This window comes from Cheilinus undulatus, linkage group 21 (genome assembly GCF_018320785.1).
Source record: "Cheilinus undulatus linkage group 21, ASM1832078v1, whole genome shotgun sequence".
Classification (NCBI taxonomy): domain Eukaryota; kingdom Metazoa; phylum Chordata; class Actinopteri; order Labriformes; family Labridae; genus Cheilinus; species Cheilinus undulatus.
In genome coordinates, this window is record NC_054885.1 from 38,553,020 (window position 1) to 38,791,342 (window position 238,323).

At 39.4% G+C, this 238,323-nt stretch overlaps 10 protein-coding genes across 10 annotated transcripts; 6 read left to right on the plus strand and 4 right to left on the minus strand.

Moving 5' to 3' along the window:
• The first annotated feature begins 17,176 nt into the window (after window positions 1–17,176).
• On the plus strand, window positions 17,177–45,967 carry slc6a16a (solute carrier family 6 member 16a). The gene is made up of 12 exons (XM_041778373.1): window positions 17,177–17,408; window positions 30,800–31,016; window positions 33,098–33,255; window positions 36,744–36,870; window positions 36,946–37,121; window positions 37,217–37,327; window positions 37,502–37,743; window positions 38,163–38,355; window positions 41,243–41,444; window positions 43,158–43,317; window positions 43,426–43,588; window positions 44,907–45,967. Exons 1-12 carry the CDS (start codon window positions 17,406–17,408, stop codon window positions 45,243–45,245), a joined length of 2,091 nt encoding a protein of 696 aa, XP_041634307.1. The 5' UTR covers window positions 17,177–17,405; the 3' UTR covers window positions 45,246–45,967.
• A 4,856-nt stretch (window positions 45,968–50,823) lies between these two features.
• Window positions 50,824–92,185, plus strand: slc17a7a (solute carrier family 17 member 7a). Its single transcript, XM_041817328.1, has 13 exons — window positions 50,824–50,919; window positions 78,357–78,609; window positions 79,153–79,271; window positions 81,218–81,332; window positions 81,414–81,501; window positions 81,617–81,703; window positions 84,369–84,511; window positions 85,162–85,311; window positions 85,563–85,695; window positions 87,600–87,710; window positions 89,222–89,349; window positions 89,434–89,503; window positions 90,498–92,185. The coding sequence occupies exons 1-13, from the start codon at window positions 50,858–50,860 to the stop codon at window positions 90,782–90,784; spliced, it is 1,746 nt and encodes a 581-aa protein (XP_041673262.1). The 5' UTR covers window positions 50,824–50,857; the 3' UTR covers window positions 90,785–92,185.
• Window positions 92,186–97,764: 5,579 nt separating this feature from the next.
• zgc:55558 lies at window positions 97,765–106,541 on the plus strand. Its single transcript, XM_041817329.1, has 5 exons — window positions 97,765–98,047; window positions 98,298–98,410; window positions 101,433–101,611; window positions 103,914–104,073; window positions 104,693–106,541. Exons 2-5 carry the CDS (start codon window positions 98,300–98,302, stop codon window positions 104,804–104,806), a joined length of 564 nt encoding a protein of 187 aa, XP_041673263.1. The 5' UTR covers window positions 97,765–98,047; window positions 98,298–98,299; the 3' UTR covers window positions 104,807–106,541.
• Window positions 106,542–108,279: 1,738 nt separating this feature from the next.
• Window positions 108,280–124,517, minus strand: pold1 (polymerase (DNA directed), delta 1, catalytic subunit). The gene is made up of 27 exons (XM_041816723.1): window positions 124,361–124,517; window positions 121,402–121,590; window positions 120,275–120,388; window positions 119,496–119,636; window positions 119,242–119,367; window positions 118,900–119,068; window positions 118,340–118,454; window positions 118,074–118,203; window positions 117,831–117,997; window positions 117,625–117,729; window positions 116,623–116,763; window positions 116,415–116,525; window positions 116,115–116,306; window positions 115,915–116,003; window positions 115,712–115,828; window positions 115,031–115,144; window positions 114,530–114,677; window positions 112,078–112,173; window positions 111,828–111,965; window positions 111,361–111,536; window positions 111,123–111,275; window positions 110,943–111,045; window positions 110,729–110,861; window positions 109,060–109,173; window positions 108,904–108,956; window positions 108,648–108,745; window positions 108,280–108,558 (listed from the first exon to the last, which is right to left on the minus strand). Exons 2-27 carry the CDS (start codon window positions 121,586–121,588, stop codon window positions 108,471–108,473), a joined length of 3,318 nt encoding a protein of 1,105 aa, XP_041672657.1. The 5' UTR covers window positions 121,589–121,590; window positions 124,361–124,517; the 3' UTR covers window positions 108,280–108,470.
• Window positions 124,518–129,175: 4,658 nt separating this feature from the next.
• Window positions 129,176–151,452, plus strand: gys1 (glycogen synthase 1 (muscle)). The gene is made up of 16 exons (XM_041777676.1): window positions 129,176–129,295; window positions 134,404–134,522; window positions 136,886–137,067; window positions 141,464–141,655; window positions 141,881–142,066; window positions 145,019–145,163; window positions 145,360–145,477; window positions 145,688–145,808; window positions 147,226–147,332; window positions 147,459–147,518; window positions 147,603–147,795; window positions 148,162–148,288; window positions 148,368–148,463; window positions 148,554–148,717; window positions 148,879–148,959; window positions 149,055–151,452. The coding sequence occupies exons 2-16, from the start codon at window positions 134,405–134,407 to the stop codon at window positions 149,304–149,306; spliced, it is 2,142 nt and encodes a 713-aa protein (XP_041633610.1). The 5' UTR covers window positions 129,176–129,295; window position 134,404; the 3' UTR covers window positions 149,307–151,452.
• Window positions 151,453–151,474: 22 nt separating this feature from the next.
• On the minus strand, window positions 151,475–156,851 carry aspdh (aspartate dehydrogenase domain containing). The gene is made up of 8 exons (XM_041777677.1): window positions 156,813–156,851; window positions 156,634–156,693; window positions 156,398–156,542; window positions 156,167–156,251; window positions 153,222–153,371; window positions 152,178–152,401; window positions 151,948–152,087; window positions 151,475–151,664 (listed from the first exon to the last, which is right to left on the minus strand). Exons 2-8 carry the CDS (start codon window positions 156,686–156,688, stop codon window positions 151,627–151,629), a joined length of 837 nt encoding a protein of 278 aa, XP_041633611.1. The 5' UTR covers window positions 156,689–156,693; window positions 156,813–156,851; the 3' UTR covers window positions 151,475–151,626.
• A 1,753-nt stretch (window positions 156,852–158,604) lies between these two features.
• On the plus strand, window positions 158,605–162,676 carry tmem86b (transmembrane protein 86B). The gene is made up of 3 exons (XM_041778648.1): window positions 158,605–158,809; window positions 158,956–159,199; window positions 161,512–162,676. Exons 1-3 carry the CDS (start codon window positions 158,759–158,761, stop codon window positions 161,961–161,963), a joined length of 747 nt encoding a protein of 248 aa, XP_041634582.1. The 5' UTR covers window positions 158,605–158,758; the 3' UTR covers window positions 161,964–162,676.
• Window positions 162,677–163,261: 585 nt separating this feature from the next.
• On the minus strand, window positions 163,262–168,287 carry hspbp1 (HSPA (heat shock 70kDa) binding protein, cytoplasmic cochaperone 1). Its single transcript, XM_041778647.1, has 8 exons — window positions 168,120–168,287; window positions 167,686–167,816; window positions 166,777–166,990; window positions 166,461–166,685; window positions 166,134–166,289; window positions 165,691–165,787; window positions 165,481–165,592; window positions 163,262–163,588 (listed from the first exon to the last, which is right to left on the minus strand). Exons 2-8 carry the CDS (start codon window positions 167,803–167,805, stop codon window positions 163,508–163,510), a joined length of 1,005 nt encoding a protein of 334 aa, XP_041634581.1. The 5' UTR covers window positions 167,806–167,816; window positions 168,120–168,287; the 3' UTR covers window positions 163,262–163,507.
• Window positions 168,288–169,376: 1,089 nt separating this feature from the next.
• Window positions 169,377–175,971, plus strand: tufm (Tu translation elongation factor, mitochondrial). The gene is made up of 10 exons (XM_041816862.1): window positions 169,377–169,466; window positions 170,100–170,146; window positions 170,235–170,373; window positions 170,502–170,668; window positions 170,828–171,097; window positions 172,287–172,419; window positions 172,576–172,680; window positions 173,019–173,170; window positions 173,442–173,561; window positions 175,499–175,971. The coding sequence occupies exons 1-10, from the start codon at window positions 169,430–169,432 to the stop codon at window positions 175,667–175,669; spliced, it is 1,341 nt and encodes a 446-aa protein (XP_041672796.1). The 5' UTR covers window positions 169,377–169,429; the 3' UTR covers window positions 175,670–175,971.
• A 13,573-nt stretch (window positions 175,972–189,544) lies between these two features.
• On the minus strand, window positions 189,545–198,165 carry kcnj12b (potassium inwardly rectifying channel subfamily J member 12b). Its single transcript, XM_041778376.1, has 2 exons — window positions 197,646–198,165; window positions 189,545–192,091 (listed from the first exon to the last, which is right to left on the minus strand). Exon 2 carries the CDS (start codon window positions 191,950–191,952, stop codon window positions 190,675–190,677), a length of 1,278 nt encoding a protein of 425 aa, XP_041634310.1. The 5' UTR covers window positions 191,953–192,091; window positions 197,646–198,165; the 3' UTR covers window positions 189,545–190,674.
• Between the last annotated feature and the right edge of the window lie 40,158 nt (window positions 198,166–238,323).

The window sequence follows — 238,323 nt, forward strand, 5'->3', positions numbered from 1 at the left end:
GAAGAACACTTTGAAAGAGTGGGCGGTTGAGTGGGGACATTGGGCGCATAATTCCCGTAATCTCAGTCTGCATTGAGACAGCCTTCCCTGTACTCTGAAAGTGAAACTCTCTTTTTTCATCACTTATTTTGTGGCTATTGCAAGGGTATTTTTCAACAATTTGGAGTGGAAGAGAATTGTGAAATTGCAATAGCCATTGATTAAAAAACCCAAAAGAGAATGAGGGAGACTGAATGGGATTGTTGAAACACCTTTAATGTGTTGTCAGTGACAGTGTAGCCTTGTTTGGTGAAAAGTGTCAAGCTGATTGTTTGTGGCCATGGTGGGGTTAAAATGTAAATGTTAAAATAGGCAGAGAGATGTGGCGCACAGGGCGAATGTTATAAGATAGAATTAATTATTTGTGATGCTTTCAATACACCCGTTCCGAGTTTGTAAAACGTCATTTATACGATAGATGTCTGTGAAATGTAAGGAAACCAGCGGACTATCGTTTTTGCATTAATTTGACTGAATCATTGATGCTTTATTAAATCTAACTGTTGATTAAACAGGTTTATTTGTCAGCGCAGTAGTAGATGTTGTATTTTTTCGTACACATACGTGTTTTGCTTTGTATGTAAACTACGCTTACATCATTATTTAATCCATTAGCTCAGCGGTAAGGTGGGCGTCTGACACTCAGAAGACCAGAGTTCGAAACCTCACAGCGTCAGAATTATTGATGCGGGATGTGAGGAATCGCTTTAAGATAGAAATTATTATTTGTGACGCTTTCAATCAAATATTATAGGGTGAAGTTTTTTATTGTTTTTTTTATTCTTCTACTCCCAGCAGTAAAGCTGAGGGAGTAGAAGATGAGCTGTAAGGGAAGGGATTTTTGAATTTTGATTTCTATATTTTTCTCTGTCTTTGTCAGTTTTGTCACCTGCTGACAGTGAGACCTCCTGATTGTCCAAGACTAATTGTCTGAGGTATGCATATCTTTGTTTTTAATTTGATGTGAAGCTCTGGAGTTGTTGAGACTATATTTAAGACATGTGTCCACAGCATGTATATTTGTCTGTGTGTAAACTTAAGAATATGATGATTTTTCAGGTGAGGTTCCCCCAGCAGCTCTTTGGATGCTGGGCATAGAGGGTCAGGTGGTTGTGCCTCCACATCCCAACTTGCAGCTTTCTCCTCAAACTTCTACATCTTCAGCCTGGGGTATCAGGAGCAAGCTTTGATCACACTGGAGTTGAACAAGGCAACTTTCTGACAGAGGTAGAATTTGTTTTTTGTTTTTTTTGTTTTTTTTTCAGAGTTTACTTTCACAGGTAATGAATAACAACATTTTTGAAATAATTTATCTTTATTTCTGTTCATGTGATTTCAGGCGTTTAGTGTAAATCAGCCCCACCTGTGTCAGGCACCAAGACGTCAGACCTCATCAGCCAAAGAAGCAGGAAGGTCCATGAGAGGGGGAAACATCTCAGTCAAACCTCACCTATCCTCTCTTATGACTTTGAATGGACTCTAAGGACTGTGCGTGAGTTGTATCCAAATTTGTGGACTCTTGTGTACGTGGTTGGTTGTTGTGCTTTTACATGTTTTACCTATATCTTTAGCTGTAGGTCCTTTATTTCTGAACATGTTTCTATTCATATTTGTGGTCTGTGTCACTCATAACTACTAAATGCTGTGTAAAAGAAGATTTATTTAGCTAGCAGCCACTCACAGGCTTTAATTATTATCCTGTATCCAATACCTGGAAAAGACAGCTCCTAATTTACTGGAGGTGAGAATTTTCCTCACGGTAGTTAAAGAAAAAAAAAAACAAGAACAAATAGTTGGACACAGGCTGGCCAGACTTAACTTGTTACATATATGAGCAGCATTAGTGCCAATCCAGATTTTTATTTCACTCGTGGTGTTTGTCAGTTTAGCTATAATTCTCCTGACAGTGAATTACTTGAGTTCATAACATTAATAGAGTAACATTGTATTGCATTGTTCTATGAAGATATCAGACTGAGCCTTATAGCCAGTGTAATGTCACTTTTATGAATGTTTGGCTTTGTTTTAACTCAGACTACTATGATTAATTTTTAATGTGCAGGTTAATATTATCTTTAATATGGAAACATGTTTGTTATGAATGGATCCTATTTTTAAACCTGTTGCAGCTCATGTTTGAAAAATTTTGGCATGTAATGAAAACTATTAAGTTTTAATAAATGTCTTGTGTTTATTGCAGCTTTGACTCTGTTTTTATTTTGCAGTGTTGATGCAATTAGGATTTTAAGTTCAATGTCTTTGTACTATTATCGTTGTTTACAGGTAAACCTTGCACAGCTAATGTTAAAGGCAAGGCAAGGCAAGTTTATTTGTATAGCACATTTCAGCAACAAGGCAATTCAAAGAGCTTCACACAGTTCATTAAAATACATTGACAAAGGGAAAAAGAAACACAGTGAAAACATTTTAAATGAAGCATGTAAAAGGTCAGTAAAAACAGCAAATAAGAAAACAGCAGATAAAATCTAAAAAAACAAAAACACATAAAAAGTTTTTTGAAACAACAACCAAAACAACAACAACAAAAAACAACAACAACAACAAAAAAAAAAAAAAACAGTAAAGATAAAAACAGATATTAAAGTAAAAGCTACAGTGCAGAGTTCGAGCAAAAATGGACCAGATGACCTGAGCAGTCTGGATGATTCATACTGGACTAGAAGGTCTCTGATATATTTTGGGCCTAAGCCATTCAGTGCTTTATAAGCTAACAGGAGGATCTTAAAGTCTATTCTCTGAGAGACAGGGAGCCAGTGTAGAGACCTCAGAACAGGAGTAATGTGGTCCACTCTCTTGGTCTTAGTGAGGACTCGAGCAGCAGCGTTCTGGATCAGCTGCAGCTGTCTGATAGACTTTTTAGGCAGACCAGTATAGATACTGATACAGTAGTCAACTTGACTGAAGATAAATGCATGGACCAGTTTTTCAAGGTCCTGCTGTGACATTAGTCCTTTAATCCTAGAAATATTCTTGAGGTGATAATACGCTGACTTTGTAATTGTTTTTATGTGGTTTTTGAAATTTAGGTCTGAATCCATGACAACACCCAGATTTCTGGCCTGGTCTGAGGTTTTTAACTGAAGTGACTGGAGCTGCATGCTGATTTTAAGGGATTCCTCCTTGGGTCTAAAAACAACTACCTCAGTTTTTTCTCTGTTTAACTGAAGAAAATTATGGCACATCCACTCAGTAATTTGTTCCATGCATTTACCCAGTGCTTGTAAGGGGCCATGGTCACCTCGGGACATTGAAATGTAGAGCTGTGTGTCATTTGCATAGTTATGGTAATTTATTTTGTTGTTTTCTATGATCTGAGCAAGTGGAAGCATGTAGATGTTAAACAGAAGAGGCCCCAGGATGGAGCCCTGGGGGACTCCGCATGTAATTTTGGTCTGCTCAGATTTAAAGTTACCTATTGACACAAAATAATCCCTGCCCTTTAAGTAGGATGCAAACCAATCAAGAACTGTGATAGACAGTCCCACCCAATTTTCCAGTCGGTCAAGTAATATATTGTGGTCGACTGTGTTGAAAGCAGCACTGAGGTCCAATAACACTAAGACTGAAGTTCTGCCATGATCTGTGTTTAAGCAAATGTCATTAAACACCTTGACCAGAGTGGTCTCAGTGCTGTGATGAGGTCTAAAACCTGACCGGAAGATGTTAAAGCAGTTGTTCACTGTTAGAAAATAATGTAGCTGTTGAAACACAGCCTTTTCAATAATTTTACTTAAAAAGGGAAGATTTGATATCGGCCTGTAGTTGTTCATTAAGGTCTTCTCTAGATTGTTCTTTTTTAAGAGCGGCTTAATAACAGCTGTTTTCAGGGTCTGTGGGAAGACTCCTGAGATTAGAGACATGTTTACGATCTGTAACAGATCCAATGTCATGACATGTGAGACCTTTTTGAAAAAATCTGTGGGTGAAACATCCAGACAGCAGTTCAGTTGGTGCAAAATGTCCTCCAGAATTTTGTCATTGATTGGATTAAACTGCGTCATGGTGTTTAAGTTGTTTTTAGATGCACATAGCACAGATCCTGAACCTGGTGTGGATAGACTCACTGCCAGTCTAATATTCTGAACTTTCTCTCTAAAGAAAGAAGCAAATTCATTGCAGGCCCTAGCAGAGTGAAGTTCAGGTGCTGTTGACACAGGGGGTGTTGTTAATCTCTCAACAGTAGAAAACAACACTCAAGCATTATTTTTGTTTCTGGTGATCATGTCAGAGAAAGACTGCCTTGCATTCCTCAGCTGTAGATTATAAGTGTGAAGTTTCTCTTTATAGATGTCAAAATGAATCTGGAGATTTGTTTTCCGCCACCTGCGTTCAGCTTTTTGACACTCTCTTTTTTTTTCATTTTACACCACCATGGCATTTCTCCATGGAGATCTTTTCTTGCTAGAGACAACCTTCAACTTAATGGAAGCAATGGAGTCAATAACATTTAACATTTTAGAATTAAAGTTGTCTGCCAGCTCACTGCCTGAACTACAGGGCAGGGTGGCTGTGGAGGAAAAAAGGTTGTTAAACTTTTCACTGGTGTTTTCAGTAATGCATCATTTCATGATAACTTCTCTCTGATTACTTGTATGCACAGAGATAGAGCTCTCAAAGAAAACACAGGGGTGATCAGACAGGGCCACATCGCTCACAACAACCTTGTGTATGTTCAGACCCTTGGAGATAAGCAGGTCCAGAGTGTGCCCTCTATTATGTGTGGGCTCTGACACATGCCGACTCAGCCCAAAGCTGTCAAGAGTACAGTACAGTTCTTTAGCCCCTCTGTCCTGGGGGTTGTCAACATGGATGTTAAAATCACCAACAATGATTATACAGTCATATTCAATACAGATTATGGACAGCAGTTTATTAAAAATCGTCAAAAAAGTCTGCACATTATTTAGGTGGCCTGTAAACATTTAGGAACATGTTAAAACAAAACTGAACTGTAAAATTTCCTACAGCAACATACTGTAGGGAGCATTTAACGGTTATTACCTGGCAATTCGAGTTACCAGGTAAATTCTGTAATTTAGATGAATACAAGAACATAGTGTAAATTGGATTACAGACAGATGTTGTTTCTGTAAAACAACTACAATAAACAGCTGTAATTCTAATACAATATTTAACTGTAGATAAATAGCTGTAAATTACTTTAATTTATTTTACAGTAACAAACAGCAATTTGACAGGACATTATTGACAACTTTTTTGCCAGGTATTTACTGTAAATTCTACAGTCAATTTGTTACAGTGTTTGCTAGTGACCTGTATGGCAGGAGTGCATCAGACAAGGCAATAACAGCAGATTGTGGAGTTCTCCAACATCTACAACCAGGTGATATGGTAATGGCAGATAAGGGCTTCACAATTCAGGACATTTTGCCAGAAGGAGTTTTGCTGAACATCGCGTCTTTCCTTGTCAATGGACAGTTCACACAGGAAGAAGTGAAGAAAAACAAACTCATCTCCAGTGCCAGGATACATGTGGAGCGTTCCATTCAGAGGCTGAAACTGTTTAGCATTCTGGACCATATCCCATATCAGTTCAGAAAACACATTAGCAAGATTTTGAAAGTATGTGTGTCTTACAAACCTACAAACACCCATCCTTTGTGAAATTTCATGATTTAAATGAATGGTTTGAAAAAGAAATGAACTTAAATTCATGTCCGAACCTTGAAGACTTTTATTAAAGCAATACTGAATTAAAGTGCTGCTCTTCTTTATACCCTGAAACATTGGTAGAAAAAATGTTGTTTAAAGTGCCAAAGCTTCATCATTAATAACAATAATAAAATCATCTAGGGGTGGATGATATGCAAATGTATCACAGTTCTGGGAGTAAGAGCAATCAATATACCAGCTAGAATAGTGTCGTTAGGTCAGAAAATGACATTATTTTACTGAAATGCTGCCTTTAAGACAACACATGCCACATATTGATATCCAAAATCTAAGTAATTGATATCAAAATCTAAGTAGTCTCATCATGATCTCAACATAGTACTACTGTATACTATAGGGCTGGGCGATATGATTCGAATCAATATATCGATTATTTCAAACTTGCACCTCGATTGAAATTAATATGAAATGAAAACAGTTGATCTACAGGCTCATAAAACATTGTGACACGTGAGCTTGTAGATCACCTGTTTTCAATCAAAAAATCCTAAAAGTTGTACAATTTATTGAATCAACTCTGTATTGTACTTCACTGCACAATGGTGGCGTACTAAAAAGTGAAAACATCCAGTGTACAAGCTCACCATTGTACAGTGAAGTATAATACAGGGTTGATTCTATAAACTATACAGCATCTTCTAGAATTTTTCTTAGGTGGTTCATTAATATATAATATAGGAAATACAAAAAATATATATATTTTTAATCAAATGTTCAATTATTTGAGATTAGGGACAGTTATTGGTCCCAAATTTCTGTTTAAGTTTATTTTCTATCCATTTCCCAGCCCTAGTAAACTAGTGAAACTAGTAAAAAATATCATGAAAAAGTTCAATGTCACTCGTCTCTGAAAGTGAAACCCATTTATTATATAGACTCATTACACAAAGAGTGAAATATTTCAAGCCTTGATTCCTTGAAATGTCAATTATTATGGCTTATAGATAAGAAAACCCAAAATTTAGTGTCTCAAAAATTGGAATATTACTGAAGATCAATAAAAAAAGGATATTTTAAACAGAAATGTCAGGCTTCTGAAAAGTATGCCCATTTCTATGCCTTCAAAACTCGGTTGGGCCTCCTTTTGCATGAATTACTGCATCAGTGTGGCATGGCATGGAGGCGATCAGCCTGTGGCACTGCTCAGGTGTAATGGAAGCCCAGTTGCTTTGATAGCGGCCTTCAGGTCATCTGCATTGTTGGGTCTGGTGTCTCTCATCTTCCTCTTAGAATCAAGCACAGTAACACCATGGTCATTGAACCAGCTTTTGGTACCTTTGGCAGTGTGGGCAGGTGTCAAGTGGTGCCATTTGTAAGTGTGTGTTGCTACTGATGTTGGATAATGGTGTTTGTGTGGGTGTGGGTGGGTGTGTGTGTGTGTGTGTATATATACACACACACAAACACAACTCAAGTTATACAAGTTGCATGAAGATAATTTAAGTTGCAACTTGTTTAACTTGAGTTGAAGAAACTGAATTGAAGTGATGTAATCAAATTAAGCTACATTTTTGAGTAGAGCCACAATTTTCAGCTTAGAAAAATCATAATTCATAATTTAGTTGCACTGTGATGGTATGACGCAGTTTAATTCCATGTTCACACATTCTGCAAAGTACTTTACATTGAATGGATGACAGAGGCAATATTTTAGATTTGACAGAATTCTGTAATAAATACAACTGAAAGTGCACCCAAAAAGAATATAATGTTGTAGGTGATGCATTTCCAAGAGCTCTTGTAACTACAATCAAAGGATACTTATGTTATGAATCAACAGTTCCCCATCTGCACCCTCTGTTTATTCAAGACAGACTTGTTTCAGATGAAAAATGTAGCAAAAACAAATCTCTAAGATCATTACTCTCAAAAGAGTGTGTCCCCTCACCCTTTAAAAGGAGCTTTTTGTTAGAAGGACACTCAGATATTGTTTCCACCTCTAGAAAAATTAGATGTAACTACAGGGGTGTGAAAAAGTATTTGCCCCCTTTCTGATTCCTGAGTTTTTTGCATATTTATCACACTTAAATGTTTCAGATCATCAAACCAATTTTTATATTTCACAAAGACAACCCAAGTAAATAGAAAATGCAGTGTTTGAATGATTTTCTAAGGTTTTAATGGGGGAAAAAATCCAAACCTATCTGGCCCTGTATGAAAAAGTAATTGCCCCCTGAACCTAATAACTTGTTGTTCCACCCTTGGCAGCAATATCTGAAATCAAGCGTTGGCGATAATGGGTGATGAGTGTTTCTCATCACTGTGGAGGAATGTTGTCCCACTCTTCTTCACAGAATTGCTTTAACTCAGCCATATTGGAGGGTTTTCCAGCATGAACTGCCGTTTAAATGTCACACCACAGCATCTCAGTTGGATTTAAGTCCGGACCCTGACTGGGCCACTCCAAAACCTTAATTTAGTTTTTCTTGAGCCATTCAGAGGTGGACTTGCAGGTGAATTTTGGGTCGTTGTCCTGCTGCATAACCCAAGAGCGCTTGAGCTTGAGGGCACATACTGATGGCCGGACGTTGGCCTTCAGGATTTTCTGGTAGACAGCAGAATTCATGGTTCCATCAATCACAGCAAGTGGTCCAGGTCCTGAAGCAGCAAAGCAGCCCCAGACCATCACACTGGCACCACCATGTTTGACTGCTGGCATGGTGTCCTTTTTATTAATGCTGTGTTATTTTTACACCCGATGTAACGGGACTCAAACCTTCCAAAAAGTTCAACTTTTGTCTCGTCAGTCCACGGAATATTTCTCCAAAAGTCTTGGGGATCATCAAGATGTTTCTTGGAAAATGTGAGACGAGCCTTTGTGCTCTTTTTGGTCAGCAGTGGTTTTGGCCTTGGAACTCTCTCATGATGCCATTTTTGCCCAGTGTCTTTCTTATGGTTGAGTCATGAACACTGACCTTAACTGAGGCCAGTGAGGCCTACAGGTCTTCGGATGTCGTTCTAGGTTTTTTTGTGACCTACTGGATGAGTCGTGGTCGCACTCTCAGAGTGATTTGGTTGGCCGACCACTCCTAAGAAGGTTCACCACTGTTCCTTGTTTTCTCCATTTGTGGATAATGGCTCTGACTGTGGTTCGCTGGAGTCCCAAAGCCTTTGAAATGGTTTTGTAACCTTTTCCAGACTGATAGATTCCAATCACTTTGTTTTTTCATTTGTTCTTGAATTTCTTTGGTTAGTGGCATGATGCGTTTCTTTCTGAGATCTTGTAGCCTACTTCATTTTGTCTGACAGTTTCTATTTAAGTGATTTTTTTGATTCAACAAATCTGGTGGTAATCAGGCCTGGGTGTGGCCAGTGAAATTGACCTCAGCTTTCCAAAAACTGTGGTTTATCACTGTTAACTCATGATTTAACAAGGGGGGCAATTACTTTTTCACATAGGGCCAGATAGGTTTGGATTTTTCCCCCCATTAAAACTTTAGAAAATCATTCAAACACTGCATTATCCATTTACTTGGGTTGTCTTTGTGAAATATAAAAATTGGTTTGATGATCCGAAACATTTAAGTGTGATAAATATGCAAAAAACTCAGGAATCAGAAAGGGGGCAAATACTTTTTCACACACTGTATTTGAAATATTCTATTCCACCTAAAGCCAAAGAAGTGCACTTTAAAACAATGAATGAGATGTATCCATGTAGAAATTTTATGCACCTTAAGTTTAATATCCATTCAAATGAATGTACATTCTGCAAAAATGCTATTGAAACTCAGGAACACCTTTTCTTTTCTTGTAATACTTCTGATTTATTTTGGAAAAAGTTTCAGAAATGGCTTTCTGATAATAACTTGCCTTTGTCAACATTAACATACAATAATGTAAGACTTGGTGTACTTTTGGAGGATTCTAAGTTGGAATTTCTGTTTAATAAGGCATTAATCCTTGCAGAACATTTTATTCATAAATGTAAGTTTATGAGTGTTAATCCACACTTCCTGGTCTTTTTGAAAGAGCTTTCTATATATTTTTTAAAACTCTTTATTTGTGTTTTTATGCAGGTAAACAGAAAAGAACCTACAAACAAAGAAAAGGACATTTAACAACAAACAACATTTTTTAGGGAGCATCTTCTTGTGGTTTTCATACTTCAGCAGTCTTTCTTTCACTGCTGGTACCCTGAACTATCCCCCTTTTTCTGAAACACAGTCCATTTACTCCAGCACTGATTGTGAATCTTTACAGTGCCTCTCAAAGAATGTGTCATTTTTTCCATACAGTAAATCTCTTCTACAATGTCAAACCATTGTGTTGAGCTAGGGGAGTCACTTCTACACCAGTTTCTTGTAATGGTCTTTTTACAGGAAAGTATTAAGACTTTGAAGAGATAAATGTCTTTGTTTTGTATTTTATCACTGGAAATCAGGCCAAGGTATAGAGTCTGTGGATCCTTAGGAATCCCTCAAGAGTTTGGATCACAGCATCCCAGAATATCCTCAGTTTTACACAGAACCAAAATATATGAGAGTGGCTGGCATCCACCTGTCCACACTGTCTCCAGCAATACTGGTGTGTATCTAATGGTTTGTTTTTAATCTGAGGTGTAACAAAGAATCTCATGAGATTTTTCCAAGCTTTCTATATTTTTTTAATACTTTAAAAGGTATCAAAGCTAAAAATGCACAGTGTTTTTATGAGCATTTGTTAGTCTTCTTCTTTGATCAGACCCAAGGAAATAGAAAGTATTTTTTTTTTTCTTCTGGAATTTGACTGTGTTTTGTCTTTCCCCCTTTAACTGGCTATCTATGGTTGTTTTGTTTTTCTTTCTTTTCTTCTGTTGTTGTTTGTTCATTATATTGTTCTGCTCAGTCTCAAAAGTGATTGTCCTTGGAACTTCATCTGCTTGTAAGATTTGTACTCACAAATAAAGTTTCAAAACCAAACTTGTTCTGACCTTTTCATGGCTCCCTGGCTCTTTGACCCTTAGCCAGAACAAGACTTCTTGTCACTGTGTGTGCAGAGCACCATCTCCTGGACAAACTGAGTATGGCACATTACCTCAACAGATAATGCTTCATATACATTACCTTTTTTTTTTTTCTTTTTAGAAAATACACATGAATTTACACAAAAAACAACTTGAACATTTTCAAAGACTTTTTAACCAATTTGCTAATTTAAATGAAGAGCAATTTCAAGACCTGTACACCTATGCCAATAGATAAATGGACTTAAAAGTAAAAATGAAGAAATAATTACAGAAATATGAAAATAAACAAATAAGCAAATAAATAAGTCATGAAATGTCAAAAAAGGCAAATAAATACATCTATATTTCGATATTTTTGCTTTTTTAAAAATGTATTTATTTATTCCTGTATTTATTTATTTATTTGTTTATTTCTATCGATAATTATTCCTGTATTTATTTCTACATTTATTTATTACATTTATTTTTGGTACCCCATAGTGTGTGGCCACTTTTCTGTGGCACTAAATAGGATTGTTGAAATGCCTTTAATCTGTTGGCATTTTGGCCGTGACATATTGTGGGATTAGCTCAAAGTGACAGCGTAGCCTTCTTTGGTGAAAAGTGTCAATGCTGATTGTTTTAGCCATGCTGGGGTTAAGATAAGACATTCCTTTATTAGTCCCACAAGGGGAAATTCCAATTTACAGCAGCCAAAAAGTGTCTTTTACAAAGCAGGCCATTGGCAACAGAAACACAGTGGAAATACAGGACAAATAAAAGCAGTTTTCAAGACCACTAATAAAAAGAAAAATACAAAATATGGAATATAAAAACATCAACTTACAAAATATAAACAGTATTTACAAACGGTTATGTACAGGTTGGATTAATTACAGACTGGGGGGGGGGGGGGGTGGAGATATTCATATGTTCACCTATATACACATAAATATACACAAATATATATACAATCATGTGTACAGATTATACCTATAAATATGAATAGAAATATTTAAAAAAAACTTTAATATTACTGAATTATTTCAAGATCTACTTTAGACATAGGACTGGCTCCTAGCATAAGCAGTAATAAATCAGCCTAGATACAGTGAAAGAAATGCATCATTATAAATAAAAAAGAAATCATAAAATAATAGTTTTTGACTTACTGAAATGGGTATCAAACCCATGCTGAAGTTTGGACTCGGTTGTTGCAAAGAAATTGCGAGTCACACCATCACCAGCAGCTGGATCTCCTGTGCAAATATTACTTTACACTAATATTTACCAGTCTACAAATATTACTTTACAGTAATGTTTACCAGTCTACAAATATTACTTTACACTAATATTTACCAGTCTTCAAATATTACTTTACACTAATATTTACCAGTCTTCAAATATTACTTTACACTAATATTTACCAGTCTTCAAATATTACTTTACACTAATATTTACCAGTCTACAAATATTACTTTACACTTATATTTACCAGTCTTCAAATATTACTTTACACTAATATTTACCAGTCTACAAATATTACTTTACACTTATATTTACCAGTCTTCAAATATTACTTTACACTAATATTTACCAGTCTTCAAATATTACTTTACACTAATATTTACCAGTCTACAAATATTACTTTACACTAATATTTACCAGTCTTCAAATATTACTTTACACTAATATTTACCAGTCTTCAAATATTACTTTACATTAATATTTACCAGTCTTCAAATATTACTTTACACTAATATTTACCAGTCTTCAAATATTACTTTACACTAATATTTACCAGTCTTCAAATATTACTTTACACTAATATTTACCAGTCTACAAATATTACTTTACAGTAATATTTACCAGTCTTCAAATATTACTTCACACTAATATTTACCAGTCTTCAAATATTACTTTACACTAATATTTACCAGTCTACAAATATTACTTTACACTAATATTTACCAGTCTTCAAATATTACTTTACACTAATATTTACCAGTCTTCAAATATTACTTTACACTAATATTTACCAGTCTTCAAATATTACTTTACACTAATATTTACCAGTCTTCAAATATTACTTTACACTTATATTTACCAGTCTTCAAATATTACTTTACACTAATATTTACCAGTCTTCAAATATTACTTTACACTAATATTTACCAGTCTTCAAATATTACTTTACACTAATATTTACCAGTCTTCAAATATTACTTTACGCTTATATTTACCAGTCTTCAAATATTACTTTACACTAATATTTACCAGTCTTCAAATATTACTTTACGCTAATATTTACCAGTCTTCAAATATTACTTTACGCTAATATTTACCAGTCTTCAAATATTACTTTACGCTAATATTTACCAGTCTTCAAATATTACTTTAATATTTACCAGTCTTCAAATATTACTTTACGCTAATATTTACCAGTCTTCAAATATTACTTTACGCTAATATTTACCAGTCTTCAAATATTACTTTACGCTAATATTTACCAGTCTTCAAATATTACTTTACACTAATATTTACCAGTCTTCAAATATTACTTTACGCTAATATTTACCAGTCTTCAAATATTACTTTACGCTAATATTTACCAGTCTTCAAATATTACTTTACACTAATATTTACAAGTCTACAAATATTACTTTACACTAATATTTACCAGTCTTCAAATATTACTTTACACTTATATTTACCAGTCTTCAAATATTACTTTACACTAATATTTACCAGTCTACAAATATTACTTTACACTAATATTTACCAGTCTACAAATATTACTTTACACTAATATTTACCAGTCTTCAAATATTACTTTACACTAATATTTACCAGTCTTCAAATATAACTTTACACTAATATTTACCAGTCTTCAAATATAACTTTACACTAATATTTACCAGTCTTCAAATATAACTTTACACTAATATTTACCAGTCTTCAAATATTACTTTACACTAATATTTACCAGTCTACAAATATTACTTTACACTAATATTTACCAGTCTTCAAACATTACTTTACGCTAATATTTACCAGTCTTCAAATATTACTTTACGCTAATATTTACCAGTCTTCAAATATTACTTTACGCTAATATTTACCAGTCTTCAAATATTACTTTACACTAATATTTACCAGTCTTCAAATATTACTTTACACTAATATTTACCAGTCTTCAAATATTACTTTACACTAATATTTACCAGTCTACAAATATTACTTTACACTAATATTTACCAGTCTTCAAATATTACTTTACGCTAATATTTACCAGTCTACAAATATTACTTTACACTAATATTTACCAGTCTTCAAATATTTCTTTACGCTAATATTTACCAGTCTTCAAATATTACTTTACGCTAATATTTACCAGTCTTCAAATATTACTTTACGCTAATATTTACCAGTCTACAAATATTACTTTACACTAATATTTACCAGTCTTCAAATATTTCTTTACACTAATATTTACCAGTCGTCAAATATTACTTTACACTAATATTTACCAGTCTTCAAATATTACTTTACGCTAATACTTTACACTAATTTGTTCTGTGCTTTTCCAAAACCGTCAGTGAACACCTTGAAGATGTGAGAAAAGTACTTTGCAGAATGTGTGAACATGGAATTAAACTGCGTCATACCATCACAGTGCAACCAAATTATTTATAATGCAGTACCCTGTTTGAAAAAAAAAAAAAACAGCAATGTTTTTTTTCTGAAATATATTCATAGGGGTTGGCGGTTTTATGTTTAGCCATCAGTTTTCAAGTTGTTGTTAGCCCACTGGTCTGGTTTTTGTCATGGTAAAAAAAGGCTGTCGAATTGTTTTAGTCATAGTTTCAGTTGACAAAATTAACACTGTTCTGTAGTGATTTTGGACATTTTAAAACCGCTATTCACAACAAACGTTTTCTTAGGAAAGTCATGTGAAATATAGAAAGATTTACTTTTGCTAACGGCAAAAGCCATAAATTATACACCCAACTTTTCTAGTCTTATGTTAGCCTTGTCCCAACTTTTTTTATTGTTTTACCATAATCAAATGCAGAAAGCGTACAGTATATATCCATACTTAGTTGAAATGTTTTATATGAAGTCAGAGTATGCCTAAATAGTAAAAGTAGGTAATCATATTTGGCTTACTTTACTTAAAAAAAATCACACTCTGCTTTTGAATTTCTTTTTAGGAAAAGTGAAACATTTGTGAACTGTGTGTTCATCAGTTTCAGTGTTTTAAAGGGTAACTGGGTGGACACTTGGGTCTGTGTAGATCTCAGTGGGGTCTTTTTTATTCTCAGGATTCTATCCATGATTGCAATGAACTTATATTGTCAGTAAAGTTTATTTTGTACCTATACCTCTCGTCCTTTCGTGAATTTTCTCACCTCTGTCACTGAACCAGACCAGGTTAACAGAGGTGGTTGCACTTAAAAATTGAAGTCTGATCCAAATCCATCACACAACAAAACAGGAAGACATGAAAGTGAAGTTTGTTTTCTGTTCATACGGTTTTAATTCAAATAGTCAAAGATGGATTTTTGTTTCTCTCCCTTTTAATATAAATGACAGAACTGTTCATGCAATGAGAAATATCACAACACACTTCACAGACAGTATCTCTTTTACTCAGCCTGCTGCAGTTTGAAAATCCAGATTTTGATTCACTCTTTAGTTTTAGGTTGGGTCATAAAATGCAAGGTAGGCTGGGGACAGTCTTTTTTCTAAGCTTTATTTCTAGGCTTTTCATGCCTTTATTTTAGAAGGGAACAGTAGGAGTCAGACAGGGATAGGAGAGTGGAGAAAGGAGCCACAGGCCGAAAATTGGAGGCAGCTATAGCAGCAGTTTTATTAGAACTGGACAACATTTCTTTATTAAAAGAAGAGCAAAGACACACACCCAGAGCTTGGTTTGGCTGAAAAAATGAACTTTTTTTGCATTTCCCCAAATCAGGCTCGGCAAACGTTTGCAAGGAATTACTGCAGGAATTTTGTTCGCTTATAGCAGGGGTGTCAAACTCAATCACAGCAGATTGAGTTTGGATTCTGGATAACCTTAGGGCCTAACAGGGTCAACATTTAACCAGAAACTGTCAACCTTGTTTCACTGGTAATAAAAAACTTAGCACTGATGATAAATGATTTTGACATTTAAAAAGTTAAAAAGATCACTTTAAATGCTCAAAATCTGAGAAAAGAAATTTATTCATTCAAAAAGGTCAACACATGAAATTGAAATTGAAAAATAATGTTTTTTTAAAGGCAAATATGTTAGAAAAAAGTCAAAATCATTAGTTAAAAATTTTAAATTTGAAATAAAATCTGAAATCATGAAATTTAAAGTCAAAATCTGATTCAAAATTTTAAATTGTGAGTCTTAAAGATCAAACTATGGGATCATGACGTCAAAGTTTGGAGTTTAAAATATGAGGGAAAATACAAATTAACTGGTTAAAAAGGTCAAAATATCACTTAAAAATTAGAATTATGAATTCTAAAGCTCAAAATATTACATGAGAAGTCAGAATTATTTGTTGAAATGCTACAAGTATGAAATAAAAAGTCAAAATCCTAAGTTTGAGTGCTAATTTTGAGATGTTAAATTGAAAATGTGAAATTAAAACACAAATTAATTTCTTTTCCCACATTCCTGACTTCATCTAAATATTTTTACTCCTCCCTTTTTCAGATTTTATGACTTAACAAGGATATCCTAAGGATAAGTTCACATTTTTATACTTGAGGAAATCTGCAGACCTCAGACTGATGGGCCAGTTAGAACAGAAATATGAGATCATCTTGTCGGCCAGATTTAACTGTTCCACAGGCCGGACTTGGCCCCCGGGCCTTGAGTTTGACCCCTGTGGCTTAGAGGGCAATCTTGAGAATTTTTCAATATTTTGTCCAGTTACAGGGCACCCATGTGAGCACTTGTCATGTTTATCTACCATACAGGCATCCAAACATGTGGGCACCAGAGGCGAGGACCCCTGCCACTCTCTGAGTCCACCAGTGAGGCAAATCAAGCTGGGTGGCAGACGAGGGCTGGGCGCTCTGATCCTCAGACCTCGTTTTGCCAATTATTTTGATTTTTTTACTCTGTAACAGATGCTTCTATATAGTTGCAAAGCTTTTCCTTGCTTCAAAAGTCTCATTAAAAATAAAAGCACAACTACACAAAAAGCTACTCACTAACAGAAACATGATGAAATGTAAGTAGTTCTTTCCATTCCTGGCAAAAGTCGAATCAGGACACAGAGAGCCAATGAATCTACAGATCTATAAGTGCTGTTTTAATGACTTTTCCTCCTGTTGAAGCTCTCAGTAGTGATGGCTTCCTGAAACCAACACAAAACCAACAGTGTGTAGTTTTACGTTATCCTGCTGATGATGTTTTCTTTTTTTTCCTGGAGGGGGCGGGCCGTCCAGCCCCCTCTGCCCTCTGATTGGCTCCAGCTGCACCAACTTCTCCTTCAGTCTTCTCGGGTTGGAGACGACACAGTTTGTTCCAACTCCAAAAACGTGTGCCCAAGTCCACACAACTCCTGGGAAGACAGTCCTCTCCCTTACAAGAAAAGCCTTTTAGTCGAATAATCGTTGAAAGAATAAAAGTCAAAGTTAAAAGGCAGGCTTGTTTGAGAGGGAGGAGCAGAGAGAGGAACCCCAGGACTGTTGGAAACTCTACTCCTTTGCTGTCAGCATGGTATGTCCACAACACTCCTTCTGCTCTGACGCTTCATTAACATGACTGCACGGTCTCAAATGTGACCTCCCTGCTTCTGTTTCATCATCTTTTTAGTCTTTTATTTCTTCTGAGATCTTTCAGGCTGGTTGGTTGTTTAATTTTCCATCAAAGCTGAACTTCTCAGCCCGTTATGTACGCAGACGTGAATGGGCTGTAGGGCTGTGGTTTGCCTTCAGATAATCTCTGTGCAGCTGATTCTCTGAACATGGGTTCACAGGAGAAACTCTGCAGCTCAATATGTTCACACAGATAGCTTTCACAGCTATCAGTGAAGGTCTGCAGGGAGGTCTCTGCAAGATGCATGGAAAGAAAACGTGAATGTTGGGTTTACTCAGCAGCTGCAGCATCAAGCAAAATACACACGGATAGTTTATGTAAAGCCTAGTCTCTTGATTTAAGGGCTCTGATGAAAATATCGACTTTTTAAGATATCTTTTTAGAACAAGATTTAGGATAAGATCGCATTCATAGTTAATCTTGATACTGACTAAAAGGATAGGAAAGCATTTTTGATTAGTTTTTTTAATGTCACACAATTGTATTTTATTTAAAGTCATTTCTCATGTTGACATTGTGCAGCTGTGTCACAGAGCCTGTGTGACATTTGGTATTTTTCCCATGTGGATTTAAATTTGTGTTTATTTGTTCACACAAAGATGAAGAAATGTGGACCAAAAGTCATATCATGATATATTCTGGAAAGACACGAGAATTATTCATAGCAATACCAGATTTATACATTTTGATTTAGTTCTAGTAAATTCAGCTCATGTTTAAACCTGTTTTATGACACAGCAGCAAAAAAAATCCATCTTGAATGGCTAAAAACATCCTGAAAATATGGCAAAATGTGACAGACAATTATTAAATTTATATAATTTTGATCCCTATAATTGTTAAAATAATGGCGGTTTGATCATTTTGAAGCAAATGGTTTTAAAGGATAGAGAGCATATTCACACTCTCAGTATACAGAAATATTGCCAACATTTTTTACAACTGGAACTGTGTGTGGGAGCAATTTCTGATCTTAAATAACCAAAATATTGCCCAAAGTGACTGTCTAAGACAGTCTTACTCAACCAAAGAGCCAAGTTGTTGTTAAATACCTTTGCAAAAGCCGCAATCTAAGTGGTGAAAAGTGGCAAAAATGTCTTGAAGAAGCAATAAAGATAAGTTAAGTTAAAGTTAAAAATGGTTAAAAAGCATCAAGAATCAGTGAAAGGAGCAAAAATGGGGAGCTAAAGTTTAAAAGGGTCAGAAAGTAGCAAAAATGGGTGAGAAGTGACAACAATGAGTTAAAGGTGGCAAAAATGCCCCAAGGTGGCAAAAAATAAGTGAAAAGTGAATAAAATGGGAAAAAAAGCAGTCCAGAGTGGCCAAAATTGGCAAAAAATAGGGAACAAGTGGTATTAAATGGCAAAAGGTAGTTTACATGGATGAAATGTGGCAACAAATAGTGAAAAAGGGCAAAAATGGGATAAAATTGGCAAAAAGAAGTTGTAAAATGGGCCAAAAATAGGGAAAAAAGTGGTATTTAATGGCAGGCTTAAATTGGTGAAAAGTGGCAAAAAATTAATAAAGGGCCAAAATATATCTATAAAAGTGGCAAAAAGAAGTGGCAAAAATGGGTGAAAAGGAGGGAAATGGGGAGCTAAAGTTGAAAAAGGGTCAGAAAATAGCAAAAATGGGTGAGAAGTGACACTAAGTGATCTACAGGTGGCAAAAAATGGTCCAAAAGTGGCAAAAAAATTAGTGAAAAGTAACTAAAATGGGCAAAAAGCAGTCCAGAGTGGCAAAAATGGGCAAAAAATAGGAAACAAGTGGAATTTAATGGCAAAAGGTAGCTTACATGGGCGAAAAGTGCAAAAATGGTATAGAAAATGTCAAAAAGAAGTTGCAAAAATGAGCAAGAAAAAGGAAAAAAGTGATATTTAATGGCAAAAGGTAGAAAATGAAAAAGGTCTAAAATGGGGTAAAAGTGGCAAAAAAGCAGTGGCAAAAATGGGCAAAATTTAGGAAATAGTGGTATTTACTAGCAAAAAATAGCTTAAATGGGTGAAAAGTGGCAAAAAATGTTGAAAAGGGCAAAAAAGTTTCAATTTTTTAAGGTTCTTGGGTAATAATATTTAAAATTAAGACATAAAAGAGCCACAGATAATCACAAAAGAGCCACATGAGCCAATTTCCTTAAGCAACGGTCTGGAATATAATTTCATCTAACCTGTAATATAATTTACTTCATTTTTTATCAAAATAGATTGTTTTTTATTGCAAGTAAAAGAAGCTTTCTAAATTATTTGAATTATTGAATATAAAATAGGCAACCTGACATCTCTTTAAAGGACTTGATTTTAAGAACAGACTTCATTTTAGAAAAATAATGTTTTGCAACATATTAATTTTTAAAGCCAATTGAAAAACAACAATTCAATAAATATAAAACAGCTTCAACACATACATTTCTCTGTCTCTTGCAAACATTGTTGGTTGGACAATGACTAACCCACTGATCAAATTAAGCCCTGATTTAATGTATGTCCTCAGATTATACAATAATAATAATGATGTATTATTATTGCTATTATTTATAATGGCAGCTAAAGATGCTGTAAAACATGTCAAAGAGGCTAAGAGTCATGGGTGCAGATGTCCTAGCGGATGGACTTGCTCCATGCATGTTGACAGCCCAGGTTCTGCCTGTTTCTGACTATCCACTACCTGTCTACTCTATCCACAGATATATGTGTTTAAAAAAGAGGCTGTGAGTATGGTTTTCTGTGATCTTAAATGTGCCTTGGAAACTAAAAAGTTATAAACCACTGGCCTAGGACTTCTATTTTTATTGCTGTTGTTTCCCACTGGTGTCAATAATGTATAATTTTACCTAAAAAATGTTGATGCTAATCTTTGAATTAGATAAAACAGTTCTCGATTAAAGACTTAAGATTATAGTGATGATGTAGTGGCCACTGTCAGTGTTTCTCACTGTAAACTGTCTTAACTGAACATTAGAGATTTTTCTTATTTTAATTATGATAGATAAAAATGATCTTATCTTAACTGAAGATATATCAACATATAACCTTGAATATTTCATTACCCAGCCCAGAAGGCTGCACTCTCACTTCTTAATCCCTCTTTAATACTGAATGGATCTCAAAGACATAACAGCCACTGTCCCCAAACTTTGCCCAGCTTTTCCCCTTAAATCTGCTGAAATCACTCAAACACACGTTCATCTGTCTTTGAAAACATGCAAAGACACAGAGCGGTATGTCTGTTTATTTTTAAAGGTGTCTGATGGGTAATAAAACACAGTGAAGGCAGAAAAATTAGAAAGTGTGCTGCTGATTGATGGCTGCTCTGTTACGTAATCCCCTGGTGTGTAGGTGTTGTGTGTACCTGAACATGGTGTTGGTTCGTCTCCCTACTGGAGATTTAATGTTTGCAGATCTGTTACCATAAACCCCTCAGAGCTCGTGAATTATAGCTCATAGTATTTGCACATTTTGCATTTTTCTTGCCGCTATTTTCTATATGATCCTTATGAAGTGTAATGTTAAATGTGTGGTGATTTATGGAAATGATTCATATTTAGTATGAAGTTGTTTAATTTCACACTCCGCTCGGAAAGAGGAGGTACAGAAATGTTTCAGGGTCCTGTTTCAGCAGGTTGTCAGAGAGCCACTCTCAGAAAAAAACAGTCCCCATCTCAGTTTTCAAACATGACGTTGTCGTGTAAAAGTACAACTGTGAAAGAGGGCTTTCTTCTCTCTGTCTGTGAGGATTGGTGTGGCTGTTTCAGGAACAGACGCATGTCAGGCTGTTTAAAACATCTTTCTACTTCTGTTTAAACACGTAAACGGTTACTTAAGTTATTCTTTTAATGCCTTTGAACTGGCTAGTGATTTCTGTGAATGAAAAACTATCTTTACTCTTTGATCAGTCAATGCAATCTTGCACACCAGCAGCATAATTTTGCAGAGCAAATGTGCGTTTCTTTTATTCGGACCATTTTCGGGTTTTCTAAAGTTTCACTTCACATCTGATCTGACCAATCCAAATGTTCATTGTTGCATTCAGTAAAGACAAACATAGCGGGGTAATGATGTCCTCAGTCAATAACTGCAGGTAAAATTCTACATGCTGTCTAAATTGCACCAAACTTTGGCAACGCTTTAATACTGTGTAATTTAGACAACATGCAGGAGACTGTCTGCAATTTTTGATGCTTTAAAGCTACAAAATTCCCAATAATCAGTGCTTTAGAAATGCGTGATGATGTTTGTGCCTTCAACTTTGCCTAAAAGGCACGGCCCACCCTCCAACTGCCTTCCAATCAGATGAAGTTTTGAGCTTAACCTCTCATCCAATCACCAGTCACCATCACATCGAGTGAGCTTGCTGCCTCTCCAGACAGCTATGCTAGCTTGCTTGCTAGCTTCTATATTAGGCATACGTTTGTAAATTGTTTGCTCCTCTCCCAGGAGACACATGTACTGCGCACTAGCTACCTGCTAGGCAGCACTTTGACACCTTTCAATTATCTCCAACCAAAGGACTGCCTGGCAGGTAGCTAGCATAGGAACTCAGCAAGTACACATTTTGTTTGCTTGTTTGTTCTAATCTATGACATTATTCAGATCTGACATAAGGTAGCTCATATTAAAGCTCGAGTATGTAACATTTGATGAGAACCGTGTAGAATCAACTCTACTCCCCCTCCCTTCCTGTTCTTCTCCGTGTTTGAGCTCCATAGCTCCGCCCCTCTTCTCATATACCTCCTCGTAGATGTGCATGTCCACTGAATCGAATACTGATGATGGCATAACTCTCATGGAGGGACTTTGCTCCACTTTTGCACTGAAATCAATGGCCGGATTACAGGCAGGAAAACAGCGGCCAATAGAAATGCTCCCTCTGACCTGAGCCATGATTGGCTGCGAGTGCTAGCCTCTTCATTGGCTGGAGCATCGTCCCTTGCTGGTTTTCATCAAGTGAGAGGGCAGCATGGGGAGACATTGCAGAAGTGTGTTATTCTGTTAGATGGCTTTAAAAACAAGACCCTGATGGGTTGTGTTGTTTTTGTGGGAATACAATACTAAAAATAAATCGCTTACTAGGCCTGGGCAATATGGCCTCAAAATTATATCACGGTATTTTTCTTGCCTTTGACGATACGGTATTATATCACAGTATTACAAAATTAAAAAGAGATAATGCTTTTTAATCCAAATTCAAGTGTTATTAACCCCCTTAAAACAAGCCTTTGATGGCATACTCAATTTATCTCTAAGTATAGGAACACAGAAAACATGTTTTATTTTTTTTTTTAAGTCTCTCTAGGTTTACTTCTGTCTAACTTCATTCCAAGTTTTGCATTTCATCTCTATCCTGATGAGGTGTGTTAAGCTGCTAATGACTTGGACACGTTTCTTAGTGACGGTGTTCACAGTGAAAGCGTTTCAGAAAAATAACAGCCGTTGACTTTTATTTTGAAGGGCTTGACGGAATTATTGTGTTTAGCATTGAGTTAGCTTAGCTTTGAGAATGCGGCTAGTTTACAGCAGCTTTTCTGACAGCTTTTAACATCGCAGCCTGGATCTTTGACTCACTGTGGACTTAGAAAAGAAAGTCATAAGTTAAAATAGACTTTTAAACAGTTGTTTATGCCGTTGTAAGAGGAAGAGCTGCAGCGCTGGGCTCTGCGACCAGCCAAAGCAGCACTTAGCTCGCGTAACAGCCCCAGGCAGGCTGACAGAGACAGCACACTGACTTAGTTGCGGTACAGCCGTCAGACTTTGACAGGAAAAAACACGTGTTTTTGCCTGCTAACTCACACTGAGGCAACAAGCGTTAACGCGATTGGTCGGTAGAGTCCAAATCTCAACCGTAGGCCAAATTTATATAATTTATACCGTCTACCACATATACCGTGCACCCCTATCGCTTACTACAGCATTTACAAACTTACGCCTAACATAGACACTAGCAAGTAAGCTAGCATAGTTGTCTGGGGAGGCAAGCTTGCTTGCTCTGGATATGATGATGACTGGTGATTAAAGGAGAGGTTAAGCTCATAGCTTCACCTGATTGGAAGGCGGTTGGAGGGTGGGGCGTTCCTTCCAGGGAGCCACTGCCTTCTAGTAACCTTGCAAAGCAGATGGATTCGCCAATTTCTGTGTTTCTCAGTTTGTGTTAGAAAGTTACGGGAACAATTGGCGGCAGTACTTTCCGGCGCGCTAGGGTCGCAAGCAGCGACAACAGGCCGGTGCAAGCGTGGATGCTGCTATAGCCCGTTTTATCAGAGCTTGACGACATTTCTCCATTAAAAGAAGAACAGAGAACAGCATTTAATTCTTTTCTTTTCAAAAATTAGATAAAAAAAGAAACTCATGTACTGATATGTCTACAGTTGTCATGGTTCGCATTATGCAGCACTCCATGGAGTTTACTCCTTGGTAGCGGCTGCGTCACGTGTTTTGTTGCTCTGATTGGCCCGTAAAGATGTGACACACAGAACATTCATCCAATCACCCTCCCAGTTTTTTTTCAAAGGTTCTGCCCTTTCCCTAACACTGTCTGTGGGAGGTTTTCCAGATGGATGTGCGAAACAAATCCATCTGGCATGTCAGGTTAGCCTTCTAGGTGATATTGAGGGCAGAAAACAGCATCAAGCTGAAGGCTTGGATTTTTGCTAGCATTAAAACAGTTATGTGTCATTTGATTTTTACTGTAGTCATGTAGAAGTTTAGATTTTAAGCATCATGATAACCCTCGTCTGGAGAGGCTGTGTTTTTGATTTAAAACAAAAAACCTGTAAAGTAATTATAATAAGTCTTTTTATGAGCTGACATGGACATAGAAATCTCAGAACATTTTAATGTCACTGGATACAGTCATCATGAAAAATCCTTTGTTACTTTCATCTTTCTACATATTATTGTCTTGTTAAACCATATTAAATCACTTCTGTACATGCTTATTTTTCAGTATAACACATCTTAAAACAGTCAAGCATTAATTTACGATGTTATAAATTACAGTACACATTCTGAATTATTTAAATTTCACAGCCTGTAGAGAAAACCCTCCCATGTCCCTCTGTTTTATTTAGATTTTATCTGATGAAATGAATGTGTACTCAAAATAAAAAAGCACGACAGCTTTTATTGCATAAATATAGAGATTAAATATGGCAGCTTTATCTAGAAGCATTTCTTTCATGCAACATAACTCTTCACAATTTACAGTTTAATTATTATTTCACATCAAACCAGTACAGTAAAGTCCAGTCCATAAAAGTGAGCACAGGGGGACCAGTGGAAAGTTTTGTGATGTAGCAATAACAGTCTGGGAGTTTTTGACTAGTGGGTACCTCTACAGCAGCAATGTTGTTGTAAAACCAGAAGTTATGAGTTTCAGTATGATTCTATAAAAACAGTCATTATCAGTAATTGTTTAAATACCAAACCAACAAAAACAGAATCCCTGAACACCCTGTTTGGGTAATTTCTTGTTTCCAGTGATCAGTATTTGGAAGCAAACTGCACACCTTCTACATTGCACAATTTCAGTGGCATAATTCTGCTATTATGACACTGTAAAGGTGATTGCATGCACTTTTATGGATTCAGTCCTCTCCTGCAAGCATTTCTGATGTCATAGGGGTAGTTTTTAAAGCTTTGGTACTTTTGATGTATTTTTTGAATGTTTATTTGGGGACTTTTATGCCTTTATTCAGATTGGACAGTAGACAAAGTCAAAAACCAGGCAGAGAAAATGTTGGGGATGACAGAAGGCAAAGGGGACACACAGACATCACCACTGTTACTCATTTTTGATAATGTTGATCTGTCAAATAAAAGGTAAGATTCTCTGCCTGAGGCCAGCCTGACCTGACCCCACATCCTAGAGCTGGATCAGACCATGATCCCCCACCTCCCCACCCACAGTCCTGAGAGAGGCTTAATGAATTCTTGTTCCTATTGTTTGTTATAGATTGCTGTTCATTTTTAAAGTGTTTATTGTTATGTAATGCATACTTTCATAGTTGTTCTTATTAAGCTCATTTAAACAGATTGTGTCATTCAAACAACTCAGAATAATTACAGTTTTAAAAGTGTGATTATAACAGCAAACTTGTGGAAATAAAGGTTCAAACACACAGTATGTGAGGTCTGCTTCCATAATGAGGAAGAAAAGCTGTTAAAGGTGGTCTTCCTGGTACACGCTGCAAGTTGCTCAAATTACAAACCCAGAACCTTCTCATAATGGGAGATTCATCTATAAAACCAGACCATTGCTTTGTAATAAAGACAGCTTATAGAATGCGGTTTCTAATAATTGCTCAATTAAAAACAGGAATTAAGCCACAGAGGTGCTTGCGTCTGGTCTTCACTCAATATGGAAATAGTGGGGCTGCGACTTTACAGGGTGGGGAGACTTGGGCAGTGGTTTTGCTGTGAGTGATGGTGCACCCTGGTCCACTTTGCATGTTCTTCCTACTTTTTTGATTGATCCATTTCTTGCAGATTGACACAGTTTGGCTGCAGCCAGTGCAGAATAGGCCTGGCGCATGACATGAGTGGGGGACGTGGCACCTCTGGAGCACACTGGAGACTGACTGGGGTGCATGCAGTAGAATTGCAAAGATTGACTTGAATTAGTGGTGGGTGATTTGCTTCAGAGAGCACTTAGTGCGTGAATTGCTGTGCGGACTGAGCATGTGGAAATTGGGGGTTATGGGGATTAGCCTGGGCAATTGAACTTGCAACCGAAGACATTGAATAATCATGATCAGTCACAAGTCAACAGCATAAAAATCATTAACAAAGTGCAACAACAGAATGACACTTGCAGAAACACTTGCAGACTTTTGTTCAGTTTTCTGTGACAGTTTTCTGAGTACTGGAGAGTTTATTTACCAACTGTACCCAGAGATAGATTCTGGCTGACCGCTGGGCAAAAATTTACAACCACCCGCTGTGTGTGTGTGTGTGTGGGTGCACTTTAGGAAGGGGGCTGAGGGGTAAGAAGTTAATTTAGGAATATCCAAGTTTAGAAAAAGACAAAAATACTGTAGCGCTTCTGTGTAGGAATGTAGTGAGGCACGGGACTCAACTAAAGTATGCAGCATGTTTCCACTTCTATGGTAGATGTGTTTCAAATAGCATATACAAATATAGATATGGGGTTTTCTCCTTAAACTTACTCAACATTGGACACCCAAAGCTTCTATTTTTGTTTATTTATTATTTATTTACAGCCATGGAATAAAAACTAGTATTTAGTATTAGATATCTGATAATATAAATGAGACAGCAGAAAAGTCTCATATTTTAGGAGCAGGAATTGTTAAATGTTTGGGTGTTTGTTCACATCAAATTGTCCGGTTGTTGATAATAGGTGATTTAAACACCAACCAATCAGCCTCTTCCCAACAAACAACCTGAATTTTTTTTTTTTAATTATTTTTATTTATTTTTATTTCTATTATTTTTAGTTTTATTGTTTTATCTAATTAATCAGATTTGTTTCTTTATACAGTGATTATTTGTGGAATGATTTGATATGCAAATTTATATTATGTGTAAATATTTAATGCATTTTTATTTTTACACTGCTTTGGCACTAGCTGATGCCAATAAAGCAAATTGAAATTGAACACAGAGTGAGTAAATTCTGTGAAAACTGAAATATTTTAGGTTATGTAAGTACTCAACTAAAAACTAATGAAATATAAGTTTAGACATTTTTAATAGATATAGACATTTCAGAGCAGAATGTTTGACGTATTGCACCTTTGATTTAATAAGTGGCTTGTTATTCAAAAAGGAAAGTTTTGTAACACAAACACCTTCCACATCACCTGAATGTTTTTTGTTCATGGTAAATCGGTCTTAAATAGTTGAAATAAACTCTAATAGCCTCTGCGCTGCCATCTTACCAACTTTACCCGCCACAGCACCGCCCACAGCGTGAACCAATGTGAACCTAACACCTCCCAAAGACTTCTCCCACCCACTCCCACCCACATGTCACCTTAGACTGATCCTCCTCCAGCCGAGGTCGGCCTGCCTGGTGGCTACTGCTCTCTCCACGCCCCCCTCCTCTCCACGCTGTGAGCATGCATATTTTTGTCTCTCTCTCTCACACGCGTCGGATCATGTGTGTATTTTTTTTTCCTTAATCACCTGACCAATCTGGACATGTGTCTTTCTCAGCCACGTCCTTCTCTGGGTCACATACGTCTATACTTTTCCATTCTCACCAGCTGATACCAACAGTGACACAACAAATCATCAGCGAGGTCACGTCTTAAGGCCAGTTTGGCTCCTGCTCAGAGATTTTGGAGCTCACCAACCTTTTTCGTCTGTGTGTAGTGTGTGTAGGGTCTGATTCTCACATGAGGTCAGAGGATCAGATGTTCATTGGAAAAGTTTGTTTTTTCTCATCGAGTGGGCCTTTTTTCCTACTTCACTTTTTCTAATTACATTTTTACAAGCATGGGTGATGAATTGATTTTTGTCTTCACACGCTCATGGAAACGAGATCATTGATATTTATTGATTACTGCTCGTTTTGTCCATAGATTTTATAGTAAATGGAGCATTTCCTCTATTCATTTACAGCACAGCGTGTGCTCTGCCCCTCCCACCTAAACAGCTCCCACTTAAATTCAAGTGAGGAGCAGAAGGAGACATGGCAGGCACTGTAGTTGGTTTTAAAAGCAAAAGAGCTAAAGTAGATGACAGAAAGGCAACCACTGGATTAAAAAAGGGTCATATTACCCACTTTGATTTGAGGAGTTGGACATGGAACAATGGAAAATGTCTCCACCTTCATACCTTGGAATTTGGTTTATTCCTGGCCTTATTAGCTACTTTCACACTGCCTCTCTTTTCCACGTCTGTTACGCCCTTCGTTCCGCAACGCCCTTGTGTATGAAAGTGACCATTCCGCAATGGGGGGTCAATCTCGCCCCACCTCTGATCTGGATCGAGAGGTAGTATCAGAGCCATAATAGACTTTTCCACAACGATTGTGAAAGGACATCACGGCAGTCCGCAACAGTGAGTGTGCGCTGCTGTCACCAAAAGTGGGAGATTTAAAAACCAGCGCAGTTTAATTGGGGGGCATTTCAGTGGAGAAAACAGGGGGATAAAGCAAAGAATAATGTGGATTAACTGGAGAGATTGCCTGCGAGGTTAGAGAGCTGATCACACTCTGTACAGGAGAGGAGAGAGCAGACACATCTCTGCTCACAGCAGTATCTGAAAAGTTCCATTATGTGTTCAAGTGCGCTCGGTACTCTGAAGTTTCTGACCTCCGACATAAATACGTGCACTGTGACACTGCTTAAAGTCAGACCTCCAACTCAGAGATATGGAGGATAAAAGTCTATTGGATCTAATTGATCAAAATTAATGTTCATGTTATTTTTCCCGTTTTTCATTTAGAAAATACAAAGTTTTGAACTGAGAAATCCAGAGTTTCGAGTTTCATTTAAAGCAGCAGCTCGAGCAGCGGCTGCCATCTGAATACGGGACGCTGGTGTGTGTGTGTGTAAGCTTGGGCGTGCACGGCTCTGTTACACTTTTGTGTGAATTGCTCATTGCGAAAGAGAGACGGGCATTCCTTTTCGCCTTTATTGTGGAATCTCTGAGTAAAAACGGCTATTGACAAACAGTCCCCCACCAACTGTCCGAAACACTCAAAATGTATTTTTTAAAAACAAATAAATAATTTTGTGTGTTGTACACTAAGTCTTATGTCCTCATATGCAGACATCATTTTTTGGTGAAAATTACTTTCTGTTCAAAGGTAGTGCTTAGGTTTTATACTTAGGTCCCACTTAAAGTAGGAGAAACTAAAAAAGCATTCCAAACAAAAGCTCAGGTCTCAGGAGGATGTATAAAAGTGAGTGTTCAGGAGCTGTTCACCTGTATTTGGGTGTTTGAAACAAAGATTACCCAATCATGCGTGTTTTGGTAATCCAGTTTTGTTTCCGTGGTACTTTTAAAGATATCAGCATCATTCAATTTTTATAATCTCAAATATGCTCAAATCCAAATTTAAAAGTCTGGTATTGTGGCACCAAGGGCTGCACAATGCTGGAATAAAAATGCAAACTGTACGACCTTTTTCCTGCTGTAGATGTTGCAGTTACCTGAACAAAAACAACAGTCACATCACATGTTGCTCCTGAAGCCAAACAGCGTTTATTTTTTCCACAGAAAAGCACCAGTAAATTAGTTTGAGTGCCATCGACTGCATCAAAACAGTGTGAAAGCAAAGTTTTTTGTATTTATGTCTCTAAAAATTCATTCTGGGTGGCTGTAAGTCAGTGGTACACTGATTGTCTCTCAACCTGAAGTTCGGGGGTTCGATACCCAGCTCTTGCGGTCACATGTCTCAACTGAATTCTACATATTCCATCTGTGCAGCGATCTCCAGAGGTCAAGGTGCACACCTCGGTAGGATCAAAGCTGCTGTACTTGTAGTATGTGGAATTTGGGGGTTAGTCTCCTTTGCCAAGACACTAAAGCTGCTCCCTCTGCTCACACCGCTGCGTCAGCAATGAGTGAATACATATGAATGGGATTAGCTATTATTGATAGACACTCTATAGTTACTCTTAGCCTTCAGTGAGTGAATGTAGAGTGAATGGGTAAGTGTGACCTGTTATTACTGCTAATAGAATGTTCTACCAGAGAGTGTGAAACACTAAAAACAAGATAAAGTATTAGGGCCAGCACTGATTCCATAAAATCACCAGGATCATAGTGTTCCTCTGATTCATTTGAGTTTTGTTCGAATATTACACAATGTTCTGATCTGTTCTCCCTTTTTCCTACATGGACTGTCCTCCATGTTTATTTAAACATGGGCCTGCTGCATGAGTAACAGCACATATGTCCTAAAGTTGTGTTTTCATAGCGCAGGTTAGAGGAGGAGGAGGAGGAGGAGGAGAACAGCATTTGGAAAATACATTTCCATCCCTCCTCTCGACTCTCAGTGGTCTTCATACTCTTTCAGAGACACTGGACACCTTCCATGTTGTTACAGAGCGCTGTGGTTGCTGAGTAATGATGGACTTGGCTCAGTGGGTTTCTGGAAGATGAAACAGACTTATTAAATGCTGTCAAACATCTCTGTCTGTTATCAAAATAAGATTTAACTTTAAACACCTTTGTTATTTGTTGTAAGGTTGTTATATATGTCAGTACTTCTTTACATGGGCTATTTTGTCAACTCATGTCTCTTCCTAAGATGTTCACCACACCGTTCATTTTGAGTGTATCTGATGAGTATTTATTTTTTTTCCCTTTCTTTCTTATAAGACGGAGAAACCGCCACTGGACAGCACTGAGGACAGAGCCTGGCTTGGCGAGGGCCAGTCTGAAACTCAGCTCGACGCTGTGAACGGGACTGATGGAGCTGACGATGACCGTCCAGCGTGGGACTCAAAGATCCAGTATGTGTTGGCCCAGGTGGGCTTCAGTGTGGGCTTAGGGAACGTGTGGAGGTTCCCTTACCTCTGCCATCAGAATGGAGGGGGTGAGTGAGTTTAAAAACAACACTCTGGTGCTAAATCCCTCTCTTGTTTGATTAGGGGTTGATTGACATGAGAATTTCTGAAGTTGACAGTTGTGATAAAAGTCGTATCACTGTTAAAGTTATGTATAAATGCACAGGAGAAGAGAAATGCTTCAACAATATATATTTCCAAATCATGATAAATACACTGCTCACATGCAGCTCACAACCTTTTTTTATCAAGTGCACACAACAACAGGTTAATATGGTTTATAAACAAGTATTTGACACACCTGATGCACTGCTGCTGCCGTCTTCTTGCTGTCCATGTTGTAAATGTCTCATAAGTTGAGCCACTAGTCGACTACTCATCACACAGCTGAGTAGTCCATGAGTTGACTAGTCTAAACCAGTGGTTCTCATCCTTGGGGTCGGGACACTGGGAGTCTTCAGTTGCCCTTAAAAATCCAAGAATGTTCTTTAAATTAAATTTTTTCCACTTTACACCAATTTTGTCAAAATTTTTACCCCTTTCATCATATTTTCCCACTAATTTTAACACATTTTTAACATTTAACACCTATTTTTGTCAGTTGTATTTTTTTCTGCCTTTTTTTGCCACTTCTAAACCATTTTTTGACACTTAAGCTTAATTTTGCCTCTGTTGACCCATTATTTCTACTATAAACCCCTTTTAACAAATTTTTACATGCAATTGTTCCCATTTTAACCCCATTTCACCATTTGATATGCCCATTTTTTCCAATTCAAAGCAATTGCAGCCACATTTTAACAGCTTTTTACCACTATTTACACCAGTTGTTGCCTTTTTTGCCATTTTTATCTCATTTTTGCTACTACTAAACATATTTCTGCTACTTTTAAAATCCAAATTCACCACCCTTATCACCATTTTTGCCATTATTAACCCATTGTAGCAATTTTAAAATCATTTAAATCCTTTTTTTAACAAAGGGGATTTACATTTGTAAGAAGGCAAGACTGCATGAATCATTAAAAAAAAGATTGTTTCTTTGATAAGAGTGGTTATTTTTTCAGGTTAAATATAAAATATGGATATCACAGCTTAACTTTACAATGGACTGTGGTTTGGCTGACCTCCATGGGCCCCCAGTTTGGCTGGGCACCAGAAAGCTCTCCATTTATTCCCCTTTATGGACGGCCTTGTCTGCTCATGACTATTCCTAATTGTGCATGGATTGTGCATGGCCATGTCCAACCACCTTCAGGTACAGTGGGGGTCCCCTGTCTCTGGCACCTTGGGGGGGTCACGGGCTGAAGAGGTTGAGAACCGCTGGCCTATAGCCCCCATCACTTAGCCGTACCCATGTGTTTTGCAAATTCATGTTTACAGTGTCTATGTTCTTGTTGGAATGGAAGGGGTAGGGTGAAGTTCTAGAGCTACATAACTCCTCAAACAGAGGTTTTCAAGAGGTGCAGTCTAAACCAAGTGTCATTTAAAATCTCCCACAATGCCTTGTGAATCATTTGAAAATGATGACAACATGCAATATCTTAATTTATGTTGTTTCAGTGCATCATGGTCCTACAAAACAAGCATTTTAAAAAGTTGCTCATCATAGAAATATCCTGTATTGTTACGTCTGTTTACATAAAGTCTGTCAGTGACTACTGATGGGATATCAGGAGCTTGAAGGGTAAGGCTAGGGATAAAAGTTAACAGGACTTGGCCATAAACTCAGCATTCTACTTGAGGAAATTCTGAATAAATTATTCAAGGTCATTCATGTGCAAAGTGCTACAGAAGCCCAAGAGGACATGCATCTAAACATGTTTTACTGATACCAACCCTTTCCCTTATTAACAAGCTATTTTCAGTCATTTCCCGAAACATCTGGAGAAATCAGCTGGTTATCATGTGTTGATATCTTGAAAGACCAGTATATGTAATTGGCCTATATTGTGATCTTTACAAAACAACCAGATTTATGTCTTATCAGAGGAAAATCAGAGTGAGATAAACGTATAGAAGTAAGTCCATTTACAGCATCTTTAAAGTGGAATAAAGTGTGTTTAACTATTTTAAAATGAGACTTTATGTGTTGTAATCTTCCTTCCAGGGGCCTTCATGCTGCTGTATGTTTTTCTTTTGCTGATTGTGGGAGTTCCTCTGTTTTTTATGGAGCTGGCTGCAGGCCAGAGTATTCGCCAGGGAAGCATCGGCGTTTGGAAGCACATTTCTCCAAAGCTGGCAGGGATCGGCTATTCCAGCTGCATGGTGAGGATTTACTGTTTAGTTGGAGTTGTTTCAGTTTTAAATTAAAGGGATACTTCAACATGCTGGCAAATTTGCCCATTGCTATAACTCCTATAGTCTTTGTAATAGGTTCGTTTCCTTTATGAAATAAAAATGTATAATTATGTAACATTACGACACATGAAGCAAATACTTGGAACTACTTTACGAGTAAACCACTGGGCGGAGTGATACAGTGCGCCTGTGGCAGTGCCGTAGTTACTTGGTAGTTCCGGCTTTGCATTTAGCTTTAAAACATCTCCATCTCGTAATGTTCCATTATTATTTCATAGCATGGTGAATGTGCAGGTCACAACTTGTCCATGAGAGCGTTTTGGAGTTGTTGGATTGTGTATTTGATGAGTTTGATGAGGGAAAGCAAAAAATACCATCTGTCTCCACAGCGCAGCTGGTATATTGGTCCCCCCAGATCTAGAAACAGCTTGCATCGACAACTAAAGGAAATCAATCTATTACTAAGACTATAGGAATTATGGAAATGGGTGAATTTGCCAAAATGTTGAAGTATCCCTTTAAGAGTTAAAATTTCTTCACTATCAACTACAGCTGCCAACAGTTCTGCCCTTTATTGCCTTTATTTTAAACATCAGTAGTATAAAAAAAACAATCAAAGCTAGAAATAAACCTGCATTTTTTAATGAACTAGGGCTGTCAAGATTATCTGCATTAATTACAATTAATCCACAGATGTGCATTAGTTCTTTTGTGTTTAATCTCACCCTTTGTTGTCCTTTTCAATACACCCTCTCTCTACAGCCACAGTAAATAAGTCCTTCACTGCTATTTAATGTCTCATTTCACTGTAAAAATTCACAGAGAGGGCAAATCAAAAGTCATCTGAACATTGTGATATGAAACATTTACCATTATACCGTGTATATCATCAATCTACCTATAAAACAAGTCTGTTTCCAAACAGGAAGTCAACTACCCGAAGCTGAACAGAGTGCAATCATCTCAATCCAAAATAGTGCAATTTAATAACAAAAGACGCTTATGCGCTTTTTACCAGAAACCTCCAATCATTCACACTTAGACCAAAAATTAGCTGGAGAAAGAAATCTCACTGTGCTGACTGCCTATGATGGGCACAGACACTTAGACTAAGAACATGCTTAAATACAGTCTGTTTTTATTTATTTGGCAAAAATAAACTTCTTTAAAGTCAGAAATGTGGTTTTCTAAATGGAAACAGTCAATATAAAACAAGAAAAGACCATCTTATTCAATTCTAATCGAAGCATCAAAGTTCTTAAGCTGTTGATACTTCTATTGGAAATAGTTTGTTGAAAGTTCAGCCAAGGCTAATTGAGACATTAACTTGGACCGGAGGAGAAATAAGGTTTGTAGGAAATAAACCAGTCTAAAAAAAGGAACTGGTGTCTAAAGGTACAAGTCTACGTCTGTTTGCTGTTTGTGCACAGAAAGTTCTTGTCCACTCGGGGTCTGCCTCGTCCCCCTCTGTTATGCAACAAGCTGCCAACTCTCCAGTGCAGGACCTCTCTCACATTACAGCATGGCAGCATGTCATCATCGGCCCTTCTTAACTAAACACAGAGTGGCCAGTCACACAAAGACAGCTGTTTATAGAAAGGGGGGGCGATGTGAGTGATTGCTTTTTAGTGGGACAGACGGGGAAACATATACACGGTTATGAATGGTCTCAGTCCAGTTTGAACATTAAACACACCAATGATTGTTCTATATTTGAAACCCAAACATGAAAAATACAGCAGATACCAACCAGCCTAACTGTGACACTAGGAGCAGGGATGTAGATTGGGGCTTCAGGCCCCCAGAAAGAAAATGACACAAGGCCCGCGGAGCTGGCCAGCAAAGCAGAAAATGTAGTGTTGTCCAGTGAAAATCTATGTATTTTAATGTATGCTTTAAGTATAATGAGCAATATTTTAGTTTGGTTTAATTAAATTTACTTGTATTATTAGGCATTTCCATTTCGAAAAGGCACTCCTGATTGGGATTGCTTTTTCATGTCATAGTAATTTTCTGTAAAATTTTTGCCATTTGATTTTCACTACCTGTAATTCATCTTTGCTGTTCAGTGCTCTTTTGGATGGCTTTGTCACCTCAGTAGTGAACAGTAAGCATGGGATAAAGTACAGGGCCTCTACACTCTGATTATAAATAAGCCAATCTCTTCTCGTTTTCTCATGCCTGTTAGTTGACGTTAAATATTGAAGGATAATTTGCAAATGGATTGCCTTCCTTTTCTTTGGCTGCCATTTTTGGTATGCCTGTATCTTTGTAGGCCAGTCTGCAAACAATTGTCCTCCTTTCGTTGGCTGTGTGAGCTTCTCTGATGATAATCAAGGGTTGACTGTCAAAAATTCATCTGCATTGCCCTCACTTTTTTCAATTTTGTCTTCAAACCTCTCCGCTTTCTTCCCCTCCATCATCCTCATCTTGCTCCCTGTCCCTATTTTTCCCCTCCATCATCCTCATCTTGCTCTCTGTCTGTGCTTTCTTCCCCTCCATCATCCTCATCTTGCTCCCTGTCCCTCCTTTCTTCTCCTCCATCATCCTCATCTTGCTCCCTGTCCCTATTTTTCCCCTCCATCATCCTCATCTTGCTCTCTGTCTGTGCTTTCTTCCCCTCCATCATCCTCATCTTGCTCCCTGTCCCTCCTTTCTTCCCCTCCATCATCCTCATCTTGCTCCCTGTCCCTCCTTTCTTCTCCTCGATCATCCTCATCTTGCTCCCTGTCCCTGCTTTCTTCCCCTCCATCATCCTCATCTTGCTCCCTGTCTCTGCTTTCTTCTCCTCCATCATCCTCATCTTGCTCTCTGTCCCTGCTTTTCTCTCCTCCATCATCCTCATCTTGCTCCTGTCTGTGCTTTTTTCTCCTCCATCATCCTCATCTTGCTCCCTGTCCGTGCTTTCCTCTCCTCCATCATCCTCATCTTGCTCCCTGTCTCTTCTTTCTTCTCCTCCATCATCCTCATCTTGCTCCCTGTCCCTGCTTTCTTCTCCTCCATCATCCTCATCTTGCTCCCTGTCCCTCCTTTCTTCTCCTCCATCATCCTCATCTTGCTCCCTGTCCCTGCTTTCTTCTCCTCCATCATCCTCATCTTGCTCCCTGTCCATGCTTTCCTCTCCTCCATCATCCTCATCTTGCTCTCTGTTCCTGCTTTCTTCTCCTCCATCATCCTCATCTTGATCTCTGTCCCTGCTTTCTTCTCCTCCATCATCCTCATCTTCCTCTCTGTCCCTGCTTTCTTCTCCTCCGTGGGTCATATGACTTGTAGTAATATGACTCACACCCCTAAGCAGACCTAACTCATACCCTTCTTAAAATCTTAATGGATAAGTTATAAATTAAAACAACAACTTTTGAAGTTTTCCCCTGTTTTCAACCAAATTCAGGGCGAAGGACTTGCTCTGTAAATGTTGATGATCTTTTGTTTAAAATACCCTTTTCTTCTCCCAGGTGTGTTTTTACGTGGCTCTCTACTACAACGTCATCATTGCATGGAGCTTATTCTACATGGGCAACTCTTTCCAGTATCCTCTGCCATGGGAGCAGTGTCCCATTGATGTTTCTACAAACGATACAGGTACTGACAATAATGATCAAATGAAGACTCTGTAAATATGGAAGATGCTCAGTGTTTTCTGTCTTTAATCAACAGTGAAAGAATGTGCTAGTTCCTCCCCAACATCCTACTTCTGGTTTCGCAAAGCACTAAATATCACAAACTCCATCGAGGAATCTGGGGAGTTTAACCCCATCATGACGGGCTGTTTACTGGCTGCTTGGACGATCGTGTCTTTAGCCATGATCAAGGGCATCAAATCTTCTGCAAGGGTAAGGTTGGGTGTTTTTCTCTGCGTAGATCATCACTTTACAGGGGAGTGATATCAGCTTTTATCTAACTCATCTTTGTTTTCTTTCAATCTTAGGTGATGTACTTTTCCTCTGTCTTCCCCTATGTGGTGCTCTTCATTTTCCTCATCAGAGGGTTGTTATTGGAGGGTGCAATGGATGGAATCACCTACATGTTTTATCCTAAAGTAAGAACAAGTTGCCTTTTGTGTTTATCAGATCTACTGTGTTAAATATTTCTCTTTATGTGATCCAGGCTGAATGAAAGAAAATTGCTGGGTCATGAAACCTAAACAGGACATTATATTCTGTTTACACTAACGAGGACCTAATGACTCTTAATTCTGTGTTTTTCCTTTCAGCTTGAGATCTGGGGGAACGTCCAGGTGTGGCGGCAGGCTGCTACACAGGTGTTCTTTGCCCTCGGGCTGGGCTATGGCTCCGTTATCGCATATTCCTCCTACAACCCGGTCCACAACAACTGCCACAGGGACGCTCTGATGGTGTCTGGCATCAACTTCATGACGTCTGTGCTCGCCTCGCTTGTGGTTTTCGTCGTGCTCGGTTTCCGTGCCAGGAACATCGCTCTGCGCTGTGTGGCTGAGTACGGATGTGTGCTCGTGTGTGCATGAATATTGGTGTTGGCATGGGAGTACGTTGGTCCAATACTTACTGCATACTTGCTCATGCAGGAGGGGAATAAATAGGTTTAAGAAGCACATAGGTTTGTTTAACTGTGGCACACTTAAAGGGCTTTATTCTCGAAGACCAAACCCTTAAAGTAAGCAAAAAACACAATTTTTTTGTCTCAAAAAAAACCCTAAAAACATGAAATCTTGCTTTTAGTGTGTTTAAAATTAGTCACATTATACTGTACATGCCAACGGTTTATGAAATACAAAAGCAGACCCAAAGCTGGGAATTGTTCAAGAAGTCATGAGAATTAAACTGCTCTTAAAAATGAACTGTCCTATCGAAGTGATCTGGTCTCAGCTCATAACGCCTTTCTTATATCTCCTTCAGAAATCTTGGTCTTCTAAACGTCATGGCGTCTCATGAGTGGAACCAGCCCTTAGTCAAACTGGGTTGGCCATGGATCAATACAACAGACCCTGGCTCCATTCCTCTGGCTGACTACAGACACTGGTACGAGCAGTACGGCTCCTTGATGGGGCCCAACATCACCGACTGTAGTCTGGAGGAGGAGATGAATAAGGTAGCCTTACAATACCAACTATAAGAAACCCTGTGAAGTGATTATCCCCACCAGTCCAAGGCTGTCAAGACGTTTGTGTGTGTTAAAACGATAGTCTCTGTTGTTCTAAGGATTGATAGTATCAGTAAGTACCAATACTTAAAAAAGAACTTAAAATGTATGTCATATTTTTAACCAAAAGCTGTTGTGAGAGACAGAGAGCACAAGCTCGCAAATAAGAACAGTTATCAAGTCTTTTGGAGTCTTTAAAAGATGCTAAAGCAGGGGTGTCCAAAATATGGCCGGGTGGCCAAATGTGGCCCCTGGCCTAAGACTGTAAACAAACATTTTGACAACAAGTTTTTATGCTGTGTTTTTCAGGACTAAATTGAGCCATAACACCATAACTAGTAAACATATAGGCAACCAAAATAATAAAGATATCTTGATTTACAAAGCGCTAATGGATTACAGCAGCAAATGGAAGCACCAATGATGTTCCAGGGGCAGAGCCAGTGGTAGCCAGAGCTGACCAGAACCCCCTGAATTCTGATTGGCCTACCCCAAATCCTTAAAAATCGTTTGCCTTGTCAGCCATCAACTAGCCTTTTAAGCATACCCAATCACTGAGCATATCTCAACCAACATTAGATCGGCTTTGCCTACTTTAATATCAAGGGGAGGTGTATGAAAGTCGCCCTACCACCCTTATATATTTCTGTATGTGGCCCCCAATGGAAAAAGTTTGGACACCCCTGTGCTAAAGTTACTTTTATGTCACTCACAGCGCCATGAAGAATTAAGTAGAAAAATACTTTGCATCTCTATTTTATAAAAACTGGGTAAGAGAGGAACATGTCCATCATAGTCCTGCACTGATCTTCAATCATGATCTTCAATCCAACTCTGGCCAGAAATGTGGAGTCACTACTGATATCAGTTTAAACAGTAAGATATAGTCCTAACACTCATGTTGTCGTCTAAATTACAGAAAGCTTTAATTTATTTTAAAGACCACATCTCTGTGAGAGAAAAGAACTCAGGCTCCCTTAAAGAAATCAGGGAGGATTCAACAACAACAATAGTAAAAAAGGGGGGGTGCCGAGGTTCCCAGGACTCCTGAGGAATCTGTGAGGAACTGTAAAATATCCAGCTGGCAAAAGGGAGAAAACATACGGGACACTCTATCCAGAAGTTTACTAAGAGAGACGGATTCAAGCTGTGGCAGAGGAGTGAAAGAAGAAACTAGAGAAACAAAGGAAGGGGTAGAAAAAGTTATGTTATCTAAGAGCGTTTATATAAGAAGAAAAGTGACCTACCCTAAAAGAAACAGGCGCAAGAGGAGGGAATTTTTGAATATCTGCCAGGATGTGGATGTTTCTTTCATCCACTATATGTGAAAATTGCAAAAACTGACAAACATTTAGAAGCTCAGCCTTTTATTTACTTAAGTCTGTAAGATGTCTGCCTTTATTTAGGACCAGCATCAATATGAAATGGGACTTAAATTACATCAAACAAAATTAAGTACAACAGAGATATAGAGACTAACAACCTTCAGTTTACATCAGAAAGTGTATTTAACTGTGTGCAAAGGGAAATTAAATTATAAATGACTAATTCAGTCTTAATTTTAGGGTTGCCATTAAACCAGATTATTGAACTTTGATACAACTGTCTTAAAAACCAAATAATATTGAACCCTGTTTTATAACACAAGTGGTTTTGAACTTTGACCTAAATCCTCCCAAATCTAGTCCATTTATCTGTAAGTCAGAGTGGATATTTGTGTGAAGATTGAAGAAAATCCTTCAAAGGTTTCTTAACATAAAACATTCAGAAGCTCTAGCTTCACCCAATTGTTCAAAATGAGGCTTCAAGCCATGCAGGCTTTAGTTCTCATCAACATAACATGTTTATCTTGATATATGAGATGAATTGGCTCATACTAAGTGTGGTAAGATCCACTATATTGACAAAAGTATTTGGCCACACCTGTTGATTATTTAATTCTGGTGTTTTAGTCAGACCCGTTGCCACAGGTGTATAAAATCATCACCTAGCCATGCAGTCTCCATTGGCAGTCAGATGGATGAGACCAGGTTTGGTGGATGCTGGGAGAACATTACCTGCCTGACTGCACAGTTGAATAAGATTACATAAGTATGATGGAAGCAGATTAAGTAAAGCCTTATAAATAAGGATATGCCAATGATTTAGCCTGCAAGTGGACAAAGAAGGCCAACCAACTCCATCATACAGAGTACAATGATAAGTTAAGGACTTAAGGTTGGTTATAAACCTCAGTGCCCCGTGGTACACAGTATCTAAAGATTTAAGGCAATGAGAAGATGCATGCATGCACAGAACATCACCGTAATCAGTCAAAGGCAAAAAAGTGACTGCAACAAGTCTTTTCTTTCATGCAAAAGAAAAACAAGACTTATTTCTGAGGTAAAAGCCCAGTCTCAGCTTTAACTTCTTTCTAAGTTGATCAATATGAAGCTGAAAAGACAGAGAATCATCAAGAAACCAAGTTATTTATGAGAAGACACAGAGTACATGTATTTAAATATATTGTCTTTTCAGTCCCTATTGATGTAATGGGCAGGGGACCAAATACTGTTCCATATACTGTATTTTTGACCAGAAATTGGACAGATGCTCTTGCTTGAATTTGAGTTTTTGTATAGTAAAACGCTGTTCCTGATGGTTTAAATGAGAGTGACCCCTGTTTGATAAAGTAGAACATACTGTGAGTGATAGGGCCTGTAGAGATGGTCACGTTTATGTTATACAGTCTTATCTGCTGCTCTTGACCTAAAGTGTTTTCAGTCTTCACTAAGCATTTATAAAATTAATTGCTCCCACTTCTCCTCTCTCTGTTTTCTGTCTTTTGTGAGCTCAGGGCGTTGAAGGTACAGGCCTGGCATTCATCGCCTTCACCGAGGTGATGGCTCTTTTCCCTGCCAGCCCCTTCTGGTCCACCCTGTTTTTCCTCATGTTGCTCAACCTGGGGCTCAGCACCATGTTTGGGACCATGCAGGGAATCCTCACACCGCTCATGGATAATTTTAGCCTCTTGGGCCGTCACCGGACTCTGCTCACTGGTAACAGACACTCTTTTATAGGGGTGTAAAGGTACGTGTATATGTACTATACCAATTCAGTACGGGCCTCTCGGTACGGTACAGACGTGTACCAAACGAATAAATGTGGACCGAAGCTCATACACAGACAGAAAACCAGAGCGCAACTCACTGTCACACGTTCCTGGCAACCACACAACCACAGCAAACGACAGCAACAGCCTGAATATTCCCAGATAAAAGCGTCCTGTTAAAAAACAATTTGTTTCCCAGTAAAATAAAACAGTGGACAAAGACAACAACAGTAGGGCTGACATTATTCAGCAGGTGTGTCACTGACAGCACGTCATCCAGCAAATGAATCAAAGCATTTGAAAAGGCTCCAATCAAACAAGAACGTCACTGTAATGAGGAGGAACAACAAAATGTCTCACCAGCCATTTATGAATTTCCTATTCTTTAATATTGTTTTTATTATAACACTGGTGCTCTGGCTCTGTGAATCAAATTAATTTTACATTCAACTATCAGCCTCTGAGGAGGGGGAGAGTGGACTCCATCATGTCTGCAGCTGTGTCATAGGTAAAGTTTATCCTCTGAGTTCACACAGCTCTCACCTCTTTATCTGCCAAGATGGGCTGTGAAAAGTTCTCCCAAACTTTGTAGTAGGTCCCATTGGTTAAAAATGTAATCCAGTGCTGAAGCCTGTGTTGAAATCGGCAGGAAAGCTGCTAATTTGCATATTTAACAAGCTAACTGGGGTTGTATGATGATGCGTTCAAGTTGGCTGGGAATTTTAGTGTTTAAAGAATAGGTGTAAATATGTCAATATATCAGTTAAAAAAAAATTAGTAATTCAAAAATATATTTGTTAATATTTTTAATCACTGAAGAACTTTTAGAAGGAGGTTGCAGCATTCTTATTAATTAAAATGTAATTTATTTAGCCTATTTATTTTAATACAATTTAATAAAATAAAAAAAAGTCATTTATTTGCATCAATTACCATACCAAAAATGTACTGAACCGTGACTTCAAAACCAAGGTACTCTGGGCGCAGGTGGCAGAATGGATAAGGCGCGCACCCCATGTACACGGGCGGCCCGGGTTTGAATCCGGCCTGAGGCCCTTTACTGCATGTCTCTCCCTGCTTCCGACTCTATCCACTGTCCTCTCCTCTATCAAATAAAGGCACAAAATGCCCAAAAATAAACCTTAAAAAAAACAAGGTACGTACTGAACCGAAATTTTTCTGTACCATTACACCCCTACTCTTTTATTTTTACTGACCTTGTTCAGGAAAGTGTGTTAATCTGAAGGCTTTCACAGAAAACTGAAAATATATTTCTCTCTCAAACAGCGCGTTTTTATGCAAGGTTGTCAAAATGTTTGATGCTTTGTGATATTGCAATTTAAAACACTGCAAACAGTTATTATGATAGATGAATACTAAAGCAAATTGTAGTAGTTTAGCACTAAATTCTTAAAAAGAATATTCAAGAGTTGTTAATTTGCAGTCCATAAATTTGAAGATATAGGAAACCCCCAGTAAATATTATGTATAATTTTGGACACAAGATTAATGCAATGCACTTGCAGTTTAAGTAAAACCAAAGGATTTATCACCATGATTCAATGTTTCCTTACAGGTTTTTTTCTAGTACTAAGTGTTTTATATCAGATATTGCCTTCTTTGTCCACAGAAAAGCTACATTCTTGATCTGTCTTTTCAGTCTCCAGCTGTGCTCTGGGCTTCTTACTTGGACTCATATTCACTCAACGCTCTGGAAACTACTTTGTGACGATGTTTGATGACTACTCCGCGACTCTGCCGTTGGTCATCGTGGTGATCTTCGAGACCATCAGCGTGGCCTGGGTTTATGGGACTGATCGGTATGGGAACACATTATCTATCAGCTTCTAGCAGTGAAATAATCTTAATCTTAGTCCCCCTGTCCCTTTGAAAAGATGTGTTTGATACTGGTGTCTTCCACACTGTAGATTCCTTGATGATATTGAAATCATGCTCAACTGGCGCCCTCCGGTGGTGTATAAATATCTGTGGAAGTACGTCTGCTTGCTGGCCATGGTTGGTCTCTTGGCAGCCAGTCTGCTACGGATGGTCTTTAAAAGTCCAACATATACAGCCTGGAACCAAAGCACAGTAAGATAATAAACCTCAGTAAGATAATAAACCTCAGTACTACTCACAATGATTCTGACTGAAGATTACCCAGTTATATTTTATTGTGCATCTAACAAATTCACCACATTCCTTTATGTTGAAGTATAAATTCAAGGTTACCCTCTTATTTACATCAAATAAGTCTTAGTGTATTAATTTTCATTGTCACAACTTTTTGTCAGTTTCCAAATTGCTGTTATATACAACAAATCCATTTTTGAAATGAGGATAAGACAAAAAGATTTATGCTGTCATAGGTCTGTTGGTCCTGCCTGTAACTCCACAAACTATACTGGTATATACTGCTGGTAACTGCTGATGTAGGCCAATATTTATAGCAAATACACACTGATATTTATACCCACTTTAAGCAAATATGTATAGCCCATATAGGCCAATGCTAACTACTAACATAGGCCAAATTTTACAGCCTATATAGGTCAATATATATATTACCAATATAGGTGAATATTTACAGCAGATGTAGGCCGATATTTACAGCTGATATAGGTCAGTATAGGCCAGTAATAAAGCCAATATAGGTTGGTATATGCAACCAAAAATAGGCCAAATTTACTGTCTTTATAGAACAATATTTACAACTGATTTAGGCCAATCGTGTAGCCAGTACAGGCCACGGTTAAATGCTGATTTAAGCTGATTTTTACAGCCAGTAGAAGCTAATATAGGCTTATAATTAAAGCCAACATAAGCCCATTTTTATTAGCAATATAGACTGCTACTTACAGCTGATATTGGCCGATATTTACAGCTGATATAGGCTGATACTAATAGCCAGGATAGGCTGAAAGTAACAGATATGTACAGCTAATATATGCCAATATTTTCAGCAGACATTATCATTATTTACAGCCAGTATGAGCCAGTTTAGATCAATATTTACAATTTATACAGGCTGATATTCACAGATGATATTTACAGCCAGTATAGGCCACTGTTAAATGCCTATTTAAGCTGATTTTTACAGCCAATAGAAGCTAATATAGGCTTATAATTAAAGCCAACATAAGCCCAATTTTATTAGCAATATAGACTGCTACTTACAGCTGATATTGGCTGATATTTACAGCCAGTATAGGCCAATATTTATTGCCAAATGAGGCTTGCCTGTCATCATGTTTATAGTGATGACAGGCAACTTTTCTGTAATATACAGCAGTAGAAGCTTTTCTTACCAAACAGGTGGGTGATTCGTGAATCGTTCGAGGTCATATAAGAATTAAGAAATATGATTTGACACTTAAAGCTAACCTCACTTGTCTCTTTTTCTCTTCAGGCCTCTGAGATGACCCTGGAATACCCAGGCTGGGCCCTGGCTATGATCGTCATGCTCATAGTCTTCGCCAGCTTGCCTGTTCCTATTGGCTATCTCCTCTCTTTGCTGAGAAGCCGTGGAGGTCGTAACAGTCTCCCTGAGGAGGGAGAGCCCCCGGAGGTGCACCGTGAGCTGTACACGAAGTGCAACTCTGTCGAGCAGCTGGACTCCAACTCCCAACACAGACCCGAGGAGGACGAGACTCGACCCAGGGCCGGCTTCCTACCGCTGGGCCACGAACTGTACCGACTCCTTCCACAGCAGGAGGATGAAGATGAGGAGCAGGATACAGGAGTCTGAGTGTGGATGTTTGACAGAACCTCAGAGAGTGTTAAAAAGAGACCCTGCAGGATGACAGGAGGTCAAAGAGATATTAACCCTCTACCTGACAACGAGTCTTTGCAGCCTTTCAGCAGGCTCTACCTTAGTGACAGTGTTCTAACTATTTATAAGTCATGTACATAATCAAACTCTTTTTTAGATCCTGTAATTTTAAACTAAAACTACAACTCGTCTTTTTAACTCTGTCCTTTATTTTCTGAACCATTCAGGAAACAGAAACACTCCCACAGTCACCAAAATAAAAGAAGCTGCTGTATTTTATAAACAAAGATTTAATGTGAAGATGTTAGCGTGGAGGTGGTGCAGCTCCCAGCATGTAAAGAAACAGAAGTTTGATTTAATGTCTTTCTGCTCGCTTTATTTTATGTGAAACCACAGTCGTTTTTAATTTCACAAAGGCAGCAGCAGACAAAAAAACTCTTCATGACGAGTATTTTTATCAAAACTGTGAGGTGTTTGCACATGTGCGTGTTTGTGTGTGTGAGCATTTGTATTGATATTTTTTTTGTTAAGTTTTGATGTGAAATGATAATGTCAGTAAAATAAGTTTATTTTGCATTGTATTTGTATATTCTTACCTCATAAGACCACAGAAATGTTTTTACTGGTGTTCAAAGTGCTGCAGGATATTACTGTAAAAAGTGAGGATTTAAATAAACCTCTAGATGGCAGCAAACCCACTCCATCTGTCTTTACTGTGACTCACATCATTACTTATTCTGACAACTGTGAGCGACTAAAACCAGTGAGCAGACCTTTTCCAACTAAAGATCCACTGTGAGCTGAACAGAGATAGAAAGGTCTTCTTGCATCAATCTACTGAGAAAACTATTTGATACTCACTTTTCAATTGATAAAATATCATTAATTCCACATTTAACCTTGTTAGATAAAGGCCTCAGTCTGAAGACGAGAAAAAAGAATAAAGTATGAATCAGATTTTAATCTGTAATGTTTTAAAAGGGTGATATTTATGAAATTATACAAATTCAACAACTTGTTTTATTTTGTTTTTTCTTGTGTTTTATATATATGCCTATAAATAAACTGGTCTTTTTATGCTTTTATTTAGAGAGAAAGACAGTGGCTAGAGTCAGAAACAAGGATTGGAGGGAGTGGGGGACATGAGCCACATGTTAGACTTGAACCCTGGCCGCCCGCAGACATGGGATGCAACCAAAACACAAGGCCATCTGCATCCCACAAACTTAATAATTTCTGCAAGGGATTAATAACCTTGCAAAGCAGATGGATATACCCGTTTCCTTGTTTTTCACTGGCAAATCCATCTTGTTATGCTCCCATCTGAAGCGTCTGGGCCCGGTTAGAAAGTGACAGGACCAATCAGTGTCGAGAGGCAGTACTTTCAGGCGCAACAGAGTCATGACGTACACAATCAGCAGCAAGAGACAGGTGCAATTACTAGTATAGTGGAAGAACTTTGCGCAGATGCTGCTAAAGCACCAGTTTTATCAGAACTTGACAACAATTCTTAATTAAAAGAAGAACAAAGAACAGCAGTGAGTTGTTTTCTTTTCAAAAACGACAAAAGTCAAGTACTGACATGTCTATAGTCGCCATGTTTCACGTTATTCCTCGGTAGCTGCTACTTCACGTATTTTGTTGCTCTGATTGGCCCGTAGAGATGTGACAGAACGTTCATCCAATCACACTCTGAGTTTTTCAAAGCCTCTGCCTTTTCTAAAACGTTTCCTATTGAAGCTTTCACACATCCATCTGGTGTGTCAGGTTAAGGGGTTAATGCATTTTAACTTTTCACAAAGCTATTAAAGACCCTGTAAAGTGAAATCCAAAATTTTTGGCTTAACACACTAGATATGTTGGAATATGGTTGCTGTAAACATGAAAACCCTCAGATCTACATATGACTGAATTCTGTTTTTAGAACATTAGAAGTTTTTCACCTCTTTCCTGGCTGGGTTTTAGTTTGGCGAGGCAAATATGTGGGCTGGTGATGTCACAAACCCACAGTAGGGAATGACCCCGCCCCTCTAACACTACAATCTAAAATCACAGAGCAGTTCATCTCAGTCCAGTTTGTTGTTAGCTGATGTCACTGTCTTTATTAAAAGTTAACATCCATTTAATTGCTGTTGTTTCTGTTCATTGTGTGGTAAATTTGCCAAATCTCTGAGCCACAGTGGTCTATGATCTTTAAAAGCATCGTAACAGAAATGTGAGCTAAAAAACTTTGTCTCTTCTCTGGCACAGAGCCAGGCAGCTCTGCTCTGATACAGGTCACCATAAGGTCAAGGGACAGGCTAATAGCATGAGCGCTTTTCTCCATTCACAATGTAGCATTTTTTAAACCTGACAGGATTGCATTTTGTCCTGAGTGGGCGTGGCTTCAGCTCATCCAACAGACACACCCACACCATCCTAGAGCAGCATTTACTGCCTCATCTTTCATGATTTTGAAGTTTAATTTTATAAGCATAGAGATGTTTTATCTGAGTGAAATTTGACCTTTGGGGTTCATAACACTGTGGCCTATCATACAACAAACCTAAGAACAGATCTATTTTCACTTTACAGGGTCTTTAAAGTTTACATTCCATAACTCATGCAGTCTAAACTAATTGTAAATTAGGTTTGGACGCCCTTGGGGCCATCAGGGGCCCACTACCGCATCGTTTATGTGAAATTGCAACCCAAATTTCCAAAACTATTACCAGCTGAAATTAATTTGATTAAAACTATAGCAGTTTGGTCCCTGGATAGAACAAAACATGTACCTGAGCAAAGAGACTGCACAGAACTTCTTTGAGGCCGTGCATGCAAACCTGTTATTTCCCTCCATTGTTCTGTTATACCATAGATATTATGTTACTAATGTAACACAATATATAAATATTTGGCATCTGAAAAATTTGCTTTGACAGTGCCCTCTCTGATGCCCTTATAGATAAACATGATAAAGTGTCCTCTGAGTGGACAAAATTTGATCAAGTGCCTTCTAGGTCGACAAAGTTTGTGCCCACAAGGGTGCGTTTAAATAGAAAATACATGATGAATTAATGCTGCCCTTCCAGTGAAGTCAATTAGATGTTAAAATGATGTTGTATGTTGGGGGTGTGAGGCTCTGCTCAGAGGTTGACAACATTAGATATGCACATTTCTAAATCATGATTTTCCACGTAATGGCCAGTTTGATCTTTTTTGCAAGAACAAGTGTATTTAGGTACCAATAAAATCCTTTTAAACTGATGTTTAATCTTTCTGTGGGTCCCAGGGGGCTTAGACTTTCTTAGATATATGTGGGTACAAAGGTTGTGAAACTGATATTTTTAAGTTTTATTTATTGGGCTTTTTACGCCTTTATTATAGAGGTAGGACAGTGAAGACTGAAGAGAGAAACAGGGATGAGAGAGGGGAATGACATACAGTAAAGGAACCACGGGTTAGCCAGGAACCTGGGCCACTCATGTAAAGGGAGGGTGACTGATCTGACCTGACCACTGGGCCATCTGTACCCTATGCACCTTCTTTAAGGAGGAAAATATTTCATGTTCACCATCATGATGCATAGAATGGCTTTGAATAGTGCTTTTATCCACTTAACATACAGTCATGGACAAAAGTATTGGCACCCCTGGAATGTTTCCAGAAAAAACACAATTTCTCCGAGAAATTGTTGCAATTACAAATGTTTTTGGTATACACATGTTTATTGCCTATATGTACATTGGAGCAACACAAAAAATCTGAAGAATAAAAGACAAAATTGACATAATTTTACACAAAACTCATAAAATGGGCCGGACAAATTTATTGACACCCTCAATCTAATATTTGGTTGCACATCCTTGGAAAAAAATAACTGAAACCAACTACTTCCTATAACCATCAACAAGCTTCTTACACCTCTCTACTGGAATTTTGGACCACTCTTCTTTTGCAAACTGCTCCAGGTCACTCAGATTTGAAGGCTGCCTTCTTGCAACAGCAGTTTTGAGATCTCTTCATAGGTGTTCAATGGGATTTAGATCCAGACTGATTGCTGGCCACTTCAGAACTCTCCAGCTCTTTGTCTCCAGCCATTTCTGGTGCTTTTTGAGGTATGTTTTAGGTCATTGTCCTGCTGGAACACCCATGACCTCTGATGCAGACCCAGCTTTCTGACACTAGGCCCTACATTGCGGTCCAAAATCTTTGATAGTCTCCAGATTTCACGATTTCTTGCACACAGTCAAGGCACCCAGTGCCAGAGGCAGCAAAACAACTCCAAAACATCTTTGAACCTCCACCATGTTTGACTGTAGGTACTGTGTTCTTTTCTTTGTAGGCCTCATTCTGTTTTCTGTAAACAGTAGAATGAAATGCTTTTCCATAAAGCTCTACCTTAGTGTCATCTGTCCACAAAATGTTCTCCCAGAAGGACTGAGGCTTACTCAGGTACATTTTTGAAAACTCCAGTCTGGCTTTATTATGTCTGTTTGTCAGCAGTGGGGTTCTCCTCGGTCTACTGCCATAACGCTTCATCTCATTCAGATGACCACGTATGGTCCCAGCTGACACTTTTGCACCCTGAGTCTGCAGGACAGCTTGAATTTGTGTGGAAGTTTACTACTTCTTTTGTCTTTTTTTCCTCTTCTGTCTACATCCAGGGAGATCAGCCACAGCCCCATGGGTTGTAAACTTCTTGATTATATTACACACAGTGGACAAAGGAATTTCAAGATCTCTGGAGATGGTCTTGTAACCTTGAGATTGTTAATATTTTTCCACTATTATGCTTCTTAAGTCCTCAGACAATTCTGGGCTCTTCTTTCTCTTCTCCATGCTTGGTGTGACACACACAGGCACACAACACAAAGGCTGAGTCAACTGTTAGACATTCTAACTGGCTTCAGGTGTGATTTCTAGATTGTCAGCACCTGTTACTGCCACAGGTGAGTTTAAATGAGCATCACATGCTGGAAATAAAATGATTTACCCACAGTTTTAAAAGGGTGCAGATAAATTTGTCCGGCCCATTTATTGAGTTGTGTATAAAATTATGTCAGTTTTGTCTTTTTTCTTCTGAATTTTTGTGTTGCTCCAATGCACATAAAGGCAATAAACACATGTATACCAAAAACATTTGTAATTGCAACAATTTCTGGGAGAAATGGTGTATTTTCTGGAAACATTCCAGGGGTGCCAGTACTTTTGTCCATGACTGTATAAGCATATCTCCGAATCTACGTTTGGAGCCAGTCCTGGACTTTTAACACCCCTGACTCAAAAAACAAATACATCAGTACAAAATTAGTCTGCATGTGATAGTAATTTTCCACAGATTTAGAAATAATTGATAAAGATATCATAACTTATACATGCAGCACAGGGTGAAAGTAATCTCTCTGAGTGACTGAGAGAGGCCTTCTCTTTCCAGAGGCCCATGTGAGAGTGGAGTGTGGCTGCTGTGGGATAGGTAGGGATGAGAGAGAGAGATGGAGAGAGGAAGGGGAGGGGGAGAGGGAGGCACAGGAGAATGCGCGCTCGGGCAGGACAGGACAGGAGGGCTCGGGACATCAGCACAGCGGCCGGGTCAAGAAGCTGTCAGGATGGAGATCCGACCAGACAGATTTAAGGCGTCTGCAGCCAAAACTCTTGGCAAAATTAACAGGTACACAACTATCTTTGATACCTCTGATTTCAAATGAGACTTTTAATCGCTTTTACGTGTCACTAGGGGGGAGTTTGAGTTGTTTGGTGCATCCTGCTGCAGGTTTGTGAATATTCACTCTCCAGTGTAGAAAAGTTTCCTTCTTATTGATTTTCACTGAAGGGAGGAAGAGGCGCCTGTTGTCTTTACGCTGCATGAATGGAGCGATAAAAGTGCAGCTTTACGCAGCGATGTTAAGGTCATTAAATTGTCTGAAGTCAGAGATTTTTTCTTAAAGTTTATTTATTTGTCTTTGTATTTAAGTAATACATAAAATAACACGGTGTTTGGCCAGAGTAAAGTGTGCAGAATATCTAATAATCTGGATGGAAACGAGCGATAAAAGTGGAGTGAAGTCGACATTTTGTAATTGTGGGCGACTTGGGGGTTTAGGTTTCATGCTTTGGTGAGAACATTTGTTCTAAACTGATCAAATTTGCTGTTGCAGTTGTCAGATTTGGCACAGCTCAAAGTAGATTGAGAGTATTGATGTTTGAGATGAGGAGAAAGTGTGGTTACATAATGGATCCGTGCGTTATTGGCACGGCCTGGCTCAGAGAGAGGGCTGAGCAGATGCAACCAAAGTCACAAGAATCCATCCACCCACCCATCCATCCATCCTCAGTCCATCTTTTACCTTGAGATAAATATAAAATATCTTTATCTTTAAATAATTTAAGTAAGTTGGTTTTTTAAACCAAACAATTTCATAATAAACGTTTTTTGTGGTTATAATAGCTTTTAGGGCTGCTTAATCATGGCAAAAACAATAATCGCGATTATTCTGAAGTAGTTTTAAACCCTGACTGATTAATTCTATGTCATGTTAAACCAAATGCCTTTATTAAAATGAAGCACTCTTAACAAGTTGAAAATAATCCATAAATGGTCGTTTTACAAAGGGGCAAAAATGTAAATGTGATAAAAAAAAAAATACTAATAATTTAATCTCAATTATCTTGTGCCAACAATCATAAAAGTTAAATCAGGATTCAATTTGAAACTCAATCGCCCTGCACTAATTTTATAATATATACATGTTTTTTTAATATCTGTTCAATTTGTCTTAAAAAAAAAACATAAAACAGGATCATTTTACTCAAAAATGGATTCATGTCTTTTGACTGAAGGGACTTTTTCTCTCTGTGGTCAGTAAACAGAGAAGGGTCAGATTTTTAAAATGTAATTCATTCAAGATTTTAATCATTAATTTCTCTATTTTATATTTTAAATCAAATTCTGCAGCCAGATCGGTGCTCAAACAGGAGACACAGAAAACAACACTGATTCAAAATGGTCAGTTGAGCAGTTTACGCCATACAGATTAACAGTTTGGATGACTTTGATATAGACTATCCTTTTAAGAGGCAAATTATTATTAAAGAGAGAGCCATATCCTTACCATGACACATCCTCCTGTTTCTCTGACTGAATATAAATGCTCATGTGTCGTGGTGCTTGAAAATATTTTCATCTGCCGAAGGGAAGCCAGGCAGGAACTATTTTTTTTAACCATTGTTAATAACCCAGCAAAGTCGATGGATCGACCAGTTTCCATGTCTGCCATCAGGCAGATCCAGCTAAGCTTTAAGCTGATTCGCTTGTTCCCAGTCAGAGAATGACCGGACCAATCAGCATCATCCGAGGAGAAAGAGGCGGTAGCTAGAGGTGTGGTTTAGTGGAAGCGACAGCAAGCTTGAAAACAGTGGCAGCCAGTGGGATGAACTGGTGCAGATGCAGCTAAAGCCATTATTTTGTCTCATATTACAAATTTAATACAAACTGTACTGAAGGTAGTGATCAGGAAAAAGGAAAATAAGGAAAGTAGGATTTTTCACCAAAATTTGAATATCTGCATGATGTGTAGAGTATAACATCTATCAAAGCTGGTATTTTGACACACATTTTAGTTTATCTTTCACCTTCTGGGAATTGCAGCAAGTCATGTTGTGTTTAATTCTCAATTTTGATTAATTGCACAGGTCTAGTTTTATCAGAGCTGGACAACATTTCTTTGCTAAAAGGACAGACCCTCACTGAAAGCTGGTCATGTCTTCTCCTGAAGATTTACTGACTGGCTCCACCAATAGTGAACCTTTAAATTTTACGGCTTTAAATGTTAAGTCATATTTTGACCTTTTCAATTCATGATTTTGAATTTTATCTCAAATTTGGACTTTTTTAACTCATAATTGTAAGTTTTTATGTCATATTTTGAGCTTATAGAGTCTCAATTTTAAATATTAAGTCATATTTTGACCTTTAAAACCTTAATTTCACTTTTAATCCTGTATTTTACCTATTAGACTCACAATTCAAAATTTTAATCTTACATTTGTAAATTCATGATTCCAAATTTAATCTAATATTTTGACTGTTATAAACCTTGATTTTGATTTTGATTTTTTTTTTTTTTACCTTTAAAAATCATGGTTTTATGGAATTAGATGTGTGGATCGACAGTAAATGTATACCTGACAGTCACAGATGATAGAAATCAAAGGTTCCTAGGGTAACCTTTGAAATTCCATAGAAAATGACTGGGGTCATTTTTGACCCCATGAATGGAAAAGTGTGGTACTGATACAAAAAATGCAGTTATTTAAAAAATGTAACAATTAGCTACAAATCTAAATGGCCTCATGTCAAAGACAACCTATTTGAGGAATACATAGAAGATCAAGCGATAAAAAAATCAAAATTACAAAGATATCACAAAAAAACAACTGCTGGGGTCATTTTTGACTCTTCTTATGCATCGAAGGGTTAAATATATCACACTGAGGTGTGAAACAGGCTGTCTGTTGCATCAGGTGGACGATGTTACTAAAGTAAAGGCAGACCAGCGGAGGAGAGGAGGGCAATCATGCTTGGGCATGGTGTAAAATAATCCTACCTAAGGTGAGAACTTACCAAATTGTTATTGCAAGTCTAGTAGACACATATGTAGACTCATGTAGACTCATGTGGTTTATGTCTTATTTTGCAAATGCAAATATGGATCAGTGAGATAAAAGAAATTGATGACAGTCGACTATAGGCCTTACAGACTTTAATGATGTCCCTCACTACAGAATCACCTCTGTAAACATTATGCCTTTTTAGAAGATGATTATATTTGAGGCGTATTTGGGAGCCATGAAAGTACCAGACAGTTACAACAGTAGTAACTTTCTCAACGCAGATGTCAGTGACTTTTGTCAAATGACATTATTCACTATGAGGGCGCTCACAAACAGAGAAACTGGCAAAGACCAGACATTTCTCCATGCCTGGTCTTCAAGCCTACAAAAGCTACATGCTCTCAAGAAATAAAATTCTCCTCTGTGTTTAAATATCATGAAAATGTCAAAGCATGCTCACCAGACTGACCTAAAAGGTCTTAACTAGCATACTTTTTGTTTTCAACTTCTTGTTTGGTTTTAGCTGCAAACAGGGTGGCATCAACGGTAACACCAGCATTTTCTTGCATTAGCCTATGCAGCACAAAATGCTTTTTAATGCATCATAAAATGATTTGCAGGTATTCAATTCTAACATTTCAAGCTCTCTTCACTTTCCGTATACAAAATGTGCACTACACAGATTACACTGGGGAGATTGTGAACATGAGTATTCATTTAGCACTGGTTTCTAGTCAGTAACATGTTCTATATTGCCCTCCAGTAGGGGCAGCACTGAGCTGAGGATTGTGTGACATCACATGCAAAAGGTCAAAAGGCAAAATCTGACCAATCAGATTTGACAGTGTAAATCATAAGCCAAGGACACTCCAACTTTTTCTCTAAAGCAATACAAGTTCCCTAAATTTTTGCTTTTATTTTTCTCCTGGTCAGTTTTCTGTCTTTACTTGAGATATTACTAAGGTCTCATAGACTTAAACAGTATTTAATTTGATAATTACTTTCAAGTTTTCTGGAATAACTGCAGTCAGTTTGTGATAAAAACAGCCCAATCTGTGTGTCTTTAACTCCTCCAGCCCTGAGCTGAGTCTGTATTCTTTCTGATCAAATCTGAATTTAGAGAAAGCATCTCCCGCTTTATTTTCTACTTTTAAATGTGTTAAATCATCAAATTTATGTAAATTAATTGCACTCTTGTGGAAAAGTTGCAGCAGAGGTTAGTGTGCGGGTGATATTTCAGTAAAAAAAAGCAGAGATTAAAGACACTGATAGAGCCTCATGCAATAACCATCGCTCTAAGCTTTGCTCTCTCAGGATTTGAGGTAGCAACCAAACGTATAAATCCCGTCCTGAAATAGCCTGTTTTTCAGTCCAGCTGTCGAGCCACGCAAATCCCTAAACTCTCCCCTCCCACTCTCTCCATCCCGGCCCATGTCACTTCCTCCAGCCGCTCCCTCCTCCTCCTCCTCCTCCTCCATCCCTTCATCCATCCATTGAGATACCAGTGCAGACAAGTTTCAGCCTATCAAGGTCTCCCAGATTAACAGACATGCAAATCTGAGGCTTTTTCTCTCTTACTGGTCGTGTGCCATGCATGTGCATGGCTGCGGCTCATGCTATGAGAGATGTGATGTTTAAGACTGGATCCAGATTGGTTTCAGGGGGCGTTTCCTCAGCTTAGCCATGAACTCGGATTTTATACGTCTGCTGTGTGAAGGGATGGAGTTAGAAAGGTGAAGATTTGTTCTGATATCTGAGAATACATCACATCCTGTGCTCTGTGCGACGAGATGGCGGTGTGCAATCTCGCCACCCCACAGACAAAATCCCTCCCGATGAAAGCAGCCAGAAGTTCATCTATTATTTAAACGTTTTCTCCATCAGAATGCATCTCCTGTTTCTATATTAAACTCCACTAGGTAAGCATAAACTCCGTCACTGTAAGGTCAAGTGCACTCTACGTCTCCTCTCTCACTTTTCCCACTTTAACATTTCCAAATGAATGTTTAAATATCATCCATCCACATCCTCCCCTGCTCAAACCATGAAATATTATCAGACTACAGCTGTTGTCTGATTAACATTTCCATCATACAGCTGCATGAGAAACCACTCATTACAACAATACGAGCTTTCACAGGCTGCAAAAGTCTGAATTTATCCCAAAAAATAAGAAAAGTTATTTAATGCAAACAAGCAATACTTTTCTCTCTCAGCATGCAAATATCTGACACGATCTCCAGAGCTGTAGCCTGGTAGAAAAGAGTTTTCTTTTATTAAAGTCAACCTTTTTGCAGGTTGCCCCTTCTTTTTTTAAATGCACGAAATAAAAATGATAATTACAACTTTATTTATATAGCACCTTAAAAACAGTTGTCAGCAAAGTGTTTTGACAGACAAAGCAAAGGGCAGAATCTCAGAAGGGTATTAAGCATCAATCAGGCCAACAGAGAGAAGTCTGCGAAATTCAAATAAAAAGCAACAGTTAAGTGCAAAAAATCAACATAAAAAATGCAAATGAAGGAATAAAAATGCTTTTCAAACAAGGCAAAATAACTGAATACAGGAAATAAAATTATACAGAAGAAAAATCAATAAGAGCAGACATCATGTGGTCATCACATCACAGGTGATTAAAACAAGATTAGAAGCCATAAAATTCACAAAACATCCTCATGTTCACCAGAAAATACACTATTTTACCAAAAATATTCACTCACCCATCCAAATAATTGAAATCAGGTGTTCCAATCACTTCCATGGCCACAGGTGTATGAAATCAAGCACCTGTGCATGCAGACTGTTTCTACAAACATTTGTGAAAGAATGGCTCGCTCTCAGGAGCTCAGTGAATTCCAGTGTGGTACTGTGATAGGATGCCACCTGTGCAACAAGTCCAGTGGTGAAATTTCCTGGCTCCTAAATATTCCACAGTCAACTGTCAGTGGTATTATAACAAAAGTGGCAGGCCACGTAAAATGATGGAGCAGGGTCAGCGGACCTGCTGAGGCTCATAGTGCGCAGAGGTGGCCAACTTCCTGCAGAGTCAATCGCTACAGAGCTCCAAACGTCATGTGGCCTTCAGATTAGCTCAAGAACAGTGAGTAGAGAGCTTGATGGAATGGGTTTCCATGGCCGAGCAGCTACATTCAAGCCATACTTGACCAAGTCCAATGCAAAGCGTGGGATGCAGTGGCGTAAAGCACACCACCACTGGACTCTAGAGCAGTGGAGACGAGTTCTCTGGAGTGACAAAATGCACTTCTCCATCTGGCATTCTGATGGACGAGTCTGGGTTTGGCGGTTGCCAGGAGAACGGTACTTGCCTGACTGCATTGTGCCAAGTGTAAAGTTTGGTGGAGGGGGGATTATGGTGTGGGCTTGTTTTTCAGGAGCTGGGCTTGGCCCCTTACTTCCAGTGAAAGGAACTCTGAATGCTTCCGCATAGCAAGAGATTCTGGACAATTCCATGCTCCAAACTTTGTGGGAACAGTTTGGGGATGGCCCCTTCCTGTTCCAACATGACTGTGCACCGGTGCACAAAGCAAGGTCCGTAAAGACATGGATGAGAGAGTTTGGTGTGGATGAACTTGAACTTGACTGGCCTGCACAGAGTCCTGACCTCAACCCCATAGAACACCTTTGGGATGAATTAGAGCCAGGCCTTCTCATCCAACATCAGTGTGTGACCTCACAAATGTGCTTCTGGAATAATGGTGAAAAATTCCCATAAACACACTCCTAAACTTTGTGGAAAGCCTTCCCAGAAGAGTTGAAGCTGTTATAGCTGCAAAGGGTGGACTGACGTCATGTTAAACCCTATGGATTAAGAATGGGATGTCACTTAAGTTCATATGCGAGTCAAGGCAGGTGAGTGAATACTTTTGGCAATATAGCGTATTTTGCACTCATGAGTTTCTTTCTGATAAGCACAAAAAGTTTTTTTTTCTTAAAGATTTATTTTTGGGCCTTTTCTTGATAGAGGAAGGACAGTGGATAGACTTGGAAACAGGGGAGAGGCATGCGTTAGACAGCCTCAGACTGGATTTGAACCCGGGCTGCCTGTATACATGGGCAGTGCCTTAAACCCCACTTGACCATCTGCGCTCCCGAGCACTAGAAGTTTAATGGGAGTAGAACCATCGTATGCAAATGAAAAACTATCTTATGCACACAAGGCATGTTTGAATGCACACCAGAATCTACATTTTAGTGCCACTGCCCATTTAGGGGCTCCGAAGATTCTGCATGTCTGCAGATTAGTTATGAATTATTGGCTGTGAGAGAGAGGGTTCTTTAAGACCCTTCAAACCCCCAGACCTACTCTCACACCATCTTTATCTACAGCTAATATAATTCAGAAAGTACATCATTAACAAAAACTGCAGAAAATGTTGATGAGGCCTTGTGCTTACTGAAAGAGGCTTTTAGTTCAGTCAACACTATATATTTTCTAAATCTCATACAGCGTAATACCTATGTAGAATTTCTGAAAAGAGCTTTAAATGAGTCAGATGTTTGTGTGCATCAGCAGAATTATACGGGGAGAGTTTCTGTTTCACTTCACAATAACGCACAAGGCCGACCTTAACAGGTAATCCATTTTTAATCTGCAGGACTCTGGCTGACGTGCTTTTTCAGCAACCCTAACAGTTTTCTAGAAAATGGAAATCTGCCTCCTTATTTAATCATTTAGAGTTTGGCATAATGTTAATCCAGCGCTTTTCAGGAATGAATACCCATTCTTTCTTATATTATATGATATTCTTTACAGGTAGAGTGCAGATTCGCTACTTGGCATCATTTCTGTGTCCATGTGTATGATCAGAGGGGTTCCTGATCAATGAGGGCTTTGGAGACATGTGAAATTTGGTGCTGCAGTTTCTGCAGTTCTGATAATCTGACTGATGCATAATGGTGCATCTTCATTCAGGGATATTATAGTATAAACATTATGATGACTGCAGTGATAGATTCTGGATGTGAAGGCTGTTCTGCTTTTCTTTATGTTTCTATGTCTGTTAGTTGTGAAGACAGTTGCAGGTTTGTATGGAAATGTTAAAACAGAGCAGTTTGCGAATCAGCGCTCCACTCAGCATGCTCAGTTATTGGCAGAAAATATGTTTGTGTCTAATTTGCACTGTGATACCCGAGTAAGAGAAGACCAAGAGCACTGTGAGGCTGCAGGGCGACACACCAGACCATTTTAAATCTGATTAAAAACATGGGAGATCACAGACATGATTTTTAAAACTATAATCCTACAAGCACACTCACTGCAAATAAATCACTGCGTTATTAAGCATTAATAAGAAAAAGAAAATGTATAAATAAGTTATGGGTTCATTTTTTATATTTGCTAGGATAATGTACTAGGGAATTTAAGATTTTGTATAAGACAGGGTCCTTGGCAGTTGCTACTGCCTGGGAAATCTACCTGACAAAGCGTTTGGGTAGGGAAGGATTTTATAAATTCTCAGAAAGTGATTGGATGGATGTTCTATCAGTTTCCTTTATGGGCCAGTCAGAACAACATGACGGGCAGCTCCAGTGGTAAGGTGAGCACGGCAGGCAGACGCTGTTGTTGTTTGTAACGGTGCAACCTGTTGGTGGATAAAACTCATGCTGGGGCCGAACATGGCGACTGTGGAGGAGGTATTGATAATGTACCTCTTGCATAAAAGACAAAAATGGAGGCAGCATTTCTAATCAACTCGCACAACTTTTCCACAAAGAGTTCCGTGCATCTTACTTAAGCCTCAGTTTATGGCCCGAACATGCCTGAAGTTCTGCACAATACCATATGTCCAAGCTAACTTGCAGCAGCCATCAGCTGCTGCAAGTTAGGAAGCTAGCGAGGCCTTCACATGAGTATTGTAAATTTTTTGTCCGTGATTGCAAATAATCTGTGTATTTCTCAAAAGGAGGTTGATATCTTAAGACCATCTGTCTTCTTAGTTATGGTTCTCAAGTGGTTGGGCATCAGGACCCACCACCAATACAGATCACAACCCAAATTTCAAAAAAATTCCAATCATTCGAATTTATTTAAAGAAAACGTCTGGAGCCCAAATGCAACAATACACTATTGATCAAACAGACAAAACAAACATGTTAACAAAGCACATCATTACAGAAGGACATGCATGCATTCATCTTATTTACTATATTTATTTACATTTTTCCAAGACAGAAAATTTGGTTATTCCTCAAGGAATTTCCTCAGTATCTTGGGAAAACCAGTATGCTATCTAATGTAAAGGAGGTCAATATGTAGAAATGTTAAGACAAATAAAGAAATGTGCTGGTCATCATAGGAAAACCTTAAAGAGGTTTGTATGAATTTATTAAATGTCCAATTAGGGCTTGTGTACATAGTTTGTCACATTTTTTCCTTTGCAGACATTGGTGACCCACTGGAAAGAGTTTTATGACCCATTATGGGCCCCGACCTACCAGTTGGGAACCATTGTGCGTACCATTATTTCGCTCTCACTCAATGCTAATAAATCCAATCTGCTATGAGGAAATAAATGGGAATGGGAATGCTATCAGCTTCCAGCACAACTAAACCCTGATGCTAATTGGTCAGGTCTGTTTTCGGACCTGGCACAATCATTTCTAAAAAGAGCTTTGCAAGATGGATCAGTCTGATGGCAGACAATGAACCTAGACAGTCCATCTGTTTTGCAAGGTTGCCTTGACACAGCAACATTTTTGAACCCCTGCACAACACCATTCCACAGCTGCCAGAGTAAAGTTTAATAGTGGACAGTCTGCAGACATGAGATCTCACAGAAGCTCAAGTGATCACACCTAACATCAGAAGAAGCACAAGCATGCAGGATGATCATCATCCTTAGCTTCTGTATTTGCAGGGATAAACAAAAAATGTCCACTCTGCTCAGAGCACGGTTGTGTTTGTGCAGCAAAGTTTGTGAGCTGCAGGTTGGTGACACTTCTTGGTCCGTGCTCACTCTCACCGGCTTTTGCAGGTTTTCTGTTGAAAGCAGCTGGATCTGGAATCAGACATGTTTGATATTTTTGATTCCAGCTCAGGGAGCCTCTAACTCAAGCAGAGGAAGTAAAATAATTGTATTGGCACCACGGACTTGAGGATTATTTGGATAAATAATCCGTCAAACCTGACACTAATACATTTTATTCCTATTTCTATATTTCTGCAGCTGTAATGTCTAAATTTCTCTCTGCAGACCTTTTAAGTATGTCTGATTCTGACTGGTGAGACAGGGAGTAACGTTAGGATGCATCCATCTAAAACTGTAAGCTAAATCACAAATGAATGGTTGCTTTTTTGTGCAGTGCAGACAGCATGCAGGAGTTTAGGAGAAAATCAACATGCACATCCCTTAGCGGGTGTTGGATCCAAAATCATTAAGAAGTATAAAAGGTTTACACACCATGAATCTCCCATTTAAGGATTTATTCATCATCAAGTTTGGAGCAAACATGCTCCTCCCCAGACTCACCTCAGTGTTCAAGAGTTTACCTGCAGGTTTACATCATTAAAAACAAGAAATGACCAAATATTTGTAGCCTAAGACTTCTATTTGCGTTCCTGGTTCCAAAATAGGTATCCAAACTGGAGAATTTTCACTTCTCAGAGTTTAAGATTCACTTATGAGAGGTGTAGATGTGGGTATTTAGAGGGTATGTCTATGAAGGTCACACGTGAGGATGTTTGAACATTGTGTGTCTATGTCTGTTTGTGTGAGCGTCCACAGGAGAGAGAGAGAGAGAAAAAAAAGTGGTGTGACAGGATGGGGAGGAGGGTGTCTCCCTGGGTGACACAGTCCCACTGAGACCCAATCTGTTCACTTCAGGGAGAGTGAACGGCTCGTGGAGGAGGAAGGGGGAGATGAGGGAGACACCACTCGTGGAATTACAAAAAAGCTGCAGAATCTCCATTTTAAAAATTAAAAACTCCTGAAGCTGCTGCAAATATTACTAGACAATCAAGCTACGAGAAGAAGGAGAGAAAGAGGGAGATTAGTCAAGGAGACTGGAGCGGATGAGCTGTGAGAAGAAAAAGGAAGCACACAGGTTTACTGTGAGCACAATGAAGGATCAATTCAGCACACATGAGGACAAATAATGAGCAGGGTGCCTGCTGTTATATAATATTTTTACTGTCAGCCTCCCTGGCTGTCTCCCTCTCTCGCTCTCCATCATCCTCTTATGAGAGGATTACATAGAACGCTCTGTGAATTGGTGAATTTAATATACAGGGTAACAAAGGTCCAGGTCAGCAACAGCACGTGCCAAACACACTCTGACTTAACGCAGTAAAGATATTAGAGTAAAAGCACTGTAAGGGAAGCCTTATGTGCCATTTCTCTAAATTTAACAGCAAAGGTGAGGAACTAAATAAAATGGAAACAAGCCTTAACCTTCATGGTTGAAAAAGAAGGTTTTGGCCCTGTCTTTATGGACACTCACCGTACAGGGGATGAACTTTTTCATAACTTCCTCTGTTTAGGTTTAATAAGGATACTGATTCATGCATAACTAGGGGTTTGCAGGTCCGTGCTTTAGATGTTTCTAAGAAGGCCTCTGCAAACAGTCATGGTAGTCAGGACCACTTTGACACATGATAATGATGTTGATGTTATAAATGTTCTTTTTGCACGTATCGCTGTTATTTGTGTTTGGCTGGGTGGCTGTTCTGGGATCCTCCTGCCCTTCCACAAACCTGCGTGGAAATCATCAAGCAGGAACAGCACCATTCCTGTCTTTCCTGTGCCTACAAGGAAAGCCTATGGCAGGGAGAGAAGTAGAGCAGAGCAGGCATTAATGACAACAAAAGTAGAATAAAGGAGGAGCTGGGGTGGAGGAGAGTAGCAAAAGCAGCTTGCAGAGGGAGCAGCAGAGTGTTGCCAGGCTAGAACAGTAGCTAAACAGGCTAGAGTAAATATGGCAGCCAATAGCATGCTTAGAGCAAATCAGCTGGGCATCAGCTGATGAGGGCTTGAGTGAGATCAGCTGATCTTGATTACATGTCAGCACTTGACTCTGTGGCCTGCCTGAACTAACGCTACATGCTTGATAAAGAAGCAGAAGATGCTCTGCACCCCTGCAAGCTCCTGTTTAAGGATTTATTGAATTTAAACTTTAAAGCCGACACACTTTTACTTAACTTGGCACAATAGATGGATGTGTTTCACACATCCATCTGGAAAATCACTCATAGACAGCGCTTGGGAAAGGGCAGAGCCTTTGAAAAAGAACTCAGAGTGTGATTGGATGAATGTTCTGTCTGTCACATCTTTACGGGCCAATCAGAACAACGACTAACCTTGCAAAGCAGATGGATACGCACGTTTCCTTGTTTTTCACTGGCGAATCCATCTTGCAAAGCTCCCGTCTGAACTGTTTCGGCCCAGTTAGAAAGTGACAGGACCAATCAGCGATGAGGAACAGTACTTTCAGGTGCAACAGAGTCGTGACATAAACAAGCAGCAGTAAAAGTCTGGTGCAGTTATGGTAGAAGAACTAAGCGTGGATGCTGCATTTGTAAATCTGAGGAGTAGCGTGATAGCTCAAAATGTGACTTCATGTCGCTCAATAAAGAAGACTTCCTGGTGAGCAGATCTTTTCTGTTTCTTTTACAGAAATAATTCTGTCAGAAAAAAAAATTCTGCAGACTGTCTAAATTGCAAAAAGGCACTGACTGTGGGTCAGCTCTGAAACTTGGCCAACTTATTTGTATAATTCAGACTGTTCAAAGGTTTCTTGCCATTTTTATTCCTTCAGACCAGCAATAGTTGATGCTAGAGCTGTGGCTCTCCAGGCTCAGTGGTGTGTCTGAGGCAGGTATCGGTGTGCCGTGGGAATCCGTACAATCCTACAATACAACATTACAGCAGCTCAAGATACTGTAACGTGTGTTACTGCAGCTATTTTGCACGAGTATGAATATGGTGTGCTTTAAGATTTTGGCTTGTTATAGGAGAAACTCGGGCAAACCACTTGGCTACAGGTTCTGTGTTTTAGGGTTGTCAGTCTGCACAAACATGAGGATCATCATGTCTGTAGATTTATCCATGGGATTCTTGTGAGCAGCCCCAGAGTTATTGGAGGGATTCTTTATCAAACTCTGTGCAAATGACCACGTTGACTCAAAGACTGATAAGATTTCCAGAGGTCAAAGGTCAAGGTCATTGGACCTCATGGTCAACCCTGGCCTAAAACATTTCTATGGATTACACAACCACAGAAAACCCACAGCCCTTTTTTTGATCCATAACTACTTAGATATCATAAATGCTGTTTGTAGATTACAAAGTTTGAAAGTTGCACCAGTCACACCAGTCATTGTCAAAATACCAGAATTTAGAACATCAATATGATACCTGCAAAAATCAAACCATATTGATACGCAGGCTAATTTACTGTTTCAGGAGTTGCAGACGAACTTCTGCAGACTGTCTGACTTGCACTAAATCATTGAGCCTGTTTTATGCAACTTCATGCCATTATTGTCTGCCTTTTTCCTCTTACGCAACTATCTAATTAACACTGATTTTTAAAAACGTCAAGGTATGAAGAATTTTTTGTCAGATTCCATCGCTTGACAAACCTGAGATTGGTCATGTGATTATTTAAGATCTGCAGATGTCTCTTCTGTGGGAAATGGACTTGCATTTTCCTATAGTTTTTAAATAAAGTGATCTTTAAATAAGGCCTTTGTCAGATTAGTGAGTTTGGTATGAGCATTATTCCTTGCTGATAAAAAGTGTGCACAGCTAAAAGAAGATAGACATTCAGGGTGAACCTGCTTGTTTAGCTGTATTGACCTTTGATATTGTAATTGCAGTGTGACGTTGCTGGTTGAACTTTTCTGCGTTTGCTCGGTGAGATGCTGAGCTATGATCTCAGTGTGAGGTGTGAGTATTACTGTGAGTCTCTGCTGGCTCTCTGACGGTTGTAATTACGATATTTCAGAGAGCCCGAGGTCACGGCACTCCTGCCTGCTCACGCTCTCTGGCTCATTAATCGTTGCCAGCTGAGACCAATCAGGTCCTCGCTACGCCGGCGAGAAAAGCCACATCAGCTGGGAGGGAGAGCTCAGAACGGTGAGCCCCACACGAAGGAAAATGTCCTGGGACACCGTTTGTTTACTAGAGATGTGTCTCATACCTGCACAGACTCAGAGACTAAACCTTTAAAAAACAGCAAAGTAATGAGGAAGCTGTGGGTCTGCATGGAGGCATGCTGAAACTCTGCTTTATAACTACATCAGAAATGTCAAAATCCAATAATTTAATACTTTGATACTGTGCCATAATCAATTTAAACAGCAACAAAAGTAAAAGTAAAACTGATTTTGGACAATTTCTTAAGAGAAAGAGTATGGATGAAATCCTGGCTGAGAAGAAGGTAAAGTTGAGTTTATGTGCAGCTGTCATGTTTGTGAGCTGTAAAAGTATTACACATCTGGTTGGTGACATCTTCTCATCTGTTTGTTTTTAGTGGCTATTGCAGAGGCAGTCCAAACAGAAATTGTTTGACATTTATTGAATTTCCCCAATATTATTTACATGATATAGGCATCTGCAAATGAGAGCTTAAAAATTATTATTGTATTAGAAAGTATTAAATTTTCTGCTGATATTTACAACCAATATATCAGTTGTGAATATCAGTTCCAGCAGCTCAAATATCAGCCAATATTAGCTGTGAACACCAGCCCATATCAGCTGTAGATATTGTCTAATATGTGCTGTAGATATTGGTCTATAATGACTGTAAATATTGGCCTATAACAGCTGTAAACACCAGCCAATATTAGCTGTATATATTGTCCTTTTTGCTGTAAGCATTGGTCTATATCGACTGTAAATATTGGCCTATTTAAGCTGTAAACACCAGCCAATATTAGCTTTGAATATCCACCTACATTAGCTGTAAATATTGTCCAATTTGCTGTAACTATCGGCCTATATCGACTGTAAATATTGGCCTATAACAGCGGTAAAAACTAGCCAATATTAGCTTTAAATATCAGCATATATTTGCTGTAACCATTAGTGAATATTAGCTTAAAATATTTTCCTATATGCTATAAATATCGGTCTATATTGATTGTAAATATTGGCCTTTATCAACTGTAAACACCAGACCAGTAAATATTTGTCTATATTACTAGAAATATTTGCTTTAGCTGCTGTAAAATTTCTTTTAACAGTTGTAAATATCAGCATATATCAGCTGTTAATATCAGCCTATATCAACTGTAAATATCAGCTTATGTTAGCTGTAAATATCAGCTTATATTAGCTGTAAATATTGTCCTTTTTGCTGTATCGGTCTATATCAACTGTAAATATTGGCCTATAACAGATTTAAACACTAGCCAATATTAGCTTTAAATATCAGCCTATATTAGCTGTAAACACCAGCCCATATCTGCTGTAGATATTGTCTAATATGTGCTGTAAATATCAGCATATATCAGCTGTAAATATCAGCCTATATCAGCTGTAAGTATCAGTCTATATTAGCTGTAAATATTGTCCTTTTTGCTGTAAATATTGGTCTATATCAGCTGTAAATATTGGCCTATTTAAGCTGTAAACACCAGCCAATATTAGCTTTGAATATCCACCTACATTAGCTTTAAATATTGTCCAATTTGCTGTAACTATCGGCCTATAACAGCTGTAAAAACTAGCCAATATTAGCTTTAAATATCAGCATATATTTGCTGTAACCACCAGTGAATATTATTTTAAAATATTTTCCTATATGCTATAAATATCGGTCTATATTGATTGTAAATATTGGCCTTTATCAACTGTAAACACCAGACTATATCAGCTGTAAATATTGGTCTATATTGACTAGAAATATTTGCTTTAGCTGCTGTAAAATTTCTTTTACTTTATTTCTTTTATCAGCTTATATAAGCTGTAAATATTGTTCTTTTTTGCTGTAAATATCGGTCCATATCAACTGTAAATATTGGCCTATAACATATGTAAACACTAGCCAATATTAGCTTTAAATATCAGCTTATATTAGCTGTAAACACCAGCCCATATCTGCTGTAGATATTGTCCAATATTTGCTGTAAATATCAGCATATATCAGCTGTAAATATCAGCATATATCAGCTGTAAATATCAGCCTATATCAGCTGTAAGTATCAGTCTATATTAGCTGTAAATATCAGCCTTTATCAGCTGTAATTATCAGCCTATATCAGCTGTAAATATCGGCTTATATCAGTTGTAAATATTGACCTAAATCAGCTGTATAAATTGTTCTGTATTGGCTTTAGATACAAGCCTATATTAGCTGTAAATATTCTCCTTATTTACTATAAATTGGAGCCCATATAAGCTGTAAATATTGGTGTATATTAGCTTAAATACAGGCCTATATAAGCTCTATTTATCACCTATATCAACTGTTAATATCAGCCAAAAATGGTTGTAAATCTGGCCTTTGTCAGCTGTATATATAAGCCTTCAGTGCATGTTTTTTTTTTTTTTTTTTTTTTTTTTTTTGGAAGAACCAACAGATCTAAAATTGATCATTCAGCTTTAAAGTTTAAAAAAGACTGAAGTTTCAGGTCTGGACTACATTTATATATCAGTATTTGGACAGAAATATTGAAAAGCATAGGATCAGGCCACAGCCTCTCCTATGGGGCTGAAATCTTAAGTCTACAGGTGCCATACTTTTGTAAAATGCCATGCAACACATCACAGATTGTGGACTTGAAGCCTTGAACTCAAATGTCCCGAATACGTTGATTGAACGATACGTTATTGAATATATTGTTCTTTTAAAAGCCTGAGTATTTTACAATATCTAAAACTATTTAAAGTAACAGAGATATTGCATCATCTTAATAAAAAGTATTGGAGAATTTAAACTCTTGCCAATCTCAGTGTAGTTCACTGTATCTGCCTGAAAACTGAAAGTAAACACAATTTTAAAGAGGCAGACCCTCAATCAGTACGTCTATTTTAAGACACGTGCATGTTCATGGGGGTCGGATTGCCCTTTAGCGTGAAGCGTCTGTAATTAACGGAGTTTTTTGCTGTGGGCTAGCCTCGTTAGCTGGTAGCGTATGTGAAGGTGTCAGGCTGCAATCTGTCGTGAGCTTTAATGAGGAGTTTCCTGCAGCCTGCACAAACTGCGAAGATGGATGCCGAGCTCCACTGAGGGGCCGAGTCAGCACGTTTTATTTCACATGGAGAGGACAGCAGTGAGTCCACGAGACAGACTGATTCATCAGAAAGAAATGTACACATCCTCCTTTGTGTCTAATCAGCTGTTTGATGGATTCCTGTCCTTGGTTTACAGACTCTCTGTGGTGAACATGTTTATGGACATGCGTTACCTGCATGTCTGAAGGACAGAGGAGTTTTCCCTGGGAGGTTCAAACCAGGATACAACTGACAATTATCTATTGATGATATTGGAAAGCTGATTCTGAATCAGCTGATGCTTAGCATCTTGCTGGCATCGTTTTGGGGAAGCTTAGGGAATCCCTCATAGCTCCCAGGCATCACGAACCTCCTCAGGGCCCAACAGAAAAGAGAGAAACAGAGAAAAAGAGGTGGGAGGGATGAAAGAATGAAAGGACAGGTTTGAATTCATGGCAGTACTAAAAGAGGCGTGGTCCTGCTCCAGAAACTTTATGATATCCCTCCACAACCACAATTTCTGTGAAAACCTACACTGCAGGAATGTAGATCTAAGGCTGGCTACCAGGGGTGTAATGGTATTTTATTTATCACAGTTCAGGGCATGAAGTATCATGACAAATATGCCTGGAAAAAGAAACAAGACAGTATTTACATGTCAGTATGGTTGCAGTAACACTCACAAGTGTTTGCAATCCACTATTTAAAAAACAATAAAGCAGAGGAAAAAGCAGGCACAACAAAACACACAATGAAGAAAATTTACCTCCAGCAGCAGTGAGAGATGAAACCCGTCTGCTTCTTCTCCCTTTCCTCAGTTTCTCTGTGCTGTTTCTAAAAATCCTCTGGACACGAAGGCAGAGAGGGTCATGGACTGATTCTGATGCTAATGAATTTTGAAGTCTATAGACTGAGTTGCAGAAGCAGAGAACACCAGCTTGTGTGTGTATTTTAGTGCTCTGCTCAGGCTTCATTTCAACGCACCTTCACTGTTTCATCAGTGAAGTTGTCATGCACACTTCATAAACTATAATATGCATTGCTGTGGGATGCACGCATGTTAATCTACTCTTTTTATTTTGTATTTTAAGATCAGAAGAAAATAGGATCTTTCTCTCTATTGTGTATCTTTTTTGTCTTGAGTTTAAAAAGAACTCTGCATGATCAGACCAGTTCACCTTTTTGAATAGATATTTCTCTCTTTTCTCTCTATTTATCTTTTACATTTCTACTGAACTCAAAAGCTCAGAAGTTATCTGCATTTTGAGTGAAGGAGGCCACCATATTTTCGTCCACACTGGTTCTGTGCTGCAGGTAAAGATTAACACAGTACGAAAACACTTCTGGTTTGCTCTTTTCAAAGTAAAAGTCCACTTTAGCAGTCCTTTAAAGAAAATCCCTTCATTTGTACATAATGCTTTTATTTTTAAAAGCTCCAAAGCCAACTTGCAGCAAACTTGTGCTGGGTAAGAAAGCTGTGGCAGTGCGTGTTGTAGCAGACATGTGCAGCAGATCCAAGTAGCGAAATATACTGCCAGTCCGAAATAGCCGGTTACTGCATAGGAACGGTGTGGAGTGCTACGGTCAAGTGACGTCACACTACCAGTGCGGACAAAAACATAGCGACATCCTGGTAAGTTTATAAGCTCAATTTTACTCGAAATTCAGAAATCTACGAACATGACACGCCAGATGGATTTGTTTCTCACATCCATCTGGGAAAGCTTCAATAGGAAACATTTGGCAGAGGCTTTGGAAAAAACTCAGACTGTGATTGGATGAACATTCTGTCTATCACATCTCTACGGGCCAATAAGAGCAACAAAACATGGGACGTAGCAGCTTTCGAGCTGCGCGTGTGCAGCTACCGAGGAATAACTCGGAACATGGCAACTATAGACATGTAACTCGACTTTTGCCATTTTTGAAAAGAAAACAACTCACTGCTGTTCTTTGTTCTTTTAACGAAGAATTGTTGTCAAGTTCTGATAAAACTTACGCTTTAGCAGCATCCATGCTTAGCTCTTCCACCATAATTGCACCGGCCTCTTGTTGCTGCTTGTTTACGCCACGACTCTGCCGTGCCTGAAAGTACTGTCCCTCGATGCTGATTGGTCCTGTCACTTTCTAACTGGGCCCAAACGCTTCAGATGGGAGCTTAACGAGATGGATTCGCCAGTGAAAAAACAAGGAAATGGGCATATCCATCTGCTTTGCAAGGTTAGAAATCCAGAGTTTTTTTGTTCACCATACATATGAGGGATAGAAATATCTATCAATTAGGTGAACTTGTCTGATCATGTTGGGGTCCTTTTAAACAGCACAGACTGTACCAACTATGACCGGTAACTTTGAAAATGTAGTCTTTGTCCTTAGAACAGGGGTGTCCAAACTTCTCAACTGAGGGCCACATATAGAAATTTATAAGAGTAGTGGGGCCACCACATCTGGGAATGTTAAAGTTAGAAACCAATTTAATGTAGATTAAGATATTCTTCGTGATTGAGTGTGCTCACATGGCTACTTAGTGGTTGACAATGCAAATGGCCAGTCAATCTAAGGATTCTTGGGAGGCGAATCAGATTTCAGGGGTCCCTGGTTGGCCCTGGCTATCACTGGCTGCATAACCGAAATGCTATTGGTGCTTCTGTATGTTGCAGTAATTGATTAGGACATTATAAATCAAGATAACATTACTGCTCTGGTTGCCAATATGTTAACCATTTACATTTTCATCTTAGTTCAGTCACAAATTTAAATGTAACAATAAATTCTTCTTGTCAAAATGTTTGTTTGTTTGGTGGTAGCACCTTGCACTGAAAACTAAGAAGTACAATACAGTCAAGGAAAACCTTCATGTTCTAATGTGGCCATATTTTATTTTATTTTTAAAATTTGCAGCAGGCCAATTAATGGGGCCAGAGGACACGGGCCAGATTTTGCCCCCAGGCCATAGTTTGGACACCCCTGCTTTAGACCATATTGCGTAGATTTAGTCACATTTTAGTCATTTTTTATCTCTGCATTCCTATTGGACAAAACTTAAAAAAATAATTCCTGTCAAATTTTACTCAATTAAAAGTCTTCAAATATAAGTTTCAATCTGATTTTCTCTCAGATAAAGCCACATAGGCCATAAAAACACGTAATTACCACTCCGATAACAGAGATGCGGATTCGCACAGGATTATTATTACCTGTCAACTTCTGTGTGAGCTGAAACATGTTCAGTATTTTGCCCTGGAATTTCACTCTGAAAATTACAGACATGGTTGATTCACACTATAAACACAGACATTACCAGGGGACTTTAGGTAAAAATAATCCCATGCGAGCATTTACTTTAAATATTTTTGCAATATTTATTCTCTTTGAAGCAATTCTTATTGGCCAAATTGTAAAATTAACATTAACCCTTAAAGCCTGTTGTATTATATTCGATACATACTTTTATGATACCTCTATCTAATCAATATCATCAATAAATTACTAAAAAAAATCCTCAATGCAATCTGATAAATTATACAAATGCCCTCAAGGAGATTATCAGTTATCAAAAACAACCAACGTATCAAATGAGATGCAAAAAAATGTATATGTTAAATTTTATGGAAATTTTGTGGAGGTTTTTTGGATTTCAGTAGAAAGTGAAATAAACATTTCGGTTCCAAAAAAATGAGAATTTTCTGTCTGTTTTCTGTCTATGTGCTTTCAGGCTTTAAAGGGTTAATGTAAAACACTTCTACAAATGCACTATCAATGTGTTAACTGATTTATAACACACTGATGAAAATACTGACATCCCTTATATGCACAGTGGAGAAATATGGATTTTAAACAACCAACAGTCCAACATTTTATTCTCCTCGATGAAAACTAAAATGACTTCTGGTCAGAGTTATTAAAGATCTATTTTTAGCTTGCCTTAGTCTCATCTTCCACATGGAAAGGGGGCTTCATGAACATTTTTAATTTAAACAACACTAACTAAAGCAAACTGTGAGCTCTCCTGGGAGTCAAAAGTAATAAATGAGGGAAAATGAGAATTATAAATCTGGGACTTAATGCTGCTTTTTTGCAGATGACTCAAACCTGCACTGAAAACCCGACCACAAAAACTGTGGTACAAACCAAACCATGACCTCTGTCACTGCTGCACCCTGAGTTTTTCCATTCAGAATTTTTGTTTTTGTAGTTGCTGCTGCTGAATATACTCTTGAATCCTGCTAAATCATTGTATGTTATATTCAGAGCACCTCATTAATCAAAGCAATATGAGCTGCACTTAGAGTAAAAAGCCCTCAGAGGTTGGCATGAACTCAGCAGTGAGCGTGTCATGACGAAGGCTGAACCACGCCCAGCACTGGTCTTTCCTTCCATATTCATTTCCGGAAGTAAATCATTTTTGTAATCCTAATCTGAATGTTGTGACAGATTAAGAGAGCGAGCGAGTGAGATAGAGAGATAGTGAGAGGAGAGAGAGAGGATGCAGCCTCTCTAATCTCCGACAAATTCTGAAATGTTGCTTAACAAAGTCTTAGTCTCCTGTTGTCCTTTGTGCTTTATTTTACATGAAGAAGGCAGCAGTGAACCCAGGTTTCATTTAAGCTTTATTCTACCATCATATCTTTTATCTATGTTGTTCATGGGCTGATTGCATGGATGTATGTAGAGATTAGGGAGTGTCTGCTGTGTGAGGATGGGGGAGGGTTAAAATCCACATCCATAATATAGAAATATAAGCACTGGAGGAGACAGAGAGAACATGCAGAGATGGAGGCTAACAGATAGATAGATACTGACAGAATATGGTGTAAAAGCCAAAGTAAATTATTTATCCCAGCCAAAAACACATCAATAATTTAGCGGTGTCAGAGTCTGACTTGTCTTGTGTTGGCGTGCGTGAATAAGTTATCTCTGAGTTTCACGTGCTCTGAGCCGCCCACGTCTCCGATGTTTGCTCTAACAACCAAACAGCGCTCATCACCTTTGAATTTAGATTTGAAATCAAATGTTCTGCAGCTTTTTAAGAATTCAGTCCTCATCACATGGAACAAATCCTGGTGGTGATTGTGCTCTTTCTCTCTGCATGATTCTTCAGCTCACTGACTAACTAGATCAGCCTGATAGGAGGTGAACGGCTGACACAAGAGTGCCTTTCACTGTAAAACCCACCCAGGTTAAAACGGATCTACAGCCGAGGAGTGGCACAGTGGAGGATTCAGAGGAGAGGAAAATGGAGCTGCAGGAAGAGTCAGTCATACATGGGCTGGTCATGTCAAAATAACAGGCCTTTTTAGCATAATGGTACAGTTTCTGCCATTTTTACACAAACCAATCCAAATGAAGTCCTGCATTCAGACGACATTTTAATATCAAATGCAATGCACTTCAATTCATGAAAAATGACTGGAAAACACTGTTATGTACATGCCAGGCCACTAGTTGGCAGTGTGACTTTGTAATGGCAACCATACATCCTCTTCCTTCAGAGTGGTGAGGTGTAAAACACACAAAACTGGCACAATAGAAATGCTTGTGTGGACAGACAATGAGGTGTGGCTTCAGTTGAAATGAGGACTGGGAGTGAGCAGCAGAACTCAGGAGGCCACCATTGTTGTTGTAGTCCTTCCCTCCTTTTCAGATGAACCATTAGCTGTTATGGAATTGCAGGCTAATTCTAGTGACCCTCATCACTTGACTCAACTAAACATGAAGAGCTGACTCTTTTGGCTCCCAAACAGCTCTTCATTTAGCACCATTACAGCCTCATTAGATCAACTAATTAGTAATGTTTGACATGATCATGCCCGTATGTTACTCCAGTTGTGCCTAATTTTGTCCAGCCATCCATTTTCTTTACCGCTTATCCCATTCGGGGATATCCCATCTATCATTGCGTGAGAGGTGGGGTACACTCTGGACTGGTTGCTCTGGTCATAGAGAGACAGACAACCAAGCACACTCACATTCACACCTACGGCCAGTTTTAGAGTCACCAATTAACCTTATGAGCATGTTTTTGTGGTGAGGGAAAGCCGGAGTACCTGGAAAGAACCCATGCATGCACGGGGAGAACATGCAAACTCCGCACAGAGAGGTCCTGCATAGGAAGCGAACCGGGGACCTTCTTGCTGTGAGGAAACAGCGCTAACCCCTGCGCCGCTGTGCTAGTTTTGTAATTAATGAGAACTTCGAATCCTAATCACTGTCTGGGCCGTATGACACCCCTGGTTTAGGTTGTTTGCAATCACTTGATCCAGAATGTCAGTTTTGGGTCAGAAAGTGGGGGAAAGCCATGAGGACTGAATGGGAATGGAGGAGAGTTAGTACTTTACAGCCCTAAATGGATCTGTATGCTGCAATTATCATCACAAAATTTTTATAAACATACAGTTAGACAGATGGATGGATGGATGGATGGATGGAAATTAAAATTAAAATTAAATTTACAAAAAAGGGAAATTTAACAGATTCACCTGGCGCGTGGAGATGATAAATATTATGCAGACCTGCAGACCTCCCAGTGCCTTGCGTTGTCTGGCCAAATAAAGGGAGACCAGAGTCTAGAGGAGTCTAGTCCTGAGCTAAGAGGGTAGCTGAGCCTCTGTACAAACATGCTTTTAATTAAAACATTGGTGTATTGTCATTAGAATAAACCTTTAGGGTGGATGACAGAGTATGTGTAGCTCACAAACAAGCCTGTTTTATTGAACAACTCTTTAATGTGAGCCACTGTAGCTCCTGTAATAATGCCAGTTTCCTTTCCTCCATTCTTTATCGTTGTTTATTTCCATTTAAAAAGCCAAACTGGTACCAAATGAAGAGCCAAACCAGTTCTACTGAGCTGAACCAAATGATCCGGATCTTAAAATAAGAGGCGAATTTCACATCCCAATAAGTGAGACTGGAGGTTGGTGAGACAGACATCAGCTGGGGAAACACGGGTAAGATCAGAGTTTAATGAGCTAAACCAGGACAGAACTGGACTGAACTAACCCAGACTGCTTTGTGGTACCGTAAATCCAGACTTTAGACTTTAGGCTGTTTTCATTCCTGCCTGCTGCTGTAACACCATGAGATTTTTTAATGAATATATTTTACTATCTCAGGACACAATAGTAGCTTAAGTTCAAGAACATTTTTATTTTTGATGTTTAATGCTTGGCATAGTCCTACACATCTCTAAACACAACCTTTTGGTAGAGTTTCTCTGTTTATAAATCACTACTTCCCCCACTGTGACTTCTTCACTGCTGATTGACGTTATCTGCACTGAGATTCTTCGGTCACCACATACTGGCAATTCTTTGGTGTATCAAAAATCTGCAGAAGTTCTGTAGGTATCTCTTACAGGATGATGTTCAGGCTGAATCACAGAAAAATACCTTAGATCCATTTCATAAGACAGGTGTGAATGAGCTCATCAGAAACTGCGGATAGGCCCCAACCTCCTGAAACCTGAGCTGTAGTTCTGGAGGCATTTTTAGTTTCTCCCATTTATTTGGGATAAGTAAGATTTAATAGTTTAAAACATCAGGAATTTTCCTTTCCAAAATTCATACAAAATCCCCAAAATTTCAAGGAAATTACCAAAGATTTCTGTGAAAATTCATAAACAAATTTATAAAGTATTCCATAAAAATTACCCAAAAGTTTCTCTGAAACATCCCCAAATGGTTTAGAGAAACTTTATCAGCCTTTTTAAGTGTAAAAAAGTCAAAAAGTTAAAAAACAAAAGTGAATTCCTAAAAATTCCCTAAATTCGAAAGCAAACACCCTAAAAATTCCATAGCAAATTCCCAAAATTTACAAAAACATTCTCCAAATTTTTATGACAAAGATGAAACATCCAAACATTCAAACAAATCCTTTAACATTTCCATGAGAGTTCTTCAGCATTCTTAGGAACCCTTAACCGTGCAAAGCAGATGGATTCACCCATTTCCTTGTTGCTCACTGGTGAATCCATCATGCAAAGCTTGTTTGTGATAAATAAAGATCAAATCAAATTTATGCGATATAGACAGTGTGAAGGAATGTATTTGCTGTGAAGGAATTTATTTGCTATGTTTGTGTTTAATGTTCCATAATTAGGTGCCTAGGGCTTCTTTTTTTTGTTTCTGTGGTATTGAATTGTCGCTGTATATTTAAACTTTTACCAGTATTGTATCACAGATTAGATTTCTGGTATCGTGACAAGCCTGGTGCTGTATTTCTGTGAGTGCTGTTAAAATCATGGAGGTTATAACTCACAGATGGCCGCTCTCCTGACATCTCTGTTTGACTCCTGTGGAAAAAAATAACACATGCCACGTAAAAACAAAATGGTCTGCAGTGAGAGAGCACCCGCCTGAAAAACGAAGAGGATTCTGTCCTTCATAAGACATCCTGATATTTAGTTAAAGAATTTAGCACTGTGCTGCCTTTGTTAAAAACTTATCAGACAAAACATGAAACATGCATGATAGATTCTCCAGGAAATAACACCTCAAATATTGACTAATGTCTCTGCATTAATATAGAACCTCAGTGAGATGTGAAGCTACATAAGCGTTAGCTTATCAGCATTTAAACCATCAAAATATATTCAAACCTTCCACAGCTTTCTGCTGTAAATTTAGCGTAATTGACTTCAAAATGACACACTGGAGCTTGTCCATTCAGCTCTATGATGCTGTGGTTGAATCAGGTACTTTTGGCCTGGGAGAGCGGACATATTGAGCAGACCGCTGTGGCAGCAGGTCTCAGGCGTCGTGAATAGCGTACACGGAGGAAATGTGCTCCTTAGATAGTGACAGCTGCTTGAACCTGCTGGGACACGCTGAGTCAGACACGACCCACCATGGTGCAAAGAGGTGTGTCTGTGTAGGTGAGAGAGAGAGATAAGGAGATCACTGCAGTAGGAATAAGATAGAGAACACAGGACTGAAACAGCTGAAAGACAAAGCTGCAGGCTGGGATCACTTCCAGTAACATGCATGTACAGAATGCATGAAAATCACGAAATTAGGCTGTACAAAGCATTTTAAGATAATGACCCGTTTCAGTCATCATGATCCAGTTATTCTGACAGGTTAAGCCTGGTTGATCCTAAGGGTAGTTCTCTTCTGATCAACAAAAATGTTAGAAAACTTTGTTCAGATTGTGCAAATAAATGTTCTTTGCATCAGTGTTATTTTTGTCAACTAAAACTATGACTAAAACTACTCGTCGACAGCCTTTTTTTCCATGACAAAAACTAGACTAAGACTAACAAAAATAGATCTGTGATGACTAAAACTGACAAAAACTAAGTTTAGTTTTTCTCAAGATGACTAAAACTAGACTAAAATGTAATGTAGTTTTTGTCAGACATTCAAAATCTGTAATATTTCTCCACTAAATATAATGCATCTGTATCTATTCTGCCTCTCAGCTGTAGAAAGCAGGGACTCCAGGTTTGGCAGAGTGCAGAGAACACACTACCATGATTTGGTACCAGATTTAGGCAAGAGAATAAATGCTCGAACTAAAAGTAAAGACTGAAATGTGAGGACCATTCATGGACTAAAACTACACTAAAATGTTCAGAGTTTTTGTCAACTAAAACTAAAAGGGTAGAAATGACTAAAATGTGACTAAAACTAAAAGACATTTCATTTAAAGACTAAAACTAAGACTAAAATTAAAAATAGCTGCCAAAATTAACACTGCTTTGCATCCTAGTGGTTTAGAAAAATCTGAAGCAGTTCCATATCAGGGCTACGAATCCTCGCTCCACAGAACCAGCAGGGGAGGATGTAAGTGGACGTGAATATGCAAAACTAGAATGTAACTCTCCCAATTTCACAGTTTTAGCAGATCGTCGATACATTCTATTTCTGCACGATCTAAGATCGTCTTAACCCAATTATAAACGTAAATGTAATGAAAATTGGTTTCTTTTTTATTTAGAATGCACAGCTGTCATAGAGAGAGCTCTGAGGTTTGGAGACCAAAAGGGTTTTTGCACCAGCCTGTAAGCAGGCTGTTTATTTCTGCTGTGAAGTTGAACATTTCAACATGGGGCACTATGGGGATTGACCCATTGCAGGAGACAACCTCTAGTGGACATTCAAGGAACTGCAGGAATTCCTCTCTAACCCTTATAGTTTGCTGCTTGATCCATGACCACAACCATAATCTTATGCTATTGTTTTATCTACCATCCGCTATGTTAAATCAAGGAACTGTTTCTTTCCTGCTTCTATCAACAGCTTCTCAAAGTCTTGGATGTTGTTATCAGCCAGTGGATCCATTATTCAGTCTCTTCCTGCATGCTCTCTCTCTGTAGGCTGATCGAAAAGCGACAGCCCAATGGAGAAACCATCGAGTTATCAGCAGAGGGCCGTCCTGAGCTTGTGGAGGAGAAGGAGCTGCCAGTCGTGGACTGTACCTGCTTCGGCCTGCCGAGGCGGTACATCATCGCCATCCTGTCTGGCCTCGGCTTCTGCATCTCTTTTGGCATCAGATGCAACCTGGGCGTGGCCATTGTGAGCATGGTCAACGACCACACGGTCTACAAAGGCAACAAGGAGGTGCTGGTGGTAAGTGTGCTCTGTCAGTCTGTCTTTAAAGATATTTGCATTGTTAAATGTGTTTTTCTTATTGGTCTGCTGAACCTAACAGCACTTTCTGTTTCTAAAGTATGAGATTATGAGAAAGGCAGCACTAAAAACTTCCAAAAAAGTTGGGGCAGTGTGTAAAACGTAAATAAAAACAGAATGCAATGTGGCAGATATAACCTGGTGGTTTGGTCCATGTATGCACTTGGCCTAGGTCCGGCCTGTGGCTCTTTCAGTGCATGTCATTCCCTACTCTCCCATCCCTTCTACCTGCTCCACCCATTGTCCTATCTCTATCCAATAACAGAATAACAGAATGCATTGATTTTAAATCTTTTAAACGAATATTTGAATGGCTAATGGCTGTTTTCTCCTCTGTTTTCTCCTCTTAGTTTGTCCATGTCTTATGTGTTCTTGTAAAGCATCCTTGGGTTTCTTGAAAGGCGCTATATAAATTCCAGATATTTTTATTATTATTACCGTCTTATAAAACTTAAAGTCCTGTTGATTTTGTCCTGTCTGCAGGCAGCACAGTTCACCTGGGACCCTGAGACGGTGGGGATGATCCACGGCTCCTTCTTCTGGGGTTACATCGTCACACAGATCCCTGGTGGATTTATATGTCAAAAATTTGCAGCCAACAGGTGAATTTATTATTAATTTAATCTTCTCTAAACTCAGGTTTTCTTGTTTCTGTTTGTCATCAGTGCCATATGGAAAAGGAAGTCTTGCGTAAAAAAGTTGCTAAATAATAACTACCAGCTTTACCAGAGAAATGAACATCTGTTCCTGGAGACATATTTTGTCCCCCAAGACCCGTATGAATAGCTTGCCGTCAAAAGTCAACAATATTTTTAATTGTTTTATTGATAAAATCCTAAGAAAATAGGCCAACACATGTGCATCATATCTGAAGACCTTTCTATAAACTTTTAAGGCAGAGTTTTAGCCATGATCTTAATTTATATATGCCGGTCTAATTTTGACAAAACTAGAAAGGGGGCCCTGGACCAAAGGTTGGGAACCAGTGGTCTATAGATGGGGCCGGTGTGGGAGAATAACATCTTGGAATCAGTTCACAATCTAAGAGCAGTATCAAAAGACAAAAAAATATTTTAAAAAGTTGCTTAAAGGAACAATGTGTAGTATTTTCCCCCTGAAATGTCTATACCCATTTCAAATGACAACTCCTTTGTTATAACTCTTATTTAGTGGGGATGCTGAGCATCCATACTATTGATATTTGCATCGGCCATTTTGTTTATTATTCTTCTTCCGCGCCTGCTATGACAGGCCAGATGGATGTGTTTCACTCATCCATCTGGGAAAACTTCAATAGGAAACATTTGGGAAAAGGCAGAGGCTTTAAAAAAAGAAACTTGGAGTGTGATTGGATGAACGTTCTGCCTGTCACATCTCTACGGGCCAATCAGAGCATCAAAACATGTGACATAGCCGCTATCGAGCTGCATGTGCACAGCTACGAGGAATAACATGGGCCCAAAGTTCAGATTGGAGCTTTGCAAGATGGATCCGCCAGTGAGAAACAAGGAAACAGGCATATCCATCTGCTTTGCAAGGTTACTGAAACGCCAAGTCATTATTCCTTCTCCCCAGTGAATCACATTTTTGGAGGCTTTGGCGTGGCCATCATAGATGGTGGAAAGATTACATATTTTAGAGGTCTCATGGTTGAAGATTGCAAAACTGCTCAACAGCACCACCTTGAAATTTAAAAGAAAAGGGTTCTAGAGAGGTTATTTTCACCCAGAGTTATGACATTCGGTGAGCTTTGTCAGCTTAAGGAGATCTATAGAAAAGCCTCTTGGACCTGCACCCTAACTCCAACAGGAAATCTGCCATTTTGAATAATTTCACTAAAGTCTGCAGTGATTTTTGAGCCGTTTCCAGTGGTCCATCAAGGATAAACTCATCCCAAGGGGTTCATCTAAATAGCTGAATTTGGGTCATGCTTTGTGTTCATAACTTAAAGGTTGTGGCTGGTGGGGGCCATGAAACAGGAAGTAGTTTATAGCTGCCCATGCTCCAATCTGACTCAAACCAACCCTGAACCATTAATGTTTTATGGAGTAATTTCACATAATGAGAGAGAAAAGAACATTTTAAAGAGGCCTCCCTGGTTTGTGCTGCTTGGATTTCTCATAGTGCAAAAAAGGAAGGGCAATTTTAACCTATTATCTTCCTCATTATGTGAAATTCATCCATGAAACCAAAATGTTGGTTCAGTGGTTAGTAAAAACACCTTTTGGAGAGCAGATTTTATTATTTTTATTTCTATTGAGCCCTTGGTGCAAAACATGAGCTCCAAGAAAAGCGTCTCTACTTGTCATCTTCTGTTATTGTTTTGATGCAGAGCCCCCTGGTGGCAGAATTTACATACTGCATTTAAACATGGTCTTCCTGGGCTGGTGCAGCAGAATTTACACTACTGTCTCCAGTTAAATATCTGATCATAAGCATGGATCGCTCTGCTTTTTCATTTCACCTGTTTCTTTCTGTCATTCTTGTTCTGCTGTTGCTGTAAAATCATTTCCAATCTGAGTCTCCTTCTGTGCTTTTTGTTTTAAAGAGTGTTTGGCTTTGCCATAGTGGCCACATCCACCCTCAACATGCTGATTCCATCTGCTGCTCGCTGCCATTACAGCTGCGTCATTCTGGTCAGGATATGCCAGGGCCTTGTTGAGGTACAGTACGAGTCTGTGTGCACATGAACCCGCAGAAATCTCCATGCAGGAGTCTTCTCCTCACTGTGTTGTGTCCTTCAGGGTGTATCGTACCCGGCCTGCCACGGGATCTGGGCCAAATGGGCTCCACCTCTGGAGAGAAGTCGATTAGCCACAACAGCCTTTTGTGGTAAAGTTTCACATCTCTTTCTCCAAACCCAGTATCTGCTGATTTCTTCTTTGAATTTTAAACATGCATGGGAGCAGTGGATGGTTGATTCATTATTTTCTTTATGCCTCTTCAGGATCCTATGCGGGGGCAGTGGTGGCCATGCCTCTAGCTGGAATTCTGGTGCAATACAGCGGGTGGCCTTCAGTATTTTATGTCTATGGTTAGTACCTTTGGCTCTTTGGCTCAGATAAGTGATGTCACTTTAGTGCATACATCCGTACTCTGCATTAAGAATCTGATCTAGATCAGTGATTCTCAACTGGTGTAGCTTCAGGAACCACCACAGCACTCCTCTCCAGGTAGAAATTGGTTTAGCATGTGATGGTTGTCAATAGTTAATCCCTCTGATCCAAGACGGTCATGGTGATAATCAAGAGAGAAAGATGATAGTAACAAGAGCAAAGTTGGCATAAAGTTAGACTAAAAAGTTGAAAGTTTTAGAAGTCAAATATGCACATTTGTTTTATTATTACAAGCTCACAGCTTGATGTGAACCAGGCGGAGATGACACAAGGAAGTGTTTGATTTTACAGCATATTTAATAATTCTTATGTAAGTATAGAAGCTGTGTTATAAGATCTAAGTGTCAAATATCGCTTCTGCTGCAGCTGCAGACCCTCAAGTTTGCTGCTGACTGTTAGTGTTTTCAGACACGGTTCTGGTTCTGGCTCCGGTTCCGTTCTGGAGTCTCAAAACCTTGATGCTCTCTGGCGAGCCAGCCCATGTTCACACCAGTTTCAGCAGAACCAAAGTGGAAGGACATGATGGACATGTATCACCACATCCAGCTCCACTTTTGCCAAGTCTTTCCTGCTGTCCCGTATTTCTTCTTCAGTTTCTTGAGTTAATGAATCATTTGGTCTGGTATTCAGGTGAACCCAGCCTTCACTATCTCTTCCACAAGTTCGGCATATAACTCGCCCCTCCTTGTTCTACTCCCCAGCTTTACCTGGAATTCCGTCGATTCTCAGATTACAATCAAACATTTTGTCTCCCCAGAAAACCACTTTTTCTCCATTTTCTGCTCATCTTCACAACCTAGAAAGTGACACGCCCACTGATGATGTCATGGTTCCCAAGAAAGAACCAATTATTTTTGGTTCCAGCTGAGAAGCAACTTGTCAGGCTCAGACGCCATTTTTCCTTGGTTTGAATGCACCAGCCGGGTTCAAAATTAGGTTCAGTGACCAGAACAGGCACGGAGCCCTGCCGGTCATAAAGGCCTATGAGTGAGGAAGAGCCAGCAGCGCTAAAAAGCACAGCTATGAGGGTGGACAGGTAGGATCAGTCGGTGTTAATGTTAAACAGAGTACTGTATAGATATGTTCTAAATGAATGATGCACTGAAAAGATACCCTCATGATTCAGGGAGATGTCAATGAAACTAACTTGATGATTTGAAAAAGATTTTTATGAAATGGAAGACTTTTAAAACAACAAAAGACTTGAACAACAGAAAACCTGTCCTTAAAAAGAACATGTAGCATAATAATAAAAAAGTACAAATCATAAGATGTCAGTTTAATCAATCTGAATGTTGACCTTATGATCAGAGTGCAGCGGAGAAGAGACAAAGTCTGTTTTCTGGCTCAAATCTCTGTTCTGATGCTTTAAATGATCCATAGACCACTGTGGCTGATAGATTTGGTAAATTTACCTCACAATGAACAAAAAAACAGCATTTAACTGAATGTTAACTTTCAATAAAGGCAGTGACATCAGCTAACAACAGACTGGACTGAGATGAACTGCTCTGTGATTTTATATTGTTGTGTTAGAGGGGCGGGGTCATTCCCCACTGTGGGCTTGGGACATGATGAGCCCACATATTGGCCACACCCACATGAAACCAAGCCAGGAAAGAGGAAAAAAACTAAATCCAGAATTCAGTCACATGTAGATCTCAGTGTTCTCACATGTTTACATCAACCATGTTCCAACATATCAGAGTGTTCAGACACAAACTTTGGATTTCACTTTACAGGGTCTTTAATGGAAAAGATTTCAGTTTGGGCCTTATATGGAATAAAAGACAGAAAAAACACATGTGATCTCCTTTTATCATGATAGCATGTTACAGTTTTGGTGCTTCTCCACTGATTTTGAGGAACAACTGTGTTATCAGGGAAAAAGCAGCTTTGGTACTTAAGGAAGAGAAGATAAATGAAACGCATCCCAATTATCATGGTAAAACAGAGTAAAATGGAGTTAACTATTTTCCTGCCAGGCACATAATTGCAACAGCTCTGTGACCCACTTTGGATTCCCACCCACCAGTTGAGAACCTAAGATCTAGATCCCTAAAAAGAGTTTAAATTCCCATCCTTCCAAGCCAGGCTGGAGTTATATAAATACACTTCATAAATAAAGCCATGCTCTTCTGTACTAGAGGAATAACAGCTGATCACATCAGCTTTAAATGCATGCCAGTGTGTGCTGCATCTAAATCCAGTCCAGATGAAGACCTCCTAGACCACCTCTGTATACAGTCTGAGCTCAGACATCACACTGTTCTCAGTGCTGCATCCACATAAAACATTAAGGTTTCCCTCAGAGTGGTTGTAAACCACTAGGCTGTTATATTTAGAGGTGTTCTGACAAAAATATTAAAGAATATTTTCAATATATTGAATGCAAATGTTTCCAGTCCATTAACTTGTAAGTGTATGTTGTTCATATAAAAAAGCCGGTTTCCTTAAAAATTCACTGCATTTTTAACCTCCACATCAGCACATTAGCGTCCCATTTCTCTTCCACATCCTTCTCTTGCACTTCATCATTTGCACAAATTCTCTGTTCCTGCTGTACCTCTCTTCCTCTCCCAGGCAGTTTTGGGATATTCTGGTACTTGTTTTGGATCCTGGTGTCTTATGAGAGCCCTGCAGCCCATCCCACAATCACACCAGAGGAGAGGAAGTACATTGAGGATGCTATTGGAGAGTCTGCGGCATTTCTTAACCCTCTCCAGGTAGGAATCTGTGGATTTTCATGTACAATGTGTCAAACACTAGGTGCATTTAAGAAGACATAAGGAGCCCAGTTATGAGCCTCGTTCTGGATGCATGCAGAGAAACCTTCATATTGTTGTATACATGATAAACACAAGCATCTCAGTTTCTCATGGCTGCATATACTTTACTTGCAGAGACACCTGTGATTTTTACTTTTTATAACACAAATGAAGTTGATCTGATTTGCTCCATCCTAGCTTGTTCACCACAGACTGGAGCAGGTCAGCCTCTCTGTTTTCTCCCATCTTAACTTCCCATTGAAAAGTAAGATCAAAGAGCCACTTGTTACTGCCCCCATGTTTGTTTTACTGATACGTCATTAGGCTGAGGCCGTTTAGGGTAAGACAGGCATCCCAGAGCATCCTTTTAATTTGGAGTTCTCCTGGTAGCAAAATCAGTTTTCTGAAATTGTAATATGATGTTTATAGGCCCAAACACAAAACAGGATACTGATAAAACCTCATCAACACAGGATACTAAAGTCACAGGATGCTCAGGTTCATGTAAAGGCACTCACTTCAGCTCTCACATGAGTACAGACTGACTGTGGTGTAATGGCTCCATTTTTCAGTAAACCTTGGTTAGATCTTCTTTCTTTTGATTGCAGAAATTTAAAACTCCATGGAGACACTTCTTCACCTCCATGCCGGTCTACGCCATCATTGTGGCCAACTTCTGCAGGAGCTGGACCTTCTACCTGCTCCTCATCAGCCAGCCAGCGTACTTCGAGGAAGTCTTTGGATTTGAGATCAGCAAGGTACAATCACATCTACCAGAGAGAAAGAACCTCGTTAGCCTAATTTAATTTACTGATATATTTATTATTCATTTACTTTTATATTTACTGTATGCTGTTTGACTTCTTTTTCCTGATCTGTCCTCTCTAATATCTTGCAGTAGTCTCTTTTAGTATTTTCATATTTATCCTGGAGTATTAAGTGCTATTGTTACTGTATACTTTATGATTTTTTGTCCACTCGCTGGCTCTCTGTCTCGTCTCCTGTTCAGGTGGGGATCGTGTCGGCTCTGCCTCACCTGGTGATGACGATCATCGTGCCTATCGGAGGTCAGCTGGCCGACTACCTGAGGACTCACAACCTGATGACCACCACCAACGTCAGGAAGCTCATGAACTGTGGAGGTGAGACTGCGACTCACAGAAAAGAAAGAATAGGATGGAAAGAGGGAGAAGAGCTGTAATTCAAAATAAAACAGAGAAATATCCAACCGTTAAAGCAGCTGATCAACAAATATTAACAATCAACCAAAATAAGGATGTAGATAATTTCAGCTCCTACATACTTTTTGTTAACACATTTTTAAAACGATATAATTGATACAAAGAGGTGAAGCTTTTAGGAAACATCAGATCTTCAGTTGTATTTATAACCGAGAGTTACTATGAGAGGACGCTCCTTTAAGGGGGACATATTTTACCCTTGGGGGAAAAGATCCTTTCTATGCATGGGTAACATTTTAGCACTGAAAGTTTGCCAGTGTATTTATACAGGAGTTTGCACTTTGGTCATTGTCTTTGCGGTCTCTAATTAACTGTTGATATTGTTTGACTTTTTTACTTGTGTTATAATACAGTTTAAAACTCTAGTATCATGACAACACTTATCCCAACACATGAACATCACTGACATTAAACTGTCACTATCTTATTAGAAGGCCTGAGCTGCAGATTAAAGCAGAGTTCCCTGCACTTTTAAGAAGAAAATTTAAGAGTTTTCAGGAACATTTATAACCCAAACCATATGGTCAAAAACAAAAATCATGTGGGATATCTGTGTGCACTAGACAGAGCTGAATTCTCTGCTTTAATTCCCTGTTAATGAAATATCATGAACATAGACATCCACATCCAAATGTGATTATTTTTTGCACGTTTAATGCCTTGATCAATACAATGCATAATAATATTAATCATAAAAACATGCAATGTGCATATGCATGAAAAAGAATGGTTAAAATCAAACACATTTTGCTGGAAAATGAAGATTGGTTTAAGACTTTTTAAAACCTTTTATAGCCTTAAATTTCAAAAGTTCAATTTAAGACTTTTCCAGGACCCAGGAAACCTAGAAAAAGACTTAAGCTAAACTTTCCATTAGATGACAGAGATCCAAGTGTGTGAAAATGTCTTCAAGGCATTACACGGTGCTTTAAAGGCCTAATGGAATCAAATATTTCAATTTTTGAAGCTTTATGTTGTTAATGTTAAACTGAGAGGGGCTGTAGAAAAAATGAATTGTATTTTATGAAATTATTGAATATTGTTTTTGAATTTAAAATTTAACGACATGACCAAGAATTATCTTTTATCATTTGCACCCCCAGCCTTTTTTAGGGTGCTTAAAGGGGACATATTTTACGCTTTTAAGAGTAAGTTTATATCGGTCTCAGAGGTCCCCAAAACATGGCGGTGAAAAAACACTCCAGTGTTGGATTTTTGAATGTCTGAAAAGCCCTCTGTTTCAGCCCTGCTCAGTACGAGCTGTTTCTGTGGCTTTAAATCTTACTGATTTGAACATTGTGGACAGGCCAAGGGTACATGTGTTTGTCAGAAAAGCCTGAAAAAGTGTATTTTGCACAATGTGTCCACTTTAGAGTGCAGCAGTTGTCTCTGGAAGCCCAAAGAGGCCATGCATCAGTGCATTATATTTTCCTGTGATAATGAGTTTATTTTCTCAAATCTTGAGCTCTCATTAAATTATCACAAAGCTGGTTTCCATGAAACTGAGTTAAATGTCTCAAGATCTCATGAAAATAGCTGAAATTAATTTATTATCTGTTTAAAAGCCAACACAGCAAGTTGAGTTCTCTAGAAATTGATCATATTTTGCAGTGCAAACAGTATCAGTTTGTACAGCTAGACTTAAAGATGTGAAGAGGTTTCTCTTCTCTCCCTGCCTGTGTCTTATGTTTTTTAAATCCGGTCTCTAGTGGATCATAACCTCCTCACAAGAGACACAACCTCCCGCTACGCCATCGATGCCTCACCCTCTCTGTGTTTTATTTATTTTTATTGATGTGTTTCAGGTTTTGGGATGGAGGCCACGCTCCTGCTGGTGGTGGGATACTCTCACTCTAAAGGGATGGCCATTTCCTTCCTAGTCCTCGCCGTGGGTTTCAGTGGGTTTGCTATCTCAGGTAGGAGATGATTGGTTAATCCAGTGGAACTCAACGTGTGCAATTTTTTTCCACTTTTTTTTTGGCCACTTTTCACCAATTTAAGCTGCCGCTTGCAATTAAATGCCACTAATTTCCTATTTTGCCACTCTTTGATGCTCTCTGCCCGTTTTTCCCACATTTTTTAAATTTTTGCCCATTTTAGTGACTTTTTACTCATTTTTCTCCACATTTTTGTCACTCTTGGACCATTTTTGCCACCTGTAACTTAATTTTTTGCCAATCTTTTTCACTTTCTGCCCTATTTGGCCACTTTTCTCCCAGTGTTTGCTGTTTTAAGCCTATTTTTGCCACTTCTTTTTGTCACTTTTCTCCCCTTTTTAACACTTTTATCCTGTTTTTTGCAATTTTTGGCTCTTTTTTCCACTTCTTGCCTGTTTAAGCTGCCTTTTGCCATTACATGCCAGTTTTTGCTCATTTATCCAACTTTTTTCCTGATTTTGCCCATTATAGTCCCTTTCACTCATTTTTTGTAATGTTTTGCCACTTTTAACTCATTATTTGGTCATTTCCCTCCCGTTTTTGACACTTTTATCCCAGTGTTTTTCGCTTTTTGCCCATTTTTCCCACCTTTTTTCAATTTTTGCCCATTTTAGTGACTTTTTACACATTTTTCTCCACATTTTGCCACTTTTGGACAATTTTTGCCACCTGTAACTTAATTTTTTGCCAATCTTTTTCACTTTCTGCCCTTTTTTGCTACTTTTCTCTCAGTGTTTGCTGTTTTAAGCCTATTTTTGCCACTTCCTTTTGTAACTTTTCTCCCCTTTTTAACACTTTTATCCTGCTTTTTGCAATTTTTGGCTCTTTTTTTCCACTTTTCGCCCATTTAAACTGCCTTTTGCAGTTACATGCCACTTTTTTTTGCACATTTATCCAACTTTTTTCCCGATTTCGCCCATTATAGTCACTTTTCACTCATTTTTTGCAATGTTTTTGCCACTTTTAACTCATTATTTGGTCACTTCCCACCCTTTTTTGACTCTTTTCTCCCAGTGTTTCCCGCCTTTTGACCATTTTTGCTGCCTTTAACTGGTTTTAATTGCCACTCTTCCCCACTTAGGTTTTGGCTCTTGCAAATGTATTTTTCAACAATTTGGCTCTTTGGTTGAGCAGGGTTGAGTAACACTGGGTTAATCAGATGAACAGTGTTGTTTTCTGCCTTCATGTAACGGTCTGAAGATCTGTCTGTTGAATACATGATGTCACATTTGCGAAGAGAAATGCACCCAGAAAGAACAGCTTTAAAAAACTGCATGTATTTAATAGATCAGGTGTGTAGAAGAGGACTTTAACCCATAACTTTGTATTCTGCCTTTAAAAACACCCTGATGAAGACTACAAGCTGAAAATGAAGTTTTTCTCCAAATTCCAACATCCTCCATTCTTATACACCGAGAGTCGATGAGTTTGTACCAGCTTTAGGATTTCATGTGAGCTCTGTCGGTCTCTGTTTTTGCTCTTCTCTTCAGGGTTTAACGTCAATCACTTGGATATCGCCCCTCGATACGCCAGCATCCTGATGGGAATCTCAAACGGAGTGGGAACTTTATCTGGAATGGTTTGTCCGCTCATCGTGGGAGCTATGACCAAACACAAGGTAAAAAATATTCACATGAATCATGATGAAGCCATAAAATGTTATGAATCAGTAAAAATTTTATAATCGTATTCATCATTTCAGACACGTGAGGAGTGGCAGGGCGTCTTCCTGATAGCGTCTCTGGTTCATTATGGAGGAGTGATTTTCTACGGTATGGACTGACTTTAAAAAATACTTTTTTCTGAGAGTTGCAGATGTATGGAAGTCCTAAGAACAACACTTGTTTTCTTATGAAAATTTGTTGGTTTTAGTCATTTTCTTAAGATCTCCAGACATAAACTTGCTAAAATGATCAATTCTTGGAAAATTGCAGAAGCATTTCAATATTTCATGAAAGCTGAAAATGTTGAATAAAAAGGTAACACCTCATGAAACATAAAAAATCACCACTGCAAAAACTTTTAATCCACCTAAAAGAACTTCAAAGGTTTTGTTTTTTTTTGTTTGCAATGAGTAAAAGTTGATGACAGTTCATAACATATTCTTGACCTTTTTTAAATGTATTTGCATTTCATGAAATGTTTTTGTGGTTGCTTAAATGTGTTTAATTTTTTTTAATGCTGTTGAAACATGACATGAAACATTTTTATTGTCTAGTGAAATATTTTAACGTTTTACCCTCTGGGCCACCATATTTGAACTCTTTTACATTTGATGAACTATTTGGAAGGTTTCTGATGTATCGTGAAATCTTTTTCTTATCTTTTGCAACCATAAGGTATTTTAACATTGGTCCATTAGGGCCACCATATGTGTTGCTATAACTACTTTGCAGAATGAGATGTTTTTTGTATTTGGCTAAAAGTTTATTGCAACCACAGTATTTAGACAGTTGACCTTCAGGGTCACCGTTTTTGAAATGTATTTGCATTACAGTTATTTGCACTTTAGGAATTCTTCGCAGTTAGTGAAATATTTTTGGAGTTTGTTGAGTTTTTTTTTTTTTTTCTAGCCATGACATATTTTAACATTCGACCTTTAGGGCCACTGTAAGCCAGTGTTGTTATCCGAAGAGTCGTTTAAATCAAGATCTCAACCAAATCTGACTTTTAATTACAAGAAAATGAAGAAAAATGAATGCACGGATACATGTCCACTCAGGGCTTCCGTAGAAAACCCTAAATTCTTACTTTTCTTCTGCCCAGGCCTCTTTGCATCAGGAGAGAAGCAGGCGTGGGCCGACATAGAGGACACCAGCGAAGAGAAGTGCGGCATCATCGGTGAGGATGAACTGGCTAATGAGACGGAGGAGATGTACCGTGGAGGCGGGCAGTACGGAGCCATGAGCCAACCAGTAGTTGGATCAAACGGCGGCGGAGGCGGGGCCGGCGCCGGGTGGGTGTCGGACTGGGATAAATCTGAGGAGTATGTTCAGCCTCCTGGACACAACTCATACATGTACGGAGGAGAAGAGGAGAGGGAGCTGACATAGAAGGTCGACGTGGTGCGAGTTTATAAAAACCAGAGAAGAAGAAGAAGATTGTTTGAGGAGAGAGAGCTTCTGCTGAACTGAACAGATCTGCTGAGTGCTTCTGTACTAATCTGACAGCTGCACCAATCAAACGTCTGGATGGGGTTCATTCCACTCTGTGTGTGATTGTGTGTGTGGTGTGTGTGTGTGTGTAGGTCTGTGCATGTGTGTGTAAGCGTACCTAATGAACACAAACAGTTTCATCACAAAACAGAATCAAACCCCAGACTTCCTTCCTGCTCTTGAGCCGTTTCCACATCATCACTGAGGAGACTGTGTGAGTGTTTTCCTGCTTTAACAGCAGAGTTCCAGCCTCTGGCGTTATGTAGTATTTAAACTTTTATGTTTTTAGCCACAGCAGCTTTCTAGATTAAAATTAGGAACTACAGAGATTGTATGATGTGATAGAATAAGGTAACACTTTACAATAAGGTACACTCAAATCGGCATGGTTAGAAGGTCACAACTGTGCCGTATACTGCTAGTTAATCAGGGGATGTCAGTTACTCTTTCTTTCTCCCTACTGAACCATTGTTTAGTTACCCATGCTCTAGTGATACCTGCAAACTCTTCATTTATGTCCCACATTTATCAAGTGATCCGCCCTGCGCAGGGTAGATGGTCTGCGATACAGACCACTATTTAGTGAAGTTTCCAGGCGATTCATTTCAAACTCAGTTAGCCACCAATCATGAGTGTTTAGTCGACTGGTCTGAAGTTAAGAAAGCATGAAACACTCAAAATTGACCTCTAATATTTAAAACAGTTTGATTTATAGAATGTGGCTAATGTTAGCCATGCTAGCACCACCAGACTTCAGTCTTCTTTGCATGTGACCGTCCACAGTCCTGTGCTGAATGTCGCCACTAAACCCTTCAGTTATATGTGAGTGATACAGCCTGCTGTGACTTTATCCCCATTTTTAGATCAAAATAGGGCTGAACCGCACTGTTCCTGTGAGATGCTACCAATGCTTTCACTTCTGCCTTGTTTACTTCGGGTTAAAGAGCTTTGTGGCAGCAGCCATTAACTGCAGGGGTGTCAAACTCAATCACAGAAGGGGCCAGATTCTGAATTAGGGCCTCACAGGGTCCATATTTGGCCAAACTGTCAACCTCATTTTTCGCCAGTAATAAATTATGGGGGGAAAAGTGAGTAATAATGATAAATTATTTTGAGATTTAAAAAGTCAAAATGGTAAGTTAAGGCTCAAAACCTGAGAAACACAAAATTAGATGTTAAAATTTTTGTTTTAAAGGCAAATATATAAAAAAGAGAGTCACAATCAGTGACAGTGAAGTTTTTTAAGGCAAAAATATGGCTTTAAATTGAAAATCATGCACCTGAAAGGTCAAAATATGATGTGAAGGTCAAAATAATGAATTGAAAAGGTCAAAATATTAGATAAAAAGTCAGAAAAATCAAATAAAAAGGTCAAAATTTAAGATAAAAAGTGAAAATAATAAATTGGAAAAGCCATAATATTAAATAGAGTCAAAATAATCAATTCAAAATGATCAATATAAGAAATTAAAGTCCAAATAATCGATTGAAGTCAGAATTGTGCAATGCAAACTAAAAATATGAAATGAAAACACAAATTGAATTTGTTTTTCCACCTTTTTTTAAGTAGTTATTTTTACTCTTCATTTTTGTCACATTTTTATGACTTAAGGATATTTCATATCATCAAGGTTAAGTTAACATTTTTATACTGGAGGAAATCTGCCGACCTCATATTTGAGGGCCACTTATAATAAGAATATGATAAGATCTTGTGGGCCGGGTGTAACTGTACCACGGGCTAGATTTGGCCCCTGGGCCTTGAGTTTGACACCCCTGAACTAGAGCTTTAGAGAACACTGGTGCCTGGCAGTGGGAATACAGTCTAGACTCAGCATTTGACTGGGACTGATGGCCTCAACTGGAAAAAGCATCAAGAATTTTTTAGGGACAGGATGTCCAGTCATCTAGCCAATTAATCCCTTGCATCCCCATTGCAACTGCACACTTCAAAAAAAACAATAAATCTGTAGTAAAAATGGCACAGGCATAAAAGCCGAGTCTCTTTTGTTTTTGAATCTCCCAAGAGGAAACACTGTAAACTGCATGATGATTTCCCTTTCATTCAGCAAAGTCCACTATGTGCAGTTTCTGTGGAGCTGTCGCTCTTTTAGTACCGTCTGTTTTCATGGTATAGAGTGTGCACATCTACAAACCACAGTATGGTAGCTGAGCTTGAGACAGACTCACAGCCCATGAGTCACTCTGCCTCCCACTGCCGATATGTTGTCCTTTTTGAGGTGTATGTCCGGTCTAAAATCATCATCAGTAACAGTAACACCAACAATACACTTCCTGTTTTCTTTAAAACTATGATTATGGCATATAAAGGAAGAAAAGCTGTTCAAAAGTGGTACCAAACACCATCGGGCTGGTTAAGTGAAGTGGTTCTCTGCAGTGACACAAAGAATGGGCTGAATTTTCAATCCCATTAGGTCTCATACAGCCTGTGCTGGCTGTAGCTTTACACACTTACAGTGAAGACTTTGCATGTCTCAGCACTTAATGCTGGTATATGCCCATGCATATAAGCCACAGAAGAAAAGACAGGTATTAAAAGAGCAGCTTATACACCAGATTTTATGGTCAGCCTTTTATATCTGCACATTGACTTCAAGTATTAGGGATTATTATGAGATTATGATGAAGAAAGTAGTGCCACTAGCTCCATTCGCATCATTAAATATCTCAGACACCAGGTCTGCTCTGCCTCTGATTGGTCTACTTATTCCTGGTCCAATCAACCAGCAAAGCTAATAAAGAGTACTGGCAGAGGAGGGTCATACCTCCCCTTTCATATGAAAAAAATGTGGAATACCACTGAAGCAGTGTTTACTAACCAACGCACTACAGGATCAGATGGGATTTAAAAGTATGTATACCCTATGAAGACTAAAAATCAGTGGGTTTACAGTATATTTGCTTATATCCTGAGTCATACCACTGTTCGTTACTCATATTCCCCAGCATAACTATCATGTAGTCACCCAGTTGTTACCCAGTCATCTTGCTTTTTTGTGTGCCTTGTTGTAAAGTGTTATCTAAATATACTACACAGATTAAACCCAGTCAGATCCTGCCACTAAAGCACTGGTTCTAAAGCGTGCATAGCTGAAGAAGGCATGCTTGTTTATGTCTCCATGGTTTGATTGATTTAACCCGAGTCGGCCGTGTTTTCTGTCCTCGTTGTTTGAGTCTGAATCATCCAATCACAGAGGAAAAAGGTGCTCGAGACTGTAAAGCTTTACAGGCTCCACTTCATGTGTGTTAGAGTGTGTAAAGGTGTGTTTGAGCACACAGCTGCATGTGGCGTCTCGCTGAATCTCACCTGGGTCTGACCTAACTGGGTCACGTCCAGCTTGGCTCATGGGTCACATGAGTAATCATCTGATATTTGTGACTTTGCATTCCCTTTAGAGAGTTGGTCCAGAATGCTCGCTCTGCCTCCATTTCTCCCTGTCTCTGTCTTGATGGCGTCCTCTCCCTCTGTCCGTGCTGTTTCCATGTCTTTAGGACCCCAAAGTGAGTCCTGTTTGAGTTGGTGGGTCAGAGCCTTGCACATGTCTCTGTGTGTTGTTGTGCTGGGTGCAGGTGCTGAAACACTGTGCGGTGAGCATGCTTTAGTGAGCAGGGCCGTCCCTCTCCTCACAAACACACCTCATTTGATGCAGCATAGTCAGCTGCAGCATGCACAGTGATCAGAGAGAGAGGAGGCTCCAATATCTGATATTTACACGACTGTGGAGGAGAAACATGGAAACCATGTGAGCTTTAAGGCCGTTGAAATGTTCTACACAGCTACAACATGCTGGCATCTAGTCATATCAGCCACGCCACTCATTATCCAGAACTTGTATCCTTCTTAAAGCCAATACAGCCACATTATTAAAAAGCTGGCCCCCATACAGTCAGGTCAGGCTTGGGAGCCTCGGTCCTGGACTGCTCCGGCCTCCTAATGGCCATCCTCCAGGCCTCCTCCAGGCCCATGCCCCATCTCTCCAGGTATACCCCCCAGCTGACCCCTCCATGGCGTACAGCGTGTGCCCATAAAGACATGAACTACTCTGACCAAACTCGCTCATGAACCAGGCTCTAGACATGTTTATTTCTGCAGTGGCTGATTTACAGCGACTTCTTGATCATTCAGGGTTTCATGCCTGGGCCCAGATCCAAGTACTTGACCTTAAAGTCTGGTTCTGTTTGGTCAAAACAAGCAAACCATACTCAAGCATGGGCCTGAGGTCACTTGAAGAGGTGGTTTTTGGCACGATTCATGGGGACTCAGGGCCAGTGCAGGGGAGATATGTACACAGAATGATGTCAGTGATATGAAAGCAGACCAGCAGGGGAGAGGGGAGGGGGAGCAATCGGGCCTAGGCTCGGTATGAAACGGTCATGCCTATGTGAATTATGAGAATACCCATACTATCAGAGTGGTGAAAGGTTTTGAGACAATCAGCCAATCACATCAGCTCCTCTCACAGGTATAAGAGCAGCACCTTTCTTCTCATCACTGATGGAGTCACAAGCCGCGTCTCCTCAGTGTCTAATGACATTTATACCAATGGGAGAGAACGTGTCACAATACAACCTGCACAACACAACACTAAGGATATAGCACAGACATTTACCTACACAGGCATGCACTTGCAAACGCCACCTCTGCATCCTGCTTGGACTCAGCGATCATGCCAACACGTCACATGGTTCAGTTCTAAACGTTCATGTGCAGACTGCTCTCTTTCAGATCAATAAACTATCAGAAAAATTTATTTAAAGAGTTGGTGTTTGAGCTCACTGTATGAGTAACTGCTGGAATGTTAGAATGAATTTTATTTATTTATTCTGGAGGTTTAATGGTGAAAATCTGGTGGTAAATCAATAAATTATTTTACAAGGTGATAAAGGAAGTTTATTTTGAGACTTGAATGATTATTCCTGTGAACGGTTTCATTTTTAAGTGTTGTATCGGTGTATTTTTAATCTTTGTCTCAGTTAATGGCTGTTCCGATGTTGTCCTCCTTCTCCCTGATGATGCAAAGTGTGGTGGGAATAAAAATAACAAAATGATGATATCTAAACAAACTGTAGAAAATATTCAATGTAAAGAACAAAGATGTATATGTGAGATATCCTTGTGTATAATAAAATTAAAGTCATTTATAATCATGTCACTATTTCAGCCCATTCATGTCTTAAGGATTTATCAGCTGCTGCATGATGACGCTTTTTTTACATCAGCACAATGTGACTTTTGTGTCTTTCTCTGTCTTTCTCTCGGGACAGATGGATGCAGGATTATCTCGATGATTTTAGGCAAAGATTAGACCGGAGAGCAGATGCACTCAGTGGGATAGTGGGGGAAAAAACACGGAGGAGGAAAGATGACGGAGCAGAGGGTGGGGCATGGGGAGGTTTCATTAAACTATAGAGGAGAAATTTAACCGTGATTCAACGATATTTCAAACGAAATTTAGCTTCCCTTCCCCAATAAATTTCGTTTGAGTGGTTTGGAAAAACGTTTTTTCCGTCTTTCATCGAGCTAGGCTTAAGTCTGTTGATATTTTCAAACATTATGCCTCAATTTTAACGTATAAAATATCTTTTTGGGTGTTTCACAAAGCTTCCGTTTCTTTGAATTGGTTTGTTGGACTTTATTATGAAAAGAACTTCCGGTGGGGGCGCTCTTTCGTTAATGCTAGCTTGACTAATATGCTATACTGCAGTTCCTATTTAAGGCCACAAGATGGCAGCAGACGAACAGGAGAGGCAAATCTGTCCATGAAAACAGAGACAAAAGTTAATTTAAATTTACAATAAATTTGAATTTAATTTTGAAAAAAATATTTTCGATTGGGAAAAATTTACTTTCGTACTTATAAAACTGAGCGGTGAATAGTAATTGATTTGGTAATAATTACCCTTAATGTTCTTCAGTTTTTTCTCCTCTGAAAGTTTCCTGTCTATGGGCTATGATAAGTCATGTGAATCATGCAAAGAGGCCAATTTCAGGGGAAAAACCTCTTTTAAAAAATAACAGCTAATTTCCTCATATTGAAAAATTACAATTTAATGATCACGTATTTTATTTTGTTATTAGTAGTAGTGGTGTTAATATTTCTAATCATAATAATAATAATAATTATTATTATTATTATTATTATTTTCAGCACTTTTCATTATAGAATACCACTTTATATTAATTATATCCCGCTATACTGTTGCTCTTGAATTATGAAGTTTCGACCGTTGTTACGTTTTAGTTTAAATTTTATTTAGGTTTTATTTCTGTGATAACTAGAGGACAGTAAGCAATAACTCATCCGTTAGAACAATTTCTTAGATCATTTCTTAAACTTATTAAAATTAAAGCTTATTTATATTTGCAACAACATTAGAGTCATTCTGTAAAACTTTGAAAATCTTACATCATTCATAATACTTCTTAGTTGACCACATTGCCATCTAAATGTCGATCAATTAGCACAACACGTACTCTTCCGCTTGTTCTTTCAAAATAAAACATCTAAACTACGCTGCCTTAAGTTATTTGAAGGGAACTTCGGCGGCAAAAACCTTTTTAATCATCATTTTTGAAGACAGAGCTTTAATAACGTTTCAACTGAAACAGATTACCTAGACTTTTTCGTGGAAATGATCACTGGTGGATTAAGGTGGAGTTGAGCTTCAATAGGAAGAGACATAAGTTTGCCTGACAGGACTCTCCCAAACAGGGCCGCTCCTTTGTCTGATTGGCCAAAGCCGGTAAAGTTAGGTGGGGTTTGGAGCTAGAACTCCGCTGTGATTGGGCTGCTGAGGCGTCTGTCTGTATGCTGCAGTTTGATTGGTTGTCTGTAGAGGGGATTAACGTGAAAACGCTCTATTTTCAATGAACCTCAATGGAGACCTGATAAGAATTCAGGCGAATTTAGACGTTTTAATTTATTGAAATATTAAGTTCGATTTTTTTGGAACATAGGTTTTAAGCCTGGTGGATTTATTTTATTACGTCGTTGTATCTTCATAAAGAAGTTCTTCATTTTTCTATAAGTTTGTCTACAAGTGTTTGAATGAGGAAATCGTCTGAAGCTAACGTTATGTAGCAAGCTAATCTCATCTATCAGCTATCGTTTCAGACTCTGTTAGAAATCCTACTCAAAGGTAAGTCTGTTTCTTAATGCTAACTGTAAAATACCACAATTTATAAGTTAAGATGAGTAGTTTTATAAATCCATACCTCAGATTTAAGGTTGAAGTCAGCCAGTAGTCTTAAATCTGGGTCAGTGTCTTCGCCATGCCAGTCTGATGAGGACAGAGGAGACTAGCAGGATCTGGTCTGGATCTGTTCCTATTTTTCTGGTGTTTATCTGAAAATAAACCACCGCTAACTGCTGCCTGGATCTTTGGACAGGTATGACCGAGTACAAGCTGGTGGTGGTCGGGGCTGGAGGCGTGGGGAAGAGCGCTCTGACCATCCAGCTCATCCAGAACCACTTTGTGGACGAATACGATCCAACCATCGAGGTGAGAATCCAACATGAAACTCAGGAGAGTCCTGAGTCCTGAATTAAGTTTTAAAGGTGCAGTGTGTAAAACTGGGACTATCAACATCTAACAGTCAATTCTGGAGTGTGATGATCATTTCTCTGGTGATAACTGTGGGAACCAGTGAAGTTTAAAAATCAATACATGCTTAACTGTTATTTGGTTCCTTCTATGGTGCCATAGAAACAGGCAAAATGCAAAAATCCAAGATGGCAGCGTCCTTGGAGAGGACCCTCCCTATGTATGAATAAAAGGCTTATTCTGAGTTAATTAAAAGCATAAATTTAAAAAATGTGTTATCAGATGTCAACACTAATTTAGATCAATCTACTTATAAATGTTATGTTTCATTTTAACCAAGCTTGTTTTGCTAAATGCTATTAGGCTAAATATTACACACTGTACCTTTAAGTAAATTTTATTAAATTTCAGAAACAACAACAGCAGCAGAAGACAACCAAACAACACAGAACAAATACAAAACGTACCTAATATAAAAACAGCATGACAAATAAAAAGCATACGTGCAAAACCTAACAGTGATATTATGACAAGACAGCACCGAGATCTAAACTCAGCCATGGAACATCACATAACGTTTAGATTTCAGAAGTAGTGTAACGCACTCACGCTACCGCTTTTTCATAATTTTCCTTAAAGGAAGAGTGGTAATAGGATTCAATAAATAAGCACAAAAAATTATAATTATAAATTGAAAATAGGAATGAGGAATAGTAATTTCAGTGTCAGTTCACTTCATCCTTTCTCTGTTAAATAATTAAACATATTTTAATGTTATTTTCCAAAATTGGATGTTTACAGTTGGGTTGTTAAATAATTACAATTTCAAATTGCAGTTAATCTCATAATCTCTCTAGTTACTCGCACCCTTTTTTTTTCAATATAACCTTTATATTACATTTGAAACTGTTTTTGTGTAATTTCAGATTTTTTTACTGTCTTAAACTAAGGGTTAATTACTTCCTGTTTTGATACAGGCCTGATTTACAGGTAGACTGAAAATTATAACATGAACTGTGCTATGGAAAAGGGAACTTGTCATGGCTCTTAAAGGAAATAAGGGGACAGTTCTAAAGTATGATTCTGATAACGAAAGCTGTAGATAACTTTTTTTTCTCAGATTTGTTTATTGATTTTATACCATACACAGAAATTCAAGGTGTTTAACAGCAATATGAATGCACTGTTAATTGAAAAAAAACAGGACAACAGCAAGAACATAGAACAGAGTACATCAAAACACAGAACAAGGCCAGCAGATCAATTTCAGGAAATATACTGTGATGAATATGAGAGTGTAGAAACTTAAATATACATGCATTCTGAAGTAAGTCATGAGCAAATAAGGTGTTAAATAAGAATATTTGCGATCACCACAGTAATATCCTATCCAAAAGAATTAGTGATATGTCTACGTGTTAACAGAAGAGTGCAGTCTTTTAACATAATTAAAGAAAGTGCTTCATGTTTTCTGAAATGTTTTGCTCAACTCTTTTGTGACACATCGTATCTTTTCCAACTTAATAAAGTGCAGAACATCTTTGAGCCATGTGCAGTGAGAGGGAGGAGTAGGTTATTTCCAGTGTAACAAAATTCAGCACCTGGCCAGAAGAGTAACAAATGCCGCCAGACCCGCTTTATGTTTAGGTAACTGTAGGTCAAAGGTTGGAACCCCGAAGCAAGCTGTTATAGCAGTTGGTCTGATTTGGACATCTATACTGTTAGAAATTGTATGAAAGATTTCCAACCAAAATTTTTGTAAGGCAGGGTAGGACCACAACGTGACTATACAGCTGTAGATGACTCTCGACCTGTCAACTGACCTCTGTTGTCTGTTAGTTTGGGAGAAAGGGGAGTAGGATGTTTGGGCTGACTTGCTCTTCCAACTCGACATGACCAATAATAAGCAGGAGAAAATGAATGAATGAATGGATAGAGATCAGCAAATAATGGCATGCATACGTTATGTTGATGTCTGTCGTAGTGCTGTGTACAGGTTAATTATTAAACACAAAGTAGTTTAATTGGTTATAGCTAATCTAGAGATGCACCAGTGCATCAGTTTGGCATCATATTATCAGATATATCGTAATTCTGTGTTTGGTCAGCTTTATGCTGCCATCCTGTGTGCTTCAATGCTGAATCAAAGAAGAGATTTTTACAGGGTAGAAGAAGTCTCCTGTTGGACAAAGAGATGAAAACGGGAAGCTTTTAGGTTGGATTGTCCACCTGTTAATCAATCAAGGACGGTGTCCATGTTTTTTGGATGTATTAAACAATAAAAAATCAAAAGCACAGATAATTCTGGCTCAAGTTTTGATCAGATTTACAAAGCTGCTGTGTGATTAATTTCCAAAACCAGTTTTTCCTGAGATTAATGATCAAAATAACTCTTTTTGACAGCGCTGGTGTAAATGCTTTATGCTTTTAGAGGACTTGTGTTTAGTATCTGTGGTCCAGATCTGCAGAGTAAATATTAACAGGCCTTCACACAAATACAGGGAAGTTAATCATCACAATACAGCGTGATACATAACAAACATGAGGATCTGCTCCAACAAATCCACTGCTAAAATCAGCCCAGAACCTTCTTAGTTAATGTGATCTGAGGAAAATCCCCCAGAAAGCAAACGGCTCTCCTTTAAAGCCTCATTAGTTTCTAATAAAGACTACAAACAAGTAAAAATCAGCTGTTCGCCTGCTTGATCCTTTCATGAGTCAGCTGTTAATCCTCCAGACGGTGTTAGATTGGTTAATCTGTGATGTATTTAGAGGTTTAAAGACTCAGAGAGGATGTTAAAAACATTTGAGTTCCTGAGGTTTATTACAGAGCATCCACTCATGGCTCATGTTTCTACACGATGCAGCAGAGTGGGAAAAATCTAAGAATGAATGTGATGAAATCCTCCATCACACTTCCTGGCAGACATGTTGTTTGTGCCTTTTATTTCCCGCTGATCGTGTCTCTGCTGTGTTTCAGGACTCGTACAGAAAACAGGTGGTGATCGATGGGGAGACGTGTCTGCTCGACATCCTGGACACTGCAGGTCAGGAGGAGTACAGCGCCATGAGGGACCAGTACATGAGGACGGGGGAGGGCTTTCTCTGTGTGTTCGCCATCAATAACACCAAGTCCTTCGAGGACGTTCACCTGTACAGGTACTCAAAGCTGCTCAGAATGATCAGCAGCCAATCATTGTCAGTAGCATTTAACAGAAAATACCCGATCAGTGGATTGGGATTAATGTCTCCAGTCGCAAATCTGATCTGCAGCTAAGAGAAGCCCTGGGTGTGCTGTAGTGTAACTATATAGGCACACTGAATTAACTGACAAGTGTTAACACATCAGCCTAGTGAATCAGGTGAACCACAGCATCTCTGACTGTCAGTTTACACATGAAAACCCATCTCATCTGCTGCTGCTCCAGGTTATTAGTTCAAATAAATCTGGATTAAAAAACATCAGGATAAAAGTGGGTAAGCTAACTAAACAAAGTGACATAACATTGTTATGTGTTTAAGGTTGGGGTTTCCACCAAGGAGTCCAGTTTGATTCAGAACAGTTCACTGGGCGTCTGCAGGGTCTTAACAAGAATAACTAGTTGATAAATCAATGAAGCAGCAGTTGAGGATTCAAAAGATGTATTAAAGGGGACATATTATGCAAAAATCAGTTTTTCAGGCTTTTCAAACAAAAATATGTTCCCCTGACCTGTCCACAGTCCCCTCAAGTACCAGAAAAATTCACTCCCTACCCCCCTTTTTCTCCACATTTCAGAAAATGTGTGCTGAAACAAGACGTTCTCAGATTTTCCCCTCATGATGTCATGTGGGGAGTTAGCCCCGCCCCCAGGTTCGGTTGGCCCTCCCCGCTTGGAAGAAAGTTCCACCCTCCTCTCATGATCTTCCTCTCAGTTGCCAGGAGAGCTAAATCCATTAAGGCACATTCAGTAAGACTACAAGGCCTTAAACTTGGAAGCTGTTTTCACATTTACATTTGTCAGAGAGGTTGTTGACTAGCTTTTACATTTAGTTTTAAGCACAAGTGAGATTTTAATGCAGCCTTCACTAGATCCGACATCAGTCTGAATGCATGTTCATGTTCTGGCCCGTTAAGTTATCTAGGCTCAGCCGTGTCCTTAGTGAGTAAGGCAACTACTTGATTCAGTGTATAGTATATATAGGAGTATAGTCCCATCTACTGTGTGGAGATGGGACTGAAGGACAACCACTGCATCACCGAAGGATCTCTGGAGCTCAGTCAGAGTGACCATCAGGTCTCCTCTCTTACTAAGGCCCTGCTCCTCAGATTGCTCTTGAAGAGTCCTGGTTGTGCCAAAATTCTTCCATCTGAGAATTCTGGAGGCCACTGTGCTCTTGGGAACCTTCAGTGAAGCAGTAATGTTTCTGTAGCCTTCCCTAGATCTGTGCCTGTCAACAATCCCGTCTCTGCAGCTCCTTTGACCTCATGGCTTGGTTTCTGCTCTGATATCATTGTCAGCTGTGAGGCCTTCTATAGAGAGGTGTGGCCTTTCTAAATCATGTCCATTCAGGTTAATTTAGCACAGGTGGATTTCAATCAAGGTGTAGAAACATCTCAGCAAAGACCAGAGAAATAGAGGAACCTGAGCTATGGGTAGTGTTTTTGGAAAGGGTCTGAATACTTATGTCAGTGTGATGTTACAGGAGTTTTTACATAAATTTGCAAAATATAATCAAAATTCTGTTTTTATTTTTCCATGATGGGGGACTTAGTTTAGGTGAATGTAAATAGAAATGTTGTTTTGGGGTTTAAACACACTGTATATAATTATAGTCTATATTCCTTCACAATGTTTAACCCAGCTCATGCTGTGCAGGGTCAACAGTCGTCAGGCTGCTTCCTGATCTGCAGGAACTAAACTTATCATGTGTTTATCTTTATACCTGGGTGTGGTTTTAGTTTTTGTGCAGCAGTAGCTGGGTTTTTAGGTTTAAGCTGATTGATATTTTTCATTGCCACATGTTTTGAAATGTTAAAATCTTTTATTTTAATGACCCACAGCACCAACAAGTATCAAAGCTCACAAAACTCTACAGGTATTTAAGGTGTGTAGAGTAGAAATGAATCCATCCAGGACTGTGACAGTTCTGTACTGAAGTTTGCCAGTCTTTAAATGGTGTGCAGGAGTTTGCCGGTAATTTTTGATTATTAAAAATAATAAATAATAACAAATACATTGGTGCTGGGACTTCTATTCTTCTTGCTGTGATATCAAAACAAAAATTTGATCCTAAAAACAGATCAGATCAGATTTTATCAGGACTTCTCCTGATAAAAAGTGTTATATCAATGCAACACATCAGATAAACCTCTGCTACAGTCAGTGCCACCATTATTCAGCATTGGTCTGTTATCAGCTGATCACTGACGGTTAGCCCAGCGTCCTCAGATGCTTTTGTTCGTCTTTTCCCTCCTCAGAGAGCAGATCAACAGGGTGAAGGACAGCGACAGCGTTCCCATGGTGCTGGTGGGGAATAAGAGTGACCTCAGTACCCGCACAGTGGAGACGCGGCAGGCGCAGGAGCTGGCACGAAGCTACGGGGTACCGTTTGTCGAGACGTCTGCCAAAACCAGACAGGTCCGTATAAAGACCATAAAACCTCTTTTAAGGAACATGTAGGGGTGAAAACAGAAGGTTTGAAAAGTTCACACAAACTGCATGTTGTGGACTGATTGAACAAAGTAAATCATTTCTCAGGTACTAACATACAGTGCTTAAAAAATTTATTAGACCACAACCCATATTTTCAATGCTAAAATATAATTATTATTGTTATCCATGAATTTTCAGATTTACTGATTTACCAAAAAAACTGAAAAAATAGTAAAGCACATTAATATTTCTTGATTAATATGTCAAATTATAGTTATTTACTTGCATTCCTGAACAGAAAAATGAGTTTTAGTGGTTGAATGTTATGCTTGATTCATTTCTGATTTCTCAGAGAAGCCCAGTGAGTCGGCTCAAATTTGGGTGAATTCAGTTTGAAATTCCTCAGTCCTGTTCAAAATGGTAAAACGTGGAGAGCTCACTGAAAATGAAAGAGTCTGCATTAAAGCACTTCATGATGCTGTATGGTCTCTGAGACAGGTGGTCTAATAAATTTGTTAAGCACTGTACCTGAACTAATCATGAAAATGCTTTAACTCGGATGTAAATGTGAAATATGCTGATGATTTTCTGTGTTATGTTGCAGGGTGTGGAGGAGGCTTTCTATTCGCTTGTGCGTGAGATTAGAAGATACAAGGAGACCAACCGCAGCAACAAGAAGAGCAAGAAGAACACTCAGAGACGTTGCATAATACTATAGCAAACCACACAGTCAGACACAGAGCAGCAGCATCTTTATCAGCACTTGTTTCACTCTCCTCCTCTGTCACAGTGGAGACATTTAGCTCTGATCTCCACAGGAGGCAGGCGAGGAAAAATCCAGTCTTACTGCTGTTACAGTCCCCATCATTTCTCATCGCAACAGTGTTTTTGGCTGGTTTGGCTCCACAGACTTGCAACCGGCCCCCTAAATTCCTTTAACGGTATACTCAGCATTAACCAGACGGCTAGGATGCCGTTTGAACCTCATTAAAGGAGCCTATTTTACTTTGAATGCATTTTCGATTTAAAACATCCCCACATACTGAGACTGCACAGTGAAGCGCCCTCGCTGTCTGTCTCCGGCATGTTCCTGAAGCGCTGCATCGCTGCGTTTGAGATGTGCACCAGGTCAGTTTAATCGCCAGCCACCCCCAAAACATGTCATTCCATGTAGAGCATTCCTGAATTGTATTGCTTATAAGATTTAAGGTCACAATCAAGGGCTGCATATGATCCCCAATGACCTTTGACCTCTGAAATGAAACTGCTTAATTTGGCATCATATTCTGTATAAATAGTATGTCAAGTTTGTGGTTTTGGGCACAGCCTTTGTTTGTTTCAGCTGAAATAGAAACTCGTTTCTACCGCTTGAGCCCCCATGGCAGCATGATTTTTTAATTCCCCCAGTACAAAAATGAGATTTCTACCTGCAAAGATGACACTTTCCTCCCATCAGTGTTTTTACTGCCAGTTCCACTCCTGTCGGCTGTTCTAGGGTTAAACGTTTACTCCGGTGCATCGCTGCTCTTTGCACTGTTGCACCGAGTGACCCTTTAATCCTCACCTCCACGTATGTTTTTAAAGTGTTGAAATCTGTGCTGAATCTTGTGTGTTTAGTACACATCTGACAAACACTGCAATACTGAAAAGATGTTTTTATACTCAGAGATCCTATGGCTCCCAGATTCAAACCTGTGTTTTCTAAGTTTAGAATCGTCTTCCCCCTGTGTGTGTAGGTTAGTGCGTCTCCTGGGGCCTAAAACACATCAGCAATATCTACATTTTACCCTCACATGAGCATAAACATGTTGCCGTAAAAGGATCACATCCGTAACAGAACCTCGTCATTGTGTTCCAGACTCTTAGGTGCACTTTATCCATTTCCTTGTTTACTGTAGACTTTATCTAGGGTTAGTTAGTACCATTATTGACTGGTTTAAAGCTCTGCTGTTTGTTCCACGCATTAAAAGTTCACTTTTAAACCAGTCCCAGTATTGTTAGGGTTTATACTCCACCATAGCGTGAGCAGAAGTTAATGGGGTAGGAAATATCTTAAAACAACAGCTGGATTACAAGGAGAGAGCGTCAGTTTTTATAGCAGTGTTTGATTTTTTTAGTGAACTACTGTCAGAATAAACATAAAAAGACTGTAAAGAATTTATTTTTGTAGCATTTCAAACATTCCTGTTAAAAACATCCGGATTATTATGAGCCTGCTGTTCACTAAAGTTTATCTTAAAGTTCAGCAACCTATCAGTGGTATTCTAACTGAACCAACCCAGAAATGATTCCTACTTTAAGACTCAGCTCTTTCTCTTGGTCTGGACCTGATTAATTGCATTAAAAAAAGAAATGTGCAAAATTGAACTTGATCCCAGCAAGTCTGTGACTGACAGCTTTGTAATCTTTGATGCATCCTGCTGTAACGAACAAGTAAATGTTTTCAGCTTTTACGCCTCGTCTGTTTTTTTAAACTTTACTGGTAAAAAGCTTCAGCAGAAGGACAAAGGATGTGCTGATCTTTAGAGAGGAAGAGCAGCCCCTCCAGTTCCCCCTCATTTTTGGCTTTAAAGTTTAAGAATAACTTTGCATTGAGGGTTCAGATCAGTGATGAGGAAGAGATTTGTTTATGAGGTTTGACAATAAAGTTCCTCTTTTTAAGGTTAACAGTACAGTCACTTTTATTTTAACAATAGGGTTTTTTTTAAAACCTGATCAGACAGGTTAAGTCACTTCCCTAGTTCTGATTCAGCCAGTTTAATCTCTGAATGTTACATAACTGCCAGACGTGCTCTAATACGTCTGATAGATGCTAAATGCCTCCAGGGGTGGATGTTAATTTCTCTGTAAATCCAGTAAAGTTAGACGATCTCTAGGAGGAACTCCTTTTCCATGTCTGCATGTAAATGCCACCGTTTCTTGGTCAGAGATATCTATGGAAAAGTAGAATATAAGGGGTTGTTCAGACAATAAATTGACGAGGCAGGTGATACCATTTCAGTCCGTGTATCCATACCATTCATGAAGAATAAATCTTCAGTGACGACCTGATATCCCTCCTCTTATTCTAACAACCCAGAAGTCACATCGGTCACTACATCAGTGTTAATTTCATCAACTGAAACTATGACTAAAAATGTTTGTCGACAGTCCACACATTTTAGTCTTTGATTTTAGTCCAATCATTTATTTTCTTGCCTAAATCTAGTACCAAGTCATGGTAGTGTGTTCTCTGCACTCTTCCAAACCTGGGGTCCCTGCTTTCTACAGCTGAGAGGCAGAACAGATACGGATGCATTGTTTTTAAAAGATTTACCCACAGAAGAGAAATATCACAGATTTTGAATGTCAGACATAAATTAAATTACATTTTAGTCTGGTTTTAGTCATCTTGACGAAAACTAAACTTAGTTTTTGTCCGTTTTAGTCATCACAGATCTATTTTTGTTAGTCTTAGTCTAGTTTTTGTCATGGAAAAAAGGCTGTCGACGAATAGTTTGAGTCCATGAAATTAACACTGATAAGCAAACCAATCAAATTTGGAAGAAGACATCCAAGACCACCTCCTTCTGCAACCTGAGCTAGATTCAGTACACACTGAGGTGCAGCAACTCAGAGCATTAAGGATGAAGGCTGGGTAATTAAGTTCTGCTCTGCACACCAGGCAAACATGCAAGAGCCAATTAGTAAGAATAGTAAAAGAATCCAACACCCTTTGGGTTTTTTTCTTAATCAAAATGAGAATAACGTAAAAATTATCATTCCCTTTAGTACAATTCATATCCAGTTTGCAATATGAGTCAAATGGTTTCTTTCCATTATTGCGTTGCTTATAATATTGAAAAAAGATAAAGAAATTTCAATTAGGCTTTTTCCCCTAATCATCCAGCTCCATTAAGGATTACCACTCAGTATCTTGGATTATTTCTAGAATGGAGGTTGATGGATTTCTTCTGATGAGTTTTAAGTGATCAGGAAATCTAAGCATTACTAGCTTTAATGACAGCGTCAGGCTCAAGTCTGATCCACAGTAGATCATTAGCTGCACTTTCATACAGATATCGTAGAGATCAGAAATTCATCAGATTACCGCTGATGGTCGATGGTGTTTAATGTTCTACATGGTTTTTGCCGTCCACAGACAGAGAACTTCCTGTGTTGACACTATAGAGTAAACAGAGATTACATAACTGATGATCAGACATGACGGCACAAAAGAAACATGTTGCTTTTTCTGTTTATTTTACAAAACCTACCAAAGTCATTTATTCATATTAGAAAACATAGAAATAGTGATATTTAGGTCTTTATACAGGCACCAAAAGGTGAAGAAAGAATACAGTGAGGTGATGGGGAGTGAGGCTCATAGGCTTGTTTTCTTCTCACCATCCAAAACGAGACACTAGCTTACTCTGGTCATCCAGATCCTTCTGAACCTTCTTCCTCATGTAGAAGATCGGACAGTCACGGCTGCAGACGAGTCAGGAGGAAGAGTTTTATCGGACACAGCTCTGTCATAGTGAACATGAAGATATAATAAATATATCCAGAGTCTTTACCTCGTACAGAGCACATCCTCATGGAGGGAACCCTGACATCGCTGACACTGAGTCCACAGGCGGGAGAAACGCTCCTCCAGCGCATTCAGGTGAAAGATCTGTGATTTAACTCAATGTTGGTCATTTGTTTTTATACCTCTACACTATCTACAGCCATAAATACATTTAGGATTAAAGCATTTCTTTGGACACAGCCACACTTTTAATTAAAATAGCACGGTTAGCAGATATAAAAACATTACAGATTGATTCTTACCTCCTTCTGGTAAAGCTCCGACTCCTTCTTCTTACAGAAATCGCACACAGCCACTGCAGTGGCAAACATGACAGAAGTCACACAGAGACCCAAATATAGCAGCTGTTCAGTACAGAATTAAGGCAAAAGTAACATTTAAAATCTGAGCCCACACACCGTCTGTCTTTAGTACAGCTTTACAGCCGATACAGGTGCTCCTCTTCTGAGCAAACGCCATGAGACCGCCGATCTTTGAGGTCAGCACAGTCTTACAGCGCGTGTGGTCGCCCTCTGTGAAATCACAGAAAAACAACAATGTTAAAATGGCATTTATGAAGTGAAAATGTGACTTGACATGACTGTGGTGTAATGTTGTCAGATTTTGATATTTTTCAGTTAGTGATGCATAATATTGGATATCCGATATATGCAGATAATTCCAGCTCCTTTTTGCAGATACTGATGTAAATATGCACCTTTTATTGCAAAGAACACCAAGTGTCTCCTGCAAAGAGAAGCTGAATAAAGCAGAGCTGAGAGAAGAGCAGGAGGAAGAGTCTGTTTTCTGCAGATGTATAATCGATACTACTGACATGTACAGCAAATAAATGGGCTGTAAATATCTGAAAGTTTTCATATCTGCAGATACCGATATCATGCAGATAATATGGTGCAACCCTATTTTTAATGAGGATGCACTTTGTAGGACAAAAAGTGACATTAGAAACTACACTATATTGCCAAAAGTATTGGCTCACCTGCCTTGGCTCGCATATGAACTTAGGTTACATCCTATTCTTAATTCATGAGTTTAAAATGATTTCAGTCCACCCTTTGCAGCTATAACAGCTTCACTTCTTCTGGGAAGGCTTTCCACAAGGTTTAGGAGTGTGTTAATGGGAATGTTTGACCATTCTTCCAGAAGTGCATTTGTGAGGTCAAACACTGATGTTGGATGAGAAGGCCTGGCTCTCAGTCTCCACTCTAATTCATCCCAAAGGTGTTCTATAGGGTTGAGATCAGGACTCTGTGCAGGCAGGTCAAGTTGATCTACACCAAACTCTCTCATCCATGTCTTAATGGACCTTGCTTTGTGCACAGGTGCACAGTCCTGTTGTAACAGGAAGGGGCCATCCCAAAACTGTTCCTACAAAGCTGGGAGCACAGAATTGTCCAAAATCTCTTGCTATGCTAGAGTTCCTTTCACTGGAACTAAGGGGCCAAGCCCAGCTCCTGAAAAACAACCCCACCCCATAATCCCCCCACCATAAACCCAGACTCGTCCATCAGATTGCCAGATGGAGAAGTGCGATTCGTCACTCCAGAGAACACGTCTGCACTGCTCTAGAGCCCAGTGGCGGCGTGCTTTACACCACTGCATCCAACACAGTATATTTTGCCAACATATTTGTAGTTTTAAGACAGTTTGCAGACTTTTGCCTGCATGTTTTGATTATCAAAAACAAGCTTACAACCAACACTTGGTGCCTAGGACTTCAATTTTTGTTGCGTTTAAATCCATATTTGTGTTTTTCGACTTTCACTCATTATTTAAATTTCACCACGGCGCTATTCCAGGCACAGCCAGCTACTGCTGAGGCGATCCCTGAGCATGCTCCCAGCTCTGGTAACAAACACCTGACCCAGCAGTGGCTAATAGGGAGTTTGACCGTTGACACGCTGCCGTAGGTGTGTGCTAGGGGCAGCAGTTGTGGCGCTATATGACATAAAGGGAAGTTGCAGCATTGCTGTGTTTTTGGGCTTAGGATTCAAGGATTGTGACAACCCTAATATATTCTGTGTGTTTCCTGTCTGTGTTTTCTGTGTTTTTTCTTTCTGGACTTACTGAGCAGGATGCTCTCTGCTTTGGTCTCTCCGAGGATGGGCTCAAATATCCTCAGCAGAGGCTTTGACAGCTGCTGCTCCAGGTAGTACTGAGTGTCGATGGGAATATTGTTCTCCAGCACGTAGATTGGGTCCTGAAAGGTCATACAGTCATTAGAAATTAGTCTGCATCATTAACAAAGGTGGTGGGTAAATATTATTAAACTTTCACAGACCTCTGACTTCATGTACGCTGCCACTCCTTTTGCAGCCTTGATGATGACGTAGGGAACTCGGTCTCCCAGATTGGGGGCGCTGCCAGCATCTCTCTTCCTCATTCTGTAGAATATCAGAGTTTAATGGTCAGTTAAAACAATTAAAACATACAAATTTTTGATTTAAGGTGACATATTCACCTCTCGGCCAGCTCCACGTGCGCCTGTTTGCCAGCGTACTCTTGCGCCGTGCGTGTCAGCTCCTTGGTGATGACCAGCTGACTGATGTCAATGCGGTTACACAGCAAGTCTGAGATCACTTCTTTGGCATGATCCACAGCACCCTGAGGATCCCTGCACCAACATCACATCAGCTGTTTTATAAAGTCAATAGAGAACATGTAATCCACAGATAAAACTTTTGTGTTTTTTTATGTACCGGTCTATGAGGATTTTCTGCAGACAGGTGTTAATCAGGTTGGCCACCAGGGGGCAGTTGTCTCTGCGGACAGTCTCTATGCCTTTACAGTCCATCTTGTCATGAGTGTCTGCACTGGAGGAGAAGTAGAGGCCAGCATAGCGCTTCTTGTTGATGAGCAGGTAAGGGTAGTACACCTGTGGAGGAGAAGAGAACAAGCTCTCATTAACTGAGAAGACTGTGCATCATAAACCTCCTGAATCTCACTACAGTAAGTGATTATTGCCAGATTCAGACCTTTAATATCCCCTACATTCAGGGTAAATGCTAACCCCTGAAAATTTTTCCCCATGATACTACATGAGAATGTGATTACCGTGATGTTTGCAGTTGTAAAACCAACTTTAAATATCTACATAGCTCAATCTCAGCCTACAGAGACGATAAAGTCACAGTAAGGAGTTCTTCAAGAAAACTAGGAGACGCACCTTCTCAAACTCCAGTTTGATAGGTGGTGTGAAGTGAGAAGACACCCACTCTGCTGCCTCCTTCCCGATGTCCATGGCCTCCCTCACGGTGCCGACTCCGAGCTTCACCATGACGGAGTCTGTGTCTCCATAGATGACCTTTAAAAAATTAAAGTAACAGTAAATATCTTTAAAACATTACAACAAAGTCAAAGAGAAATAACAGAAGTTTAGATGAGTATCCATGTGCTACATCTTCATGTTTCCTCACCTTGGCATCACTCTGATAACCGTTGGACATTGTATATTTGGACTCCACCAGCTGTTTAGTTTGCTCGATCATCTGCCTTCCAAATCCAGTGACGCTCTGAATGAGGAGAGAAAATCAAAGATGTAAATAATTTAAACACAGACTGTCCTGCTGGGTTGGAATAGGTTTTGTCTCTTTAGTCGCTTAACAGACGACAATAGCCAGCTCCTTTTTCCACAAGAGAACGCACTTTATCCAAAGAAAACAGCAGCCATGGTCGACCTATCACAATGAAGCAAGAAACAAAGCCTGCTCTGGCTCAATTCAACACTTAGACTCAGTCTTAGTGTTTAAGATTGTAGATTTACACCTGTTCTGAGGTTGAACATGTATCTTTGCTCTACATCTCTGTCGTTTTCTAACCCTGCGGAAAAGCAGGAAGCTAACCACATGTCAAGTTCAGTTTCACAGGTTTGTTGATCAAGAACAGCTGAAATGGTTAAACCCAACACGATAACAGTCATGCAGCCTCTGAGTTTATTCATGGAAAGGATTTGTCCAAAGCTCCTTTAAAAAGTCCAGGATTTTTAAGTTTGGTTTTCAGTCAATAAAGACCAATAAATGTAAACATGCAGAACCACCTCATGTGTTGCCACTGTTATATGGGACACTCACAGTTGGGACTGTTCTTAGATATTCTGCAGGTTTTATATAGTACGTTTCTTTCCTCACCACAAAATTGGCACCAGTTAATCAGACGGAGCTGTTAGAGCTTCATCTGACTGCGTCCAATGTGTCCAATGTGTGACAGCGATACAGGGGCATTTGTGGTTCCTTTACACTTTTTAAAATCAAAATCAAGAGTTTCTGTGGATTTATTATAACTGTCCTGAGTTTAAAAGGATTAGATTTCGATTTCCCTTTTCAACCACTCCCCTTATTTCTCATGTTGAAGTCTAATTGCAAGGAAATTACATTTCCCATCTTCTTTGCTCTATTATTTGCCTTTTTTAACATAACATGTGTAATGGGAAGTAGTGTCTTAAACTTGTAAGCTTGTATTTACCCAACCTAAACCTTTGCCTTATCTTGAGAGAAATGAAAACAATGTCTGAACAGGTCTTTACCTCTTGAGGAAGTTTAACAAAGGAGTGGTTTACAACATCTTATTTGCAACGGTACCATTTGTGTTTGGACATGTGATATCCTGAGGTTGTAAAGGATCCTCGACCTGGAGGTTAGGGCCCAGAAAGGGTTAATTGTGGAGACAAGAATTTGTTGTACGACCTATTTTATGAACTGTGTCGTAACCGTGCAGAGGAGTATATAAGAGGACTGGTTTGAGCATACAGGGCACATTCTGCCATGGCCATTCTGTGGTCATTGTTGGTGTGTCCTCCTGCAGGCATCAAAATAAATCCAGAAAATTTTCTCCTGCTGATGGTCATTGGTGTCTTAATTTTCCTGTCTTTTTAGAAATTCCCACCACAATTGCGAATCCAAGGTCTTGGAAATCCACAACATATTTCCTCTTACTACACAGTAGGGCTGAACGATTTGGGAAAATAATCTAATTGTGATTTTTTTTAACCTAATATAGTGATGCGATTACTTCTTAAGTTCCTCATCTCATGTATTTTTCAACAAAAACAAGCAATAATGTACTCTATACAATAACCAACACAATATGAGATTAAACTAAGGCTGGACAATTTAAAAAAAAATCTAACTGATGATTTCAACTCATTTTGCAAATTGGATAGGAACTGTTGTGTTAAAGGGAATGATAATTTTCATATAATTCTCATATTTAACAGGAAAAACATACAAAAATGAAGAAAACAGGATTTTTTAAAACACTATTCTAAAAATTTGCCACTAAAATGATTGCATGGCATGTTATGCATAATATCTCAGCTGCAAAATAACATTTAACTGGTATTTTGTCACAAATTTCAGGTTGAAGAAATGTTGCACCTGCTGCGATTTGAAAATTGCAGCAGGCCATATTGCAATTTAATCTCACTTGCGATCAATTGCCCAGCCCTACTAGACAGTTTTCCTTTGATAAAGTATGCAGACTTCTCTCATTCAAAGAACCATCAAGAACTCAAGAGCTTTAAAAGGTTAAAATAAGACTTAAGAATATTTCATGACCTTAAATGTCACAAATCCAACTTCACAGCCTCCACCAAACAAATACAATCTAAGCATGCTAAGTCAGTCATTATTACATAGAAAAGTCATCTTATTTACATCTTTAAATCCAAACTGTTGGTATAAAATAATCACAGATGTTTCTTCTAAGATAACAATGAAAATATGATTGACTGCTCAGCCCCAGTGTGAAGAAGACAGTATTACAAAGTCATTATGCCATTCTCAAATCTTCAATACATTTCTGATTTCCTTAACTGCTGCATTTGAAATGTCATTTCTCATTTTCTCATGTGGACCAGACTGACGTGCTCACCTGGGAGATCTCTAAGCAGGGCAGCTTGCCCACCTGGGCACCGGTGAAGCCGTAGACAGAGTTAGCGCTGATCTTTAGCGCCAGCTGTCGACCGTCAAGCACTTGCCTTTTGAACGGATCCGTTTCCTTCTTCAGCTCCGCTTTGGCCCTGCAGAAAGACAAAGAGATGGGATTAGAAAGAAGCCACGTCTGAGGATTTATGCATGCAGAGAGGCAGAATTCTCTCATTTATATCATTAATTAGAACTTCTAAATGGGTTGAGTTTTGAACCTCTAATTTTTACATCTATTTTGCAGCTGAACATAAACATCAATGAAAGACATGATGAAGTAGCTGTGAGTGAATTAATAAAAGGCTTTACAGTAGGTTACATTCATAGAAACAGAGCTGTCTCTAAGGCTTACTAAATGCTACAGCATTTTTAGATGAGACACCTAGGACACATATTTCCTTCTCAGTCCTTCCTGTTTGATTTTAGGATCTATTTGGAGATTTCAAACCTCTTTCTGGCAGACAGCAGGTTCTCCAGGATCTCAGGGAGGAGTCCTTTCCTCACAGAGCTCTTCACAAACATATCGCCTGTCGGAGTCTTGATGAATTCCTCCGATGAGAGGCTGAAGACACAAAAACATTACAGATGTTAGTTCACTCCCAGAAGACCAGCAAATCAGAAAAAAGAATTGAAATTTCAGCATGAGTAAAAATCAAACAACATCAGGACTTGTGAAAACACCAAAGGCAACAAAAAAAGAAGCCCTTTGCTGCTGATGTTTGGTCATTTTTTTGTTTTAATAACCAAAAAGTGCAGAAATAATTTTGGATATCTTGTTCGTACATTAAACAGTGTGCAGGAGTTTGCTTGAATTTTTTGATAGACCATTTCCTCTCCTTAGCATTCAGCTTGTGAACCAGAAGTAGATTTTACAAGCTACCATCCACAAAGAACACATCATGTGACTTATCAAAACATGTGGAATCAAAAAGTGTTAAAATGTTAACATTTTTACAATATAATTCAACAGAGAAAAGTGGTCTGTGTTTATGAAAGAATCAATCAAGTAGTTCAAAATAAAGTGGTGCATTATTGTGTATAAGGTCCATTTTAGGGTTAATGTTTTGTCTGTTGTGTTTTTTTTTTTTTTCATGAAATTGTAACATTAAGGTGAGAAAGAGCAGCCCACCCCAGTTTGTCCGCTGAGCCTTTCTGCAGCAGAGTGGTGTAGCACAGATTGTGAGCCATCATGATGGACGGATACAAGGAGGAGAAATCCAGGGTCGCGATGGGAAGGCTGTAGTACCTACAGATAAAAACAGGTGATGGAGAAATGTATGAAAAGCCTGCATGCACCAAATCATCAACAAGAAGACAAAGAGATGTTTTTACCCTTTTTCTGGCTCAATGACGGTCGCTCCGGTGTAATCTTCTCCTCCTTCTGTCTTTACCACAGGCATGACCAGGTCCTGCTTCATGGCCTGAAGATGCAGAAATACTTAGTTTTCATCTTTTAAAGGCTATATTCATCATGAACCCCTGATGAAGAGTGTATAGACGGGTTCATTGTTTAATGTGTTTTTCTATGTCACCTGTCGCAGCAGCTGAGAGACGACCTTGATCTGCTGTCCTCTTGACAGCAGGTAGGTGAGCGGCACACCTGTCACTCTGGCCATCTCCATGTAGTTAATCACACACATCAGCTTCTGCAGCAATCGCAGGGGGAGGTAGGCGTCTTTCAGGCAGTAGACAGCCAAACGGCGGCGGGTCTGTTCGTTACCGTTCTGGGGAAGAAAAATAAAGGATCTTTTAAACGCCTGCTAGGAAAAATCATCCATATATTATTATTTCTTCTCAATTATAGGTAAGACATATCGTTTTTTTGTCTTTACCTGTAGATCTGTAATTATGGAGTGCTGCACGTCCTCCTTCTGTTCTTGCAGGAAGTGGAAACTGACAGCATTCAGTGTGTATGAGCGTAGTTTATAGTCCCTGAGAAGAACCTGAGGGAGAAATGCCATCAGACTTTGCTGTCCAGGAAGTGTTCAAAATTTAACAGAATAACTTTATAGTGGTTTAAATATTCCTGGTGATTCCAACCTGCAGCAGATCAAACTGAACTCGTCCCTCCATGTTGATGGTCTTATTCTCTCTGCGGCCCATCTGCTTGCTCTGAAAGTTTGCATCCTTCAGGACTGACTTGATGCCTCGCACACGTCCGAGGTAGGGGAATAAATTCACCTGGAGACCCAAAAATACAATTTTGAATAAAACAGTAAAATAGGGAGTTCTTATGCCCAGATCAAACTAAACATTAAAAGCATTACTACAGCCCAATCCAGCAGTCGTACAGTTTAGGGATCCATCAGCCCTGAAAATGTGATGGGTTTATTCCGTGTAGTGTGTCACGGTGAACAACTACATCTAGGACGCCTCACAACCTGCTGACAGAAGGTCTAACAAGTTTGATTTTTCTCTCTAACTTTGACAGATTGTGTAGTCTGAGTAAAATATCTCTGATGGCTCCAACATTCTCCAGAAGTATTTTATCAGCATAAATATTGTTATGGACAGGGTTTGGGTTTTCTCACCCTTTCTTTCTTGCAGATATGAGCTACTGATGCAGCAGACATATTTTACTGTATGATGGGTGAGCCCTGGGAGAAAACTACAACTCCCAGTGCCACAGGTTTCTGAGGAGTGATGCTACTTCCTGTCCATGTGTTGCAAAGCCCTGCTGATTGGGGCACTGATCACACCTGGTCAGAGTGCCGGCAGCCACAGCAGTAGAGATGCCATGTTACCAGAGTTGTCAGTTACAGAGTAACAGTTCCAAATCAAGGTCCTACTGTTCTTGTTTTTAGGTGTAAAAGTTTTGCACAGCACAAAAGTGGATTCTGTAGCACAGATTCGCCTCGTCCTTGCTATTTTTCCATCAAAAATAACACTGACTGTGATAACCCTGACCAGACTTGTGGCTCATGAGCGCTGAAGACTGTCCTTGACAGGTCACTGAGAGAGGACGCTGTCTGTCGCTGTTTGTCTTTGTTTGTAGAAAATGATAATGGCACTTTAAATTACACAAAATTAGCCCATTCTAACCTTTAAAGCAGCCGCCCTGTTGAGCAAATAGGGAAAGTCAAAGTTCTGGATGTTGTAACCTGTGATGATATCGGGGTCCACCGTTCTCAAAAACTCTGCCCAGCTCTGTTCAAGGAAACAAACATATAACCAACGATCAACAAAACATGAGAGAGGGAATATATCAGAAATATGTATGTGTATTGTTACCTCACTAAAGTGTTTACCTGCAGCATCTGTTTTTCCTGAGTAAAACACAGAATCTGAGAGCCCACGATGCTGGCACAGGACTGCAGGGTGAACACGGTGCGGATGAAGGGCTCCGTCTCACCCTGACGCTGCACCATAGATGCAATCTGAATGACAGGGTCTTTATCTGCTTCTGGGAAGATCCCTGCAAGGAAAACATTTAAGAGTTAGGTTAGATTATACTCTGTCTTTTCCACAAGCCTGATCTTTCCTTTCCTTACCTTTCCTTCCTGCACACTCGATGTCAAAGCTGAGAACTCTGAGTGGAGCGATCCTCTGCCAGTCTCCTTCTGCAGGGTGGCTGATCAGATCTGTCCATCCCACATCCACCTCGTACTGACACAAGGACACCTGAAGGACAGAAGAGGGGGACACGACTCATGACAATTACTAAATACACTCGAAGGTATTTGGTGCTACCCAGAAGGAGATGCCTTCAGTTTAAGTTTTGAGTACCAATGAATACGTAGGTGTGAAACAGACCAACCTTTCCTGGGTACTGAGAGTCCGTGTCCCCCATGCTCTTCTCTTCACGCACTTGGTACTTTCCTTTGGGAAGTTCAATCCAGCAGCACCCCACCACATCACTGTCCACCATGAACCTAACAACACACAGATAAAGATAATACATTTCCCATGTTTACAAAGGAAACTTGTGATTTCCTGGAGAGTAATAGCTAATACATCTGCAAGGATTTGTTGAGTTTTCCTTCAGCTTCAGCCCAGTTCAGAACAAAGATTTCCAATGCACTAAGAGTGGAGAGATCTTCTAAGGGTGAACCATCAGCACTCAATGGTAAAACTGCAGGTCTGTATTTCTTTTGCAGCCTCTTACTACTTGGCAGCTAGAAGCCTCAGTAATGTTTATCAATAGTAGGTACTGGCCATGTCATGTTCTCTAAGACAGCTGTTCAGAAACACTGATTTTAGTCGACTCTTTGACTCTTTATGAACCAGAGTCAGAGTTTCAGGATTAAACCCGGAGCAAAAGAAATCCTGTCTGTTTGGTTGTCAGATTGTTTCTGACAAACTGAAACACAGACTCACCTTATCTCAAAGTCAATGTTGGCCTCGTAGGATTGGTAACTCTGTATGGGGAAATGTGAGAACTTGAAGCCCTGCTCCAGCAGCCGTTTTGCTGGAGCAATGAGACGAGGCATTGCCATGGTTATCCGCAAAAAATCCAGAATACGTTTCCCGTGGTATCCGTACATGTCTGTGGAAAAAATAAACAGATGTTTAACTCCACGCAACAGGGTCCAGAAGTCAAAACTAGCATGTTCACTGCTATTATTGGCATATAATGGCCTCTGTTATTAGGATCAGCCTTCATGGGCCACTATGATATCAGAGAAGTATAGGTCCACAAGGCGACAGATCTGCACTCACTCTCTTTGCGGGTGATGTCCACAGCCAACACAGTGATGGAGATGTTGTCCTTATTGGACCTCATATCCTTCAGGACAACATTATTCAGCTCTTTTTTAAATTCACCCAGGTCACTGGGTTTGAAGCCTTTTCATTGGTGGGGAAGAATGTAGATGTTAGAGTACGTAATTCAATTATTTTGGCCCTTAAAATGTGGAATCATTTTGAAAATTAACACATTTCTTTATAGGGTAACAATGATGAACTAAACTCACCACTTGGAGCAGGAACATAGAAGTAAGGGGCGAAACCGTGGACATGACAGCACACACTGTTGCCAGTGTCGGTCACCCCAAACATTCGAATGATCGGGACTTTTCCCTGAGATTGTCCGGGCATGCCAGCAACCGTCGCTCCTACACAACACAGAAAAAGACAACTTCAATACCACTTCTGCTCACATGCAGCAGTAACATTTACACTGGTGGATATGTTCTATTCTCTTATTTAGATAAAAAAAAGACAGTACAGCTGCTCATAGATGGCCAAAAATACAATTACAATTATTTCTAATGATACTTGGATCAGGATTATTGGACATGATTAATCACTGATTCTACAGCTAAATCTGTGAGTGAAATTAAAGTTACAGCTCCCCCTTAGAGGCAGCCACAGCTGTACATTGTTCCTGGTCTGACTCCTCAAAACCAGAGTAGTTCAAACGTGCATGAGTCTTTCTACAAACTAGCCAAAGAACATGCCGTGAGCTCCCTCTGCTTCTCACTTAAATTCAAGGGAGAGCTGTTGGGAGGGGCAGAGCACATAGTCTTATATAAAGGCAGGGAAGGTGCAACACAGCAGGCCATACAGTAATCTGGGTTATCTTGTTTTCATGATCATGGGAAACCAAAGTTTTGATAGAAATTCAAACTAAATGAATTGCTTGCTGGTAATAGAAAGTAGAAATCTTTAAGACCAATGTGATAGTTGAATGATAAAAGAAATTCAGGTCTAAACTTCTGGGACTTAAACATGAATGACATAAAAAGATTACCTAAATAATAGTCCAGATCAATCTGCTGAAAAACCAGCGTGTCGGACAAAGGGTGCAGAGTAGGGGCCTGAGGTCGCCGCCATCGGGGATTGAGGTCTGCTGAGAAGAGGTCACCTGACAAAACATGGAGTTAAGACCAAAATCAGACAAAAATGCTCGTTTATTGTGTCATTTGGTATAGCATGACAAGTGTAGCTACACAGAGGTTTCATGGCTGCTAAGATTTTTTTTTTGGTGGCTTGATGACCTTGCAGTTAAGTCATGTCCCATGTACTGGTGTCCCTGATGCAAGTCTGGCCAGTAGCCTCTTTTTCTAAATCTTGCATAGAGCCCCTTTAAGTCATGCCCCATGCACTGGTGTCCCTGATGCAAGTCTGGCCTGTAGCCTCTTTTGCATCCCATTCCCCCTCTCTCCAGATTTGTTATCTGGCCACTTAAATAAAGGCAAGAAAGCCCAAAAACTGGTATATAATAAGAGTCATTTCTTTTATCCAAGACTGCCAAGTTAACATTTCCATTGATTGTCAGTACACGGTCACATTTTTTTTACAATTCAAGCAATCCATGTGTAGAAGGACAAAGGAGGAGGCAGTAGAGGTAGGAGAAACCGGGCCCAGCTGACACAGCTTTATAGATGTTACCACTCTGACATATATGGAGTAAATATTTAGGAAGGAAGGGATGTAAGTTTATTTGAAAACTTGAAAATCAAGGTTAAATAAAAAAAGACTTCTTTCTATTTCTTGCTGACATCACGTTTAACAAAGTTTATAAATTAACACAGGTTCTGTGTGACACGACTTTAGAAAGTTTAGAGCATTATGTAGTTATTATCACCAAGTTCACGTTAGTTAATTGCAAAGCCCTGCATGTGAATTGTGTTATACATCAGGTATTATTTATTTAACTTGTCTGCTTCTGCATTTCAAAGACCCATCTAGAGACAGGCATTGCGCATTAGCTATCAAAGCTGTAGTATGTGGCTGGAAATAGTGTACTTGATTCATACTTGGCCCTATACAAACAGAAATGCAATCAAGAAAAATAAATGAACAAATAAAAAACTGACTCGATCATTTCTTTCTTCAGATTACCCATGATATGAATGAATTCTGTTGAGCACTCACCTACAGGGATAACATCATGACCTGCCTGCCCCTCCATGTCCTCTGCCTCCATGTCTGCTTCATCAAACATCAACAACTCCTCCTCAAACTGCGATGGACTGTCTTCCCATTCAGCGCCTGGCTTACCCCTCTTGGCCTGAGAGGCTCCACCCAGGAAAGGGCCACCGTTGCGTCTTTTATAATCCATTTCTGTAAGAAATGTTGGAAGGTAGTGAATAAATATATCCGTAATAAGGCAGAATTGTCAGAACAACAAACGCCCATTATAACACCTAGAGAAACATCTGGTGAGATAGCAAAGAACTGCAGAAGAGGTGAGTTTTTTTAAGCTTCAATACTTTTAGATACAATCAACCACGAACTGACAGTCTATTGATTTCAAACACCTGAGCTTGGTACTACCCACAAGGGAATATTTTGTAATTTTTTGCCTCTATTCATTTATTTTAATTGTTCATTGTCTGCAGTTTGGTCTGCTTAAATTTTAGGAGGAGTGAAAATGAACACTTCATCTTATTAAAACTTGTGACAGCATGTTAAGGTAGCAGACCAAAAATTAATATGGTGGTTTCAATCATTGTTAATTAAATTTTTTTTAATAAATCATCATATTCAGTTTCTATCTTTAAAATAGTTAGGTGTTTTATGCAAATGAAAGAGGTACTCTTAAGAAGGAGTCCATAACAGTCACAGAGATCTGCTGTAGTAACAAGCACTGGGTTCACTTTGCTATTTTCTAAGCCATTAAATATAACCACAGCTAAAATAACATGCATAAACAATCATTTTTGCCCTGGCGTCATCCCAGTGAAGATTTCTGTTCATCCAAAGCTCATCTGACATCATCCCTGTGGCAATGGGACATCCTTAGTCAGAACTGATGCTACCATATTAAGTATCTATATTTGTACTTGGTATCAGTGAGGAGAGGTGCACGATTTGGTAATAACGTTCTACTGCAATTATACTTGACAATACTGCGATTTCAAATTATGCTACAATCCATAAACGATATCAAAAGTCTACTTGCTTGGGGGGAGCAGGTGGCCTAGTGGTTGGAGGCGCTCCCCATGTACGCGGGCGGCCTGGGTTCGAGTCTGGCCTGAGGCCCTTTACCGCATGTCTCATCCCCAATCTTGACCCTGTTTCTGACTCTGTCCACTGTCCTCCTCTATCTAATAAAGGCACAAAAATGCTCAAAAATAAATCTTAAAAAAAAAAAAAAAGTCTACTTGCTTGGCTATCAAGTAAACTTCAGAGAATAATGATAGTTTTTACGTGTGCATTAAGTAGCATAAGAAAAATACAAAAACTCGTGTTTTTACAGAAATACCTCTAAAATAACTTAATATTTACACATTTAGCAATAACCTTCATCAGCAGTTCGCAAATGGTGTGCCATGGCACACTGGTGTGCATTGCGACAAGTCTAGGTGTGCCTTGAAAATTCATTTGACTTTACATATACTACAACTATGCAACAACTAAAGAGACTATAACCAATGTCCTCACTGCATGCAAGCGTTACACGTTGCATTGCACCATATAGCATTGCATGCTCACTGTCCATCTGATAAATATGCAAATTTACATTTATATGTAAAAATATGACATCTCATGCTTTTACTTAAAAAATCTGAGGTATGGTGCCTCTAACAGCTGTGAGCCACATAGTTTTGTCTCCATGTTAGCACAAGTCAGACCATAAAAATTCAGAAATGGGTATAGAGAATATCCATGCAACACACTTCTCTTTGTAAAACAAGCTAACAAGTTTCAGGAGTGAGAAAAGTGGAAGAAAATTAAGAATATCCTCTGGTGGGACACTCCTGGTGTCTTGTCATCCTTTGTGCAACCTCTTCCCTTCTTACTTTTCCATCTTAATAGGAGCAACAGAGAGAAAATAGGAACAGGGTGACTGGGGATAAACAGAGTGTAAGGATGCTACAAAAGGAAACTCTGTGATCAAACTGATGTAGCTGGCACTTGCTCACATTGCATGCAGTTGGGACTGGGACATTTTGCTACTTGCTACATATGCTAAAGAGGCTACTTTGCAAGGACATTAATATGGTGTGCCCTGAGACGTCAGCTTGCTTTTTGCTGTGCCTTGGGCAATACAAGTTTGAAAACCATTGACCTACAATAACACTTCATACAATCCATAAACTTTATGGCTCGTTGTTGGTACTGGGATGGAAATGGGGGCAGATTCTAAACTGTGTGTCATGTTTTTCTTAAGGCTGTAATTTTAAGACTTTTTTTAGTCTGTTATTTTAATAGTCCTAGGGTACAACTTTTACAAACACACATACAATCATGAGCCACGTGTGTACGAGAGGAAAGAATCTGACAAAAACTGCTCGCAAACTCCTGACACTGTCTACACTGCTATATGCGGTGTTTGCGGAATTCAGACTGTGTGAAAGAGTTACCCTGCAGTTTCTTTTAATAGAAGAAACATAAATAACCCAACATTTGGTGCATAAAACTTGTATTTTGTTACCCTATTATCAAAACAGTTATCAACACTATTTGATTTTTATTGTAATTAAATGAAAGTTTGAAGTTCTGGTATTGTGATAACTATAGCTGGAGAAATAACAAGCGAGTGACCGCATTCATAACAAACATAATAAAGTCATTTAGCTGTGAAACAGTCATGACTGTCGCTGTCGTAACCGATTACCTGTCTATTATATTAACTGTGTATTCAAGCTGTTAGCATCATTACTACTGTAGCTACTGTCTCCACACGGTGCAGTCGTGGCTAAATTGATAATCATCAAACTACCTTTCTGATTAAGACAAAGTCTATCTAAGTAATCCAGAGATTTCCGCCATATGCAGTTGTTTCTGATAAACTTGAGCTGCTGCTTTCTTTAGTAACAAACAGGACAAACAAGCTAGCGAGCGCGGCTGTAAACACAGAGCAGTCTCGCGCCTTTTCAGATCTTACCTAAACGGCGGACCGATCACCAAACAGACACCTGTAAAGATAACTATCAACGGCGGTCTGTTTCCAGGTAAGTTATCAATACCTTACGAAGGCTGTAACTTCTCCTAAACAGCCCCTGGTTGACAACAGCTCCCGCCACTCCGCTTTGATTTGTGAACTTTCACCGAGGAGCGCGCGGAAAGTTTCCGTTTTGTTACCAGACCCAAAATTAAAGGAATGGACAGTGACGTCAGAGGAAACGCGGAAACAGCAGCCAGTGAGCGTTGTAACTGGAGGAGGAAGTTGTGCGTAACCTGACGGCTCCTAGTAGATGAAAAACACCGTGCGTGACCGAAGAAATGACGTCAGCACGCATGCAGCAGTCAGCGAGGGAAAATTATCTTTGTAGTGTGGCGAAAATAAATCCTTTATCGACTTACCGTTGTTCGAGGCATGAAACTTTAGACACAAAACACACAAGAGAAGAAAATCTTTTTTACTGCTTAATGTAAATTTTTCCCCAACTTGAGATGTAATTCTTCCAAACTTAAATTTCCATGTATCATTTTCTGGCTTAAAAACATCTGAAACTAGGTGTTTATCGAGGCTATGGATGCCCTAAAAGGACATGCATCCATGCCTTTAATTAAAAAAAAAGTAATTGCTTTATTTCCATAAGTTCAGTCTCATCGTTACTGTCTTTAAAACAACTATTTCAATTCAATGAATATCTGTTATTGTCAACGATAGTGTATTTCAGATCATTCTGCTCTGAAATGATCATTATTTTTGCCATCTTGCAGAATTCAATTTAATGAAGTTTGATAATCAACAATATTTACAAATTATATATGTTGTATAATATTTATTTTGCTTTCTCATTGCTTTGGATCATGGTTTTAATGCTCTTGATCTTGTAAATGTCCTGTTCTTGGTTCTGTGAAGTCTGAAATGTATGTATGAATAGTGCAAGCATAATGTCTTAATTTTCTTATATCTTGAGAAATTAATCAATTGTTTTGTTATTATCTAGAAATAAGAACATAAGTACAGCTCTTGAGGAGAAAAAATGAAATTAATCACAGGGGGACCATATTTTTGGATTGATCAGGGCCATCCTATTTTAAAGCTCCCTGTCCCCAGTCTTAACAAATATCTTTAGATACACAGCCCCTGCCCCGGTTTTATCTATCTGACATACCAAACCATGAATCATGCATGCGTATTTGCAACACTGATTTGTTTACATGTCCAAATCAAGGCTGTTTCTGTTTTAACCAATAGGAAACCATCACTAATTCACCAGTGTAAGACCGTTAGAGATACCCTTATACTACTGGTGACCATCGAGTAAGGTAAAAACAACAGCCATAACCAACTTAATGGAGCAGATGTGTTCAGTTGGACTAGTGTAATCTCCTGTTTTGTCTTTACTTGTTTATTTACATTGTCAGATAAAGTTTTGATTGATCTCTGGAGGCATGATTTATATCTGCAGAGGCACTTACGGTGTTGAAAGGTGCACTGATGAAAAATCCAATTGTACCATGCGCTCAGTCATGTGACTTTGTGGTAACATTACTCTCCCTGTTTGGGGTTCTGTGAAAAGGCAGATAACGTCTGGCTGGCATTTTGTAACTATCTGTTCTGGAGATGAGTCCCTTGAAATGCTTAATAGTCACTTATGCTCTTTTAATTTGACAAACTTTATTTAATTTTATAACTTAAGCATGTTAAACTATGACCCAGATCCAGTGAACTCCACTCTAAATTCAGCTCAGACAGCAGAGCTTCATAAATGGAAACAGATGTATGCTAATGCCAGCAGATGTCAGCAACAACGAACATCCTATCTTTCCATATATAAGAGCACTCAGTGCCTCTTCTTGAGAGCAGGTAGAGTTTTCCATGAATCAGTACAGACAAACTGTGGTCAGACCAGACAACAGACCAATAGATTTGAACCTTTTCTAACACTTCAGCAGCACAGATCTTTTATAGAGTCAAAATTACATTATGTAGAAGTTTGATTTGATGCTCAGGTCTCTGTGTTTAACTGAAGGCCACAAAACACATGAAGAGGAGTTTGTTTCACCCACCTCTCCAAGTGTTTGTTGACAGAGGCTGGTGAAGCAGCAAAAATGTGAGATCCAAAATGATCATGTAAATTTACGCAGGACAGTAATATTACCAGATTTTGCGCAAATATGACTCTGATAGTGCCTGCTGTTTGCAGTATTCAGCTGTTACCATAATGTTCACATGCTATGCCTAAATGGCCACACTGGAGAGATTAATTTATTACATGATAGGTGGATAGGTGGATTTGTAAGCAACTTAAAGATTATCAAGGAAAAAGGGAACTTTCTGGTGCAAGATTTTTTTATTTATTTGTATACAAATATGCAGTATAGGGGCCTCTTCCATCTCTTAGCCTCTGCCACTGTATCAAATAGCACTGAGATGGGCTAACTGGCTTCTTTTTCACTGAAGGCAGGTGTGTGGACTGTGCTGTAAAGCTGTGGTAATGGGGTAGACACCATGTTGAACTTCCTCCTAAACGTGTACTGGTTCAAAAAAACTAATCTGAAAAAAAAACATACTGTAGTTCCTAATATACTAACTTTGAGATCCCCACTGGGACTCTATTCTCAGCTGCCTCAGATATAGACCCCGTCCATGTGGGCCCATGTGGTTACTACAGGAGAGGTCAAAGAGGACTGAGTAAGGGTTGGGTTTCTTAATGTCACTGGTCACGTTGTTTTCCCAAAACTATGCTCTGCGTGACTCTTTGAAGACATTATAAATAACTCTCCTGCTCTTCTCCCCCCTCTGAGGAAAAAAAAAGCTGTCGGGTTGCCCCTAGTGATGTGTCATTCATGAACGAGTCGATTCAAAGAGCCGATTCTTTTTTATTTTTTAGATTAGTTCTTTAGGGGCTTGTTTGACTTTACTGTACGGGACAGCTGAAGAGAGATGAGAAATGTCAGGAGAGAGATAGTGGGGGTAGATATGAAGATGGCCAGGACTGAGAATCAATTTATTGAGTGTTGGAGCCTCTTTGTATGAGTGCCTGCTCTAACTGAGCCAAACTGGAATCCAAAAGCTGACTTGTATGTGAATGATGGTAGTCAGATACTGTTTCAGAGATGGTTTTTATATTTGTTATCACTTAATAAATAGAATAAAGGGGTGATCTCTTCTCCTCATCCATGACAGTCACATTGTTAGCACCAGTGAGCATAGGCCCTGCTAAAGTGGTCAGTAAGTGGCTGCTCCAAGAATTAGCACACCACGTTTGACTGATCTGGATCGGGCCTGTGCTGTAACTTCAACCTGGTGTTCCACAAAACCAAGCTTGGGGTGATCCCTACCGTCTTCACACTGAAAGCCAAGTTCCAGCGAGCATCCCAAGAAGTGGGCGCCCACATGCTCAGCTCTGCTGCACAAATACATGTTCCTTACAAATCAGTGTTAATTTTGTTAACTAATTATTTTCGTTATTGTTTTCGTTAATAGCCTTTTTTCCCCTGGCGAAAACAGGACAGTAACTAATAAAAACAAGTGCACATGGGTAAAAACTCAAACAAAAATTAATTGAAACTTTTTGTCAACAAATAAAAACGACATGAAAATGTTGACAGAGACTTATCAGACTTAATTTTGTCATGTAGAAAGTAGGGGCAAGTTGGTCACATATCCAATCACAGCTACTTTGGCTGTGTGGAAAGGTGGGATGAGATACGAGATCCAATCACAACGGCTTTTGCTGCGTGGTGGTGGGGTAAGTTGGGGAGAGATCCAATCAGTCGACTAAATTTATTGTAAATTTTGGCAACTAAAATGTTGGGAAGTTTCATCAACTAAAACTAGACTAAAACTAAAACAATTTAGATGACTAAATTATTACTAAAACTAAAAGATATTTTTGGCAATTACTATAACTTACTATAACTAAAACTAAATTAAAAGTGCGGTCAAAATTAACACTGTTACAAATGTGGCACAATTTAAAAGGGAAATAAAAGACTTGCCAATGACGTATTACCAAAAAGAATTGTCACAGCAAAGAAATAATCTACAAAACACTATTTTACAACTTTTTTGTCTAAGTTTATGTTGTTAGAAACTCAAAGTTGAATTTAAGCATTTCTTAAAACACACCCAATGTACTTAAAGTTACTCCAAAACAACACACTTGGATTGCACATAACCAAATATGGATCATCTTACTCCATACTCATCTGCTTTTCTTTTAAGGTATTTTTTTGTTTCATAGCATTTTTGCATTTATTATTGGCATTTTCAGGGTAACTGAAACCCGTTGTTACTCTGATAAGAAACATGCTTTATAAATAAAATCTCTTCTTATGCTTATGAACCTTATTGTTATCTAATTAATTACATGCCAAACAGTCCTGGATTTGCCTGCTTAATAAAGCCAAAATGGCACCAAATGAGGAGCCATTCTGGAGCTGACTCTTAGTGAGCTGATCAAAATGATCCAGATCACTAAAAAGAGCCTAAATTCCCATCACTAGTTGCCCCTAGTTCCTCTCATTTGTTTGGATGAAATGTTAATCAACCAACCACTGCTGCGCCCTCAAACCTGCTATCAGCCAATAACGCATCAGCGCCGATGAAGACGCCCACTTCCTCTTACATTGTGCTCTGAGGCGGGGGTCCGGTGGTACAGAGGCGAATGGGGTCGAAGCTCATGAATAATGTGACAACAGAGACCCAACCATTGACCGATCTCTCCCAGCCTGCCAGCATGTGGGCGTTACTTCACAGCTACGTGACAGTGGACGCATCGAACCAATGAGACTCTACGGGGTTGAACTAAAGCCGCCGCCCCCTTTCCCCTCTGTCTCCACTGTTTCCTTCTTTTTGGATAGACTGTGACAGCTGCAAATGTGTACTTCATCTCGGTGAAGCAAGGACAAAAACCGAAGGGTGAGTACATCTGTCTTTTATTTCACAGAAATTGTTCAAACGGAGTATTTCCTCGCCGGGCGCGGGCGCGCATCAGGACGCGATGTCCTATGCGCGTTTCCGCAGCTGGCGTGAGTAGGTGCTTGAAGTCACGTTCGCCTCACAAATCATGGGTATCAACAGCCGATAGATCTCAGCGGCATGCACAAACAGCTGGGGCTCTGCAGTAATGGAGCTGTGCTCCCCTGAGCTCTTGCGTAAAGGTTTGAGGAAGTTGTGTTTTAAAAAGACCTGTAGGCCTGTAAAGCAACACACAGCTCACTATTCCTTAAAGGGGAATGATGCAGACAAAAGAATGATGGGGATTTTTGTGATTCCTTTGAGCTCAAATATTCATGGAGCGGTGTACCAGGCAGGCAGGGGCAGAGAGAGGAGATCCCAAACCAATGTTTAGTGCCAGAGCAGGACATTTCTCCTCAGTTTCTGTCAGTGATGGGGATTGACTCTTTCCTCCATCCTCATCAAGCATGTAGGTGTTTGAGAGGATATTCTTCTTTAAATCCCTCTCCACTCAGAAATGTATTTTTCTTTAGCTGTTTGACCTAAAAGACTGAACTTCTCTGACCCTATAGAGAGAGGAGGAAAGTTTCTCTGTTGAGCCTCTGCCAGGGGACTTCAGGTAAAGTTAATGTGAGGATGTAGCGCTGATGTCCTCAGATTACATGGAGTTTGGAATCCAGAACTTTTAAACCTTCAGATCTGGCATGTTTTACAATATGTGGTATTAGAACAGACTAAAGTATCAAAAAGTACTGATTCTTAACAAATCAGATCATCAGATATATTTAGAGAGAGTATTAGGTGCTCAAGAGAGATAAGTCCAACCAAAAAACTGCCATCAAATTATAACACACTGTCAAAATTGCTCAAATAGACTGATAGCATTGTAAAATGTCGCCCCTGGAGTTTGCTTTCATTTTCAAAAGAGTAAAGCTTGAAACTTGCCAAATTTGGTGCATACAACTTTTGATGAATGTTATCAAAACAGTCTTGACAACATTCGTGTTTTAGTGTCACGTAGAAGTTTAAATTCTGGCATTATACCAAATAGAACAGCCTAGTGGGAGGGGATGGGGGGCTTTTTTTTTCAAGTGGACTATTTTGCATTTTTTTAGTGCATCTTTTAGATCATCATGAGTTCAAATTTGAGGTCTGCTTTGGGAGGCACACCTTAAGTCTCTCAGAGTGAGCAGTATTAATGTTGGTGTGGACCGGAGCAAGTGGACTCTAGGGTTCCTGGTAGGGCGGAACGATTTGCGAGAATAATCTAATTGCGATTTTTTTCCCCCAGTATTGCAGTTACGATTTAATATGCAATTATGTTTAGGCTCCTCATCTTATGCATTGTTTAGCAAGCACAAGCAATGAATTATTCTAAATTAGCTATAACCGGCACAATATAAGATAAATTAATCCAGGTATGAAAGATTTTAAAAATATATGTCTAAATGGGGTTTGGCTCATATAGCAAAATTGATTTCAGTTGCTATACTGAAAGGAATGATAATTTTTTCACGTTATTCTCATTTCCATTAAGAAAATAATACACATGAAGAGCAGAAGTAGGATTTTGTAAATTATTCTAATAAAAAGACACTTGAATGTCTGCATAATGTGTACAGCAGAAAATCTCTGCTGCAAAAAATTGTATCAAAGTGGTATTTTGACTCATTTTAGGTTAAGAAAATATTGCACTGTCTGCGATTTGAGAATTGTAGTAGGTCATATTGCGATTTAATGTAATTTGCAATTAATTGCCCAGCCCTAGTTCCTGGATGGTCCCAGATGTGTTACAGTGTCAGCTCTGCTGGGGTTCTGCATCTGCTGGTGTTGTTACACAGTATGATTGGCTGTATGTAAGTATGCTGATGTAGCACAGTGTGAACTGTCTAGTGGTAGATAGATTATCACCCTGGCTGATTATTGATGCAGATATTTTACATTTAGCCAGTTATCTGTATCAGCATTTTATTTTACAGATAATTGGCCAAAATCTGTCGACTCAAAGGTGTGCTACTTTTGTTTTTGCTCTCTACAGTCTCAGGCCTGCAACACTTTCTTACTGGCTTGATGTCACACATCTACCAGCCAATCAACATTGAGGCTTGGATGGCGCTGACACATTAAGAAAATGTTGTTAGTCATAACGAATGCACATCATTTCCAAATATCAGCTATCATGCACTTCTAATCATCTGTATCCATATCGGCCCTGAAAAGCCAACATGGTCGATTCCATCAAGATTTGTCTGACTCTTCTCCTTCAAATCTGAAGTTCACTATAGTTTATTTTATTTCTTATTTCCAGGTCTTTCTTGTAAACATACTATCTCTTTAATATTTTGAGGGATTTGATTTAATTTGCAGTAAAACATCCATCGGACTCTGAGAATAACCCATTAGATTTTGGAGGTCAAAGGTGAAGGTTGTTGGGCATGTGCATCCCTTAGTTGTGAATGTGATATCTCTAGAACTCTTCGAGAGATTTTCTTCAAACTTTGCTCTAATGTCCTTTCTGTCTCAAAAATGAAGGGTTCAGATTTTAGAGGTCAAAGGTCAAGGTCATTAGACCTCATTATCAACCCTTGTTAATAGCATTTTTACCACTTCTTCTTGACCCATGTCTTGACCTTCACTGTCCAGAAACAAGAAACATCCCTGAGGCCTAAACTCTGAAGTTCTACTTTTAAATTTTGATGGAATTTTTGCAAAACTCAAACAATATTGATATCTGCCTAACTATAAATACATCATTTTTTTGTTTTCAGTCATAAAAAAGACTTAAAACTCTTGCACATCATCTAAATGATCAAAAATGTGAAACCAGTAATTTTGTGTAATTTAGACAGTGTGCAGGTGTGCCTGCATTTTTTGATGGATTCGATCCTCTCCATTGGACCTGACCTAGAAAATCAGCAAAGATGGGTCGGACCAGGAAAAAAATGGAAATCAGAATAGGTCCATTTAATTTGAATCAGTGCACTAGTTGCAACAATTAATCTCGACATTAACCTGTTTTTAGGTTCTAATAGTTAATTGCAAGGCTGTAGAGGTGAGCGTCTGCAGCTGATCAGGGACACATGGGTTTATATTGTTGAACCATGTATGGGGAGCCCCCCCAGTGGGTCCCTCAGGGGCCCTGCTATCACTGATGGCGGAGCCTGATCAAAGTTTTAAACGTTCTTCTTATCCGTCTTTGTTTTATCAGGCTTGGCTCAATTTCCCGTAAATCCTTTGTGCTGTCCCTAAAAACACGATCATGAGAAATTCCTGTCCACCTTATCACATCAGAAGATTTTATCCAAATCAACTTCCTGATAAGCAGTGTAGAAAAAATGCCAGCTTTGTAGTATAGATGAGAGTTACTCACTGTTTGAGCACCAGTTGTTTTCTTTAACATGTCCCAACATCACCTGCTTACAACATTTAATTGACAAGTGATTAAGTTTATACCTGATCTGATAGAGCCGCCACTTCCCGTTTGTTAGGGTGGTTGCACCATTTCTACAAGCAGGAACTGATCTCAGAGCTCGGTCAGAAGGAATGCACTCCTCCCTGAGGAACTTTTGAATCGTCTCTACTTCCAACCTGAAGACTCATCGTTAAACTGCTGCTGCAGGAGGATGCATTCACAGTTCTCTAGTGATCAGTCTGCTGGTTTTCTCTGTAAGGATTCAAGTGTCACAGAGCAAACCTGTCTTTGTAAACACATGGACATGTTTGACAGTGCATGTGTGTAAAGAAGATACCCTTTGACTCTAAGATTATGAGCAGAGCAAATACCACAAAAACACACTCAGTGAGCCTCTTCAGTGACCAGGATGTCAGCTGTTTAAGGCTCACAGTATAGCTCAGAAACATTAAACTGAAAGAGTTAAAGAATTGGGAAATGCTTTTTTCCATCACTGCTGTTTGACATAATCTTGTTGTGTAATGGGTTGTGTGGTTACCCAAGGTGTTGCTCATCACTGACACATCTAAAGCTGTGATAACGCCTTTCAATGAAATCCGATTTGCACGTAGTCTATGAATTTTTTTTTCTTTTTTTTAACATGTGAAACATAGAGGGTATGCATTTAAACTGGCAGTTAGTTTTATGAGTTTAAAGGGTTAAACTCATGTACAGTTTAAAGGGTTAACCTCATAAAACTAATTAACACTTGATATCTACGATCTGGTTTATTATTGATCTAAAAATCAACACAAAAAAGAGGGAAAAATATTCAAGTGTAGAAGTTTTATTTAGGGATGTCGATATTGAATATTTAAAGATATCTGATATGCCTACATATACAAATTCATTTGAGCAGATCCAGAGATAGAGATAATCTATCTCTAAATATCTGCAGAAATGTTCATGTCTGCTGATACCTATATCAGTCCAGTAATATTGAGCATCCCTAGTTTTAATGGTACATATGTATGGCGTCCATTTTTGGTCATGAACATGCTCAGTGTAGCTTTTTTTAGGGCATCTGAGGGTTCAATAAGCATGATTTTCCTTAATTTTTACCTGATTATTCTAAGGCTGGGAATCCCAGCATAGCTCCTAGTCTGATGTAATGTAAAGGGACTATGCGCTGGCAACATTAATAGACACAGAGTATTGATATCTACTGCCTTAGATTTGCCTTACGGCAGCCTTTCCCTCACATAGCAGAGGGTCTTTATCAGTCATTGTAGTCTTATAACTCCTGGAATAAAAGCACCCTGTAATCAGTTTATAATTTGTATATTCAGGCCCCAAACACTGAGCTTTGTTGTAATCATAGGCAGGATTTTTCCCTCTCCTTCCTATTTTAGGGACTTTAGACATGCATTGATTTGCATGAAAATTTGCACACATCTAAAACTCTGGAAAAAATGTGAGGTTGATATGGGTTTTCAGAAATAGACATGGTGACTGTGCTTTATAGCGCCACCCTTTGTGCTTAAATGGAACACTACCAAAAGCTTCCTTTACCCAGGTTTACCTAGGCAGGATTAAGTTAACATCTGTTTTTCCCAGTTTAGAAATATTTCATGGTTGATTTATTCACTTCTTAAATTTGTGTTGTGTGTTTACCCAGCATGCCGCTGGCTCGCAGCCTGTCCGTCACGTCCCTATCAGGACTGGAGGACTGGGACGAGGAGTTTGATTTGGAGGATGCTGTTCTCTTTGAGATAGCTTGGGAGGTCGCTAACAAAGGTGAGAGTATTTTTTATCTTTTCTGTATTATTGTCATTTATTGTTATGATATTTAATTCATATTGACGTGTATTTGCCCGTGAATCCAGTTAATACATCCTTTCACACCACGTGCTTGGAAAAACTTTGAACTGCAAGAGAATTTATCTGAAAAGGGCCAAAAAAATTTACTTAGTGTGGTTTCATATGTGCTCTTAACTTTCAAATTGAATTATAATCTATAAAATTAAATGTCTGAATCTATTTAAGCTCGTTCTATCAGATTTTTGAAGGTCCGTATGATACCAGTAAAAATAGAATATTACAGTTTGTTGTTACTGTGGGAAAAAAAGAAGGCCTCCACATCCAGTACCAGGTAATATCATGCAGTCGGTCACCAAATATTGTAAGTGGACTCATGCACACTGCCTAAATAATACAAAAAACATTACTGTTAATGTGACCGCCTTCCTGTAAACACTGAGTGAAGATGCATAAAAAATAGAAACTGCTTTGTTTGGTTTTTCTTTACGATTTCACCTTTTAAAGCAACACTATGTTGAATTTGTTTTGGTCTCTGAGTGCTGTTAGACCTCCCCTGTCAGACCAGATATATAACTGCTGCTTCACCTTGCTTTCATAAACTGGCCTCAAAAAGACTCATTACTAGTGGAAACCTCTAGAGGGCAAACTAGAATGCAGAGCTCCAGTGATTCATCACATGGCTTGATGTGCCACAACCCAAGGGGGCGGGGTAGTCAGAGTTAAGCTCTGCAAGTGTCGACACTTGTGTTGCTCGATGCAAAGGTCAAGCTCAACAGCATCTCTTTTGTCTGGGCCTTTTCACCCCTGGTAATACGCCTGAGGACGGCTGCAGAATGGTACCCTAGGCCATTCTTACTCGCCACATCCACCCAGTACTCTGCCCTAAGGTATGGACTTTGCTGTTTTTTTGACAGATTATTTTCCCATGCTTCTGGTAATGAGCAAGGACATCCAGAGCGCTACTAGGGTTGTGTCAACCCTTCTTTCTGCCCGATAGCACCCTCAGGTGGGCTTACTTGCCATTACGCACCTTACTCCAACCTCAATTTTTAGCCCAAACATGCCTAAAAGTTCTGCACAGTACTGTATTTATTTAAAGTTAGTGCTACACAATTATTCTTAACTAACTTCAACCGTGATTCCAGGCTATGTAATTACATAATTGTGTAAAAAATGCAGTATTTTTGTATGAAGTGTTACTCACAAAAATGCAAAAAATAGTGCCACTGTTGCACTTTGTAGAAGCGCCTTTATTTTCAAAACAAGAAAAACTTTGATTTTAGGGGAAAATGAATTTATTTTGAAAGCAGTACTGTAAAAACTTCAGGTTTTGTATTTTTCAAGCTACTTAACATTTGTGTGTTTTGAGCTGAGAAATAAATTCTTCTAGACTACCATTATTCTCTGCAGTTATCAAACTAGTAAACTCTTGTTCCCATTCATGGATTATATCATCATTGTATCTGCAAATCTCAATATTATCCAGTGTATTCACAACTGCACATATTTACCAAATCATACAGCAAACAGCCATGGATCCACTCAGCTGAGAGTCACCAGTTTACACGGTCACTGACTGAACCGTAACACCAATCTCATTTCATTATTTTTACAGGCTTAAACACTGACTTTTCTACAAATTTATCCCAGCTGGTCTGACAGACATGTTTGTCTCTGTGCAGTGACAGAGTTGGTTCATCAGTTTCTCTTTAGAAGTTTCAGCAATTTTGCCTGTTATCTGTCCTGTACACTGCCTCTACCAGTAATGTTTATACTGCAGCTCATGGTACAGTGTTCTTTTTGAGGATGAAGTGCACAGCCAACACGGATGCCTGGGTGCATGTGTAGTTAACAGTGAGTGTTTCTCAGGCTTTAGACAGCATGCATTTGTCTCACAGTACCATCCCTCTGAGTGTGTTAGCTCCACACCTCTGTCGCTTAGTTGATTTTTTAAAATTTAGGAGTCTTCTCAATAAAAACTGGAGCTCATTAAGGTGTGTTTACTTATTAGCACACCACCATTGTCATGGCATTGATGAATTTCACACTTTGAGGGAGAAAATCTGTCATAAAAGTTTGGACATCTTCTGGCCTTCATAATATGAGCTGTGATTGTTAGATCGACTTTAAAGCGACTGTTTAAAGGTGCAAAAGTGTTATATTACTGCTTTAAATTCTGTTGTGGTATTTTTGCACAGGCTGTTCTCTGCAGTGAGATCATAACTCTAACAACGACCTCTCATCCTAATGCCTCATACGTATATATCAGCTTTGATCACATTATATCTCTGTCTCCACTTTGTGTGTGTACGTGTGGCATGTTTGCTCCATGTGTGAAGTCGGAGGCATCTACACCGTCATCCAGACCAAAGCCCGTCTGACCTCCGAGGAATGGGGGGAGAACTATTTCCTGGTGGGTCCCTATGTGGAGAGCAATGTACGGACACAAGTGGAGCTGATTGAGCCCACAAACCCGGCGCTAAAGAGAACCATTGACAAGATGAACTCCAGTGGGTGTAAGGTACTACCACACACTCACAGTAAACACACATGCCTCTGAGTTAACATGGTGTGCCCCTCTCAAGGACAGCTGTTCTCTCTACATACACCGTAAAACTTCATTTCATAGGCTGGGCTTTTATTTCCCTCAGGCTGTGACACCATCTGACGTTTATATGGGACGGCATCGACACAAGACCTTTAGTTATCTACAAATAAGATTCATCAATCATTAATGTGATCTTCACAATATCAGATATTTAAAGGTTGACATGATTCCAGTAAAAATTACAGATGTTGCTCCAGGAGCTGGATTTATTCAATATAAGGGCCGTCAGAGAACCGCCTCACTTTTCCACAGGATGGAGCTGGTCAGAGAGCCATGTCATTACGTCACTGCAAACATCAGTGGCGTCCCCATTTTCCCAGCAACACTAGTGCTCATAGATCCTTCTGGATGTTTTTCTACTTCATCTGAGGCCTGGAGAGTCAGGCTGTTTGAGCCAGTCCTGGAACTGGTTTTGTGAAAAGGGGGTATTTAATGCTCAATACTGAGATGAATTCCGGAGACTAGAAAATTGCAGGCCAATTTCTGACAGTTTATCCAGCTTTTCTCCAGCTTTGCCCACTTTTCCAAACAGTGGACGTAGCACAAAGGAGCAAAAATGACCAATGATTATCACATTTTAACTAATGTTTAACAATGAATTGAATATAGCGGCTGAGGAGCATGGCTGGTTTTGGCTGATGACTTAGTGAGAGTGAGGAGAAGCTTGGCTCTGTCTTTTGTAGACTCTGCAGGTGATCAGAGGCTGATTAAATGCAGGGTAAGCAGTGCCACAAAGGAGTCAAGTTATGACGGTCATGGAGTGCCACTGAGGACCCGACATATGGCAGCCAGAGAGTGCCACTAAGAAAACAAAAATTAGTCCATGTCAGAAATTAAGTATTTTTCTAATGGTTTCTTGAATCTAGCATGTACAATCTCTAGCTGCTTTTCTTGACTACACATATGACTTTCAAAATAATGCTGGCTGTCAGAAAGTTAATCACGCTTGTGTCTGCTTCTTATTGGTGAGGTTCAAAATATTAGTAACACCTCTTAACTCAACAGCAACACTCACTCTAATCTCAGTGATAAACATAAAGAATAATTGAGGCAAAATGTCCTCTTCAACCAATGTTATGCTCAGCCAAGCTGCTGTATACTCTGGTTTACTCTGCTGTAAGGAAGTAAATATGGAGTGTGACATGACAGGAGTCGGAGCGCCCTCTACTGGATAAATAATATAACACAGACATCATGTCTAAGTAAAACCAAGTCATATTTCCTGCATTTATTTGTGAAAATACAAATGTTAACAGTGTGATGAACAATCATTTTTGATAGGCTATAATCGACAAATTAAATTGGCCATCTGATCAATCGTCCCTGCCCTATGATACAGAAGGAAAACACAGACACAGTTGAAGTTGACCAACTTTGATGCACAGAGCGAAAAGTTAGCTTAAAAGCTAGCACAGAGAGCATCTCAGAGATGAGCTCACAGAGGTAAAAGTAGAAATACTGAGAGTGATAAACAACCTGAGATTCAAGTTAACAGGTAGATTAGACGAGATGATAACCTGTTTTAAAGATCAGCAAAGATTTGACCAAGTGCGCTGAAAGAATTACCCAGATATATTTTTTAAACTGTGGAGGAAGATGGACAGACCAGGTTATGGGATATGGTTCAAAGTTTGGAGAGGAGAAACAAATAACGCCAAGTGTTAGTTCATGCAAGACACAGAAGTCATACACCCAACTGTGATCAGCTGATGGCCAGCTGATTCAGATGATCTCCTTCCAGCTCACAGCAAATCACAGCTCTTTCAACACAGTGGTGTATTTAAATATGACGTCCTTCTCACTAGTCGCTGCCTGCATTAATGCTGATGCTCCACAACACTACTGTTGCTAGCAAAGCTTACCTCCTCCATCCCAGCCTCCTCATTTATAGCATAAAGCTTATTCTAGCCTCTTTCAGATCCATTTTATGATAAATTAATTGCTTCTGAAAGAATTTTAATATATTTATTCCACACTGTCATAAATATATCTATCCACATGGGGGTGTCGAGCTATGCGTTCTCTGGAAATTCAAAGCATGCTGCTTTGAGCATCTTTAGAGCAGAGCCTTTTACACCAAATAAAACTGAAACTGGTTGAATGTATGATGAGAGAGTTCCTGAATGAAAACACTGAAAGAGAACCCAAAATACATGATCCAGACTGAACAACCAACGTTAGAAAAGGTATTTAAGTGATGTTCCAGGCAGAGCCAAAAAGCAAAGAAATAAAAGTTTGTTTACCTTTATTTAATAAATGTGCAGGCCTTAAATTGCGCTGAGCTTTTATTTGAAGTTTTACGGTAGTTGTAGTTATTACATGAGGTGAATCATCCACCAGCTCTCTCTCTCTCTCTCTCTCTCTCTCTCTCTCCCTGCTCTCTAAACCCCGTGACATTTCTTTCAAAGGTTAGAGGTTGTATCAATGTCTCTCTGTCTCTCACTCAAAAAAACACTCCAGAAATAGACGACTGTCAGTGTGAGTGTGAATTAGCTGCAGTGCTTTGTGCTGTGTCACTCTGGGAATCATGGGTCAAGGCTTTGAGTGGTGGTACTTTTTAAAAGGACAGTGCAGCCTAAGGTTTACTAAATGTTTTAGTACTTTTATGATGACACCATCTGTGCCATTTTACTGATCAATGATAATGGTTAAAGCACCAACAGAATTATTATAGAAAAACTAGACTAGAGCTTATGCATTGCTTCTAGTCATCTGACTTCTCAGAGCTCTTTTTACACCACAGGTCACACTTGTCCACACACTGATGGCAGAGGCTGCTGTTTAGACTGTACATCAGTATTAAACCCATTCATACTTATCCATACACATTTCACTAATGCAGCAGTGGGCGTATTTGGGTAAAGGGCCATAGTTGTTGTACAGGACAAAAAAGATTCAGAGAGAGCAGCGTTGGTTCGCTATCATCACATCCAAATATGTTTCCTTCTTTCATCAAAGCCCAGTTGTTTTCAAGCTCTGTCACTTTCTCTTGTGAGCTCATAGCAAATGCAATGCATTTAACTCAGGTATGATTTCATTCCCAGTTCTGACATCCAACGCAGCAGAAGTCCCCAAATGATGGCTTGGGATTTTATAGACAATCCATACATATTTATTATTTTTTCATGGCACCAGTTTTGAACCAGTACTCCCAAGAAATCTTCTGAGAGGTATTAAGGACCACTGGAGCAATGATGGGGTGTGTAAATCAACACAGACAGACATTCCACCAATTATAGTTGTAAGATAACTTCATAGTACAGGGGAAAAATCTGCCTCCACCAATTATAGTTGTAAGATAACTTCATAGGACAGGGGAAAAATCTGCCTGTCCAAATTGTCTAAATTGCTCACAAATGCTGTTTAATATTTTGGTACTGCTGAATTGCCAGTGCATTTAAGTGATATAGAAGTGTGTAGGAGTTAGTCAGCACTTTTGATTGTTCTAAAAGAAGAAATCACCCTTTTTTGCTGCACTGAACTTTTATGTTTTGGTGCTGTGGTATCAAAACAGCTGTTGGTATTGTTCCGTTATTAGTCTAAGTCTTTGATATTTTCATTGCCACATTTGATAACAATACAAACCCCCTTATTTCAATGATTTTAGTAATCGGAAAGTATCGGGAAGTATTTTTTTTTAAGACTTGTATATAGAAGGAAAAAACTTAAAAAATGCAAGCAAACCCATGCGTACTGTCTAAACTGCACAAATACCCTGGAAACAGTTCTAAAATAAAAGATCTCAAGTGTATTTTTGCAATTAAGTTTTTTAGTTTTTGGTTGCATGGTGTTGTAATAGGTATCTGCATGGTTGATCATCACTAGTGTCATATCAAAGTTAAAAATGTTAGTTTTATATCAGTCCTCTGCAGCCTTTCAGTGCAGCCATTGTGTTTTATCTTGAACTTGTGACCTTTAAACTCGCAGCAGACCAGCAGCACAACACGACTAGTCTGATAGTTAACTTGTTTTCCTGGAAGACAGATTCTTCTTGTTTCAGCAGGTCAAACTGCATCACTGTCTAGTTGTTTCTGAATCCTGACTTGACTCTCTGTGTCACATGTTAATATTCATCAAGGTTAATCTTGGATTGTATGGGAGGAATGTGTTACTGTTGGTGAGATTTCAGCCTTGAAAATGAAACATTTATGGACTAGAAACTAAAGCACAGCCTCATATACTGACTTCTAACAACACAATCAAAGTAAAAAGGCACATGAATGTATGGAATAAGATGATTCTGTCTGTAAAATCAGATTCAGGCATGAGTGTTCGAGGTATAATTTTCCCATTTTTTATTGTGGACTAGGTTTACTTTGGCCGATGGCTCATCGAGGGGAGTCCGTACGTCATTCTGATCGACGTTGGCTTCACTGCCTGGTCTCTGGACCAATGGAAGAGCGAGCTCTGGGAGCTCTGTGACATAGGGGTGCCGTGGTTCGACAGGGAGGCCAATGACGCCGTGCTGTTTGGTTTCCTGACGGCCTGGCTTCTGGGAGAGGTGAGAGACTCATGATAAGAAAACTGACAAACCATCTATGATAAAGTCTCATACAGAAAGATGAGCAGAATATTAAAACTATGTTCTGAAACAGAATTCTCTGTTTCTATGCAGAGAGGAGTAATAATCTGCAGGTCCTTGAATAACAGTCATGATAATCTGAACCATCTCAGTGTCACAGCCTTGAAAACTTGAGATAAATGTTGTGTGTATGTGATTTTTCAGTACGCAGCTCAGAGTGAGGAGCCTCCACACATCGTCGCTCATTTCCACGAGTGGCTGGCCGGTCTGGGCCTGGTTTTATGTCGACAGAGACAAATCCCTGTAGCGACCATCTTCACCACTCATGCCACACTGCTGGGACGATACCTGTGTGCTGGAAATGTGGACTTCTACAACAAGCTGGCAGACGTATGTGTTTATGCTCATGTGTGTTTCCTGTTACAGAGAAATGTTATAAAATAAACAGATAGATATAAAATATCTATTATTTTTGTGCAAACCTTTCAGTAACTGTAGGATCTACCAACCCACAATATGTGAAACAAGCCCAGTCCTTTGTTTGCGGTCAGCCTACAGTCTGACATCTGTTCAGAATCTGCTTTGCTTCACAATAAGAGTCTTTATAAAAAAACAAACTTCGTAGCAAGTATCTCCACTTTTGAAAAGCCATTGTTTTCCTTGCAAGTCTAGGAGCCCCTAGACTGAATCCGGCCCGTGGTACAGTTGTATCCACCCCCCAAGATCATATGATCCCTCTATTATAACTGACCCAAAAGTATGACGTCTGCAGATTTCCTCCAGTATAAATGTGTAAACTTAACCTTGATGGTTTAAAATATCCTTGTTAAATCATAAAAATCTAAAAAGTAAAGGGTAAAAGTAATTAGATAAAAAGTCAGGAAGGTGGCAAAATAAATTTGTGTCGTCGTTTCGTATTTTCAATTTTGCATCACACAATTCTGACTTAAACTTATGATTTTGACTTTTTTCATGTCTTAACCTTTTTGTATCATATTTTGACCTTCAAGATTCACAATTTAAATATCCAAGTCATATTTTTACCTTCTAAACTTGTGATTTTGACTTTCTATTTTGTGTATTTGCCTTTTAAAAACATTATTTTGCCTTTAAATTTAGTGTTTTGACCTTTTGAACTAATAAGTTTGACTTTTTATCTCAGACTTTGATCCCTTAAACTTTTCATTTTGACTTTTTTCATCTTAGAATGATTTATTATCAGTGTTATTTATATGTTTTTCATATTTTACTAATGGTGAAAATGAGGTTGACAGTTTATATTAAATGTTGACCTTTTTAGGCTCTTTGGTTAGGCCTGAATTCAAAATCCGCAATTGACTTTCACACTCCTGGCCTAAATAGTCTGGCCCTCAGGACTTCTCATCAGAGAAAATCTGGCCCAGACTCAGTTTGACATAAATTTGACACCCCTGCCCTAGAGTCATGACCCATGAGTAGGCTGTGGAAAAGTCTGCGATGTGCTTTTATGTTGAAAGAATTATCTCCCTCTTTTTGTTCTGTCTCAAGTCCAAACTGCCCAGTTTTTCATTAGAAACATTTCGTGATAGAAAAATTAAGAAATTTGGGTAGTACTTTGTCATAAAGGAGGGGCTGGTGGGTCATGATGCTAAACCAGTGAGGAACTGCTCAGTTATTGGCTGAAAAGACCAACATGTGTCTTTATGTAGTGCTCTAGCCTCAGAGGACCTGAGTTAAGTGGATAAACTTTTGGTTTAGTGAAAACATTTCATCCACAGTTGAGAAAACTTGTTAATGACTGCCGAACATTGACCTCTGATTGCTTCCTTAACCTCAAGCAGCAAACTCCTCCTGGAGGACAGGTCGTTACCAATATTTGATGCAAATCTACTGATGGAGGAGGGATAAGTGTTCTAAAATACCAGAATATTTCAGCAACATGCTTGCCTATGTAAAAACTGTTTTGTTCAGGTGGCCAGATTACTGGTATCAAGCTATCAAGAGCTTTTAATGCTGTATCAAAAACAGTGTTTTTGTGTGGGAGGGGGTCTTTTCTGCTTTCACATTTAACCTTTGCATATTTAAAGATATTTTTTTTGAATAATTACTTTAAAATAAGAAACTACCACAGTATTCATGACAGTTACAGTCGTGTTGTCTTACTGATGCAGTATGGTTAGCATGTTTAAATTGGGAAAACTTTTATATAAAACATATATGACTGGAATGCTGCGCAGCATCTGACAGCTGTTTTTCTCCCTGGGGCCCACTGATAAGTTTTCATGGAAGTGCTCAGCTGTGCTTGTGTTGGCACACCTCATAGTCAAGAGGGGCATTGAAGGAGCTCATTGAGACGCTCCAAGAGCAAGCATTGTGAGAAAGGCTGTTTGGAGCTATGCCACGTCTGTCTGGGCAGATCCAAGCTCATATGCTTCAATTCATGCTGATACGCTTTTCCCATTTAGGAAATAATGGACCAGTCAGAATCAGAGTTAGCCCCGCCTCCAGATTCGGTTGGCCCTCCTGGCTTGAAAGAAATTTCCTCCCTCTTCTCCAGATCTTTTTCTCTGCTGCCAGCTGAGAGGAGAATCAGGAGAGCCACATCCATTTCCTGAGAGGGGCGGAGTCAGACAGCTCAGTAACATTTAAAGCTACAGACACAGAAACAGTTCATTCTCAGCAGGGCTGAAACAGAGGGGGTTTTAGACATGCAAAAATCCAATTTTGGAGTGTTTTTTCAGCAACAAACTTCACAAGCATGTTTTGGGGACCTCTGAGACCAATATAAACTTGTCTTATACAGTAAAATATGTCCCCTTTAAACTGTTTTGGTCAGTGAAGAGACTAGCATGGATTCAGCTGGAGTGGCGGTTTTATCAGCGCAAAGAACCACACTGTAAGTTTTTGACGTTCAGGGAAAATATGTTTTTGATCTTCTCCTGACTGGCTTCAGTTTAATTTACCAACTGGCTCCACTGAGAGTGAACGATGATAACCACAGCTTGTTAAGACTGTATAATATAGTTTACTCCTTGGGACAGCACATGCCTACTATGTGATTGGCTGCTCTGATTGGTCCATAATAAATGTGACACACACAACAGTCGTCCAGTCACCCTCAAAGTTTATATTTCTATATGTTCTGCCCTTCCCAAGCACCATGTATGAGGTGTTATTTAGATGGTTGGAGTTTGAAACTGGTTTATACGAGGTAAAAACCTCCTCAGATGCTTGATCCATTTTATAATCTGTCATGTTGATCTTGATTCTCTTTAGAATCCTAAAAATAATGAGTCAGGGTTTTTATCAGTAAAATGTGATGAACAGTATCTCATAACTCTCTCCTGCTTGTGTTTGATTCAGTTCAACGTGGACAAAGAAGCAGGCGACAGACAGATTTACCATCGGTACTGTTTGGAACGGGCGGCGGCTCACTGCACCCATGTCTTCACCACCGTGTCACAGATCACAGCCATTGAGGCAGAGCACCTGCTCAAGAGGAAACCAGGTGTGTGGAGGTGAATTCGTGTGTGCAATGTAGAAACGTCCTCAACGGTTAAATCTGTATTTTATCTGTTCTAGCAGGGAAACAGGTAGGAGAATATTTTTATGATGCAGTAAGCACAAATTAGCATTTTAACTCCTTTTCTGAGCAGCTCTGCTCTAAATCAAACAGCTCTGGCTGATTTTTCTGCTTCTTCCAGACATCGTCACTCCAAACGGGCTCAACGTGAAGAAGTTCTCCGCTGTCCACGAGTTTCAGAACCTCCACGCTCAGAGCAAGAACCGGATACAGGAGTTTGTTAGAGGACACTTCTACGGGTCAGAGACATGGCAGCACACACCTCAGCTTTCATATCAGTGAAACTTTAGAAAAGTAAAATGAAAACTGCCGTTCATCCTAAGATTGGTCAGACACGGATGAGATTCTGCCAAATGTTGTTGTTCTAACAGAGCGGGTGATAAGTAAAGAATATAAAATGTTCCTTCAGTGATGCAGCTCTAACGACAGACTTCATGTTGGTCTTTCAGACACCTGGACTTTAACCTGGACAAATGTCTGTTCCTCTTCATCGCTGGACGGTATGAGTTCTCAAACAAAGGAGCCGACATCTTCCTGGAAGCTTTAGCCAGACTCAACTATCTACTCCGAGTAAGTCTGTGTTCGTCTGATTTATTTAACAATATATCTATTCAACATATGGGGGGGCAGCATTTATTCTTAGGGGACAGGACAGTGAAGAGTAGGAAATCAAGGAGAGAGAATGGAGAATGACATCAGTCAATCAATCAAACTTTATTTATATAGCACCTTTCAAACATATTTAATTGCAGTTTAAAGTGCTCTACAGAAATGTACAAAAGTGATTGACAAAAAGGTAAATAGTAAAACAGAGCCACTAACTCTCACGCAATTGGCGTGAGAGTCACGCAAATGACACTTTTCACATGCACTCATGCCACACCTCCCATTCCTCACACATTTCTACATTTCTAGAAATTCAGCCAAGCACCTGCCCTAGCTACCTCTGATTGGCAGAATTGCAGGAAGACAGCCTGTTCTTGTGAAATTAGATCCCCCATGGGGAGGAGTTGCGCATGTCAGCGAGCTTACGAGGGTGAAGTCAGAATTACCAACTCTCACGCAATCGGCGTGAGAGTCACGCAAATGATGAAGTCTCACTCCAAGGTTTTCTCATAAGTTGGCAGCCCTGAGTAAAAAGGTGTAGAGACTAATGCACACAAAAGTAGTTCACTAAAATAATTAAAAAGATGAATGATTCAAAAGAGACAGAGATAAAAGACAAAGCACAAAAGGGAAGAATTTAAAAGATAAGAAACATTAAAATTAGAATAAAAACAATAAAAATAATAATTTAAAAAAAGATTTAAAATTCCAAATAATTCACAGCCTTTAACACTGGACATAAAAACATAGATGATCATAGCTAGAGTTAAATAAAAGCCTAAAAACCCTAAATTAAGATTTAAAATGTTCTAAGATAAAATAAAATAGAACAATGATTGTGATAGCACATAAAGTCATAAAAAAATTAAAGTACTACATAGAAGCCAGACTGAATAAATGAGTTTTCAGCTTGTGTTTAAAAATCTCAATATTCTCAGCTCCTCTCAGATCCTCATGTGGTAAAGGAGGCACAGGTCACATTCAAACCTGCAGCCCGCTTAGAAGAGAAGCTTTTGTACATGTGTGGACCTAACAATGCAGCAATCTGTTCCCCATAAATTGATCATTTTTGGTACTACTGAATGCAAAAACAGTTATTTTATAATTAAAAGTGTGCAGTGTTGAATAAAAAGATTATTACATCCTTGAGGTAGAGAATTAGTCCTTAAAAATGCACTAAACTCCTGCAGTTATAGATGTTTTTGTGCAACTATGACTGTTTGCACGTGTTCAATGCAACTTTTGATCACATGAAAAAAAAGAATTAGCCAACACAGGGCACTAAGGACTTCTGTTTTTGTCCATGGTATCAGTATTGTTTGATTATTATATCAAAGTTTAAATTTTGGTGTTGTGTTCCTGAGTGATCTGCATGTTTCAGGTCAATCACAGCGATGTGACGGTCATTGCGTTCTTCATCATGCCCGCTCGGACCAACAACTTCAACGTGGAGACTCTGAAGGGACAGGCGGTCAGGAAACAGCTCTGGTGAAATCTCTGCTCTCAAATATTTAACATACTGACTCATGTTTGATCTCATCATCAGATTAGAACTTAAAAATGTTGTTTGACGTCTCACTATGTCCGCACTTCTGTTTTTGTTGTATGCGACAGGGATACTGCTCAGACCGTGAAGGAACGCTTTGGAAAGAAACTTTATGAGTCACTTCTAGTGTGAGTTCACTGTTTTCAGTCTGCAACATTACATTTATCAGACACCAAAAAACAGACTGTCTAAATAAGCCGTCTCTTCCTCAGCGGGCAGCTTCCAGATGTGTCAAAGATTATGGACAAAGAGGACTTCACCCTGATGAAGCGAGCCATCTTTGCGACCCAGAGACAGTGTCAGCCTCCCATCTGCACCCACAACATGCTGGAGGACAGCAGCGACCCCATCCTCAACTGCGTCCGCCGCATCGGCCTGTTCAACAGCTCGGCTGACCGCGTCAAGGTGGGTCCATCATCAACAGGGTACCAAAAATGATTATTCCACTACCTATAAAGATTTCTATATTCATTTCAGGCTATGTAGATACTCAAATATGACGTATATAACATAGGAGCAGTAATTTTTTTAACGAACAAAGATGTTTCAGGACAAAAATTCAACATATTTGAGATTTTAGAGTACCTAGCATCACCTGGAGTTTACCACTCTGCACTGAGAGTGTATAGAATAGATTTTTATGACATTATCTTTCAATTCAAATGAACATAACTTATGATTCAATTGAGTAAATATATTTGTGAGCTGGTGCTGTAATGAAATGCACTGATAAATCCACCTCCTTTATACTGAATGGTGTCTCTCCTTCAGATTATCTTCCATCCAGAGTTCCTCTCTTCCACCTCTCCTCTACTTCCCATGGATTATGAGGAGTTTGTTCGAGGCTGCCACCTCGGTGTCTTCCCTTCTTACTATGAGCCATGGGGCTACACACCAGGTACGCCTCTCTACAGGTGAATGTGTTTGTGATAGCATGAAGTGTAGTAATAAAACCTTGTTATTTCTGTGTCTCTCAGCTGAGTGTACGGTCATGGGTATCCCATCAATCTCGACCAACCTGTCAGGTTTCGGCTGTTTCATGGAGGAGCACATCGCAGATCCATCGGCATATGGTCGGCGTCATCTCTGCAGCACTTAAAGTTTAGCTTTCTAAGCTTTTCTAAATGATATATACTGACACATCATGCTGGCTCTTCTCACAGGTATTTACATCCTGGATCGGCGGTTCAGAGGGGTGGACGAGTCATGTAACCAGCTCACCTCCTTCCTGTTCCAGTTCTGTAAGCAGAGCCGACGTCAGCGGATCATCCAGAGGAACCGGACCGAACGTCTGAGTGATCTGCTGGACTGGAGATACCTCGGCAGGGTGAGAAACCAAGACTCAAACTAGAATGTTTTGGTACAAATGTACAAATAGGCCTGATGTTTTCAGACTCGCTTTACCCTAAATCAATGGTTCTCAACCTTGGGATCGGGACCCCCTTGCAAGGTTTTTGATGGTCTCATTCTTTGTTTTCTTCTCTTCAGTATTATGTGTCAGCCCGTCACATGGCCCTGGCTAAAGCTTTCCCTGACACCTACGTGTATGAACTCCATGAGCCCACCTCAGTGAGTAAACGTTATCAGTGAGTTCATAGAAATTAAACACAAACACTCAAACGACACCGATGAAGATGCTGATTCCTTTTGATTTTGCTCCTCAGACTTCTGGTTTCCGATACCCCCGGCCGGCCTCAGTACCCCCGTCTCCAGCTCTCTCCCGCCACTCGTCCCCCCATCACAGCGAGGCCGAGGACAACGATGAAGATGAACGCTACGATGAAGATCTGGAGGCAGAAAAGGACCGCAAGAACATCCGTCAGCCTTACGGTCTACCGTTCAAAAACAAGTCTACTGCTGCTGCTGCTGCTGCTCACTCCGCCAATGGGAACAGCGACGACAGCGAGAAGAACTGAAACGCACATGCACCCACACACATACCATAAATGCTAAACCTCAGTAGTGAATCCGACTCCTTGGCAATCGTTTAGATCACAAAGTCTCTACAATGAGTGCAGTCGTGTGAGTGAGAGTGATTATTACAGCTTGCTGTGAGAAACTGCATCACTGTCAGTGTCTTCCCAACCTGCGTGTACCTCAAGTTTTTAAAAAACATCACTCAGTTTGATATTTTTGGTATTTTTTCAGTTTCACCAGCAGTGCAAACAGTGGGTTTTACTTTGTGGAGTGGAAGCAGCAGCTAGGGCGAGAGAAACAGCAGAAAACAATCAGGGCGGCTAGATTTAGTAGCTAACTAACACTGGATTACAAAGCAGGTCTAAAGCAATGAAAGAGTGACAAATACATGTTTGAGGAGGGTTTATATACTTGAGTCAAGGTTGGACAGAGCAGGGAAAGCAGCATAGCCCTCCTTTTTACCAACATGCCAGCATTACACATTTAAAACAGGATAAATCTTGAAGAATAGTTTAAAAAGTTTCATCTTTAGACGGCGTTAGTCGCTGTTCATACCCACAAAGAGCACATGAGGGGTGTACCACAAATCGAGCTTAACATACGCCAGCTTTCTTTGAGGGAAGCTCAGACCAAAGATTCACAACATGACGGATTAAAACTTGTCCTTCTTTGCTGATCTGCCAGCAAACCTCAGCTTCTTTTGTCCTTAAATTATCAGCAGATGTTAACCAGCATTATCAACCCTACCACCTTCATACTACTCCCTAAAAAGAACCATGCTACAGTAAACTTTTTACCCTATTGGCTTAATTTCTAAGCATGCATCTGCAACTCTGTGAAAAAGCTCTGCAAGACACTCCTGGGCCCCGACCCACCATTGAACCAGAGACCACAGAGCCGAATGAAAGGAAAACTGCAGAAATGCAGTAGTATCCAGAACTTTTAGGCATGTTTAAAGGCTAGATGAGTCCTGTAATGGTGATAAAGCCTGCCTGAGGGCACAAAGATGTGTGCTGGATGTTCTCAGACATTGCCAGCAATATTAGAAAATAATCTGTTAGAAAAATAACAAAGACTGCAGCTTTAGGGCAGAGTAAGTTGTGGATATAGGGAGTAAGCACAGCCTAGTGTACTGTCAGGGTGGGTAGTCACAGAAGCCACAAGCCTCTGGTCCTGGAAGTCCCAGGGGCCTGAAAGCTGGGCCTACTACCAGGGGTGAAAAGGTCAGAACAAAGGAAATGCCGTTAAGCTTGACCTTGGCTGCCAAGTGACACTTAAGTGTCAACATGTGTCGAGCTTGACTCTGCCTCCTGCTTTCCTAGCCTAGGTTGTGGCACATCCGGCCCTGTGATGAATCCTGTGTAAAAAAAAAAAAAAAAAAAAATCTAAACAATAACAGACGATGATGTAGAGGGCAGTGGAGAATCACCAAAGGGACTTCCTGCTACTCCAAATCCCACATCTCTGATGAATATGAGCTCAGAACCAACTGTAGTAAACAAGACCAAGAGGAGCTTGGGTCCTGGTTATGTCCAGCCTAGAGGCACCAAGACAAAAGACTAAAAGGTGTAACCGCAACCATAACCTGGTATAGACTGGTTAGCTTGTGAATCCTGATTTTAGGCTCAGTAGACCCGGATCACCTTCAGATATTACTCTGTGGTACACCCCTTTGATTTCACTCTAAAACCTCTTTTTTAGTTCAGTCTTGTAGCACTTTCCTCTTTTTTGTCTCTGAAATGCCTTCTTTACCACAAAAAAGGAAATCAAAGTCAAATGCATGAACAGAACCAGAAAACATCAGTAACCATGAGCTTCTCTCCCCCATAAAATTTTGTGTTAAAGATATTTCTCTGCACCGACACAGCCTTCAGCATCACTCCTGATGGATAACCAAACACTCCTGTTTGTCTGAGTGCCTGTGTGGAGATGCTTATGTCTCGGTTTCCCTGCTTCTGAAAGTATTTATTTGGGAAAAGAGGAGGTGAGGTGTTTGAGGATGAAGAAGAGGAGGTAGAGAACGTCTCGATTATTTGTTCTTGAAGGAAAGTGGTCTGACCAGGCATTGACTTACACTCCCAGTAAAAGATTGTTTCAATCTTGCACCGAATGAACTTATAATAAAGTTTAGTGTTTTCAAAATGATTACTGACTCGTCTTTCTTGGTTTGAATGAGCTTTATTAGAACACAAATATCTTTGTTGAAGTTTCTCTGAGGCTTTTTGTTTGTAGTAACATGCTGATCCTGGGACATCATCCACCTTTTATCGGCTGTAAACACTGATTTATCTGCTCATCTTCCATTCATTCTCATCTGCTTCAGCACAGGTAAACTCGGCCTCCATGACCTTTGCACACTGAAAAACAAGAGACAGAAATGATCCATTGCAAAGGTGGCATCATCACAGTACCACGCTTGGAGTCTCTGAGCTCTTCAAAATGACCATTTAGGATCACAAATGTTTGAACACGTAGAATGCATGGCTAGGTGAAGATTTTTTACACCAGTAGGACTGATTGAAACACCTGAATTCAATAATTAAAAGGTTGGTCTTGTGACATTTCTAGATGTTTATATTTCTTCAAACACAGATTGCAGGCATCCTTTCTAGGATCTTTTGAGAGACACACAGGACTCACCCAGTAAACTGTTCCAGAAGGAGTTGTACGTTGCACTGCCAGTCACAGCTCCAAGTTTGGCTGGATTCCTCCTCACCGTGTTCACTGAGAAACCACCCGGGCCGGTCACCTCCACCTCCACCACATGGTAATCACTTAACCTGCAGGAGGCATGACGAGGAGAGAACAGAGATTTAAGGAGAAGTTAAAACATTCTTTTTCAGGTCAGTCAGAGGTTCAGGACGACTCACGCCGTGTCCGACACGATCTCTCCCTGAACGCCGGAGAAGCCGAGCGCTCCTGCTGCCACAGCGGCCGCTGCCATAGTGTTCACGTTGTTTGGAGCGAGGGGGCACAGCTCCGCCACTGAGCCTTTGAATAGAACACGGCGGCCTTCTCCCTCCGTCCACTCTGAGAGGACGTCTCCTGTCAGCCGGAAGCACGACGGATGTTTGGACATCCGGATGAAGAGAGCCTGAAAACAAGTGTGATATATTAGTGATACTTCGGGCCATCATTTCCACTTATCATCTACCTTAACTTCGTAAAAGCTGGTTATAATGTTATCATGAGTTTCCACTGGGACTGGTACTGGTGTAACATGAGCGCCCTCTGCTGGGGCCTCTGTAGACTTTAGCGGTGCAGCTCAAGGATCAATCTGCTCTATGCTGTTCCCGGTAAGTTGATTTGAAATAAGCTCAACAATTTTTATTTTCTTGGTAAAATCACTCATAATCCATGTCACATGTTTGTGAGAGTCTCCTAGATCAGTGTCAAACATGTCTGTGATGATACTGATTTGTTACGGAGTCATTTAGGCCCAGCAGCACTGAGATCTACAGTGATAGTGTCTGGTATCCTGCCTCCAGGAGAGCAGTGTCATCTCAGTAAGGAGTAAGCATCGACATATGCCATGAATTCTGTGGCTTATGTAGCGGCTGACAGTGTACCTGATGGCGTCCATCAGTGGCTTATGTAGCGTCCATCAGTGGCTTATGTAGCGGCTGACAGTGTACCTGATGGCGTCCATCTGCCACACTATTCCCGCCCACCTTCTACCTTTCTGTTGCATATGTATAATACTCACACATAATACAAACAAGCTCAAGGTCAGTGAGCCTCATTTTGCATGTGATATCTCAAGAACACTTTGCAGGATTTTCTTCAATCTTGCACAAATGTGCACTCTGCCTCAAGGATGAGGAGATTTTGAAGATCAAAGGTCACTTTGATTTTGACCTGGAGGCCAACTGGACTGGAACTAAAGCATGCACGGCTGCCCTTTCTCGGTTTACCTTCAGGCCTCCGCTGTCATTCAGCCGCTGGATGTCCTGGCCTCCCCATAATGCACCGCTGGGGACGTAGAGCGTGTTCCCATGCTGCTGAGCTGCCTGACGTAACTCCTGGTTCAGATCAGGATCAGAGAGAGCAGAGGGAGAGCCCACCTAAAGGACAAAGACACACAAATTTGGTAGTCCTTTGCAAAATGGTTTACAAATATTGATATTCAGTACATATGGGTGCATCTCAAAAAATTAGTATATCATGAAAAAAGTCCATTTTAGATCATAAAGTTACACTACAATACACTCTTGAGTCATCACACACGAAGAAGGAAGAGTTTTTTGTTTTACATTGATGATTTGGGTTTATAGCTCCTAACAGTCAAAATAACAGTCCAGTTTCTTTTCAGTGATTTCAGTCTTAAAAATAGCTCTAATCAGCTATTAAACTCCAAACACTTGCAGAGGTTTCCTGAGCCTTCATTCTCTCACTCTGGTCAACCACAATCATGGAGAAGGCTAACATTTGCACGTTTTCATGTTTCTCACTGGTGAATCCATCTTGTAAAGCTCCCGTCTGAATCGTTTGGGCTCGGTTAGAAAGTGACAGGACCAATCAGCGATGAGGGGCAGTACTTTCACGTGCGGGGGGGGGGGTGTGACCATAAGCAAGAGGACCAAAAATGAATCACTGATGGAGTGCTATGATGACTTTATTGAATTTATGAAGAGCTATCATGTTGAATCTTGAGATCTGTTTTGTGGAGCTGGAGAGTTTGTCTAGTGAAATGTAGTTGAGCAACAGGTTTTTCCAGTGTGTGATAGTTACAGTGTGTTTTTATTTCCAGGTCATGAGGATTGTTTTCTTGGCGATAGTCAGTGCCACAAAGAGTGATCTACCTTCTGTATACTTAGGTTGACTACTGACAGATCTCCTAGGAGGCACAGTGAGGGGGCAGAGGGATGAGGCAGCCAGAAATATTGGTGAGTGAGGTGGTGATTTCAGCCCAGAATTGTTGTACAGGTGTGCAGTTCCAGAGGGCGTGAAGGTAGGTGTCTGTGTGTTTTGGGAGCAGTGTGTGCAAGTGTCAGATTGTGCTAAACCTATTTTAAACATCCTGTGTCCTGTGAAGCGAACAATGTGAATGATCTTGTATTGTATTCACTGAATGTTGTTATTGTTACTCATGTGGAAAATGTTTTTGAGAATTTGGGTCCAGAGTTGTTTTCTTTACAAAAATGACAAAAGTCGAGTACTGAGATGCCTACTGTCGCCATGGTTCAAGTTATGCAGTTCTCTATGGCACTAGTTCTCCACTTTGGGGTCGGGACCCCCTTTGGGGTCGTGAGACACTTGGTTGGGGTTGCCAGGTGCCTTAAAAGAAAATGAGGAATATTTTTTAAATTACATTTTTCCCAACCAAATTTTGTTACTATTATTTTACACTTTTCAGCACAATTTGGAACCATTTTTGCCACTTTTCACTTTACACCAATTTTGCCACATTTTAACTAATTCTCATCACTTTTCCCCACGAATTATTGCCAATTTTACCACTTTCTACACCCAGCCAGCTTCACTCATTTCTGCAAATTTCTGCCCATCTTTCTGCCTCAGTTAGCCAATTTTTGCCAGTTCAAACCTATTTTTCCCACTTCTAAATCCCATTCATTAAATTTTCTACCCATTTATGCCATTTTGACCCATTTTTGCCATTTTTAATCCTCTTTTACCACTTCTTTTACACGTTTTAGCACTTTAACCTATTTTTGCCATTATTTGCTTATGTTTTTGTCACTTTTATCTAATTCTTGCCATTTCTAACACTTTTTTGCCACTTTTCAATCCTCTCTTACCACTTCTTTTACTGATTTTTGGCACTTTAACCCATTTTTGCCATTATTTGCTTATGTTTTTGTCACTTTTATCTAATTCTTGCCATTTCTAACCCATTTCTGCCACTTTTTAAATCCAGTTTCACCACCTTTTACACACCATTTTGTTGCCATTTTAACCAATTTTAATTCTCTTTTTAAGGAAAGGGATTTACATTTCTAGAATGGCTATATACTACGGCACAAATGAATAATAAAATAGATGTTTGTTGCTTCGATAAGAGTGGTTATTATTCAGTTGAGTAATTATTGAGTTGCGTTATTCATTTCTTTATGGAGTTTACTCCTCTGTAGCGGCTACGTTCCGTGTTTTGTTGCTCTGATTGGCCCGTAAAGATGTGACAGACAGAATGTGAACAGAACCAAGTTTTTATTCAAAGGCTCTTCCCTTTCCCAAGCACAGTCTTTGAGTGGTTTACCAGGTTAGGGGAAGACTGTTGACCTGACAAATGTCTAGAAGACGATCACCTACTCCCTCCACCAGGAGGGTAAGCCACAGAAGGTCACTGCTAAAAGTCCAGGCTGTTCTCAGAGGCTTTATCAGAGCAGGTTCATGAAAGCTGACTGAAGGAAAAGTGTGGTAAGAAAAGGAGCACAACCAACAGAGATGAGCTCAGCCTTCAGAGGATTGTCAAACAAAGAAGATTCAAGGTTTAAGGGGAGCTTCACGAGGGCTGGACTAAGACTGGAGTCGGTGGATCAAGAGCCGGCACAGACGGGTCCAGGACATGGACTACAAGTGTTCTTAGTGTGGAGCCAATCCTGAACCACAGGTGTCCTCAGTCTCACCTGGGCTAAGGAGTAAAAGAGCTGGACTGTTGTATGTTTTTGTGAGCTTTAAGCTGTAATAATCAAGATTAAAACGAAATAAATCTTCAAATATTTTACTTTTTGGGACTTTTTAAAGGTATTAAACTTTTTGAGATGCCCGTGTGTTTGCCATGCCACGGACAGATGAAACAGGCTCCCTGATGTGTCAGGATGTTCAAATATCTATCACTAATAAAACTGTAAGATTCATGTGAAAAAATATGCATAAAAACAGGGCGAAGGACTCTCACCAAGAAATGGCACTGAGACAGGAAGTGAGGCCCGAAGTCTTTGACTATCTGTGGATGGCAAACCTCGACAATCACGTCACAGCGCCTGAAAACACAGATATGATTCGGTAAAAAGGAGAAATTTAGCTTATTATTAAATTCTTATTCTCTGTTTGAGCAGGTTTATATTATGTCTGCTTGACTAGACTTTATTCAAAGTATGTGTAAAAGGATTTGTCAGTGTTTTTTCACCTGTCTGCAAAAGATGATAGGTCTTTGAGGACGAGCTCATCAGGAACCAAACCTCTGAGTTTGTCTGCATTTCTGTTCCAAACAAAAGCCAGAGTCAGACCAGGAGCTGCTCCATCTGTGAGGATCCTCTCCACTAGGAACTGTCCTAAAAACACGCCAGGAACATTCCAAAAGTTCAGTTTCATGCTATAGTGACATGGATGAAGATGAGAACAGATTAGAGATGAATTTCACACCTAGATGTCCATATCCCACAACTCCAACCCTCTGACAGGACGAGCTGGTTGCCATGTTCTCTGCAGAAAAAGTAAAGTACTAAAATTCAGACACAGACGCCCATGTTAGCTTTTGACCTGATTCCTATCTGATCGCTCAATCTCCTCCTATATCATCGCTTATTTATTGCTCTACTCACCTGATAATCCCACACTCCTCTGAGCTGTATCACAGTGACACACAGACTGAAGGGGATTGTGGGTAAGCAGAGGTCAAAGTTTGACTCAGAGACAGTTAATCATTGTTTGTCCTTCCATGTGTGGGACTGTCATGAACTCAGCTCCTCCTTTCAACTATTTCAGTTTCAAAACCTCCAGTGAAGTGGAGTTACACTTTTTTTATTGTCAACATTCCTGTAGCTATCATTAAAGTAAATCACTGCCTGTTTACGTTTCTTCTGCATGCGTGGTTTAACACATTTCAGTTCACCCTGCATGTAATTTATCACTCTCTGCTGTTGAACGTGTGTTTTTATGCAGCCAGGATATCCATGTGAAGATGACAAATCAGGAAAGCTTCATGAGATGAAAAGATTTTGGAGGTCAAAGGTCACTGAAACCTTACCTACTGTGAGGCTGCAGTGACCTTCTACTGTGCTGTTGCCCCTCATACCTTCTTATCTTGTATTTTATACTGCATCTCACTCTTTCATATTTTTGCATCTCCCACTTCATTTCTTCTATTTCCTGGTCTTGTTTTCTGCACCTTTCTGCTCTCTAGTTTTTCAACTTACAGTTCTCTTTCTGCATCTCCTCCTTTGTATTTCTTGATTTCCCTCTTCTCCTATTTTTGCATGCTCCTCTACCTATCTTCTCTCTTTCTGCATTTCTCTTTTCCCCTTTTTTGCATCCCCCCTTCTCTCTTTCTGCATTTCCCTCCTCACTCTTCTTTATCTCCCTCTTCTTCTTTTATTGCGTCACGCTTTTCTCTCTTTTTGCATCTCCTGCTTCTCTTTTCCTGCATCTCCCTCCTCTTCTTTTTTCAATCCCCTCTTCTCTCTTTCTGCATCTCCCTCTTTGCTGTGTCTGCAGGTCCCTCTTCTTCCTTTTACTGCATTTCCCACATCTCCATTCTGTTTCTGAATCTCTCTTCTCTCTTTTCGTGCATCTCCCTCTTCTTCTTTTTTGCATCACCCCTCTGTCTTTTCCTGCATCTCCTTCTTCTTCTTTTATTGCATCACCCCTCTGTCTTTTCCTGCATCTCCTTCTTCTTTTATTCATCACCCCATCTCTCTTTCTGTTATCCCCCTTTTCTCTCCCTCTCCATCTCCCTCTTTTCTCCCCCTCTTCTCTTTCCCTGTGTCTTTGTTTTCTGTATCCCCCTCTGTCCCTTTACAGCCTAACACAGCTTCAGCAGACAGTTGTCCAACACGAGTCTGGTTCTCCCCAAGGTTTCTGGTGGATTAATCTTCAGTCTTTATCTTTTATGTGAGCTAACATACAATCATTTTACCTGATATGTTATCATATTCTTTAATGACTCTTGGAGAAGATTTTTAATTTCCCACTGAGAGGAACAGCACCACACTGATAATCAAAGAAAGCACTCAGCAGCAAATATTTGGTTTTATCTGGTGAGCCAAAAATAGTTTATGGTTTTGAGTTGGCATAAAGAAGGCCAGTCAGGTTTAATGGGGCCCTGTCCCTGTTTTAACACATTAACGTTGTTTCTCACAGGCTGAACTGTCTGTGCTTTACAGCCTTACAGACAGAATGAGGTCTTTATTGCCCTCATCATCAGAAGTTCACATATAAAGTAAGTAAACAACCTCTATCCTATACCAGTTTACTACCAGATCAACTTTGCCCCTCATGTGATGATGTCACCGATATATTCCAGCCTAAGAGGTCAAAGGTTAGCTGTTTGTCCAAGAGGAAATCGATTATCAGAGCACAAGGATCAGTCTAAAGTTCACTTCTGTGAAACAGCAGCAGACAGAGAGGCACGTAGAGTCAGAGAGAAGAGGATCTGAACATCTGAGGACTACATGAGCTGGTCAGCTGGACTCTGAAGGAGCAGAATCTCAGACAGAAGAGAGACGAGACAGGTAGACCTATCTGAGACACCTGCTGGAGCTCTGAGACCATGGACATCCTAGAGACAGACGCCTACGACAGGCGGCAGAGGAGAAACATGGTACCTGAAAAACATTTGTTCTCATGTAGTCGGTGCTCAGAGGTTTTATAGAAGTTTCTCTCTGAGGAACAAACATTTAAAATCTTTAAGGTTCAGCTTATAGTGACGTGTCTCTCTGTTCTTCTGTGTCCCTCCATCTCTTCCAGTCCTGTACTCTCTTCTTCTCCCTCCTGCCTTTCTTCTTGTCTGCAGCTTTGTACATCTACACGTGGACCCCTGACGCCCCCTCGTCCATCACATCTGCAGGAACCAAAGCAGCCCCCGCGCTGCTGCTGGCCGCAGTCGTGCTGAGCTGGAACGGAGGTCAGAGCGTACTGGGTGTGGTGGGAGGACTGGTCTTCTCTGCTGTGGGGGACTGCTGCCTGGTGTGGCCCGAGCTCTTCCTGCACGGTAAGAGATGGGTTTGAGTCTCAGAGGGCCGAAATCAGTTTTAGGATGCAGATGAAGCTGCAGGGTGGATATTTCTGTCTGTTATGTAAATAAAGGTGGAAACAGAGGCCCATCTACGGTGGCCCTGAATGTCCACTGCACAGGCCTGTACTGAATGCAAAAATCATTTCACTGAAGAAATTCATAAGATACAAAAATATTTCACAAAACAATAATATTTAATAAAACAGCTCCATTTTTACCTTTTTTGTTGAATTTCATTGTGTTTTTTCTGACAGTGACTTTGGATGAATTTCATCTATTCTAAGAGAAAAACATTTCACAAAGACAAAAATATTCCATAAAGAGGCAAAGATATTTCCATTATCGCTAAATGTTTCATGGAACACACAAAAAATAAAATTTGAACAAAAATAAACATTAAGTGAAGCATAAAAATAGTTCATAAAAATATTACTGACAATTTGGCGCGCCAGTAGTCGAGTGGTTAAGGCACATGCCATATACACAGGCGACCCGGGTTCGAATCCGGCCTGTGGCACTATTTCCTGCATGTCTCTCCCCGCTCTCTCCCCTGTTTCCAACTCTATCCACTGTCCTATCAAATAAAGGCCAAAAATAGATCTTTAACAAAAATATTACTGACAATTTAAAAAAGACTTTCAGAAACTTGGGTGGTCAACAGATAAAATTCATAACTGCATTTTAATCTCAAAATTTCCATAGTAAGTGGTTCTCTTTGTTTTTGGTTAAATAAATGTTTTACTGTCCTAAACTGACGGGAATTCACTTCTTGTTTTATTTTGAAAGAAAATCTGGAACGTCTGGTGGAGAGAAGATTTTAACTTAACCTTAACTACAGAAAAATTAACTTATTATGGATAAAAAAGGAAATAAGTGAACAGTAGAAGGTAAATGTTTGATTATACAATGGGTGGATGGTTTCTGACTTTTAGTTAAAGGTAAATGAGACATAAAAGAGCAGTAGTGGATTTATTTAACATCTCTGTGGCTGCAGGGAGACGCTGACGTCGGTAACCAAAGTGTGCTGGCAGGAAAAATAAAGCACAAGATCAACTCAATTAAACCTTAAAACCCTTCACACAGACATGAATCACATGGTGATTAATGTATTAATGCAGACAGTCTTATAAGACACCCAAATCATTTTCTGAAACACAGAACTTTTCAAATACCCCCCAAAAATGTCACATAATGCAAAAGAAGTATTTTAATGAAACTCGGAAATATTTTATAAAACTCGAAACACAAAAAAATTAATGAAATAATGAGTGTGTTTAAACATATATAATGTAAAAAATATTGATCAAAATGTCACTTTACAAAATGCAGCAATTGTTACAATTGATCAACAAACAAACTTTTTTGTGAAACACAAACATGTTTTGCAAAACTACTAATTTTACTATGATTACTAATACTACTAAAATACTTCTAAAATAATAATAATAATAATACAATGAAAAAATTGTGAAACACACGAAGAAAACAATAAAACAAAATGTATAAAACACAAAATCCTTTTGTGAAATGCTTAACTATTAAATGAAACAAAAACATGTTTTTAAAAAAATCTAAAATATTTAAAGAAACCAAAAATGTATAATTCATTGTAAATTTTTTTGTGGAACAGAAAATTGTTTCATGACATGCAAAAGCATCTTTGAAAAATTGTTAAAAGATTCAAGATCCCAGAAAAATTCAGTTAAAATTATTTATAATTCATAAGACCTCACCTTTTAATAAATACAATAAAATTGTATGAAATACAAGAATGCAAAAAAAAAATCACAAAATGCAAATTAAAAAGAAAAAATGTACCAAGATTCATGACCTCTGTCCCCCAATGAAAAAAGAAACACAAATACATTTCAGAAAACATGCAAACCTTTTGAGAAAAAAAACTGTGAAATCCTGAATATCTTACAAAATGCGAAAACATTTCATTGAATGCCGGTAAAAAATGTAAACATTTTCTTAAACAAAAAATTGTCATTAAACACAAAACATTTTTTATAACATAAAGCATTTTGGTAAACACAAAACCAAAACCATTCCTTGAATCATTTTTGCATTATATTCAGTATTTCTACATGCTGTTAAGTTTCTTGTTTTAAATGAAAGGTTTTTGTTGCAGTTGACTTTCAGGGCCACCGTACCCAGCACTGATGATGTTGGTGGTTTGTCTATAAACTGGAGTAGAATTAGAAACACCAGTGCTGTGATTACATCAGTAGTTTTGTTTCTATTGATAAAAACAGTGTACTCATGATTTCTTGTGTTGGTTGAAGGAATGGGAGCCTTCGCCGTGGCTCATCTCCTCTACTCCCTCACCTTCCTCTCCAGCCGTTACTCACCAGAGTCCTCCTCCACGTGTAACCGCTTCCTCTACCTGGTCTTGCTCCTGATGGGAGGAGGTTTCTACATCTACCTGTACCCCTTCCTGCAGAAAGCCCCCCAGTCGGACCTCATCATCCCTGGAGTCGGGGTCTACATCCTCCTCATCAGTCTGATGGGGATGTTAGCCATCAGATCCCGCCAAACAGCCACCGTGTTGGGGAGTCTGAGCTTCATGATATCTGATCTGTCGCTGAGTCTGCAGGTTTTTAAGGTGATTCCACCAGTGGATTATGGTCACATCGTCGTCATGGTGACGTATTATTTGGCACAGCTGCTTATCGCTGTCGGGGATGTAAAGGCAGCGAGGAACAAGGACGAGTTTGCAAAATGGAAGAGGTCCTAAACTGGATCCCTGTGGCATCCCTAAAGTCTGAAATATCTCTCTCAGACCAACAACAAAACTACCCAAGATTCCTGTAGTGTGTTGATATGGACCAATCAAATAAAGGAACAGAGGATTAAGAGAGGATGTTTCTTTTCTGGTCAGTATTGATGACTACAGGATGAGTTTAAAGGCTGTTAACACGAATTATTTAGTTCCATTTCTATCTGATACGACTCAGTGATGAAATCAGTCTGAATTCTGGTTACCTCCAAACTTCACTAACACATTTTAGCAGTGGTTCTGGTCTAGCCTCAGGACTGACCGTCACCTCTGAAATGAGGGCCACATTTCTGAAAACATTCAGCCACTCCAGTTTATTTGATCTTTTTTTTTTTTTTCATTTTTAGGCACACATTCATGACCCAGTGAAAACAGCTCCAGGACCCTCTTTTGGGTCCAGACCCACTGATTTAAAATGATACAGTCTCAATATATCGTAATGATCGAGAATACTGAAGACTACCAAAGCTTGAAGAAAGAAAGACTGCATCTATCTCATGGGACGGTGTGTAGGAGAGAAATAAATTCACCTAAAAATGCAAACTTCTGCACAGTTTCAACAAATATGTTGGCAATGTCAAACATTTCCAACTTAATTGTGCTCTTTCTGCAGCTCGAATTGTGCAGGAGTTTGTTTGATTAAAAACAAAAACATTACCTTATATCAGGAGTCTTCAATCTTTATTAATAAAAATAGTTTGACTATCATATCCAGGTTTAAAAGTCTAGTACCATGATATTTTATTTACAAAAATCTACACCAAAAAAAAAAACCACAAGCAATGCAATAAATAAATATCTGTCTAGAATTTAGTTTGTATGGTGTGGTTTATTCCAGAGACTCTGATTTACATCCATGTGAATGTGCAGATTGTACATATGCATAGTGGCAATAGTTTCTAATTTACAGCCAGTCATTAAAGGTGTTTAAACACTATTCTGTTTTTTTAATAAATAAATATGGTGTCAAAAGTAACAATGATGTCAACACTTCTGAGTCCTGTTGTAGGGGATTATGAACTAAAATAAAGTAACACAGCTGAGCTCAGAGGCCTTACAGATCAAACTGTAATCATTTCAGTTCAATCAGCCGATACAAACACACTACAGCTCACACTGTGATTCTCCACCAGAGGAGAAACACAGCTGATCAGTTTGATGAGCTAGAGGCTTTAATTCTGATCTAACCATCCCAATTTTTTATTAAAATTAAAACTGATACGATCAATCAGGGCGTCCCTAGTTTAAAATGAAAATACATTAAATTTGTTTTAATGGAGGTTTGGTTTTACATTCAGCATCAGAACTGAAAACAACAGACATGAAAATATTTTATACATAAGACTTATTTACACAGTAAAATCTAGCTCCTGGATTACATGCGATATATAGACAGAATCTGTCAAACTAGACAGAAACCTTTCTAAACACCCATGATGTCTACCCTGGATGTTATGGTTTAATTCTCCACACACATTAAAACAGACGAGGCCAATACATCTTCAACGATCCATCCCATTTTCCTCTGACTGCTGCCCACGGAAGCACAGAACCCTCAAATGTTCACAGAAGTCCAGTTCTTCCTGTCAGAGACAAAAACGTGACTTTAAATAAGTGTTGAAGGAAGGAAGTCAGACTGTATCTGTGCAGCACATTAAATACACAAGGCAACACAATCACAGTAGCAGTCATCCTCATTTTCAAAGCTCTAGTCCATAATGTTATTTTCAGACACTCGATGGAAGGAAAGTCTAAACTAGTGGTTCCCAAACGGTGTGATGAGGGGCACTGGTGTGTCTTGGTGTGCTGTCATGATTTTACAACCATATATTATTACTACGAATGAAAAAAAAGATACTGAAATGAGTGTTTAAAAGGCTATTCAGCATGGATATGAATGAAAACCACTAGTCCAGACCATAATCTCTGTTATTACATTTAAGGAGGATAAATATGTAATAGTATCCTATCAGAGTTTATTGTGGTTTAGACCAGTGGTTCTCAACGTCAGGGTTGGGGCCCCCTTGGGGGACACGAGACAATTAGAAGGGGTCTTCAGATGCCTAAAAAACCCCAAACAATATATTCTAAATCAAACATTTCCCACTTTGCACCAATTGGGCCAACTTTTAACCAGTTTTCATCATTTTTTTCCACTAATTTTGCCCATTTTAACACATTTTGCCACCTCAAACCCATGTTGTCAATTTTAAACACTTTCCACTTCTTTTTTCTGCCTGTTTTTGCTACTTCTAAACCAGTTCTTATCACTTTCCACCCATTGTTGCCTCTGCTGGCCCATTATTGTCTCTATCAACCACTTTTTAAACACATTTTACACCAATTTTTGCCAGTTTAAACCAATATTACTTCCCATTTCACCAAATTTTCCACCCATATTTGCCATGTTACACCACTTTCAGCCACTTTATATTTCCCTTTTACCAAATTTTCATGTCCATTTATACCACTTCAACCCATTTCTGCCATTTTTTGCTTATTTTTTGCCACTTTTATCAAATTTTTGCCACTACAAATGTTTTTTTGCTACTTTAAAAATCTCATCTCAACCCCTTTTCCACCAATTTTTGCCATTTATAACCAATTTTAGCCATTTTTAACCCATTTTAATTCTGTTCTTTTGGAAAAGGGATTAAAATTTTTAAGGCTAATGACTACGTCACACAATAATAAAAAAAAAAACATTTGTTTACTTGTTAAGAGTTGTTATTATTCAATTAAATATATACCATGGTCATCACAGCTTAACTTTACAACGGACCATGATTTTGATGACCTCCATGGTCCCCCACTTTGGCTGGGTGCCAGAGAGCTCCCCCATTTATCCCCCTTTATGGACGGCCTTGTCTGCACATGACTATTCTTGACTGCACATGGCTGTTCAACCACCTTCAGGTACAATGGGGGTCCCCGGTCTCTGGCACCTTTATTTTGGGGGTTCCAGGCTGAAAGACTGAGAACCCCTGGTTTAGATGATTTTCTTGTTTGTATATAGAGGAGAGATGATGTGTTTTGTGGGCAGAGCCTTACTGGAAGCAGAACATTAGCTAGCTTTAGCATGCAGTCAGCGTCCAGTACTGAGATTTGTCACATGGTTTATGTGTATTAGGGACCGACATTATGCCGAGCAACTAGCAAAGGCATAAAACAGCTATACAAGAGCAGGGCTATCATAAACAGGTCAAACAACTATAAACTGATAGATGAGTGACCTTGTGCTGATGGATAAGTATTATCTATTTGTTAATCATTTCAAATTATTATGCAATGATTATATGCTGAAAAAATGTAAAGGACTGGAACTATACATCTGTTTTTACTTCAAAAGGGGCTGTATTTTGTTTCCCTTATACCAGGTATCTGGCTTGCACACTACTGTTAAATGTCTCCTAATTTAGATATTGTTGCAACCCCAGCTTTCCCATCGGCCTCAAAGACACATCGTAAGACTTACCTGACTCTCTTCTTTCCCTTGGAGCTCCTTCGACCGCTGCCTCAGTAACTCCTCCAGACCCAGAGCTGGATCCCTGCAGTCTTTCAGACCCTGCTGACAGTCTTCCACCAGACTGCACCCATCAGAGACACAGAAAGGGTAAGTTAGTGATGCAAATGATGAATGAATGCCACCTAGTGAAGAGCCGAGTGAGTAAAGAGTGTTTCTTACCAGCAGAGCGCGCCCAGAACGTGCTCATGGAAGGTGGAGTGTGGCGTCCGGAGAACAGATACCAGCTGCTGCACCATTCCCATGGAGACAACTGTGTCTGAAGAAAGAAACACATTTATATCAGACTCACAGGGCATGTTTATTCATAGAGCATCACTTAAGAAGGGCTTTACAAAGAGAAAACTTAAACCACTATGAGCATCACTACTAAGGTATTTGTGATGCAAAAAATGTGTGGTTTTCAGTGAAGATGGAAGATTAAAGCAAACCAACGCACAAAGGTGTGAAACAAAGGTGAAAGGAGTATGCATGATGGTTTTTATCTAAATTATGCCTCTTTTTTTGTGTAATTTCAGAGCTTATATAACTAAAACTAACTGGAGAGTTGTAGTTTCCTATAAAAATCCGTTAAACAAGTTGAAAAAAGCATATCGTGTTCCTACCTTTCTGTTCAGGATGTGACGTCAGCAGGTTGAGCAGAAGGAAAGCTGACTTTGTCCGGAGTTTCTCATTCTCTGACTGCATCCCTCTCATTTGCACTGAGAAGCCATCGTGGGACAAGAACGCCTGAAGTCCCACCTCTTGCTCACGAATCAGACCTGAATACCCAACGGTGAACAGTTATAGCTTTACAGACTCATCTAAACCCACTATACCTCCCTCTTTGAAAGCTCTTTTTGAGTCTAGATGCATAAATCACCAGCAGTGTGAGCTGATTTTAAATAAAAATGAAATATTCCAGAGTTATAGAGCTTTTTCTAAATACTTACAGGACACAGCATAAAGGGCTTTGACTCTGACAGTGGGGTTTGGGTCTGAGTCCGTCAGCTGCAGAAGTTTTGGCAGCGCCCCGATGCTAAGCAAATGGACTTGAACCTGCGGCATGTTCTGGGCGCAGGAAGCGATGAGCTCAGCAGCACGCCACCTCAGTCCACTCTGGGCATGACACAGATACTGGGAGATGCACATTTCCAGTCCACCAAGAACCATCAAGTCTGTAAAAAAGACAAAGAGAAGGAGCTAAAAAGACATGATCTTCATCAAAAACCTCTTCACTCATCAAGATAAATCCCATCTATCACAAACCTCTAGCATTGTCCAGGTTCTCACACAGCTCTGACAGCAACTCAAAGGCTGTCTCTCGCTTGTCTTCCTCATCATCTCTCTCCTCCTCTCCTTCCTGCTCCGTTTTGTTTGTTTCCTCTTGTCTTAAAACAGCCAAGCATTGCTTCATCTGCTCCACTTCATCCATCTGACCTTTGCAGACTTCTGCAAGAGCGTCTCTCAGCCACATTTTTCTCTGGAACAATGAAGGAGAACATTGACCTTTTGGTGTAAGGCTGATGTCTTCACTTGTCAAATACAAAATTGAAATGAATTTCTGTTTGTTTTTACTAGTACTGAATTAAAGTTTACATTTCTGAAAGAGCTTCACCTTTGTCCTTGATCACTAACAGTCAAAAGAGTTTAAAGGCCCTTATTAAAATTACCTTTAAGTAAAAAAAAAAAAAAAGTTGATGCTACTCTTTTTTTAAAAAACAATAATCAGTTCCAAATTCAAATATAGAAAAATTAATATTACAGACACCAAACCACGTGTTTTCTTAACAAAAGCTTAGAGACCTCTATCATGCTGGAAAGAAAAAACAAAAAAAAACTTCACTGTTTTTGTGTCAACTTTCTTTAGGAATCAGTATTTGTAAAGACAAGTGCCTAGTTTATTTTTTTTATGATTTTCTCTATATCTGGTCATGTTGTTCACCAAAGAGCTCTGTCTTTTTGTCAGTACTTTAAGCGTTAAGAAGATCTCCAGTCCCAGACTCATTTCTGCCATTTTTCCAAACTGCTGCAGTATTCAAACCCTCCACATTTGAGTATCCTTATTTGGACAGTTGAAAATACAATTACCGTAGTCACAAGCCTTGTCAAGTGTAAGAGGTTTCAGAGCTTTTCTGTGTTTCATTACTCAAATAAATGTATTCATAAGTTGTCTACCTCCTCTGACATGGGTTCTAAAGGAGCAGGTCCCTCTGCAGCTGATCCAGCCTCCACAGCCAGCTGAAGAACCCCCTGAAGGTTCTGAGGATACCTCCTGTTCTCTCTGTTTTCTGCCATGTTGGTCACAGCTAAAGGAAAAACAATGATCATTATCACACGGACAAATAACGAATATCGTAACAAGGAGGGCGCTGACATTTTTGATTGTTGTCCCAACACAGAAACAAACCCAGCTGATACTGGATTAACCTGATTAAACACTAAAGGCTCTGGTCCTAAATATTCTATATCACCGGAAACAAAAGGTTAAATATACAAATACACAAACTCATAAGACCATCATAACCAGGGTTTCACAGACAGTTACAGATTAGCATGAAGCTACAGCTAACATTAAATCCTGTTTACAAAATATAAATTCTCTGATTTACCTCTGTAAGACTCCTTGAAACAGCGTTGAGTTAATGTGTCCACTTCTTCTCAGTGTCCACACAAGTTTCCTTCCCTTTTAAAAACGGAAATACGAAGGTGCTAGAACATTCTAGCTAGCTGATCTCACGAGTGGAAAGGAGGCCGCCATGCTTTACCGTAAACCTCAGATAACACAGCCAAGTAAAATATGAGGTCTCATTGGTTTTAGAATTTACAACCTATTGTACAATCACAAAATTAGCGAAAATGTATAATATTATACAAAATCAAATATATTCAATCTGACAGCAATACGACCTTAGCATACAAAGTCCGACAGCGCCTCACAAGAAAAGTAGCGTAATTACGGTAAATCCCAGACGTCTGTACCGGCGTCTTTCAGAGAGTATCGGGGAAGATGAGAGAAGTACCACATGAGGATACGCCATACGCATAATACGCACAGTGATGTGACATTAAAATGTTTTAAAAACGTGAAAATTTCGTGTTTACTAAGTTGTAAATTACAAGGACCAACGTTTAGAATGTTTTAGATAATACCATAGAAAATAGACAATTTTGTGGGGAAAAACACAGCAGATTAAAATTCTGCATTAAGCCAAATTGAATTATACTTTTTACTTAGACTAATTAATTAGGAGGCACTTTTTATTTAAGCTCAGAATCATTACATTATTATTTTCATCTGGACTATAAAGAAACATTTCTGAAAACTGGGGCTATCCAACCACTGGTTTCAGGATTATTTCTCATAAATTCATGGCTTTAAACTACTGACATTGTATGGATCTATAAATCTGAAAAATTCTAAGTTTATAAGGTCAAAATTTAAGACTTTCAACTTAAAAAAAAAAGATTTTATGACCTTATATTCACAACTCAGAAACTGAGTATATCTTCAGAGATGTTTTATTTTTCTCCTAAAGTAGAAATAAAACATGTAAAACGTGTATGTATATATATACACTCCCATTTATTTATTCTTCATTCATTTAGAGTGGTCCTTATGCCCAGGTTCATTGGGGCCGCTCAAAAAAAGAAAAATAAACGTTTTAAATGTTAAATAAGAGTCTTGGGTCAGTTTTAAATGTTTTACTTTATATGTATTAGAATGTGGATATTGTAATTTCTTGTAGTAGTTTTTATTTTCCGTTTCTATTATTAAATAACGAATAAAAACCATAGACTGTTGAAAGAATAAATAAATAGATAAAAACCCTGTCTGTCCGCTGCTGGGAACGACGGCTTTGAAGCTTGCCGGTCACTCTCTTGACTGTTTCATCGTCTTTGAGTCGTCTCACCATCCAAGATGGCGGCGCTTGTGGGACTGCGTGCATGTATCTCAGGTAAAATTATTAAAATCATGTCCAGCGCCTTGTTTACCACATGATTCTGGATGTATACAGAGAGATCGGGTTATTTTGCAACAGCGGATATAGTTTATCTACGGTTAAACTTTACCTTCATGAAACAGAATTGATGCTGTCTGTTCGGTCGCAGAGCAAGGTCACGTTACCAAATGATTTTAGCTAACTAAAGAGCTAGCCGGGGAGTATTGAAGACAGATGAGTGATTAAGATTGGTTTATTGTATAGACTGGTGTTTTTATAATGGAGACTTCTGTTTATGTCACTTAGAGAGGCTTATTTTTTAGGAAAAAGGCCCTGTCAAGTTTTGCTTCTCATTCATAGGGCTTAGCTAGTTAAATGACAGCTGCGACAATAAGGTAATGTAAGGTAACGGATGTGACCTGTATTCTTTAAAGTCTGGTGCCAAACTCCTGCAATGGCCCATTTTTGTTGTTAAAGTAATAGGAGGCAAAAGCATCTTACAATCCTAGTAGTTAATATTTAAGTGGTCAGTCAATTCCAAGGCTTTTATTTTGAAAGTAATGTCAGAATTTACTGACTTTGGCAGGGTTATCCAGTTAAATTATTTGAAATTATCTTTAATATTTTTATCTGAAATCCTTTTCTCAGCCCTTCAGCTGTCCTCACCCAGCCTCCTACACAGCTCCTTCAAGTTGGTGAGTCTGAGCTCAAACTGCAGTCTAAGGACAGTTTAATGTGGAGTTGTTGAATGTTAAATTCTATGTTGTGTTTTTCTTCTTGTAGTGTGCTGTGCCTCTGAGTCGGCGAACCTTTGCTGCAGAGGCTAAGAAGACATACAGCAGAGAAAAACCCCACGTGAATATTGGAACAATCGGCCATGTAGATCATGGAAAGACGACCCTGACAGCAGCCATCACCAAAGGTAGAATCACCGTTTTAGTCCCTCTGTGAACCGACCTCCATCACTCTGAAATGAGGAATAGTGAAGGCATAATTTATCTTACACACAAGAGCAGACATGACAGTGGTGTGTTTGTTTTATGTCCTCAGTGCTTGCTGATGCCGGTGGAGCTAATTATAAGAAGTATGAGGACATTGACAATGCCCCAGAGGAGAAGGCTCGAGGAATCACCATCAACGCCTCTCATGTAGAATACACCACAGCCAACAGACATTACGCTCACACGGACTGCCCTGGTCACGCCGACTATGTCAAGGTAAGCTGCTTTATCTCTACAGAGCACCTGAGGACAGCCCGACCAGGAGGAGCTGCATATTAAACACTATCATTTTTAAGATACACCACATTTTCATGGTGCAAAGATGCGTTCATTTTTCTGATTTTTTATGCTTTGTTGTATCTTTTTTTTTCACAGAACATGATCACAGGAACAGCCCAGATGGACGGCTGCATCCTGGTGGTGGCGGCCACTGACGGCCAGATGCCTCAGACACGAGAGCACCTCCTGCTGGCCCGGCAGATTGGCGTTGAGCATGTGGTGGTCTTCATCAACAAGGCGGATGCTGTGGAGGATAAAGAGATGCTGGAGCTGGTGGAGATTGAGATCCGTGAGCTGCTCACAGAGTTTGGTTATGATGGCGAGAACACACCTGTGGTCATAGGCTCTGCCCTCTGCGCACTGGAGGTAAGAGGAAACATCAGCCCTCATTCGCCAATATCATTTGAAGATTTTACTTGAATATGTTCATAAGGGGTACAGTGGCCTAGCGGTTAGATCAGGCCCAATGTATGCAGGCGGCCTGGGTTCAAGTCCAGCCTGTGGCCCCTTCCTTGTATGTCTCTCCCCACCCTCTCATCCCTGTTTCTGACTCTATCTGCTGTCCTTGTCTTTGAATAAAGGCATAAAAAAAATACAAAAATATAAATTTAAAAATTTGTTCCTAAGACAGGTTTCAAGAAAAACTTACATCGGTTTCAATGTCTTAAACTGCTGAAATTTTATCTCCATTTTCATCAATTGATAAATACCATGTCCTCATAAGTTGGAAGCTAGTGTCTGTGTGTCTAAATTAGCATGGAGACACACCTCTTATATGCCCATATAAGAGCATGAGACTGCAGGGCTGTGTGCAAACACAGGAAGAACATAAGAGTGAGACAAGAAGTTACAAGACAGTAATGTCCAAGATTAGAATAAAAACAATGGCACACTGGACTCCATGTATCAGAAGGACTTTGGCGTTGTAAAGATGATGTAGTGATGCCCCAGATGAACCTAAAAGGGACGATTTAATTATATTTTTAGTGCCAATAGAGGATATTAAATACATGCTACAAACTCATCAATTGAATGAAACATTCTCAGATAGAGATGCATAATGATGCTGTAATAGAAAAAAGGATGTTTTCCTGATGAATTAAAGAAGTTACATCTTCTAAAAGCTTGCTCGGCTCACAGAAACATTTACCTGTATGAAGATTTATCATATATACCAACAGACCACAAAAGTTTTCATGATACTAGGTTTTTAAACTTTGATGTGATATTGAAAATCAAACGATACTGATACACGTTTCATACCACAGAAACAAAAAGTAGGAGTTGTATGCATCAGTTATTTTTTTTAATACATGAAGAAGTGGCAAGTAATTTCTATTTAACTGTTTGAATTCTTCAAACATTCTGGCAAAGTCTTATTAAAGCATTTCTGCAGTTTAGATCATGTTTATTTGGAGTTTTTGGATCCTTTCCTATGCACATATCTAAAAGTAAATATGTAGTGTATGAACACTTAAGTATTTTTTGATTCTATTAACCAATAAAATAAAGGTGACCTTATCACACTAAATATATCCTGACGTTTCTCCTTCAGAACAGAGAGCCTGATCTTGGCGTGAATGCGGTCATGAAGCTTCTGGAGATCGTAGACTCTTATGTTCCTCTTCCCAAAAGAGAGCTGGACAAACCTTTCCTTCTGCCCATTGAAGCTGCTCATTCAATCCCAGGTAAAAAAAAAAAACACAACATGATGAGGAGAGGTGTAGCTTATTTCCTTCTTACACTTCTCTGTGATGAGATATGACGACAGGTAGCTGTGAATGTTGATCTCATGCTTTCAGATCTTAGAAACAGTCCGATGATGGTATTTTTGTCATCTTTAGGCAGAGGGACGGTGGTGACGGGAACCTTGGAGAGAGGAGTCATCAAGAAAGGAGATGAGGCCGAGTTTGTCGGCCACAATCGCAACTTCAAGTCTGTGGTCACAGGTGAGTGAAGGAGGAAGCTACATGAAGCTTTTATCTAGGGATGTACTGATACACTCAGTTCAAATAGGATTCAGGTCATGATGTTAGGTTTATAATAATATTTCAACATTTTAAAGATGTTCTATGGAAGATGAAGTCGATTCATGGATGATTTAATTACAAATCTCTTACAATAAAAATGTAAAATTTCCCTTTTCCTTATATTTCTCTATAAATTGTACTTTATAGTTACTTGAGAAAAAAAATTATTTTAAAACCTGATATTAGTCAAACTGATATCATGGCAGTAGTATCATACATCCTTCATTTTAACTTTCCTTCCATTCTGTTGGCTATAGGTATCGAGATGTTCCATAAATCTCTGGATCGGGCTGAGGCTGGAGATAACTTGGGGTCTCTGATCCGAGGATTGAAGAGGGAGGATATAAGGAGAGGGATGGTGATGTGCAAACCAGGATCCATCCAGCCACACCAGAAGGTCAAAGCCCAGGTCTGGGAGTGCAGAGCTTAAGATCGTTCTTTTGGATTAACTTGTAACGTGTGATTACACTAAATTATTTTAAAAGCTATCATTTTCAGTGCAGAAGTATAAATCAGGCTTTAGTCAGACCAGCACTGTGATCACTCATTTTCTAACTGCATGCAAACATGCTGAGTGGGAGTGATTCCTAATTCAGACAAAACTTGTTTCAAGACTATTTTGAAGTAAAAGCTGAATCTTGTGACTGAATCGCTGATGTGTTTGTGCATCCTTATTTCAGGTGTACGTGCTGAGTAAAGAGGAGGGAGGCCGGCACAAACCGTTTATGACCAACTTCATGCCCGTCATGTTTTCGTTAACCTGGGACATGACCTGCAGAGTTACTCTTCCTAAGGATAAGGTGTGTACGTGGATGTATTAGTGAGAGTGTGCATGTCTACTAACAGATGTTTGGTCAAATCTGAAACAGAAGTAAAATGCGTTCAGTGACTGTCTTCAAGGCCCTGTAAAGTGAAAATAAATCTGTATTTAGGTTTGTTGTATGACGGGTCACTGTGTTATGAACCCCTAGTTCAAATTTCTGTCAAATGAAACATCTCCAAGTTTATAAAATCAAGCTTCAAAATCATGAAAAATGAGGCAGTAAAGTCTGCTCATGAGTGAGCGTGTCTGTTGAATGAGCTGAAGCCACACCTACTGAGGAGAAATACAGTCCTCTTAAATATAAAAAAAAATGCTACAATCTGAACTGAGGAAAGCAGTTACACCATTAGCCTGCCTCTTGACTTTTTGTTGAGCTTAGAAGAAGAGACAAAGTCAGTTTTTTGGCTCAAATCTCTGTTATGATGCTTTAAATGATCCATAGACCACTGTGGCTGATAGATTTGGTAAATTTACCTCACAATGAACAAAAAAAACATCATTTAACTGACTGTTAACTTTCAATAAAGGCAGTGACATCAGCTAACAACAGACCGTACTGAGATAAACTGCTCTGGGATTTTATATTGTAGCGTTAGAGGGGCGGGACAATTTCTGACTGTCGGCTCGTGACTTTATGAGCCCACATATTGGTCCCGCCCACATTAAACCCAGCCAAGAAAGAGATGAAAAACTTTCTAAGTCCAGAATTCAGTCACATGTAGATGTCAGTGTTTTTACATGTTTACAGAAACCATATTCAAACATATCTAAAGTCTTCAGACACAAACTTTGAATTTGACTTTACAGGGTCTTTGTTTATTTAAAAAGTTATGTTTCTGGGAAAACGTTAAGACTTATTCTTGTGTATTTTTGAAATTTGAAACAATGCTGCTTTACTGGAATACCTTAGAAGTTATTATATTGTCCATTATAAGGTATTTTAGAGCCCTTTAATTTAGCATGCTATTTTGACTTTTTTTAATTTGGCCACAAAGATTGGACATAATATGCAATACACCAAGCAGATCTGGGTTAAAAGATGTTTTCCCTTTTTATAGTGTCTGAACCAAGAAAAGCACCAAAGAATTAAATAAATAAAACAATGATAATTTATGACAAAGAGAAAAAGAAAAGAGAAACTGACAAAAGGGCTAGTTAGACAAGATGTACAAATGAGAAAAAAATTAAAATAAAGATGAGAAACACAATAGTGATATGACAGAGGAGCTCACAGAGCCGCTATCAGGGGTCAATATATATTTTGAGTCATTTTAGGTCCAGGGACTGAAAATTTTTAATGAACATAATAAATAGCTGCCATCATTGGTAATATCTCGTCTTTTCTAATGGTAGAAAGGACTGAAATCAGTCAGGAAATGTTCAACGGTGGGTTAGGATTTCACTGTAGCAGTCTGAGAGTTTTTCCTCGTTAGGCTCCAGGGAACAAGGGGAATTCCAAAATTTGCTATTAATTGACGGGGTTTGAGTGAAATATTTGGAGTGTTACATAAGGAGTCAAAAAAGGTGACCAAAACTCAAATAATTTAGAACAAGACAGGAACACATGAGTGTGGTCAGCTTGAGACATCCACATCTAAAACAACTATCATTTGTGTCAGTAAACTGCTAGGCTAAGCGTTTTTGATTTTTCTAGTCGGAAAATTCTCTAACATTACTGTGTCTGTAAAATATACACATCTTATGAAAAGGCAGCAACGAATTTAAATATTTAAGACCTGTTTTAAAAGAGCAAACAGGCACTCTCAGGCAGATTTTTTGTTTTTAGTACAGTAGAAGACTGATGGACTCAAAGCTTTGTGCATAGTACAGTAGAGAGATTTACAATGCAGAACAAAACTAGTATTTCAAAGAGCAGTAACTGCTCACTCGTCTGTCGTTTTCATGTCTTTTCAGGAAATGGTGATGCCGGGAGAGGACACCTCGTTGATGCTCACACTTCGTCAGCCCATGGTTCTGGAAAAAGGTCAAAGGTTCACCTTAAGAGACGGGAACAGAACCATCGGCACCGGCCTGGTCACAGAAATCCTGACGCTGACAGATGATGATGGTATCAACTGGGGCTGAACAGAAACTCTGCCTGGGTGGGGATGGGTGTCCAGAAACTCTGTCTGGGTGGGTGTGGGAGTGTCTGTGGCTGGCTTTATCAAATAATTCTGGAAAAATATGAAGATGCAGAACATGAACCCATGCACAAACCTCAACATGGAGAAGACTAAAGGAATACACGGCTTTATTGTGCAACTTCATCCAACAGAAACGTGTTCTGTTTAGCACTGTCTTTATGTTTAAAGGCCTGACTGTCAAAATAATGTCATTTATGTAATAAAATGTATGAAGTAATAAAATCCATCCTTTCTTTTGTGGTATAGACATGGCTAGCTGGATTATTTTTAAAAAACAGCTTAAACAGAACAATACTAGACTCAGGAAAATGAAATGTTTAGTATATTAGATTTAAACAGGATCATTTCAGGTCTCTGAAATCTGCTCTCTGTTGCTTGTCATGGGGTTAAGACGACACATGAGGGCAGCAGATAGATCTTAAAGAGCCAGTCAACAGGTCTGATAGTCATGTCATTAAAATGGCCACAACAGACTTATTTGGCTGGACACATGTTAAATGTGTGTATTTTGGTTGACTGATGAAGATGAACAAACTCCAGCATTCAGGAATATTATCCTTAGTCAGAGGGGTTATAGGTGCTTTAATAGGTTTCAGTCCTGGTAGTTTGCTTTGTACATGGGCTGTACTGACACATAGCAGTCATTTTGAACCTGGTAAGCTGCCACAAGAGGGGCTGGATTAAAAGTCTGGCACATCTGAGAGGTGAGATGTAGTTTTTTTGCAATAATTACAATTATGCAATCCTAAATTTGTACAGGATAGACAGTAGAAGCTCTCTCTGTCATGGGGTTGTTTCACCACATTAGGGTTGTAAAAGGATGATTCAAGAGTCTTCCATCAGGTCAAATTGTTATTACCTCTAAATAATTCAAACAATTGGTTTCCAAACTATGGAACAGGGCTCAAATGCAGGCTTAATTTAACTGATCAGCAATTTCTAAAAAAAATAAAAAAAAATAAACCGAAACATGGCATTAGCGCATGCAGCTTGTATTTAACTGTGTTGCACTTTTTAATTATGTCATTAGGTGGTGCTGCTACGTTGATTCTGTAAACAAACATTTTGATGAAGAATTTACGGACATACAGCACTTTGTTTCCTGCCAGAATTGATATGCCAATGTAAATGCTGATTATACTGTTAACTAAAATAAAAATCTGGATTTGTAATACCCTGATGAATAAAGACAAAAGTGTTATAGCAGCAAATAGCAGCATGAATGATACTCATTTGCTGTTCCACCTGCTCTGTCTCAAGGTCCAATTCTCAAAGCATATTGTCATCTTCAGACACCAACACTTCTATAAAGTTTGTCATCCTCCTGCAGTTTGCTCTTGTTTTGTGTCAAAATGTGGAGATGAGCCTCAGCGTCTCCCCACTCTGCTCCACTTAACAATAATAAACTTTTTATCTCGTCAGCCATAAATGGCATAAACTCTTGTATAGGTTGTGCTACCTTTAATACAATAAAGTTAAGGTGTCTCAGAGAGGCCATGTAAGGATACAAGATAGATAATATAGCAATAATAGATTGTTTATTTACATTTAGCAATGTAAAGTCTGTTAGCCAGTTAATAGGAATTTTTATTTTGTGTTAGCACCAAGCTAACAAACTCATACATTTAAGTTAATCTTCTTGAATCTCTAAATCTTCTGGGAATAGTTTCCTGTGACTTTTAAAGAGTATTTTCTTTGAAAATGCACATCCCTAGCATAGATACATCTGTATATTTTGTATATTTTTGTACTCTGTTTTGCTGTGGCAAGGAGTAAAATGCTTTTCTCAAGATCTAAACCTATTTATCTCACCATCATCAATAACAAAGCTGTTTTTCCAATGGTAATGTGTTGATCAATGATTTCTCAATATCTAAAAAAATAAATAAATAAATAAAATGGCATGGTATGATGGGACTATGGAGTGACATAAATGTTTCCATCCATATCCAGTGAGGGCTTTTGTAATTATGTGCTTTTTAAACATGTTTATTTTTTATTTTTGTTTCATAAAATCAAACACTAAGACTTAATAAAACAGGTCTAATTTTATTTTTAATAGGTTGTGATGTGCCATTACAGTCGTGGGTCCTAAAAAGATAGACTATTGAATTTCCATTAGTTTAAATCCCATTAGTTTTCTTTTCAAATGAGCTGTAAATGACCACTCTATATATTTCAACATGGTCATCTGTTCTGCAAAGGAAATGGTTTAAAGATTGGCACATCTAAGGGGTAAGATGAAACTTTTTCAAGTAAAGCTGCTATTTATGTATGTTTATAAATGTAAACCCCCAAAATAGCCTAGATCATTAACCTTACCTTCATGATAAAAAAAAAAAAAAAAAAAAAGAAAAAAAGAAATTAAATCTTCTCTGGAGAAACGGACCTGGCTTACATTTCTTCTAATCATTATTATGAGTGGGTGAGGTTGACCTTTGACCTCGTTGACCCCATACTTGTGCATAGGTTGGTTTGTTTTTATTGTTACCTCTTTTACTATGTGGAACAACATGAACAGACTATCTAACTCTTAAAACTTGTTGACTGTATGCCGTTTATTTGGCGAAATCCCAAAAGTTTTGCGAATCATTGTAAACTGCTCTGCATTTGGTGATGTTACATGAGGACAGACAGTCTAACTCAAGCAAACAAGAATGCTAACTGGATGTGGACATCGCTGACGCGATTATGGAGAAGTATAAAGACTCAGCAGGAGGATAAAGAAGAAGACTATTTACAAACGAGCTGCCTTAAACTGTAAGTAAACAAAACTAGCAATAAGTAAACTTTCTTTATGAATTTGTCCAGTAAGCTAACGTTAGCTACAGCTCTGGCTAGCCGCTAGTTGCTAGCTAGCAGCGTAAGAAGGCGGTTTAGGCGGGAACATTGCGCAGTTATGAAAATTGAATATACAGTATATGAAGTATATATTTGAAGAGTTATATAGACATAAAGATATATAGACATATATAGTATTTGAGGTATGTTTATATATATTTTTAAATACTTAATGTCAAATATAATAAAGCCCTACAATAAGCTCCTTCACTGAAACCCATATAACATCCCCTCTTTTTGATAGTTTCAAAGAGAAAAGAGTCATTGTGTGTAAAAAAAACGTTTTTAAATCATGTTTCTCCCTTATCCAAAATAAAACTGGTTAATCTGTAAAATGCTGATAGTTTACTTGAACTTCTCTGACTGCATAAAACTTTTATAAGAGCTTGTATCTAATACTCAGGCCTCCATTCAACAGATTAAATCTACTGTGCTGAGTGAAAAAGCATTGCTTGTTTACATGAAATTATTTCCTGTTTATATGATTAGAATTTCAGACTTTTATGTGTTTATTGCACAAGATACTAACCCCTTAACACCTGTTGTCGCATATTTGACACATACTTTTATAATACCTCTATCTAATCAATATGCTCAATAAATTACTCAAAAAAAAAAAAACTTCTGAATACAATCTTATAAATGTTAATATGCCTCAAGTGGATTATCAGTTACCATAAACACCATAAACACCATAAAATGAATGAAATGAGATACAAAAAATATATGTGTTAAATTTTATGGAAATTTTGATTTTTTTTTTTTTAATTTTAGTAGAAAGATGAATGAACATTTCATTTACAAAAAAATAGAATTTTCTGGCTATTATTTGTGTTTTCAGGCTTTAAGGGGTTAAGATAACGATGAAACTGTGATTTATTGTGCAGCCCCATTAGAGGCTGAGTCTCTACTTTCTGCTAAGTCTTAATATTTGTTGAATTTACTTGTCTGTCTTCATTTGATGGATAAACTAGACTGACCTCATTGGAGTTTCTCTTCTTGTTCTTCCTAGCAGGAAGTTCTCCTGTTGCTCTGTGTTTGCTCGAGGTATTTGAGTCAGAGCCTCCTGTAATCCAATCAGCCTGGTGCCGTAATCAAATACTGTACGTCTGCAGGAGACGGGGCTGGAGCATTCGTACTGCTGAGTGATGTGATCAGCTGGACGATGAATGTCTCTACGAGCAAAATAACTTACAGAGATAAAGAAGATCAGACAGTAAACACTGGTATGTACTGCTGGTTACTGACACTGGCTTTAATGGGTGCTGCTAATACAGAAAGGAGACCCAAAGCAGAGGTCAGCTGTGATTTATGTTTGCTGGGTCATGTAAAAAGACACCTGTGCTCTGTTCACCTGTTCGTGTTGGCAGAAACTTCACAGAGGGATGAGATAACCCACACTGTCAGCTATCAGTGTTATTTACTTAGCATAAAGGCTCTATAATCCATATTTTTGACACACTAAATGGTAAATGGACCCGAGCTTGCAAAGTGCTTCTCTAGTCGTCTGACTACTCAAAGCACTGTTATGCCAATCTATTTACTCCACATTTACACGCTGATGGTGAAGGCTGCTGATACTTACTGGTCACATTTGTGCACATTCACACACCACTGACAGCAGTAGGAGCATTTTAGGGTTCATTGTTTTGCCCAAAGAAACATCAAGAAGTGTGACTGTTGAAGCCTTAGATCAAAGCTTGTTTGAATTGATAGAACTCGGCTTTTTCATGAAATTTCAATGAAATCACAGAAGGAGAAGTGTTAAGATCTTTCATCTTAGTCGGTGTAACTCAGCCCTACTCAACCAAAGAGCCAAATTGTTGAAAAATACCTTTGCAAGAGCCACAATCTAAGTGGTGAGAAGTGGCAAAAACAGCTTGAAGTAGCAATAACAAAAAGTTAAAGGTGGCAAAAATGGTCAAAAAGCCACAAAAATTGGTGAAAATGGGGAGGAAAATTGGAAAAGGGTCAGAAAGTAGAAAAAATGGGTGAGATGTGACAAAAAATGAGTTAAAGATGACAAAAAAACAGTCCAAAAGTGGCAAAACGTGGCAAAAAAATGAGTGAAAAGGACTAAAATTGGCTAAAAGCAGTCAAGATTGGCAAAAATGGGAACAAATAGGAAACAAGTGGTATTTAATGGTCAAAAGTAGCTTAAATGGGTAAAAAGTGTGAAAAAATGCAAAAATTTGAAAATAGTAGCAAATAGGAGGGCCTAAAATGGGCTAGATAGGAAAAAGTGGTATTTATTGACTAAAGGTAGCATAAATGGGTGAAAATGGGGAGAAAAAATGATAAGAAAAGGCAAAAATGGGATAAAAGTAGCAAAAGATTGGTAGAAAGTTGCAAAAAAACATGTCAAAAATGAGCAAGAAGTAGGGAAAAAAAGTGGTATTTAATGGCAAATGGTAGCTTAAATGGGATAAAAGTGACAAAAAGTGTGAAAAAGTGGCAAAAAATGAGTAAAAAGTTCCAAAAAAGTGTCAAAAATGGGCGAAAGTAAGAAAAAAGCAGTATTCAATGGCAAAAGTTAGTTGTAATGGGCAAAAATGATATAAAAGTAGCAAAAATTGGAAAAAAGTGGCAAAAATGGGCAAAAAAGTAGGAAAAAAGTGGTATGTAATTGCAAAACGTTGTTTAAATGGATGAAAAGTGGCAAAAAATGGTGAAAAAGGGCAAAAAGTTCTCCTTTTGTAAGGTTTTCTGGGGGAATAATATTTAAAATTAAGACATTAAAGAGCCACAAAGAATCGCAAAAGAGCCACAGGTTGATTATCACTCATCTAAGTCCTTGGTATCTAATCTGGTGTCTAGGGCCTCCCATTGCCAGGATAGAACTCAACAAACTTTAGGTTTCGGAAAGAAACTCAACTAGAACTATACTCAGTAAAATTTGACTGGGAAATAAAGGACACCAGTTTAGCTCAGTCTGTGGAGCAATTGCCAATGTACAGTTCTAGTCCCTGATGCACTGGTTGTAGGTTTGGGTCTCAGTCCATGCTCATGTTTAATATGTGTCTTTCCCCACTCTCTCTCCCTCCATGTTTCATGTCTCTCTGCTGTTGTTCTATGATAATGAAGGCAAAAAACCCTAAAATATTTCTAAATAAAGGGGTGGAAGTGAACTCCACAGAACAACTTAAAACACATGAAAGACATGATACTAAAGTTAAAATGACTAGTGATGATATGAATCGATATTGATAGTTGCACATTATGGAAACAGTTATAGAAACAGCATTGTGATAGTACAAGATATTTTCATGGTATAGTTGTGTGGGTTCAAAAAAAAGAGAAATAAATAATGTTCACTTTGAATTTTCTCCTTTACTAAAAGTACTACATATTACAATTATGTTTTTGTGCTTTATTTTTTCAAAGGTTAGAGATTATTTTAAATGACAGTGACTGATGCCAGAATCTGTTTTTTGTCAGATTTTCCCATCCCCAGGGCGAAGTTTTCCCACCATGGATCTTCCATTCACAAGGTGACTTCTCTAACCTTTAAACTGTCCACACGCCTCTAAATGAGAATGTGACACTGCCTTTGCTATTTGATTTAGCTGTGAATGGAAATAAGACTGAAATCTTATATCACCAAGATGCTCAGACTGGTTTCCTTCACTTGTTCTGCTCTCATGTCACGTCCCAAGATTTATTTCCATCCTGCCATCCTCGACATGAACCCACATTTCCCATCAACACAGACTGATTCTGACTCACATCTTTTCACACGAGAGTCTTATATAAATGGGTGGTCACCTTCCTGTAAGAAATGCTTTTAACCAAAAGCTTCCATTAGATTTTTTTCTTTTTTTGGGCTTATCCATTATAAGAATGTATCACTACACAGCATGCAAGCTGTATGATATAAAAGCCAAGGTGCATTGCACCAGACAGATGTCATTTTCATCAACAGTTTGACATCATTGGATATTTTTTTGTATAAAGTAAGTAAACCTGTTGAAGTCATAGATTGTAGAAAATATAGAACAAAGCCTGAGTGACATGCATTTGGTTACTCAAGGGGGCTGGTTACTAAAGCCAATCTGTAAGCCTCCTGAAAAACAGCTGCTATGTGCTAGCTTACAGTTTTAGCTGCCAAGCCCTAACTATGCATAAATAGATATCTGTTTTTCAAACTAAAGCAGCCAAGACCTTTCTTAGAGCACCAATCTCCACCTGTTGAGGGGCTGAAGCACAAGAGACTCCTTCTTTATGTTTGTTTATAAGCCTCTGAGGTTGCTGCTTAGTTGAAATATTGTCAAACATTTAAAAAAATATCTTATCAGTGAGTTGAAAACTACAAAAACTGAAAACAGCCAGGCTTCCAGTGAAACTAAGGGTCAGAGGCATGCCTGTTTTTGGGTTGTTTGTCTGTTCATCTGTCTGTACATCCGTCGTCTGGCAATTCGTTATATCGTGATATCTTAGGAGCACTTTACAGCATTTATTCTCAAAGAGAGGCCTGTGGACCCTAGGGAGTTCCCGAAGCAGTGACAGGGGGCGTGACAATTAACAAAAACAATGTAAAAGTAAGTACAGCAAATTCTGTGAGAAGCCCTTCGGGTAAATATAGAGCTAACAATGGATCTACACCAGACAGCATAGCAACTAAAACACAGACATTAAATGTGACAGGTCATTTCTTGCAATTAGCTTCACCTGTACAATGGTTGGTATTAGAGAGAGAGCCAGACTCCTTCCTTTTGCCGCATCTTACCTGCATTAGGCAGTTTTTTCCGCTTAAACTGACATATGTATTGGTGTTGATGTATATTATAAGTAGTGGTCAAGTTAGTTCAGTTCAGGTCAGGTCAGGTATAGGCATATGCAGGCACTTTGCTGTATCAGGCCCTGTACTGCTCTGACCTCCTGATGGCCATCGTCCACCAGGCCCATGTTCTGTCTCTCCAGGTGTGTTTCGAAACTGCCCCTCCCCTAAAATCTGGATCAGGCCTGGAAAAGAACTCCAGGTGCCTGTAGCTGCCTCTCCTGTATCCAGCAGCTAACCCTTTGTCAATGCCAAAATAAGATGAAAAGATTTGGGAACTAATGCTTTAAGGGATTTTTGTCAGACTTTGCACAAATGTCTACTCTGACTCAGTGGAGGTTATGTGATCGGCAGGGTTTGTTTGTTTGTTTGTTTGTTTGTTTGTTTGTTAGCAACATAACTCAAAAAGTTGTGGACGGATTTTGATGACATTTTCAGGAAATGTCAGAAATGGCATAAAGAAGAACTGATTAGATTTTGGGAGTGATCTGGATCACTGTCTGGATCCAGAATTTTTTTAAAGGATTCTGGGAGATAGGGCTAATGGCAGAGGTCTGTGCTCTCCGAGTGCTTTTCTAGTTTGAAATATTATTTCCCCAGAAAACCTTTAAAAGTAAAATTTTACCTCAAAAATCATCCACTGCAAGTAATATTTATCAGTTTGTTTCTCATTCTTACACAGTAGACTTTAGTTGTCAACCTCTATTTATGTCTGCATATTTCCATTGCCCTTATTTGCAGTTTTTTGCTACTTTATTTCCATTTTTACTGCTTTTGGCCAATTTTTGACACTTCTATCCAGCTGTTTGCAATATTTTGTATCTTTTCTTTACCTTTTTTGCCACTTTTTGCCCGTTTAAGCTGCCTTTTGCAATTAAATGCCACTAACTTCCCATTTTGCCACTCTTTAATGCTTTTTGCCCATTTTTCCCACCTTTATTCTCTCACTTTTCACTCATTTTTCTCCATGTTTTTGCCACTTTTGGACCATTTTTGCCATCTGCAACTCATTTTTTTGTCACTTTTTGTCCATTATTGTCACTTTCTTCCCTTTGTTGCCACTTTTCTCCCAGTGTTTGCTGCTTTCAGCTCATTTTTCCCACCTTTTGCTGATTTTTGCCCATTTTTGCCACTTTTAACTCATTATTTAGTTGCTCCCCAACCTATTCTGCCACTTTTCTCCCAGTGTTTGCCAATTTTTGACCATTTTTGCCACATTTAACTTATCTTGATTGCCCCTTTTCACCACTTAGATTGTGGCTCTTGCAAATGTATTTTTCAACAATTTGGCTCTTTGGTTGAGCAGGGTTGAGTAACACTGACCTTCACCAATAAAGGAAGAAGATTCCTATCAAGTACACTACTTTCACTGGTGGGTTGAGGTATTATACTTTGCCGAATCACCACCTTGTGGAAGTCGTTTTATTGATTTTTTTACTCTTGATTCTGGGATAAATGCCTAAAATAATTGCAACTACACTCACTCTCTACCTGAGAAACAAAAACAATGTTTCCTAAAATGTGTAGGCTAACTCAGATAAGATTGTCGGTTCTCTATACTCTGATACTTTTTGTACTTGTGCTTTACGGTCTGTTATTTTAAGAATCAGTGGTTTAGGCAAACTTTGAAAAAACTAAGACTGATGCTCAGGAGAGGAAAAAAATCAATCCAAAACTGAAAGCAAACCTCTGCATACTGTCTCAGTTGAACAAATATGTCTTGAAAATTGAAAGTACCCAATAATGCTGCCTAGGGCGTTTATTTATTTATTTTTTTTTATATCCTTGGTATTTAAACAGGTATTGTTGTTGTCAGATTTTTACAGGAATCATATCAAAGTTCAGTCAAAGTACAATCAAAGGATCAGATATGGAACTTTCCCATGTGTGTGCATCATAGAGAAGCTTATATGGTCTTGGTCAAAACTGATTATTCATCAGAAATTCAGGATTTAAGTTCAAAATATCCAAAGTAATGGTTTCAGGAAAGGAAGTGCAGCTGTTGCATCATGTTGCTTTTCTTCCATCCCCCTCCTCCTCCAGGCAGCTAAAGGAAGAAAAAAGCCACCGCAATTAAGGCTGAATTTACCTCGGAGCAGCCCACTCTGCATGTTGGAAGAGTGACCCTCCACGCTTCTTATCCTCCAACACAGATGAGTGGGTGGGACGCATCCCGGTTTATTCTCAGAGCTCCTTCCATCATGCAGCTCATCTCTGAGGATACACAGCTCTCATGAAGTGAGAAATTAAACTCTCATTTGACCCGTAATTAGCTTATCGAGCATTAAGAGCGTGGAGGAGTCAGAGTGTTTCTTCTCTTAAATGTCTCTGTGCCAAGAAAGCTGACAGATACCACATACACCTATTTTTAGCTCTTTGGCCAACAACGCCACAGTAAATGGTAATTACAGACTTGGATACCATTATTCGCACTCTGTGAACACACTGATAAATAATATGATGTTATGGGAATTTCAAGCTATTTTTTAAAAAAATTTCAGATGTTATTTAGACCTTTTTCAGAGACACTCACATATTTTATAATTTAACAGAAAATTTAAGGTCTAAATTAGAGGCATGATAAACAGTGTAAATGTATGAATTTATTGTCCCATAACACTAAAAATGACACATTTCCTTTCTTTCCCAGATGCCTTTTGCTGCCCATGGATTGATTAAAGGAGTCACAGTTGTTTTCTTACAGATAGCAGTGTGAACATCAGTGCTACCTTCAGTTTGTTGTCTACATAAACAGTTAAGGTAAGACATTTATCTTTAGTTTTGTACTTTTGATTGTAGAGTTGTTGTTCTGAAACATGTCCAGGACCTTGTTGAACTTTTTTGGAGATGATGGAATTGCATTTATTTAGCCTCTCTGTTGCTGATAATCATATGTGTTGCAAAATACAGTGTATGAGATGCAATCTAAATATCTGTCTTCCCATACAAAAAGCTGGATGTGCAGTTCATTATAAATTACAGCATAAGTTTTAGGCCAAAAAAATTTTTGGGCCAAAAATTGAGGCTGCAGTAAAGCATAGCTTTGGTGAGAAAGCTGCCTCATCGGGCAGGGAGAAAGACTGACACAACCCTGGTGGTGCTCTGGGTGTCTGTGCTTATTACCATTGGCATGGGAAAATAATCTAGTGAAAAAATAACAAAGCCCACACCTTTAGGGTGGAGTAAGGGATGAGTGTGTCGAGTAGGCATGGCCAAGGCTACTGTAGTAGGGTTGCCACAAGCCCCTGGTCATGCTATGGAAGTCTAGGGGTTGGAAACTGCCTGTGGTCTCCAGGCATTTGAAATAAATCTTGTGACATTGCAGAAGCTTATCGAAACAATGTCACAGCGAATGCGTGCTGTAGTCAAAGCTAACGGCGGTCCCATGAAATATTAGAGTGTGTGACCTCTTTTTGGTGGCGACTTTTTTTTGGCCAGGCAGTGTAGCTGGAGGGTGGCCCAGATTCAAGTACACTTGACCGAAATTTTGGCACCATTTGGTCAGTTTTAAAGCAGTCATACCACTCTCACACCATGTCCAAGTCTGCACTTTACGAGGGAGATATAAGTACAATTTTGCCCAATTACTGGACATTTGTGAGTGAGTGCAGTTGTAAAGTCAATTGTTAATGTCTCCTGTTGCTTCAAAAGCCATCATATCCCTTTATTATGGGTCCATTTTATCCTCTGAGCTGCACAGTAGATGGGGAAGTTGGTAGAGGGCCGTTGTTGGTGTCTTAATAAAAAACATCCGTAGTAGCAGGATGGACTCCATTTGCTTCCATGGTTGCTTCTTCCTTTTCCTTGGCACTCTGGAAACTAGCATTAGACCTTGGTCTATTGTGTCAGACTTTGTACATATGCAAGTATTATTAGGTGCAGAATGATGCTACAAATGTGAAAGGAGGAGATGGGAGAGGGGGTAAATGCGCCTGAGCACAGTACAAAACAGTTGTGCCAAATGTGAATATGTTCTAAACCTGTTTTTCCTCTCCTCAAAACTGTCTACATCTTATAAACCAGTTCAGTTTATATTTCAGATTTTACAGGGCTATCATCAGCTACTTTTATTATGATATAATACAAATATTAAATTCATCTGTGTATTTAAGTATGAAAAGTAACACAACAACAGAGTAGAAATACAAGTCTTTTCAGAGTGAGATTAAACAGCAGCACCATAGCCAAACTTTCATATTGATTCTGCAATTATATAATACTGATAGCAAATCTTCCCTTCTTTTTTATGAATATCCAACATTTTCATGATAAATAAATGTCCAAAAATTTGAAATAGTGTATTACACCCCTTTTAGGGCCCCTGTGTTTTTATACCAATGTTTTGTTTTGTTTTTTGGAAACTCCACATGGCACTTTTAAGGTTATGTGGCTGTTTTTGTGTGTTTGTGTGTGCACACTTGTGCGTATGTGATCTCTATTTCAGTGATCAAGGTTGGAGGGCAGTGAAATCAAGTGGGAGTGCCAGGAGTTGTGTGTACATGCAAAGACATGCCTGATTGATTGCATAAGAGTGAAAGAAGAAACCTCTGACCCCAACCAGATATGGCTCCACTGAATCACGGACGTAAATTACAGCCTGTTCCTCCGTGTTTATCAAAGCCTGGCTCCCTTATTCCTCCACGGCTACTTTGACTTGATTTATCTGTACAACAAACGGGCATTGAGTGGATTTTAATTGTTAAATCAACCCTTGGTTAGTGACGGTATCATAGAGAGATACACCAAAAACTGTCTGCTTTAGAAGAAAAGTTTTACTGTTGGTATCAACAGGAACGTTTTATTTGTCTGCCAGTTAAATAAGTGTTGTCCCATGTGACAAATGAAAACCCTGAAAAGAGAAAAAAAAAAGGTGCAACTCAGAATCAAGATTGCTTCAATTGTATTTGGTGGAAGACAAGAAGAGGTCAGTCAGAAATTTCTGTCCATGAAAAAAGAAAGAGTTCTGCTTTGCTGAATTACTAACACTGATTTTTTTTTTTAATAGCTATCCATACTTAGCCTCTATTTGGCCTTTAAGACCTTAAAATCCTCCAAAATAAAGTTTATGTATTTACAACATCATCCTGACAAATGCACAAATATGAATCATTCCTCCATCTGAAAGATCCTTTAGATGAAAATAGAAGAGAAACAACCATTTGTTTTCTAGAACAACCCTATTCCCATTTATTCAGCACAAGTCAGCGAGATAAAAATACAAATGTGTTGAACTCTGCTGAAAATGCAGTCTGGTGAATAAGTTAACCCACATGGAGCTTTACTGAGAGGAATGGGGAGAACAAAATAATTCATCTCACCTGGGAAAAGTGAAACAGTCTGACCTAATATCGCCTGTACCTGCCCTATAACAAGACAGAAAAAGAGGATAATGCCACCGGCTGAGGACAGAGAAAGTCATCATTAACTGTTATATATTCAGTAGAACCATATTATTAAGTGCACATAACCAAGGTCATTTGGTAGCCTGTGTTAAGAAAATAGAGATTATTTTAAGAATAGTCCTATGTGTGATCCATGAGTCGGTCAGACAGAAACTAGGATGCAAACCTGCTTCCAACAACGCTGGGCACGTCTGCAGAAAAACACAGTTATAATAAACATTGAGCTTTTGACTGCTTGCTGATGCTGGTACAGATTGCAACACTGTAACAATGCATAAATTAGATTTAAACCAAAGAATTTCTTTGCACTAGATGTATTTAGGACCAGGCTGTTAGATAGGACATTATGATGTATGTAAGTTCAGAAGTAAGACTTTTTTCTTGTTTAAAGAGCAAGTTTCAAGCATTACAAAGGGAGTTGTGTATGGCTTTTGAACGAGTAATTTAAGATAATAAGCTTGGAGATGGGGATGCATGATATTATCAGCATATCAGCAGTCATAGAAATATTTGCTGGTATTTGCAACCAATATGTTGTCTTAAGGGGCTGCACGACGGCACAGGGGTTGGGGCTGTTGCCTTATAGCAAGAAGGTTCCTGGTTCGCTTCCCGGTCACGGCCTCTCTGTGTGGAGTTTGCATGTTCTCCCTGTGCATGTGTGGGTTCTCTCCGGGTACTCCGGCCTCCTCCCACCACCAAAAAAACATTCTCATTAGGTTAATTGGTGACTCTAAAGTGCCCGTAGGGGTTAGTGTGAGCATGCCTGGTTGTCTCTCTCTATATGTCAGCCCTGTGATTGACTGGAGACTAGTCCAGGGTGTACCACGCCTCTCGCCCAATGATCGCTGGGATAGGCTCCAGACCTCCTGCAACCCCCAATGGGATAAGTGATATAGAAAATGGATGGATGGATACTGGCTTAAATATCAGCTGTGTATAGGAAGGCTAAGTCTTTTGACTTTATGACTAATAGTTGGTTTTAAGGGTTTGTTTCGGTTTTATATCCATCAACACTGCTGATAATTATTCTCAAACTTTCTACTAGAAGTTGGCAGAGCTTTAACATTAATTCACTTAATGGCAAAACGAGGTTTCTCATGTTTTTCAGCAGTCTTTTGTGAGGCTAGCCAAAGTGGGAAGGAGCAGGACTTATCAAATGCTCATGAGTTAAACATTTTTTATGCAATGCTGAGAAAGAGTCACAACTGACAATCTGTCAGGTGTTTCCTACTGGCTAAATTTAAAGACAGAAATGAATATTTTTTTCCTGATAAAGGGCTAATGATTTATAATTCATCATTAAGTCTCTTTCCCTGTTTTAAACTCTACCTTGTCCTGTTTATCTCCCATAAGCACATGCAGCCCATACGTCAATGTGTGAAGACAGCTAACCAAGTCCTCCACTTTCATTGTACAATATATGATATTTAAGAGTCCTATGACCGACACAAATCATTGAAATTATATTCCAGAGCTGATGTACATCCCTGTTTTTCCATCTAAACATGGAGAAATATCCCTAAGGTTTACTTTTCTCACTTTTACATCTCTCCATGCTCAAGTTTAGTGCTCAATATAAGAGGACTGTTAGCATCTACAGATATTCTCACTATGAAGATTTTCCCAAAATGTTCATACAAAACTAGACTACTTCCATGCACTTTTTGACTATGATCCTCTGCAGATTGAAACAATGCAGTTCTGTTTGGATTTGGAAAAGCTCTGTTACGTCCTCATGAAAACAAAAAGGTGAATCTGATGAGAAACGTTCAAGTTTAAACCATGTTTGTGTGATGGAAATCATTTCCAGTGTCTCCACCTGCAGCAGAAATGTCTTTGGTTTGTTCCTCATGCCAAAAGAATGACAGTCATAGGAGTCTTCCCATAATGCTTTACCGCATCGAAAAAACAAACAAGAGCCAAAAGTTAAATCTCTGATTCTTTAGGGTTGGATGTTTGATCCCGTCTGGGAGTCGCCTGCTCATTTGATGAGTCAGACGAGCACTTCCTGTCTTTGTCCGTATCTTCCTCATCCTCCTCATCCCTGCTAATGAAGGCCAGCTCATTCTCGTAGCAGAAGGAGTTGGCGCCGGATGTTGGGAATTTTCTCTCCTCCATGTCCTTGGCGCTGCATCTGGGGGTGGATGGAACCTCGAATGTTTTGTGGAAGTAGGCGTAGTCTATCCTGTACTGGCTCTTCTCCTCAAAGATGATGGGCTCAAAGCGGTGACCCCACAAGATCTCTGAGGCCAAATACGAGCTGCGTGCCTGTGTCGTCATTGCTGTGGCTTCCACCAAGCCTTCAAGTATGATCACTATTTCAAAGTCTGATGTCTCCAGGTCTTGTTTACTGATGCCGAACAGCGGGCTTTCTTCATCGATCTCATGTATTACGGTGAGAGGGGCTACAAGAAACAGGCGGTCTGTCCCTTTATCGTAGCCGACGTTCATGTCGATTTGATCCAGCGGGATGTACTCCCCTTCCTCCGTGAAACGAGGTTTGACCAACTGAGCTCGCACATGAGCTTCAACAATGTGGCTCTTCCTCAAATTAGCAACCCTGAACATGAGGCACAGTTTCCCGTCACGTAAAGCGATGACTGCGTTGTGACTGAACAGAAGAGTCTCTGCTCGCTTTTTGGGCCTCGCCATCTTTGCCATGATTGCACCGATCATGAAGGCATCAATGATGCAGCCCATGATGGACTGAAAGACCACCATGAAGACAGCAGCTGGGCATTCCTCTGTAACACAGCGAGCACCGTACCCGATGGTGGTCTGGGTCTCAATGGAGAACAGGAAAGCAGCCACAAAGGTTCTGACCTGTGTGACACATGGAACAAAACTTTCATCATCTGTTGGACGGTCCATGTCCCCGTGTAGGAGCCCAATCACCCAGAACGCCAAGCCAAAGGTAAGCCAGGACACCACGAACGCCAGGCTGAACATCAGGAACATGTACCTCCAGCGGATGTCCACACATGTGGTGAAAATGTCCGAGATGTACCGCTGGGACTTCTCGTCCATGTTGGAGAAATGGATGTTGCATTGACCGGTTTTGTTGACAAACCTGCTGCGGTATTTACGCCTGGTGTGAATCTTTCCATTGCCGAAGCTGCCCACGGCTGGCATGGTGCTGAGTCTTAGGCCTTCTTCTTCACAGGACAGGAAGCTGTGGTGGTGGTGGGCCCGTCCCACACTCATGCCTCGGTGGGGCAAGCCAAGCGGCTTCAAACAGCCCGGCTCATATGAATCTGACCAGGCTCATAGGAAGGCTTACAGTGTCGTCCAAAACAAACCCACGGTCGACTTTAACAGAGAAGTGAGGTGTAGAAAAAGTGTTCTGTAAAAGAAGGAAAGAACAAGTAAATAGAATCTATTCTCTGCAACATGTGGTTTCAGCACAGGGAAAGTACATCACCTGAAAATGTAATATCCATTACTTTAAAAGTGATTAAACACATCAGCGCTGCTCCATTAATCACTGTTTCATTGTTATTGTGACAAGAAAAGGAATAAATCTGCAAAAATCTGAATTAATTTCAGCGAAAGAAAACCTTTTTTTTCTTAACAAGGCTGCTTTTTGATTAAGCACAAACATTTTACAGATTGGATCTGGATAAAATGGCCGTGCTTACACTAAGGCTTTATTATACCAGAATTCTAAACTTTGGTATTAAAATTTATCAGTATCAATATGTTTGATACCACAATAACAAAAAGGAAGTCCTAGCACCCAGTATTGGGCAGTGTCTGGCTTTTGATGATCAAAAACTGCAGGCAAACTCCCGCGATGTCTATATAATATATCAGCCATAAATGTACACCTGTTACATCAGGTATAGTTGCTGTCTAGGGGTGCTACACACTCAGGGAGGCCCAATCTGAGCTTTGATCATTAGAATGAAGCTCCAAAATGTAAAATAAATACCAGACTGTCTACTCCCATGCCCCTCTCTCTGAATTTACTGCAAAAACAGAAAATTGTATGAAAATAAGCTCTGCTCTCTCTGTAATACTGCATCTTCTTTGTTTGTTCATGTAATATGGGCCTTAGATACAGACACACTTTATGTTTAAAAATAACTGAAATATGACTGTACGATTCAAATGATGATTCCCCATGTTTAAGCATGAACCCAATGCGTTTATCTGAAATACTTTGTTCACATTGTAGCATATACATCACTGCTAAACCAGTGCTATAGATTTCTTCATGTATACTTAGAAAGCATACATTTGACTTTCTGTCCCTCCTTTTTCCTTTACTCCTGCATGGCTGAAAACACTCTTTCTAGAATCCGTGTTTCTCTGATCAACACGGTACAGAAATAGCAGCTAATCCAATGCCCTGCCATTTTGATGTGACGTATTTTCTGTTTCCTCCAGCTGGCACGACGATTAGAGTCACTGGAGAGCTGAGAGGAGGCTGTGATTCCCCCGAGAGGCTGGACTGGAAAATAATATGAGATGAAGAAGAGAGGCAGAATATTGGCCTCAGCCTCAGACACTAATGGTCTCATGGATGAGAACCAAACGAACTGCATCAGGCACATTAATTTGAAACAATACTCAGTCCTAACCAGCTCCAACTGCAGCTTTCAGCTCTGTGATTTTAGGGGAAAAATCATTCCATATTACAGACAAGCCTGATATTTAATTCTGCATTTCTACGGTAGTTCAAGCTCATTGCTCATTAAATTTCTTTAGAAAAGTATTAATCCATTTTGGCTCACTTGCTCTGTGAGATCTGAACCATCGAGTGATTGTCCAAAAATTCAGTTTCTTTAAATCTAGAGTCATTGTTTAACCATATTTAAAAAAGGTAAGAGAAACAGAATAATTAAAGGACATAATACCATGACTGCCAGTGTTAACATGTTGAGGAGATACTATTGAATTACAAAAATGATGATAATGGATGGTTAGATATGTGTTCTGTAAGATGTAAGCTAAATACAGATGTAAAGATTGTCCTCACAATGAATGATGGCAACTCAGAACAAAAATTTTAACCATCTAGTGGTGCCAAAGGAAAAACTAGCAGCTTAGCAAAGTTAAAAATACTTTCTTCAAATGTCCTTGGATCATAAGCATACTGAAATGCTGAAAAATATCAAAACAGGTTAATTTTTGGTCCAAAAGTCCCTTTAAAAGTTGTCTAACACATAAAAACATTAGTGACACATATTTAAATTTAAAATAGTCTAAATTTTACTTAAGCAACGGTCTGATAACAATGCTGAATGTTAAGGTTGGAAAAATAAAGTGTGGTTATCACTGCTAAACTTTATTATCAACCCTATTTTCTTACAGCCTCGTTTTGACCTAAGACCTGAAGTTCAGCTCTATGTAATTGATAAAGAGCTGTTGCTTTTAAGGATGCCTAACACCTCTTTTTCTGTGTATTATTTCACAGGATAATCCTCCTGACTGATGGAACTTTGCTCATGAGTGGTGAAATCTGGCTCTGCCTCTCCATCGCTGCAGAGCCAGGGAATCAGAAAACAACATGTCAGTTCAAGGTCAGCACTAGGTAACACACTGTTTCTGTTGGTTTTGACATTCACAGATCTTTTATCATTCTTGATGATGCTACCATCAGAGCTAGAAAATGTGATGAGGAAAAAAAATGCCACCGTAACATTATACTATTGAGTTAGAAGTAGAAAGGGAGAGGTGTGGGCTGTCTGCAGCACTGTAGTGTCACATTAATGTTAAAAGCCAGGACAACATTGCCAGTGGTTGATCAACGTTCAGTAGCATAGACAGTAAAAACACATCACAGATGTGCTCCTGTGATATGTAAGGTCTGCTTTACATATTTTACAAGCAGTCTTTCTTTCTGAACTGTCAAGAGTGAAATATTCCCAGACTTTTGAAGTTTATGGGTGTACAGATGTTGCATGAGGCACTGCCATTTTTCTCCGTTGTTCTTTTCCTGTCTGTTGATCACTGTTGAGCATGTGCAACTCTCAACAGAGATAGTATGAATGACAGATGGCTCACTCCCAAGCATCTCAGCTTGAGGAAACAATGTTTTGCAAGTGCAATAGCAACACGCTGTATGAAAAAAAGGTGTGCGGACGCAGCAAACAATAAAGGTGGAAGAAAAAATTGACACAGCATAGTATTGTGATAATTTGTCTGATGATATATTGTATCGTCTCATCCACCAAGTATTGATTTTTTGAAAATTAGTTCTAATATGAACTGAAATCTATGATAATGGAAAAATATGTGGAAAAATGTTTGTCTAGTGATTTTTGCAGAGGTGAGTTCGGCAGAGGTGACTGTCATAGAGCAGGAGAAAGTTAGTACTACAAACATGGCAGCACCAGGGGAAGGACATTAGGAATGCAAGCAGGGCCAAATGACATGGACATGACACATGAGGTTTGCAAGAAGTGCTACATGGAAATAAGGTACTGCAGAAATACGACAAACATGCGGAATCAACTAAAAAGTTTTAAAAAATGGTATCGATCACAATGTATGGTTATGCAATACTCACTGTATTGTAAAATGTTTAAAATCACAGTAATATCGAATCGTGACCCAAGTATCATGACAATATCATATCCCTATTGGACACAACAGATATACACTGCCTGGCCAAAAAAAACATTGTCACCTTGATTTAACTAAGGAAATAGGTACAAGCCTCCTATTGGATAATTACTGCATGGGCGATTATCTTTCAGCTGGCAACAAGTTATTTAACCCCAGCTGATGCAATGAGTAACTTCTCATTTCTTAAACAATGGATTTTTTTCTTCCCTAATGGCACGGGCATATTCCAAGATGACAATGGCAGGATTCATCGGGCTCAAATTGTGAAAGAGTGGTTCAGGGAGCATGAGACATCATTTTCACACATGGATTGGCCACCACAGAATCCAGACCTTAAACCCATTGAGAATCTTTGGGATTTGCTGGAGAAGGCTTTGCACAGTGGTCAGACTCTCCCATCATCAATATTAAAATTAATGCAACACTGGATGGAAATAAATCTTGTGACATTGCAGAAGCTTATTGAAACAATGCCACAGCAAATGTGTGCTGTAATCAAAGCTAACGGCTGTCCAACGAAATATTAGAGTGTGTGACCTTTTTTTGGTGGCGACTTTTTTATTAGCCAGGCAGTGTATATCGCTAAATGATTTCTGTAAATGCCACGTAATTTGACCAATGGCTGATGTTTGTAAACATGACTGATACAGATGTTGAACTGGTTCATCTGTACATCCCTAGGAGAAACTGGTTTGAGTAGTCAGACAGCCAGAAAGGACTTATAAGTTCAAGTGCATCTTTAAAATGTTACATGTTCCATTCAAAATTAAAAATAAGGATGCACAAGATGGGGTTTTTGCATTCATATCTAATATGCCAGTAATCCCAGACTCATTTTAACAGATACCAGTGCAAACACATTTTTATTGTGAAGAATAACAAAGTCAGTTCTCTGGCCATAAACAATGACGTGATCATGTCACAGTTTAAATGACTCAGATATCCATTACAAAGCTTGGAATCAAAAACAGAATTTAGAATAGAATTTTACTGAAAACTGGTACTAAGATTAAAACATCTTTTTTTTCACACAAAAATAAAAGGGTAAATGAATCAAATGTTTTGCAAAAATATACATTTTTTTACTTGGTTTATAGTTTGTGCATGATGGTCTCACATCTGTATTAAGAGAATAAAATGTTTCTTCATTTTAAATCCTTAGCACTTTATTATGGGTGATATATTTTGGTTTATAAAGGCCTCATAATATGAACTGATCTGTGTTATTTTGTATCTACTCTTGCTGTGCTCCTCTCATCTGTCTCTCGTGTTTTAGAGCGGTCTAGTGTCACTTTCATCCCCTTAAAATGTTGTACCGCGATGCATGATGCTAAACATTACTGGACAAGTGACCATCAGTTGTTCACTACTCTTCACAATGCATTGTGGGATATGTTGAGTCTACTATATAGTGTATAAATGCAGACAACACTGCAACATGATGTTTCCACTGGTGAACACAGCTCCAGTCTCTCCAGTACTCTGGGTAATTTTAATAACTGTTATGAATTACAGCAGGTTTGAGGGTGGTTCCCTGAGACAATCCTGACAAAGAGCTTGAAATAAAAAAAAATATATTTTTAATTTTAAAATTCAAAGTAGCTGTAGCTTAAACTTCAGTCCTTAGAGCACACTATCAGCCGAGGTTCACCCACTGATTCTGCTTTTTATTTGTGCAAAATTATTCATGCATTTTGCTGATATGTAGGGCCGATATAGCGGCTGTAAGTATCAGCAGAAATGTTCATATCTGAGATACCAATGTTTAACCCTTCGAGCTATTATTTTCAGATACCAGTATCTAATCAACAATAGTGTGAATCCCTATGACAAACTGTATTGGATGTCTGTTTTGCTGCTGTAGTATCAAACAGGTTTCTGAGGGGTCAAACTTTTACTAGAATGGCACTGAAACTTTATTATTCCAGTGCTGTGATGACCATTTTTATTTTTATACAGAAAAAAGACATATACTTATTATCTATATCCATCCAATTTAAAAACATGTTTTTTCAGTCATATTGCCCAGCCCTAATGCATATGTGTCTGGGTCTGTTACACCATAGTTGCCGTTCATCAATGCTCTAGTTGCTAGGAAGCAGGATGAGTGTCCAAAGGATATTAATATCTAATATTTAGTGCGATGGCTCCTCAGCTCTCTCAGGAGCCACACTCTGCCTGCTTAGCTGTGATCTGAGTGCCAGAGCAGACTTTAGTTGAACTATTCTTATTAAATTTATTTAAAATTGAGCAAAAACACCCAACAAGTCAAAGAATCTGATTTTGTCTTTAGGGTTATGATTGTCAAATCACATTTAACTTACCTTGTATGCAGGGTTCCCAGTAAATGTTGATTTTCCACTTTTGTTTCCTTCTATATCTTCAAGCTTTTAAACCAAACTGCTTCATATTTCTCCTCAGGCGTCCTTTAATTTTTCTCTTCTGCTATGGGTCGAACCACTCTTTACTCCTGAGACAGAGAAGTAAACGTCCACAGTGTACCATCATGTCTTTGCCTCTGAGTTTTAACGCCTCTTTTCCCTCTCAGAAAAGGAAGCATTACAATAAAATCCTCCAGAGTTAGAGCTCGATTGATATCCAGTTGGTCAGAAACAAAAGGAGTCAGAAAATCACTTGAGTAAAGCTGTAAGTCATAGATTTGACCCTCAAAATAGCACCGTGACTTGATCAAGCTATGCCAAATTAAATGTGTGTTGGACTCACGTGGCCCACAGGGTCCAATCCAATCAAAAATCAATTCCTCAAAGCTTATTTTAGAGTCATGTGCAGTCGACAGTCTCACACTTTCTTGGTAGATCTGCTATCTGATCTTGCTCTGCTGCAGATCCCACTCTGTATCCCACATCCAGTGAACTATTGCTCACTGCTCGGCTCTCGTCCTCCCCCTCCCTCTCACCGTGTCACTGTAGAAACTTGGCATTTAGAGACTACATGCTTCTCCCAGACCAAGTGTTGCACCACTGCTGGTCAACAGAGCTTGGGTTAAAGGAACCAGCTGTTATATTCAGGACTGTTGTGGACTTGAGAGATCACCAAGGCACAAATGTGTTGAGTGGATTCCTCTGATGCCAAATCATTTGTCCTATTTAGTATTTCATATATTAACATATTATTTCCATAAGAACTGACAAAAACACACCCCTCTGAATAAATATTCTGTGAAAACATCCGTTTTTGTTGGCAACAGCCATGGACTGGAGGATTTATGTTTTTAGGTAGTCCATCTGTGTGTAGGTCCAGACCATGAGGAATTTTGATAATTATGTAGCACAAACATCCTCTTTGACCCAAGGATGATCTGATTTAATTTATCAAGGTCAAAGATGAAGGTCATCATGTCTTATATTTCTCCTTGGCTTGTAATTGTGATACTGCAAGAGCTCTTCAAGGGATTTTATTTAATCTTTAATCTGCACAAATTTCCACACCAACTCAGATGTGATCAGAATTCATTTTAGGGTCAAAGTCACTGTGATCTCAAATCTTGTGAGCTCAATTTTTCACGAATGCTTGAGTTTTTTCCTTTTTCTTTTTTTTTTTGGTCAAATTCAGGCACATACCAACTCCTGGACTTTAGGAAAAACTGGCTGGATTTTGGAGTTCAAAGGTCATTATCTTATGAATCTGTCTGGCCCCCATACACCTAACTAGCTTTGTTATCCAACTTTAAGTACAAAAAAATGTGCCTGCACCAAGATTTCTACCAATCACACAACCACATTAACCATCCGAGCTCTTTCCTCTTGGCCCACTGCTGTACTTTTCTGTCTGGAGGCATTTAACCACAACTTTTAGTTTTTTTTTTAATTGGAGAAAAAATAAATGCCTTTTGCAAACTGTTGTTATATTTATGTGCAAGCAAACTGGGATGAAGGATGAAAAATTTAATGAAGAGGTCTGCTATGTAAATCACTTTTTCTTTAGATATCAATAGTACAAAAACTTGAAATAACAACTACACTTACTTATTTAGACATCAAAAATACAGACAGATTAGTCCATCAAAAATAGCAAACAAACCACAACACATGTTTTGATTTGTACAAACACATTATGGAACCATGCTTAAGCAGTCTAGATAGTGTCCTAACCCTACTGTTTTGTATATTATTGTTAACAAGGAAGTGTCTACTATAAGGTACCTAGGAATTCTGTCTTTGTTCATGTGGTATTAACCCCTTAAAGCCTGTTGTCACATATTTGATAAATACCTTTATACCTTTATGATACCTTTATCTAACCAATATGATCATAAATTACTAAAAAAAATACTCCTGAATACAGTTTGAAAAATGATAAAAATGCCCTCAAGTGGGTTATCAGTTACCAAAAACACCTAAAGTATTAAATGAAACACAAAATATATATGTTAAATTGTTAATATTAAATTGTTAATATGTGAAATGTTATGGAAATTTTGATTGTTTTGGATTTCAGCAGAAAATGAAATAAACATTTTATTTCCAAAAAATTAGAACTTTCTGGCTATAATTTGTGTTTTCAGGCTTTAAGGGGTTAATAACATTCATTTGTCCAAATAATTATTTTAACCATCGCTCCCTTGTAATTTTAAGCATGGTTGAGGCCAGTATGTCCAGAAATCGGATACGCAGATAAGTGTTAATAAAATAATAATTTTTCAACATTTTTTTTTTTACTTTCACTGCTTCAAATCTCTTCAACAACTTCAACCTTAACCACTAAAAGAAAAATAATAATAATTCAATGTTACACCCTTTTTATGCCAGTTGTTGTACACTATGCCTATGACTTGGATTCAGTGAGATAGCGTCCATGCTAAGCAGATGAGTCTATTGAAGTGAAAAACACGCCAGTTTTATCATCCTTTTCTCAAGCCTCCTCCTCTACCAAATCATATGCAAGCAAATGCATTTGTTCATGTTAAGTTGATTTTATATACAGGCATATAAAATCAGAGGATATATGTATGATAGGAATCATGGACAAGTGCTTTTTCCACCTCTAACCAAAATATGACTGCTAATTACACGCATATATAAATTTACTGCATATTTGAGATATGATATATTCTCTCCTATTGATTGAAAGGACCCATGCATCCTCATGCATTTCCATCCACTTGCTATGAAGCGAGGGCAAAGTTAAAATTGTCCAAATGTCCCCCTTTCTTAGTTCCAGACTGCAGAACCCATAAGTAGCATTTTAGACTGTAAACACTCCACTTACAGCATGTCTGGTTGTAAACATAGACGCTGATTCACACCCGAGCACACACGGAAGAGCACACAAACTTTTCCTTACACATGTAGCCCACTCTCAGACATCCATATCTAGTGGCACGAATCATTTTATTTAATTCTGATGATGTTTAGTGGATGAAATAGTGCTTTAAACACTCTGAGTCCATGGAAGAAGTCCTGCATGCGCGTTGGCGAAGGGGTTAAAATGGTGTGCTGGCACTATCTGCTGGATCACTGTGGAATGGTGAAATTTAGAGCCCTGGTGATCGAGTGACTGCATAGAAAAGGTTGCTATAAGTTGTTTTGGTGCCATAGACACACAGTCAAAAAACGTGTTTTTAATGGAAGTCTATTGTCCAGATTTCGGACAAACAAGGATGGAAGGAGCTATCTGGCATCAATCGAGTTCTGTGGGCGACACGTTTTGTTTTTAATATGAAGAAAAATAATAACTTTGGTCAAATTTGATGCCTCAATGTATAAAAATGTGACTATCAACTCAAAATAATGATGATAAAAATGATGAATGTCCCCAAAATGGACATACTAGGATCCGGGGGTTAAAAAGCCTCATTTGACTGCCAGTCTCATAGATGGACATCTGCTGATGAAACACGGATCCCTCCATTCCAGCTATACAGGCATGCTCCATGTCTAGTTTTACATCAAATAGTCTGTTTTATCCAAATTAATTGTGACTCATAGCCTATCTTAGTTTTAATAATAATTTAATAATGCTTTAAATGCAGTTCTGACAACAGCTCATGTACTTTTGAACTGTCTCTTTAGTATGAACGTGACTGAATTTAAGGTGGACTATCCTGATTTGCAGGGCCATTGGAGCAGCAGCATCTCAGCTCAGCTTTAAACCATTTTAGCTTTTAGCTCACATGGCAGGAAAAAATCAGAAGTATGGGAGCATTTTGAGCTTTTTTTTAAAGATGGTGCTGAAAAATTAGCATTCAATGATTGGTCAGCTATAGACCTTTCATGTGTGATTTTCAGCAGTCTGTCCCCCATGTGGGTGACAAAAGGAGCATGTTACTGACTAGATATTAATGCTAAAAAATACTGCCTTCTACAAGTTCCTTGTGGTAATCTGTGTAGTGAAAATTTTGTGCATGTAGAGTTCAGAAAGGCTGAAGTGTAAATCAGCATTTCCAATCCCAGTGTCTCATTTGCTTTGAATGGGCTAACTCCAGTGCTAACAAACACTGGTGTTAAGATTTAAAGTGTGACCCTGTTGGTGGCTTTCAACCAAATGAGGTGTTGCAAAAAGAGAGAGTACTTGTGAATGCCTCTTTGTAGAGTTTTCATGAGATGCATGTCTCGTGAACATTCAGACTTTTTAATGAATCATTAAACAAAGAGGTATTTATGTAGAAAGCTGGTAAGCACGAAGGCTTTTTTTCAGAAAAATACCTCTTTTAGTCCACTCTTCACAAGTGTCTCTGTTTCCGAGCGCCTTCGAGGTGAATTATGTTATTTAACAGAGTCACTGACATTTGTGTTGGGTGAGCATGTTCTGTTCTGTTTCGTTTTTCTTACTTTTATGTGTATGTGTATTTATGTGTATCCAGAATATACCTGTAATGTGTTGGCTTAAATTAATAGCAGCCTGATGTTATTGCAGCACAGTAGTCATCCGACGCCATTCAGGATTTTCTTTTAGAGAGGATGAGCAGGTATTAAAAACAACAGGAAAGCCGCTCTTATTTTTGTTCAGATATTCCATTGGGTTAAAAAATACAGATTGACATTTCTCATTTCTCTTTCATCGAGCTGCTTTCAGAGGCTATAATGTGTTCAAACCCATGTACTTTAATATGTAGTTGCCCCCTTTTGCAGCTCTAACAGCCTCCACTCTTCTTGGAAGGCTTTCCACAAGATTTTGTAGTTTCTGTGGGAATTTGTTCCTGTTCATTCTGTAGAGTAGGGGTTTTCAAAGTGTGGGAGAGTGAGCCTCCCCTAAGAAGGAATTTTTTATTTGGTTGACCCCCAACCACAAAAGGATTCAAATTGGAAAATAAATAAATAAATAAATAACAACATTTCAAACATTTATGTCTAATCTTTTAACATTTTTAACATTAATATATTTTGGATATTTTGGTTTACAAATGTCCTTAAACATCTTTCCCTCTTACTCAGTTATAATGCCATTAAATACCCATTTTTCATATTTTTTTCTGGCCATTTTACAACTTCTTTTACCACTTTTTCCCCACTTTTTTCATTTTTATCCCATTTTTGCCCTTTTTCCCTTTTTGTCCATTTAAGGTACCTTTTGTCATTAAACACCACTTGTTTCCTTTTCCCAATTTTTGCCTCTTTTTTTCCCCCATTTTGGCCCTTTTTCCCATTTTTTTTGCCACTTCTTGCGTATTTAAACTATGCTTTACCATTCCGTATGACTCATTTCCTCTTTTTTGCCCATTTTGCCACTGTTGATTGTTTTTTGTCCATTTAAGTCACTTTCCACTCATTTTTTTCTCACTTCTCACCCATTTCTGCTACTTTCTGACAATTTTTCCGCTTTTTCTCCCCATTTTCACCCCTTTTCACCCATTTTTGCTGCTTTATGACCATTTTGCCACCTTAAACCTATTTCTTTTTTGCTACTTCAAGCTGCTTTTGCCACTTTTCACCTCTTAGATTGATGCTTTTGCAAAGGTATTTTTCAACAATTTGGCTCTTTGGTTGAGGAACACTGCTCTATAGCATAGTCCCTATAGTAACTGTAAGTCTATCCCTTTTTCGCAAAGCAAATCACCTTTTTTCAGGTTTATGGTTTCGCACCTTCCCTGAAGCTCTGTGGTGCCCCTCAGGGGAGGCCCGCCTCACACTTTGAAAACCACTGCTGTAGAGCATTTATAATGTCAGGCACTGATGTTGGATCAGAAGACCTGGTTCACAATCTCTTTTCCAGTTCATCCCATGGGTGCCTAATGGGGTCGAGTTCTTCCACATTGAACCCATCAAACCATGTCTTTCTAGTCCTTCTTTATGCACTTTCTACAGCTGAGAGGCAGAATAGCTACAGCTGCATTGGTGTTTGACAGATTTACCCACAGTGGTGAAATATTACAGATTTTGAATGTTAAACATGTGGAGGAACAATACAGAACAATACAGAACCAGAAAAACTGATATAGAAATCAAATAGGTAGTCTCATTTTTTCAGGTTTATTCTTATGCTTTATTTTGGATGAATGCCTGTCATGGATATCAATGCTGACATCCTGAGGATGGAGGCTCACTCAGTTGCAGGAAGAGGTGTTGGAGAAGGAGCTGGACGTGTGTGCACCTTCAGCTCTCTCTGGTCCTCCTGCAGGGCGTCTACTCCTCTCTGATGAAGACTTTACAGAACTTAAAACTTTACAGAACTTTTCTTCCAGGGATGTTTTCACTGTTGTTTCCGTTCTGGAGACCCATTCTGAGGATAGAGGCTTGCTCGGCTGTAGGAGGAGGTGCTGGATGTGTGTCTGCAGCTTCAGCTCTCTCTGGTCCTCCTGCAGGGTGTCTGTTCCTCTCTGATGAAGACCTCGATCTTCCTCGTGGTAAAATCTCCAAAGTTTTCAGGATTTTTCTTCCAGGGATGGCTGCTTTCTTGTTATAGTCACCATAAAAATCACAACTAGGTCACATGTGGACCTGCTGGTGGTCCTCAATGTTTTCTGTGATCTGCTGCTGATCACTTCTTTAAACCCCAGTTCTTAATGAAATAAGAGTATCAGTTCACTTTAAAATGGAGCAGATTTTAGTGGAAGTGATCACTGAGACTTTGAGAGAGCCAGATTATAGACAGTAGCATTTTAGCACCTTTCTGGTGTTTTACACCCCCACTTCAGGTGACATGACTGCATCCTGATTTCTTGACCCCAAGACAGAAGCCTTTGTGCTGCATTGTAGCTGCACACTTTAGTTGACAAAATTTAAAAAATATTGTACTGACTGACTGAAAAGGCTGAACATTCCAGATAAAGATTGCAGAACTATGTTAACATAACATGAGAAAATTATCTTATAATTCATTTTTTCTTTATGTTTTTAGGCACAGCTACAGAGAGTTGCTAAAGAGGCACATGTGCTCCAGATCTGCAGGACTCCGACCTCCATGCTAGAGGGAATGAAGCTGCTGTGGTAAGAGTTTTTGAGACTGAGTCTGTGGAGTTTGAGGAGCTGTGGAGACACAAGTTTTTCTCACTGAAGGAGCCCGAGGATGTTGGCTACGAGGACTTTAGTTTCAGGTTTGGTAGGATTCACAGGTGAGACTTTGTGTGCGTGTTTAAACAGCAGCAGTGAATCACCAACACCTGTAGGAGCCAACTAGAAGGACTGTAGCTTCTTAAGTTGTATAGTCAGAGCGATGGACACTTGCCCAGCTGAACAGGTGAGCTTAAAGTGCAAACAGGAGGATAATGAAGGTTTGACGAGAGAATAAAGAGGAGGTGACCTAAAGCAGGGAGCTTTAAGGAGGTTGTAACATGTTTGAATGAACTATCAGAGGACTAATGAAGGAGATGCAGGGCTTTTTCAGGTTTTCATTGAAGAGGAGACAAACTGAGACACATCTTGGGAGGACTGACACATTTTTTTGTTATGCAAATGTTGCAGGAGAAGAGATTGGTGTTTAACAGGAGGTCAGGATGGAGGGACTGAATGGAGGCTTTGATTTGAGCTGATGAGGAGAGGAGAGCGATGGAGACATAGAAGTAAAGAGGAGGACACCAGAGGTGAGTCTGGGCATCATGGGAGTTTTATAACCAGCCTCATAGAGCAACCAGCAGCCAGAGAAATCAACCGCAGACTGCAACAAACTCCAGCAACTCACTGGAAACTGTTGCTTTATCGTCAGTCTCATTTCTGAGAGAGGAAAGTGTCTTAACTTAACTTAACCTGAGTTTGCTTTAATCAGAGAGAGAGAGAGAGAGAGAGTAGCAGGTCCAATCACCAGCTTCTGCAGCCACCCAACAGTTTGACCTTTCTTCTGCTTCATCACGACTGTTACCAAACCTACTCATGGTTTTATTGTCTTTTTAACCTCTGACCCAAACTTTCACGTATAAGTTGGAGAACTTCAGTTATATGTTATTTCTCATAAACCACTCACTGCTCATCACCTGCTGGGTTCACGACGCTCTTGTTGTCCTGTAGGCCTCACAGGTGACAGATATCTGTTTTAAGCTGCTGTGTATCAAGACTGGGGAGGTCAGTTTCTTTTGCTGCTCTACCTCGCTCCTCTTCTATAGAAGTTTTTTAAAGATATTTTTTCTTGTGGAGGTCATTAGTCATCAGCTCATCAGCTGTTCATGTTTCAGAACGAGCTTGAAGCTGCTGCTCATTCACAGCCTCCTTCAACAACCTCCTTTCTTTTTTTTGTCATGGAGGTTTCTTTTCTTTTTTTTCAGATTTTTTTTTTTTATTTATTGTTTTTTTTTTTTGTTTGTTTTGTTTTTTTTTTTTTTTAATTTTTATGGAGGCTGGCACTCGCCGTACCTGCTCACAGCAGCGCTCAGGTCGAGTAATGCCTCGCCTCTATTGTATGCTGGCACTCGCTGTGCTTGCTCACAACAGCGCTCAGGTCGAGGCCATCCAATCTTCCATACTCGCCTCTATATGATGTGTCAGTGCACATCAGCAGCAGAGCAGCTGATGTTCTTGTGTTTCAAATACATGGGCCAGACGTGGCCATTGAACAGGCCGGGTGGCTCTGGCACCGTGTAGTTCCTAGAGCACCTCCTCTTTTTGCATTCTTCATATGGGATGGAAATAAAGTAACGTTGGTTCAGTATGTCGATCAAAGGTTCGTAGGTGTAAAGCAGAAAGCCTTCCACAATAAGGATGTGAGTCTCCTCCTCCTTAGTGTCAGACTTTCGGACGATCTCAGTGTCCAGGGTGTTATTAACGCCATTCATTCTAACAGCGGTTTTCTTTCACTGGCCCCAAATCCCACCGGCCCGACATCACACTCACCTCCTCCTCCTCCTCCTGTATGCCCCCTGGACCTACACTGGTTTTCTTCGAATCTATGCACCTTTTCTTCTGTTTCTCCCTCTCTTTTTGCTCTCTTTTCAATCATTCTTTCTCCTCCTTCTCCTGTTGTTTCAGTCATTCCTTCTCCTCCTTCTCCTGACATTTCGGTCGTTCCTTCTCCTTCCTCTCCTGTCATTTCAGTCGTTCCTTCTCCTCCTTCTCCTTTCGTTTCAGTCGTTCCTTCTCCTTCCTCTCCTGTCATTTCATTCGTTCCTTCTCCCCCTTCTCCTGTCGTTTCAGTCGTTCCTTCTCCCTCTCCTCTTGCCTTTTCTCTCTCTTTTTCTGATCTCTTGCCAACACTTCTGCTAGTAGCTTTCTATGTCTCTCTTTTCTCACTATTTCCCTCCTCTCTCTTTCCTCTCGTTCTTCTCCTCCCTCTCTTTTTGCTCTTTTTTCTCCCTCACCCATCTTTCTCTCTCCTTTCTTCTCCCGTTTCAATTGTTCTTTCTTCTTCCTGTCTCTCTTCCATCTTTCTAATCTTTTCCTGAAAGGTCTGGGTCTGAGGTTGTTTCTGATTCTGGCTACAGTGAGGAAGAGACCCACATCCCCTCCTTCTGGTTTCTGTCCAGCCATGTCCTCACAGGCCTTGCTGGTATTGCTAGTTCCGGAGGGAGCGAAAGGGCTCTCACCCCCTTTATTCCACTGCGTGGAAACGTCTGCATCTTCAGGACACTGGACTTTAATAGCTTTCTCTCCTGCCTGCTCCTCCCAGGCCATGGAGGTAGTACTGGTGCAGGGGGGAGTGAAAGGGCTCTCACCCCCTTTATTCCACTGTGTGGAAATGTCCACATCTCCTGTATACTGGACTTTGACAGGTTTCCCTCCTGCCTGTTCCTCCCAGGCCATGCTGGGTGTACTGGGGCAAGAGGGAGCTAAAGGGCTCTCACTGCCTTCATTCCACTGCGTGGAAATGTCCAAATCTTCATGATGCTGGACCTTGAAAGGTTTCCCTCCTGCCTGTTCCTCCCAGGCCATGCTGGGCGTACTGAGGCAAGAGGGAGTGAAAGGGCTCTCACTGCCTTCATTCCACTGCGTGGAAACGTCCACATCTCCTGTACACTGGACTTTGGCAGGTTTCCCTCCTGCCTGTTCCTCCCAGGCCATGCTGGGTGTACTGGGGCAAGACGGAGCGAAAGGGCTCTCACTTCCTCTTTTCCACAGCATGGAAGTGTCCTGGCAAGACACTTGTTTCGGCATCTTGCGTTAAAATAATCTTCTGAAAACTTTGCTAGCGCTCAACTGGATAAAAGTGACTGGGTTCACACCTTAACAAAGAACCCTTAAAGACCCTGTAAAGTTAAATCCTAAATGTGTGTCTTAACACACTAGATATGTTGGAATATGGTTGCTGTAAACATGTGAAAACACTGAGATCTACATGGAACTGAATTTTGGATTTAGACCATGAGAAAGTTTCCTGGCTGGGTCACCGGCCCACGATGGGGAATTACCCCACCCCCTTATAGCTACAATGATATAAAATCACAGAGCTGTTCATCTCAGTACAGTCTGTTGTTAGCTGATGCCACTGCCTTTATAGAAAGTTAACAGTCAGTTGCTTTTTTGTTCATTGTGAGGTAAATTTTCCAAATCTATCAGCCACAGCGGCTTACGGGTCATTTAAAGCATCATAACAGAGAAAGTTGAGAGGCGGGCTTAGGGCGCATTCACACCAGGGCTGTTTGGTACCCTTAAACCAACTTTGGTCTGTCTTCCCGCATAGTCCGGTTTTTTTAACCTGGCACGCCAGATGGATTTGTTTAACACATCCATCTGGAAAACCACTCATAGACCAGTGTTAATTTTGGCAGCTTTTTTAATTTTAGTCTTAGTTTAAGTCTTTAAATGAAATACATTTTAGTTTTAGTCACATTTTAGTGATTTCTACCCTTTGTAGTTTTAGCCAACAAAAACTCAAACATTTTAGTCTAGTTTTAGTCCATAAAAGTCCTCACATTTTAGTCTTTACTTTTAGTCAAAGCATTTATTCTCTTGCCTAAATCTGGTGCCAAATCATGGTAGTGTGTTCTCTGCAGCCTGCTAAACCTGGGGTCCCTGCTTTCTACAGCTGAGAGGCAGAATAGATACAGATGCATTGTTTTTGACACATTTAACCACAGTGGAGAAATATCACAGATTTTGAATGTCTGATGAAAACTACATTACATTTTAGTCTAGTTTTCATCATCTTGACGAAAACTAAACTTAGTTTTTTTTGTCAGTTTTAGTCATCGCAGATCTATTTTTGTTAGTCTTAGTCTAGTTTTTGTCATGGAAAAGAAGGCTGTCGACAAATAGTTTTAGTCATAGTTTTAGTTGACGAAATTAACACTGGAATGAATGGAGCCACAGGTTGGATATTAACTGAGGTCTGCCTGCTTTGAGGACCATAAACTCTAGACATGAGGTGTGCAAAACAACCCATCAGGCTACCGACCTGGAGTTTTGTAATTCTTTGTTTCTTTCACAATTCAGATACCAGATCAGATTTTTCCAATACCGGCCTGACCCAGATTCATAAGAGGCCATCATAGAGGAACGACACGGTGTGTCACACCCCGATATGTCGGCCTCCAAAGAAGCTAAGCCATGAAAGTCTGGGTATCAGTTTTCTGATTATAAAAGGGAAAAATATTTGATCTATGTCAGTGATCGTGCCTTTAGGTGTGGTTACTAAAGCTGTGAGACTGGGTTTGACTTTATGTCTTTACAGGAGGACAAGTGTGCAACATTGGGATAGCATAATAGGCATTAAAAACCCATTTTTGAGATGGTGTTTTCCTCCACGGACATGCCCTCTCTAAATAAGCAAAAGCCCTTAAACTGAAATATCTTTATGTGTTACAACCACATACATTTAACTAGACACTGCTTTGTCTACATTGGTGTATAAAAATACTAAATAAAAAGATGACTAATTCCTGTTTACGGCATCAAATCCTATCTAACAAGCCTGTTAAATATTTTTGTTATGTAGGAAGTACAAGGTTATAGATACTCAAGTAAAGTGCACCTTAAACTCTACTTTAAGCATCTCTTCTTTACTGCATATTAATGATAAAACTCGTTAATTAAATTAAATGAGAGTGTGCTGATGATGTGAACAGTGATCAAACGCTGCAGCTCGTCTCCTGAGTCCGGTCGAGTCTGGCCCACTTTGTTGTGCCGCAGTGAGGGGGCTTTAAATAACTCAGAGGGTACGAGCTAACGTCCGGGCTTGCTCTGTCCCGATAGCACACTGCACATCCCCATCTGGTCGGCTGTCACTGACTGAACCCATAACCCATTTACAGGCCTGACATCACTGTAACAGTATGGAAACACTATCACAGAGAGGATCAGAGCTGCTAAAAAAACACACAGGAGAAAAAACACTGCACCCAAGAAGTTTGAGATGCGACACGTGAAATTGTTTAGCTTTCAATTACAGCAAGGTTTCAACAAAATACTTAATCTTGCATGTTTTAAAATGATACGATCTCTGATATTCTACTGGTTGTTTGTATTAAATACAGCCAAGTCTTTCTAAGACTTCAGATCTTCAGTCATATCTGGGCTGTTGTGAGAGAAAGAAAGCAGAGGTGGTCCACTCAGTCCTCTAATGCAGTGGTTCTCAACATTGGGGTCGCATTTGGGTCGCATCTCGCGACCCCCGGGGGGTCGCAAGATGCCTTTAAAAAACAAAGAATATTTTTTAAATGTTTTTTTTCCCACCCAATTTTGTCATTATTATTTTCCACCCATTTTTATCAATTTTCGCTCCCATATATTGCTCATTTTAACCCATTTTTGTAATTTTTAATCCATTTCCAAGACTTTTTTCTGACTGTTTTTCCCACTTCCAATCCAATTCTTGCTGCTTACTGCCTATTGTTGTCTCTGTTGACCCATTATTATGGATGTTAACCAATTTTTACCCCTTTTTGCCCATTTTAATTACATTTGACTATTTGTTGTGCCCATTGTTGCAAGTTTTACCCACTTCGGCAAAGTTCTCTGCCTCAGTTAACCCATTTTGCCAGTTTAAAACACTTTTTTGTCACTATTTTGTCACTATTACTTCACCAAAATGTTCACCCATTTCTGCCACTTTAATCCCCTTTCACCTCTTTTTATGCCTGTTTTTGCCATTTGTTGCTGACTCTCTTATGTATTTTTTGCAGCCTAACTCTTTTCTTCTACTTTTAATATCCCATTTCACCACCTTTTCCACCATTTTTTGCCATTTTAACCCGTTTTAGCTATTTTTAATCCATTTTAATTCTGTTTTTAAGAAAAAAATGATGCAGATTTTTAAGAAGACTATCCACTAGAAGATATTTGTTGCTTTGTTAAGAATTGTTTTTATTCAGGTTTAATGTAAAATATGGTTATTGCAACTTAACTGTAGAATGGACCATGATTTTGCTGACCTAGCTTGCCCCCAGTTTGGCTGGGCCCAAGAAAGCTCTCCCCTTTATCCCCCCTTATGGATGGCCTTGTCTCCACATGACTTTTCTAGAATGTTCATGGCTGTGTTCAACCAGCTTCAGGTACAGTAGGGGTCCCCGGTTTCTGGCACCTTCATTTTGGGGGTTGCGGGTTGAAAAGGTTGAGAACCACTGCTCTACTGGACAAATACAAACAAAAACAAAAACAGGACATTTCTGACTTTGAGTCTAAGTGGAAATTTGTGCAAAGTTTAAAGACGACCCCTCAAAGTTTACTTGAGATGTCGTATTCACAGGCAAGGGAGGTGCAGAACGAGGCAGTGTGGTGCTCATGGTATCTGAGAATGTGCATGGAAGTCAGTCTTTGGGTCTTCGTTCCTGGTTTTACTCTACTTGGACCTGGACAATGACTGATGTCCAGAAACACTGGCTGGACTCTTCCCTCAGCACATTTTTGAGTGTCATTGGCAAGACCATGTGTCTAATGTAGATGTGATCAGGAGAGCAGGGAGGGGAAGGGTCAGCTGCTGGATATGGGAGCACCAGATGACCCTTCTACCATCAGGCCTGATCCAGCTCACTGCATACTGGGTGCCCACAATTGACTAGATCTCAGGGGCAGCTGGGAAGGTACCTGGAGTTTTTTCATCTTTTTCTTTAGATCACTGGTTCCTAACCTAAGGTCTGGGCCCCTACGGGAGGGCGCCAAAGATCTCAGAGGGGGTGTGAGGTTTATGCTGCTCAAGGTTATAGAAATTACATTTGGAAATGTGAACTAAAATCCTGATACTGTGGAGAATACAGCTAAATCTATGTGTTATCATAGGGAAATAGGTGAATAAAATGTTTTGCTGCATGTCCACTTAGCTTCTATAGGTGACAGTTGTCCCTTGATTTGTGCTTCTATCATCTTATAGATAAAACTCTGTTAAGGACAGCAGAAATAGATGTGTCTACAGCTCAGAAAAACATTTCTGCTAAAGCCCGGCCACAGAATGGCTGCAGGCCTGTCAGAGCAGCACAGCCGTGATCACAGAGAGGAGAAAGAACAAACAGGAAAACTTGAGATTCTGTAGAGAAATCTCAGTTGGCAGCCAAAACCGACAAAAACAAGCTGAGTGGGGAAGAGAGGCGTTGTGCACCCACCATACACTGAGAAACGCTGCTCGTACACAAGTTAGAGGACTCTTTTTTTAGGGAGATGTTCACTCTCCTCGCTGCTCCAGTTTTAAAATATGTTTCAGACTGAACTAATCAACAACCTACTCATGGTAACAAAACAATCCTACTTCACCCACTGCTTCGGATTTTAAAACCTGGTCCTCCTACTGTTAGAGGATGTGTGAATTAAATCACAAACTAATCATCACACAGGCTGGGATTGTGAATAGTTTGTTTTTCTTAAAAAAAAGGCTGATATCTTATGAACTTTTGTCTTCTACAGGAACTTGTACCTTTGTTTCACTCTCATAGTGTGACTTATTATTACCTCCGCCAAGGAGGTTATGTGATCTGGTGGGTTTGTTTGTTTGTTTGTTAGTTTGTTAGCAACATATATCAAAAAGTTGTGGACGGATTTTGAGGAAATTTTCAGGAAATATCAGAAATGACATAAGGCAGAACTGGTTAGATTTTTGGAGTGATCCAGATCACTGTCTGGATCCAGGGATTTTTTAAAGGATTCTGTACTATTTGGAGATTGGGCTAATGGCGGAGATCTGCGCTGTTACCACTTTATACCAGGAGATGGCAGAAATGAGTAACTTCAATCCCAGCAGCAGTTTTTGGGTGTGTTTCTATTCAAAGTTTTGGAGATTATAGAGTTTGAAAGACGCACGCCCGGTCTAGGAGACAAGTCGGAGCGTAACAGAGAGAAAGACAGCGAATTGTAGAGAGAATACTCAAAATGCTGGGAGGAACAGAGGAATATTCACCCTCTGCCATGACTTCCAGTCGTCCGGTTAGACCATGGGTGCATCTGTTGGCACCTGTAGTGAAGCCAGTGCTTTGCCTCAATGTGTTTCCACCCCACCGGGGAGGGAGTAATCGGCGAATGCCGTGGTGGGGGGCACACGGGGACGGACCCAGGAATTTTTTAAAGGATTCTTCACTATTAGGAGATGGGGCAAATAGCAGAGGTCGGCACTCTCCGAGTGCTTTTCTAGTTCTTTTACATTTATTTTTCCTTTACAATTTTACCTCTCTTAATATTTTTAGTTCTTATTGCTTCTCTTTTACTTGCCTTTTAAAACTTCAGTCCTGTCGGTCTCAGGTTTTGTGGTTGAGTTCCTGTGTTGGGTACTCATGGGTTCTCAGGTTGTCTTTTCTCTAATGGTGTCACAGGTTGTCTCAGCTCTGGTGATGTCATGGAATATCTAAGCTCTTATGACCTCCTTGGATTTTTAGCTCTAATAATGTCTAAGTAATAATGTTGTTGGGCTGAACATGTAGTCTGCGTTTTGATCTTGTTTAGGTCCTCTTCCCTTGAGTGTTCTCTTGTTGTTGTTTTGCTGTCTTTATCTCTTGTTGGGTTCTGCTGCTTTGTTTTTCTGCATGTGTTGGTGAGAAAATATTGTTTTTTATATTGGAATGATGTAACTAAGTTAAGTTTGGCTTAGTTGGCAGGCTACCAGAAAAAGTAGTCAAGGAATGTACTTTTATGGGACTGAAGTGGACACATGGGGTGCCTACCTGGATCGGGCGTCAAGTGTATGAATGTCAAAGTGTTCATTCTGTGTCTTTGGCCTGTGCATCTGTCAGTGACCACAGCTGCAAGTATATTCTGAGAGATCCCCAGTCTTTCTGTGTCTGTGATGTTTCTGAATCTTCCTCTTGTGCCAATACATTTATTTCCACATAACAGCATGTCAAAGCACTTTGCTGTTTTTAAAAGTGCTATATAAATAATATTATTACAATACTATATTATTGTTATAGCTTGTAAATCTGACTTGGATACTTCTGAAAATATGGCTAATAATCAAATCTGTTGTGGAGAAACTGAAAGGGGATTTTTCTGTTGCGCTCTTTTGTGAGGTTGCAGAGACTTTGTACCTTATTGTAGCTTCCTAGGAGCTTGGTAGCATGACAGAAACTGAGAACGAGCTTTGTTGTTTATTTTACTGTCCTGTTTACAGTTACTTGAGTTTTTGGTTCCTAACCTGGGGTCTGGGACCCCTTAAGGGGATGCCAGAGATTTTAGGAGGGACATGTGGCCCCAGCTGCTCTTAGGCAGTTTAAATAAGTAGGGATGTTCCGATACCATTTTTTCCTTCTTGATATGATTCCGATACCAGGGCTTGGCGCTAACTTTTTTTCCCGAGGAGCACATGTGCTCCTAATTTGAAAAAGTTAGGAGCACATAAAGAAATTTATTAAATTTTTATTAAATTTTATTAAATTAATTAAATTTGATCAAATAATGTGTTTTCCGTAATAAACGTGATGCAAACAGACATTTACAAGCAAAATTATTTAATGAATTTGTATAAAAAATGTACAGAAAGGTAAAATGTTACTAATATTGGTATTTTAAATTTACTTTAAATTTGGCAGCTTCAGTCGGAGTGGGTCTAAGTGACTAACAGGTTTCATTTTTGGGTGTTTTGAATAGTCTTGGGGACTCGGTCCGTTTTAGAACAGAGAGTGCAACATTAAAAAATGTAGCATAACTGCAGCTTTAAACATGAGCCACAAATCTGCTTGACTCTTTGAAGTCGATCAGCAGACAGTCTGCCTCACTACCTGGAATCCATTAACAAAACATGCAGTTTAAAAGTAGTCTCTTCTACATTGTTGCACTTTCCTTTGGATTGGTTTGCATTCACACTGCTCTTGGCCAAACGGACCAAACCGTCTGAACACGTACAACCTCTACCCGTTAGGGGCACTGTCATCAAAAACAACATCAACCAAGAAGAAAAGCCGATGTAGAAGAAGACGAAATGGGGAAATCCAGCTCCTTCCGCTGGTCTTTTTTCCACATAAACAATGAAAAAACACCAAATTGCGCTGTCTTGGGGTTTCTGCTTTTGCATTGGGGCATTATGAGCAGCCAGCGAGATGGTGAGCTGTCCAACATGTCGTTCTTAACATGAGACGAATAAATAAGCATGGACGACGACAGCTGCTTCGGCTGATTTTTTTATGCGCACATGTGCCCCTATATATTTTTTACACACCTATTTTTAGGTGCAAATGTGAGTGAAACGCTCGCACTGTCAAGCCCTGGATACCAAGGTGTCTTGGTATCAGCTGATACTGAGTCCTGATCCGATACCAGCAGGAACTTTCTGGACTGACCGTGCAGACTAGCAAATTATTTTAGACCTATATTTGACTCAGAACATGGCTCAACAAATAGGATCGTTATGTACAGCATCTCTGTGAGCCTCAAGTTGTTTTTCTGCTGATTATTGAGTTTTATTCCTAAATTTTAAAATATTAATACAGGGGGCTGCATCACAGGCCTTCTCTCTCCTATTCTCTACTCAGGCACCATTACCTGATTATGGAACAGCCTGCAACTGGCTGACAGACACAAACAAATTTGGCAGTTAGCATTCGAGTTAGCATTCGGGCTAGCGGTAATAAATTATCGTAATTCCCTTAAAGTGGATAAAAAGATATACAATATCAGGTTTACTGGTGCGAATTTAATCATTAATGTCCCCAAAAGTCACACAAATTCCAGGCTCACTGAAAATGCTGCCGTAGGGGATTCAAAGCATCAATAGCGTCCATGGGACGACACAACGGCTAGTTTCAGGAGGAAAAACAAGTAAGAAGCGGCGATGTATGGTTCAAAAGTTATTGAACTTTTGATAAACAGTGTCACTTTTTGTCATGTGACAAGAAGTGGCTCAGAGAAAAAGGTTTAAAGCCACTGACTCAAGGGATGTACCTTTTAGGAATATTACTTTTATTTTTTTCTTTTTCTGGTTGGACAAGTATGATAAACTGGACTTTAGATTCAGAAAAAGCACATCCTTTGCAGCAGATTTTATCTGCAAAAGCCTGAGGAAACAGCTGAGTGAGAGACAGCTTTTTTGGAATTGGGGTTGTACTTTTTAATACTGAGCTGTAAAAGGAACATGCTTAACACCAAGTTTGTGATGGCTGCTTATGAACTTATTTGTTAGAATACTGCAAAAGCATCTCTAGTATCCTATAAACCCGTGAGGATCAGAAAATCAATCAATCGTCAATTAAATGATTAAACATGCTGAGAGCATCAGAACTTTGTTTTGGAGTCACAAATTAAATGAGTTCACATCAAATGTTTTTTACATGGATCACTGTTCTTGTGTTTTTTAAGCGGTTTCTTTTTAAGAAGAGCTGTTTCTCAAATATCAGTCAGACTCATCATCCTCCAGGCCCAGGCCGGTGTTGCCAAACTGGCGTTGTTGCCAAACTTATATTTATCTCAGGTGAATAATGTAGGATTAATCCATTGTCATGGAAACACTGACAAATTTGAGTTTTAACAAACAAATTGCATGTAGGTCACACGCCTGTGGGTCTGATTTTGTAACTTCAAGATCCAAATACATTTTTTAAAAGAAAAACATGAAGCTTTTGACTTTTATCACTGATTTAAAAACACAAACACCACCAGCGGTCACGTATGAGAGGAAAAATAACTTGTGTTGTGTAATAAGGAGAAACAGGCCAAGCTCTCTGATTGGAGCGGCCTCGGTACTGCTCACAGTAATTGATCTTTGCATGACTAAATGGGCCACTTATTTTAGCTGGCTGAGCAGGTGCAGCGGTGTGTAGAAGCAGAGTTTCTACATTAGCTGCTAATCAGTCATGAAGTTTGGAGCGTTTGTGGGCCAGCTCGACTCCAGCAAACTCTGCAGGTGTTCGAACTCTACAAACACAGCAAAGCAGGAAACACAGAGACAAGATTGGATTTGAAAACAACTTTATTAGTCCTGTGTAATGAGGAGTAAAAGTCAAAATACTGATATAAACTTGTGTTTATATCAAAATAAATGAGGACTTAACAAACAAAGCTATGAACATTTGTTTCAGTCATTTCAATCAGGAGAGACAACACGAGTTTGGCAATAATTTATTTTACAAATTGAATGAAAGAGAAATGTGCAAAGTCTTTGGCGATTAGACTCCACCGTGACGATATCATGTATTAGTGAAGCAAACAGCAGGAATAGGATACCCCCCTTGGAGTCTAGACACTGGTGGTGGTGTTGAGAGATGCAGGATCAGATGAGGAGTAGACCTGTAAGGATCTGGACTAGATGCTGAATAACTGAATGGAGGTGGCTGGGGTGGAGGAGGGTTGCAGCATTCTCTGTGAAAGAGAGAATGACAGATTTAAAATCTGACAGGTGCATGATGATTGGACAAATGGGGTTGTGAGAGAATCTGATTAGCTGAGTCCTTAGGAGAGTGAACACCCATAATCAGCTGATCGTCAGAGCGGGAAGAGAGAAAGAACGGAAAAGGGAGGGATGTGAATGAGTGGGGACTTAAGAATGAGCAAAAACAGTCTTTCTCCTTACAATTCTATGATTTTTAATCTTCCTCTGATGCAGAAGCATGTTCAAAACTTTACAGCAGAAATGAAAATGGTTACAGGCATGTGCAGAAAATGTTTGGCCTCTCTAGCTCATTTCTCTCTCCTGAATCTTTATAGAACTCATCAAAAACCCTACTGGACATGACTGAGCGCAGTGTGTACAGTGTGTACTGCAGCGGAAAGGAGAAATTATAAGCATGATAGATTAAAAAAGTGCGCTAAAAGTTTTGAATGGACTGACACTTTTGAAACACAGACACATAAAAATAAAACCACATATTTTTTACAATAGCTGTTCACAATAAATGCCTCCCTACCGGCTGTTTTCCATCAGTACCATTTACTTTACAGCCTTTTGTTGCCCCGTCCTGACTTTTCTGAGATGTGTTTGCTGCCGTCAAATTTAAAAATGAGCAAATATTTTTCCTGAAATGGTAAAATGTCTCAGTTTCAACATCTGATACGTTGTTTATGTTCAATTGCATTTGTTACCAACCTGGGGTCCAGGACCCCCTGGGGGGGCTCCAAAGATCCCAGGGGGGCACGAGGCTTTGTCTGCTCTGAGGTTGTCAAGATTAGATTGGCATATATTAACTAATATCATGGCAAAACTTAACTGAATTAGTTTATACAAATATCTTTTGGTATAATAAACATATATTAACCTAATTTCTTTGGGTTCTGTCTATGAAACAATTCAAATTCATGTTGATTTTTGATGATCACTTTTAGTTTGTGTGGGTCTTGGGGGCGCTTGGCTTTTCTTAGATTAAAGTAGGAGGGGCTCCAAGAAAAATGGTTGGGAACAATTGTTCTATTGTGGATAAAAATGGGTTTATGAGATCTGAGAATCATCAACTTCTGTTTTTATTTATATTTTACACAGTGCCCCAAGTTTTTGTAATGGGGGTTTTAATCTATCTAGAGCAGAGTTACTCAATCCTCCTCAACCAAAGAGCCAAATTGTTGAAAAATGCCTTTGCAAGAGCCACAATCTTAGTGGTAAAAGTGGTATTGAAACTGAAAGGTGGCAAAAATGGTCAAAAAGGGGCAAGGTAAACATAAAATGGTAAAAAAAAAAAAAAACAACAGAGTTATAGGTGCCAAAAGTTGTCGAAAAACAGCAAAAACATGGCAAAAATTGAGTGTTAAAGTGATTAAAATGGGCAAAGAGGTAGGAAAAATGGGCAAAAAGTGACAAAGAGTGGCAAAAATGGGAAAAAAAGGTAGCTTAATTGGGCAAAAAGTGGCAACAAAAAAGAAAAGCAAGATGAAAGAGGCATAAAAAAGGTTAAAAAGTGGAAAATATGGGATAAAAGTGGCGAAAATTGACTAAAAATGGCAAAAACAGGTGGCAAAAGCAGGCTTAAAGCAGTGAAAAGGGATTAAAAGTGGCAAAAAATGTGAAAAAAACTGCAAATAATGGCAAAGGAATTATACAGACAAAAATAAAGGTTGACATTTAAAGCCAACTGTATAGGTGTGGGAAACAAACTGATTAATGCGACTTGCAATGGATAATTTCTGAGGTCAAAGTTGCCCTTTTTTGTGGTTTTCTCGGGGAAATATAATATTTCAAATTAAGACATAAAAGAGCCACAAATCATAACAAAAGAGCCACATGTGGCTCAAGAGCCACGCGTTGAGTATCACTAATCTGGAGTTTTCTACGAGATTTCATGGTTCTGAGTCAGAAGGTAACCGTCAGACGACCTACTCTCGGTCTTTATTGACTTAAAAAATGTCTTTATTTTTAGAAACTTGAAAAACTTTAGCAGCGCTGTGACCTCTTCTTACCTCCACCTTTACTATCTAATGGTTCAGGCTATAAAAACGTACCTTACAGGTGCTGGTGCAGTGTTCTTACGGGTTAATAAAAGAGTCTGAATTTAGCTGTAAAAGCATAAAGGTGTGAACTTCTATCCACGATGGAAAACATGAAGAATCATCTTTGCTCTTTGGAGGTGTCGGCTCACATGTCTGCAGTTTCACACGCAGGAGTCACAGGGAGGGAGAAGTGTTGGGTTTTAATGAGGTGTGATATTCCTCTTTAGGAACATGACTCCAACTAGCACACCAACATCAGGATCAGGTCTGCTGTGAGGACACTGAGAGGAGGGATTTATGCAGATATCTTCATGTTTATGCTGAGGGGTTTTATTTAGATAGAGTAAAGCTGAAGACAGATAGAAGCTCAGAAAGTTCTTGGTTTGCACGTCTGGTTTTAGGGTTAACTGCGGCTGAGGCTGAGGCAGTAACTCATCTCTGTAACACGAAGCACATGACGTAAATGTCAACATCATGTTTAGTTACTATAACAGACATCGAGAAGTGATCATAAAGTATTCCTCTGATAGGAAAACATCCAATCAGCTGACTTTACTCTGAGGCAGGGTTGGGTGATAGGGAACAAAAATCATACCTCGACACTGACTAAGTGGCAATACACCAATTATCTAGATTTCGTTTTCTTCTTGATACTAAAATTATAAACTTTGATATCATTCTAGTAAAAATACAATCATACTGACACCTTCTGATACCAGAGCAACAGCTATAATAGAAGTCATAGCCACTCAATATTGAAAAATACAGCCAAATGGTACAAATAGACCTGCAACATTTCCGTATGTTGAAGTCATCATAGACCCTGCGGCTGTCTGCCGTCACCTGCAGGCTCTTTGCAGACTTCATGCTCCTATAATGAGGAGCAGTGTCTGTGAGAGTCCCACGTGGGAGCAGACGTCAGAGTTTTCCTGCAGCACCTCCTCATTAGCTGAGAGCTCAGGTTCAGACTGTCACTGCAGGATGAGCTCCAAAGACGCCGGTTTGGTCGAGCTGTTGTTGACCAGAGATCTGTCAGTCAGTGCAGTTATTGTTGTGTTCAGACATCAGCACTTTTTTTGGCGTGAATGGTAAATGGACTTGAGTTTGTGAGGATTTTCTAGTCGTCTGATGACTCAAAGTGCTTTTACATCACAGGTCAAATGCATTCACACATATTTTTGATGAAGGTTGCTATGTAGACCTGCCATCAGGATTCACCCCTGACTCAGCAGTCGGAGCAAACTGGGGTTAAGGACACATCGACATGTGACTCCAGCAGGTGGGGATCAAACCCACAATTATCTGGGTTGACCAACTCTACCCACTGAGCCACAGTCATTTATTGATAATGGTCAAATATGCCTTTTACAGATTGATGGTTGTGACAGGGCCTTTATTTACACAAATGCATTGGTGACTTCTGGAAAAGTGGGTGCAGCTGGAGCTCCATGATAGTTCCAATAAAGAGAGAAACAGTGATGTTTAACTGTTAAATAAAATCTCAACACTTTATTGTTCATCTTTACATAAAAGGGTGATGCCACAGTACAAAAACTCTTTAACTCAGCCAAATCCTCTCAGAAATGCTTAAAAAATATTCGCTCCTCCTAAAAAAATTACTCTTAACTTTCCTGCTAAAATATTTTTGTCATAAAAATACTTTTGCTTTGCAGTAACATCAGTATTGATTTAAACAGTCTGTCATGGGAGTAAATGTAGTCTTCTACTACATCTAGTGGTACAATGTGTTCATAACATTTTCATACAACTGATGCACGAAAATGACGGATGTTTGGATATAAAAACATGAGTCTATGATTACACTGAACAATATAATCTGCATGAAATATAAACATATTTATCTGAGATTAGTGTTTTATTTTTAGAAATGATTTATTAAAAAGGTGTCTATCTGTAGCTCCTTCTCGTGGAAATTTAAGACTTCTGTCTCTCTCATATAAATACACAAAATACTGACTTTTTCCGAAGCCCGTAGTTTATCCACAGAAACATATTTTACACAGTAAAAATATGATATGAAGATTATATTGTGTAACAACAGTTACACAAAATAATGAACTGAAATGCATCCTGTGGCTTTGAAACAGACCAGTCAGCAGCTTTTTTTTTCTCTTTCAGACATGTCTTTGACTTTATATCATCTTGTCTGATCAGAATGATTCAAACAGCCTCATTTTTTCTTGGACAGAGAGGCCTTCCTTTAAACTCTGCAAAACAAAAACAAGAGAAAAACAGAGTTATGAGAAAGAGAACAATGAATTCAAGGTTTATTCAGCAAGACAGAAACATAGGATTAGGTTAAAGAGGGTTGAAGTATTTGATGAGTCTTGAGGCGTAAAGTTTTCACTCAAAGAGAGCAGTTCATACACTACATGGACAAAAGTATCTGACCACACCTGTGTCCACAGGTGTAAAAACTAAAGCACCTAGCCATGCAGTCTCCATTTGCACACATCTCTGATCTTAAACGGGTCATTCTTAAGAACTCAGTGGCTTCAAGTGTTATACTGTGATGATGCCACCTTTGTAATAAGACAGTTAATGAAAATGGAGGAGTTTAGGAACAATAGCAGCTCAGCCACGAAGCAGATGACCATGTAAAATCACAGAGCGGGGTCAGTGACTGCTGATGTAGCTGAGTAAATATTTTATTTAAAAATATTTTGCTATTTTCTTTTGGTGAACATTCTCAAAACTTGCTACTTATATTCTCTTCTAAAACAGTCATAGGGGCTATTTCTGGGCACTTTTAACCTATATTGAGAGCCTTTTTGTAAATAAGTTACTTAGTTCCACATTACCTATTGTAGCAGGGGGGCTTTAATTAATGAGACACGGAGGCACTTGTATAAGGAAGCTGCGTGGTTCTGGCAAAAGAGGGACAGCTTCTGAGCTAGTAAGACACATGATGCTCTCTCTCATTGTTTTAAGCTAGCGAGGAAAAAAGTTGCTAAGCCTGTTTTAAACTGCATAAAAATGTTGCGTGAATTTATTGTCAACATGTTTGACTTTTGCAGTTGGTTTTGTTTGTTAGAAGAGACACTGAACTATGTTAAAATTGTCTGAGATTTTGCCTCATTTTGCTGACTGTGAAGTTTGGTGGAGGAGGGATAATGGTATAGGGCTGTTTTTCAGGATTTGGACTAGACCCCTTATCTCCAATGAAGGCCAATCTTTTTGCTTCAGGATACTAAGAAAGTTTAGAGGCTCCATACAAACTTCAAAACTCACAATAGGGTACTTAAGATGTACTTTGTGTCTTGGGTAAAAAAGCTTTAAAATCTCCAAAGCTTGTGTCATTCATAAATCCCATAGACTTTGAGTCAAAAAGAAAATTAATTTCCAGGTTTCAGGATTCATTACTGCAGCACTTTGTCTCTTTCTGGTGTGTTTTTGTCATAAAATAGATTGGCATTTTATCATCCTAACAGATCTTTTAATTCACATTACAGCCAGAACGTGCAGACATGCATGCTTTCTGTTAATAAAATGACATCTTACCCTCGACCTCACTCCCCTGATCTGACGTGTGAGCGATGATCTTGGAGTTCTCTTCAGAAAAGCAGTGTTATGTGAGTTTGTCAAAGGGTCGTCTGAGAAAAAAGGACCGAATAAAAACAGAGAGAGGGTTAATTAAAGACAGAGCTCTTAATAATGAGAAATGTTTTATTATTCAATAAAAACACAAGGAAATGCAACATATTTGGATATATTTTTGGCAGAAATATTATGAAGTTAAGTTGTATTTCAGAAGTCTCACCGTAACTCTGAGCAGGAGCATCTCGGCCTGAAGAGGAGAACTTAAAATCCTCACAGGCGTCATGGTTGTCGTCGTCTGGGCTGTTTGTATAAAGAGCCTTCAGCTTATTCTGAGCGTAGAATTTGTCCTTAAGAAAGAACAAATATTCAGGTTTAAATGCACATGTCAGTGACAAACAGCTGATTGTTTTTGCTTTAGAAAGTTCCTTCTCTTCATATCAGTGAGAGATATTACAGCAGGCGGCAAGGATCAGCTGAGAGGAGGATCAGGACAGGGGGGCAGAACTTTCTTCCAAGCAGGAAGGACCAACTGAACCTGGGGGCGGGGCTAACTCCCCACATGACATCATGAGGGGAAAATCTGAGAATGGCTTGTTTTAGCGCACATTTAAGAGAGAGGTGGGGGGGGGTCTGGTTCTTAAAGGGACTGTGGACAGGCCAGGGCCACATATTTTTTTAAGAAAGGCCTGAAATTGTGATTTTTGCATAATATGTCCACTTTAAGTACCCCATTTTTGTGTCTTGGCCGAGACTCTTGTAAATGAGATTCTTGATTTCAACGAGGTTTTCCTGGTTACATAAATCAAAATGAATAAATCCACACATTTCAGCAGCTGGTTTAAAGAGCTTTCAGTACCATTCGAGCAACTTTCAGCTCTTCCCTGAGAGACCGGGCTTCCTGACGCAGAAACTGCATCTCTGCCTCTCTCGCCCTCAGAATCACCTGAATCAGACAAAACAGTGAGACAGTAGGTCAAAGTGCATGTAATTGTAGTCCTTTAGGTACTTATGTATCAAATACAGTATGTATATGATTGAATCATGAAAAATGTCTTCATCAAACATCCACTTAAAGCCTCTCAGGAGAGGGTCGACTTTTCTTACCTCCATCTCATAGAAGTCGTTTTCTGGCGGGACGACGACCGGCTGCTTTCCATTCAGAGACAAACATTGCTGAGTCATTTCCTCTGTTTCTCTCTGAAATCAGAGACACAGAGAAAAGATAGAGATTCATATTATAGTGTTCTTTAGAAATGCGGAGCATTCTAATGTGGATTTGATAAAGCTTTTCAGTGACAAATAAAACATTTCTACCTGCTTCTTTTTGAGCTCCTGGTTCTCTTTTTGGTACTGCATTGAAGTTTGTCTCTCCCCCTGCAGCTCCTGAGTCAGCTGAGAGTTTTCCAGACATTTCTGTGTGTGCTGAACCGACAACACCTCGAGCTCCTTCTGCAACGCTTCAAGCTCCTTCCTGCGGAGACGAAGCAGCAGAAACATGAAGATTTACAGCAAAGTAAGCCGAGTGAATGAAGTAACAAGGAAGCAATTATTACAATTGTTTTCCTAAATTTCTATGGATATTAAAAGGATAAGGAATATGTGAAAAGCAGGTCTCCTGCGTTGCCCCAGTGGATAGTAAATGCTGATGATTTTTATTTTTTTTAGGATTCAATACTGCAGGATGTGTACAGCTGCTCCTCAGGAGCTATATCTGTAAAACAGACACTGTGAAAGCAGCAGAAGTCACTCACTCATGCTCAGTGTGCAGCTGTTTAATGTCCGCACTCTCTTTGATTTGCTGAGCCCGACGATTTTTCTCCAGCTCCTGTTTATGGGCTCTCCTCATCGCTACGATGGCTGCAAAAAGAAATGGAAGACTGTGGATTGTTGATCACTGTTATCCTGAGAAAACTCTGTTTCCTAAACTAGTTCTGATCAACAGTTGCTCCTTTGAAGTCTTATTATACCATACAGTATAGTATTATAAAGCAGTGGTTCTCAACTGGTCTAGCATTGCCACCTCTTTTAAAACAAACTTCTAGAATCTCTCAGTCATAACCTGCTGTCTTGATTAAAAAATGGAGCAGTTCCGACCAGAGATGGAGCAAATGTTTTGATGGTACAACAGCACAGAAACAATTCCTTAAAAATAAAAGAACATTGTGGACTTTTGGCCACATTTTTTACAGGATTTCTTCTTAAAATGGCTTTGCAGTGGTCAACAATCCAAAGAATCCTCTTATAAACAAACCTGTGGCAACCTTAAACAACATATGTTGTGCATTTCTTGTCCTTGATATTGACACATTAATAGCTGAAAAGGTTAAGCTTCCCATATTGTGCAACTGCTGAATTTTAAAGAAACATTACGTTTTCATTGAGATAGACATAAATTCACCACTATGCTGATCCTGCATGATAAGCCCCAAAGCTGTTGGGGCTGGAGCTGATCTCAGCTTTCAGTAGGCAAGAGGCATTTGAACCAATAGTAGCTTGTTCATGTACTTTTCAGCACCAAAATGATAAGCAGGCTAGCCAGGAGGCTGGCACCAATTGTAGTGATCCAACATGCATCAAATTTGATCAGTCATATCAGGTTAGGGGGGGCTGCACCGCGGCGCAGGGGTTAGTGCTGTTGCCTCACAGCAAGGAGGTTCACTTCCCGGTCAGGGCCTTTCTGTGCAAAGTTTGCATGTTCTCCCTGTGCATGCATGGGTTCTTTCCGGGTGCTCTGCCTTCCTCCCACCACCAAAAACATGCCTGTTAGGTTAATTGGTGGCTCTAAATTCAATAATACCCAACTGCAGCCGCGGGTGCTGTACAAACCACGCCCCCTACAAAACATGCCCACTTGTGCTATTTGCTTAGTTTAAGGTTACCTTAGATTAGTTTAGATAGGCCTTAATTAGCTTTAGGTTAGGTTTAGCATTTTAATTCCCACAGGTTAGATTTAGGGGTAGCTCATTGGGGAAGGTGTATATTCTAATTAATTTGCTTCCTGGGGTTAGGTTTAGCATTTAAATTCCACTGGTTAGGGTTAGAATTGATTTATCTTTTAGCGTGGTTTGTAGCGGCTGCAACTAGACCCTTCCCTCTAAATTGGCTATAGGTGTGAGTGTGAGCGTGCTTGGTTGATTGACTGGCAAGTCAAGGTGTACCCTGCCTCTCGCCCAATGACAGCTGGGATAGGCTCCAGTCCCCCACGACCCCAAACAGGATAAGCGGTATAGAAAATAGATGGATGGACATTGGGTTACGACTCATTTCTCAACTTGGCACAAAGAGTTTCTAAAACAACTGAGTCTTTTGAGTTGTCAGCTCATACTTGATGTGATTATCTTACAACAAAATAACATTTGTAGCTAGTAGCTGCATGTATGCCAGAAAAAGCATGTGAACATACAGTATCCTTATTATTTGCATAATTACAACACCGCTTTAACTCTAAAAATGCAAGACTCAGCATCCTGTTTCTATTTTCAGACCTAAAATGAAGAATCCTGCAGACAGACGTTTACCTGCCATCGTGGCGGCCGTCTCCTCCTGGAGGAGCTGGTCTTTCTCCTTCTGCAGAGCCGCCACCTCCTGCTGATGCTGCTGCTGCAGGTCACCAATCAGCTGTCTGTGCATCTCCTCCAGGGCAGCGAGACTCTCATCACACAGGACCTACACTCAAATACAGGGAGATTCTTCTGTTCATACATGCAGGTACCAAGGTTAAAGAAAACTGAGGTGTTTCATGGTGGTTTAGTTTACGTAGGCTAATGTTATAACTTCAGTCTACCAAAAGTTAATTATTTTTATCCAAAAAGGAAATACCTTGAGTTAAGACAGTAGAAATTCCATTAAAAAATCCTTTCACATAGAGAGCACTTTTATGTAAAAATCCTGAATCATGTTAATGCTTTCACAATAACCCATGATCATTGGCTATCCCTCAGTCATTTTCTACATTCACCTGATTATAGACATGGAATTTGGACAACCCATCAGCTTTACAAAAAATCTGTCATATTTGATAAATTAATCATTTTCCAGCCCTGATTTTGAAGTGACCACGTGTCAGATGAAGTTAGTGTTTTTTTACCTCAAGTATGACACTGTCCTTCTGATAAGCTTCTCTCTCAGTGGTCTGATCTCCTCCCATTGTCTGTTTCTTGAGCTCCTCTTTCATTTTCTTTTCCGTCACTGTTTGGTCTGCTGAGTTGGAGTTCCTTTCAGTGGGAGCAGAGGAGTCTGTGGGAGCAGAGGAGTCTGTGTCGGCTTTAATCTGCTTCTCTTTAAACAGACAACTCTTGGTGTAGTAACCATGCAGATGTTTCATCTCCTCTTCGTGGATCTGTTGCAGCTCCTTTATCTTCTCCTGAAACTCTGCCTCCAGTTTGTTCATCTCCTCCTCATGATAATTCTCGATCTCCTGCATGTTTTCCAGTAGCCTCTGGTTTCCAGTCTCTACAGAGATGATCTTTTGCTCAGCACGCTCTAGTTCTTCTCTCAGCATGCTGTTGTCCTCTTGAAGCTGACACAAAGCTTGATTTAAGGCCTCCTCCTCATCTTTTAGTGTGATATCTTCTTTGCTCACAGCTTGCAGTTTCTCACTTTGCTGCTCTAAATCCAAAAACAGCCTCTCTGACAGATAAATCAGCTTCACCTGCTCCTCCATCCAGTTTAAGTCTGCTGCTGAGGCATTTTCCCAGTTATTGTCTGTACTGCTCTCTTCTCCATCATCATCAGAAATCTCCTGGCACAGCTGCCGTAAAGATCTAGCTCTCCTTTGCAGACGGGATAAAAGTCTCTCTAACCAGTCTGCTTCTTTCTCTGTCTCCTCTGCTTTGTCATTGATTTCACTGGCAGCTTCCTCTAAACTTCTGCTGTCATAAGGAGCCAGCTCTGGGGGGTTTATGTCTGACAGACTCTTTGTTTCATGCTCTGTCTCTTCATCACTTCTGTCCGTCTCGCTCTCATATTCCTGCAGAAGTTTTAAGGCAGCATAAATGAGCTCTGCTTCAACACAGACTGACTGGATGATGCTTTCTAAAGGTTCGTTCTTATCACATTCTGGGCTCCCAGACCGAATCCTTCTTCTTGTTTTTAAAGCTATTCTTTGAGAGATTAAGCTTCTGTATCTGCTGGCCACATCCACTTCATCTTCTCTTGATAACTGCAGTATTTGCCCACGCCGACTCTGGAGGACAGACACCATTTTTTCTACCACAAACAGCTCCCTTCTTAAACACTTTCCAACACTGTCCATGTCATCTTCACAGGTCCTCATCTCTAATTTAGCTGATGCTTCATCAGTCAGGATTTTGCCATCTCCTCTGCTGGCTCTTCTTGATTCATGCAGCTGTTTCTCTGCATCTCTCTCTCCTTGCTGAAGGCAGGCAGCAGCACTTGATAACTGCTTCTCCAGCTCTGCTAAATTAATTGGAGTGAACTGAAGCCTCTCTCTGCAGACTTGTATGATGTTCACTGCGACCTGAAACCTTCCCACCAGCATCCTGCAGCGGTTCTCTGTCTCCTGGGCGAAGCGTTGGCTCTGCTTGGCCTGGCTGTGCAACAGTAGGCTCAGGTGCTGGGTGGTGGCTCGGCTCTGGGTCAGCTGGGAGCAGAGGTGAGCATCCTGACAGCCCGTGTGGCTCTCCAGTCTCTGCATGATGTCTCTCAGTTTCTCCTCGGTCACAAACAACTTCGACTCGAGAGTCTGGATCACAGACATGAACCTGTCTGCGTCATCTCCGGCTGTGAAGTCACACTGCTGAGAGGAGTCCACCGTGATGGAGCGAGGTCTTGTTTCAGGGTCTGAGTCACTGGCCTTCGACTTGAGGAGAGCATTGATCTGCTGTCGAGGAGTTCCTGAGGACTCCTCCTTCATCAGAGAGCAGGCACAGGAACAAACTTTGGTCATTTCATTCAGCTTCACCTCCGTTTCCTCCAGACTGTTTCCCAACACCTCCATCTTTAGGAGCACTTCACTCAGCTCCTGCTCCTTCTCATCCAGGAGCCTCTCATATCCTTCTCTTATTTCCTGAGTGTCGGCTTCCTTCTGCTTCACCAACCCTAAAGCCACCTGCAGGTCCTCGCAGACTTTCTCATATGAGTGCTCCAGGTTGTAGTACTGTGTCTCATCAGTCTTCAGACGGCTCTGCAGACGGCTCATCTCCATGTCTGCCTCTGATAACTGACCCTGCAGCTCTTCACAGCGATGCTCCAGCTGCTCTCTCTCCTCCTGGAGTTTCTGAACAGCTGATACAGTGCATGCCAGCTCCTCCTGGAGCTGCTGCTGGGCTCTCTCTATCTCCATGGTCAACGTCTGACTCTGACTCAGGGTCTCCAGCTGCTCCTCAGCCCGGTCCAGTCTCTCCTGGAGGTCCTGTGGGCAGAGACAGATTTACTGTTAAGTAAAGGCAGGAATTATGGCTGGGACCTCACTCAGCGTGGGCAAAGATGTACATCACATGGCAGCAATGCACCAAAAGTTATTCTGATCATTAAAATGAGTATTTAAAATGTAAATAAGTTGTATAAGGCATCAAATAGAGTTTGTTTTAGTGCTGCACAATTTGGGAATAATGTGCGAGTGCAGTTAAACAAGACAATATTGCAATTTGTGATTGTGATTATGCTATAATAAGTGGTATCATGAGTCCACTTGCTTGGTCATCTTGGAAAATGCAGAAATAATAGTTTAGAGGAGTGTTTCCTCAGTTTTCACAACACTACTTTCGAAATAACTTGATATTTTCCAAAAGTTTTTTCTTTATTGGAAATAAAAGTACTTCTTTAAAGTGTTATAGCAGCAGACATTTTTGTAAACCTAATGAGTACTACTGAATACACAAATAATTGCAGCCTTTTGTGTGTCTCTAGGAATTACTCCTGCACCCCACACTGAGTTCATACTTCTCAAAAAGCCCTTCATCCAGCATCTTTTCATGCACAGTGAAGTTTTCAGCCCAGTTCAGGCCAAAGATCCAAGATGCATGAAGACTGTTTCAGTGTCTGTGACGGTCGCAGCTGTTTGAACTGGCATGTTTTAAAGAGCCTATTTTGCATGGATTGCTCCCGCCAGCTGGAGTCTTGGCCTCAAGTGAAGGAGTCAGAGTATTTTGTAGTCTTATTCATGAGTGAGGGTAAAGGGGAACAGAGATTGACAGGTGGATTGGTGCAGCACCAGCAGTACTGGTGTTGTGCTGGTCTCAGGCACCCATGGAAGAAGAGCTTCTCACATTATGGTATATTATGCAGATCTGTGGCTCCATTATTGTAAAAGAATGCTAAATCGCCCTACCTGTGAGTGTTGCTCTGCCTGGTCCAGGCTAGCTGCCAGACTCCTCCTTTCTCTGTCCTGACTGGCCTGCAGGAGCAGAAGGTGTTTCTGCAGACGAGCCTCCTTTTGAGCCTGGGCCTCCTGGTTAGCCTGAAGCTGAGTTTTCATCTCCTGCAGAGTTTTCTGCAGGTTCTCAGCCTCCTCCTGCAGGCTGTGGTAACCCTGCACCTCCTGCTGCAGCAGTGTGAAGCGACACTCTGCATCCTTTCTCTGCTCCTCTGCCTCCCTCCTCTGCTCCTCGGCAGCACTCAGCTGGGACTTCAGGGAGGCCACGCAGCGCTCCCATTCCGCCTGCTGCTCCTGCATCTGCCGACGGTCTTGTTCCATGAGAGCTTGTGCGAGTGCCGTGGCATCTCCCGTGACCAGTAGCTGAGCCTGCTGAGCCAAGAGGTCGACTCGCCTCCTCAGCTCGGCCTCTCTGGCCTCCTCGTGACTCTTCCTCAGAGCCTCTAGCTCGTGGCGGAGGTCGTGGTTCATCTTCTGCAGCCGCTGGACGGTCAGAGTTTGTTCTGGAGAACTGTTGGGAAGATTATCAACCTGCAGAAAGAAAATCAAGCTTTAGTTTGGATAAATTCTCCGTGCATTTTGTTTATGTCAGAAAATCACTTGTAAAGCTGTTTTTGAAAGGTGTTTTTATGCTATAGTTGGTTATTTTAGGAAAATTCTTGTGTTGAGCATGTTTTACCATTAGTGGGGAATGACTCTCTCTCTGTTGTTGAAGCTCCTCCTGATGAATTTTGTTCAGCTGCTGCAGTCGAGGGGATTCCTTCTGCGTCACTTCAAGCTGTGGAGAAAATTCAGTATTACTCTGCACGTTTATGTCTGCATCTGTCACAGCTTTGCTGTTTGGGTAAAACATTTGTGTTCTTATGATTCTTAGTTGACTGGAGCTTCTGAAAATGACTGAATATACAGAAACATGATCTCACCACTTTAATGAGCAGCTCAGGTTTCTGCTCATTCATGGACACTTCTTCCTCGCTCTTGTTTATGCTGTTAACTTGATCATTCTCACTTTGAACGTTTGAACGTTCAGCCAAATGCTCCTCAGTTGACTGCATCATTGTAGAAGTAGAAGGGTCACTTCTCTCTCCTGCAACACACCATTATGAATCTGTTATTCTGGTGTACAGAGGGTCACTAACAGAAGCACTTTTGGTGGGTTTTGTAGTGACTGAATCTTTGATTTTTGAGTAATATTTCTATTATGATAAGCAGTCTTCTTTATTAGGGACTGGGTGGGAAATTAACACCTGCCACCAGCCAAATGCAGGTATTTTTGTGCAGTTTCTGGTGAATTTGCTCCACCTATCAGCAACCGGAGCAGGAAGATTAAAGTAATGTATCAATGATTTTATGAATCCTGTTTTTTTGCTTGTTTCTGTAGACTTTATGAAACAAACTGAGTGGACCCAATCACTTACTCACCGAAGAACCTCGCCTCCTCCTCTCTCTGTCAGGGCTGCTGTGAGATGTTAAAAGTCGACTGTATGCTGGGACAGTTTGACTCAGTATCACATGAGCAATGCTGCAGCTGGTCTGTCTGCTAAATGTGTCTTTAAACTGATGTTTCGCTCATTTTAAGCCCAAGATGGTCAGCTAAGGTCTGACTTCCAGTGTGAGAGTGCAGGAATTGTGTACAAAATATAGAATTCTATTAAGTCTGACTCCATTATTAAAGGAAAATGCCAGATGAATGTGCCATGTATGCAGGGGCGTAGCTAGCTGTGGAGAGCCACACGGGCGGGATTTTGGGCCCCCAGAAAGAATATTACACAGGGCCCTCCTTAACTGGCTAGCCAAGCAACAAATGTTGCATAATTTTTACAAATATCTCTGCATTTTAATGTATTGTTGAATCATAATCTCCCCATTTATGAGCAATAATTTTACTACAGTTGAATTGATTTCTTTTGCATTATTTTGCAGCGCTGTTCATTTGGACATTTTTAAGGGACGAGAAGGGCCCCTCAGTATTGTGTTTTACTCTATTGGATATAATTTTCAGTCTGTTTATTTGTCGCTTTTGATTCAATAATGACTCTAATTACTAAGAAAAAATAAATAAAAACACAGTTTTCATTGCAGGCTTCTCAAGGGCCTCCCCCTACTGTGGGCCCAGGTTATCAGTACCCTATTTCCCCCCTGTGCTACGCCCAAGAGTGTACGCCAGGCAGCAAACGTTTGCACAGATGGGCTTAGAACAAAATGTAATTTAGATAGTTTGGATCTTTTGTGCACCAGCTCCCTCTTAAACTACCGACCTTGTTAAGAGAAACAAGATCTTGAATAATACATATTCTAAATATTATGATTGGTGACTGCTCAAACCAAGATGAGGAAGCAAACATTAAAAGCGCTTTTACACTTTAATATGGGAAAATCTGTTCTGCAGAACTGTCCAAGCTTGGAACAACAGGATGCAGCCGTACCTCCAGCCTCCTCCTCCTGCTGTGACGGGCTGATGGGTGTCAGAACGGGGCAGTCAGAGGGTGAGATGGGGGAGAAAGGGTTAGAGGAGGAGATTGTGGATGTTTCAGAGTCTTTTTCTGCAGAAGTCTGCGGTTTGGGTTCCTGATCGTTGAGCTGTTGTGTTTCCTCTGCACAGTCGTGTGAAGGGCCGCTGGTTTGTTCAGTTTTCTGCAGAGCATCAGACTGATGGGAGGGCAGCTGCTGCTCAGACTGATGCTCAGATGGAGAGCTGGAGGAACACAGAAGACACAGACTTTAAAGGAAAGTTAGTCCAGCTAAAAGCTAAGCTACTTTACATAATTGAATGAAACCTTTATTGCCCATTAGGGAATTTGTCTCCCCTAAAGTATAAAAAAGACATGAAGATCCAGGAGACAGCACATAAAACAAGTTAAAACATAAGTAAAATGCATCACTAAAACTAAAATCTGTTCTCCTGCTTTATATTTGAATTTAATTCACTAAAATGATTAGGTTTAATTCATCCTGAATGATGTTTATTCACCATTTTCACAGCTCGTGAAATTTTTCATTGATTACATGTAAACATTGTAGATTACGCCACATCTAAAACTTTATTGAAAATGGTTCATTGTGCTTTAGGTGTGGCTAGATTTGGCTACTCTTACATGTTTGAAATCTATTGAATAAAACTTTTGAGTTAAAGATAAACTATGCTTCTCTTCTTGTAATAAAAAACATTTTTTGCTACCTGGTTACATCGGGTGTAGGACTGGACTTCACATTCTTCAACACGGCTTGGACCAAATTACGTTTCATCCCAGAGGTCATCGCACAAAGTGTGGACACTCCATCTCTGCCCTGTGGGAAAAGTAAAACACATTTAAGATATTTGTTATTATTTACACCTCTTTTAGGGAAAGACAGTGGCTTGTTGTAGTTTATTTCTTGTCAAAAATATCCTGATGTTTTTTTAAAAGTAGTTTTACCTCAGATTACTCTGTATAGCATGTGATGATTCTTCATAGCTGGGTTTATGTTTGGTAGCAATAGCCTGGCTTTATTGCGTAGTTTTTAATTTTGTTTTTCAAACTTTTAACCTCAGAAGGCCGCGTCTGTGGCACCATCAGGAGAATTTATCGAAAGTGAGCAGAGGAAGTTTGGTATAGGACATTTTCTGTGCATGAAGATACAGATTTTTGGTTGGAAGAAGGGGAAGTTTTGCCGTGACTCTATGTGTTAAACAAGACAATGCAGACTGAGAAAACACTGGTAAAACTCTAAAACAAGCCCAGTCAGAAATAAAGATCTGATACATTTAAAGCTTCATTAAAGATCAGCTCATTGTCATGCTGGAAAATAAATCTTCTCCTATAATGTAGTTCTCTGTCAGACTGAAGAAGATTTTCATATCAGCCAACACCGATATCATACTGGAAAAAAATGATGTGCATCCCTAGACAGTATTTTTATGAATATTTTGATGACCAAGAACAAGAAATTAGCTAACATTTGTGCCTCAAACTTGAATTTTTAAAACTCGGTCATTGTGACAGTTAAAACATAAATAAACTAAACACATGGTAATTCTAACCTGTTTCTTGACTTTGTTGCAGTGTGGATGACTTTCAATGGAAGGCGACTCTGCAAGCTCTGAGGAGCTGCCTGTGTTCATTTTCTCACCATCATCGCCATCACAGCCATCTCTGCTGGATCTGCAAGATAAAAACAGGTTATCAGTTTTCACCCTGTTCACATACAACACAACAACATTTTTATTTTTGTGGTCTATGGATTTAAAATAGGGCTGCACGGCGGTGCAGGAGTTAGTGCTGATGCCTCACAGTAAGAGGGTTCCTGGTTCGCTTCCCGGTCAGGGCCTTTCTGTGTGGAGTTTGCATGTTCTCCCTGTGCCCGCATGGGTTGTGTCTGGGTACTCCGGCTTCCTCCCACCGCCACACACAGGCTCGTTAGGTTAATTGATGACTCTAAATTGGCCGTAAGTGTGAATGTTAGCGTGCTTGGTTGTCTGTCTCTATATGTCAGCCCTGTGATTGACTGGCGACCAGTCCAGGGTGTACCCCCCCTTGCCAAATGACAGCTGGAATAGGTTCCACCCCCACCCCATCCCACAACTCGAAGGGGATAAGCGGTATAGGAAATAGATGGATGCATGGATGGATTCAAAATAGAAATCAGAAATGGAAAAACAGCTGGTTGTTTGATTTTTGTTGGAAAATAGGAAAATGAAGATTTGAAAGACAAGGTAGTTTTCTCATTCAAGGTCAAAAATAGAAAAGAAAAGTTAATTTTCTATTATGAAAAAGAAAAAAGATGGAGGGCAATTTGATTTGTGTGGATGTTTCACTTGCAAAAGCAACTCTCCTTGCTTAACAAGAGTGAAAAAGTCACACAGATGCAAATATTAATGTAGATATACAGTATGAATTTAAAAAATTACTGAGTAGATAAAATCTACTAAAGGAGAGCGAACAAGATCACTGAATGAAGACAGAACAGTTAAGAGTCTATTTTTCATTTTCTGAGACAGAATGTTGTCATTATGTGGCAGGAGCACTAGACTGAGTGTTCTCTTTCAAAGTAAAAGCCTTTTATTAGGTACAGTTAAGGCTTACGAGAAATGAAGCGTAATTCAAATACTAATATATGCTAAATCTACATTTTCTATCCAAAAAAAAAAAAAAAAATTTTTTTAAATGGAATTAATTTAACATAAGCTAAATCTGTTAATTTCACAATGTTTATTGCATTTATGACCCCTTATGTGTAAAGCCCAGGTCAGACCAAAGACGGCGCCACAACAAGACCATTTTAGAAATTCTTGGACAGTCAAAGCAGCGTGAACTGAGCCTTCACCGCTTAAATCCGACCCACTGATGGAGTTTTTATCTGATTCAGTTTGTCAAATTGTCAACTGCTGGTTTTAGATGTTGAGAGTAGATAAATGTGAAATGTAGATCTTTTTTTAAAGGCAAAATACCAACAAATATTTGCTAAAAGCAGAATATTTCAGTTGCGCTGTGAATTTAGGAAACGTTTACATAATCTTTGCTTGGATTAACATGAAGACTTCAGCCTGATGAACTCCCTCGCCTTCTCCATCAGCTGTTTATGTGAGAAGGACACGCATCGCTGTAATCACTAACACATGAGGAATCCAAGAATGTGGGAGCTAAAAATGTGCATGGAAAAATCTCATTTTAGCAGATTTCTTAGTTGTAATGAGACTTAGCTACTGAGCATTTTTGTGTCTACTTGTGTCCTGGAATTCCTCTTCCACGCTATAAAACAACATGCACAAATAAGTCTGTAAATAAATAAACAAGCATGAATTGCATTTACTGTAAATTGTGAATGAGTAATGAATCACTGTCATGCAGGAATCATTCATCCTGATGTCATATTTTATTATGATGATAATAATACAGATGAAACAGTAAATGTGCAGTTTTGTTCTTCATGCAAAGATGGTTTTGTTGCACAGTAACTTTAAATTAAATCTCTTTAAATTGAGTCATTGCTATGAAAACGATAAATAATTTCCCTCAGATGCAGAGGTGTGAACTGGCAGGATTTCAGAATATTGCAGAGCGGCCCGAGCTGATGCAGGTTTCATCTCATCAGGATTCTTTGGTCTGAACTGAACTTTGCTGTGCAGTTTGATAACAGAATAAAAGACGTGATAATCCTTACAGCTGCATGCCTCATTAAAACAAAACCACAGCAGGAGCTTTTGAGTACAGATGTCATCATAATGTTCCTGTCCCCGTCGTCTAAAACTTCAACATTATTGGCGTGGATCCAAGGTGTAACGCCGTCCTCTCTGCTATCTCGCCATCTTAATCCGACAGCTCGGCGTGCTCTGACACAGCTGTTTACTCTCCGCTGGCACGCAGCTGCGTGACAGCAGGTAAGGGAGAGACAGAAACAGAAACAGTGCAGAGGCTTCGGGGATTTTACTTTTATTCTTGGGGCGTTAAAAAGGGAAACACAGTATTTTAAATGATGGATTACTCTTGTGGAAAAGGAGCGCTATAATGGATTACTTCATTTGAAGAGCAAATGTTCACCTTTTCCTGTATAATATAACCCCCAACGTATCTAAAGTATGTATCTGTACCCTGCCAGTTACTGCTCCTCTTCATGATTTTTAAAATGTTTAAGAATAGTCAGTATAGGCTTCGTAGGAATATAAAAGATAAAATCACAATCCATGGGCTGCTCCTGCCATGTCAAGGCAGCATCTCACCTCAGAGAATGAAATAAATTAGATCTTTTTTGATTTCTGCCTTCATTCTTTATTCTATATCAAAATAAAAATCAAATCAAACCATTTTTTACACTTTTTTAGGAAATTAGATCCTGGAAAAGAAAATTGCCTCATATTTCAGCTTACTGATAAACCAAATGTTTTTCATTTTTTAAAAACCATTTCAGAACCACAAATCTAAAGACTGGAGATGCACAGACCACCACAATAAGACACTTCTGATTCTCTTTAAGAAACATTCAAGATCACCAGACCTGCCGAGCTGGCCCGAGTTCAGTCCTTTGTTTTCTGTAGTTGGTCCTTTTTTCACAGGGGAAGTTGGAACTTTGTGGTCTGAATCTGTGAGAACAAAACAACAAGATAAACCATGAGTTTTCGTACAATATCTTCAGAGGAAATTATTAAAAGGGATTTTATTTGTGATAGTAAAAATAATAATAATAATAATTCTGAACTTACAGGATCTTTGGTCGAGTCTGTTGAGAGAGCGGCTGCTTCGGATGAACGGGGCGTTGGTGAGAGAGGGCGTGTGGAGGGATGAGAAGCTGCGGCTGCTGCAGAGGCGTAGACCGGGTCTGGAGGACCGAAGAGCCGCTCTGCTGCCCGGCTGACCTGCGAGGTCCTGCTGACCCAGACTTCTCTTCAGGCTGCCTCCAGACGAGTCCAAACCTCCTCTTCCCAGGCTGTTGCTCCGTGCACAGCCTGCTCCGGGTTTCGATGCACTGCTGCCCACCTTTTTCCCTCCACTGCTCACAGGAGCGGTGAAAGCTGCCGGGTCCTTGAGGAGAAATGAGAACATAGCAGGAGCAGAGGCTGAGCAGTGCTTTCTGAGGAAATAAATCAGAGAAAGACGGCGCTGTGCAGCGTCCTGTAGGGATGATAAAATTTAAATATCAAACATCACACCTTCCACTAAAGCCTTATCCAAACTTGGACTCTTTGACACGTACAATCCAATCAGCGCAGGAGGAAACCTTTTAATCCTCACTAGAGCTCTTAATTTGCTTAAGCACCATCTGACCAACAGTGTGACCACACACAAACACACACATTAAACTTAATCACACTTGAGCATTGAGAGCCATCACACACACACACACACACCCCCCCCCACACCCACACACACACACACACACACACACACACCCACACAAAGTGGGGTTTGTTCTCAGTAGATGCAACCTCAACAACTGCAGAGCACATCAATCCAGAGCCGGAGGAATCAATGAGAGGAGGCTGACTGAGCGGCTCTGCTGCTCGTAACTCCACTGGCTGGATCTTCAGATGTTAATGGAGACATAAATCAC

Coding starts and splice junctions, on each gene's coding strand:
- slc6a16a (XM_041778373.1), top strand. Junction 36,871..36,945: donor TGTTTCTACAAACGATACAG/GTACTGACAATA, acceptor TTTAATCAACAG/TGAAAGAATGTGCTAGTTCC. Junction 37,328..37,501: donor CCTACATGTTTTATCCTAAA/GTAAGAACAAGT, acceptor TTTTCCTTTCAG/CTTGAGATCTGGGGGAACGT.
- slc17a7a (XM_041817328.1), top strand. CDS start 50,858: ATGGAGATCCGACCAGACAGATTTAAGGCGTCTGCAGCCAAAACTCTT. Junction 81,704..84,368: donor TTCAGTATTTTATGTCTATG/GTTAGTACCTTT, acceptor TTCCTCTCCCAG/GCAGTTTTGGGATATTCTGG. Junction 85,312..85,562: donor TTGGATTTGAGATCAGCAAG/GTACAATCACAT, acceptor TCTCCTGTTCAG/GTGGGGATCGTGTCGGCTCT.
- zgc:55558 (XM_041817329.1), top strand. CDS start 98,300: ATGACCGAGTACAAGCTGGTGGTGGTCGGGGCTGGAGGCGTGGGGAAG. Junction 101,612..103,913: donor GAGGACGTTCACCTGTACAG/GTACTCAAAGCT, acceptor TTCCCTCCTCAG/AGAGCAGATCAACAGGGTGA. Junction 104,074..104,692: donor CGTCTGCCAAAACCAGACAG/GTCCGTATAAAG, acceptor GTTATGTTGCAG/GGTGTGGAGGAGGCTTTCTA.
- pold1 (XM_041816723.1), bottom strand. CDS start 121,588: ATGGATTATAAAAGACGCAACGGTGGCCCTTTCCTGGGTGGAGCCTCT. Junction 111,966..112,077: donor GTTATCAGAGTGATGCCAAG/GTGAGGAAACAT, acceptor AATTTTTTAAAG/GTCATCTATGGAGACACAGA. Junction 111,537..111,827: donor TCAAACTGGAGTTTGAGAAG/GTGCGTCTCCTA, acceptor TCTCCTCCACAG/GTGTACTACCCTTACCTGCT.
- gys1 (XM_041777676.1), top strand. CDS start 134,405: ATGCCGCTGGCTCGCAGCCTGTCCGTCACGTCCCTATCAGGACTGGAG. Junction 147,796..148,161: donor GCTCGGCTGACCGCGTCAAG/GTGGGTCCATCA, acceptor TCTCTCCTTCAG/ATTATCTTCCATCCAGAGTT. Junction 148,960..149,054: donor AACTCCATGAGCCCACCTCA/GTGAGTAAACGT, acceptor TTTGCTCCTCAG/ACTTCTGGTTTCCGATACCC.
- aspdh (XM_041777677.1), bottom strand. CDS start 156,688: ATGGCAACCAGCTCGTCCTGTCAGAGGGTTGGAGTTGTGGGATATGGA. Junction 156,543..156,633: donor TGTGGGATATGGACATCTAG/GTGTGAAATTCA, acceptor GCGTGTTTTTAG/GACAGTTCCTAGTGGAGAGG. Junction 152,088..152,177: donor GAGATCGTGTCGGACACGGC/GTGAGTCGTCCT, acceptor TGCCTCCTGCAG/GTTAAGTGATTACCATGTGG.
- tmem86b (XM_041778648.1), top strand. CDS start 158,759: ATGGACATCCTAGAGACAGACGCCTACGACAGGCGGCAGAGGAGAAAC. Junction 158,810..158,955: donor GGCGGCAGAGGAGAAACATG/GTACCTGAAAAA, acceptor CATCTCTTCCAG/TCCTGTACTCTCTTCTTCTC. Junction 159,200..161,511: donor GCCCGAGCTCTTCCTGCACG/GTAAGAGATGGG, acceptor TGTTGGTTGAAG/GAATGGGAGCCTTCGCCGTG.
- hspbp1 (XM_041778647.1), bottom strand. CDS start 167,805: ATGGCAGAAAACAGAGAGAACAGGAGGTATCCTCAGAACCTTCAGGGG. Junction 166,686..166,776: donor GAACCTGGACAATGCTAGAG/GTTTGTGATAGA, acceptor TCTTTTTTACAG/ACTTGATGGTTCTTGGTGGA. Junction 165,593..165,690: donor GTTCTGGGCGCGCTCTGCTG/GTAAGAAACACT, acceptor TGATGGGTGCAG/TCTGGTGGAAGACTGTCAGC.
- tufm (XM_041816862.1), top strand. CDS start 169,430: ATGGCGGCGCTTGTGGGACTGCGTGCATGTATCTCAG. Junction 171,098..172,286: donor CTGCCCTCTGCGCACTGGAG/GTAAGAGGAAAC, acceptor TTTCTCCTTCAG/AACAGAGAGCCTGATCTTGG. Junction 172,681..173,018: donor CTTCAAGTCTGTGGTCACAG/GTGAGTGAAGGA, acceptor TGTTGGCTATAG/GTATCGAGATGTTCCATAAA.
- kcnj12b (XM_041778376.1), bottom strand. CDS start 191,952: ATGAGTGTGGGACGGGCCCACCACCACCACAGCTTCCTGTCCTGTGAA.